The following is a 288,358-nucleotide window of genomic DNA, read 5'->3' on the forward strand; positions in this document are numbered from 1 at the left end:
TGTTTGGAATTGATTGCGGAAATGTTTTCTGAAACTCTTCAAAGAAGATTTTTTACCAGTAAGCTCATCTTCGTATGCTGCTTTTATGTATGTATGTTGGTAGACACAGATCTGTTGTGTCTGCAACTGTCATGTGTTTTATGGAAATAATCTTCATCTGCAGCATTTCAGTTTGATTTGGCATTTTCAGAATGGCCAAGACATGAGAGATCACACATGGAGAAAACCTGCATGTGTGTGTTAAAACCTCAGTCATCTGGCAACAGAAAATCCTGCCAATGCAAACTAGCTAGATACCTAAGTAGAACAAATCAACAGGAAATAGCCCATGAAAAAGTTTCAAAGAGAAAGCCATTGGGGTTTTTTAGCACAGTGAGTTATGCTTGTTTAGTCATGAAGGTAAGATGTGGGGAAGACAAGATCTAGTTAATGGTAACACAGCAAATGGTATGGAATTGATCCATGTTCCATGGATTAGCAACTTGCTTGTAACTCTGACTTTTTGAGACGTTTATTGCCTGCCTGGTATACTATATTTGTTAATTAACTCCATCTGTTGAAAGTCTGGTCTGGAAATTTAATAATATAATGAGTTGTTTTATTAAGAAGTTATGCCTGAAAATGCTACTGTTTTTCATGACAAAGAGAATTTAAGGCAAATATGTCTTGGAAATATCCTTATTTTGCTTATGATGTCATTAAATGTTAATCTCTTACAGCTCTAGTTCCCCATGTTTAAAGTTTATATGAAATTGTATGTCATGCTTTTCACTAGGCAAAATATTACATTTAACATAATAATCTTAAATGCACTAGTCTTGCTCCCTAGAGCATGATATAGAGAAATCCACTAAAAACATGGAAGAGGTTGAATTTTGCAGCTATAAAACTACAAGTGAAAGAAAAAACTGAGTAAATAACTTCACAACTTCTCATTGTTGATTTCTTGGTGAATTCTGTTGAATGTAGGTAATAGAGATATTGGTGTCCTGTTTATTAGGTCTTGCTTAGTATGCATCTTCTTTGCCTGGCAGACTCATGGGCATACTGTTACCTTTTTAAAAAATATGGGGAAGGAAAGCAAGTAATATTTATGCTAATAGGATCCATACATTATAGCTTGGTTTAGGATATCTGTTGCTATTATATGTATGAATATGTACTACCATTTGACACAGATCCTGAGGCAAAATGACACCTTGATATAAAATCTTTATTGAATACCAAACAAATTTCTGGCTTGCTTTTAAACTCTGGCTTCTTCATCCGTGTAGTTAGAATCATAGAATCATAGAATAGTTAGGGTTGGAAAGGACCTTAAGATCACCTAGTTCCAACCCCCCTGCCATGGGCAGGGACACCTCACACTAAACCATATCACCCAAGGCCTCTTCCAACCTGGTCTTGAACACTGCAAGGGATGGAGCACTCACAGCCTCCCTGGGCAGCCCATTCCAGTGCCTCACCACCCTAACAGGAAAGAATTTCCTCCTTATATCCAATCTAAACTTCCCCTGTTTAAGTTTTAACCTCTTACCCCTTGTCCTGTCACTACAGTCCCTAATGAAGAGTCCTTCTCCAGCATCCTTGTAGGCCCCCTTCAGATACTAGAAGGCTACTATGAGGTCTCCACGCAGCCTTCTCTTCTCCAGGCTGAACAGCCCCAACTTCCTCAGCCTGTCTTCATACAGGAGGTGCTCCAGTCCCCTGATCATCCTCGTGGCCCTTCTCTGGACTTGTTCCAAGAGTTCCATGGGCTACTTATGTTGAGGACATCAGCACTGTACACAGTGCTCCAGGTGAGGTTTCACAAGAGCAGAGTAGAGGGGCAGGATCACCTCCTTCGACCTGCTGGTCACGCTCCTTTTGATGCAGCCCAGGATACAGTTGGCTTTCTGGGCTGCGAGCGCACACTGAACCCGGCTCATGTTCATTTTCTCGTCGACCAACATCCTCAAGTCCTTCTCCACAGGGCTGCTCTGAATCTCTTCTCTGCCCAACCTGTAGCTGTGCCTGGGATTGCCCTGACCCAAGGGTAGGACCTTGCACTTGGCATGGTTAAACTTGGGTCATCCATTTTCCCCTTCTTGAAAATGGGGGTTATATTTCCCTTTTTCCAGTTGTCGGGAACTTCACCTGACTGCCAGGTGAAGTACTAAGAATAGTACAGCAAAAGCATGGTAAATGAATGGTAAAGGCGTATCCTGATCCATAGTGAAGTGTGACTTATTGTCTAAAGTGTAGTGGTTTCAGTTGTTAAGAACGAGGTGAGTAGGCCTGTCCTATGCTTGAGAAATTCAAATACTGGTTGAAATTTAAATACTGGTTGAAACATTTTCTGTGGTACATTCCTTTGCAGAGAATCTTGTTTTGCCTTTGCCTCTCCCACTTCCTTTCAGAATTGTACCAGCAGCCTACAGGCTTTTTCAGGATCTCAAAGGGATAATATGATGCCCAGATCAGAATGGTGACAACAGGAGACAGTCTGCTCAGTGTCACTTTTTTTTGTAAGTTATGTCTTTGTTTACACTGTGAAATAAGAAGGAGAGGGAAACCAAACTGTGCACAATTGGCTCTAGTAAACACCAAGTGACAGGAAATGCCTTGTTTACTGCCTGGGGAAGGCTGGTAACCTGCTGAATTTCCACCAAGGCTACTTCGTAAAGGAGCAGGGCTCAGATCTCCATTGGAGCTGGTTATGCAATTGATGGGGAAGGGTTTTGGCTTCTGGAGAAGCAGGCTTGCATAATATGGTTTATAATCCAGCACTCCCTTCCCAGCCTGAAAGGACCTTTTTCAATAAGGCATTTTCTGTAACCAAAACTGCTTCCAGATTTCTACCCAATTACAGAAATAATAGTATCCTAACTCTTCAAGGAAAAAAAAAAAAAATCTTGTTCAAGAGATTCTTTACCTGATCTTTCTGTATGTTGGCCACCTTTCTTTCACTTTTTTTTTTTTTTATAATAATGCCACAAAGGCAACTTTGTCTTTCATTAGCAGAATTCTTCTTGATATAACACTGAAGAAATTGAATTATGCCAACTAAACATTTCTCAGAGGCTTTAACATAGCTGGTTTCTGATAACTTCATTTTTCTCATATAACCTCTATATGAGCAAACCTGCAACTAGAGTTTAGTCTGTACTTGGGAGAAGAAGGCCTCAATAGTATCATGTATCTTTATGCCACAAAGATATTGTCTGTAGAGGTGGCTGCAGTGGTTACTGAAGGACAATGGGAATTGGGATGTCTTGTTCTTTATTGCAGCCTAAGGGAATGCATTCTTCTTGCTTTAACAAGAAACTTCCATCTATTATTCTTCAACTCCCTTCATAACATATGCTGCCCATCTCAGATGCGTGATTTCTCTCTGCATGTTTCTGTCCTTAAAGAAATGTGTTTCCCTCTTAGCTTGCTCAGAAATTCTAGAGCAGCCAATGGGTGGTATTCATGTGTTGCAGTCCAGGTCCTACACTGCTCTGTGGCCTGTCTGTGCATATTAGGGTCAATATGATGACTCATGCAGCATAAGGTTTACATTACTATTTCATCTTCCAATTGATATAGCTGTAGGAAAAGTGTGTAAATGAAATCTCCTTGTAAACTGAAGTTGACAATCTAATATTCTTTCCCTTCTGTCTCTGAACTGCCCCACTGCCCACCCTCATGCCCAACAACAATAATGTTCCTAGATTGTTACAAATTTGGGATTTCTCTGGGTACTCATCAGTTAGGAGCTGGTGACTTGGAAAGAGCTAAAGTTACATATGCATCTCCCATCACTGTCAGCTACAATGCAGATGACTGGGATTTCTGAAAATAACTTTTGTGGTCAAGAGATGACACTGCTTTCAGAAGGCAGCAATTAGAATGACTTGGTAGATCACATGAAATCTGCTATTGCGATGCCTGTAGCAGTCATTCCTTGCTTTCCTGTCACGAAAGCAGATAAGAAAGGTGAAACAAAGAAATGAATTTAAGTATTACACCTTTAAATTGTTGAAGAAATTACTAAGAATTCTAAACATGATTGCCAAAGTCCTCATTCACAAAGTGGATCAGTATGGACAACAGTACTGAAAGATTTATAACAGATCTTTCTGTTTATTATATAAATGAGTTGTCATATATTTACCCATTGTTAACTCACCCTTTTCAGGAACTGGTCTCTGTGCCAGCAATATTTACAAGGAAAGGCTTTTATCAGAAAGTCCTTGTTACCAGAAGATTTTTTCTCAAGTCTTAGTCTCTCCATTGCTTCTTTGTTGCCACGAACATTGTCATCATCATCTTTGCTGTTTTGCTGCAGAAACTATGGAACACTTTTGACTCCTTTCCCAACATCTGGATTGTGCCCAAATCTGGAGGTGGTAATCAGAAGGACTGCTGGTTTTATCTAGTGGACTGTCGGACACCCAAGCTGCTGATTATTGGATTAAAAACAGTATAATCATAATTTAATTTATGCCTCTTGGATTCACTAAGTGATGATGCTGTTTGGATTTAAATGACCAGGAACTGATCAATCAACTTCTCTTAACTCCCTCAGAGGTTGACAAAAAACTCTGGCAGAAATTATTCAGATCCATATTTTAAAAAGTCAGTAGTTTGGTTGTAGCAAACAGTACCCAGAAAGTCAACCATATACTAGACTGCACCAAAAGGAGCTTGACCAGCAGGTTGAAGGAGGTGATCCTGCCCCTCTACTCTGCTCTCATGAGACCCCACTTGGAGTATTGTGTGCAGTTCTGGTGTCCTCAACATAAAAAGGACATGGAACTGCTGGAACAAGTCTAGAGAAGGGCCACAAGGATGACAAGGAGGCTGTATGAAGACAGGCTGATAAAGTTGAGGCTGTTCAGCCTGGAGAAGAGAAGGCGGCACAGACGCATCATAGCAGCCTTCCAATATCTGAAGGGAGCCTACAAGGATGCTGGAGAGGGACTCTGCATCAGGGGCTGTAGCAATAGGACAAGGAGTGATGGGTTTAAACTTAAACAGGGGAAGTTCAGGTTAGATATAGGAAAGAAGTTCTTTCCTGTTAGGATGGTGAGGCACTGGAATGGGCTGCCCAAGGAAGCTGTGAATGCTCCATCCCTGGCAGTGTTCAAGGCCAGGCTGGACAGAGGCTTGGGTGGCATGGTTTAGTGTGAGGTGTCCCTGCCCGTGGCAGTGGGGTTGGAACTAGATGATCTTAAGGTCTTTTCAAAACCTAACCATTCTGTGATTCTATCTGAATTGTGGGATCAGCAAATTGCAGTAAATTGTCAAATGAAAAACAACAAGGTGGTTGGTGACATCCAGCATGGCTTCAAAAAGGGGAAATCCTGCCTGACCAATTTGGTTGGCCTTCTATGTTAGGGCTATGGAACTGATGGACAGGGGTAGAGCAGTTGATGTCGTCTACCTGGACTGCAGAGCGTTCAACACTTCCCTCAACGACATCCTTGTCTCTAAATTGGAGAGACATCAATTTGATGGATGGACCACTCGGTGGATAAAGAACTGGCTGGGTGGCCGCACACAAAGAGTTGTGGTCAATGGCTCAATGTCCAGCTGGAGACCAGTAACGAGCGGTGTGCCTCAGGGATCGGCGTTGGGACCAGTCTTGTTCAACATCTTCGTCGCTGCCATGGACAGTGGGATTGAGTGCACCCTCAGCAAGTTTGCCGATGACACCAAGCTGTGTGGTTTGGTTGATACGCTGGAGGGAAGGAATGCCATCCAGAGGGACCTTGACATGCTTGTGAGGTGGGCTGATGCCAACCTTATAAAGTTTAACCATGCCAAGTGCAAGGTCCTACACCTGGGTCGGAGCAATCCCAAGCACAGCTACAGGTTGGGTAGAGAAGAGATTCAGAGCAGCCCTGCAGAGAAGGACTTGGGGGTGTTGGTTGATGCAAAACTGAACCTGAGCTGGCTTCAGTGTGTGCTTGCATCTCAGAAAGCCAACCATATCCTGGGCTGCATCAAAAGGAGCGTGACCAGCAGGTCCAAGGATGTCCTTTCCAACCCTAACTCTTCTATGATTCTATGATTATTTTGGATTTTATTATTGAAGTGCAAAGACATTCTTAATAATGCTGAATGTAAATCCATGGTTTTTAAAGGTTAATAACCACAGTTAAATCCTTCATGAGAAACTGCGCATCTTTGATTTGTGGCTACTGAAAAGGCAAAATATGTATCATTGCACACAATCTGGCTATTCTCCGCTAACGGCCCTAGTGTTTCATCTATGAAAAGCTGGAACCCAATGAAACATTCTGTTTATGCAATCTATGTTATTTAATGAGGTACTAACTCCAGGGTTATTTGATCTTTGACAGTCTGGGGACAGGGATTGGAGGTAAAGTTGCATCCTCACAGGCAAAATCCACATTAATTTTAGTTTTTAACTGAAAAGTGGAGGGTCACGTCTTGTATGGCAGTGCATTCATGAAAGTGTGTATGATTGCTAGTCCAGCTCTTAAAGTAAAAACAATTGTAAGTAAAGTTATGTGAATGCAATTTTTAAATTTTCATGATCTGAAAGAGTGTGCAATGACTAATAATGAAACCAAAACCTAAATCTGAAATTTTGAATTGTCAAATAAGTTTCTGTGTACTCACTGGACAAGAGAATTCTCAGTTTTACCCCTTTAAAGCCCCTCAGCTCTGTCTGACTAGCCCTTTAAGTATAAAATTAATGAAAATTCCCCCCATCTCTCCTTGAAACTGTTTCACTGATGTTGGAAGCAAGTCCAGACAGAATGTGTACAGCTCTAGGGTTATTTCAAAGTTGTGACTTAAACTAGAAGCACATTATTGATATAAGAATATTTATATGCTGTACTAACATGCAGGGTTTTTATAGATGCTGTAATATTGATGACTGCAAAGTCTGGATTTTTTTTCCTGAGATAGACCAAGTAAATATATCTAGAAGAGTAATGCTAATCTGGAGCTGCACCTGCACAATGAGGTTGCATTGATGTGTTCCTGAACGTTCAGCTGCCCAGCTACCAATGTGCCAAGTCTGTGCTATAGATCTGTGTTAGTGTAGTCCCTTGAGCATACACACCTACTCTTTTGATACCTAAAATATATTACTAACATATAAATCAGTCAAAAGTATAAGGTGTGCTTATTAAAAAATCATTATATTCTCACTTTACATTCATCATTGTATGTAGTGGATGCTTTGAATGAAGGTTATTTGAAACAAACAGAATTTGTTTTATCAGATTATCTAGTTATGTAGCAATCTGGGATAATTCATTGCAAGCAGAAAAGCCACATAATGGTATATATAATGGGGAAAGTTTTCTGTTTATTGGAAAAAAATCAAATTAGCAGCTTCAAACATAGCCCTGAGTCAGACAGCTAGCTCTGTTATTATGTTACTTAGAAGCTAATGTATTATGAACAAGTGCCAAATATTTCTGTGTAATGCAGAAGAGATTAAATGGAAGCTTCTGTTTTTGAGATCCGCTTTGTAACATACATGTGATCAACAGAAAGTCCTAGATAACAAGCAGTACACAGATAGTCCTGCTAATTATGAATAATTATGTAAATGGTTCTAATCTGAGCATTGTACTTATTTGAGGGATTAAGAAAACATACATATCAACAGAAAAGTTTTGAAAATGAACTTATAAAAAGTCAAATATAATTCATTTTTAAATCATGTGGAAGCATAGCTCAGCCGTGCAGTTTTGTTTAGAGTCACATTCCTAGCACGAGGAAAGGAGAACTCCCTGACAGGGCTAGACTGCATGAGTGTATAGGGTTTGAACCTGTTCAAGTAACTTACACAGTACTTGGATGTCAGAAATGACAAAAATTGTGGGTTTCTGAATAGGTTTCTGTGCTATCCTTGGCTAGTTCAGTGTGGGTTTATGCTTTCTTATTATTTCTTTACTGGAAAGGTAAGTGTGTAGGGTTGCAGAGTTGGACACAGTTAAGAGCAGTTTTTCCACTTAATACATTGCAGTGGCAGCTCCAAAACAGTTGCTCATGCAAATATTCTTGTTTCAGAGACAAATGCCAAAATTAATTTCAAAGATCTCTGTTCTAGAAAAGTTCAGATCTAGTTAGCTTTATCCATACTGTCGTCATTGTAGGTATTTAAACTGATTTGCTTTATTTTGAGATAGGATTTGATATGCACTTATTACTGTTTATAAATATTTAGGACCTAACAGAAGTATCCAGGATGAATTTCACAAGAATGAGCTTTTTTAAAATATTCTTCTTCAGAGCAAGTGGATGGCCTAGCTTTGAGTGAGAGGAAGCTGCAGCAGGAGTTGACTCACACAAAACTGACCTACTGTCTTTCTAATTCTGTGTTTGTGGAGCCAGGGTGTATAAGACATCAGGGAATTTACACCTCTAGCATGAACTTAGAGGTTCTGAATGTATTTGTGTTTTCTGAATCATTATTACTTGTTTAGTCTTAGGTGTGCAAAAATGTTGCTGAATTTACAAATGATAGTTTAAACTTTTGTGAGTTGCAATAGTTACTATCTTGTCTGTTTTAAAATGCCTATTGAGGGCTCCAAAGAACTTACTTAACACAGTGTTATTTTAGTTCCATCTGGCACTGTCTTTAGAAGAGGATCCCACTCCACAACAGTCTCCAATGAAAATCAGAATGGATTGTTGTGGTCAGTGGAGGAAGCAATAATTAAGGCCCTGGGAGAAGTATGCTTCACAGCTACCTGGCAGAGCAGCAAGTTGGCACGTTGCTGACTCCAAGAGACCCCTAAAGGCAATTACTGCTACCTCATTAAAGGGATTAAAAACACCTTCTGTAATACTTGGAGTCTTTTCTATGTTGGCTCTGCAGACTTTCTGAAAGTGGTTGAACAAAAAACCAAGTTTGGTTTGCTTTTGTAAGAATACCATTTTAAAAAACCCTTGCTTCTAAATCAGAAGCTAGCTGTCTTTTCAATAGGTATTTGTTGCTAATTCTTAAGTAAAACTTAGAGACACCTTGTTCCTGTTGACTTTCAAACTTTTGCATGCTATTTAAGAAGATGCTTCTTAGTCTAAGCAAGTTCAGTTAGGGAGACTTTGAAAGAATTTTCCCAAGATGTATTTAATTTCCTGGGGATTTTTTTTTTTCCCTTATGCTATCAAATAAGTTGTTCTTCATAAAAGAATATTTTTGTACCTAAAACCAGTTCTTTATGGATTAAGTCTTAAAACTTTCACTTGGGCAAGTTAAGTTTGTATTTTAAGTAGCTTCAGTTTAGCTTTTTAAATTTTGAAATTCAAAACACAACATATTAAATGATGAGGTGGTAATGATATTTTTAAATATGATATTTTTAAACATTTTGGTTTTGAAATATGAAAGTTCTGGAGTTTTTCCTTCTAACACATATTCTCAATATTAGATACTCAGTATGCATTTAATTGTTTTCTTTAAGCAGTATTCATCTGAGTAATCACTGTCTCATTTGAATGATACATAAGAATTGCATCATTCTGTCTCTATGAAATTTTGTAGAAGCTGATATTAATTTTTATTTAGCTCCAAAATTCTTACCAGCTGATTGCACAAGGTTGATTTTTATTACCAGTCTGTTCATGACTAGGCAGTACTCATGTGAACACTATGTAGTGAAATTCTGGTGTATGGAGTATGCCAGAATTCATCCATAGCATCCAACTGGGAGCTAAATAGTATGTGATAGGAACTGAACATGCCTTAGAGGAGCTTATGAGTTAACATGAAATTAATGCAATGAGAAATGGTAACAGGCAGAAGAGGAGGATCAGAGGAAAGTCACAGAAATTAAAAAATTAATGCTAAGTAACCTTTTTATACCCATTTCAACTGCTTTCTTTAGCCAAATGGGCTGTTATTTATTGGGCAAATTTAGGAGGATTTTTGCTTCCTCTTTGAATGTAGTAATTCTAGAGTGCATTTCTTGAGCTATCCTCCTACTGAATGAGTCCTTGTATCTGGTTATGAGGCTTCATTTATAAAGGACCACTAATAAAGATGAATATTCTGAAAATTAGACTTTTTCTGTAGCCACCTCTTATTCATTTGTTTGGGGTTCTGGCAGGTTTTCCATTTCTGATGTCTTCCAGGGAGGCCCTCCACTCATCCCAGCACATCTGTGAGAGGGTGTGCTGATCTTTGTTTAGACACTGATAATATCTGACATTTTACTGGCTCACTGAAATTCTCCAGGGAATTTCCAAATGGTAATGTACTCCTTTAGCTGCCTAGTTGTCTCAACACAATGACTAAATTTTATTGCTCCTGTCACTGAGGCAGCTACTGTGGTGTCAAGCCAAGAAGGACCATCTGGGACAACTTTGCAGATAAGTTCCAGTGTTTTGCTTTGAGACTTGTATCGACCTTAAAGCAGCATTCTTTGTTGAGGCTGTAAAGCACTGCGTAGAGGTATTTGCATCTGAACTTGTTGTTTCCTCTTCTGTTTAACATACTGTATTACTTTAAGTTCAAACTGCTTGTGACATTGATTCGTCCCTTGTGACAAATATACTATTACAAACTGGAAGTTTGCCTCTTGTGTGATTCTTATTTACCAGCATGATTTCCTTCTCAAGAGGGCTGTACGTGCTAAACATAATCTCTAGATGTGTCTCCTGTCATCAGTCCTGTGCTTGAATTGTTCATTATTCTGTCTCTAACCCTTGTCTTATGTAACTGATGTGGCTGTTCAGATTGGTTCTAAATAAAGTTCAGAACATCTTATATTGTGGCAGTTGCAATTAGTGAAATACATATTTCTCCAGTAGTAATGTTTGGCAAAATAATTCTGCTGCTAAATTGATTAAATTTACATATCATATTGTCTTCCAAGATTTTTTCATTAATTTGGTGACAAGACATAGTAGTTACTAGATTAAACCACAGCTACACTGAAGATGGACTTTCAGTCTCTGAAATGCTAAGACAACAGCTGTGATCCCTTGCGACAATGTAGAGTAGATCATAAAGTCCTGGGTGAAGTTTTTTTGTTTAAGTGGTTCTAGTTAGACACATGCTTCCAGGGTAGATTAAAGCCAGGCACTGAACTTCTTTGGGAATTTCTGTAAAATTTTCGTCACAGAAAGTCTTCTTACTGTTGAAATTACCTAAAAAATCTGGATACCAGCTTTAGTGCTAGAAAACCCAGGCAGCACCCAATAATTATTTTGATTTAAAATAAATAAAAAAAAATTAAGTAAAGGTGTCTCAAACATTCAATTTCACAAGAAAGAGACACAACAAAGATTTTATTAAATATGCTTTGGACTTTACTAATTTATATATAGAAAGTATTCAACCACCATAATGGCAGGTGAAAACATAGGCAGATTTACTGGTGGGTCCTAAGCAAGTCACGGCTGTTCAGTCGTTTCAGGATCTGTCCCAGCAAAGATTGCAAACCATTGTGGAAACCAGAACTTTGATGTTAGAGCTGAATCAATCTGATATCCTTAATTTTCATCTAAGGCTAAGGGTCTTTCTGATTGGTGATAACAGCATTTTGCATTTAATTTGTGTGCAAGTGTACGCACAAACCTGCCATCTCCTTTTTGCTAACTTCTTTGCTTCCCTTTCCTGTTTTCTGTGTAGTAACAAAAATACTGCTGGGTGGTCTAACCTCCAGATATTTTTCCTATGTGACAGTACCAAGAAGTATTAAGCAAAACAATAACCCAAAACGAACTCCAGCTAGAAGGAATATAGACGTTTACAGCTTCAAGCATGTTTCAAATACAATACTAACTTGAGTGGTGCTATGACTTTTCCCAGCCATTTCACAGAAGTAAAGTTCTGTCGCAGGAGTTGTTTGGTCTGACGGAAAGTTTCCTGAAATATGGAAAAAATAGGCTACAGGGGGAAGTAAAATTTATTTTTCTAGTCTGTGCTAGCAAACTAAGCTGGGCTAAGGCACGGGTTCACATGCCAGCCCTTAGTCATCCATGCTGTTGAACAATTAGCATGCTCGCAGGGGCAGTTCAGGCCTGCCAGAGAGTGCTTACCCAGACAGCACGGGGGTAGCACAGGCCAGGGGGAGGTAGTGCAAAAAATGAAAATTCAGCCCTCCCAGATGTAGGCTGGCTGAGTACCACTTGTCCTGAGTCAGAGACTAGGTTCTGGCTGATCTTATTTACTTGCACCTGTAGAGCCATGGAGCTCAAGAGGGGAAGAAAGAATGGAGATCTTTAGTGGGATCAAGAGTCTCTGACATGGTTGGGAATTTTGTTTACTGTCTGTTCCTTATAGATTAATTTAAAGTGACTTGACTACTTGTGCTCATTTTCTTTAAAGACTGCAAATGCCTGCCTATACCGAAAAGTCTAAATTATGATCTCTTGTTACTTGACTCCTTCATTATTAAAGGTGCCATGAATTAATGGTCAGGATAAGATATGTTGGCCTAAAAAGATTATGCTCTTTTTCCTACCAAAGCACCTGAATAAATATAGACAGATCCAGAATCAACATAAGTTATAAATGCTATATGATGTGACTCAGCAAAAGCAGAGATGTCTTCATCAGTAAACATTTTGATTTCAACTACTTTTTGTCTTTCATATAGATATAAGTGCCATTATTACCAAAGTCAGAAATTGGCTGCTTTTCCCTTCTTATTACTTATCATATTTTCAGATCAGTTCTGAGTAGCTGTAAAAATTATTCATATGTGAAAGTGCAGGTATGTTTATGCTACATTCCTGTTACTTTTATTCCATAGCACTTGCACACCGTAAGTATAGTTAGTATGCTACTTCTTTGCAATTCTTAGCCCATTATTTAAGTTCCGAAGTGAAACATTTCAAAGATGCTATAAATAATTTTCTGAAACTGAATATGAATGAAGATCGATTAAACACCGAGGCTTGGCATGGCCACCTCATTCTCTAAGCTCCCTTCTTCTGATTGCATTGTAATGTGAAACTATTAAGAAAATATTATAGGAAAGATCCTGTTTCTTTTTTTAAAAGGTATGTTATCTGAAACAAGATTTGATAATTAGGAAGTGCAGAATAGATTCAATTTAAAAGAAGTGGTGTTATATGTCTCTGACTACAGTTTTGCAACAGATCTAAGAGAACTAGCTAACCCCATGGAAATACATTGGGATCCTGAGCTCATGACCACCTTAATCTAACAGGCTAGGATCCTCAAGGCAGAAGAGAGGCCTGGAAGGAGTGAACTGTAATCCAGTTTTTATAGGTTTGTGTACTACAGTTATCTCTGTAATGTCTGAGTACTTTCCTGGAAGCTACTGCTTTTCTTTCTGTCAACTAGTAAGTAAGAAGAGTCTATCTTAAATGTAGGCCTAAATCTTGTTTTCCAAATGGTATAAAGATGGAATATTTTCAGCCCAGTGTACATAGAAGAGGGAAGAATACACTCTGTGACATCAGTGAATGCTGGACTTTCAATTGACATGCTTGGTATCTCATTTCGGTAACTGATACGAAATTCAAGTAAAGAAGAGAAGGTAGTAGCCATATGCACATCTACGGGCATGAGGCTTGGCAGCTTGTTATACCAGTACAGTTCTGAAAGAAATCCTCAGTAGCAAACTTAAAAGCAAGGCCAGAAAGTGCACTTCTTGTATTGTTGTCTTAGTGTGCTTAACTGTTGTTGTAAAGCAGATTGAGGAATCTAGATTCCTCGCGTACTTTTAGGTTGCAAAATTCATTTGATACCTTCTCCTGCTTTTGACACCAGATAGGGTCCAAAAACGGCTTCACCATCTGTGTTTGTGTTGGCCTGGTCTTTGCATATCTAGTGGGCAAGTCCCACAAGTATTTCTCTGTGACTTAAGAGTCTCAGCTGATGCATTTTTGCATGTCCCATTTTCTATTCACATGTCAAATGCACTGAAAGCTTTTAACATGCCCCAGGTATTTCCATCTCTTGTTTCAGGGAAGTATAAAATAGGATTGTTAAACTCTCCAGTGTATCTGTTGCTCTTGAGCATTCTTTGAACTTAATATTACTCAGAGTATTTATATATAAATATGTTCTAGAAATGTCTATGTCTTACATAGAATTTCAGCTTTTCTATCAATATATTGCATTTTAACAGGCACAACGTAAACTTTTCCTGGTGTCGTGGATTAAGCCCAGCCATAACTCAGAATCACGCAGTCTCTCTCACTCCCCCCCTTCCTCTCCCCACACTCCACCCCCACCCCCCCACCCCACCCACCCCCCCCCCCCCCCCGGTAAGGAGAATCAAAAGAATGTAACTCCCACGGGTTGAGATAAGAACAGTCCAGTAACTAAGGTATAACACAAAACCACTACTGCTGCCACCAATAATAATAATGATAAGGGGAATAACAAGGGAAGAGAATACAACCAATCACCACCCACTGACCAATGCCCAGCTTGACTGAGAATGGATCTAGACCTTCCAAGTAACTGACTCCAGTTTATACAGTGGGCATGACGTGCTGTGGTATGGAATACCTCTTTGGTTAGTTTGGGTCAGGTGTCCTGTCTCTGCCTCCTCCCCGGCAGAGCATGAGATTCACAAAGTCCTTGGTCAGACTAAACATTACCAAGCAGCAACTAAACCCATCGGTGTTATCAGAGCTGTTCCCAGGCTGAAAGTCAAAAAGTTACAGCACTGTACAAGCTACTAAGAAGGAGAAAAATGATTGCTACTGCTGAACCCAGGACACCTGGTCACAAAAATACTTTCTTTTGAAGTCTCTGGGACATGTTTAAAACCTAAGAAAATGTAGAATGCGTTTTTAATGATCAAAATACTCCTTAGTCCTAAAATGGACCATAAGTTTATTTCTTGCATATTGCAAGTTTCAAATCATAGAATCATAGAATAGTTGGGGTTGGAAAGGACCTTAAGGTCACCTAGTTCCAATCCCCCTGCCTCACACTAGACCATTTCGCCCAAGGCTCTGTCCAACCTGGCCTTGAACTCACAGCCAGGGATGGAGCATTCACAACTTCCTTGGGCAACCCATTCCAGTGCCTCACCAACTTCACAGTAAAGAACGTCTTCCTTATATCCAGTCTAAACTTTCCCTGTTTAAATTTTAACCCATTATCCCTTGTCTTTCCACTACAGTCCCCCAAAAAGTAAACTAGGCCAAATTACTCAACAAGGAAGTTGAAATGTAAATAAGAAACTTGCACTACCTTCCTGTATGCTTGAATATATTGAAAGTGGATATTTGTTTCTTGACATACTATTGAGTTCCCTCAGGTCAGCTTCACATTGATTTCTATGAAATCTAGAATTTAGATTTGCATGTGTATGCGCTGTAGACGCAAATAAGCAATATGTTTCTTTAGACAGTGTCAAGTAATTTTCCCAAGGCATGTAAAGAAGAAATGTCTTTCAAGGAAATTCCTGTTAAATAATAGCCTTTCTATGAATTTAATCTTCAAGAACTGGAACACTGTTGAATAGTACTATATTGTTATGGGCAAAAGATGTTGGGCTATTGAAGCAGTTTTAAAATGTAAATACAACTTTAATGTCTAGATCTCTCTGTCAAAGATATATGATTTGTGTTACAAAAATAAAAATAGATGTATCTTAGGTTTATAGGAAAAAAAGAAAAAAGAAAACCAAAATTGGAACCATATGTTTAGAACTAACTTATTACTACTTTCACAAATGGTTTGTTGTACAGCTTTTTCAGAATTATCCCAGATAAGTATTTTGTTGATGACAAGCTGGAATTAAATTAAGATAAGACACCCTTCATCATTAAAAAAATAAAGTAAAATAAACAAAAGTATCTTTCTGGCTAAAGGCTAATTGTCACCTTAAAGAATTTTTGGTTTAGGTTATTAAAGCATTCAATAATAATTGGCTGCCCTTGGGACACATTTGTTAATATTTTATTCCATGTAAACATCTGGATTCAATTTAGTTAAAGAACATTGTGAGTGAAAACTGGCCTCTCTCCAATGCACTGCAATAGGTGTCTGGAGGTTTGAATACTTTGCTTGCACCATTTTTCTGAGATAAAATTTACTACCAATCCAGCTAATTGAGACTTAGTAAAAGCCCTTTAATACCAAGTATCTTAAGAAAAAAAACAGAAAATAAAATTCAGGTTCATGTGCAGAATGCTGCTGCACTGTAATAACCATAGGATTTGTAATAAAGGTGTGCAAAAACATTCAGGAATCACTTTGCAAAGATATAGCAGTAAAAAAATATCTGATCCTGGGTAGTGGAGATTTCCACTCTGAATTGATTTTTATTGTTTGCCACTTGATGTCATAACAGAAATATGATAAACTGCTCTGCAATACTTTTGCAAGCTTCTAGTTTATTTCCTCCAAGAGTAAATTAATTTGTACCCTTATGACTGACTCAGAGAAGTACCAAGCTTCTCCCTTCGAGGTACTGAATACTACATGAAACAGCAACACTGTCATGGATCCATGAAGAAAATATCCCTTGATGATCATAATATTTATGTTTTTGTCTTTGAGCATTAGTAACCATGAAGAACATCAATACTGTTGATTAGTTAGTGAACAAATTTAATTCCTTAAATGTAGCTGTAACTTCAAAATGATGGGCCTTCTTGATTGAATTTAAGTTGCATGGTCAAGTCATGTTCATTTTGCCATTTATAAACAACATGGGAAGCTGTTGCCATATGTACTAAAAGCCTTTTGGGGAGTAAGAAGATAGGGAGAGGTCTAGTGGAACATAAGCACTACAGGCTGTATTAAGCGTCTCTGGCTTTGAGTATAAACCACCGCAGTCAATTTTCTATCCTGATGTCTTACAACTCTGTAGTCATTTGTGTCAAGAAAATCAACTAATTGTATTTCAATTCGTAAAATTATGATATGCCAATAACTTACAGATAATAAAGATTAATTTTGTAAAGTTTTTGACTGTGGAAAGTGTTAGCTAAGGTTTAATTAAGCACTGTTATGTTCTCATAAGCTATGCAGTTAGTATTATGCAGCTGTGTAGACTTAGACATGGCAGACTGGGCACAAATCTTGCATGCTCTATCCTACTTCCTCTATTTTGGGAGATTTCATTTTTGGGGCATGAATCAGTTGCCAAAACAGAAATGTCAACTGATCTAAGGTATTTCACTTCTACTCTGACTACCCATTCATAAGGGAACAGATAGCCTTTATGTTCTCTGTTATATCTAAATAGATTTTTCCAATAATTTGAAGCAGTATATAAATAATAATCATTCTAAATATTAAATGCTATAAGTGTGATCCTGACATCCTACACCTTAACCATGCTAGAATGCCAGAGGGATTCTTCAGAGCCAGCTGGTGAATCAGGCCAATTTCTGACACAGTTGCTAAGATGTGCTCTCTCTCTTTCACCAAAGAAGTTCCAGTGTTAGGAGGAAATGTAGCATATTTACTAACCGGCAGGAGAGAGAAAATATAAAAAACTTCAGAAATTGAACACTGAATACTAATGCAAAGGCTCCATATTATGTTTTTCATAGTATCTTAAAAAATTTTATGGTATAGCAATAAAGGTGTGCAGAACATAGATACTGGATACATTTTGTATGCATAAATTATGTGAATATCGCTTGTCATGGATCTTATCAGGGATTTTCTTTGAGACTTTGTTTACAAAAATAATCAGTGTCAATTTTTTTAAACACAGAAATACATTCACTTTTTGAGTGTCCTTTTGCAATTTTCCTTGGCTTGATAGAAAGCACAGCCATCAAAGGCCAATGAAAAGGTTGTTCTTGGCCTCCTTCCCAGATTGTAGTAGGTGAAGGTCCATGTGACATTGGTATCCACATCCCTGTAGGAGGATGTGGGTGTACACATGGACTGTGTAAACCATAATAAATCACTTGTTTCAAATATAGTTGATCTTTTTTCTTGGTGTCTGAATGATTGAAATTGTGCTGTATTTATTTTATCTCCTAAATGTTGTATTGAAAAGGAACAGATTCTTCCCTGCACATTTATTCCTTTGACTCTTTTGAATTAATTTCTGTATTTTTATTTCTAAGCCTTTTTCAGCTTATTCCGAGGTATAATGGACTAAGGTTCCAAAGTGGTGTGGTGAACTTGGCAAGACCAAAGAACCATTTCAACAGAACAGCGTCAAGAAGACAGATATCTGTGCACCCCACAGATATTTAGTTGAAAAATAAGAACAGGAAGGTTCAAACAGCGCATTCCTTCTCTATTAATAGCTCTCCTAAAAAAAAAAAAAAAAAGAAAAACAACAACAACAAAAAAACAACACTTTCCCTGCTCTCATTTTTGTTGTTTTTCTAGTTGGGTTGTTATGGAGTTTCAGGTTTTACAATGTCCTTCAGAAAGCTACTAATAATATTGGCACTGGTAATATTTCAGAGATAAAAGTAATTTCAAGTTTTATGCATAGATTGCATTTTTTTCCTCCTCATATTAAATTGCAGTGTGGGGCTTTTTTTCCTCCAAGTTATCTTAAAGCATTTCAGATGAAAGCCCTTTTCCCAATAAATTTCACATGATGGTATTATATAAGAGCTCCACCAATTGTATTGATCAGCAACCATAACAAAAGTCTGAAATACTGGCTATGCCACTAACATCTTATTTCCCAGAAGTTAAGGGTAGGAAATAACAATGTAAAGAATCACAAAATTTGAGCTGCAGAAAACAACGGCAACTGCTATAAGTGAGTTTTGAATGTGATAGGATGACTGGCAATACCACGGTAAATGAAAAAAATTACTCTTTTAGGGAGAAAGAAAAGCAGGAGAGCTGGTTGATGTTCTTGAACCACTACACATAACAGTGGAAGTGACAACATTTCTGATTATTTTCTCAAACATAAATGAAAGCAGAATAAATGGACAGAGATTCTTTATGAGTCAGATCACTTCCAGCTGTAGTCTTCCCTGTGTTTTGCAAAAGTACTTAAATTCATCTGTTCAGGGGCTTGCCCCAGTTATGCAAGTACTAGTTATGGAAAGACAACACTTTTGTTTACACTGGTATGACTTTCAACAAAGGTCAGATGATTCCATGAGAGCTGTAGGTTTTATGTGTACAGTTTACAGGAGGTCTCTAACTCATCACCGCTAACAAGAAGCCTCAGCTATTTGCAGGGGGCTGAAAATCTTACCCACTGGTGGTTAAACTCTTTGAAGAATCATACAAAACAAACATAAAGAATTGTGTTGCCTACAGACAGACTGAGGACCTAGCTGGATTAGCTCTCACTTCCTTCTCACTATATAAGCCACTGTCATTTTCAGGTTTTATGGAACTTCCTGATTCCAGCACTCTCCCCTGACAGTGAATAAAACAGTATTTAGCACATGATGTCTGAATACCTCAGTGTCTAATTTTAAATATGTTTTTCACTGCCATCTTTGTGTCTCTGTTTTCGCAGTAGCTTTTAAATGAGGTCAGAGATACTGTGCCTATAATGCAGGCTAATGTATCTGAGTAATCTAGTCAACAATTTCATAGGGGATTTAAGGTGTTCAATGCCCATTTTGTCTCCAGGTATCATTTGGTTTAAAATAAACCCAAACCTGTTTGAAAGCTATGTTATTAGCTGAGTGCACATTTCAGCAGGCTCCTGATTTATTTATTGCACGTGACCTGGCTGTTTGAGCTATGGAGCTCTGAGTGCTTCAGGAAACCAACTGGAGAAAACGTAAGGCATTCTGCTAGTATTAGACAGATGCAGGTGCAGTATTACACAGGGAGCTATGCAGTGTTTTCTTGGAAGGAAGCAGTGCTTGCCCCAGCACACGAGCCCACTTGAGGCCAGTGCCTTGCCTCTGCTCCCTCCATTTGCACATGCCCCACTGGAACCATGCTTTGCATGAGATATGCTATGAGCAAACGAAAGTTTGTTTTGTTTGTCTTTTATCAATATTAACCAAGAGAAGGCTGATGTTTACACCACCTAGTTTTTTTGTTGTTTGTTGTTTTTTTTTAAGCACAGAATCTTTTATTATCCTCTCATGGCATTTTTGAGGTGATGTAATCCCTGTGCTGTTGGTTTTCTATATATGACCAGCACTTTAAAAAAATCATTCTTTCTAAAAATGGGACAAGGTGTCACTTTAAGATCTTTGCAAGATCTGTATTTTGGGGGTTTAAATTTAGAAACCTGTTCTGTCATTAAAAAAAATAAAAAATAAAAATGTTGCTTTTCATCAGATTTCCCTCTGGCTCCGAGGAGTCAATCTCAATGTAGCAGACACTGCATTGCTATTTCCTTTTTAAATCTAGGACAGCAAAGCTATGACACTATTCAAAGTCCCAACGTCCTTGTTAATATTTCTTTGTGCTGTGAGTGAAGGTAAAGCTTACGCAGGAAGTGTCCTAGTTTCCAGTTCCTAATTCCAGCAGAAAAAGTTCAGAAAACAGAAGTTTGGCAAGCCTTTTATATTTATATATATTAAGTCATGTACCTTGTAGTGTGTAAAAGCTTTGTGAAAGATGGAGGGGATAAAATGCAAAAGTATGACGGTTTATTATCCACTTGTAAAACATTCTACTGCTAGTTTGGAAAGAATTTCAAAGCTTTCACAGTCATTTAACTCAGATGTATCTGTTTGGTACATGAGTGGCAGTAACCTTTTAATGGCTCTCCAGTACCAGAAAGACATTGAACATACTACAGTTAATTCAGCAAAAAGCCTCTAAGAAAACCGAGGGTTTGAAGTACATGATACTCAAGGACAGGCTGAGAGAACTGAGTTGTTTGAACCTCAAGAAGAGAAGATGAGGGGGAAACCTTACTGCTCTCTGCATTTATTTAATGAAAATGTAGAGAAAAGATAGAGGGTGATTCTTCCCAGGGAGTGTGCAGCTACAGATGAGAGACCATGAATGCAAACTGGAACACAGGAAATTACAATTATATGATCTTTAAGGTCCTTATAACCCACACTATTCTACGATTCCATGAAGAAAATTGCTTTCACTGTGAGGATGATCAAACACTGCAACAGATGACTAGAGAAGTCATGGGATCTTTGTCCTTGAAGCTCTGTTCCACCAGATCTACTTGTACTTGTTTTAAGCAGGGGACTGAACCGAAGTTCTGTGTTTCTATGACTGAGGAAAGCCACTACATTTGATGCCGGTTTTGCCACAAGAATAGGAAAGTATATTTTTCATATAAAAAGCTTAATTATTTTTGTAGTTTCTCTACAAATGTCTGACTCCAGATGTACCCACTATGGGTAGTATTTCCTTGTCCTCTTCCTTCTCTGTACTCATGCAGCATTAGTAGAAATTGAACAAATAATACATGAACAAACAGGCTAATACCATAATGCTTGTGCAGAGGATTTGAGCTGGCCAGTACAGCATGCAAAACCCCTATCTGTGTGTGGCATAAAGTGCATGGTGAAGAACACTGGGGTCTTAATGGCAATGTTTTGAATTCAGCAGAGGAAAGCACCACTGAGATTTTAACCACTGATGATAGGAATGTGTACCTCACCCGGAAATTCTTCTCTCAGCTGTTTCATATTACCCAATTAAAGTTTCTCACAAATACAAATATGCACATACACACTTTTTTCCTGACTTTAATCTCAACAATGTTTTTAGCTGCTGCTGCTGTAACAGTGACCTAATTAAAAAAAAATTAAAGTGAATACAAAGGAAATAAAATCTGACATTCTGATCCCTGTGCTCCTGGTTTTATTCATGTCTGGTCAAAACCAGATACCAGATACTACTGATGTGAGAAGTAAAACTGGGATAATGTTAGTCCTTTCCCACTGACTGCAGTTTCTACTATGTTTACAACTCAAGTTAGAGGCAAAAAGTTTTGCAAGAATCTATATGCTTATAGGTATTGCTGTATGAAATTAAAGATTAATAGTTCTTACTTTCTTCCCATAAATCACGCCTTTTAACTCTTTTCCAATATAATAATTTTCTCTGCCTTTTCTACCACTTAGCAGTACGGAAGGTTTTGGACAGTATCTGCAAACCTTCTGGAAAACCAGCAGATCTTACAGAAATGTTTCTACTGAAAACTGGAAGTATAAAATGTTCAATAAGACTCTAAGTATCACCTACAAAAAGGTATATATAATTGCCATGTATCTAAAATTGCCACCCATTCCCCAAACAACAGGTAATGTTGTAATGAATATCAGTGGTACATTTGAAGAGGGAAATTTTCAGCTCAGAAATTCTTTTTATTTATTTATTTTATTAGATTGGGATAACATTTTCAAAACTGTTTTACTAATACAAGTACTAAATCTGGAAGCAGAAACCAAGTAATTGGCAGCTGTTAAAAATATTTGAAGAAAACTGAGTGGCTTTTGGAAGTTTGTCTGTGCCTAGTGGAGACATTTTTATTACAGGTCAAGTGCTGTTTTCCTGCATGTTCACTGACCTTGGTAGGACTGCAAGGGTGTTACTGAATACTTCAGGAGATTATTTTATTGCATATTGATGTGATCTCTAATTGCTGTATATATGAAAGGTTAGAATCCAACGTCTGTACTGTGATTATACTCTGTCCTTATCTATGTAACTTAGTAAGTTAATATGGGGGTAGAAACAGGAGAAGGGATACCTACTACACTTGTTTCAGAGTATACCATGTATTTAGAAGACAGCAATGCTATTAAAAATGAAAGTACAAGAAAAAGAGCAGAATGCCTGCCTTTGAAGCAATAGTATATGGAATGCTGAGTTTTTGGTTTTCAAAACTAATGTCTGCTAGAATACTAGCAGTGGGGGAAAAAAGAAATGCAGCTTATTGGGTAGTTTCTGGAGAGTTGTCTTTCCCCAGTACACTTTCAAAATAGAGATGAAAATATTGCTGAGTCCCACAAACCAAATACATCTCTATGCAATCCTACTAAATCACAGAATTGCATCATGATATAGTCATCCCTGCAATTTGGACTACATAACATTGAGTTCAAGGTGCTCATATATCGGGGAATAGATATGTGACCCTTGAAAGATACTGGCATGTCAGCGAGTTTGCTTCAGGCTCACAAGTTGACGTGGAACAATATTTGGAAGGCCTTCCTTTGGAAAACTCCCTCCTGCGCATGGGAGTTCAAGAGGAAATATTAATAAATACATGTATTAGAGAGGCATATTCTGCTGTTCTGCAAAATGAGAAATAAAGGGAGATCTATCAGTTGCTAAGAAAGCATGTTTGGAGTGACTTCACTTTTGATGTTTTTATTTCTGCACATACTAGGATATTAATTCTAGATACCTTGTCAAAGTTATACACATGCGCATTAGAAATCATATGCTACTACAGAGGCTAATAATAGTATATAACTATGCAATGTTACATTCCCCTTAGTATATATTTTTATGCATTGTTACATTGCACATTAGACATCATATAAATAACCCTTCTTTTAACCAAACTTTACTCATGTTCCTTGGATCATATGCTGAGGAGAAATAATAAATAATAATTGTGGCTAAAATAATAATTGTAAAGTTCTGAAGGCAAAATGTACAGAGCAGAATCTATTCAGACAAGAGGGTAAGTGGGATTGACAGAGCTTTTGCTGTGATTTGGGATAGAATTTATGTTAAAGCATGATGCAGCTTGAGTTAATGGCCATGCTCACTAAAGAGTGATCTCAATGCCCAGATTACCTCTGTTACTACATAATAACGTTACTACACAATGTAGCTGGTGAACAAAGTTGCAGATGGAGAATGAAGCTGCTAAGCCACTGGCCATCATATTTGAGAAATCATGGCAGTCAGGTGAAGTTCCCGACAACTGGATAAAGGGAAATATAACCCCCATTTTCAAGAAGGGGAAAATGGGTGACCCAGGGAATAACACACCAGTTTCACCTCTGTGCCTGGCAAAATCTTGGAGCAGATTCTCCTGGAAGGCATGCTAACGCACATGAAAATCAACAAGGTGCTTGGTGACAGCCAGCGTGGCTTCACTAAGGGGAAATCCTGCCTGACCAATTTGGTGGCCTTCTATGATGGGGCTACAGAACTGATGGACAGGGGTAGAGCAGTTGATGTCATCTACCTGGACTTGTGTAAAGCGTTCGACACTGTCCTACATGACATCCTTGTCTCTAAATTGGAAAGACATCAATTTGATGGATGGACCACTCAGTGGATAAAGAACTGGCTGGATGGCCGCACACAAAGAGTTGTGGTCAATGGCTCAATGTCCGGCTGGAGACCAGTAACAAGTGGTGTCCCTCAGGGATCAGTGTTGGGACCGGTCTTGTTCAACATCTTCATCGCTGACATGGACAGTGGGATTGAGTGCGCCCTCAGCAAGTTTGCCGATGACACCAAGCTGTGTGGTTTGGTTGATGGAGGGAAGGAATGCCATCCAGAGGGACCTTGACGTGCTTGTGAGGTGGGCTGATGCCAACCTCATGAAGTTTAACCATGACAAGTGCAAGGTCCTACACCTGGGTAGGAGCAATCCCAGGCACAGCTACAGGCTGAGCAGAGAAGAGATTCAGAGCAGCCCTGCGGAGAAGGACTTGGGGGTGTTGGTCGATGAGAAACTGAACATGAGCCAGCTTCAGTGTGCGCTCACAGCCCAGAAAGCCAACTGTATCCTGGGCTGCATCAAAAGGAGCGTGACCAGCAGGTCGAAGGAGATGATCCTGCCCCTCCACTCTGCTCTTGTGAGACCTCACTTGGAGTATTGTGGGCAGTTCTGGTGTCCTCAACATAAAAAGGGCACGAAAGTCTTGGAACAAGCCTAGAGGAGGGCCACAGGGACTGGAGCACCTCCTGTAAAGTTGGGGCTGTTCAGGCCAGAGAAGGGTAGGCTGCGTGGAGACCTCATAGCAGCCTTCCAGTATCTGAAGGGGGCCTATAGGGATGCTGGGGAGGGACTCTTCATTAGAGACTGTAGTGACAGGACAAGGGGTAAGAGGTTAAAACTTAAACAGGGGAAGTTTAGATTGGATATAAAGAGGAAATTCTTTTCTGTTAGGGTTATGAGGCACTGGAATGGGTTGCCCAAGGAGGCTGTGAATGCTCCATCCCTGGCGGTGTTCAAGGCCAGGTTGGAAGAATCCTTGGGTGAGATGGTTTAGTTTGAGGTGTCCCTGCCCATGGGAGGGTGGTTGGAACTAGGTGATCTTAAGGTCCTTTCCAACCCTAGCTGTTCTATGATTCTATGTTCCTCTTGAAAGGAAAGAGGAAGAAGAAAGTACATATGGTTCCACCATCTATTAATGAGCTAATTTCTTAGAATTGACCAACCAATGGCAGGGACTTCTGCTCTGTGTGACCTTTCTCTGATACATAACACTGTAATTGCAACTTCCTGTGCAAACTTCTATCCCTGTGCATCAACGTATCATTGCTGTATGTGTGAATGGGCTTTGACCTACCCATGCTTTGCATACTGACTTTTTTCACAAGCTGACTAGAAAGAAATAAAAATTGGCTGGTGTATTCAGTTCTTCTGGTGCCTTCCATGGGTCAAGACAAGTTTAACTGCTGTTGCATGCTAAGCTCAGGTTCTGTGAAGGGGCTGTAATGCCAGCAAGGAAAGAAACAATGGTTGAAAACATTCAGCAACAATTAAAGCACAGCTCATTTATGCATTTCAAGATAAATTAAAGGTATTTTGACATCATCTGGAGGTCCTCTTAGGAGCTCCTAGAATCTCTGCAAAATAAATCTAAGTAAACTTTAGGCTTTAAGCTTTCTCTGCAGTGGGCTGTAGAAGTGTAGCATGTTAAAGATAGCAGGCGTTTTCATAGTTCTCCCTTATTTTTATCCTGTGCGTATCACATTATACAGCTGTCTGTAGCTAGTGATACAAACAGAATATATTGAATATATTAAGTATTTTATGTGAACATATTCTATCTCATTGCTAACGTTTAACATATTGTTTTCATACTTGCTAGAAAGCACTTAATACTAACTTAATATGCAGATTTCTAAATATTATTGCTGTTCTTAAATCCTGATTCATACTACAATGGTGTAATAATCTAGATTAGATACTAACTGCTTGGCTTTCCAGCCAAAATAGTTTTATGAGATTCTATACTCTCTCAGCTGCTGTTGAAGTTGTCAGCTTTCACACCACTGCGCAGTTTATACCAAAGGATTGAAGGTAGTCATGTCTGAGGTTTGGGGGCCTTTTGTATATTTGTATTTGTGACAGTAAGTGTTCAGATGCCACAAGTGCTCAAATTCCAGACAGCTGGATTTGATTGGTTTCACTGCTCACAGAGTGAATGTCTGTTAGTAGTTATGTTTTCTTCTCATATCAAGAAAATACCTACTCTAAACACAGTTTAACAAGTGTGGAAGTATAGCAAATATAACTTTCAAAATTACTATATAACAGTCCTTTCTAATGGACCAAGCCTTGCCAGGACTAAATCTTCACAAATGACATAACCTTTGCTAATGAGGCTTCAAAAATATCTAGCCAAATAATAGTGAATAATCTGAGGTAGCTAACAGTTCGTTATGGTGTGAAGAAGCTTGACGGAGTGCAAATGGGAAGCAAAAAAGAGAGGCAACATTTCCAGAAAATGTGAAGTGATGACATTGTTTTCTATTGTGGATTTGACTCAGAAGACTGGAACTTGACTTCTGGCCTTCACGTTCAACACTTGTTGGCAGCATATTGCTTGTGTAAATAAATCTGTTTAGTTCTTTTGTTCTGGTTACTTTCCCAGATCATGTCAAAGTACATGAAACACATGCTAAAAGGAAAATACCTTTAATCTTAATGATAACAGTAAAAACTGCTTTAAATATTCTTCAGTCTGACATATATAAAATGAAGGAATATGCATTTGATATGACTATATTTAAGCAAACAGTACTTTCTGTGGGAATTAATGGGAAATGTTATCTGTATCAAAACACAGATGAATATTTCTGTTTTATATAATGTTACAAGATTAGATGTCTTGCATGGTGTACTTGAATCCATCCTGCCTTATGTTTTGAACTCTTGGCACCCTATTCCCCCTTGCAAAAAAAAATCCTGGAAAAATACAGAAGAATATAAGTTGTATTTTGGGAGAAAATTAGAATTATGAGATGTGATTCCAAGTATCTAATGACAGAGGGGCAGATTAAGTTCACTTGTAGGCATTTTCTTGCACTACAAATTGTTACACAAACATTGGTATTCTCTTAAATTTTCCCTATAGAGGCAACATATTAATTACAGGATGTGAGCATGTTCACTTGTAACTTGACTGATGACAGAGAGAGGGAGAAGAAATGGTGATTCTAACATCAATTTAAAGTGTTAAAATAAGATAATAACAAGTAATATAATGCTTACAAGGTCTTGATGGATACTGCCTCCACATTCCCTTCAAGCTTAAGCGGGTTCCTTTTGTTCCTTACATTCAAACTCTTGTCTTACACTTGAAGATATACGTTATGGCCATCGTGTGTGGGAGGAATTTATTAACATGACAAACGTGTTCTCTGAAACATCACAGAGTTGTTACCCAAGAAATTACCAATTTGTATTGTGAGCTGTTCCATTCATGGGGGCTGCAAGCACAGTGTAGCTAGAAAACTCTGGATCTGTTAAACTGAAGACCACTATTCAACAGAGTTGGGAAGTGATTACATTTATCATTATCTCAGCTTCCCATGTAAGCTACAGGAAAACATTCCTTTCATCCCTCATGATTAATTTACAGATGTGCAATATATTTTACCTCTCAAAAAAAAAAGCAGAGTTTGAAGTAACAAAATTATTTCAGATTTTACTGTGGATGAAATTAGACTGTGGTCACCGCAAAGGAGACCCCATTCAGGTTATATGAAGTCCAGAACCTCATTTGATCATTTGTAAGTTCTTCAACTGTATTTTTAAGAAAAGTATTATCCTCCCATTTAAATTCTGCTCTAGGCATGGGATGCAGACACAACCACTGTTCTCTATTTCTCAAGTGATGAACCTAATGCAAAGTTGCACCACTCTGAACAGAAGTCTTCAGACTATAGACAAAGCCTATATGGTCTTTCCTGTACAAGGTCTTGCTCTAGCTTAGAAAGTCCCTTCTTACTCTGTAAACTCTTATGCTCTATTCTCCAAACTGGAATTTGCCTGCAAAATCCCTAAATAAAGGTTAGTAGGGTAAAAAAAAAATAAAAATCTCTACATTCAGGTTAATGAATATTGATGATGATTTTAATTTCCTTCTGCGCATATCCAAATATGCAGATTTTGGATACAAGGAAGAAGTTCTTTACTGTGAGGGTGGTGAGGCACTGGAATGGGTCGCCCAGGGAAGTTGTGAATGCTCCATCCCTGGCAGTGTTCAAGGCCAGGTTGGACGAAGCCTTGCGTGAGATGGTTTAGTGTCAGGTGTCCCTGCCCATGGCAGGGGGGTTGGAACTTGATGATCTTAAGGTCCTTTCCAAAACTAACCATTCTGTGATTCTACATACATGTTGATGGTCCCTTCTGTTTCTTCACAAGTTCTCCTCATTTCCCCTTTATCTAGTCAGGCTTTTCAGAAATATGTAGAGGAAAAGAGAAGTAAAATTATGAGAGCTTTAAGACATATTATTCCACTTCTTATCTTTTACAAAATTCCTGTAGAGAATTAAGGGTATGTGCACAGTTCATAAATTAAATTAAAGGTAGCCATCTCTTTTGAGTTGAGAGAGTCAAATACTTGAGCAATTAGTCTGCCTGTTAAGTTCAAATTGCTAAAGCCATGGAGATTCTAACACAGGCTTTGTTAGAAATTCTCCTGGAAATGGAAAATGTTTAAAGCAGTTCTCTTACTCATGTTTTCAGTAAAGGAATATAATAAAAAAGAACTTTTCCTGAGGACTATCAAAAAGTAACAGGGGAGTTCTCTGAAGATCTGATGGCTGACAAATTGCATCTGTGCTGATGGAGATCAAACAGGGTTAATGCCCCAAACTACTGATGTAAATTATAAAATAGCTTAACACTTTCAGCCCTTCTCTACCAGCAATTGAAACCTGGGGGAATTATGCCTCAGACTATGTTGGCAGATATGTACAGAAGAATTATGACAGCAGTTTCCATTCTATCCATGTAACTGCAAATAGGATGTACCCATACAGCTTTTTCTTTACCACTGCACCATCACCACTGAGACAGAATACTAATTTTAAATGCAATGGATGAATTAGCCTGGGAGATCCATTTGGCTACAGCTCAGCTATTCATTCTTGCCCCCAGATCTTACTGCATATCTGTTGCAGAAAGATATTTTACTGTCTAATGGTTCCCATAGCACGAATGGGGTACAAATGGTTTCAGCCATTCGCACAATTCTAATACTGTGGGAATTTCAAGGCCTTTATAAACCAGAATCAGTCCTGTGTATGCTCATAACGTAACTGTTATTCAGAAGCATAAACATATGGAGATCAGCTTCTTTGGAAGATGAAACTCAAGGTAGGCTTTCAGCTGACAGGAAAGGCCAAATGCAGTTTCTTCATGAGGTCAGAGATATAACAAAAGAAATAACCTAACCTTTTTCCAAACCAGAGAGAGGTCTCTAAGGTGGATCTCTCCTAATGAAGGTCTTACACCAAGCATGAAAATTACTCCTTACAGCCAGCAGAGGAATACAGTGAAAGGCAGCAGATGTTCTTCTGTGCCTTGGGTTATAAAATAACAAAAGAGAAATTGTAGTACCCTGTCCTGGGTTCAGCTGTAGCAGTTATTTTTCTCCTTCTTAGTAACTGGTGCAAGGCTATGTTTTCGACTTTAGTCTGGGAACAACGCTGATAATACACCAATGTTTTCAATTGCTGCTAAGTAATGTTTGATCAAGGACTTTTCAGTCTCAAGCTCTGCCAGGGATGAGAGGCACAAGAAGCCGGGAGGGAGCAGAGATAGGACACCTGGCCCAAACTAGCTAAAGGGGTATTCCAAAGCACAGCATGTCATGCCCAATATATAAACTGGGGGGGAGTTACTGGGAAGGCCTGCGTCAGGCTGGGTATCAGTCTACGGGCGGTGATCAAATGTATTGTGCAACATTTGTGGTTTTTGTTTTCTTTTTCCTTTCCCCTTTTAGCTTTATATTCTTTCCCCTTGCTATTTCCCTTATCGTTATTATTATTGATGGTAGCAGTAGTGATTTTGTATTATACTTTAGTTACTGGACTGTTCTTATCTCAACCTGTGGGATTTACAGAAACCTTGGGAAACAGAAGCCTTGTCTTCTTAAAAAACAGTGGAGAAAATCAGTAAGGCTTCTCTGTAAGTAATGTTATATGGCTGATGTGGGCATCTCATTAAAAATGGAGTGTGTGTAAGTGAATCTGTGTGTAAGCCAGTGGTGATGCCAGGGGATTCTTCTGTTTAAACAGGTAGCTGGTGAATACAAAATGCTTTCCAAAACCACACTGTGATGATTGATTCTTAGTACCATAATTCACTACTTCTCAACAAATACAGTACATCAGTGGGGGGGTAGAGGAGGATAGGGAAGGAGAGAAAGAGAAAAAAGCTGTGTTTCTAAGATCCTGTATCTGTGCTTCGTAGCAAATGAATGTATCCTGATACTTCTCTCTGTTGATGTCTGTGTTGCTAAAACATTTTTTCTTCTAGACAGTAACTTTGAGAATATGATCCCTTTCTGGGGTCATATGCTTCTGGTTTCTATACAGCATCAAGCAAACCAACAACCCCCTTCCTAGATCCATTCACAGCCTCTCTGTTAATGTCTGTCACCTCTGAACGGTACTGAATGGTTAAAACGTTCCTCCAATAACCTAAACACAGTAGGATCCACGACTTTTTAGTTAATTACTCAACAAAAATACGCACATTTTTCTATGCCACTTCTCATGCTTTGGGAGAAGGTTTTGCACAACAGCAAAACTCTGCTATTTTCATTCAAATTCTAGTAAACATTTTGTCCCCTTTTTTATGGCCATGCCTACAAAACAGAGGATAAATATCAGGATGTCAACATACTGTACCTACTTCCTATATTGCTAGCTTTTATTGTCTTGTCACTCTCTTTTGTTCATGTTCTCCCATCTTATACAAAAGTCTCTGGAGTAGGAAGTGCCTTTTTAACTTTATGTTTATTGAACAACTGGCATTCTGAAGCCCTGGCATATGAAAAGGATTTACAGGTATGGGTGCATTTAATAAAAGAAACATTACCTGTGTAACTTAGCCTGGTGTGAAATTGGACTTATTACTATTAAGGCTATGTAAAGGGACCTATGATCAATCAAAGATTTCTGAAAATCCAATTGACATGTATTTGTATTTTTACCTAACATACTTTAGTATCATGTAATCTGAAGAGGTGGCCAGCTGCAGTTTGAATAGAAAAAAGAATTAAATTCAGTCTTCCATCACAGAAACTGAAACAACTGCTCAGTGTTGGCTGTGCATGGATACGTTAGCCAGTGGGCTTGCACGGAGGTATCGTGTGACATCACAATGATAAGCTGTCTGTTAGCATTCTAATATTCTGGTTGTTCAGGAGAATTGCTGGATTCTGCTGCACCAGAAGTGCTGGATTTTTCCCAGTCCTCTTGTAGGTAGTGCAAATATAGCGTATCAAATACACCAGGTGTCTTTGTGTGCACACATGAAGACAAACTGGGGAAGTGCAGTGACTAGTCTATCTTCTACCAGGACTCAGAGAATCTCCTCTTAGGAAGAGACACACAGGATTTCAGGTACTAGCTTGCTTTTCTTGTTCATTGTCTGAATTCAGGGTATCCTAGAATATGGAAGACTGGTACTGTTTGTATCAAATATGTACAAAAGAAGACATATTAGGTTATTCCCAGATTATGCTTTGTTTAGGTGAATCTTGGTAGACTACTAACACAGTATAATGCATACATTATTCATAGTTTATGTTGTAGCTAATATAATCATTTTGGTGTCAAAAATAACATCTGTTGGCTCTTCAAAACAGTAAATGATATTTTTCAATTAGCCTTGTAACTTGTCCAAATGGGTAATATCATGTAGTTATAGCACCTGGGCTAAGCTAATGCATTCAGCAACTGATCTGAAAGGCAGAGAAGGCTGCATTTCTTAGTCTACTTGCTGAAATTAGTTAGTTTTATAGTGCTTTAACATTCTTAAATCAGATCACAATATTTACATCTCAGTATAATTACAACTGCAGTCAAAACTTGAAGTAAAAGCATGATAAACTGGAAATATCTTGGCAAAGTGTCTTGCTTAGACCAAGAGTTTTAGGGGCAAGATTCACTTTTTGCTTGCTTTTTAACTCCATCAGCACAAGAGACCGCAATTTATAATCTTTTTGCTCAATTTGTATTGATAATCTATAGAGGTGTATCTCCTTTCTTGGATATGGTGTTTTCACCATCCTTTTTGGGGGAGAGTATTTTAAATATGGTTACAGGTTTGACACATGCAAGCTTAGGCTGCTGAGACCACATATTTAGCCATACTGACCTAAATAGGTATTCCCCCACCACCCAATTCTTATTTGTGCTGGTTGTCAGTTTGTGCTGTAAAAAATACTGTTGGAAAAAGTTTTGCATAGTAGAAGGATTTTGCTGTGGTTTCATTAAGGGTTATAACAAAGTTACAAACTAGAAAACTACAAAGACAAATTTTAAAATAGTTTGAGGATTTATGATGAGCATGTACACACTTCAGAAGGCTTCTGGCACTAATAAGCCCCAGTGTCTATCCTCTAACTAGATCAAATTCATTTCCACTAGAACTCAGCAGATGCAGAAGCCATGGGTTGTTTTTCATTCCCAAGGGGTACTTTCTCCTTGATAGAAACTCCAGATACCCTTTTGCTTTTCACCATCTAATTATTAGACAGCAATCAGGAAGGTGACAATAAAATTGGGAGCTTATAGTAAACACCAGTCAAAAAGGAGGAAAAAGTTAAAATACCCACGGCTTAAAGCAGTTTCTTAATGCATGTCCTTCCTAAGGAGAAAAATGAAATATGCAACCCTGGAAAACAACACACAGTTTGAAAAGTTGAAGCTGAATAGTGGAATAGAACTTTTCAAGAGAGAGCAGTGATTGTAAAAGGGAACTAAATCGTCAAAATGAAAATGGAAATGAGAAGGGGATGGCAGATTTAGTAGTTGGAATCAAGACATTCTTTCCTGTTTTCCAGGAATACACTGAAATTTATCACTGCCTCAAAAAAAACCTTCACAACAACACCAAAGCCTAAACTTTGGATGCAGCACTAGAGGAATTCTACAGTCAATGACTGGGAGAAAATTGATAGGGTAAATTAGTTGGAGTTTTTTGAATGAACTCTAATTCCTTGCTATAAGCAGTTTTCCAGCTGCTTTGATGTGCAGCTGCAAAGATTCTGCTTTGGTTACTTACTAGGATAGGTCACATTCCAGGGCTTCCCATTGTAACGCACTTCTAAGGAACATTTATTGGAAGCTCATGGATGAAATTTATTGATTGTGAAAATTGGCTGCAGTGTGATGACTAAAGGAACAGACATGTTTGTTTGAAAGTACTGGAGTCAATTTATTTGAAATTGGTCCCTGAATTGTGTAGTTTAGGATACATACAAAGATGACTGATTCTACTGCTGTGGCAGTAGCTTTCCCTACCACACTTTCAAACTTTCTAAATGTGTAGGATGCAAGAATAGTTCTGCAGCAAGAAAATCCCATGTTCTAGAGCTTATGTTCTTCTGAACAAACTAGGATTGTTTTGTTGTTTGTTTTTTTTTTCCATTAGCACTCTCTTCATAACTTTTTAAGGAAAACTGTATTACAATAATACATTAAGAAACAGCAAGACTGAGGTTGTGGCAAGCCCCTGCTTGATATGATGAACCTTCAATTGCATACTGTTTACAATAAGAACATGGTGTCTTTAGGATCCCTAATACCATATATAAGGCATTCAGGCAGACAGGGTTATAGTATTTTATCATATCTTGAAGTGCCTTTCTGGGGTGTGCCTGTTGGAATCCAACCCTGTCCACAGGATCCCTGTGGTGAGAGATGCACTATGCAATGCTTCTCCTTACCCCCTCTGGGCCAGCCAGAGCAGGATTTGCTCCACAATTATGAAAAAGGATGCATATTTCACTGTGCAGATGTTCAAATGATGTGCTTGCTTTCTTCCATTTAGAGAGAAATAAACTTTTTTGCATTATCACAGTGAACACAGGCATAGCTTGCACAGGATTTTTGTTTAACATCTTATTTAATGTTGTTACCATGTCACCCAAAAATACTTTGTAAGATGATATCTTTATGCAGCTGACAAGCTATAAATTTTCTCTCAGGCAGCTCTGCAAACGTGTGATCTTCCCAAGAGCTTTTCATTTTAAGCAAATGTGCAAAATAATCAAAACAAGCATGGATTTATTTGTAACTACCTAAGAGATTTTACATTTAACTTTGGACTTACTTTGGTGTATACACTTAATCTTTAATGAATCAAGACTAATAGTTTTTAAAAAGAGGGTGCTTCACCTTAGCCAGGGAGCTGTCCCCTCCACGCCACTGAGAGAACTGAAACAAAAAAGCCCAACCTCCAAGCCCAAACCACCAAACAATAACAGGAATTAAACCCCAAATATCTTTAGCAGGGAAAATCACAGTGATATTATTGATAGTCAGTGTCACAACGCTAACTGGGATGGCAAACTTGTCCTGGTCATATTACATTCTCTGAATTATCCTGTTGCAAACCAGGCTGTGTTGGTTTTGGTTTTTTTTTTCTCTTGAGACAAGGTATAACACATACAATGACCTCATTGAATAAAAGGAAGCCTGTGACTCGAAAGCTTTCCTGTGCCGCACTAGCAATCTAGGGGGAGGGCTGGAAACAAGAGGTGCTACAATGGTAAATGATATTACGGTAGGAAGTAAAAAAGATGTGTGCACTATGAAATAGGCATTCATACCAAAGAACATTATAACACTCCAAGTTTTCTGGGTACTCAGGTGTGGAAACCAGAATGTTGTCTTTTGCAATTTTCCCTCTTCACTTGTAAATCAGAAGTGTCAGTGATAATGCATGTAATCAGATTTCTTTGTGGCAGACAGCTTCTTCAGTGAGGCGCCCCTCTGTTATAATCCTCATTACACTCCTAGTGTTTGCTCAGACTAACTCCCAGTACCATTAACAGGATGTTGCATGACAAAGGATACCTGATAACAAATTTCCTTACTTTGTACTGTTCCCAGAACACCTAACATAAGGTGTTATATCTAACCAGTATGTGATTTGCTGATGTATTTCTCATCACAAGAATTTGTTGACAGTGATAATGATTTTTAAATGCATTTTAAACATAAATAGGAATATAAATGAAGCAGACCCTTACTGTACCTGCTGTATTGACACCTTGGTGACCACCAGGACTCTACTTAAAAATTACTGGCAAGAAGAAAAATGAAAACTCCCCAATCACCCTTTATTTAAAGCTGAATGCAAACCTTGCTCCTTTGTCCAAGCTTCCCCACAGTAGTGCTCCCATTCTTACTGATTCATGCAGAAAACGAAAATCAGGAGACTGTCCCAGTTTGTTGTATGGATAGAGCAAGGAGAGAGAAAAAGGGTGGAAGCATGACCATTTTCTTTGGAGATGTTCTCAAAATGCTCTTTTTTTTTGGCAAATGTTTGCCACTGTGCTCAGTCACAGGCCTGAGTAGTACAGTCGGTAAGTAAAGGCTGAGCAGGAGAACAATGAAACATTCATATGTACTGAGAGATCTACAGCAGTGAGAACTGGCAGATGTGGCAGGATCTAAGCAAGGTGTTAATCATGTACCTCAGGAGATTGGTTGCAAGTATAGAAATGGGGATTAGTGTGAGTTTTCTCATCAGAAAACTTGAAGAACAGCCATGAGCCTCTGTCGGAGGTATTTCACAAAGGCAAAAAAGGGATCTTTAATCAAGGAAGGTGATACCACCCTCCTTTTTCCTCTAATATGTTCAAGGCAACTATTTAATAAATAATTAGGCTTATGCCAAAGACATACTTACATTCTACAGGGGCCTCCTCCTTGATTTTAAGAAGACTCAAAATGTTGGTTGTTTGCCTGAACCATGAGTAGCAATACAATGGAGCAAACTGTAAGAATTTAGATAGGAACTACCTATAAAGTGCATGGTATAGGACTATGTTTGCATACCTCTGGGAAAACTAACTTATTTGTGCCAGCTACAGGTGTTTGCATTCACTATTTGCTGTTTGTTTCTGTACAAAAATAAAGATGTGTTAAGGCTGGTTCAGAACTTTATATATACTGTTTGGGGTTTAGCTCACACCTGATTATTTGTGTATACAGATTATCTGTCAGAATAATACAGATCTAGTCATAGTGTCTGACTTAAAAAAACTGGATGACTTATTACTTGACATTGTTTCTAATTATCTGTCATTGTCCAGGAATGTTGTTCTTCAGGGCTCGGTGTTAAGATAAATTTCTTCCACTCAGACATAACCTGCCAAAAGAAACCCCTCAAAACCACCTTCTTATTTTGTTCAACCTTACAGACATGCAGATTTCAAACCTGGAAAAGTTATTATATCTGTTTCACAGTATTTTTAAATGACTTTTTTCATATCACAATTACTGAGTTGCCAAGTAGTTGTGAATTTATTTCTGTAGAGTATCATGTGCTACATGTCCACAGAATCTTTCCAGTGTTATACCATTATAATGTCATATAATTACACATCTAATTTTTTTACTTAGGAGTTAAATGAAGACCGTATATTTACATAGTGAGAAATGGATGATTCAGGAGATTTTAATTGGTTTTAAAGGTTTTTAAATTTAGTTAGAATATAGACTAGGTCAGGACTGACTGGAATTGTATTTTGTCTAATGGCTTGTTATGGATTCTTGCAAAATAACAAGCTTCTCCTTGGATTCATACTGATCCTCAGGAGGACAGAGCTTTTGCCAGCTCTTTCTGCTGCTAATAGTATGCTACTTGAAAATCAGAGCTTGGTCTAAAACAGAATTTAGATTAATTATTTCACCTGCATTGGTAGACAGTCACTTTCTTCCCTCCTAAAACTGCAAGGTAATAATTGCCTAGAAATACGCTGACTGTAAGTATTTCTGTGGAGCTCCATGACCTATCAGATAGCGTACAACTGGTTGACAGGTTACTTGAATGTATTTTCTAAATAATTGCTACATAGAGAAAAATATATGCAACCTAATCCTGTGATTCCTGTATGCTGGGATACCTACAAAATATCAAGATGCTGGCTGCTGTCAGAAAGAATGAAGCTAGAGAAGTACATTTAATTCAACAGCTTATATAAGAATTTCAGCATACCCAAAAATGCTTTCTTGTAGAGCTCTTAATACCTCAGAATTTTGTTACCAGATAAAATGTGTGGTCCAATGAAACATGAAACAGCTATTGATGCCTACCTGAAAAAGTAAGATTGTTTTTTAATGAGCTCCTTTAAGTAGTTGTTCTGGACTTTCACTTTCTTGCTGTCAGAAAGCCCTGAAATAAACTGTTTGGAAAGAGAGATGTTTAGCAGCGTAGGAAGTGAAGAATATAGATTAAAAAAGCCAAACTCACCCTACTGCAGGACCAGTAAAGATCAGTAACTGATACTGCATCTTCATATTATTAAGAGCCCTGAATGTCCCAGACAAACTTTTGAAAGTCTGTCATCTTCCTTCCTGTGCTACTGTGAATTGTGGGCAGCAAAAAACTCATTAGTACTGCATTCAAAGTGCTAGGACGCATGGGGAAGACACGGACTGAATAGAAAACAATAGGGTTAAAAATATTTTTATTTCTATTTTGATAAACAGGATGTATCATTTTGCATGTGAAGAATAGCCTTTTTCTTGTAAACTCATGCTTTATTTAGCACCCTGAGGAATGATCATCTTCAGTGTCCCTTTGTAGTTTGCGTAATCACTAATTTGTAATTAGTGTACTATGTTACCTTCAGGTTCTTTTTTTACTCAAGTCTCAAAATAAGTGTGTTTCCTTGGACACTTCTGTATTGAATTTTCTTAAGGGCTTAATGTTCTCATTTTCACAGAATCATGGAATAATAGAATAGGATTGGAAAGGACCTTAAGATCATCAAGTTCCAAGCCCCATGCCATGGACAGAGACACCTCACACTAAACCATGTCACCCAAGCCGCTGTCCAGCCTGGCCTTGAACACTGCCAGGGATGGAGCATTCACAACCTCCCTGGGCAACCCATTCCAGTACCTCACCACCCTAACAGGAAAGAATCTTCCTTATATCTAACCCAAACTTCCCCTGTTTAAGTCTGAACCTGTTACCCCTTGTCCTGTCACTACAGTCCCTAATGAAGAGTTCCTCCCCAGCATCCTTGTAGGTCCCCTTCAGATACTGGAAGGCTGCTATGAGGTCTCCACGCAGCCTTCTCTTCTCCAGGCTGAACAGCCCCAACTTTCTCAGCCTGTCTTCATTCGGGAGGTGCTCCAGTCCCCTGATCATCCTCGTGGCCCTCTGTTGGACTTGCTCCAACAGTTGCATGTCCTTTTTATGTTGAGGACACCAGAACTGCACACAATGCTCCAAGTGAGGTCTCACAAGAGCAGAGTAGAGGGGCAGGATCACCTCCTTTGACCTGCTGGTCACGCTCCTTTTGATGCAGCCCAGGATACGGTTGGCTTTCTAGGCTGCAAGAGCACACTGCCGGCTCATGTTCAGTTTCTCATTTTGACACCAAAAAAGCAGTTAGGATACTCAAAACTGGGTGAAAATTATTTATTTTTTTTTCTTCTAGAGACTTTAAAATGCTGTAAATCAAATTCATTTAAGTGCGTGTATTTTTGTTAGCTTCACTGTTGTTACAGACAAGCTTAGAAACTAGTTTATGTTTGGGAGCTTTGCTGAGGACATACAGAATCATAGAATCATAGAATAGTTAGGGTTGGAAAGGACCTTAAGATCACCTAGTTCCAACCCCCCTGCCATGGGCAGGGACACCTCACACTAAACCATATCACCCAAGGCCTCATCCAACCTGGTCTTGAACACTGCCAGGGATGGAGCACTCACAGCCTCCCTGTGCAACCCATTCCAGTGCCTCACCACCCTAACAGGAAAGAATTTCCTCCTTATATCCAATCTAAACTTCCCCTGTTTAACCTGTTACCCCTTGTCCTATCACTACAGTCTCTAATGAAGAGTCCCTCCCCAGCATCCCTATAGGCCCCCTTCAGATACTAGAAGGCTGCTCTGAGGTCTCCATGCAGCCTTCTCTTCTCCAGGCTGAACAGCCCCAACTTTCTCAGCCTGTCTTTATACGGGAGGTGCTTCAGTCCCCTGATCATCCTTGTGACCCTCCTCTGGACTTGCTCCAACAGTTCCATGTCCTTTTTTATGTTGAGGACACCAGAACTGCACACAATACTCCAAGTGAGGTCTCATGAGAGCAGAGTAGAGGGGCAGGATCACCTCCTTTGACCTGCTGGTCATGCTCCTTTTGATGCAGTCCAGGATACGGTTGGCTTTCTGGGCTGCGAGCGCACACTGAAGCAGGCTCATGTTCAGTTTCTCATCAACCAGCACCCCAAGTCCTTCTCCGCAGGGCTGCTCTGAATCTCTTCTCTGCCCAACCTGAAGCTGTGCCTGGGATTGCTCTGACCCAGGTGTAGGACCTTGCACTTGGCATGGTTAAACTTCATAAGGTTGGCATCAGCCCACCTCACAAGCATGTCAAGGTCCCTCTGGATGGCATTCCTTCCCTCCAGCGTATCAACCGAACCACACAGCTTGGTGTCATCGGCAAACTTGCTGAGAGCTCACTCAATCCCACTGTCCATGTCAGCGATGAAGATGTTGAACAAGACCGGTCCCAACACCGATCCCTGAGGGACACCACTCGTTACTGGTCTCCAGCTGGACATTGAGCCATTGACAACAACTCTTCGTGTGCGGCCATCCAGCCAGTTCTTTATCCACTGAGTGGTCCATCCATCAAATTGATGTCTCTCCTATTTAGAGACAAGGATGCCATGTGGGACAGTGTCGAACGCTTTGCACAAGTCCAGGTCTATGACATCAACTGCTCTACCCCTGTCCATCAGTTCTGTAGCCCCATCATAGAAGGCCACCAAATTGGTCAGGCAGGATTTCCCCTTAGTGAAGCCACGCTGGCTGTCACCAACCACCTTGTTGATTTTCATGTGCCTTAGCATGCCTTCCAGGAGAATCTGCTCCAAGATTTTGCCAGGCACAGAGGTGAGACTGACTGGTGTGTTATTTCCTGGGTCATCCATTTTCCCCTTCTTGAAAATGGGGGCTATATTTCCCTTTTTCCAGTTGTCGGGAACTTCACCTGACTGCCATGATTTCTCAAATATGATGGCCAGTGGCTTAGCAACTTCGTTCGCCAGCTCCTTCAGGACCCATGGATGGATTTCATCAGGACCCATGGACTTGTGCACGTTCAGCTTTTTAAGATGGTCTTGAACCAGATCCTCTCCTACAGTGGGCCCAAGGTCTTCATTCTCACAGTCCCTGCATCTGCCTTCCAAAACTTGGGTGGTGCAGTCAGAGCCTTTGGCAGTGAAGTTCGAGGCAAAGAAGTCATTCAGAACCTCAGCCTTCTCCAAATCCTGCGTATCCAGTTCTCCTCTCTAAAAATAGAATACATGTCTAAGACTTAGAGAAGAAAGATTTTATTGCATCTTAATATGAAACTGAAGACTTACATTGACTAGTATGGAAATACAGTAATCTAATTAAACTATAGGACCCCATACATACATAACTTTAATCACAGTGGTATTATACACTTCTGTAGTGACAGTAGGTACTTTTCCTAGTAAACAAAGCATACAAAAGTAACACTGATAAATTAATAATTAGTAAAACTTAATTTTAAAAGGACCAACTTCAATTTAAAATTATCATATTGACAGATACTGCTAATTTAATGGTATGCCTATAGAGTCAGCCTTTATTACTCATCTTTTAGGAGGGCCTCATTTGGAGTTCTGTGCCCAGTTCCCAGAACAATAGTCAAAAAAGAATAAAAGGAGCAGTTGCAAAGTATGCAGAGAGAAAAGACAGGAATGATCAGAGGCCTTGCAGTGGTGACTTATAGATGGAAAGGAACTGATGTAATTTACTGAAGATTAAATTCTTCAAAATCAGGAAAGGGAAAAAAATGCTTCTGTGTTCACTGGAGTGTTTCAAGAATGGATCAAAGTTATAGTGGGAGATTTAGATTATATATCATGGGGAGCAACAATGTAATGATAAGGACAGACAAACACTACTTTCAGAGGATGGTTTTAGAATTTCTACTGCAGGAGGATTTTTATGAATGTTTAGACCAACATCTGTCAGGAGTAAGGAAAGCATAATCAATTCTACCTTGGCACAGGAAGGTGGATTAGGTGATCTTTTAATGTGTCTTTGAGACCTTCTAACCCTCATTTCCTACAGTAATAAAACTTGTGCAACCTTGCTGTGAGGTCTGTCCCAGGCAACCCCCTCTACTAACTTTTCAACCCATGGGCTAATTTCACCCGTTTGAAGGAGGAATAAGTCTCGAAGATGCTGAAGTTCATGTTCTCAAAAAGTCTGATGATGGGTAGTGGAGGACTCTTTGGTCTGCCAGCTGGAGAGTGCACACTGAAGATGTGAACGGGGTGATGGAGCACTGCGTGTGTGCCCACAGCTGGGAAGCAGCTGTGCTGGGCATTCTCTCTGGGGCAGCAGCTACAAGCCAGGGAGCTACAAAGGATTAAGGCACGTGGGCAAGCAGGAGGCATTGCAGAGGTGAGGCTGGCAAGAACACAGGGAGGTACTTGTGGTGGGAGGTACTTGTGGTGAGAAGAGAGACCAAAAAAATCCATTAGAAAAAAGGCTCAATGACTTTCACTGCTCAAGGACTCAAGGAACTAGTTCCTATTTAGTGAAAGGCAAACGCTTAATCATACTGACCATCTCGGAATGGGCTGATCTGAGTAGGGCTGTGAGACTCTGTCAGTTTGTCCTTTTTTTAGCAAGAAGTTAGTGTGTGTTTGCAGGATCAAGGCCTTAACCACAGAGATACTTTGCAGAGACTGCTGGAACTGATAAGCATTCTGGTTCTCGTATCTAAAAATAATGATAGTTTTTTTTTCCTTGCTGTCTGTAGGAACCTGCCTTTTTTGAACTACTGAACAGACTTCCGTTTGTTTAAAAATACATCAAATGATTGGTCCTACTCTGTACTAAAATCACAGGTAGAAAACCCCCCTCTTAATATTTATAACTATCCAGGACAAAAATAATACTTAATTACAATGTATTTCCTTAAGTATTCTGGAAGTCAACTGACTTACGAGTTGGCACCCCTTGCCAACAAGGAGCATGTGCTGCTCCTTATGAATACTTAAAGGAAAAGGTTCAAAAGCCACTGCATAGCTATAAGGAGTGCAGCTAAAAAATTATGTGCAATGAAGTTGTTCCCATAGCTGTCATTCTTCAACAACAAATAACTCACGTTATCTACACTTGGGAGGATTCCTAAATAATGTGTTTGATACCTATTGTACGGCATCACTACATGGATGTATTATTGAGAAGCTGCCTTAAAACTAATCCTCCAAAATCTCTGAATAAGAGCAGACTTGGCAGGTTCAACACAAGAATGTTACACAAAAAGAAATGCTTTCTGGTCATCAGAAGGAATGAGGACGATATTGAGAACCATCTGGATAACCAGTTAAACTAGCCAAGAAAATGCTTCAGTCATTCAAAATTGAAGTAGGATAGCAAATACATATTTTTAAATAATTTACAGAAAATAAACTGGCTCTCCTCTGGCAAACCTGAATAATTTCAGTAAATGCTCAGTGTCCCAATCCAAGAAAGCATATGTAAACACAGCAGTAGCTATACTAATTTCACTCAGTTTATGTGTTGAAAGTTACATGCCCTAAATAAGGGCATTGCTGGATGGGGACCTAACCTGAATTATGCAAGGCCTTTAAAGAGACTGGAAGAGGGGTTTGTTGGACGCAGTCCCTTAGAACCACCACCATGCTCCTGTGCTGGATGTTACCGGCCTCTGTAAGACCTCGTTTGGAGGCTTTTAGAGTTTTTTTTAAACAGAATTAACAGCCCTCGTGCCAGGGATCGCCCTGTCGCGCCTCTAAGGCTTTGCCGCCACCAATGCTGCTGTGCCAACCAGCTCCTGCTCTGGGCGCACGAGTGCTCACGCCGCCGGGGCCCACCGGGTGCGGGGAGGCGAGGGCCACGCGTACGGCTCCTCTGGACTCGCTTGCTTGCTCTCTGGGCAGCGGGGGGAGCCGGGTAACCCCGGCGGGGCTGGGTAGCGGCGCAGGTAAGGAGCGGCCTCTCCCCAGGCCCGACAAGTGGGTGGGAGCACAGCGCGGCCCGAAGGCCCCCGGCAGCCGGGCGCCAGACGTGCCGCTGCCGAGCAGCCTTTGTTCGCCGGCCCGCGCCGCCCCAGGAGCCGGGTAGCCCGACCTGCGTGCCGCTGCTGGGTGCGCGTGCGCGCTGCCGCCCGCCCGCCTCGGGAGCGCGTCCGGCAGGCAGGAAGAGCTCGCTCCGCCGCAGCTGGCGCGCTCTCGTGGTGGTTTGTCCTCGGCCGGTAGGAAAGCGGCACGCAGCGCGCGGTCGGTTCAGGCGGTTGGGGCCGGGCACTGAGCGTCTCGGCGAGAGCGGCGCAGCCAGTCGCCCCGTAGCCCGCACGATCGGGGGAGCCAGGCCGCCTCAGCGGGGTCCCGCCCAGCCCAGCGCCCACAGGTGAGCGTGCTGCGGGGAGGAGGCCGAGGGACCTCGCAGGGGCGAGAGCGACCGGCCTGACGGGGCCCTCTTCCCACCCGGTCCCCAGCGTGGGGCGACCCCTGCTCGGTCGCAGAAGGCCCCAGCGCGGCCTCAAGGCCGGCTCGGCGGCCGCAGCGTAGAGTCGGGACAAGGCCCTGCCGCGGCCTAAGCGCAGCCCGGGCGTCCGGTTCCCTGCTGACGGACGGGCCCCTTGCCGCCGCCCGCGACGGGGTTTGAGGCAGCGTGAGCCGGGGAAGCGACGTCCGGCGGGACCTTCTTCTTTGCCCGAGCCTGCGGGTCCCGAAGGGAGGAGGGACAGGGCCCCGCGGCGGCTGCGAGCCCTTCTGCTGTACTGTTGTGCGCCAGGCTGAGGCGGCGGCCCGGTCCGGCTGTTGCGGAGGGTCTGGGCCGCGGGGCTGCCTCTTTGTGGTCTCGGGCTCGGCCTCGCCTCGCTGTGCGCTTTGTGCTCGCGGAGCGGGCCCTGGCGCGGCCAAGGAAGGGCGGCGAGGGCGGCCCTACTACTGAGGGCCTCGGCGGCGCCCCTCTGCCTGCACCCCGGCGGGCCCCGCCGCCGCAGGAAACAGGTTGCCGGGGTAAATGGGCCGCTCGGTGCTCCTCTGTGGTATTTCTTGGGAAGACTGCTGTCTCCTTCTTTAATCCGGTGGGAGCAAAGATGGGCGGGGGGGGGATTCTTCCTTATACCGCGGCTTCCCCTGTAAAATTAAAAGGCTGGAGTTCTCTTACCTTCTCCACGGATTTAAAAGGACAGGATACAGTAGCGTTTGTAGTGAAAGGCGAAGCGTCGTAAGTATTTCTTCAGGAGAAAAACTAAGTTTTTTTCCCGATAGTGAACTTTTGGCACTTTTATTGTAAGCTCACGTTTCATATGTAGCACCAAACATGCAATATTTCTCCAATATTATCTCTTCAGCTTCTATTTCAAGCAGTCTGGAAGAATACTTCCTTTCCTCTATAATAAACGGTTTATTCATATGCTAAATAAATAGATAAAGTGGCTTAATTTGTTTAGTGTGGCAGATGAGTGGATGTTAGGAAGCTCATAGCTAATTGGACTAGGTCACGAAGGACATGGGATATTCCACACATGGAACATAGTTTCACTTTTCTGTTTAACTCTGAGGCTAGCACAGCCCATTCTAGAGAGGGAGGAAAAATGGAAGGGACTCCTCTCGAGCCTGAGATATTCAAGCTGATCTTCAAGAAGATTTGGGGTATTGGAATACAGGTGGACTAATAGAGGCTTTTAGGATAAAACATGGATCTCTGAGCCAGTAGTCTGTTGTAGAAAATAACTTTGGGGGGCATACCTAAAGAATAAATTGATTAGTTCTGCTTTTATAATATATTCTACACCATAACACTGGTGTAAAAAATGAGTGTTAGAAATAATTGTGTGAGCTTAAATAGAAACTAATGTTCTCATATAGTTTTAGCACTTTTCACAGCACTGAAAAAATACATAGGAAAGCACAAGGAAAAAAATTATCCACTAGTGTTGGGAATCTGGTGTGACCCAAGAATTCTGAAAATGATAGAATAATGAGCATTTTAGTCCTGACAGTGCATGTCATGACAAAGTATCTGGTCCTTTAACCTGCTGTTTCTGTTGGTATGCTTTTAATGCTGTAGTTTAATTAGACTGTAGTAGAGGAGACTGTAGTAGAGGAGTTAGCTCAGAAATTCAGTGGCTCCAGCTAAGTAGGTGTGAACTAGGGAAAGTAATATTTTAAATAACACAAGTAATTTCCATGCTTAGGTTTGAGCATAGTTGCTGCTGTCTGCTTAGTGTGAGTTGTGAAAGAGGTACTGCTTAGACATCAGATACCTGCCTCTGATGTTGAAGAGTGGGAGTATGAGTATGCTTGCATAAGAAGCAACCCTTTTTGGTCTGAAAGCTTCAATAAAGTAGGACAGTTTTATGAGCTCTGATCTTACATGAAGCATTCTGGAAGACTATACATACAACTCCTATGAGAAATGTGATGTTAAGTTAGAATCACTTTGTTTTTCTTGTTTTTTTTCACGCTTGTAATAGCGTTTGTGGTCTGGTAACCATCAGTTTTAAAAGTTGGACTGAGTTTTGCCAAATAGACTATTTGTGTGTGTTTTGCTTTAATGGTTGTCTTATTTTCAGGAGCTAATCTGATCTAAATGAGTTAAGGCAAATCAGTGGTATATGAAATTCTGGACACGTGAGGAGCTCAGTTCGGCAGTTGTGATGCGTAAACTCAGTCTGCAGAAAGCCGAAGTGAAAATTGTCTTTCCAGCTGCTGACTGTGGTTAGCCAAGTCCTGGTTGGTACTGTTAATACCACCTGCTGCAAACAGCAGCAGCAGTAAGAGTAAAAATGCTGGCAGGCTCTAGTTCATCTCAGCCATCACTTGGGACCTACAGCTTAGGATCTCTTCTCTGATGTTAGCATTATGAACATTGTAGATGCAGAAGATAATTTTACTTGATTTTTTTTGTTTGTTTTTTGAAGGAAAATCAGTATTAAGAAAAGTGGCAACTAGTTGTGATTACTTCTTCACTATGAGGGTAGTGAGTCCCTGGCACAGGTTGCCCAGAGAAGCTGTGGCTGCCCCATCCCTGTCAGCATTCAAGGCTAGGTTGGACAGGGCTAGGAGCAACCTGGTCTAGTGGAGGTGTCACTGCCTGTAGCAGGGGGTTGGAACTGGATGATGTTTTAGGTATCTTCCAACCCAAACCAGTCTGTGATTAAAAAAGAATAGTAAGATGTACCCTTTTTGATTCTAACAAAAATACACGACGGGTAGAGACGTATTGTTATTTTAATATATATGCTTTGTTTCATTAATAAGAGAATTTGGTGTAAGCAATTTACTCTTTTTCAAAGTGTAAGGTAGTTTTATGTCATGCTATAGTGTGTTTAGCTGTTAACTATGCTAAGTAAAGAAACAAAACAAACCCTAGATTAATGCCTCATTAATATCCCTAAATTTTATGCTATGCTTCATACACATACATACTTTTTAGTTCTAATCCAGACTACATACTGTGCTTCTATATAATGACCAGGACAAGAAGAATAGTGATTCTTTGTGTTATCACAGGAATAATGAGAGATTTGGTTACTAATTCCACAGAACTTTAATCAGCTAAAGTGCTAGATAATTACAGTTAACCAAATGGTGCACTTCTGATTTTGATTTGTTTCTCTTTTTAGAAGCTGAATAGGGAAGCTGAGGTTGGCTTTGTTTTCAGTGGGGAAGTAAAACATTATTTCAGTGGTAAAGACTGTATTTGTTCTTCTGCATCTGGAAATACCTTTTTAAAAATCACTGTGGATATATTCCTACAGGGAAATTGATGTGAAAAGAGCAGTAAATTTAGCTACAGGCAGTTGTTGACCATTTTCCTTTGGAACAGGTTTGTATCTTTTCTTGTAACAATTGATGACCTTGCTTGAAACATGAAGAAAAACAAGGAGAGTGTAGAGGTAACTTCTGCTGCTTAAGGAATTAGTCATCAGGTCCCTTAAAGTGAAACAGCACTTACTTGAACATTATTTTGGATGACATGAAGTCTTTAAGTTAGTATTTTTAAGTTCTTGCATAGAGTGCTAAATGGAGTGAAAATTCATTTAGTCCTTGACGAAAGACCACAGTGACTTTTCAGTATTTTTTTTTTTTGAATGCTGTCAAAGAAGAGCATTTAGAATGCCACACTTTTTTAAAGAGTTATTTTCAAGTATGTGTTCAGATGAAATATGTCAGAGGAAAACTACATGTGAAGTAAAATTGTGTGTTAAATTTTGCTAACATACAGATTGTCAAAAGATTGAAGAGGTTTTAACTGGAGTAGGAGTATTTTAAAACAATTTGGTATTAAATTGGTGGAGAGAAATCTTGAAAATCGTTTCCTTTGGGTAAAAATTGCTAGAGCTGGTGTTTAACTTAGAAATATAGTTAAGAGGCTTATCTTTGTTGTTTTTGTTTAGTCTGTATTACAGGTCTTTCATGAGGGAAGATTCTATGTCCTCTATATTTTGCAAGAGGATGACAGCTGAAATACAAGGTTTCCAAGTTCTGTTTTGTAAGTCTTGGTACACATTGCTTTATGCTGAAATATGATGCGGGTATTAGTTTAAAGTGGGTTTGAGAAGTTAGTTTTTCCTATGTTGTATGATTTTTCTAAAGGAAGTGGTTAGCTGCTGTTAACACACTGGTATTAGGAAAGAAGAAATAACAGAAGATGAAGCACTGCACAAGCTATAGTTCAGCAGTAGCTAAAGACAGTTTCAGTTCAGACTGTTAGTGGTAACTTGCAATGTTGCTGTCACCAATGTGAATGTGAAATGGGCCAGTTTTAGTTCCAAGTTTAGTTGAAAACTAATTACCTGTGAGGAATGGGTAACTACTACCTGGTTCACTTCCCAGAGCAGCTTGCTCTGGGTATGGCTTAACATGGCTCATGTGTTAACCTGTGAGCCAGTGCTCTGCAAGAGCTGTCATCCTCTCTCATTGTAGGTGCGCTTGGATTTAGTCTAAGTGTAGTTTTACAGCTAAGAAAGACTGGTCTGGCTCTCTGTTGCCAGCTTGTTTTCAGTGTCTTCCTGGTGTCCGATGTAAGCACTCCTGTAGATGTGGAAGACTGATCTAGCTGAATACGTTACCTTAAAGAGAAAGAAAACTAATAGGTAAAAGGCACTGCAACCATTCAGTTTGGTAGCAGCTTGCTTTTGTTTGTTGTAGAAATGGTAGAATTGCACCCAGACATACTGTGTTTGTGTGCCTGGAGGGAGTCGTGGAGCCTCTATCTGGTGGATTGTTCTTTGTGCTGTATATATTTTCTTTGATTGTTTGTAGTGGTATCTGAAAGTTCTGAAGAAATACTAGAACTGAGCCGTTCTTAAGTGCTGTTAAGGTGTTCCAGAACCATTAAACATGTAGTGTTGCTACTTTTCTTTGAAAGATAATCATAGAATGGTTTAGGTTGGAAAGGACCTTAAGATCATCTAGTTCCAACCCCCTGCCATGGGCAGGGCTGCCTCACACTAGACCATGTCACCCAAGACTCTGTCCAGCCTGGCCTTGAGCACTGCCAGGGATGGAGCATTTACCACTTATTTGGGCAACTTGTTCCAGTGCCTCACCACCCTAACAGTAAAGAACTTCATTATATCTAGCCTGATCCTCCCCTGTTTAAGTTTAAACCCATTTCCACTTGTCCTATTGCTACAGTTCTCGATGAAGAGTTCCTCTCCAGCACCCTTGTAGGCCCCCTTCAGATACTGGAAGGCTGCTCCAGGGTCTCCATGCGGCTTCTCTCCAGGCTGAACAGTCCCAACTTTCTCAGCCTGTCTTCATACAGAAGGTGCTCCAGTCCCCTGATCATCCTCATGGCCCTCTTCTGGACTTACTCCAACAGCTCCATGTCCTTCTTATGTTGAGGACACCAAAACTGCACACAGTACTCCAAGTGAGGTCTCACGAGAGCAGAGTAAAGGGGCAGGATCATCTCCTTCAACCTGCTGGTCATGCTTCTTTTGATGCAGCCCAGGATACGGTTGGTTTCTGGGCTGAGAGCGCACACTGAAGCTGTCTCATGTTCAGTTTCTCATCAACCAGCACCCCCAAGTCCTTTTCCACTGGGCTGTTCTTAATTACTGCACCACCCAACACAACTTCATGCAGCACCTTAGAACAAATATCTTAATCCAGTTCTCAAGTCTGTGAAAATGGGCTCTTTTTGTGGTTTTGTGTTTTGAAACCTTACAACCTTCTGGCATTTTTTGACCAGGTGTAGAGCTCAGAATTTGCTAGTCTTGTGATCAGATGTTTTAATATTCTTAAATTACCTCATATTGGTTTGGAAATCATGTTTGAAACATGCTTTGATATGTGTTTGTGTGTCAATACATATATAATCCCACTTTAAGGTGTACAAGATAAGCTTCTTATTTTTAATTGAAGTTAGTTTTTAAATTTGTGTAAAGTTGTTCACTTTTGCCTATATAGGAGCCTCAAGTCTTGTTCTGTTCCTTCTCGTTATGGGCCTGTGCAGTTTTTTTCCTGTAAAAGCTATGAAAATGCTCTGCTTATCTCTTGATTTCTGTTTGTTTTGAAATACATATGCATACATGTGTATAATATATATTAAGAAATCATTAGAGGCACAAAATTACTTTGGTTCACAGAAATTCCCCCCCCCCCCCTTTTTTTGTGCATGAAGGTGTCAAGTTGAATTAATTTGTGTAGGGTTCATCACTACATGGCCCATATCTGTGTGATTATGCAAGTACATTCAGGATGTAATTTGAAGACTGGTTGCACAGGTGTGACTGGGGAATAAATTGGCTGGCAGATGTTGGTGGTGTACTATAAAATTTTAGTCTGGCTTTGTGCTAAGTCAAGTATAATCATTAGAAAGGAAATTTTACAAATAAAATGTATGCATTCCATAACAGAAATTGAGATAGACATTCTTTTAAAAGAGCACCTGTAAAGCAGTAATTTTAAGGCACTTTTATGGGTATTAAAACCAGCTGCATTGCATAACAGCTTTATGTTAAAATCTAGTGTTCCATTTAAGGAAAAGTTGTTCCTTGTACAATCACAATTCTTCCATGGATGTACAGGTGCTCATCTACTAGAGGAGTTAGGAGTTTTTAGGAAAAAAGGTTATTTAATAAAGGGAGTTCCTTAATAGAATATGAGGAAGTAGTCTTAGGGTTGCCTGTGAAACTTAATTTCTTAATTTTTGAATGCTTGATCTTCCAACTCAATATATTTTTGTAAAACTTCTGTAACAGAAGGCAGCTCAAAAGTACTTAAATTTACAGTTGTCCTCTGGATAGTGAGTCATTGTTAACAGTTGATGTTTGATATTCACCACTGCAGCATAGGCTCAAGTTTTGATTTAACTGGATAACAGAAGAGAGGACAATATTTTGCAAAGAAGGACATAGTCATGGGTGTTGAATTTAGAAACTACTGATAAAAAGAGCATCAAGCAGCAGAAAGATACATCTATTCCTGTCACTTCAAAACCGTTTGTAATATCTTGTGTTTGTTTTCTGATGCAGAGTCAGGCCTGACTTCAGAGCAGTTGCAGTTGAATTTTCATTTTGCATGCCATGAACCATTTCCCAGGCAATACAAATATGTGAAATAGTGAGTGCATTCTACTTAGCATTTGAGATATACCTAGTCAGAATTCAGTGGCCATTAAAGAACATAAGAACACTGAGAGCTGCTCTTCTGCTGATTTTGAATCACTTGCTTCAAGAGTTGGGTAGTTGGATTTTCACAAAGAAAGCTGAGGCACTTTTTTTTTTTTTTTTTGGTAATACAAGGATCCCTCTAAAGAAAGATTACTTCATTTGCTTTCTGTAAAATACCAATGTGGTATTGATGTCACAGAAGCAGGCCTTCAGATTGGCCTAATGCAGTAGAATTAGTGAGAAGGGAGCTGCCCTGTCTCCCTAATTTGTCTCTTTGATGTATAAAATACTAGAATGAATAGAGGGCAGTTACCCATATGCGAGGAGTTGGAAAGTAAATAGTGATTGAAGTTTGACTATTTCTAACTGTAAAAACTGAGATGTTAAATAATTTAATATGGTGTCCTTTAGTGTATAATGATATTTATTTATTACTAACCTTGAGTAGATTTAGGTAGGGTCTACAGAGTTAATTTAGTATCCTTATCAAGTTAATATGTTCTCTTCTGCATTAATGTCTGAAAAACATGTGAGATATGTTTGAAAAACCTGTAAAAGGCAGGGAAGTACTTGCTTGTGGTGACTCAGAAACTTGTGACAGAGCAGGAGCTAAACCCATGTCGCCCATGCTACACAATAATGCTCTATTACCACTAATCCTTTCATATATATATATTATTATTGTTTTTAGGTTTCAGAGAATGCTCAGTCTTTTCATGTGACATGGTAGTCTGTGGAATGATCAGTTCAACCCATTTCTGTGTCTCAGGCTGATAATGCTTGCTGGAAGAGTGCTGTTATTTCTGAGATAAAGCCACATTCTAAAACTTTGTCATGAAAAGTAGTAGAGCTGTTGCTCTGTGCAGGAGTACAGCCGTAGTAGAGTTGTCAGTAGCCAAGTTTAGGAATCTGAGTAACATTGTAGTAATGATTTTTAAAAAGATTTTTAATGGTGGCAGTTGAATCCTTGTGCAACAGTACTATAGAAACAGTTGATTCAGGACTGAGGAGTGGGGAAAACAAGTCATTTCAGGAAACTGGATTGGGTTTAATGGAAGCATATGTAATTCAAAGAATGGATGTTAGAAACACAAGACATGCAGCAAATGGGAGTTCAAAGAAATGAAGTGCTGGGAAGTCTGGAACCATCAGAAATGTGAAAGCACCACTCTGCTTTTGCATTTATGTTACTAAGGTCTTACATTTGTTACAGTGTAAATAATATCAGTGCTCTTTATTTCCTACCCGAATTGGGTATCCACAGTAGGAAAATCTTTCTTCTAAAATGTAGAAGTTACCATTTAAAAATACGTACTTGATTCTTTACATTTAAAATGTTGTGTGTTTTATTTTTATGTTGTGCATCAGAATGGCTAGAGGTTCTGTGTAGGTTAGTACAAGAAGGTCTGAAAATTTGTAATTTCTGGTAAGTTAGGTTAGGCTTCCAGTGTCACTCTGTGTGCTGCTGAAGGTACGTGTGTGCAGATTTCATGTTTGTCATACCTTAGGGCACCCAGATCTGTACTCTGGAATCAGTTATCTCCATTCTTTATGCCCACCCCTACATGTTTGCCCTCTACAGGTCATATTACCATTCTTCACAGGGTTCCACTGTCAACAGGACTGCTTACAGGAATACAGAACAGATGAAGCATGGCAAGAATAAATTATTATTTATGATGGAAATATGTATGGACCTAAGTAGTGCACTCTTGTGGGAAGATTTTAATAAACATAGTCAATATACATAAACTTGTCCTGGCTGCTCCTACAGAGCAGCTTTGTGTGTCATGATCAGTCTCTTATAGACCAGGTCCTCCTTGATCAGGTCTGGTTATTCTGATGGTCTACTCACTAACTGTTTAGGTATGCAGGAAGAATATTGATCGTAAAATAGGTCTTGAATTTGAATGGGAGTAGTTATCACAGAAAGACTTTGCATGTGAAGACACATCGAAGTACAGGTTCTTCTTACAGTGTTCAGCCTTAGTGAATTAAGGTAGGCACTTCCACGCCATACGCCACACCCTTCTCCCTTGTCTGCCACAGACACGGGAATGGTGATGCAATATTGCATGGAAGTTACAGTATGCAGTGGAGAATATAGGTTTTGCAAAATCAGACTGAGGAAAGAACCACAGCCCCCAAACTGTCACACTCGGTAGGATTTGCTGTTAATATTTACATAGTTTTGGTTGGTTTTTTTTTGTTTTGGGTTTTTTTTCTTGAGCTAATAGAAGTTGTATACAGAGCCCATTTGTGATACAGAATAGAATCAAGTGCTTCTTGCTTCACATACTTCTGGATGGTAGTATATGTTACAGCATGAAAAATAACTTGTTGGGTTGTTTTTTTTAGTGCTGTTACTAATTCACTTTGTAGCCGATCCTCCTGTATGCCTGCCTGCCTTTTTATTGCAACATTCTATGTCTGGAACTTTTTAAGAGGTAACTGACTACCTGTGTTTATAGAAATTACTGGGCTGAGCTATTGTTGGAAGATGATCCTGACGCAGCTTACTTCAGTGTGTTCTGTGCACTGTGAAAGGAAATCAGATATTACTAAAAAATAAAACCCATTGTCTCTGGTATTTACTGTTTGCATAGAGTTGTCTGCATTTGCATATGAAATTTTTCTTACTTTGTTAGATTCGGTGGTTTGTGCTATCTTTATTTTGAAACCTTAACTTCTACTTTATCTCAGTTAGCTTTTCTGTGATCAAACTACAGCAGGCTGCCAAAAGGCATGTTCAGTTTGGTATCTGAGAAGGCTAGTGTAGGACAGCTGCTGGTTTGAGTTCATACCATAGTTTTTCATGGTATAGGTTCTGTTTGTAGGCATGCTGGTGGTTCAGGTGTCCTGTGTAAAAGGAAGGCGCTGACCATCGACTGACTCCTGGCACTGAGGATACAGAGCTAGTGAATGGAAAGAAGACAAGGCTTTTGTCACAGAGTCCAGTTTCAGTACACTGCAAGAGTGTGCACTTACACAGCTTTGAGTGCTATTTCTGTAGTACCATCATCATGCCTCTATAGTAGATGGGATTCAGCAGTGTCAGTGAGATAAATTATTTGCTTGTTTTTAAAAGGGAAAAAAATGGTGATGTCCAATTTGGAAGTGGTCCATGATCTTTCTAATGCAAGTGTTTGGTTTTGAGTTGTGTTTAAATAATGATTCTTTTTCTCTATATTTTTGTTTATATAATGAAGAAGGTTGTTTCACTGGCTAGTTTGTGGCTTAACTTTCACAGACTGGTTTGGGTTGGAAGGGACCTTAAAGCTCATCCAATTCCAACCCCTGCCATGGGCAGGGGCACCTTCCACAAGACCAGTTTGCTCCAAGCCCCATCCACCCTGGCCTTGAGCAATGCCAGGGACGGGGCAGCCACAGCTTCTCTGAGCAACCTGTGCCAGGGCCTCACCACCCTCGCAGGGAAGAATTTTTTTCTAATACCTAATAAATTACCACATATCAGTAATTTTTGCTATTATTGTTTATGCCAGTTTATTTCATATATTGTTGCATTTTCTTTCCCTAGTGGTGGTATTTGATAAATTGTTTTTAGTATAGCTAGAATTTTAAGGAATTTCCTTTATAGTTCCCCTACGTTTTGTTTTCTGTCCAGCTTCCTCTCCTTCCATCTCTGAGAAGATGGGGGAGATGCACATCCTATTTTGCTTTATTATTTGTTTATGGTCTGTGTTCTTATAATTGCAAGACATATGAAAGCTGAGATGTTCTTTGATAGTACAGTACGGAGTGAGTAGTCCAAACTCAGTTTTTTGCTATTAATCAGACATTTCTAGTGTTCATTCTAGAATGAAATTTGGGGGGTTATCAGTTAGTTGTTCTTTCTCTGAACTCTGGTCTTCAGTTAGCCTTTCTCTACCAGACTGGAGTGCCATAGCAGTATAGTCTCCAATATTCCATGCCAGCTTGGATCTTGATTCTTTAGAGTATGGAAAATTCTGGTTGGCTACAGTATGGGTTACTGGCTTTTTTTACATTGATGAAATTACTTGTTGCATTTAAAACTTGCATGACTACCGCATTCAAAAGTTACATGATGACAACATTAAGCTGTAGTCATGGTAGTAGTGACTTGCTCATATGGATTTTATGTAGTGTTGTATGTCTTTTATAGGGCACTGTTCCTTCTTAATTTTACATTTTAAAGTTGTGGGAAAGAAAAACTTCAGTAGCTAGGAAAACCATCTTGGGTTGGTATTTTATATTCTGGCATTGATAGGCAGGAGAAATAGTGGTGAAGCAGAAGTCAAAGGACACTAGCCAAGACTCAAGCTTTTGTATTGGATTAGAAACAGGTCACTATTAATTTGATGGACGTAATATTATTGTTTGTGTTTACATAGTGCTGTCTGGATCTGCATCTGCCATGCAGTATGTGTTGAATTTGGAGAAGACCTGGATTGCCCACTAGCAGTGACTCAACTGGTTATCATACTATGTACATGAGAATATATTTGATAGCATCAGAACACTGAGCCTTAGGGTCTGGTGGTTCACTGCAGAGGTAGCCACAAAGAGGATGACTGATTCCATGGTTATAGAAATCCATTGGGATTTCCTTTCCTGATGGTTGGGAAGAGGGGTTTGTAGGGAGTATCTTCAGATCCAAGAAAAAAACTACTTGCACTTCCAGGCAGGCTAGGTCACTACAAGGTGATGGAAAGTGTTGCAATTTTGTATACAAAGGAAATGAGGTGGACAGGTGATGTTTTGGAAAAGGAAATCATCTTGTGACTTGCCTCAATTTTGTAATATTTTGAGGGGCTTGCTTTATTATCTGTTACATTGGATTGCTCTGGCTTTTGGCTGTTATGCAGGAAATTAGAAGCCCTGAGATGCCTGAAGTAATAAATAGCATATAGTTAAAGGGCACTAAAGAAAACAGTGTCCGTAAGAGTTGAAAAAATTCATAATTCATGAATCAAAACCAGAGTGTATAGAGACTAAATCGTGTTTTGTAGTTGATTAATAATTTATGTCAGGAACTGTCTTCTGGAAGTTTTGAAGTAGGCCAGTAGGTAGAGAGGCAGTGGATAAGTTGGGATGTACTTTTCTGTGCCTGGTGTTAATCACACTTGCAGGAGCAAGCATGCATTTGATATTAAGCATGCCAAGCCTTTGTACTCTGAAATCATCCAAGAGCAGTGGGAGATAAATTGATAAACCTTGGGCCCTCAAGTGTCTTGAAATTTAAATAGAAATTAAAAATATTAATTAAAAAATACAAGCTATTCACTGGGAGAGTTGTGCATAATGCACTTAATGTTACATGTGTTTGATTGCTGAGGTGTGGGTTTGGTGGTGGTGAGGCTAATATATAGTATTTTCACTACAGCCTGCTAAAACCCTTTTCCCTTCTGTTTTGCTGATTATGAGTGCAAGAGGGGACATGTAAAGGTAGATTCCTTGGAGGATGACTTTCAGAAATAGTAAGTACAAGTTGTTGAAAAGCTGATTTTTCCGTAGACCTGTAGATGTTAGCTCAGCCACTTACGACTTTTCATAACTGAGCAGCCATGCTACAAAATTATGGTATCCTAAGAATTTTTTATATGAAATTAATGCTACTTTAAAATTTGTGAGAAAGCTCCCTACTTAAAAGATGCTGGAGCCCCTTTCTAATCAGAACCAAGTGTGCTTTATAATCACCTTCATTCTCAAGATAATACTCACTTGTGACTTCTGTATCGCTAACACTTGCAGCTTCTTGGGCATCATATTGCGTACTTAGAGTATACTTGTACATGTGCACACATTCTTGTTCCTAAATATACACACACTTCTTTTTTTCTGTTGCATTCACAAAACCTGCTGCTGCTGCCAAGGAAATATTGGTCACTCTTTAGTATTTTCAATTTATTGTTTATAGTATTTTACAGGCGTTACCAATCTTTATCTTCTTGTAAGATCTTATTTACACCTGTTTAATGAGTATTTTCAACAGGTTAACTTTCAGGTTTTGGCACTCCTTGGCTTACATCACATCTTAGAAAAAGTAACCTATCTGTTTTCTTTACAACTTCAAACACTGTCATGAAATGTTCTCATTTGCAGTGCTCAGTAAAAGGGGATTGGTTTTTAAAAAGTCTTATTTTCAAATATGAATGTAAAGTTGAAAAAGTTTACAGATTTTGTCTAACTTTGTTGATGGCTGTAATGCATTAAGAATGCATTTTGAGTGGAAGTCTCTGAATTCAATTAGTTCTGAAACATGATTGAAAAAAAAATTTATTGCATCTGTGAAAAGGCAGATCCTGTCCTTACACCACTCTTCAGCATTACAGAATCAGAGGGTTTTTTCTGTCTTCCAGCCGTTTAGATGACTCTACAAGAGTCTCATGTTGTTTTTTTTTTTTTCCAAAAACAATATTCAGATACTCCCTCAAAAGCAAATTAGAATGTTAAATCTAAGTCTTAATCTGTTTGCTGAGGGTGAAGATTTTGGATAAGTGGGTAGTATTGACTTGAATTTGTCAAAGGTACCTTGTATTTTGGTGCAGGGCAAGAGAGGTAATTTCTAGAGTGGTGTCTGGAGCCAGCACCTTTAAAAGATGAGCAGCTGAAAGGGTATCGATCCTTTCCTGTGTACTGTTAATTCTGTGGCATGCGAGGTGTATCGTTGTTTTGAGCTTCCTTGAAACTGCTTTCCTATGCCTGCACCTCAGCTGAGCTTTTTTAAACAGTGGATTGATTGCATCTTCCTCTTTTCACTGTAACTTTTTTATCTGTCTGGAGTTTCAAAGGCTTTCTCTCTTCAGGCATTGTACATTACATCAGTCTAGCAGAGCATTCACTAACCTGTGGAGGGGCTAGTGATTTGTGTTTTGGGGCAGCTGCTTTACTGCAGAAGGGAGAGCCCAGGGTGTGTTTCACACACTTCAGAAGGCACTCTTGATTTCTCGAAAGCCATTTCAGTGCTGGTTTTCTTCAGCTTTTCTGAGTTGTTTGGAAACTTTCTTGACTCTTAGCAGGTAGGGATGTTGTATATTGCATGTCTGGGGGGAGGCTGAAGCATGTCTTGTACTGTCGTGATAGTTTTCGTTACTAGTGATGGGGTGTTATTTGTATGTAGTGGAGTGCCAGTACAAGGGTCCATGGTCTTCCTTGAACAGGACTTGAATTTCAAGTAGTAGGGATGCATTTTCAAAGATAATTTTCTTGATTCTGATACTGTAGCCTTTTTATGTGACCAAAACAATTCACTGCAGTATGTTCCTCTGTTGCCACCACTGGAACTTGTACCTCCATGATCCTGCTATCCTTACGTCTGTATTCCGTAATGCTGAAGGTTTGATGAGCCCAGAGTGTGCATCATGCATCGTGTTGACTTGGTTTCCAGCTCCTTTATCCTTAAACTGTTCTATTTTGTCAACAGTCCACATGGAAATTCAACTGTCACATTTTTCCAAGTCTGTTGGTCTTTTCCTAGGGTTTAGTATGCTGCTGCTTCGTAGAAATGGTGAAAATTCATGTTGAACGGGTACTTCAGTGGAAAATGCTAATTAGAGCATTGAAATAGCGGCAACGGGAAGAGAAATCCATGTTTTGAATGCAGTCTATAGCTTTTTAGAAGCGGTTATTTGGGGAGGATCATCAGATCCATCTCTGTATGTGAAGAGAAGTGGTTGCGGCACGTGAGAATCACATACCGGTGTTGCGGGGGGCTCTGTGTACAGGTGCTAGGAGGCGGCGGTGTGCGCGGCGGTCCTGGGCCGACTCGGGCCCTTCGAGGTGTCCGTGCTGGGGCGAGCCGCTGCCCGCGGTCCAGTGGGTGCCAACGGCCGCCGGGGGCCGCCCGCGCTGCGCCCGAGCCGGGCCGCCGCGCCCTACCCTCTGCGGGCGGAGGCGGGGCGGGGCCGCCCGGGGCAGCCAATGGCCGGTGTGGGCCGCGCTGCCTCTGCCGCTGGCCCGCAGCCGGGCGCGGGGCAGCGCCGGCAGGAGGAGCCAGCTCAGCCCAGCCCAGCCCAGCCCAACCGCTGCCCGGCGCGGCCGGCCCGCGGGGAGACCGAGGTTGGGGAAACCATTTTGGGGCGCTGGGCCGGAGCGTGGGTGCAGCCGTAATGGGGGGTTGACGGCAGCGCTTGGAGCGGAGAGGGGTCCCGCCGGGTATCTGTGCACCCCGGACAGCCCAGCGGAGACGCGATGAGCTCCTCCGCTCCGCATGACGGGGAGATCGGCCTCCAGCGCGCCGCATTCGTGGAAGGAAGTGCTGTGTGCCTGCTTGCCGGGAAGTAACGCCAGCAAGAGGAAAGGTAGCGACTTGTGACTCGCGGTGTGCGCAGGGCTGTAAGCTGTTGTGTAGGAGCTCTAAAAGCGTGTCCCTCGGGAGTGTGCAGCTCACCCCTCCGCAGAACCGTATTGAGAAGTTCCCTCAACAGCTGTGTGCGTTCTGGTGTCAAGGATGGAGTTTTTCTTGCTTTAGAACTAGGAAATCTTAAAATGCACTTTTCACTCTTGATTTTGTTTTGGTTTTTTGTTGTTAGGGTTTTGTTTTTTAATTTGTACAATCTCTTGAATAATTTATGATGTAAGAAATAATACTTTGACAATGAAGCTTAGCTTTAGTTTGTCACTGTTGTTTAGAGACTCATTCCCAGTGTATGCAAACAGAGATAGTAACACATATTGCGTATTAGGGGTTTTTACCTGTAGTAAAGCTTTTTTAACTAAAAATGTATTTTATTTCCAGTTCTGTAGTTATTTTTATGTGGTTTGTAATTGTATGGTTTTGATAGTTTAGTAGGTTAAATATATTGTACTGTTAACACTTGTGTTTGTGATTAACTTGTAGTTTTCAAGAGAGCTATAAGAAATTAACTTCTCACTTTTCCATCATGATGTATTATTCATCTTTGAGTTAACAAGTCATGAAAATGTGGGCTTTGGGCAGGTTTAGGCTTGGTGAATTACAGTTTATAGTTTTATCCAGTTTATTCCTTGTGTGCTAATCTCAAAGGCCTGCTTCACAGATTCCTGCTCGGTTTAATTCCCTGCTCGTTTGGACAGTCCTCAGTTGTGGAAGGTGTGTGTGAAGGTTGGTCACACAGAAATGGTGATAAAACAGGGCTGTACGGTTTTCTGTAGTATGTGGTTCTTTTCTCTAGTACATTGAGGTTTAGGAGGTTTAAGTGGGAAGTACCTCTGTGCATAAGGTCTCCTGCAGAGTTTGAATGTTGCTTAATTTAACTGTTGAATGGGCCCCCAGAGGTGTAATTAAAGAAAGCAGAGCTCACCCAGCTTGTCAGACTGCCCAGGGAACTGGTCTAACGCAGTGGGTTCGTTCACCAGTTATCTGTGGGTTAGTGGGGATCCCTGCATCAGGACCTGTAAGTACAGGGAAGATGAAACACAAATGTTTCTGAAATGTGTGTGTTTACAATATTCGAAGGGAAACATGCTTAGAATCTGACATATGAATATGCATGTGATTCGTCATTGAGCAGCCTGGTCTAGTGAACTAGTGGAACTGCGTGAGTTTTAAGGTGGCTTCCAACCCAAATCAGTCTGTGATTCTAAGCTCTTTCCAAGTGAATACCGTGATCAGAATTTGTTCTCTCATGTTCAGTTCCTTTCTGTGTATAATTTGTTCTAGATTTTAGAACTGCATCATGTCATGAGTCTCCCACCTGTAGGTGCTGAGGAAAAAAAACAGCAGTGCTCAGTTCACACAGAGGCCTTTACCATTTGAATCCCCTAGCAACAAGCTCATGTGGCATTGCCTCCCCAGAACATCTATTTGATTTGTCACAGATCAAATAAACTTTTGAACTTTTCATCTAAGCTGGAATGCCTTACAGTAGGGAAATGAATCCAGAAGATACAAACATTCCTGTCATATCTCTACAGTTATCAGTTAAGGTCCAGCATTGTTTGAGTTTGGTTAAATTTTTTCCCCAGAGATGGGAACTGTGTATCTCTAGTCCAAGAAGCCTGAGATGAAGGAAGAGATTTTTGAGGGGTGAGATGATGCTGTTGTTGGGCATGTGACTAAGTACTGAATCTCAGTGTTTTTCTAGCTCTTGACTTGGGAGAGAGGTGCTTCTGTAGAAGAGCTTGAAATTGCTTGTCTGTTTACTTTTTGAATGTCAAGGGATAAGTTTATTGTATGTTCAAGTCTCTTAGTTCCTTTGCTGCATGCACTGAACTGTGCATATCTTGCAAAAGCATGCACAGTATGCTGCTTTGAGGTATCTAGTCCAAGTATGAGTAAGTTTGCGGGTGAAACGATGCTAAATATGGGAAGGTTGCCTATTGCCTAATATTCCCATGTCATATAGCAAGGTGATTAAGGATGAGGTTTAATTTGAAAGCTTTATTACGTATGTGACATACAGAGCTGGTGTATTTGCACGGAAGCAGTTAAGGTGGTTGAGAATTTTACTGTGTAATGGAAGCCAGTTTTGGATAACATTTAACTTCCTTCACTTAGGATGGCAAGGTTTGTCTTTTCAAACTGGACTGTTTATTTTTTTCTGGTAGTACTAGTAATTTCTTATGCACGGGAAGGAGGAGAGTTGGGGGGATGAATCCATCAGTACTTTAACTGGCCTGTTATTTTTATTAATGCTTGAGCAAGGTGCTTTGGCAGGCAGGGCTCAACTTTTGTATGGGGATGTTTGAAAGGACAGAACTTTAGTGTTAACTCCGCTGACTCTGAAACTTAATCAACATCAGTGCCTCTTCAAATACTGGGAATGTTTGAGTTCTAAGATGTTAAAATTAATTCTCAAATTCAAATTTCTTTTTATTTGTGAAATTCAATAAAATTCTTGGGTTTTCTTTTCTTGTATCTTCACAAATGGTTTAGTTCAGGAAGCTGAAGCAGTGGATGTGCTTTACAAGCCTTAGTAACAGAGTAATGAAAATGGAAGATTCAGTGCCCTGTCCTGGGAACAAAGCATTGTAGTGATCTCTGAGCTATGGTTTTCCTTGCTACTGGTTTTCAATTTAAGACAAAAAAAAAATACAGTAAACATGGTCGCTGAGAAGGTCGTACCTTGAAGATCATGTCTGGTTTCTCATCTCGCTAAATACGAGGGAACTTAAAATTCAGCCTTAGAATTGCTTTATAGTGCTCCCAGTTGTTACACCCAGTGGCCTGGGTGGAGTATTTTGTAAATGCAATATTAACACCACCCCCTCCCCCTTCGATAACAAAACACCAGCAACAAACCTTGAGGATTTCAGTTTTGTTTTCAGTGTATCTTTACTCATCCCCCTTGGAGTTTCCAGTAAGTAAATCCTACTTCAGAATAATTCTGAGAACTTCTTCACTTGTTACATCTGCATCTCGTACAAGTGTTTGTGTTGCATGGAGCACAACTGATATTCTCCATGTAACATACCCACAGTTTGTTTTACATGGAGGCTTTCCGCTGTCATTTGTATCTGGTTTCTTTTGAGATTTCTTTGTAAATCAAGCAAATCTATGCAGAGGAAAATCAAATGGGTCTGGGTACTCATGCTTTTTTCTCTGTTCTGTTGCAGAAATGAGCCGTCAGACTGCTACAGCACTACCCACGGGTACTTCAAAGTGTACACCGTCACAGAGGGTGCCTGCGCTGACAGGCACTACAGCTTCTAATAATGACTTGGCTAGTCTCTTTGAGTGCCCTGTGTGTTTTGACTATGTGCTTCCACCAATTCTTCAATGTCAGAGTGGCCATCTTGTTTGCAGCAACTGTCGCCCCAAACTTACGTGCTGTCCAACTTGCCGAGGCCCGCTGGGCTCCATTCGTAACCTGGCGATGGAGAAAGTTGCCAATTCTGTACTATTCCCATGTAAATATGCCTCTTCCGGATGTGAGATAACTTTGCCACACACAGAAAAAGCAGACCATGAGGAGCTGTGCGAGTTTAGGCCTTATTCTTGTCCGTGTCCCGGTGCTTCCTGTAAATGGCAAGGTTCTCTGGATGCTGTAATGCCACACCTGATGCATCAACATAAGTCCATTACAACACTTCAGGGAGAAGATATCGTCTTCCTTGCTACAGACATTAATCTTCCTGGTGCTGTTGACTGGGTTATGATGCAGTCTTGTTTTGGCTTTCATTTCATGTTAGTATTGGAGAAACAGGAGAAGTATGATGGTCATCAGCAGTTCTTTGCGATTGTACAGCTGATAGGAACCCGCAAGCAAGCAGAAAACTTTGCTTATCGGCTGGAGTTAAATGGTCATAGACGGCGATTGACTTGGGAAGCAACTCCTCGATCTATCCATGAGGGGATTTCAACAGCCATTATGAATAGTGACTGTCTAGTCTTTGACACCAGCATTGCACAGCTCTTTGCAGAAAACGGCAATTTAGGCATCAATGTAACTATATCCATGTGTTAAAATGGCAATCCAACCTCTTGAGGCCAGTGTTTAAATCGTTGCATTTAATTTAGCTGAAACTAGGGTAACCACCTTTGACTGTCGGATGAATTACTTGGTAGATGGAGGCTAGACATATATGAAGGTAAATAAAAGGAAAGGCTGTTAAATTACAAGAAGCAGTTGCATGTAGTAACACTAATATATTTAAAATAAGTCAACAGTAAACCACTGAAAATATATATACACCCAAAATGGGCATCTTTTGTATTAAGAATTGATTCTACAGAAAATGTTGTAAAATAATTCTAAAACCTTGTTTGTAGATTGATTGTACTGTTGAAAAGGATACTGTTTTGTGGTTTTGTTTGTGTTTTTTTTTTTTCCTCCACCCCTTTGACTGACAAGCCATGTTGAGTGGTCTGGTCTCTGGCCACTGCTTCCCTCCCTTCCCACCCCCCCTTTGTAAGTCACTACATAGTATTGCTGCTGTTTGTGTATATTTTTTGTGTATTTGCTAATTTTTATTAACTTCTAGTTTTTCATTAAATAAATATGACTTTCTTTTCTGTAATTCAGGTTTTTCTCTTTTTTGTATCTTTTTAAAAAATAATTACCGGTGTCATCTTTTGATATACACAATTGCTATGGTAAAACTTCTGTTTCTGTATGTTTGGTAAATTTTGTCTCTTTCCAGTAGTCAACTCTTTGGTGATGCTGTTCTTAATTGAGCTATTCTGTGAATGTACAGAACTTGAAAGAAGTAATTCTGTTGAAAGACATATCGGTAAAGAAAGCTCCTCTAAAAACAGGTCAAGATGTTGTTGTACTTTGAGTTATCTTCTACCAACAAGGAACAATTACTAAGAGTTTTGTGAATTATTATTTTGTTTAAATTCAGGCTTCAAATTTAGAGATGTTTAGAAACATGATTGCATCCTTGTGTTTGTTGTTTGCAGTACAAAGAAGGTGTTATCTTAAGCAGTATTTCAATTGCAAACCCAGACCATTTGCTTAAAAAATAAGGCAGTCAGAATGAGATGCTTTCAGTCTTTTTATGTTTGTCATTAAGAGAATACCTGGCAAATTCAAAAACAAAACAACCCAACTTTTGCTTTTTGCATTAGCTCAAAGTTTGACATTGATACTCTTGCTTAATTTTTTGTCTTCACGGCTTTTGGTTGTTGCTAAAGGAACTGTCTTGAGCTGATTTCTGTATATTAGTGACATGACGGACGTTACAATGCAAACAGTCTCCTACAGGTGTGACTCCCCAGACAGAAAGCCTTTTGAAGGTTACTGGGCTTACCACAGTCCATCTGTATGTGAAAGACGAAGCCATAAATGTATATGGTATTTGTGTTCCAGGTCATAGACACACAGAATAGACTAAGCTGAAAAGCTGTTTGAAAGAGATTTTTGTCAAACCTGGTGGTGGTGGACACGTGGTTGGGGAGGTAGGCTGGCTATTAACTACTTTTGTAACCCATTAAAATACAGTTTTATTTACTGTGCACTGTCTTAACTTTCTTGTCAGAGGTTGATCTATTAAGACAACTCTTGCTCTTACTATTTTGATGCATGATGAGGTAAGTATGGGTAAGGAACTTAAAATCCATCTGGTTGGATTAATAAAGTGCTACAGAAATAGCTGGCTGTCTGTAGTAAAAGTTTCACTTAAAATCTGATATCTAGGCTGTTGGAACAGCACACAGATTTGATTTAAAAGATGTAGTGATGCCTTGTGACAGTAGATAAAACATTTCAGAAATCCAGCAATGTGGCATCTTTTTCTGTGTGAATATACAGTAATTATTTGCAGTCTTCCAAATTCAGTAATTACTCTCACCTAATTAAGCCTGCCTGCATTTACCTCTGGTTTGTCTCCTGGTCTTTTGACAGAAACTTGGCTAAACGCTTTTTGATATTTTGAGGGATACACTGACTTGTGTGTGATCAGCTGCTTGGGACTCACGTTTGCTTGCTAGGTCAGCTTGTTTCCAGCTCTCTGGTCTTGTTAAAAAATCTGTATGGAATATGGGGTGTTCATCATCAGATGGAATGATTAGAGATTATTATCCTTTAGGCCCAGATCCTCAAAAGTACTAGAAGCTTCTTTCAGTGGCTCTCCTTTAAAGAGTTTGAGGATATGGTGAGTCAACTACACTCTGATATGGAAACAGAAAACATACTAGAAGTCTGTACACTGTACACAGTTCACTGCCTTATTTAAAATAAATGGTGTATTAAAGTCTGGCATGGTTGTGACAGTAGCTATTTATTCTAGAAAGCATTGTTTTACTTTGCTGTATTGGGAGTGAGTATTCATATTTAATAGGTGGGATGAAATGCAGTAGATCTTTCGTTTGCTAGCGCTGTTTCCATTGCTTTTCATTGCCCTTGGGGGGGGGGGGGGGGGGGGAAGCTTTAAAAGGAAAATTATTGTCAAATGTGGATGTTAATGTTTGGGTTCTGTTTGACATTTTTTGCTGGTTGGTCGCAGTAGTGCTTTAAAATTGCAGCAGCTGAAGCAGTGCATTGGTGATGTACCTTTGTAGTGTTTCACCAATTGTCTAGTTTCTTTGTGTATTCTGTGTTCAAGTATCTTGTAAGGTGGTTTGAGACTCAGTGGTTGTTGCCTCTTACCCTTGCAAGGTGCCTAGTGAATGACTGAAACAGAATTCTTAAAATAGTGAAACATTATGATTTTATTAGATTGCCTTCGGTGACATTTGTAAAATCTTTTGTGATCAGGTACAGAAATACATAATTTATTGCTATGGTGCTGTTATGTTCCAGGTAAATCAGCTTTCTGTCTACAGAAATGAAAGCAAAACAAATCACTACTTTTGATCTATAGGCTACATCTGTACTACCTTTTGTCAGTGACAGAGTTTGCATTTCATGAGCACAGTCCAGTTTGTTTCAGAATAAATGAGCAGGATGAGACTGTAATCTATGGGGCTTCCCTTGTGGTTGACCCTAGCATAAAACAATGAAATACTCAAGGATCTTACATTTAAAAAGTTTAAATTCCTATCCACACTCACATTCAAGGGAAGCCAAGACAAAGCTGTCAGCTGAGATGGGACACTGACAGGCTTTTTCTTAAATATGCTTGATTTTTCTTACATCACTTGCAGTGTGCAGTACCTAATGCAATGTGATGATCCAGTGTTCTCGTGGCATTGTTTAAACGATTCACTCTTTATAGGCTAACTCCAGACACAGGCACCCCAGGCTCAAAGTGATTTCTGTCAGGTAAGAAAGGCACAACACGTTGTCCCTCCAAAACATGACCAGTTTTTTTTCACAGTCTTCAAGTGTGCTCCATCTCCTGGTGCTGACAGTACAACTGCATGTACCTAGACCTGAGTGCGTCTTCTCCCTCCTATCATGAGAATTAGAACATTTCAGTTCTTTGGAGTAGGTTCCTGGATTTAGGTTGGAAAAATGATGTCTGCATAGACCTTGCCACAAACCAGAGGTAAGGGTTGAAAGGACTTAGTAACTTAACTTGGACCATATTGCTTCTGTTCAGATCCCTTAAGCATATTTTTTAGATTTCAAACCCCTTATTTTTCCCCTGCTGCTGCTGCTCCTTAGTGTTTTGAATGGTATTTCCTAAATAAGTAAACTGTTGGGCTAAATCAGTTTACTTTTTGGCATATTGGACTCTTGCTGAGCTGAATTTGCTGCAATTTGTGTTCTCTAACTACAGCTCACAGAATTATGTATTGTAGAATCACAGAATCACAGAATAGTTAGGGTTGGAAAGGACCTTAGGATCATCTAGTTACAAGCCCTCCTGCCATCTCACCCAAGGTTCTGTTCAGCCTGGCCCTGAACACCACCAGGGATGGAGCATTCAGAACCCCCCTGGGCAACCCATTCCAGTGCCTCACCACCCTAACAGGAAAGAATTTCCTCCTTATATCCACTCTAAACTTCCCCTGTTTAAGTTTGCACTCATCCCCCCTTGTCCTATCACTACAGTCCCTAATGAAGAGTCCCCCCCCAGCATCCCTGTAGGCCCCCTTCAGATACTGGAAGGCTGCTATGAGGTCTCCACGCAGCCTTCTCTTCTCCAGGCTGAACAGCCCCAACTTTCTCAGCCTATTCCCTGTTTATATACAGCTATGTAAGATGAGCTGAGGATTCCTTCTTGGCAGCCTCAGCTTTCTCATGCTTTAATCTTATCATGATTCTTTGTTGATGTTAGTAAAATGTGGTTTTAGATTAACTGCTGTAGTAGTATTTTTATTCGCATTTACACCCACATTTAAACAATCAAGTTTAGCTCATAGTTCTACTTGATACATTGATAACTCTTGATCTCTGAAACTCAATACAGATGTAATCTTGGCCTGGCTGCTTAAAGTTTACTATTCAGAAGCTCAACTCTGGGCTTAACTGCAAAGCCTCCATCAAAAGCTGCATTAAGAACTTCATCCAGGCAGCTTGCCATAACAAAAGTCAAATCTTGCCGTATGTTCACTGCAATTTCTTCAAGATCCTTTTCATTTCTCTGAGGAATGATGATTCTCTTCAGTCCAGCTCGGTGTGCTGCCAGGACTTTGTCTTTAATTCCCCCCACCTAATGAGAAGAAATACATACATGAAAACATCCATGACACCCATCTAATGAGGTAATCATTGTAACAAATCACATGAGGAGTTAAACTTTAATGAAAGGTTCTCCCTCCCCCAGTCATTTAGGAAAACAAAAATGCAGCTGTAGTTTTAGCTCATTATATGCTTAATGAGGGGAATATGTTAATATGTTGCTGTATCCTTTCTATAACAGTTGAAAGAAAATTAAAATTTAATCTGGGAATGCAGGTACAAAAGCATCAATAGTGGAAGAGTCACCACTTTTCAGGATTTCTTAAGAAACAGGGCCCGGACTCATTTTTTTCACAGGATATGCTGAAACCCTGTACCTACATTAAAACTGTTCTTATGATAAGGGCAGTACCAGGTTTAGGGGGAAAGTAGCCTTAAGGGTGCAATGCCACAGGATTCTAGACAACATATAGAAGGAAGGTAAATCTGGTCTAGTATTTAGATATAACCAATTTTTGCACCAACTGTAACGAGTAGGCAAAATTTGGTCGCTGCTATAGTAAAGGCGATTTATCTGTTAAACTGAGTAAGCTGCACCAGGGCAGCCTCAATGCAATGCTTATTTTTCACTACAGCCTTGACCAACAGGCAATCGTATCAGTCTGACTGCCACCATAATGCTGTTTCAGAGACCCTTCTAGTCTCACACCTTTCCATGTTACCTCTGGTTTACTGCATGAAACAAAATAAATACTATTTCACACTTCCTTTGTCCATCATTTGGTATGAGAGGTAACTCAAATTCCATATCTGCCTAATCACTTATAGCAGGCTCCATTTGATACTGAGAACTAAAACTCCATTGGTTTGAAAACTTGCCTTTGACCTCATGCTTTGAAAAAGCTTCACAGGAACCATTCAACTGAACTATGTACAAGTAACAATTTAAGACAACTTCAAAACTGCGCATTTGGAGATGGCTTCAAGAGTAACCTACATTCAGTAACTGCAAGAGCTTTAAGAAACAACTTTTCACATTAAACTGGATTTAGTTCTGTATTAACAGTTTAGAAATTGCAATTCTGGGACCATCTTGAATTTTAAGATGTCCAGGTTTCCTTTCTCGCTAAACATTTTGCAGTGCTTTCCCCAAAAGCAGCATCAAGGGGAGCTTGAGCGTTCAATGTAAGGCCATAAGGAATGGTGTGGCACTGCAGCGGGCTGGCTTCCCCTCAGCCTGACAGCGCACCAAAAGAGACTGGATTGCTGCAAATGGCTATAACCAGATTTTATACCCAGAATAGGGAGAATTAATAAAACTTGGCTCTTTTCTGAAATGATGCTTACAGGAAGAACAAGGCCTCTTAGTGTAATTTCTCCTGTCATGGCTACATCTGAACACACCAGCCGCCCGCTGAAGAGTGAGGCAAGACAGGTTACTATGGTAACGCCAGCAGATGGTCCATCTTTTGTGACAGCTCCAGCTGGGAAGTGCAGATGGATGTCAGTGTTGTCAAGGAGATCAAAACTTCCAGAAGCTTAAGGAAAAAAAGAATGGTTTGAATGTGAAAAATCTTAAACCATTTTGTTCCCGGTCTTTATTCTAAAAGCCCACCAGAGAATTAGAAGCCTCAGCACTATTTTTTTAACAAACAGTAGACTGAAAAAACACCACTGTATCGCAGAGGCCCTAGAAAAACAAACAAAAAGACAACTCAATGTGCTTTCTGCATCCAGATTCCCAGAGAAAACCGTAACAAGTCAACCAATATGCTTTGTATTTGCATGTTGGGAAATTCTGAGTAGGGAGTAATGTAGAAACCAAGCAATTCCAACACAGAATTTTTAGGGAGTTTTATGTCCCCAACTCTAAATGTCAATTTTCAGAGACCATCCTAAAGAACTAGCGCTTCACAGAAACCCAGGATTAACCAATATTAGAAAGTAAATCTCTTATTTACATCTTTTTACCTTGCTGAACCTGTAGGACATAACAGTGTAAACTAGAGAGATAAATGTATATGCAGTTAATACCAACAGCATTTCATGCATCAATTCCATTTAGTTTTTTAACCTGTCTAAACTTCCGTAAGTGACAGATACTGGCCAATTACTGACTAGTCAGCAGATGATCCAACCAGACCCATTTACAGAACTTTTGGGAGGTTCAAGAGTTAAAAGTGTCTTGGCTGAAGTCCTACTGCACTGCAGCTCAACAGCTGCCACACACACCCAACTAATTTTCAAGGTATGAAAGCTTAAGACTATGAAAACTGATATTTAGTATAAACTGTATCTTAAATTTTAGAGAAAAACTACAGACTTGTCTATCTAGCCAACAGATGCACACCATCTCCATAATGCACTGTCATTTCTTCCCAACCTACCGTTGGTTAGTTGGTATCTCTTGGCATTGCTGCGCAGCCAGCTGATGGCAAGATGTGCTGACTCCTTCATCACATCTCCGAGCTGGCCAGTCAAAGTGAGCTGACCTTCTCCATCCATGCGACTGGCTTCTACAAACATGATCTCTCCTCCTAAGGGAGTCCAAGCCAAGCCGATGGCTACTCCTGGCTGATTTAAGCGTTCAGACACCTGAAGGAAAACAAAAGAGAAACAGTTTAGGGAACAGTTGTAACAAAACTATCACAAAAACAATTTTATAGTTGCCTTCAAAACAACTGTACCCACTAAAGCACAAAAGGTAAATCCAAACATTCAGATTTTTTTCTAATGTAGCAGTGTTTCTGCTAATGTGTAAACATCCATTACAGAATCAGAGCTGTATATGGCTGCTTAGCTTAAGGCAATGGCAAACATCTGGGTATATCAAGTTTTTGAAACCTTCCCCACCCCCAAAAGTTCAATGAGAATCTTTCTTTTCAAATGACTTCAAGTATTCTGCCAGTGTTTATATGATCTAGTCCATCTGCTAGAGGTCTGTTTGCTCTGACTGTATCACCTAATGAAAAACCCAGTTTTGCTCCCAAACGTTATCTATATGCCTCTTTCAAGGTGGATACATTGCTAAAACTACCATCAGATAACACTGATTTTGCTCATTGAAAAGACAATTCTGAAAAATGCAAACATGACTCTGCTAGAAATGAAAGAAGATGGGAAATCTGACTGAGTCCCATTAGTAATTACAAGTAGTTGAGCAAACTCTACCCACACCAGGCTGATCTACTCATCTACAAGTCTGCCCAGGCCCAGTTACTGACAAGAGTAATGGAGGGCTCTGAGTGCCACATTAAGGGGAAGGAAAGACAGGCAAGATGTTTTCCAGACAAGTTCCAGGTTTTATTTTTTTTCCTCTGTCAGAGATTCTTTAAGAATATACAGAAAGTCCCTTTGTTTTCTTGAGTTTCAAGATGCAGAAGCCCTGCTGAAAAGATCATACAGCTATTCAGCATGTTCTGAGCTAGTAAATTAGATATTTATTCCAAGGCAAAAAAGAAACTTGATGAATTTTTACTGTGTGAGGCAGTGACTGGAGCAAAAGACAAATACTCCTTTGTAAAATAAAAGTATAGGCCCATTTTAAAATAATTTGGTCTCCTACTGAAATGCAGAATTAAAAGTTAATTTGAGTCATTCCTGAAAAAAGGGATGAATTCCTCAGTAAACTGTTTAGAGAATTTCAATGTTTAATTTCTTGGATAGAAAACAAATCAAAGGAGCATCACAACAGAACCAAAATAAAAGAATTCCAGTTCTGAACTCTGCATATTTTTTTTTTGTCCCTTCTAAGCACATTTAACAACATCACATTTTATACTACTTGCAAATCCAGAGCAATAGACTTTTTTTCTCTCTAGCATCAACTCATTCTGCACTGTGCATCTCACTGTGATCTTAGTGCTTTGATTTTGTTTCCTGCCCAGAGTTAGCAGAGAAGTCAGTTTTTAACCATCAGCCCAGCTGCAAGAGCAGACACATCTGTACAGAGGTCTGGACAGCCCTGGACCTTAGATTCAGAGGCAGAATGACTCGTACGGCCCTGCTGTGAGCTGGCTGTGTAAGAAACACCTCCAGTTCTGAGCTCCAAAGACAGAAGTTACTAAGTATTTTAGTTCCCTACTAAAATTCCCTCTAGAAGCCCACTAGAAATGCTGCTGCAAGTCCCCAAGTAGTACATGGGACTGAAGTTTCATAAATCAAACAGTGTGGATTTGCTCTTACTAGCATAAGTTAGATGACTGTTTCTTTTCCTAGCATTTAAGAAAATGGCATATAATAGAGTATTTAACTTCTATGGTATCAAAATACCTCATCAAGGATTTTAATCTTTTGTTGACATGATTTTCTGCATTCATTCCTACTAGTTACAGTGACTTAGATTACCTTAGTAATTGCTTAGTAACTCAGGTTAACAAAATTCATCTCGGTTATACTGAGGTCCAACAACTGTGAATCCTTCTCCTTGACACTTGAGACAATGATGTATTTTGGCAGCCTGCCATGGTTTCAAACATTTCAGGTGTAATGAACAACAGCAACTATCCGTACACTCTCTCATCCCAAAGCAGCCATCAATGAGGTTTGTTGGTTTTGAGGTTTTTTGGGTTTTAGCACTGGTTCTAACTGTGTATCAATTCCAAACAGTTACAGACTAATTCCACTGTTTGACAGCTCAGGGGCAGAAAACAGCAAACATGACTGAAGATCAAAAAACAAATGGTCCTAAAGACTCTTCAGTTATCTCACCTCAGTACAAACTCCTTCTTTTATCCTCAGACTATGTAGACACCTCCTCCTATTTTCACAAGTAATTTGAGATCTGGTAAGAGAAACTAGGTGTGTAGTAAGTGCTAATCTCCTTTCAACCATAATTCTTGGCACTAAGTGGCAGGCTCAAAGGCCAGCAACTTCTCTTGCTGCACTGGTAGAGACTGTATTGCCTGTTCTGTAGCCTCTTCATCTCAATGGTAACTGATGTGTGTTGACAGGAATATGTCTAGAAAATGCCCTGCCAGTTTGGATAACTGTCCTCAGAAAAGAACCTTGAAAATGCCTAAACATACACAGACACACAAACCTGGCACCTCTGAATGAATAATTTCTTCTCACAGCAAGTCAGAGGAATTTAAATTAGAAAAAAATCCTTACTTACACTTTTTAAAGAGCTTCAGTTAAAAATATCATTAGAATGACTGGTCATGTCTGTTAGATGATGGAAAAAGAGCTACGTATCGGCCTGTTCTTGAAACTTTGTGTAGATGAGACCTACAGTTTGGCTGTAATCTGGGAGGGAGGAAGGAGGGAATGAAGGTTCCAGAGATGTTAGAAACCCCACACTTGTAACTTACTGTCACGATTCTTCTTTCATGTGATTTATTCCTACATTTGTTCTGTAAAGTGACACATAAGACTATTTATTTGTAATAAATGAATTAATCCTACAAGTATGAGCTGAGTATTCTGTCCTGCTTTTCTGCTGCGAGACCTCTACAGAAGATAGATACACAAGCAGTGCACTGAAAAGACTAATCACTTACTTTAAGGTATTCTCTGAAGGACAACAAATCAATTAAGTCATGTCATGTTTTCAGTTCTATTTGCTTACGCTCATCCAAGTACTGACATGCAGCTGCCTCCATTGTATCTTTATTCCAACTAATTACAAATGGCAAAATGCAGGTCAAAGGTGAAGCTTTAAAGGCCAGAGAGAGACACACCACAGAATACAAGCCAGAAAAAACACCTCTGGCCAGGCTGGAATGCCTGTCATTGACACAGGAGCTTGAAAGAATCTTGGGGGCACTTGACAAAATTCAAAGGCATAAGGGGTTAGCTGGGAAAATTCATTAAAGCAGGAATTATGTGGCTGGCTGAGCAATTCACATTGAAAAATCATAAAGTGTACGGAAAAATATTTGCTTATTAATAAATACAACAAATAGCATATGAAAATAAACCCTGAGCTGCTCAGAGAATTGATGCTGTGTGGATTCATCTCTAGTTCTATTTCTGCACTACTCAATTTGCCTGCTAAATACAGAAACATCTAAAAAATCTTTGATAAACAGGCCAATAGCGTCAAACTTATTTCAGCTTATACAGGCCAGCGGATCCATGAAATGCTCATATGCATATTCATGGCAACTGTGCGTGCAAAAGACCCCGAGACACAGCATTCTTGTATTTGTATCCTTGGAATTAAGAACCATAATGTAAGAATTTTACTTGCATTACCTACTCCTGTAGGAAAAGAACAAACCAGCAGAAATTATTTTCCAACACAGTCATGCTAAGAATCAACTCCAGAAAAGTTCTAATCTAAGCAGAACCTCTAAGGAAAGTCACATATTAGCATATTTCTTGGCCTCCAATCTAATTTTTAATAAGTGTGATAAGTTTATATTTATTTGAATTAATTCTACTCTTGACTGGGAACTGGGTGTACAACTGACCAGAATTTCTGTACAAATTTACAAAATTCAACTTATTTTTAGCACCTTTATGAAACTAATAAACACCATTTGTAGAAATCAGAGTACTGCCTTGAATATTAAGTTCAATTTACTATGATGGCTTAATGTGCACCTGCAATTCAAGCACTAAAAAGCCAAATGATCCTGCAGCGCTTTAGCTCCAAAGACCAGATTTCTGAAGTATGTAACATACTTCAAAATGAAAATTCAGATAGAATGTTTTATCTCTGAAAAAAAAACCCACATGCTGTTTTTCAGTAATTGTTTCTAAAAGTCAGGTAGTGGATAGGCTAGTAAAAACTACCATAGGATTATCACAAATGATCCGATGGCCACAGTCATCCCAAATCAAGCTGAAATATAGCCACACTTTCTTCTTAATTAAAATGGCCTTGAACTGTCTTGTGTGATTTTATTACTGGGTGTAGTTTTATATATATAAAACTATATACTGGATAAATATATATATATAAGTACATATAGAAAGAGTTACAGTTATAATCATTACTGGGTATATGTATTACTAATGTCTTCTTCCAAAGTGTCTCCTCATTTGTGTCTCCATTAAGAAGCGCTACTGTGATAAAATCTTCATATCAGAAAACCTCAGTTCAGGTCTAAAAACTGACTTGTTCCATAACAATCATTCTCCTGTTTTCCGGGCATATCTTGTTCCCTTTTTGTCCTCCAAGTCCCACTAGAGTCTGTTTCCCTCATCTAGGAGGTAATTATCACAGGAAAGTTCCTAAAAGTTTGAATTTTTCTCTTTTGGAAGTTTTCCCTTCATTTCTATTTTCTCTATAACTTACTGGTTTACTGATCTTTTCTCTTGCATAAAGACAGAAAAATTTAGCTTTCCATCAGCAACTGGTTTCCTGTCCTAGTGTTCTATATACTACTTGCCCTTTATTAGTTCACCTGCAGGGAATAACTGCAATGTAAATGGTGAAAAAGAGAATCCCGAGACAACAAACTACTTTATTGGTGTCATTTTCATAGACTGTGGCAACATACATACGGGTGAAAGAAAAAGTTCTGGAACATGCCCAGTGAGGAACAAAGCTAGTACTAGGAAGCTGGAGGTGCCTGGCTGATCATAAAACATTTTTAATAGCAAAGCATCACATTAATCTAAAGAATGTCTGAGAAATTCTGGTGAAAACAGACGTGGTTTTAATACCCAAAACTGCTGACTGGCTTTAAGGAGGTATGTGGGACAGTCCTTAACACAGCTGCTTCAGAGACAGGATTCCTGGGTTCTACTTTTGGTTTGTTTCAGAAGACCACCAAACACCCTCCAGACAAAAGCAAAGTTGTAATAAGCACCACCACATTCTTCAGCCCTGCTGCAGGCGTCTTTGCTAACAGAAAGTCATGCCATTGTGTTATTTACATATCCTGAATTAAACCAAAATGAAAACTACTTTAGGTGAAAAACACACTTGCTAGAACACACAGAGATACAGAGCTGTTACTAATACATTTTTTTAAAAGTTGGTATTGTATAAACTTAGTCAATAGCAATAAAATAGACAACTAGTCAAACCAGACAGAAACAGCAGCCCAGCAGAAACAAATGAGGATGTTACCTCCATTTCATACATGGGTGGCCCCAGGATGTCTTTTAAAGCATGGAAATCAATTAAAATTGGCATTTCAGGTGGCAGAGCCAGGTCAGCCGTGTCACTGATGGATTCTGATTTTGCATCTTCTGTGACATGCTCTTTGCAATCTAAGAGAAGAAAATCTGATTTAGGATTTGTAGCAGTATTTCTTGATGCAGGTATTAAAAAATAATGACAGAGAAAAATAAAATATTCAAAGAAATGCTCACAAAATTCATAAAGTGTGCTTAAACCATCTTTACAAAAATCTTATCAAACTAAAGATAATATGGCATCAAACTCAATTATTAAACATGTTCTAACTGTTCAGCAAAGATGTTAAATCTAGAGCACTGACAGATGTGACTCACTTATAAACAAGATCAAATCGTAAAATGCACTAAGTTCATTTTCAACTTTGCACTTTTCATCAGATTTGTACATAAAAACCGTATGTGTAGGAGATGATCATGTTTAATGTAATGTGTAATACAGAATATGGACCTCAATGTGGAAATGCTGATAGTTCAGTAACTACCATTATTTTTACACGTTTACAACAGTGTGTCTGTGGTCTCCTTATGCAAGGACTCCAGTGCTTAACTTCTGATACTAGTAATTAAGATCTGACAAGTAGGAGCGCTTTGGCCAGATTTACCTACACTGCTTTGCCACATGGCCTCATTGCTTACAGCTAGTCTGCATTACATCTCCTTTCACAGTGGCAAACACTACAGCTCTGGCCTGCCTGCTGCAAACTCCAGTCCTTGCACACATACCCTCAACACCAGCTGATGGGGGGGGGGGGTGCAGAAGCTGATACTTGTAGACCAGGCAGAAACCAGCTCCACTGGAAGTCTAACTCACCCGGCCCCAGTGTGCTGCCTCCTTCTGGGCTGTCAGAGCCACTACCCCAGCACAGAACAGCCCACGCTTATTGCAGCCTGTGCTGCAGATACTCTGACACACTTCTTTAATTCGATTTTTGTCTGTTATGACTATTATGGCTTTACTCAATCATAGAAATATAGAATGGTTTGGGTTGGAAGTGACCTTTAAAAATCACCTAGTCCAGCCAAAGGGACATCTTTCACTAGACCAGGCCTTTGCTTAATTCATGAAATCAACATTCCTTGTTTGCTCAGCAGCCAGTTCAGAATACAGAATATACAGTCCTTGTCCAGTGGCAAAACCTCAAATAATATTCATATAACAACTTCATCTATGGCTTTTGTCTTGAAATATTATATTTACACAGGGTTCTGCTCTTTCCTTTGTCAGATGAGATACTGATAAGGTGTCCAGACCAATAACCACCTGCAGCAAAAAATACCTCAAAGATCAAATTATTACGTATTTTCAGAAATCCCTACCGGTGTGAATCATATATCATGAAGTGAGATATATATATATAAGTATGTGTGTATATATATACACATAAGTATATTTTGCATCAATATGCTCAAGCATCATCAAGAAGGGACCACATAATTAAAGCAGTATTTATGGATTCAAAAGTGTGCTCCTTCATTCCTCCATTTATAGTATGATTGTATCTCCTACCTATACAATTGTTTCCTTGCAGAATTTCCTTAAAATTTCTGTTTTCTCCACAAATGTGTTTTCTATACAACTGATATAAATATCATATAAATATAAATATCAAAGCCTCAGGATTGTTTTAAACCAGACTACACAGCTGGTTGTTTGCATGAATAAGCTCAAGAACTTAAACATCATTTGTAGCAGGACTACACTGCACATTTACTTATGTGACTGTATATAGAAGAAGAATGTAAACAGGGAGTCATTTCCCCACAGAATCTGATCCAGATGCAAAAGGCTCATTACCATTTTCGAAAGCCCAAAGCAATATTTATGTGAAATACTTAACAGAGAAATGAAAAATACTGGAACAATCCAGATGTTCCTGAGGTTCTGTGGCAGTTTTATGGCAGTGCCTCCTTGCCCTGAGGCTGCCATTAAGAAAAGCATTGTACACATACATACAGTGAAAATACTTCTTCCCAACCCCAAGAAAACAGCCCTAAGATAAATTTATAGAATCATAGAATCATAGAATAGTTAGGGTTGGAAAGGACCTTAAGATCATATAGTTCCAACCCCCCTCACCCTTAGTGTGAGGGACACCTCACACTAAATCGTATCACCAAAGGCCTCATCCAACCTGGCCTTGAACACTGCCAGGGATGGAGCATTCACAACCTCCCTGGGCAGCCCATTCCAGTGCCTCACCACCCCAACAGGAAAGAATTTCCTGCTTATATCCAACCTAAACTTCCCCTGTTTAAGTTTTAACCCATTACCCCTTGTCCTGTCACTACAGTCTCTAATGAAGAGTTCCTCCCCATCATCCCTGGAAGGCTGCTATGAGGTCTCCATGCAGCCTTCTCTTCTCCAGGCTGAACAGCCCCAACTTCCTCAGCCTGTCTTCATTCAGGAGGTGCTCCAGTCCCCTGATCATCCTTGTGGCCCTTCTCTGGACTTGTTCCAACAGTTCCATGTCCTTTTTATGTTGAGGACACCAGAACTGCACACAATCCTCCAGGTGAGGTCTCACAAGAGCGGAGTAGAGGGGCAGGATCACCTCCTTCAACCTGCTGGTCACGCTCCTTTTGATGCAGCCCAGGATACAGTTGGCTTTCTGGGCTGCGAGTGCACACTGAAGCCAGCTCATGTTCAGTTTCTCATCGACCAACACCCCCAAGTCCTTCTCTGCAGGGCTGCTCTGAATCTCTTCTCTGCCCAACCTGTAGCTGTGCCTGGGATTGCTCCGACCCAGGTGTAGGACCTTGCACTTGGCATGGTTAAACTTCATAAGGTTGGCATCAGCCCACCTCACAAACGTGTCGAGGTCCCTCTGGATGGCATTCCTTCCCTCCAGCATATCAGCCGATCCACACAGCTTGGTGTCATCGGCAAACTTGCTGAGGGCGCACTCAATCCCACTGTCCATGTCAACAACAAAGATGTTAAACAAGACCGGTCCCAACACGAGTCCCTGAGGGACACCACTCGTTACTGGTCTCCAGACAGACATTGAGCCGTTGACCACAACTCCTTGCTTGCGGCCATCCAGCCAGTTCTTTATCCACTGAGTGGTCCATCCATCAAATTGATGTCTCTCCAATTTAGAGACAAGGATGTCATGTGGGACAGTGTCGAACGCTTTGCACAAGTCCAGGTAGATGACATCAACTGCTCTACCCCTGTCCATCAGTTCTGTAGCCCCATCATAGAAGGCCACCAAATTGGTCAGGCAGGATTTCCCCTTAGTGAAGCCATGGTGGCTGTCACCAAGCACCTTGTTGATTTTCATGTGCCTTAGCATGCCTTCCAGGAGAATCTGTTCCAAGATTTTGCCAGGCACAGAGGTGAAACTGGTGTGTTATTTCCTGGGTCATCCATTTTCCCCTTCTTAAAAATGAGGGCTGTATTTCCCTTTCTCCAGTCGTTGGGAACTTCACCTGACTGCCATGATTTCTCAAATATGATGGCCAGTGGCTTCACAACTTCATTTGCCAGCTCCTTCAGGACCCGCGGATGGATCTCATCAGGACCCATGGACTTGTGCAAGCTCAGGTTTTTAAGATGGCCTCAAACCAGATCCTCTCCTACAGCGGGCACAAGGTCTTCATTCTCACAGTGCCTGCGTCTGCCTTCCAAGACCTGGGTGGTTCGGTCAGAGCCTTTGCCAGTGAAGACAGAGGCAAAGAAGTCATTCAGAACCTCAGCCTTCTCCAAATCCTGTGTAGCCAGTTCTACTGAGAGCTTCCTGAGGGGGCCTACATTCTCCCTAGTCTATTTTTTATTTGCTGTGTACCTGTAGAATCCCTTCCTGTTATCCTTAACATCCCTAGCCAAGCTTAATTCTAACTGGGCCTTGGCTTTCCTAACCTGGTCCCTAGCTTCCCAGACAACATCCCTGTACTCTTCCCATGCCACCTGTCCTTGCTTCCACTTATTATAAGCCTCTTTTTTCAACTGAATTTTCCTCAGCAGCTCCTTATCCACCCAAGGAGGTCTCCTGGCCCTCCTGCTGCACTTCCTTCTAGCTGGGACGCAACACTCCTGAGCTTGCAGCAGGTGATCCTTGAATATCAACCAACAGTCTTGGGCCCCTCTGCCCTCTAGGGCTGTATCCCATGGAACCTTCCGAAGCAGGCTCCTGAAGAGGCCAAAGTCTGCTCTTTTGAAGTCCAGGGCAGTGAGCTTGCTGCGCGCTCTTCTCACTGTCCTGAGGATCTCAAATTCGACCATCTCATGATCGCTGCATCCAAGGCTGCCCTGGAGCGTCACATTTCCAACCAGCCCTTCCCTGTTGGTGAGCACGAGGTCAAGCATGGCACCTCTCCTTGTCGGCTCCTCTGTTACTTGCAGGAGGAAGTTGTCTTCCACACAATCGAGGAACCTCCTGGATTGCTTGTGCTGGGCCGTACCGTCGTTCCAACAGATGTCAGGGTGGTTGAAGTCACACATGAGAACAAGGGCCTGCGAGCGTGAGGCTTTTCCTATCTGTCTATGGAGTGCTTCATGCACAGGTTCTCCTTGATCAGGCAGTCTGCAACAGATCCTCACAGTAATGTCTCCCATAGCTATATTCCCTTTAACCCTGACCCACAAACTCTCTGTTGTCTGCTCACCTGTACCCAGACAGAGTTCCATACTCTCCAGCCTATCCCTAACATAAAGGGCAACTCCCCCTCCCCGCCTACCAGGCCTGTCTTTCCTAAAGAGCCTGAAAGCTTCCATTCCAACACTCCAGTCATAGGAGCCATCCTACCATGTTTCTGTGATGCCTATTATATCATACCCCCGTAGATGTGCACACATCTCTAATTCTCTTGTTTGTTCCCCATGCTACGGCTGTTTGTATAGAGGCATCTGAGCTGAGCTCCAACTGAAGCCGGCTCATTGGCTGGAGTGGCTGGGACATCTCTACAGTGCTCCAAGCATTTATTATAGGTTCTGGCAACTGACTGGGGGTGTTGGGATGGAATGATGCCCCCCTCCCCCAACACATCTAGTTTAAAGAGATAGTTTACATTATGCAGGAATGTATACTGAACTTCAAGACTTCTGCGCCATACTCATTTTACTTTCAACTAAGAAACTCTCTTCCTTTGCATATTGATCCATGCACGATAACTGAATCTAGTAATTTAAACAATTAGAGAAAAACGCAAATCATTGATTTAATCTATTTAATATAACATTAAGGGGTGTTCTGTGCTGCAAAAGTAATTCTAAGAGTAGATGAAGAATGAATGTCTTCTTCACAAGCTACAACTATCCTTTTATTAATCATGATATATAAAGGCCTTTTTACAGTTAATTTTGCTGCAGTGCAATTCTCACTAATGCCTTCACACAGTATCAAGGAAAACATTCTACATCACTATTACCATAATAACACCAACTCAGCTTTTATTCAGGACTCAAATCTAACAGTAATTATCCAACAGCCACTAATCTTTCCATTGTACAGCTCATGGCTCCATGAACAAATCCCATTCCTTTACTATAAACTCTACTTTAGTTAGTAGGCCCTCCTGTTGTTCCAACATGTCTCTTTTTTTGTTGAATTACTATTTCTGTACATAATAAAATCAAATACATAAATGCTAGCAAGTCTAGGAAACATAACCCCACACGCTATTCTTGCGACTCAGATTGCAATTTCAACACTATAGATCTTCAAAACCAGAGCAATCTGACAGGACAATTCATATCTTACAACAAAATGAACTTTAAAACCAAGTGCTTTTGTTCTATACCAAGATTTCACCATCTAACAAACACTGTTTTCCATTTCTGCTTGCTCTTATTTCCCTAATTCTACGTATACAGCTGAAGGAGACAGACTTCTCATAAACAAATCAGCAGGTAATTTTGAGGCTGCCTGCCCTATTAAAAGAATCAGAAACTCTTTGCATTTACATAATCTAATTAATACACCCCATTTTATAATCTGCAACAATAGGAAACTCCAGACTTTTTCTGAAAATATGAAAGTAAATTCTGACATTATCTAATTTTCTATAAAAGCAGACAGTGATGTTCCAAAATACCATTACAGAATACGAACTTTTTGAAGGAAAAAACATTTTCATTCACAACCTTTACAGAATTGCTGACTACAAAGAGTCTATAAAGATGCAAGTAATTAAGATTTCCATTAATGACGACAAATGTATGTTCCCTACCTATCCCAGAAGAATAAACGGAGACCATAGCAGAAGTTACATGACACACTCATCTAAAATAAGACAGTTAAATTCAAGTTTCCAGAAACAGACCTTTTGGTTAAGAACACAGCTCAATCATCTTACATTTTGCATTAAGGTAGAGAAATAAGCTAAAGAGTCAAAGAAGTGCCCTTAACAGAGCTCTACGCTGCACTGGAGGAACCACCTGCTGATTGACTATTGCTTTGCTGCTTCAACAAAAGCAGCATGGTACTGAACTGTTTAAACATTTAAAAACTGAGGGGGAACAGAATAAACAAAAACTCCCAAACCACCATCACCCCCCAAACAACAAACCAGCAAACACCCCTCCTGCCAAAAATAAACAAACCCCCCCCCCCAAAAAAAAAAAAAAACAGAAACAACAACAAAAAAGGCAATGTTTGTAAAATTTTTAAAACAGAATCTGCAGCTGCTCAGCAAAGGTCACAGCAATGCTCCTCAGGAATCTGCCTTTGCAAGTTCCCAAAACAAATCAGTCTTGGATGTAAATACTGCATTTGTTGGAAAGTGGACTGCTAAGAAAACATACTAGCTTTGAGCTACTATATATAATTCAAGATTTAATCTAAAAAGGAATTCCATGGCACAAATATTTAAGAATTTAAGACTGCTACTTTCTTCTAGAGATATAATGGAAATGAGTGAATGGGAGAGCCTAAAACTTCCTCAACATGTAGCAATTTCTCAGCTCCTCATGAATCATTTAAACTAATCACTAGTAATATATAAGTCTTAAAGCCAAAGATTTCTAGCCATACTTGCTGGCCAAGATAGCAGAATATAATAGAAACCTAAAATTTTTTTTCTAAATTGCTATGAAGAGGTGTAAGAAAGAACATAAGCATGAAAGAAGTAAGTTTCAAGTTTATGGGCAATTAGAGGGAAAATAGCATGTTTTTTTTCTTAGCTGATACGGTAGCAGATGTTCCAGCACATGATAAACAGATCCAGAATTCTTTTAGCCCCTCCAAACAAACAAACTCCACAAAAACTACATTTAGATAGGACAGGATGGGATTGCCCTTACTGACAACAGTCCACATTCAAAGCCAGGGCTAACATGAAACTACATCTTAAAAGCAACTTTCCCTTGCCGAACTAAATCTCACGCACTACATACTTGGGAAGGGTACTTCCAAAAGACATTCTTGTGGAAAGAAACACCTTCCTGGGACCCTAATCCTACTAACACTTACTTGTATACTTCAATTTAATGCTATATGCATTTTTCCCCACAGGATCAGAAGATTTCTGTTTTCACAAAATAATTATAGTCCATCAATTCTCATATAGAATAACAACATGTACTTGAAGCACTTGATTTTGAGATTTTGGGGTTTTTAGATAAATTAACATGGTAAAAAAATAGTCTTTATATAACCCCAACTTTACATAACATTTATGTCTCTTTGGCCTAACCCAGAAACATCATTCCAAGTAATTTTTAGAAAGAGCCACATATTACAGTCTGAAGAGCAGGTAAGCATACTAATTCCAGCACAGCTGAACTCAAACTTGAGCATCTACAGTCATACCACTGCGGGATTTATGCTGCTCAGGTTTCATACACTCACTTCCCAGTGCTGTTGGAGATCCTGTGCTGCTGGAACTGCTGTTTTGGCTAGAATATTGAACAGGTCACATTTTGCAGGAGCAGTGATGATAGCCCAGCTCTGTTAAGGCTCTGTAAAACCAAGCAAACACCACCCCCACCTCCCCCAAGTCATGCATAACATTTTGCAAATTAAATGCATCATGCTCGAGTTGAGTAAGGGAACATAAAGACTTCATGTTTCACTTCAAATTGACCACACTGACCACTTCAGTCAAACTTACATTTAAACTCACAACCAAGTGTTTCATTCACAAAGAGCAGAACAAACTGTATTGTATTAACAGGTTACTGAAGTATTTTTAAAGCCTTGGTTTCAACATAGATCGAATCTTCATTTAATCACTTGTAGTTATTAAATATTACCCACCCTAAACCGCCTTTCAAGTCTGAATTAGGCAAATCATTTTTCACTCTGAGTTTCAACTGCTGCATCATGACATGGTGCCCTAGTGCACAGTTGCTGCATTGTATTCTCAAGGTAGTTGCACTAAAATAGGAAGCAGAGTTTCACATCTTTTTGTGACTCCTAGAATTTCTTCTAGTGTCAAAACCAAGATGAGTGTCTTATAAATCTCAGTGTTTCAGTAAAATATCGGATAGTGTTACTGTACACAAGAATGACTCCCTGGAGAGGTCTGAAAAATGACTCCATTTGCTTTTGCTGAAGTTCACTGTACAAATTCAACAACTGATGCAAACTAACACTCCTCCACTTGCCAACTTCATCATACAGCTCAGGAGTCAAAGGAGCCAGAAAGGCAATATAAAGCTGCCAGTGTATTTCAGTCATGCAGTTCTGGAAGGTGCTAAATGCAGTTTGACAGTGTATCTCCTAACATCAGTTCTGCTGTGGCAGGTATCTTCCATTTTTAGAGCCTATAAATCAAACAACGTCAAAAGCCCAAGATTTATTAAACCTCAAAAACACATACTCCACTTTTGAGTTCATAACCTGATCTAAACAATATAATTATGTTCTATATAATGATAGTTCTACCACCTAACGTCTTTCAACTTCTATTACAAACCGACAAGACAGAAGGCACTCAGCTGAACAAAATAGGCACCATGTTACTACCCTGATATGCTACGAATCATACATAAATTATGCTTTAGCAAGTAGGAATCTACAAGGCAAGCCTGTAGTTTGCTCTCACATATTCACCACTCACGATATATGAATGAACTAACTGTACAGTATCGATCCCACATCAGTAACTGACAAATGTGTAAAGTAGAAACGGATTATAGGTCTTTTTATACAGAAAAAAAAATAATCAAGAAACAATTCTAAGAATTGAAACTACTAAGAGACAACAACTTGATTACCAATTCTTCCAAAGTCGTTCATTATATGAAATAAAAATTCATCATCACTATGTACAACTGCACAAATGTCCACTAATCCAGGGGAAATAAAAACCCAAAGAAATAAATTTAGGTTACAGATCCCATTATTTGTATCAGCTCACAAGCACTTGGGGCTATTTCTGAGCTTTGTTTTAAATACTTCATTGTTTACAACAGACTGAATGAAAACTAAACAAAAATATTTTTAACAGTGTCCTACTCTCATACACTCCCAACAACTGACATATTCAGCTAAAAATACAGCAGGGTATAAAGCATACTACTAGCACAAAAGAAAACACATTTTGTAGACTGTACCATTCTATACATGTCTTCTTAATGCCAAACTTTATCTACAGAGCCACCTGTCCCTTGGACTCCTTTTTATTAATGCAGCTTTTTCTAATGGAAAGTTTCAATTCCAAAATACAAAAGCAACTCTTCACAGTTCATTTCTTCTGGGTTTACTCCAGATTGTGTGTCATCCAAAAAAACTAGCATGTGCCCTCTTTTGAAGCATTTAGCTTTCTGTTTTCACTTTGCTTTGGTAAGTTCCAAGTCCAGTACTAATTTTAACAGAGTATAATTTTAACAGTGTAAACACCTAAGTTGCAAGTACAGTGCTAATTTTAACATTGTAAATACCTCCCTCACTGGATTGAGAAGTCTAATACAGTTCTTTTTTGTTCTTTGCTTTAATAATAAAATGTTTCTTCTTATAGTATCAGGAGCTGTGCTCTGAAACTCTTCCTTTATTTTACCAGAAGGGTTGAACAGCAGAATGACACTTTTTATAAATTTAGCAACCATGTTAGACCTTTTAAGCCCAGTTTAGACATAGATACCCTTCACTGTAAAGAAATACTTTAAAAACATGACTTGATGAAATTACTATCAAAAAAGTGACAGTAGCAAAGACACCTGATACTGCTCGATGCTAGCAACCCTGGCCACCACAGCCCAAAGGCTCAGCTCAGCATTCTGCTTCAAGAGCAAATTCAGGTATCACAGAAGAATTGACAAACTCTGTTCGACTTAACCCAGCACAGAGAAGAGAAGGTTGACAAGATGTACATGACATATATAGAAAGCATTAAAGATGTCTTAAAAGCTCTTCCTTTTAATGTCAATGGGACTTTTTAAACTGCAGAGTCATCACACATGCACAGCCATAGTAGGAATTGACTTTCCTTAAGCCAAACATTTACAGAAAGCTGAGCTGAATCCACTTAAGCAGAAATTGCTTTGTAGACCAAATTCCATCTTCCAATATTACACTTTCCACAGGTGTTATCATGGTCTTAGAAAACTTAACAAGATAAAACAAGATTTAATTTTCAGAAGGGAAATACCGACTGAGGAGAAAAAAGGCATGGTAAAGCTGAATCTGTCAATAAACAGATTTCCAGAGACAAATTACAAAAGCTTTTACTATGGGTAAAACTCTTCCTATACTCTAATTAATACCCCTGTTTGTACAAGCAATAGTAGTAGTAATAATTGTAGTAATACTTCCTCCCCCAGGATTTACTCTCAGAAAGGGAGGCACCATTCAGATCTACGACCTGCCTTATTTCAAAGGAACAGATGAGTCTCCTTATTTTTGTCTCCTGTATCAGTCCAGAACTATTCTAGCAATACATATGTGTCCTGGGTTCAGCAGTAGCAGTCATTTTTCTCCTTCTTAATAGCTGGTACAGTGCTGTGTTTTTGACAGCCTGGGAACAATGCTGATAACATCGATGTTTTTATTTGTGGCGTCAAATTCATTAGGCACTGTAGTGACAGGACAAGGGGTAACGGGTTAAAACTTAAAACAGGGGAAGTTTAGATTGGATATAAGCAAGAAATTCTTTCCTGTTAGGGTGGTGAGGCACTGGAATAGGTTGCCCAGGGAGGTTGCGAATGCTCCATCCCTGGCAGTGGTCAAGACCAGGTTGGACGAAGCCTTGGGTGACATGGTTTAGTGTGATGTGTCCCTGCCCATGGCAGGGGGGTTGGAACTTGATGATCTTAAGGTCCTTTCCAACACTAACCATTCTATGATTCTATGATTCTGAGTAATGTTTACTCTGACCAAGGACTTTCTGAGCTCTGCCAGGGAGGAAAGGAAGCTGTGAGGAAGCAGACCCAAACTAACCAAAGGGTTATTCCATACCACAGCACGTCATGCCCACTATATAAACTGGGGGCAGTTACCTGGAAGGGCTAGATCGCTGCTCAGGTCGGGGTTGGTATCAGTTGGTGGGCAGTGAGCAGCTGTATCCTCTTCCCTGGTTATTTCCCTTATCATTATTATTATTGGTTGTAGCAGCAGTGATTTGTGTTATACCTTAGTTACTGGACTGCTCTTATCTCAACCCATGGGAGTTACATTCTTTCAATTCTCCTCCCCATCCCTCTGGGAGTGGGCGGAGGAAGAAGGTGGGGAGTGAGCAAGCGGATGCGTGGTTCTGAGTTACCGGCTGGGCTTAAACCACAACAACATGTTAAAGGTTTTTTCCACACCGGCTACGTTGCAGAATCTTTCACAACATCAGACCAACAGGGGTCTGTTCAGTATTTTGTTTGTGAGTATTGTGGAGCAAAAGTAAACAGCCATTCTGCAGTTTCTGCTTTCCAGTGTCCTCTGGGACACTGCTGTTCTCTGACAGACTGGCAGTATTTCTTGTTAGGAAGTATCAACCGGAGTCACTGCAGTCTTTGAAAAACAAACAAACCAAATATCTGACACCCTGCTCGCTAGATTTTATCGAGACTAAGAACTAGGCACATTTTAAAAGCTCAATTTCAGGTTTGGATTCTGTCCTTTCACATTTATCATCACCTTGAACTGAGGGCTCCTGACAATACCTGGTGCTGCAGTGAGCACCCTGAAGCCTTCAACATAAAACTGCTGTGCACAGCAAGATGCTCCATCAGCAACTGGCTGGAATAAAAGCACAACAGTCTCTGCTCTGTATGTTACGTTTCCCCAAACACAGTAGGTATGTTGTTTTTTATAAAAGAGAACACTAATTTGAGGATGAAAGAGCAGTCACCAGCTGCACTTTGCACATGAACTGGATTATGGGCCTGATTCCTTCTTTCCTCCCTTCTATTTCAAGAACAGAAAGAGGTCTACCTTTACTGGCAAAGAAATCACCTGCGTATCTTTACTGTCTAAGAATTCTATGTTTAGTTTTCATTCAGTCTGTTGGATGACTGGGAATGATAAATCACTACTGTCTTTATACGTGAGAAATCAGCACACACACACACTGAAGTAACCTACACCTTTCTAATTCCAAAGCTCTTCAAGCAGACATTTAGAGTACAACAAAACAACCTGACTGATTTCTGAGCTGGTAGACCATGCATACCACAGTTAAAGAACTGCTTTAAATACAATAACTAAAGCCATGCTTAGTCTTCTATTAAAGAAAAAAAAAAAAAGATATTGAAATATTTGCATAAAAAAGCCTAGGAAGTCAAAACCATACACAAATCATGACTGCATACCTAAGATACGAAACAGACCATTGTACTTCCCAATTACCAACCTGGCAGGTTGAAATTAACCCCAAGCCTTAATTTAGGACTACTTGAACCCTGTTTAGTAAGAATGTCCCTCTAGTTGCATTTTGAAAACAGAGCCCTTAAGCATAAAAAAGCAGAAAAGGTTGATAAATCAGCATCTTAGTGCCTATGTTAGAAGTATCCTTTTTAATGAAATATTCAAAGACACCTACCTTCTTCACCCACTTCAGCACGATCTGGCTTTGTTTCTTTGTGCTGTCCTTCTGCTACTTTCACTGCCACTGCTCTGCAAATAGCTCCCAGCTTCCGATCCAGAGAGCGGACTCCTGCCTCTCTAGTGTACCTAGCATAGAGACAAATGTTTTACTGGTGGATGTGCTTTGTAAGAGAGAAATCTTTTAAATATAAACATGATTTCTTTTTAAAAAATATATTCAAATAAAATGAGATGTGAAAGGCTACTCAGGAAAACCAGGATACTCAGGATAAACAGGAAAAAAATATCATGTGCTTTTATCAAAATAATTGTGATTTGCTGATAAAATTGTTAAAAAATTTTAAAGAAAGACAAAGAATAGGAAGAAGACAGGTCGGCTCCTGCCAAGTGAAATGCTAAACAATGCTCCAATACCACTGAGTCCTTCTCAGATTTTTTTCAATTCTTTTACTCTATGAATTAGAAAGAAACCCGACAATAACACTCACTGCCAAAATGCTGTTCCTGGTCATAAAATGCTTAATTAATTGGAAATAAGGTAGTTATTATCTAAATAGTTTGTATGAATAGTCTGTATGAATAGTTTCTATACAGTTCCAATTTTTAGACAATTGTGGCCCATCAAGTCACAAGAAACAAAATAGTAACTTCAATACTTTCTATGAAAATGACATAGATCAAACTTCATTGTTTAAAATAAAGACTGCCGGCTGTCAACACAGCTTCACACACTGAACACTACAGAATACTAGCTTCAAGCATTGCTGTTTATTCCTAGTGCCTTGCAAATTGTGTCAACACAAGTGATTGTGAGCCATGCCCTGAGAGCCAGAACAAGGAATTCTCTGGAGAGGGAAGGATAATTCAGTTTAGGCAGCAGGGCCAGACATTGCTCAGGAACAAACAGCAATTCTATAAATTACCAACTGCTGAACTTCTGAAGTTATTAAGGACAACAGATCTTATGAAATGTTTTGTGTTACCCTTTATAAATGATTGTAATGGATGCGAGTTCATTCCCTCTCATGAATGAGAAACGTAACAAACGGCTTTGTTTGACACAATGTATTTGGCAGCCTATATATGTTTGTGTTCATTGTGACTGTTTGTCACAAAGAGGCAGAAAAACATAGGTGTGCAACTGTCTTATGACCTTCATACTTGGCCGCACTGGGGCGCCTGGCCAGCGCTCTCAGAGTGGACAACAGTAAGATCTTAAGAAAATGCACGGCCCCACAAGTAAATGATTAGAATCTGGCATAAAGCTGGCTGTTTTGATAAGGGTATAAAAATAGGACTCTCTTGTCATCACAGAAGAAGCTTCACCTATGGGTGAACGCATCGCACTGGAATTTTCCCAGTTACCTGAGACTCCTGGCATTGGCTGCAATGAGGCTTCCCAGCTGGAAGTGTGGGCCTGGATTATGATTCAGTGGTAACTGATGATGTATTTCTTCTTAATCTCTATTCTCTCTATACAGTAATGATCTAATGCATTGCTAACTTTCTTTGGTACTTTACTTACATACCTGTATCTCTGATTTGTTTTACTGTACTTATTCACTATATATAAAGAGATATATTTACCTAATTCACATTAGTGTGCTTGCTTTTTGGGTGCTTATTGGCTTTAGAATGCTTGTTTAATAGACTCCACATATTATACAGCTAGTGTGCGGTCACTTTGCAGCATACCCTGTCTGTCAGCAGAACAATGATTTACTAGTTACTAGAAAGAAAAACATACTTAAACTTAAAGCAATGAATAATAGATTTACCTGGTAATTATGTCCAAAGTGGTTACTTGTGGAATCTGTATTTGCTGTGGAGTCAGGCCATGTTGTTCAAGCTGTTTAGGAATCAAATGTCTATGTGCGATTTCAATTTTTTCTTCTTGTGTGTATCCTTCAAAAGAAAAAGCAGATGTTTACTAATCTTTTTTGCTTATACACTACTATAATCAAATTTCTTACCATTTATAATTTTACCTGTTTCAATTTAACGAAAAGACCTCAGCTATAGTTTGAAAGGCTGTTGGTATATTTCACGGTTATTCGTAACTTCATGTGAACATAAGAACAGAATTTTAGTGTTACAACAATCCCTTTCTTCACTGGAATCTTAAAAAGATGCATTAGCCAATAGCCAGTTAGAGTACTAACACATTAACTAGTAAAAATATTGTTAAAGAATGTATCAAAGTATCTCCATACACCTACAACTGAACTTCCTTCTCACGACAGAGGCCTAACAGAGGCATCCTGACTAGTCTCTTCTAATGATTCTGGCCAGCCTAGATTCCTGGCAGGCTTACTTTAAGGAACTGCTTTCATTTCAGAAAAAAAATCCCAACATTATTTAAGGACTTGCAACAGCCACTTTGATGAAAACACTGTATTGGTACCTGGAACTTGAATAACTTCCATTCTGTCCAGCAGAGCAGGTGGTATAGTAGCTGTGGTGTTGGCTGTAGCTATAAAAAGGACTTGGGACAGATCAAAGGCTACATTTAAGTAGTGGTCGGTGAAACTGTGATTTTGTTCTGGATCCAAGACCTTAACAAGAGTGAACACAAAACTGATTTAGTTGCTGAATTAGAAGTAAATAAAATATGCACATTTTATTATATTTCTTTCAGATATGTCAAATCTGACTTCACATTCATAAATATGTTATGAGCATTACTAAAATCTGACTCTCGATATCCTGCCTCACTCTGATTACTCTGTAACAATATTCCACACCAAATGAAAAAAAAACCCCTGTCATTTTCCCATTCATTCTTTTTACCCTTTTCTAAAGATGGCTACAACGTAGCTCCAGTCACCTCCTGTAATCAACTCCATGGCCTTTCACAGCTGGTAGAGAGTGGCCTTTCAAGGACACTCAGCATCCTTGGAAAAGCAGTCCATGTAGTCCCATGGACTCGTATCAGTAGAACTCTCTCAAGAACTCCCTGACTCCAATCCTCGTCTGCTGCTGTAGCTCTTCTTACTCTAAGCACACCAGCTTGAAATCTAACTGTGAAAACCAAGGGGAAGAATATCCTTATCTGCTGCCACTAAATCACTCCTTCAGCTTTGTCCAGCCTTTTACTAGTAATGCAGTACTAGGAACTTTTCTTATTGCCCATGACACTGCATGAAAGCCTTGACTCCAGGTGAGCCCTGGCTTTTTACTAACACTATCTCTGTATTTTTGTTTTTTCCCCAAATGAAAATGGAGACAGTATTAGAAAATGGAGACAATATTAAACAAGCACTGGAGTATAACAGAGAATAATAGAATATACCAACCAGTCTGACAACCTCAAAAATTTACTCCACAAGTAGAACTATGGCTTAAATAATAGTATTGTCTTCCCCTTGCTTTTAGTACCACTTTTGTATGCTAAGGCAACACTGGCATGTATTTAAGCTCTTACTTGAATAAGCTGATCTTCTGCATTAGGTGATAACTATATACATCAATCACAGGTGCTCTCCTGTAGGTTCTTTAACAGTGCTGAAAATTGGAAGTTCATATAGCAATCTACATTTGGTTTCTGTATTACCACCTATGAACCACCTTCATTCCACCCCTCTTAAAGTACTGTCACACTTTGCCTTCCCAAATGACGAATTATCAATGCTACACTGACATGAATAGTTCTCATGTTACAAATAATGGGACCTATGCATCTCCTGAGAAATAACACACTGCTGTCAAAATAATTTATCTGCCTATACCCAAATGAATGCACCCCTTGTCTTAAGCAACTTGAATTACAGCCAACAACAGAGCTGATAATTCTAAAAAATGGAATCTGAGCACATCTTAGCTGCCTATCAGAGAAACTATCCTGAATTTTCATTACTCTCAAAATCTGCTCAGTCTTTGAAAAGTTAAAAATCTTTAGAAATGTTTTCTACTCACAAAAAACTAGTAAAAGGATTTTTTTTTATAGAACGCCAGAAACACAGTAGAACTTCTTTTAAAACAGAACAATTTCTGATTTTATTAGAAAGTACTGCATAGATTTAAGACTAATGCTTGAAAGTGTATTTCAACTGTAATAAAATACAAGTTATATGTTCCTTTCATAGTGAAATCTTAAAACACATTGAAGCATATGCCTAAATTCTAAAACTAAGGTTGGAACTCAGTGAATGCTATTGTTCATTAGCTATAAGCTATTCAAAAGCTTCTTATGCTCTTCAGCAAGCAGATGGTATCATTTACTCCCTTTACTCATGAAGGTAAAGGCCTTGAAGTATTCTGACCAGTCAAGTACACTGATGCATAATTCAGAGTTATAGATGTCTCTTACCTCAACTAGTCCTACAGTCTAGCCCTAAAATGCATAAGGACACAACAGGCAGTGTATCTAATCACAGCATCTACAAACCGTCCTTAAAGAAAGTAGATCTATGGCAAGTGTTAGTCCCACAGCCAAAGTCTACTCTCATAATTTTTTCAAAATTGATTTAAACAGCAAATCCTCATTAAACTTACCCTCCCCTTCTTTTATTTTGCACTGATAATACAGTATTTCCACAAAATTCCAGTCTATTAGCTTTGTATTATACAATGTATTCTGGCAGACCAAGCTGGGGTTTTTTATCACATTTATCTACACACATTTACCCCTTTCTCCTTCCAGTCTGCAATCAAAAATCCTTATGGATTCTATTAAGTGCTGAGCTGGTGATTATAACAGCATTTACAAAGATACAAAATACTGATGCTGTAATCATGTGAAAACAATACTATCAAATAAAGGGAAAGGAAACACTAATCAAAACCAACACATATTATACCTAAAAATGTCAATTATCTCAGATTTTCTACAAGGGTGAGAGTCTGTCTGGACTAATAACTCTTTGCCACAGCAACCATTTCTTAGAATAAGACATAAACCAGTATCATGCCTAAGCATTTAAGAGATTTTCCAAAGCAAATAGATCTGCTCTTGAGTTAGGTATCTGTGCTAAAGTTCAAGATCAAAAGTTTTCAAAGAAATTAAAGTAATACAAAAATATTAGAAAAAGAACATTGAACGAATGAAATATCTTGGTTAATTTATGGCCAACAGCTCACGTGCATACAAAGGCTTCTCTGTACCAGCTTTTTATTACCACGAAATCCAGAACAAGTTCCATGAACATTTAATTGCCTGGCTATGCTCCTGGTCTTATTTCCCTGCATACAAACACTCACTATCAAGCGCTTGGATCCATTTCTGGCTTCTTCTGTTTTAAACAGAGGTCATCTAAATTTAGGCTAAAATATTCCCTTGTTGATGAACAGTAACTGGAAATAGGAAGACATTCTGCTTTGCTTAAGCAACAACTCTGCAGAAACACTAGAACTAAACACATATCCAAATTATAAAACATCAAGCTTTGCTTCCAAGCTTACAGGATATAGCAATATTCTTGAATATATCCCACTGTAGACAGTCAGTGAGAATTTAACACACCAAATATTAAGCAAAAAAGGATGCTCCTTTTATGCATAATGATGGCACTTATCAAACAAGAAGCTGCATTCTGAAAAACAAACATGTCAGTTAGGTGACCGCTTACTATTGTTTGTTCTCCACCTTTGCTCGTTCCAGATGGACTTTCCAACCACAATGTAAACCACAAAAAGCAGATGAAAATTAAGCTGTTATGTCCAGGCATGAGTTCTCCATTAGAAGAGGTAAAGCACCTGCTTCAGGATGTTTAGGCAGCAGTACAAATATACAGATCTTACATGGGAGCAGCCCAGACACGGTTAATAGAGCAATTACTTCTCCAGATTAATCTAATGGTCAATTAGCAATGACCTACATACAGACTGCAGCCCAAGCAGACAGTTGGAAGCTAACCTGACAAATGTCAGCTGGAAAAATTCATGGCAAGAGCTGAGCTGAATAATCACTGAAAGTGTGGTTTTGGAATGTGGGAAATGGAAACATCCCAAAGCAGCAACAAAGTATCAAAAATTCAAACACAGATAATTTAAAAATAAATTAATTTCATTTACCCTTATACACTTGACATGATAGAAGAACAGAAATACCAATTCTCTACTGCAAAACAGGGAATGAAAAATGCATTAAAAGAAACAGCAAAGGTTGAATAAAATTAGCAACATTAATGTACCGATCTGGATTCACAATTGGAAAATTTAAAAAAAAAATATTCTCTTCCAAGAAATGCCAAATCACTGCTTCATTATGGATTTTGATTGCCTACAAACAACAGGCAGCCAACAAAATTCAATTTTCAGCTATTTTTTATCCATGCACTGACTAAATTTAGGCCAGCTTAGTTCAGTATCTAAAGGGAAATGACAGAAGAAATACCAGCAAACTGAGAAACACAGCTCATTACCATTGACAGCAAAGAGTAAATAATATCCCACAAGTGAAAAGTACAAAGAAAATGTATTTGAGTATTTGTTACACTGACCTGTTTGTTTTCCTTGTACTTAGAGGCTCTTCATGTACCCTTGAAATGTGTTCTACATACTTATAAATATCCAAGTAAAGAACCATAACTGTTATATTTTAAAAGCTAGAAAAATAAAGCCATGCTATTTTCTAGCACACTTAAATTATTACTAGTTCATGTTAACATGCAAAGATCAAAACAGAGCTCTCAAACCATAGCCTGTTCATAAACTGACTTTCAAAGAACTAGTTGGCCTTGTCAAAACAGTAATTTTACACTATCTAGTAGGAAGAAAATAATGACATTTGTAGAACGTGAATTGTCATTTCATTTGCAGAAAGTCATCCAGATGAGCTCATGACACCTTAATGTAAGTAGCATTTTTCATATTCAAATCACTATATTAAGTACTGTCAGTCAAAAAGAGTCATTAGGATGACTCTGTAGGCAAATATTACCGGAACCACTTTTATCCCCCCCTACAATCACCCAGCTATATAAGTTATCACAAGTCTAATAACAACTGAGATGCTTCAAGGATTAAGCCCTAAATTATTTCAGTGAAAGTGAACCAGGCTCACTCAAAACAACTGGATAAATGTCTTCTACTAAACCAACTCCTTTTGACTGAAACATGTCATTTGAACAATTGCATAAGCAGTTGAACTGAAACACTGATAGGAAGGTAGGCCCTATAGCCAGAGAAGACATAAAAGAGAGATATTCAGTGTAAAAATGCAGCAATATGAGGAAATTCTAAATGTGGACAATATCAAAACCATTAAGTGCACTTGTGCTACACGTGCTCTGGACAGCCTCAAGGATTTCAGGCTAAGCCAGTCTTGCTATGTCATGACCTTCCTCATTCCTTCCTTTCCTCATCATCAGTGCTAGCACAGGAAGACGTACACAGTCTTCTGCACTAAGATGCTGGAGATGGGTAACGCTCTCTTTCTTTTCCCCATACCTGAGGAGATGCTCTTTCCTCCCTCTAGCAAACTGTTAGAATAAAACCACTCAACATGCGAGTCAGTGGAAGAAGAAATCATATTGGGATATCTTCATGTATCTTACTCCAGGGAAAAAGAGAAAGCAGAAAGAAGGTTCTGGCAACTCATTACTGCTCTCAGCTACAGACTCCTCGGACACATGAAGTCTGCAAGGCATAGATCTCAATTCATCTTCTTTGTAATCACTTAAGTTTTAGCCTCCTGAAATGCCAAGAAGTAACCTACTCAAATAACCTCACAACAGTTGAGGGACTTACAAAATATAGCAACAGTACCTCATTCATCAAAGTCTTTATTTGTATCTCGGAGATTTCACTTGACTTTAAGCAAGTCAACTTTAACACCTCTAAACTCTTTGTGATAAAATGACACCACCACATACTTCAAAACTAGACTCATCCGCATTCTCTGCCAAAGTCTCAGAATTTCAGAAAAAAACACACTGTATAGCTGAATCTCATGGAAAGCAAACACCACATCGTAATCAGTCAAGGATGGGGATCCATGACTTAAATGGAAAACTTCAGAAAGTTAATTACAACACTAATTTAAAAAATACTGCTAAAAAAAACACACATCTAGTCCAGACTACATGCTAGATAAAATGCTTGGCTCCACTATAAGTTTGTACCATCAAAAACTTCAGAAATACATTACAATTGTTCCAAGAAAGAGAGGGAAAGCTTGAAAAAGTCCAGCTACCATGTGGCTGCTCTACAGCTCTTTCCTACGGCTAACAGCACTTGGTCATTAAAAATCAATGTCTTGAAGTCCCACAAATAAATAATGTTTGATTTGAACAGTCTTTAAATATACAAAACACTCAGCATAAAACACTTCTTTGTGTTTAAGCACAGATCCCTGAGACTAAAGATATTCAGCATACTATCTAACAAAATTTTCATTGTGCGCAAGTAATTGACAGAAATCCAACATTAAAATACAGTAACTGGTATTTGACTAAAGAAGCTGACACTCTCATGCTATCTTTTGTCCAGTGAATCCTTCTTTCTGAGCCCAGTATTTCAGTTCTTTTTAATTACAAATGAAACCGTGCTTATGATTTAACATCTCTCACCTCAAGCAAGGCTGCTGCAGGATCCCCCTGCAAGCTCTTTGCCAGTTTATCAACCTCATCTAATAGGAATACTGGATTGTTAACCCCAACAGTCTTCAGTCCATTGATTATTCTGCCAGGCATACTTCCAACATAGGTGCGCCTGCAAGAAATAAATGTATATGGGGAAAGAGGGAGCGGCCATGTGCAACTGGGGTAGAAACAACCAAAACAAAACTCAAACAAAAATATAAGAATAAGCAGCACTGTTAACAATTCTTGCTGTTTTGCAAAACTTTTTGGAACAAGTTGATAAAAACACAGAATATGCATCTGAACTAATATAAGCAACTACATCAGTAGATGAAAATTCCAGTGCCACGGTGCACTAGCCAATCTGGAATGATAAAGATACACATTAAAGAATATCCAAACTTTATGGCTTGTAGGCATTTAACATGATTCAGTATATGCACCCTTTTACGGTATGAACATGGAGAAGCAGATTTGGGAACGTCAGTAACATTTTACTAATGATATGAGCAGGTTTTTGTCACAAGAATCAAGTTCACATAGCACATTACAATTTACTTCAAAATTCCAAATATGCTGAACTGTCAATGTCCCCTGTATAAAATGCATGCTTTATTTACTACTCACAGAAAATAACTGAATTTACTATGTCATTTCAACATGAAATAAAAATCTAGAACAATGCAACAGAACAAAAATGAGTCGAAATTCAGTAATAGTGGTAAAACCTATTTTTCACAACGCACAGAGCAACTACATTTTACACGTATACGTATCACTTGTTTGCTGCATTTATCAAAGTTTTTTAAAAGTATGAAACACTGGTCACTGAAGAAGAAAGAGACACATGAAGTGCTGAATTACAGTACCTATCTCATGACCCTCACAAAGCAGATACACAGAACAGACCTGCTTTGATGTGGTGTAGTACAGTCCAAAATAAACAGGATGACATTTAGAAAGATAAAACCAAAAATACCATGGGAGTAATTTCAAAAGATACTAGAGAAAACTTTAAATATTAAAAAAACCCAAACTTAAACCACACAGCAATAGTTAGTTCCATGCCATATTCAATCATTGAGAAAACAAACTGCAGTTACTGTCTTCAATTCTACATCTGAGCAAAAATAAGTGCTTATATAAATAGACAGAAATGCAGCAGAATTTTAGTTTGCCTATTACCACTTTCATGAGACAGCTGCTAAAGACTGGAGCAGCCAGCATGCAATAGTTCATATCTCTGCTTTTGTGTGGAGTCTTACTCCTCAGCAAGTGAGTGGATTCATCTCCACTGAGGGCTGCACTGTGTAACATTCATTACAGATTAAGAATCTGCATGGGGGTGCTATTATATGAGCACGCCACTTCATTCTCCATCTGTACACAGGCAACCTTGCCAGAAGAATGAAAGGATTCTATAAAATCCAATCAGAAAATTACAAGACTGAAGGAGAAGTGAAGTTCACAGAAGTAAATCATTTACCAGTGCAACCAAAGTAATGATTGTAGCAATCTGGGGATTTCTTTTTCATTTTTCTTGGTTTTTTTTATTTGTAGTTTTAGATTTTGTTTGGTGGTGGGGATTTTGTTGTTTTGGAGATTTTTTTCAAACAAAAGCTGATTACCACACTAGTAAATAGTTTTATATGCTTCAGAGACAATGCAGCCTGTTTCTAATACTTAACAGATAACATAATTAGGTAAACTTTAAACGTTTCTTGCTTAGCACATTATTCTCAAGTGCATGCTTAAAGACATTATACTTTTCTAATGTGTGTTTGTGATTTTCTATATACAAGTTTTATCTGATCCTTTTAAATTATATAAAGTCCTGAGATACCCATGTTGCATCTAGTTTTAAGAAACAGCTTTGGTTTATAAACTAAATGAGGGTAAACTGGGTTTCTCCAGTCACAGGAAAGCACTGTGAATAACTACTGTTTCTCTCCCTGCACCATCCAATTGCAACACAACTCAAAGAATAAAAGTGTTTGGTACCAAAATGTTTTCTGAACAATAGATGTTTGTTTATATTCATGCACACAGATCTACCACTTTTAAAAACTTTATAGGAGATTTTCCAAATAGAAGCACTTTAAAAAAAAAAAAACCACACAACAAAAAAACGCCCAACAAAACACACACACACACAAAAAAAAAAAAAACAAGCAAAAAAACCAAACAGGAAAAGCTTCTTCTTTCTTGTGATATAGACTGAAATATATTTTTTTGCCCTCAAACAACCCTGAAAATAGACTTAAAGTCACAGTCATTGCAGATTCAAGTCCATTTACACTTGTGGAAGATTCTCCCAGATACAGCATCTTTCAGTAAGACTTAACTGCTGCACACAATCAAGTTTCTTGACATTTTAAAATAAGCCATAATACTAGGTAGGTTGAAACACAGTGTATCAAGATTTGTGGTGAATTAAAACTGGGAAAAAGCAAATACACTCAAGACAACTCATGACAAGTCAAGTGAGATCAATACCTTGGAGTACTACAGTTTTAAGAGTATAATAATTAAGTGGCTTCTAAAGCAAGTAATAAGAAAAAACATTCTAATAGTGACAGAAAATCAATACTTTTTTTTCATGTACCCTGACCAGAGTAAGCCTTGGGTCATGAGCTACAACTTGAATAGAAACCACAGTCCAGCCAAAATGAGTCCAATGTTATGAAGAGGATTAACTTGTTCCCTATACAACCCAAGAGTTTTTTCAAGAAACTCAAAAGGTCAAAATTAAAGGAACTATTGTTGGAAATATAAGTAGTTCTGCAAAATACTCAGTCTCCACAGAATTAGGTTTTTAACAGATGAGAAAAGCACACGGTAGGTTGAAACATTCTGCTCTTCCTTTCACTATCTGACAATTGACTACTCTCACTCTTCTCTCATACTGTCTTCTCATTTGCCTTTTCAATCACCTCTAGACAAAGTAAAGCTAAACAACAAAGTCCAATATAAGCATTTAATTAATATAAAATATTTCAAATAAAAGCATGATTAAATTTATTTATATAATTTGATCAGGTATCATGAAATAGAAACTTGGACTATAAATTTTTGGGTAACAAATACCTAGGTATCAATTTGCTTTTCCCATGTGTAACAGCCTAAATCTGTGATACATCTATTAGAGATGGACCAACACCTATTATATGATACTATTTATCAAACACTCAAGATCTCCAAGGCAAGAAAACAATTCTAATGCAAATGTCATATGTATGATGTCAAAGAAAAATAATACGGTATTTTACCTTCAAACCAGAAACATAGGTAGCCTGGTTTTATTTTTAAATAGCTATTAGGGAACACATCTTAACACAAAAGTCCTTGGTAAGACAGACCCTGCAGATATTTATATATAAACCCATTAGAACATATTAAAATGACAAGCAGATACGGCCATTTATCTGTCTGGACATAAACCTTTGCCTTGTAACCTGTGAAACTGAATACTGTTGTTTGTGAACAGCAGCCACCGAATGTGATGCTATTTTTTATTTTTCATTGTTCTAGCTAGGGTTGAAAGGAGGAAAAACAATATTCTGCATTAGCACAAGGTGGCTTTGCTCATTTTTTGATGCACTGTTTCTCTCCATGCATTAAACCTAAAGCTGCTTCCCATACAAGAGAGTATATATGAAGTTTCCTGGTTATCTCACTTGTGTAGTAACTGTTGAAGAAACCTCTTAAGAGCTCATGCCACAGGTGGTCTGTAATTTAGTGATTTTTAATTTATTTTAAAATCACTAAAAAGGTACATTTAAAAAAACACTAGAGTTGTACAGCATGTCATTAGGAGCTATGTATCCTAGAAAACGCAAGAAAAACATCTGGGAGGTCTGACCTTGTTGACTTTATAAACTGGGAATGTGTCTGAATAGGAACTTTAAAGCAGTACTAGTATTATTGATAAAAATGTGACTCACTCCCTTCACAGTTTTATAAAGACAAACCATTTTAACTTGTTTTTAACTACAGTAGTTTTCAAACTTCAGACAAAGAAACAGACAACAACGTTAATGCCACCAAACAAACTATTTCTGAACTTAGTTCACAAGGTCACAGCTTATTTTCTTGCAAGGACAGAGGATGCATCTCATATATTTTGCTTGCTGAATCTGTCATTCTGCATCCTTCACATAAAACTGCAATAAATGGCCCAAGTGAACGCTATTTCAGGCTATATTTGCTTGCAAGTGAAACTGAATCAGAGTTTCTTTTTTAATGTTATAGTGCGTTTAGTACATTAGTTGGTACACACAGTTGATACAGACTTAAGCCTTCAAGCTTAATAAAGAACTTTCAGGAGAAAAATAATGGCTTCTAACACATAATATCAGAAGATCAGCCTGTTTACTGGACAGTAAAACTCAGAGAACAGCAAAACTCAGAGAACAGCACCCTCTGTCCCTTCCAGTTCCAGAGCATCTCTGTAATTACTCTCTGTGACTGCCACCAGATGCACAATGTGGATTCACTTGACTGTGAATAACTTGGAATGACTTATTCACACAAACGGACATTACAGAGACAGTTCTCGAGAAAAGCCAGAGTTTTAATTTGATTAAATCTTATCTTGATAAGCAGAAACAGAGGAGAAAAGAAAAAATGAACAGAATTTAAAAAATCAGTATGCAACAGTCGGTTTTAACTACAAAAAATTTGCAAAAGCACTCCTTACAAAGGACTCCTCGTACTGCTGCGAAGTTTGTTGTTAAACTATACACTTGCTTGTTGAAGAGTAACCACATGATATGGTTGATAATACTAGATGGTATCTTTTGCTTGTGAAAAATACACTGTGTTACCAAATATGAAATTTAAAATGGCTAGTTTCTAACAGGCATTAATTATTTAATAATTCCCTCAAAAACACTACAGTGACAGTCAAAAACACCTGAATGTAAAAGTTTTAAAAGCCTCATTATCAGACACCTCTTTATTCTCTGTTAGGCCTAAGCACAAGATAGAAAGCCAAACAAAAGAAAACTCATCAAAATAACAACAAAAATGAACACAATAAGGAATTTGTGGCAATTGAGGAAGAGTTCATGACAGCTTTACTCTTATTCTTAATGTTAATTTCCCAGACGTGGTTTCCTTGTTACAAAGGCTTCACCCCTGCTCTGCCCCAGAAAAGTGACTCATAACTATACTGCTTAGTATTGAATACCCTCTAGTGGCTTCAGTTTCAATAGCAACGTGTTGCTGAATTACATTTTAAAATTGCTCTTAGGATCCATATCATAAGTAATCTAAAACATCAGAATTCTGAAACAGTGACTAGCACTGTTAATGAACTACAGGAATAATATGTAGTGCAGGAGGAGAACAGTTTTGCTTCTTTTTCCATTACTGCGTAAGTAAACAGGGGAAAGGCCAGTTATCACAAAGGTTTACAAAACAACACACATACATGCACAGAGTGCTGCTATGTAGTAAAAACCAATGCATCAAACCATATTTACCTACAAACCCACAGTGGCTGCATGGTATATTGGCATAAGTAAGAAAAACCTAAACTAAGAAAAAATCCACAAATAATTCTTTCAGGCTACAAACTCTACGTAAGTGTCAAACATGCTGGAAAACTCCAGCAAATTTGCCACAGAAGAATACATGCAGAAATAAAGGCATATTGCTTGTTTTATTGAGAGTGCTAAAGTTAAAGTTCATGAAAAAAAAGAATTTTCAAGCTGTCATCAAGCACAAAATCACTGTTTTGTCGCTTTTTCACCTCTCATTTTCTGGTCTAAGAAGTATCTTATGCTCCAGATTCATAGAAATACCTCATATTCCAGATTCCTAGAGATTTGTATGTATGTTCAGCATAATATTTCCCACTGAGTTTCCTGCATTCCTTCCAGTTGGGATTGTGAGTTTCCACCACTGTAATGTATTCACACATGCAACTAGCTTACAGTCAGAAGTCTTAATTCTGATATCACAAAATGAACTTTTAGTGGGGCATTTATTTTAGGTTATCATTAAAATTTCATAGGGAAGTGATACAAATATCAAGGTCCTTTTTATGCTTTGAAAAGAAAGAGAAATTACAAAATAACCTATAACTCAAGACAGAATGATGGTGTATTCTGATGATTCAAAGTAGCCGCATAGCCATTGACCAAAATTAACTGCTACATGGCATCAAAGAGATAACAGCTTTAATTCATAATAATTTACATAATGTTGTAAGAACTTTTATTTAATAATATGACTTAAAAAAAAAAAAAACACCCAAAACCGACATGCTTTTACAGATCTTTAGAACACTGACAAATCCATTATGCCAAATATCCTATGCTGCATGCAAAAAGCATAAAATATGTTTAACAGAACCAAAAAGCGCTGCACTGATATTTGGCACCTACTTATCTACCTTACCTATCGTGTTTCCAGTTGCAAGGAATGGGAAATAGATTAATACATATAAATGGTTTAATAGGCTAAGAAGTATATACATAAAGAGATGAAAGATCATAAAAAAGTCCTACAGAAAGTCACCCAAAAAAACCTCCTTTGACATGATCCAGCTTAGGTGTCCTTGCATAAACTTCCATTTGAAATGGGAAAAGTACTACACTAACAAGTCTGAGATACTAAGTAACTCAATTGCCATCCTCTAGCAACCTGCAAGTATCCCTCTCAGTTTCTGTTTTATCAACAAACATGGTTTTAAAGTAATGCATTGCTATACATAGGCTATTTTGTATAACTAGATCTTTACATCCTTCTTAAAAAGCAGAAAAATCAGATACAACATTTAAGAGTTTGCATTAGACTTCCTACTGAATTTTACTTCAAAGAGCTAACATGACTGAACATGAAATTCCGTTCTCCCCTATGACAATAAAAGGCAGCAGCGTATGAAAGAATAAAGGCCTTATCTCAACACTAAACACCCATTCAAACTACTAAAATTCTCTAACCAAATAACACCACTGAATACCAAGAAAAAATAATTAATAATTGCCATTGTTTGAAATAAGCAAAACAGCTCTGTATTAGATAAACAAATAATACCTACATTCTGCACCAAACAAAAGCAAAAAATTCAATTAGGAAAGTAAGAAGTAGTTACCTGTGGCCTCGAATATCAGACTGATCACAGACTCCTCCTAAAGCAATTCTGTGGAATTCTCGACCCAATGTCTTCGCAATTGATCTTCCAACACTGGTTTTACCAACTCCTGGGGGTCCCACAAAACAAAGAATGGGTCCCTTGAGGTTGTTTTTAAGCTGTCGGACAGCTAAGTACTCTAAAACTCTCTTCTTCAGCTTCTCCATAGCATAATGATCATTATCCAAAACGATTCGAGCTGCACGAATTTCCAGGCGATCTATCAGTAATTGACAACAGAAAAGATACGAGCACATTTACCTTTAAAAACGGAAACAATTCCTTCTCAAACATGTTCATCAAAACAATCCCACTGACACACACACACACACACACACACTTTTTAGACATTTTCCTAAAACAAAGGTATTATAATTCTCACTTAATTAAACATAAAATAGACAGATTACAGTAATGAAATTTATTAAAAACACCAGTTTACAGCATCACAGACCAAAATCTGGTTCAAATGAATTTAGGGAATGTGGTTCAAATGAACTACTCTGTAACAGCAATTCAGTGATAAGTAAATTTTTCAGCATTTACCTTCTAACAGAAGTAAGTTAGATCCTGTAAGGTTTTCTCAAAAGACAAATTCATCCCTATGTCTTCATCATCTACTTATGATAAGAGCCTATAACTATCTCACAAATGCAGCAAGATCTCATAGGCCTAAAGGGCACACTCTACTTGCTATGCAACACAAAGTGATTTAGCACTGTATAAAACACCCACATGATACCACAGTTGGAAAAATTAGGATTTTGCAATTGCTGTAATTTGTGATAAATGGTAAGACCCCACTGGTGGACATTAACTAATGCTTTACAAAAGGCAGGAATTTCTGGCAGCTGTCTTCTCCTTTGCTCTACAACATAAAGATAGCAGGCAGGAAGCAGTGAAGTCTATCAACTCCGCACACACCCACCCTTAAAATCGTATTCATCCTACATGCAGACTCCTCATACTGTAAGTGTGCCTATTTCACATACAGACAATCATGTCTCATCATCAACAGTGCAAATTTTTGTGATGAACCACTAGACAAAAAATTCACTAATGATCATAATTTTCTATTGTATTTCTATCTTTATATCCACATATATTCTTATTCACTGTAGCTATGGATTCCAAAGCATCAGCCACATGAATGCGAATATAAACTTCAAAACTTTGCTTAAAAGTGAAACTTCACACTACATGTGACATGGCATAATTTTACAAGATTAAAGAGCAAATGTAACCAAAACATCATTCTTCTAGGACATCAGTATCAAAAACTATTTTACTCGGTTTGGTATTCTTTGAATAACACAATAGAGATCTGCAAAGATCTGCAGGCAGATCTTTTTACAATTTAATGATTAAAGAAAATATTATAAGAAGATTTGTAAACAGTCAAGGCTCTAGTTCAAAATGGCCAAATTTCATCACCACGCTTACTAAGAGGGCAAAAGACAGACATTTCTGATGGTGTGTTACGTTAAATTTCTTTTTAAAATCACATTCAAAAGCTTCATTCTTCAGTAGCTGCTAGAAAGTATTAAAATCATTTTCTCCAGCAGAACACCTTCTGGAAAGTCATTTTGCCCATTTAATCTACGTGTGTTGTTCAGCAGGAAGTCATGTTTGGTTTTCAACTCCACTTGCTCTCCATTTTTGTACACCATTCCCATATTAACAGTATCACTCTACGCTCAACATTTGAAAATAAAGAGTACAAAGCTGACATGACATTCAGTTTTTCTATTGTACCTGATGTTGCAATTATTAACTACAATTGTGCTTTTTCATCCTTTTGTTCCTCACGAAACTTGAGTAACTTAAGACACAGCAGAACCTTATTAATGACGTTTTTATGGTCAGACAATGAGACAAACATTTGCAAGACAGAACTAAGTACACAGTGTTTACATGATGGTTACCTGTCCTAAAATGTCTGTGTAAGAAGACACAATCAACAATAAAAGGGTTACCTTTTGTACTCTTATTCCATGGCAATTCTACCATCAGTTCCAAGTAATTTCTCGTCAAAGCATATTCTGGCATTGACTGAGGCATCTTCTTCAATCTGGAAATATATGCACAGAATTCATAAGGCTAATCAGGAATTAACTGCAAAGTAAGACTCTTCTGTACCACAAGATGGACATTTAGCAAACACTTTAAAAAACAGCATATCATCTTACTTTCTGACAAAGCAATACTAAAAGAGCAAGTCACTACTCCACCAATCATGAGCTTGTCTTTGCATAATAATAGGTTATTTATATGATACAAAGAGAAATTAAAAAAAGAGTCCATTTCCTATGCATACACTGCATCCTCAATGCATAAATCACTATCTACGCATCCTCACTGGAAGAGGTTGTAATCCATCATGGATAGCACAGTTATCCAATCATGAAAGAAAAACAGAAGGAAAAAGACTCAATAACTGGGTCAGTTTTAATTAAATAATTATTAAAAACTGGTATTATTCAGCTGGGGTTTTTTAGCTCTTCACAACATAGGGGCTTAGAGCTCACAGTTTAATGCAATATTAATGTATAAACCATATCTAGAAGACTTCATATTTCTTTGTCATCACTTCTGATGCTCAAAAAAGATGATGAAATGTATAAGCAAAAAACAGCACTCTACTAAATTTTTAAAAAATAATTTCCAAAACACAGCAACACAAACACACAATCACATAAGGGAAGGTTAATGCAAGAGAAGAAACCATCATATGAAAGTCTCCTACCTCTTTATTTCCTTAAGACAAACTTTAAGAGCTTGCTCTGACATACTGGATGATCTAATCTTTTTTTCCAGCATGACAACATCATCATGATCTTCTTCCTCCTCCTCATCTTCTGTAGTGCTGGGAATGTGATTGGTTCTTCTATTAGGACGGATAGCTACAACCTATGAAATGGAAAACAGAGCCAGATTATAATATTGTTTTTTAAATCAAGTAGATACTTTGGCTTTGAATGGAAACCATGACAAAAATATACAAGGTGCTGGGAGAATCTCCATAGAAAAATTCAGAAGACTTTAATCCAATAAATAACTTCACAAAGTATTACTGGTACTACTTTAAAAAGTTATAGTTGTTATATTGCTGTATATTGCTGTATACTTAGGAAATACGTACTTCCTAGGTGCATCTACCTGCACAGAAAACAAGAACAAAACTGAAAAAGTTATTCATGAGTTCTTGGGCATCGCATCCCAACATACTAAGCATAATAAGCCTTATTTTTTACAAAACAGGTGTCGTGGTTTAAGCCCAACTGGTAATTCAGTATCATGTAGCAGTTCACTCACTCCCCCCACCTTTCCTCCCCTGGCTCCCAGAGGGATGGGGAGGAGAATCAAAAGAATGTAACTCCCACGGGTTGAGATAAGAGAGGTCCAGTAACGAAGGTATAACACAAAACACTGCTGCTACAACCAATAATAATAATGATAAGGGAAATAACCAGGCAAGAGAATACAACCGCCCACCAACCACTGACCGATACCCAGCCCGACTCGAGCAGTGATCTAACCGTTCTGGTAACTGCCCCCAGTTTATATACTGGGCATGACATGCTGTGGTATGGAATACCTCTTTGGTCAGTTTGAGTCAGGTGTCCTGTCTCTGCTTCCTCCCAGCTTCCCCTCCTCCCTGGCAGAGCATGAGATTGAGAAAGTCCTTGGTCAGACTAAACATTACTGAGCAGTAACTAAAACTATCGGTGTTATCAGCGCTGTCCCCAGGCTGAAAGTCAAAAACACAGCACTGCACCAGCTACTAAGGAGAAAAATGACTGTTACTGCTGAACCAAGGACAACGGGTAAATCTCTTTTACCTTTTTTCATTTCTCAAGTACTTGCTGCTTACTAAACTGTGTAAGTATAGGTAGATGCAGCAAAAGTCTAAGGTGCCCTAGTTTAGCAAGCTACATTTTACAACACACATATTTTATTTGTATTTCAAAAGCTATCATTCACCTGCAATGCTATTAGCAAAATGTACAACTTTCACTCCACTGGCCAAAACTCAATGTGTGCTTGCCACTGGGCATCGAATCTTTGAAGGAACCCGAGCCTTTATTCAATGTCATAAAGTGCTCAGATTTAAAAAAAAAAAAAAAAAAACAAAACAAAAAAAAAAAAACTACCACCCAAAAAAAAACAGCATAAAACCAACCAACCAAAAACTAACACCACCCCCACCCCCACCCCCCCCCCCCATGAAAATAAAACCGAAATGATAAAATGATAACAAAACAAACCCCAAATAAAACCTTGGCTGTTTTAAAATTACATTTTATCTTTTAGGTGCTTAAAATACCAAAGTTGCCAGTGGGGTGTTCTCTGCAGCTCCAGACTGACCATGAAACATTACTGCTATAAATTAAAACTTTGCACAGATTAAAATTAGTGAATAAGCATTAGTATGCTTAAGAGTGTATCTTCATACTTATTTATGATGTTTAATTATCCATATTTAAAGTTCATACCCTTTTATCATCATCCTGTTTGGGCTTTCTTGTTTTCTGAAGCAGCTTCAAGCCTTCAATCTGCCTAACAAGCAATGGTATAGTCATCTTGAACCGTTCTTCCAGCCTAACAGCATCTAAAATCTAAAAGCAAGGAGTTACAAGTTGCCAGTGAGTTCATTCTGATGGATCATCAGCTTCAGGGAGGGGAACATAAAGGACACTGTTGCTGTCTTCTGTTATACAGTTATACAATAGATGGTTTAGGAAAAAAAGCAGCAGGAAAAGCAATGAGAATACAGTCCACAAACCCCAGCCTCAGAGATCTGGATGCCAAAACTACAAAGCACTCCAAAACAGAAAAAAAGTCTTTTATCCTCTCTGGTTTTAAACCATCTTAATATTTCAGTTGCATTTTCTGTGGCAGACATCTATCAGCATTTTGGTTTTCAATTACTGAATCAAAAGAGTTAGACCTCTCAGAAAGTTACAGCATGATCACCTTGATTAACCCAGGAAAAAAAAATCACCTTATGCCTTAAGGGGTTTCTTGTCTGTCTGTTTAGAGGTTTTTTATTTTGTTTGTCTTTTTAAAATTTTATATGCTATTCCATTTTCATGACTAATGAAGTTGCTATGTGGAAATGGGTAGAATTTGGCTCTTCCTTTTTCCACAGATTCCACTGGCTGCTCTTTTCTTTAGCACTTCTAATAAACCAAAAGGACATGGTAAATTTATTACGTACGTTCCTCCAGCAGGACATTCAGCCCAGCACACACCTTCACTTCAAATTAATTTCTGCATTAACTTCTACTGTGCTTTGAAAGAAGCTAGCTTACGCTGTCAATTCAAGGTTGAACATGTAGCACTGACAGTGACAAAAGGAACAACAAAACTTCCAAACACAGCAAACAAATACAGAAATCAGACTAGGAAGTCTTAAGCCATAAGCATCATTTTTGCATAAAGTCACCTGGACACAACAGTGCAAAACCTTTTTACAAATATTCATGCTCATGTGTAACACAAATAACTTCTGACACAACATTATCGCTGTACAGTCTCAAGTGTAAGCAACTTCACAGTTATCTAAAAAAATTAATTAACTGAAAAATAAAACCCAAACCAGCAAACATCTAACTCCACTTAAAAAAGGTTTAAGGTCATAATACCTGAAGCTTCTCTTGGTTGGAGGTACGGATGATAGAAGTCAGTATATCTGGCAAAGCTTCTCTTGGCAGATTGTCCAAAAGACGTCTCAGCTTTGCAACTGCAGGAACGGACATATCCAGCATCTCAACCAACTGTAAGGAACACACAATAAACAATATTCATTGTTGTTATGTTTCTTTTTCTCTGACTTAAAAAAGGTTGCATCTTTCAGCATGAAAGATGTCAAGGTTCTTTTACAAAAAGCTACTGAAATAAATTTTTAAAAGTTCACAGCAGGCACTAACAGCACAAGGCAACCATGATTTTTGTTTTTCAACTTGTGCAAGTTGTTAAAAATATCATCATTTGAGGCACTTTTTTTCAGTGCCTACATCTCTTATTTTCCACACACATGCTGAATAAAACCTTCCCAGTTACCTTAACACTACAATGACTCTTTTTCTATACATCCTTTAAACTCAAACTCATACCTGGGGACATCTGTTTACAGTCAAGGTTCTAGAGGGGTTTTTCTCCTTTAATAATTAAAAAAAAAATCAAACCAAACCACAAAATTTCAACCCATTGTATATGTTTATACATATACATATGCAATTCAAGAACAAAAAATCAAAAGTATTCCTTTTCTTAGTGTATTTACAGTAGTACTATATATAAAATACAAACTTTGCACAGTGCTAACATACACAGTTAGACTCATACTGCAACAAGCTGTATAGACACCCTGCAACTCAACACAGAAACCTTAACATGTAACAAAAATATTTATTTTGCAGAAGAAATACTGAAATTCTAACAGTCACTGAAAAACATAAGAACTACAGAAAGAGGAGGAAAGATAAGAAACAAAGAAAAAAATGCATACATTGATATATGATACACAGGATTAAAACAGTTCACCTGCACTGCATACTTGTAGAATTGTTCTGACAGCTCTCCAAGCTCCTCCTCAGATTTATGCTGATTAGTAAACTGCTCAAGTCGATCTAACTGCTCTACTTCCGCCACAGGATATGGCTTCTCTTTCAGCAACTGCAGGATCTGGAATCGGCAGAGGCCTGTAACCAGCAATGTGTAATGTGGCTTGGGCCAGTTGCTGCCAACCACCTGAACTGCCAAGGCAGCAGTGCCAATCCTAAAAACAGACCAAATATCTGTGTTACTTGTCACCTTCCACAGAACATTTTGTGTGCCCATTATTAAGCAGCAATCTTACTAGAGGTTTCAAGAACCTTCTGGGTCATATTTATTTATCATGAAAAGCAACCAAATAACATAGATTACCTGAAAACTAATGAGGTAACTGAAAAACTAACTAAGAAAATATAATACAGTCACCCAACTTAGAAACATATTTTTTTCATAAATAATTTAATGAAGCTTGCTGTGGACAAGAACACTGACATTTCTGCTTAAACTAACATGCTGGGAAATTGAGTGTAATTTACAGTCCTTCAGTGAAATTGTCAGCCTCATTCTTACCAGTTTCAGATAACATGTGCCTGTTTAAGCAGATTTAAACCAGAAGTTACTTTCTTACAAAAACCTTACTAAGTCCACTGATACGATAATTTTGTGAGTAAGGGTTGCAGCATATTAATTTTACTCATGCTTTACCCGACATTAACAGGATAAAATTCGGTTTCATTTTATTTGAACTAGGTCACTCTCCATGCTACTTGTTAGGTGAGAAACGCTGGCGTTAACAACTGCGACAGGCTTAACGCTCCTGGCCTGCGCTCTTTGATCCTATCTTCCTAGTCCACCTTGGTCTCCTCACTCAGACCCTTCTTCCCCAGATGCCAGCCTGACAGCCCCTGCCGCCATGGCCCCCTCCAACACGCGCTCCTCCGGGGCACCGAGGAACGGCCCCCTCACAGCGGCGACGCGGAGCGGACTCGCCCCCGCGGGCAGGCCCATGCCCGCAGCGCGACGCCCCGCGAAGGTGACATCAGGGCAAGATCGTCCCGGGGCCGCGCCGGCCCGGCCAAGGAGACTTATGGAGAGGGTCAGCCGGGACCAGCGAGCAGCGAGGGCGAGCCGGGCCGGGCAGGGCAGCACCTGTGAAGGGAGGGCAGGTCGTCGCAGTCGGAAGTGGGGTCACTGGTGTTGGGGATGACGCCGATGATGGTGCTCCTCAGCGAGGTGCCCTTGAGGAGCCGGCTGCGCACCAGCTGCATGTTGCGCGGCGAGTCCACGCTGGTCCGCATGGTCGAGCCAGGCAGCAGCACGCCCTCATGGGTGAGCAGCAGCGGTAGGCGGCTGGGGATCTGAATGGCGCTGCCCGCCGCCATTGCGACCCGCTCTGCTGCCGACCGCACACTGGAGAGACAGGGCAACCTCGGCTCCGCCCCGCTACGGGCGCCGGGACGGAACAGTCCGCTCCGCTCCCGCCCCGCCGGGGCGGTCTCACACGACGGGTCCTCCCCGGTGAAGTCACTTCTCGCTCAGTGTTTGCCTTTTTTCTTTTAAAAGAGAAGGCTCACTGTCGGGCAGGGCCTGGAGAGTGCTGGGCCCCGCGCCCCGAACGGCCGCACGGCTGCGGAGTCTGACACAGGAGAGGCAGAGTGTGACAGATTCAACATCGGTTAAATGTGACAGTTTCCAAGTTGAAAACCATTTTGTGCTTGTTCTTACAAAAGCCTGCTCTTCTGGGTCCATACTCATGGATAAAGGATTCAGGGCCCTGTTTCATTAAGTAGAAGTCAGTGCAGGGACTCTTCAGAGTGCTCCGGGCAGCCCAGTACAGGAGGATTTGTAAGACAACAAGATGCAGGAGACCCCCCCTGCAGTCCCGTGTCCAGCTCTGGGGCCCCCAGCACAAGAGGGCATGGACCTGCTCAACTAAGCCCAGAAGAGGCCTTGAAGATGATCAGAGGGCTGGAGCACCTCTGCTCTGGAAACAAGCTGAAAGAGCTGGGCTTCTTCAGCCTGGAGAAGAGAAGGCTCCTCCAGAGAGACCTTAGAGCAGCTCCAGTGCCTAAAGGGGCTGACAAGAACACTGGAGAGGAGATTTTCACAAGGGCCTATAGTGACAGGACAAGGGGGAATCACTTTAACCTGATGGGGGGGGGAGACTGAGATTAGACATTAGGTGGTGAGGTACTGGCACAGGTTGCACAAAGAAGCCCCATCCCTGGCAGTGTTCAAGGCCAGGTTGGACGGGGCTTGGAGCAACCTGGTCTAGTGAAAGGTGCCCCTGTCCATGGCAGGGGTTGGAACTGGATGAGCTTTAAGGTCCCTTCCAATCCAAACCAGTCTGTGGTTTTACAACATCTCTTCTGCAGGGCAGGGGCCCAAAGCCTGAGCCTTCCCCAGGGGCTGGGTTACAGTGAAGATCAAAGCACCCACTGGTGCTCCTGTTGCCCAGGCCAGGCCAGATGCCAGCAGAGGAGGGACAGAGGCCCTGGGGCCTCACCATTGCTAGGGAGTCCTACTGCAGCACAGCTATTTTCAGCAGGCCTGGAGGGATTAGCCAAGGTCACAGCTCACTGTGATCAGTAACATTCCTTTGCCTAGTCATGCTAAAGCCTGCCCAGGGGAAAGGGCTGGACCACTTAGGCCCTATGGAGAGTTCAGATGAAAAAGCATCTTTTAGAAACTTTCTTTTCAGCCCCTCTGGTGAAAAGAAGTGCAATATCAAAATTGCATAATATAATGAGACACATTAGCCAGTCCCTTGTTAATCAGTGACTTGCACAATATGTTTTGAACAAAGGTAATCCTGTACAGAGGGGAAATCTCAGTAGCAACAAAAATGACAATTTGAAATGCACAAGTGTAGCTACAGTAAAATAATAGCTCAATAGTTCAGTTTATTAACACCTTAATCTGTTGGCCTACTGGAGAACACAAGGTATCAAGATGTATGGAAATACTAACAATGTATTTAAATGCAAAAATTTTAAGAAGATACTACAAATATCTTCTAAAGACATCAGAAAAATAAACATCTTCTAAGGCAGCCACCAAATGCACCTTAGAAAGAAGCTGGAATTTGATATACTATTCAGCATGATGTTTAAGAAACATTAACGCAAAAGGACACATAACAGGAATGGAAAGCGTTCTTCAACTTTCTGATGTTAAATATAATTACTCAGTAAACATACATTTAACACTCACAAATGTTTAAGTGTCTCTAACTATATTAGTTTGTGATATGAACACAAACCAAACCTAAACTTTTAACATTTGCTCAATACGTTTATTGATTTCTTGTTTTCAATCTGAGTTTTTTTCCTATTCCTATCAATGCAATGCCTTCCAAACCTTCAACACTGCTAGATGTTGTAGAAGAGCTTCAGAATTTATTAGGACATGAAGGTTGGGAAGATTTGGCAGATAATACATGCTAACTAGTTTTCCTTTAAGAGAACTGGTAGCTTCTTTCTTCTTCTTAATCTACGTTGTGTTTCTGGAAATTTACATTGTCAAGTACTAAAAGCTCTCAATTGAAACAGATCATACACCTGCTGTATATCTACCTATTTTTTATTTGAAGTACATTCTTATTATTTTGCACCCACTGTTATTATTGGAAATAATATTATCATTACTTTAAAGAGGAAATAATTTAATACAAAAACAGAAAATACAGTTATAGCAAATATTATTTTTACAGATGCACAGGAATTTTAAACCATTTTGCATTTTGTTTGGTTTAACTAAGACTGCGCCATCTCTGATGTGCTACAGGTTTTAGAGCTGCTAGATCCCTAACTAGCTCTCATTTATCCCAACGTGATGGATTTATTTTTTACCTACTAGATATCAATTATTAGTACTAGTTACTAATGCTAGGGAAGGGCCATGGAGTGGAGATCTGGGCAACTCTGGGCACCATGCTGGAGGCATACGGCGGTGACAGAGAGCTCCCAGGGAAGGGGTGCCTGGGATAGAATAGGAGCTGAACTGGGGTTGCTCGCAGGTGTGCCACAGTGCACCTCTCCAGTGCACCACCTTCCCCTTTTCAGGGCCATCCCTCACCCCAGCACAGCTCCGCCTGTCCCAGCATGCTGTTGCTCCACTGTTTCACATTGCCCAGGACATTCCCAGTTGCAGGGACACCCAGCTCGCCTTCTCTGTGGCTGAGGTCACAGTTCTGATCTCAGGGCAATGCCTTCATTGTCCCAGATAAGGCCCAGCGCAGCCACCTCAAGCTTCACCTCCCCTGCTCAACTATACCATATTGGATGTAGAAGGACCATTGCCATCAACACCACTAGCTGCACCAGGGGCTTTCTGTCCCCAGCCTCCCAACACGCAGCAGTGGTCCCATGGTCAGGAATAGGAACATGGCAGTGTTCATCCCATGGTCAGGAACAAGAGCCATCACCACCAGCCCCTTCAGAGACAGTGGACCCTGGCTCCTGAGAGCAGCTTGCCAAAGAAAAAGGCAGAAGCCCTGGGGTGCACAAAAAGGAAAAAGGATTAGTTTTAAGGGAAAAAGAACAAAATGAGAGCTATGGGGTATAATGAAAATAAAAACACTAGAGGATGATTAGGGCAAACTGATGGCTTTGTGAGGCACAACCAGAAGAAGAAAGCCCAGTGGCATGCAGCATCCTTATCTCCCAGTGCCACCAACATATGCCCCACCCCTCTGCCCCCAACACACTAGAGGCATATCAGGGTGCTGTAGGCAAAGTTGGGAGCAGCCCGGGGACCTCATTTGGAGCTGGCAAGGCCTGGCTGTCCCTAGGATAATGGAAAATGCCACCAACAGCCCTGAGAGTCCATAAATCCCCAGCAGCGCTGTGAACAGCGCTGCTATAAACCATAAACTCTAGCTGAAAAACTGCAGATATCAGAACCCAAATGGTTGTTTGGGCTTTACAACTTATGGATAAGATTAGATTTTAAAAAAACCCTGCTCTGAGTGGTAAATGTGTAAACTGAAAATCCTGACTGATAAATACTGAATCCCACAAAATTAAGAAGAAAACCACAATACCTGAATGAGAAAACCCCAGCAAGAAATTCTAAACAAAAAAAAAACTGCACAAGGAAACCTCCACACCCAGTTTTACACAGGAAAAATGAAAGCACGTGCAAGCAGGAAGACAGTAAAGAGAAGCCAAGGTTTTACTGCCCACAGCTTAAAACATTTCCCCTTCATTTCTGAGTGCAGCAGAACCATAAGACACATCACAGACACTTTACAGTTGCTGTTTATAAGCTTGGTTTCAGCCACAATTCAAGTGTGACAATATGCAAGAAGCAATACATAGAACTTTTCCAAGCTGTCCTTCCACCGAGCCTGCCTGCCGCACTGTGAGCAGGAACTCCTGTGCAGTAACAACCGTTATGCGTTACCCCGGCTATGCAGCAGGTGGTGCAGAGAGTCCAGAGTGAGGGTAAAATACTGCGGATGGGGAAATATTTATGATGTAAACTAGACATGTTTTTAGCCCATTAACCACATTTCTCGTCCAGCACATTTCTCGTCCAAGCTATACCTAATCACCCGGCTGTCTTCAGCCTTTAGCAGATGGTACTCCTCAGGGAAACTGCAGCACAGACAGACACTGCAATGTTACAAATGGCACGAAGAACACCTAACATAGAAGGGGGGACAAGCAGTCCTCCCACCTATCCATTTTCTCATTCGACAGAGGCAAGAGAAGGAAAGCTAAGGCCTCTCAGACTCCCAAGACACCATCCACCACCATGCCCAAAAGCACTGCCTACTCAGCATGCTGCCACCAGGAACATCCTGCTCACTGACCTGAGAGCAAGGAAGCCAGCCTGCACTCCATCCCTTGACTCCCACATCCCACATACGCTTCTCCACTTAGCATTGCCCCAGCTCTTCTCCCACAGACCAGGCATACAACACCCACGGCACCCAAATTTTTGGTCTCCAGACCATTCAGAAAGCAGCCTCTAAAACACCAAGAACGAGAGAGACTAAACTAATGGGAAACAGACTGTAGCAGGATAACAAGAAAAGCCAGGTTTTGCATCACTTTCATAGACTGCCTAATGCACACAAGTAGCTCAAATTGAACAGACCCTGCTAGAAAGCCCTCTGGTTCAACCATGTGCCTGAAAGGCTGAGTCAAGTGCAAGCCACTGCTGTAGAGGTGCAAGAGGAGCAGAAAGAGGCTGATGCAAGGAAGACACCTCTTTACATAAACACATATCCAACAGGAAACTGGGCTATGTGCTGGCATCGCATTCATGAGTCAAGTTGTACCTCGTGACAGCCCCATCTGGACACAGGCAAGCAAAAGGCACTGACAGCCTATGCAGAGGACAGCCTGCACACTGATGTATGAGACAGATGGTAACAGCAACTCCCAGGCTAACCTACTATGGGCACCTGGCCCTAACACCCAAATACTAGGAGACCGATCTCTCTCTTCCTGACACCTCCACCACAAGCCTCTTCACTACCAATCATACTGCCCACAAAGCATGTTGGCTCAGTGGTGCTTTCCCAGAGCACATCCACAGCCCTGTGACCCAGCAACAAAAATCTCTGGAAAGGTGTTACAGATATCTGAACAAAGCAGATCATTCTTCCATTCACTGCTGATCAACATCACAGAGCACCCACCAGGCCCTGATGAAGGCCTGACAAAACACAAAGGAATGCCAAACCTTCAGATGATAGAAGACAGAAATACAGAAAGGGCATAGGGAGGAGAAGAAAAGAGGGATATGAAGACAGAGGAATTAAAAGAGACTTAAGGTGTCTTTGAGGAGTGCTTGGGGTCAGGAGGAGCTTTCAGGAAGGGTTTGGCAGAGTTTGAGGGCTGCTGGCAGCTTTAAGACAGCATCTGGTGGGTCTGGGACAGGCTTTAGGGATATCTGCAATCTCTAAGGCCATTGCAGATCCACTGCAAGTAGCAGCAAAAACAACAGTATAGTGTGAGGTCTGCCCTAGTCATCATCAGTATCCAGCGATGCTGATGGCTGCAGTCTCTGTTGTGGCATAGCTTCATCAGCCAGAGCTTTCTGGAGGAGATACAGTAAAGTCCATCATGCCCATAGGATCTGTAACACTGACAGCCAGGCACAGCAGCAGAGGTACTGGCACCCATATGCACACAGCACACCAACAAGGGCAGCCCCCCACCAACTCTAGCCCCCTATTCCCTGCTTCACTCCCCCCTGCAAGGCTTTTTAAGACACCCTCTCAAACTCTCCCTTCAAAACCCCCTAATCACTCAACCCTACCCTAGTGTGAACACTGAGCCTTAAAAGCCATGGTACTTGCAAAATTACCTGCTCCTCTTCTTCATGAGCACTGAGGCTGGAGTAAAGCAGCAGGCACTCCGGATGCCCTCAAAGCCTGGGGCAAGTTTCTCATGCCTGTGGTAGCTAGGGGCCCTGGCTGTGACAGTAGCAACTCCAGAATCACAGAAGGGCTGAGGTGGCAGGTGATCTCTGGATGTCATCTGATCCAATCCTCCCTGCTCAAGCAGGGCCACCTACAGCCAGCTGCCCAAGACCATATCCAGTTGGCTTTGGAATATCGACATGGTGGCACACTCTACAACTTCCCTGGCCAACCAACCCATGCCAGTGCTCCATCATCCAAACCATGAAAAGTGTTTCCTGATCCTTCAGTTTATGCCCATCACCTTGTCCCGTCACTAGGCACCACTGGAAAATGTCTGGCTGCATTTTCTTCACACCCTCCTTTGAAGTGTTTATAGACATTGATAAGATATTCTCCCTACCCTCCCAACCTGCACCTTCTTCTCTCCAGGCTGAACAGTGCCAGCACTCTCAGGCTTTTATGCAAGAGATACTTTATCCCTTCATCACTTTAGTGGCCCTTCACTGGACTCTCTCCAGTATGTTTGTGCCTGTCTTGCACTGGGGAGCCCAAAAGACCTCCTGCACTACTGACAAGAGCCCAGATACCCTTCCCAGCACAAAACTCCAGATTCCCTGAAACAGGGAAAAAGCCCCAGATGACCTGAGTAAGCAAATGGCCCCCTGAAGAATGCACCACAGATGCCAGCATACTTTCATAGTCCTTGGAAAGGCCACCAAGACAAAAAAATATGGCTCCACAGACCCCATGATAGCTCTGGGAGCACTTTCGAGAATTGCCAGAAGCAATGGGTATAGCCCTAAAGAACACTCCTGAAGAGATACAGCATTGATGGGGCCACCTCCCAGTATCTAAAGCACTAGGAACATCCACCTCCTACAGATCCCAGTAGTGGCACTGAAGTGCTTACCCTAAATGAGCTATAGTACAGTATTCATCAAGTAGCCCTAACAGGATTATCTTGTACTGATAAAACAGGTACTGTCCATCCTGTGATGTTTCTGACACCTGATTGTTCCAAGATGTGTAAATAAAAGGTAGGCAAACCTGGCTTCACTATTTTCATGCTAATTTGCAAATGATAGGTTTAAAACCTCTAGCTGGAAACATTGGTGGTGGGTTTTTTTTTTTTCATAGAAAGAGACCAAGAAATGGCATAGGGTGAGAAAGAATACAGAGCTAAAAACACTGGATAGAGTTCAGACTAAGTAATAAAGGGGAGTCAGTTTGTAGTGGAAACAAATCCTGCAGGGAAAAGCTGCAGGTATTCACTGGTGTGACACTCACTGGTAATTCTGTGCATCATCTGCAGGCTTCTACTTTTCTCAGGAAAAAAATACTCCAATTTTGATAAAGACTGCATGTGTCACACTAACCAACTTAGGCTATTGGTCCCTCTCCAGCACTTTTTCTTTTCTCCTGGTATTTATGAAGCTTTTATAAAAGCTTTAGAGATAATCTTTAACATTCTACAAATAAATATGAGGTGGTCCCTGAGAAGTGAGCAAAAGCCACAGGATATCATCTAAAAATTATCAGAATTTTTTACTCTCCAAGGCAAATGGGTGACTGGGAAACCCTGAACTTGTAACAGCTCTTACAACAGCCCGGGTCTACACTCTGTCACATGTTTCTGTTGGTGCACATATCCAAAGAACCAGCACACATGACAGAGCTACTGACAGTTTTGCTATCAAATAACATCTTTGCTTATAATTCTCTTCATAAATAGCATCCTTTGCCTCACATAACCACAACAGTTCACTTATCTTTTTGTTGTTTTTTTTTCCACACCTCCTTCTACTCCTTTTAAAATACAGTTAAAACACAGCTGTGTTTAAGGCGGGACCCACTGTACTGCCTTAGACCTGAGACACTATCTTGCTCCTCTGCATCAGCAGCATGTTTTCAAGAGGAGCAGTGTCTTCTCAAAGTCAGGGCAGCACTGCTTTTATTTAAATGAGGTAGTTCCTCAGGTCCATTACCAGAACAGTTACACATGCCCATTCACCAGTTACAAGTCCCAGAACCATACACAGACATGGTTTTTAACTAACAAAAAGTTCTGGTCACCTTATCATTCCTGCTGCAGTCACTGACACCTTCACACTGAAGGCCACATTGCCGCACACACTACAATTTCCTTCATTAATCTCCGTTTGTTTCGCTTTGACCTTAAATGATGTGAGTACAAGCTTCAACAATCCACAAGCTCTCCTTTCAGGCTCCAACAGCTCTATCTTCTTCAGCCTATGCACCATGTGAAGTGGAAGCAGCATCAGCAGGACAGAAGATCCCCTGTCACCAGTAGCAACTATATCAGGGCAGTCTCCTGCACCGCCACAGCCTCTTTGGCAACACCTAAACAAGCTCTTTCAATATGGAAAGCACCTGAGTACTTTGAAAGATTAACCCTTACTAGCTGTGTCTCCTAGCCCAGCTGTACTGCCTTCTTGCACCCAAGGTGAGCTTGTTAGCATGCAGGGGCTCACTGAGTAAAACACATTAGTTGACCTATATAACAAATGCTCACCTTCATTAATCCTCCTAGATAAACAAAAACTGGATTTACAGAGCTTACAACATTCACCAGACCATGATTCTGGTGATCCAAGTCAAATTATTTGTTGTCAATGGACAATTCCATGGAATTTCACAGTGGTTTGACCTATCTTTTTCTCAGGCTCACCTTCCTTAATTCTGTCATTCCTATGGTAACTAACTCCAACCCAGACTCACCTTTCTTACAGCCTGTGATGAAAATGTATTCTTTTGGTAAGGCAGAAATCTCCCTCAGTGTCCTGGTTTAATTAAATTAGTGAGCAAATGTGAGAGAGGATCAAGCATCCACTGCTGCTGAGAAGAGCCGTTACACCTGGCAAATACAAGTCTCCTGGGCTGCAGAACAAACTGTACCTGCCGCTTTACCTGCAGATGGGTTTTGACATCTAGCTCTGCACACTGCCTGTTGGACTGGAATTATAGAGAACTACGGAGAAGCCAGCAACACTTAATACTGAATTAAGAGCTCTCTGCTGTTTTCTATTAGTGTATTAGTCAGATAAGGTACAGTACCTTAAAACCATTAAGAGGAGAGAAAAAAAAATAGAGTATACAGTTGTCTAACATAACATAACTGACAGCTTTGAACCAGGATGCTGAGGGAAAAGGCACAACCTAAACTTTACTGCCTGTCCTGCCCCACTCCCCAGCCTATTTTTAGGCTGTTACCTTTTTTCATTCCATTAGGAATTGTTCCCATAGCACGTAACTGTTGCCAAACAACACTGTTTTATTTTCAGAAGCTTTCAGGTGCTGATCAGTCTTCTAATAGCCACCATGTTCTGTAGGCAACTGAACAGCATGTTAAAGATGTGGTACAGGCCTGATAACAGAATTTTCATCCTAGTGTATTAGTTAAGAAATTCAGCCTTATTTCTTTCAGCTTTCAGAATGAGCTCCTGGCCTCATGACAACCATGCATACTTTTGACTGAGATACTAGTCTTATCATATAAAAAAAAAAATAGAACATTAATTATAATATTCATATAATAGTTTCTGGGAAGTACAATGTTACCAGAAATGCCAAAGGACTTTGGCTTGACCTCATGAATTTTAAGTCAATAACCAAAATTGAATATAAGTGCTGAAGTGTCATATGCTTGTTAAAGGCAGAAGTTAAGACTTGAAAGCCAAGCCTTCAACCCTGACTGGTCCATGAGTCAGGGTTTCTCAGCTGAGCCACATGGCTCTGGAGCCCCAGGCTTGCAACAAAACATTTAGGGATACACTTGTGGTGTATCTGAGTACAACTCCCAAGGCAGACCTCCGAATACCAGCTGCTTGGCCATCCTCTAGTGTACACACAATATCAGCCTTAAAATGGACTCCACTTACTAGCACTATTATTCTGGGAGGAAAGGAAAAATAGGATTATGCACTTCTCATAAATGTTAAAATAATCCCATAAATTTGAATGAAATGATTTTGTGTGTGTGTGAAATTGCCTGCAACACTCTGCCATGCATATTCTTCCTCTAAAGGATTATTTCAAAATTATGGACTCAGAAATGTTCAGCTGGATAGTTCTTGGGTGGTTGAGGTGCTCACTGAAGAATTTAAATGATGTAATAGCTATTGAACACCCCATTATATGGCTGCCTAATTAATGTGAATGATAGTTATGTCTCACTCACAGAGGATTATTGTACACGGAGGAAAATCTACTCAGTGCCACAGTAGCCATTTTGATAGTTTTTATAGGAATGGTTGCATTATGGCTTCATTGAGTAGAAGGTAAGTAGCCATCCTAAATAATGAAGATTGAAGGTTTAATAGTCCCAGTAAAGAATCCTGCAGGTTTTTTATTTCAAAAATTAGAGTTTGATTGCAAGCATATGATAATGAGATGGAAAAGAGAGTTGGCACGTGGAATCCTTCTGCAGCCCAAGCTCCTTGGGAACTTCCATTTCTTCTGTAATATATATTTCTTTCTTAAATATGGAAGAATAAGGATAGGAAAAAGAAAGAATAAATAAGCTTTTCTTTATTTTCCATGACAGTGTGTCCAAGCCTAAGCCTCTCCCTGTGGCAACATTTCAGTGGATAAGGATATACTGCATTGTGTCTGTTACATTTAGGAGGCTGACACTACTGGAACAACCTCATACAGTTGATCATGTACACACAAATACTCTCAAATAATGTGAAGAGCCCATCTTAGACCCACTGATGATATGCAGACATAAGGCAGCCTTACAAATTTGTCACAGAGTTGTAGCTTATTGCAGCAACTCTCTTTTGTGAGGCAACAATCAAATGACTCAGCACTTCTGTTACAAGACCCTGTTTGCAAAGTTATATATCAGAGATTATAACTGCTATAAAAATTCAGATGGGATTTAAAACTTGGCATGAACACCCTCACTTGGGATCTAGTATGTTTTAAGCTAATCTTTGTAGGAAAAGCCAGAAGTTTACTTGTTCCACTTGTTATTTTAGGTCTCTGTTGCTACATAATTCTCAGTCTGGATTCTTATGTGCTCCCCATCACAGTACCCAAGTAATCTCTTCCCACAGCTGCATTTTCAGAATGGCAGTTCAGAGCTAGGACAATTGATTTGACATTTGTTTCTCCAAACAGCAGACTTCCAAGGCGGGTTTTAAAAGAACTTCTGTTCCAAAGCAGACTCTTTTTTTTTTTTTTTTTTTTTAGCGACAAAGCACCACATGTGTTTTAGCAAGTAAAAAGTGGCAACAGCATTAACCTGAATTATGGTAACAATGACTGCAAAAAAGGCTGGCTGGAAGCACATTTGATTTGCAAACAGAATCTCCAGATGTCTGCAAAAGATCCGATTTATCAAGCACAATCCAGGCAGGATTTGTTGTGGGTTTGTACTTCCTTAAAGAGGTCTGTAGAGTTTATTTAATGTTAGAGTTGGTGAAAGGTGCTACCTTGTGACTTCTTTCAGAAAGGTGAGTATATCCCTTTAGAATAATCCACAGGATACAGAGAAAGCCACAGACCCTAAAAATTAAAGCTTAAAATCACCAATGAAATGGAACAGGATGAAACTGAATGTTAAATGGGGGGGGGGGGGGCGGAGCTCATAGGAACGCGGGACAGCCTCAAGAGGAAACTTCAGGTAGCACCAAGGGGAAGCCCAGTGCACACCCAGCTGCAGGAACAATTTAGAAAGGATAAATGCAAGCCATAGAGGATATAATCTTATCAGCACAGCCTGTGGCCATTTAAAATGCTTCCCTCTGAGGGGGGCTTGAAAGTACCCCACTGAGGAATAAAGGCTAGTTCTATCTCTAGTTTCCACAGCCTTGCTGCTATTAGGGATGATTTCTGTTTTATGACTCCCTGCCATACAGGAGCTGGGCTGACATGAGCCCACTCTTTCCAAGCAGGTCTCCATACAACCCTCACCATGGATAACTGCTGCATGCAAATAACTCACCACTCATGTTAGTGGAAGAGTGGCACAAGTACAGGCAAAAGCAGTGGGACCATTAAATTTATGTTCCCACACCCTCAATCTCACAGGTCTGCCATGCAGGAGTTTGGACTAAGAACTAATAATTCATACAAACAGTCCCTTATAACCTAAGCTCAATATCTAGGGTGACAAAAAAAAAACAAAACCCAAACATACTTACATATGTCCACTGAAGTAAGCCTCTATACAAATGCCATAGCATGGGGAACAAACAAGAGGAATTAGAGATGTGGGCACATCTACGGGGGTATAATAGGTATCACAGAAACATGGTGGGATGGCTCCTATGACTGGAGTGTTGGAATGGAAGGTTTCAGGCTCTTTAGGAAGGACAGGCCTGGCAGGCGGGGAGGGGGAGTTGCCCTTTATGTTAGGGATAGGCTGGAGAGTATGGAACTCTGTCTGGGGACAGGTGAGCAGATAACAGAGAGTTTGTGGGTCAGGGTTAAAGGGAATATAGCTATGGGAGACATTACTGTGGGGATCTGTTACAGACCGCCTGATCAAGGACAACCTGCAGATGAAGCACTCCATAGACAGATAGGAAAAGCCTCACGCTCACAGGCCCTTGTTCTCATGTGTGACTTCAACCACCCTGACATCTGTTGGAACGACAGTACGGCCCAGCACAAGCAATCCAGGAGGTTCCTCGATTGTGTAGAAGACAACTTCCTTCTGCAAGTAATAGAGGAGCCGACAAGGAGAGGTGCCATGCTTGACCTCGTGCTCACCAACAGGGAAGGGCTCGTTGGAAATGTGATGCTCCAGGGCAGCCTTGGATGCAGCGATCATGAAATGCTGGAATTTGAGATCCTCAGGACAGTGAGAAGAGCGTGCAGCAAGCTCACTGGCCTGGACTTCAAAAGAGCAGACTTTGGCCTCTTCAGGAACCTGCTTCGGAAGGTTCCATGGGATACAGCCCTAGAGGGCAGAGGGGCCCAAGACTGTTGGTTGGTATTCAAGGATCACCTGCTGCAAGATGAGGAGTGTTGCATCCCAACCAGAAGGAAGTGCAGCAGGAGGGCCAGGAGACCTCCTTGGGTGGATAAGGAGCTCCTGAGGAAAATTCAGTTGAAAAAAGAGGCTTATAATAAGTGGAAGCAAGGACAGGTGGCATGGGAAGAGTACAGGGATGTTGTGGGAGAAGCTAGGGACCAGGTTAGGACAGTTAAGGCTCAGTTAGAATTAAACTTAGCTAGAGGTATTAAAGTTAACAGGAAGGGATTCTACAGGTACATAGCAAATAAAAACCAGACTAGGGAGAACGTAGGCCCCCTCAGGAAGCTCTCGGGAGAACTGGCTACACAGGATTTGGAGAAGGCTGAGGTTCTGAATGACTTCTTTGCCTCAATCTTCACTGCCAAAGGCTCTGACTGCACCACCCAAGTCTTAGAAGGCAGACGCAGGGACTGTGACAATGAAGACCTTGTGCCCGCTGTAGGAGAGGATCTGGTTTGAGGCCATCTTAAAAATCTGAACGTGCACAAGTCCATGGGTCCTGATGAAATCCATCCATGGGTCCTGAAGGAGCTGGCAAATGAAGTTGTGAAGCCACTGGCCATCATATTTGAGAAATCATGGCAGTCAGGTGAAGTTCCCGACGACTGGAGAAAGGGAAATATAGCCCCCATTTTCAAGAAGGGGAAAATGGATGACCCAGGGAATTACAGACCAGTCAGTCTCACCTCTGTGCCTGGCAAAATCTTGGAACAGATTCTCCTGGAAATCATGCTAAGGCACATGAAAAACAGCAAGGTGCTTGGTGACAGGCAGCATGGCTTCACTAAGGGGAAATCCTGCCTGACCAATTTGGTGGCCTTCTATGATGGGGCTACAGAACTGATGGACAGGGGTAGAGCAGTTGATGTCATCTACCTGGACTTGTGCAAACCATTCGACACTGTCCCACATGACATCCTTGTCTCTAAATTGGAGAGACATCAATTTGATGGATGGACCACTCTGTGGATAAAGAACTGGCTGGATGGCCGCACACAAAGAGTTGTGGTCAATGGCTCAATGTCCAGCTGGAGACCAGTAACGAGCGGTGTTCCTCAGGGATCGGTGTTGGGACCGGTCTTGTTCAACATCTTTGTTGGTGACATGGACAGTGGGATTGAGTGCACCCTCAGCAAGTTTGCCGATGACACCAAGCTGTGTGGTTCGGTTGATACGCTGGAGGGAAGGAATGCCATCCAGAGGGACCTTGACATGCTTGTGAGGTGGGCTGATGCCAACCTCATGAGGTTTAACCATGACAAGTGCAAGGTCCTACACCTGGGTCAGAGCAATCCCAGGCACAGATACAGGTTGGTCAGAGAAGAGATTCAGAGCAGCCCTGCGGAGAAGGACTTGGGGGTGTTGGTCAATGAGAAAATGAACAAGAGCCAGCTTCAGTGTGTGCTCACAGCCCAGAAAGCCAACTGTATCCTGGGCTGCATCAAAAGGAGCGTGACCAGCAGGTCAAATGAGGTGATCCTGCCCCTCTACTCTGCTCTTGTGAGACCTCACTTGGAGTATTGTGGGCAGTTCTGGTGTCCTCAACATAAAAAGGACATGAAACTGTTGGAACAAGTCCAGAGAAGGGCCACGAGGATGATCAGGGGACTGGAGCACCTCCTGTATGAAGACAGGCTGAGGAAGTTGGGGCTGTTCAGCCTGGAGAAGAGAAGGCTGCGTGGAGACCTCATAGCAGCCTTCCAGTATCTGAAGGGGACCTATAGGGATGCTGGAGAGGGACTCTTCACTAGGGACTGTAGTGACAGGACAAGGGGTAATGGGTTAAAACTTAAACGGGGAAGTTTAGGTTGGATATAAGAAGGAAATTCTTTCCAGTTAGGGTGGTGAGGCACTGGAATAGGTTGCCCAGGAAGGTTGTGAATGCTCCATCCCTGGCAGTGTTCAGGCCCAGGTTGGATGAGGCCTTGGGTGATACGATTTAGCGTGTGACCCTGCCCACGGCAGGGGGTTTGGAACTAGATGATCTTAAGGTCCTTTCCAACCCTAACGATTCTATGATTCTATCATTCTAAGTTAAATAAGTTACACACATGATCCATGTTTTAAATTTTGCATTTATAGTGCAATACCTCCTATTTGCAATGACTTGCAACCAACACTTCAGGACAGCACAGCGTCAAGATGATTACCTTTGTTTCTGGTTTGTTGTGCTGTTTAAGAGTTTTTTCTTAAGCAACAAAGTTGGGGCAATTATTTAGGATTACTTAGAAAACCCATGGCTTACCCAGAGAACAATAACATCTTCTAGTTTTGAACAATGACTTACTTCTATTTAAAACAAAATGAGTTACTAATGTGAACAGATTGAGTAATCAAGCTCACTTAAGCACGTGCAGTATGCACCGTAACAACATTCACTGTTTGTTGAAGTAATTAACCAGCTTTATTTTCTTTTAACTTCTGGCAGTCTTCCTCATAGAACTGTTCATTCCTGCTTCTACCCAGCTAGCATTTCCATGATGTATCATGAATTTTAGCTACTTTGCCAAATACATTGTTGGGGAGGGGAAAAACAAAGAAAAACATCCTACAGCTATAAGCAGGAGGCAATATTAGCACCTACACAGGCACCAAGCTTTGCTGGTACAGTCCACACTCTGATCAAACACTGGTTTTGTAAAAGAAGACAAGGCACTTTTTGGGCTACACACTTAAGAAAATGTTTCAAATTACAGTTTTCTTCCCATGCAGCAGAACGGTTGCAGCCTCAGGAAAACTACATTAATAACTTGTGGCTTGGATCTGTGGCAATTATTATTATTATTATAATTTATTATTGTTGTTGTCGCTACTGTTTTTGTTTTTGTTGCAGCTAACGTAAGAATGCTATAGAAATCGCCTCACCTCCTTCTATTCCCAGGTCAATGCATTTTGCTCTGGTACCAGAAGATGGAGCCACATGCTCACAGTTTTAAAGTGATTCCCCCCCCCCACCCCGTTGTCAGTGAAAAGCTACCCATGGAGTAAACGGTGCCTAGAAACTGCTCCTTTACCTTACATGAACTTGCCTTTTTACTGTGTCTATCCGTACTACTAATCTGGTGCATGTCTTATCCTATGTCAGCTGCCTGTCTCAGATGTTTCCATAACAACTGCGTTTTCCTTACTGTAAATGTATTTTCTAAATTGCCTACTGTGTTGAAATAAAAAAAGCCAGAACCAAACTAAGCCAGGCACTTCCAATTATTAAAATATCACAATTTTCATTTCCTTCATGACTTTTAAAGTAAGTCATACATGTCCCAGAGCCATCAACTTCAGACTCTTTACTCTCATCTTGTTAAAGGCTAGATAAATGCAGATATATGATGTCTGCTGTGCCCTGATGACAAAAAATAAGTGCTCAGATGAGGGAATAGGCCAGATTTGTACTCTGTAAACCCTTCAGTGTTGCTGCAGGCACTCAGCAAACTGCAGGTTTGATGCAACTGAGGCATGCCTTCGCCTACTCCAGCAGTCCACAGCTGCCCAGTGTGTCTGGATGCCACAAGGTAGGGCACGATTGTTTCTTCTGGCTCTGTTCAAGGCTAATAAACCCCCTGTTCTGCTTCAAAACCCACTTGCAAAAAACCTCTAAACACAAAGAGCCCCAGACAAAATCAAACCAAACACTACCAGAGCTGCTCCCCCCCAGGCCCTACTCTGGGGCAGCTCCGATGCGCTGCCCTGCAAATGCATCCGGGCTGTATCAGTGCCAGTGGCAGCTGCTTTACAGGCAGGGCCGGCAAGGAGCATTGCTGACCCTACCGCAGCTGCACGCTGAGGGCCAGTCAAGTCTGACAGCGAGCCTGCTAAACCCTGCCCCCTAGCCAGCAGTGCGTGCTTCTCCTACCGCATACAGCCATCTGCGTGATGCATTAAGATGAAAAGAGCCCTTGTAAAATATCATACATCTAAGGGGGAAGAGAAACTATCCGTTAAAGGTACTAAAGCCTATTAGGTCTTTCCTTTGCTGGCTACTTGCTCTGTCAGCTGTACAAGCAGTCCGTCCCAGAGTGTCAGATCAAAGCAAAATAATGGCATTCCTAATAAAAGCAGCAGAGATCTTTCAGGTAAAAATGTTTATTGTTCAAGAACCCTGACAGGTCCTTTCATGTCCTTTCCTGACCTGCCAATGTACAGAACTGGTTTAAATACACAGACTTAATTATTCTTTTTGCTATGCTTTCAGCCTGACCTCAGGCAGGTGACTAGATTTCCTCTCATTCATTTCCTTAGTACAATGTTGTAACCACTTTGTACAATGTTGTAACCTCTTTGTACCAAACCACAACACTAAATGTCTCTCTAAAGGGACATTTAAAATGAAGCCAGCAAAACAGTCTAGCAGAGTGGTTCACCAAACATACCATTTATTTTTTACAAAATCTAAATACGGAACAAAGCATGCTGCTTCTATGACCCTGAATGCTGCAATGTGCTACCAACAGCAGCTATTCATACATGGCCTCAGCTCCCACCAGTCCTTGGGCAACCACCATTTGATAGGGAAAACCAGAAGGCTGTGTGTAACAGAGTGTAGGCCACAGCAGGTGAGATTGACACAAGTGTCATCTTCTAAGCAGAGCCTGTAGGCACCACTGGAAGGCTTTGGCATGTGAAACAACTAGAGTAATAGTTACTACTAATTCTCAGCTTATATATAAAAACATGTACTTGCAGGCTTATCTCCATCAATTACTTAAAGGCACCCTGAGTGACAAATCTGAAGAAAATGTCATGCCAACCATTTCCCCTTCCCCTCTCCATTTATTGCTGTGGCCAAAAGCCCAGTTACACCTTTGGCTACCAGCAATTTGAAGCATTCTCTCTAGCACTTCCTGTATGATTTTTGAACAACCACTTAAAACCTTGGATTTGCTTTCTTTGCTTGTAACATATCAACAGTGTTCAAAGTCCTCAGGGGAGCACTACATCTGGGGCTATGAAAGCACTCTGTAAAGGTCTAAGGGAGCTGTGGGTTGGGATGCTGACACATGCCTCAATATTAAAAAGGACTTTCATGCTCTCCCCATCCACAGTCTGGGTTCTCTGCAGGCCAGCCACAGCCACAGTCAAACTGCAGGAGGTGGAGACCTCTGAGCCATGCAACCAGCGCAGGCAGAAGTCATCTATACACCAACCATGCTTAATTCAACCAGACTACAAAATCCACAAAGGACACCTGTGCACCACTTGTAAGCTACATGTATCCCAAATACATCACCTGCACTGCTCATGCTCTCTCTGCTCAGAGGAATTAAATTCCCAGGAAGAAATACAGGATACCTATTGTAGATCTGCACTGAAAGGACAGCATGCTGAGGAAACCTCCAGGAGGAAGCAGAAAAGGCCACACTGTTGATTGACTATTACATCTGCAAGATGGATGAAAATTTGAACTCCTTTGTAAGGAGACCAAACATATCACTTAATAAAAACAAGGCATCCTACGATGAACCTCTCTTTCCCATATTTATTCCTCTCTAAACACAGCAGTGCACAGATTATAGGAAATGGTTTTACATTTAACTTCAACCCCAAGTGGTAAAGAAACGGATTGTATCTCACAATGTAAATTTGCATGTACCATCATTTAATGGATGTTTTATACATGCTATGTACTACTGTGTTTTTATGGAAAGGCAAAAAAATTACTTGGGAATTTGTTTTTAATTAAGCAATAAGGCTCAATGGGGTACTGCTATCATGCAATAAAACCACTCCTAGGGTGTTGTGAGGCATTTGGTCCAGATGAGTGCTCCAAATCACCCCCAGATTGTGATTAGATGATTACTCCCTGGAGTTAATATTAGATGGTTCTCTCTAGAGTTGTCTTATTGCTATTATAAAAAGTCTTCAATACGGGGAAACTAAGTAGCTTTTGTGCTTGAAGAAGTTTGCAGTTTCAACAGTTGAGTGGCTGTCTGAGCTGTGTGGGTCCCATAGATCACTTATTTAGCATGCGTGAAAGATCATCTGAGCACATTTCTTTGACCCAAACAGTTTTACAATTAAGCAGCTTTCTTTTTTCTAGGAGACGGAAGGATATAAAGAGCAAACAGCTCCAAAATAAAGCAATCCCAAGACAAGGCACTAAGGAATTTGGTACTGAGATATGTATTACTGGCTTTATCTTTTTGTAGGGAATAATGAATCCTAATCATTATTATGCTAATTGTATTAATGAAGGCTAATGCATGCAGTAATGGTAAGAGATTCTCCCAAGTTGGGTGCATGAGGAGGTACACAGCCTGAGGCATTCGTGAGGGCTCCCAAGCTAATGAATTCAAACAGCCCAAATGATACAGAGCCAAACTGCAGTGCTTTCCCCTGTCTCCCCCCAACTGCTCTTCAGGGTTGAGGTTGGAGAAGAAATAGTTCATTCTGAGGAAATACAAAAAAGGAAAAATACAAAACAACCAGAAGACAAAACCCAAGGCTTCCTGCCTATTTCAGTACACCTGCAAGAGAAACATGATGAAAACTCTTGCAGGTCCCTTCCACTCCCCCCAAAAAAACAGGATGGTAGAGCATGCATGTGGACAATTTTTGCTCAGCTTTAGCTGAAGTACAGAGGAAAATCATAGAACAGTTAGGGTTGGAAAGGGCCTTAAGATCATCTAGTTGCAACCTCCCTGCCATGGGCAGGGACACCTCACACTAAACCATGTCACCCAAGGCTCTGTCCAACCCGGCCTTGAACACCACCAGAGATGGAGCATTCACAGCTTCCTTCCTCAACTCCTCCTTCAGATGTCCCTCAGCAGTCCCACACACACCTCCTATTACATAAAATCTCTCCAGTTTCTCAAGCAGACAACAATTTTCACACTTCACAACTGAAGGTGTGATCCTTCACACATCCTGCGCCCTAGCCTATATCACATCTCACACCCTGCACAACCCAGGCAGCAATACACTCTCTCTCTAAAAGCCAATCAACCTTTTCCACCTGGTAAGAAATACCCATGGCTCCTCCTTCAGCTCAGCACCCCTCCATTTAAAGATCCAGCATGGCAATGGATGAGGATCCCAGCCAAGCTGAGATCTGCTCTCTTGTTTCCAGATCAGCAGAACACCTTGAAAAAAACACACCACCTTTCTATTTCTCTTGTACTTGAAGAACACAAAAGGAAACAAGGATTTTCTTCCCCCCCCCTTCCCCTTTCCCAGAGCTCTCTGCACTATGCACTTGATGCATAAAATTTCCCCAGGCAATCACAGCAGATGCCTTCCTGCACAAAAGGCATTGATGTGGGGTGAGGCACAGGACCCTTACAAAGAGATGATTTTTGCTTTCAAAGCAACACACACACACTCAGCTTGGGTTCCAAAAGAAAAGAGACCAAAGCATGTTCTTCACATAAATAGAAGCTATATCCATGGGCAAAGCGGGGCTTATGAATGAAACCCTTTCATGTGTCTTTGACTAATCAGTCAATCATAGGTGAACACATTTACATCTTTTCAAATTAACTAATGATTATCACACTCTTGTTCCTGGTGCTTTTCCCCCACTTTAATATTTGAAATGCCTAATCTACCTTAGTTTAGTGTTTGAAATAGCTAATTGCTCACCATGATTTATTTTGTGCAATAAAAACACATTCTGAATATGAGATCACTGTTTAAACGGAATAGCAATAATAGGAAAAGAGTTCAGATGAAGAACATGCACAGAATTATGTTACTCTGGAAGGAAGGCTAAGCCCACAAGATGCAGTACTCTCTTCACATCATGCTGCAAAATGCTTTCAGAAGCTTTTCTTAGGCACACCTCTCTTTTCCACATTATTTTCATGTGTTTTTCCTTTAATATTATAATCCTCTCTGCACATAATGCCTGCACCTTCTCACAGTTCTGGCATTTCATCTTCTTACTCCACATCTTTCTCACTTTTCCCTTTCATATTTTGACTAGAACCTGCTCCCATTACTGGGAAACACTGCTCAGAAATAATGGATTGGCAGCATGCCAATCCTACTGTTTGTCAGTACCTATTCACTTCTCCTGCTCCTCTGAAAAAAACAAACTTCTGAGCTTTCTCTGCAGAATGTCCCTGTACTGGGCAGTTCTTGGGTGCTACCTGGAGACTCACAGAGACAGACCCACTTGATCAATCCACTCAGAAAATGAAGACGAAACTCAAACTGTTAAGGGTGAAAGAAGGCGTGAGTTAATGACACAAACTGAAAAAACTGAGACTAAGTAACTTGGCACATGGTGTGGTGCTCCAGAAGACAGGGGAAAGGCTGCCAGTGTAGGAAGTGGGGGATGTAGGGGGATATTCTTCACAAGGCAGTAGCATCTTCCCAGGCCCAGGACCAGAGGTCCAGCATGCCCTCCTGACATCCACCACACTGCTGCACACTCTCTGCTTGACCCCACAGCATTAATCTGTGTAGCTGGTTTGCTCATAGTTTTAAGTTTCAAGTTTTAGCACTGCTCACAGTATACTGTCACACAGAACGGAACGCACTGATGACATCATATGTAAAGAACATTTCAGTGATGAAATACCCTGAGTATTTTATAGTTAAGAAGGGGGATATAAATGGAACTACATATTACATGCTGATCCAAAACATAAATTAGAACTCATACCAAGCTTTGGATCAGATCTTCTAACCAGTTCTGTGATTACAGTTACAGACCACTACAAATAGAACAAGCTATGAAAACCAAAATAGGCTTAGCAGGGAAACCCCTAACATTCCTCTTTCACCACTGCTATTTTTTGAATTTAAAAACTTAAGGAGGAACAAGCAAAATACCTTATACCTTCACAGCACTGAGATCCACAGACAGCTGCTTAACACAAACACCAGTATACAGCCCATAGATAACACTGATTTCAAACCCTTCTCATAGTGCAGATAACCACATCTTTTTTACTGGGGACAATATCTCCCCTTCTTTCTTTTTTCATAGAAGCCAGCCTACAGCAAATATTTATTATGTAGGTATACACAGCATTTAAATTTAGCCTCTGTTGTTTACCTGCTTTGTTATTATTGGCTGTTCAAGACTTCAGTTCCAATTGTACCTGAAGTCCATGCACAGCACTGCACATATGTGACCTGCAGATCAGGGCTGGTCTGGGCAGGGAACACAAGGCACAGCAGAGCAAAGGCTCTTATGAAACAAACCTGCAACTTTAGAGTCTGCAAGTACGAGTGGTTTTGTGCTCCTTGCACATGACCGCTTTAGTAACGAACACTGAGGATTCCGATCTGGGACATGACCCTGTGGTGGGGCACACGGGGACATGAATCAGGAGCTCTGGAGAATGTTCCTCAGCCTTCCAAGTGATTCACTCTGCACAAGAGCCTGTTGCTGCTGAAAACAATAGCAAATAACCCACTATTTCTATTTCAGTGATCAAGCTGCTTGTGACTGTATGTAACTCTCCAAGTTTCAGTTTTATTCTCTGTGAGAAGGGCAGAAACCCTCACACTGTTATTAGAATTCCTGCTGCACTTTGGGATCCTCAGAATAAAGTGCTGCACGCATGCAAAGCACAACAATGCTGTTGTAAGTACAAAAGCACATCGATTGCATACTCCTTCCTTACACAAAAGGCAGAAAAAAAGTGGGTCTCAAGTTTGCGTCCACGAATAGTTTCATCATTCTGACAACCACTTTGTAGCCAGGCTCCCAGGAATAGCTCAAGAAATGGGTAACTGCCTGTACATGGGCTGAGAAAAACTCTGAGGACCCAACTACCCTCTGAAAGGGGTTTGTCTGGCAGCCATTCTAAGGCATGGGAATCAGTGGCATTTTGGAAACTGACAGTCTGAAGTTGCAGTCTGAACTGAAAGAGCCAAGCAGGGCTCCGATTTCTGCACATCAGATTTGGAAGCACCTCATTCCTAAAGCATGCAAATGATGCTGGTAGGGCTTCAGAGACACAATTCAATCATGGCAATTCTTGTATTTCTAAAACAGGCTGATGAGCTGAAACCCCCAGGAGCCAGATCTGACAGACACTCATACCTCCTTGCACACTGTGCTCTCACAGTGCACAGGACAGAGGTTATTCCTGCTTACAAGTAACCCACATAATGAACACATGTTGACTTATTCGCTCATTAAGTAAGAAGAGCATTCCAAGCTCAGTTCAATAAAATCTCTGTAGCTAAAAGCTGTCTTGTCCACTGATGAAATGCCCCATGTAGTCAATTAGTTAAAACAGTTGTCTATCCTAAGATCACAGTAGGCACCTGACATCACAAACTGAATCTCAATATTGAGTTTTATTCAAAATAATTTTATCAAATGCCTGTTTGGTTTGCTTGCTTTTTTTTTTTTTAACATGCAGTGAGCTCAGAATTTAACAGATGTTTTTGTTACTAGTATAAACTAATCTTTTCCTGCAGGCTATTGCAGTAATTTTGCCACTAGAAGATCATAAAAAGCCATTTTCTCCCCTGCAGAGCTTACCTTTGGCTGACTCAGCTGAGCAGCTGCAGTTTCTTTTACTTGCTTTGAAATTATTGCATCCCAATTGGGCAAGATGTTTCTGCTACTGAGAAACAAGTGGGTTTGGAGAAAATGCCAGAGGCAACAGATCAGATAAAGTCTCTTTACCTTGCTCTAGTTGGATTAAAAGCTGGTAATTTGGGCTGCAGCTTTTTCAAGTAAACCCACAAATGTTTCACTTTTACAGTCAGGAAAAAAGAGCTCCTGACTGTGCCTACTGAATAGCTTTTAAGAGTACTGGTTAAACTCTAAGACTGTATCTCAATAAGGCATTCAAACAAGGATGTAATGGCTTCCAAAACAGGCAAATAAAATAGCAACAGAAAGTCAGGTCTCCAGTGTGACTGCTTACCACTGACTACATGCACAGCATATACCTCGAGACTTCCCTCACCTCATGCAACCACTGCCTGAACACACCTCTGCTTCTGACTGAAGATGGAGAAAGTAGAAACAACCTTCAAATCCCAGCCTGTTTGGCTAGCCCAACACTATGTTTGGCCGACATATACTGATTAGTGACCAGGTGAGCGTACTGATGAACAACAAGAAGAATAAATCAACTCCACCTCAGTGGTAAAGACTATGATTAGCATCACATGAGAGCAAATGCAGGACAATTTTAGCACATAGACAAAAAACAATTTAAAACTAATAACCCTTGGCTAGTTATATCTGAGTTATTCTGGCAGCTAAGACAAACTGTTATATTTAGTTCAGTGCTTTGTATATTTACAGTTAGCTTTATGTATGTTGAGGATTCATTCCTAAACTGGGCAGATGTCCCCAGAGCCAGAAGACCGCTTACAGGGCAGCCAGGATGGAGACGGCTGGTGTCCAAGCTCAACACAAAACAGCTCCCAGTTGTGACAGCTGGTCTGCAAAGGCTGCGCCCTCATGTCCCACACTAAAGCACTACCAATAACCTGGAACTCCCAGCTCCACCAGCAGCCTGCCCTCTGTGGTTTACTGAGCTCTTCTGACAGCCGTCTCTGTAACCCCTCACCATAAGCTGCCAGGGAGCTACACGCTGCAGTTAGCTCAGTCCATGTCCTCGTCTACCTGCTCATCTGACACGAACATAAAGTATTAAGAAATAAGGTCTTGTAGAAGCTCTAATGACTGCCCAAGCACTTCAGCCCTGAAGCGCACTACGAGCTTCCCAGCCCACATTATTATTACCAAAGAAAACAAAAACCTGGGGAAAAAAAAACCCACACATTTTTAACACCTTGACAGGTCCATCAGCTCCCATTAAAAATAGAAAACCCATTACAGACAGTGTGGAAGCACCTGAATTATACATCAGCATGGGCCATGGGAGCTGAGGGGTGTTTAACAGAGCCGGGCGCAGCCGCAGCGGGTGCTGAGGGACGCGGCCTCCGCTCACCTGCCCGGCTTCTCTCCTGACAGCGACGCACCGAAGGGGCGGTCGGCGGCCCGTAGCACACGCAGCCACCACAAGAGATGTCCCTGGAGCGGCCCCGGGTGGGCACCAGCCCAGGCTTCGGCTAACAGGAGGCGGCCGGAAAGGTCTGACGGTAACTGCGGGGACAGCAGTCACAGGCACCGGGCAACAGGCACCGGGCAACAGGCACCGGGCAACAGGCACCGGGCAACAGGCACCGGGCAACGGCTCCTGACACGAGAAGCGGCGGCCACGCGCACCAGCCCTGAGCCCACCCGCCCCCACGCCAGAGACCGCTCTTGGGCGCCCTCTAGCGGCACCCCAGCGGCACCCCAGCTGCCCCTCACCGCCCAGTCCCTATCCGCCATTTGCAGCCGCCGTGAGAGGGGGCGTGGCTCCCCGCGGCACGCCAAGCCCTACCGGCGCCCATTGGCTGTCGGGCTCAGAGGTAGGCGGGACCTTGTGGTGGAGCGGCGGGAGCGTGGCTCGGCCGTTGCGGAGCGGGCGGCGGTTGTTCGCCGGAGGTCTCCAAGGCACTTCCACGGAGGTATGGGGACCACGGCGGGGCTTGGGGCTCGGCGCGGCGGCAGGGAGGGTAGCTGGTGCAGAGGAGGAGAGCTGTGGAGGAACCTAGGCTTTACGGCGCCGGCTGGTGCGCCGGGAGGTGCCGGCCGCAGGGCAGCGAGCTGGCTCCGCTGCTCCGCCCGCTGTGGGGGAGGCCGTGTTCGCCGCCGGAGGGCCTGGCCCGCCTGCGTGTCCTTGTCCCGAGTGCGGTTCTTTGCTTGCGGGGCAGCCGATCTGCGGCACCCCGGTGTCTGGGCGTGGCCTGAGCGCCTGGTAGAGCGCGGATTTACAGGGTTTTTAGAAGGAGCTCTACCGAGTTTGACCACGTAGCAAAGCCGAAGGGATGATCCCGCTGCGGAGCTGTGAGAGGAATCCCCACTTTTGGCCACGCATCCCTTCTGAAAGGCTCGTGGGCTCTCAGGTGCTGGGAGAGACAGAATTCCTCTCTCCCCTCGGTGGCACTCACCAGCCAGCCTATGTATGTCATTTGTTAAGAGCCCGTGCCCAAGCCTGAGGATGTAACAGGTGGCCTTACTACATGCTGCTATGTGAGTCCCATCAGCTCCAGAGCTCCCAGTGGATGTCTGTTCTTGTGGTCACTCACCGCGTTGATGCTGAGGAGCGGCAGTGGGGAGGAGGAAGTGCAGGTGGAGCAGCGCAGTGCTGCACTGCCTGAGAACGGGTGAATGGACAGAGAACTGGGCAGAAGGAGAGGGTGAGGCTCTTCCCTGAGTTTGAGGTTTTCCTTCCTTTTGTACAAGGCTGATGGACACCTCTGAACCTGCGCAAGAGCCACAACAGAGCTCGGACTGCTGGTTTGGGTATCATCAGTCTGAGCTCCTCAAATGCCACTGCTCAGCTGTGCCCTCACTGTGGCCCTATGCGACACAAGTCCTGGGTGTGCTGAGCAACAGTGGCAATAAGCCCTGTTTGTCCATATCCTACTAGGACTGGTGGCATTTCTTAATCAAAGACCTAACGCGACAGTCAGTCACAAAACATACATGTACTGAACTGCCTCAGGGGCACAGCTGGAAGAGGGTTGCCAGAGCCTGCACCCAGCAGCCCTGCAATTACAGCCTGCCAGGAAGGAGGGAGAGGCAAGCTGAAATCCCTTCTGTCAGCAAAAGGACAGGAACTATGGTTTTGTTGCTCTAAATGCCTGCTGTGGCTATAAGGTGGCTTCATCCTGCTTACTCTGCTTGGTGAGGAAGATCTTACACCGACCTTAACTCCTGGGGAGACTTCTCAGCTGGGCAAAGCAGAAGAAGGGAGTAAGGAAGAGCTGCAGAGAGCTGAGGTGCAGGGCATTTTCTGCTGACAGACCTTGGCGGTCAGATCTCAGTGCACGCCATTACGCCCATACTATCCCTTGCATGTGGTATGCAGTAGGTATGCAGTGGATATCAAGACTGTCAGTTCTGTGTGACAGCAAGAACAGAAGAATCGGGTAGAACAGCTCACTACATTGCTATGCCCAAGCCTCAGATACAAACCGACTTGAAAACATACCCCAGGATCCCTGATCCAGGAGTTTCAGTTGAAATGCTTTGCCTGGCATGCATCAACATGGCTGCTTAGAATCACAAGTGAACAAGAGCTCATTGTTTTAAAACATGGCTTGCTTACTTCTGAAGTGGACTGCCAAATAATATTCTTTTTCCTATGAATATTAGTCATATTCACAGAGTTATATATTCACTGCATAATACTTGATCACATGCAGAACCAACAGATCTTGATGAGAAAAACAAACCCCAAACTTTGCCATGCCAAAAACTCCTGTGAAAAGTAGCACATTCGTAAAGTACATCTTCACACCCTCATGTTAGCTCTGTAATCTTCTGCTGCATGTGACACACGTGCATATGTATCCCTTGGTAAAAAGCACTGTGACCGTGCTGACCCGACAGGGCAAACTTGAACAAACAGGAAAGGAAAAGAGATTAAAATTTGTATTCTTATTTTTACTTCTTACCACTGCTGTTCCACTGCTAGCACTTCTCTTTGAAAATAAGCTCATGTTTCCTGGCTCTTTGCAGGCACAATCTTTATATCTGACAAAAAGTTTTCAGATATAGGAGGATACCTAGAAACAGAGTCATGTCAAGCACTGTACATGCTTGAAAGGTTGGACCATGCTTCTAAAATATATAAAGTAAAAGAAGCAGGCTGAGAGCTGGTGCTCCATAACCCAGAAATATGAGGAAGTGAGACTGGTGGGAACAGGATTAACTGCTTTTTATCCCACTTGGTGTTGCTGCTGCCAAAAATTCTTGACAGTATTTTGTTGCATTCACAGTCTTTCCACACCAAACTTCCCAAGCCGTAATTTCAGTTTTTCTTTTCCTTTATTATTTGGTCTTTCCTTTATTATTGGTCTTTCACTCAGCAGCTCTTCATCCATGGATTTGTTTATCAGAAACCTCCCAAAACCACATTCCAAGATAGATGTGACTCTGCGTATTCACGGTCAGAGAGTTTAGTGTTCAGTTGTAGAGCAGTTTGCCCTGCCTATTTGTTCTTCAGTCTTATTTGTTCATTTAAGAGGGAGAGAAAAAAAAAACCACCACATGGTGCATTGTTGTAATTCAGAACAGATTTGGATGTATGTCCTGCAGCAGAGCAGCTCCCTTCCATGCTCAGGTCCACTTGGGCTGACACATCAAGGAGAACAGAGCCTTTCTCCTCTCCTGACAGCAGTGATAAATCCCTTTCCACAACTTCTGCATGTCCATACTGAGATCGCAGGTTGGTTGAGGCATTTCTTCAGCTGCTGCTGCTTAGGGTATCAGATTCCCTCCATCTGAGCATTTCAGTTCATTGTAAATTGTCCTTCACACTGAAGCATACCCATATGAGTGGATATGCCTAATGCTGTCCAACTCCATCAAATCCATTCTGGTGCTTCAAGACCCTGAGGATGCACATCCTTCCAGAAGGAAGCTGGAGGCCTTGGGATCCTCCTGTTAGTTCAAGGGGGACCTCAAAGAAGCCAGCTTTTCAGGAGCACTGGCCACTCAATACTTCTCTAGTGTTTTTGATTTCTGCAGGGTAGGTCACTTCATTTAGGTCTCCCCAGGCTAAATCTGCATCTTAACTTTGTGCCTTTGTACCCTCTCCTGCTCTAGAGAAGGAAATTCTGGGAACTCAGAGGAATTAAGAGGTCTGTCTGCCAGCTAGCTCAGGTCAGCTGTAAATAGCATGCGGCACCCTTGAGCAACAGCTCTGTGGTTTCCCTTCTAGCATACCAAAGGGATGATTTGGGGTGAAGGGCAAGGGAAGAATGCAAATTATCATTGTTCTAAACATACAGGATCAGTCATGTTGTCCTCCTCTCCTTCCCTTTCCCCTCCAACGTCCATGGCTCCAGGGACTCTGGACAAGGAGAACAGGGAAAACCATGGGGAAACAGCTCTGCATCAGTGATTCAATGAACTGCTAACAGGAGCCAGGGGGATACACATCCCTGTGACCTCGGAGCTGCCTCGTGATGGCTGAGCTACCTCTCTGGAGGAGGAAATGACTCAGGTTCCCGTGGCCAGCTGGCCTCAGGGCAGCACCCTTCAGTACAGGAGGGACTAGGTGCAACAAAACCAGCAAGGAGCGCTTTCCTCACTGCAAACTACTGATAGCAAACAACTGCTTTCACTGCAGAGGTACACTTATCTAAAAAAAGCCCCAGCAGACTATTGACACCTGAGACTATGTGAGAAGGAGGATGCAGAGGTGTGGTATAGATGAACATGCTTCAGCAGAGATCAAGCTATTTTAAGAATAACATGTCTTTCAAGTGGAAGCACCAGCAGCCCCGATGTAACTGTGGTAAGGGAGGAAGGGCTTGGCTTGCGTGGATTTATTCCCAGAGTAGGTGCTTCTTCCATTTTTTGATTTTTTGTTTGTGGTTTTTTTTTTCCCCCCTTTTTGTCATGCAGGGAGGACCAGAGGGAACAAGTGATCCTGCACTGGTTTGTTGCTGCCTCAGCTGTGGCCCCAAACATCATTGTGGGGTTTGTGTGCTTTAACTAATCCTTGAGAAAGTGGGTGTGCAGTCAGAAATGGGAGGCTTGTTCCTAAGACCATAAATCTCCTCCCTGAGCCTGCATCCAGACGAGCATCAGTTAGCTCCCAGCACCAAGAGGGATAAAAGGAGGGGTCCTGGTACCCTTCAGCTTATGTAGTACAGTAAGTACTTATGCCTGCATAAGAGCAGGTTCAGACCAAACAACTTTCTTTATGGTTGCACAGTTATGCTAGTAAAAAGCATGGCTGTGATGAAGGAGCTGGCTCTGCCTTTCAAGGGCTTCCACCACTGTTGCAAAGTGGTGTCATAAAGTTTGAAAATTTAACTTGTAAAGGTAACAAACTAGTGAGGAGTGGTAAGGAGATTATCGTAACCTCAGGTTGCTTTAGAAGTGTCTCATCTGTGCATGCATTTGCCTTAGCCTCACCGTGGTGCAAATGTTTGCAAGCTCACCACTTCCCTCTTTACTTTCCTCAGAGTGAGCTGGAGATGGTGGACCATCTTGCAAACACTGAGATCAACAGCCAGCGCATTGCTGCTGTAGAAAACTGCTTTGGGGCTTCTGGACAGCCTTTAGCTGTGCCAGGAAGGGTCCTTCTAGGAGAAGGGATTTTAACCAAAGAATGCCGCAAGAAACCAAAACCTCGGATATTCTTCCTCTTCAACGACATCCTTGTCTATGGCAGCATAGTCATCAACAAAAGGAAGTACAATTCCCAGCACATCATTCCCCTTGAAGATGTCACTTTGGAGACGCTGCCAGACACTCTACAGATGAAGAACCGCTGGATGATTAAAACCTCCAAGAAGTCCTTTGTGGTTTCTGCAGCCTCCCTGACGGAGAGGAAGGAGTGGATCAGCCATCTGGAGGAGTGCATCAGGCACCTGCTGACAAAGACGGGCCGGCAGCCCTCCACGGAGCACGCGGCTCCCTGGATTCCGGACAAGGCGACGGATATCTGCATGCGCTGCACGCAGACCAAATTCTCCGCTCTCACGCGAAGGCACCACTGCCGCAAGTGTGGCTTTGTTGTCTGTGCAGACTGCTCCAGGCAGAGGTTCCTGATGCCCCGGCTGTCCCCCAAGCCCCTGAGGGTTTGCAACCTGTGCTACAGGCAGCTGCTGGGAGAAAAGAAGAAGGAGGCGGAGGGAGACTGCAGGCAGCAGGAGCCGATCTGCTCTGCCATCCCAGGCTATGAACCCTCCAGTGGTGATGACAGCGACAAGTCTGATGATGACAAAGCTGACCAGTGGCCAGCAGACACTGAGTTCTATACCTCAGAAGTATCCTGGTCATCTTTCCATAGCTGAAGTCCTAGGGAGTCAGTGGCATTTAGGCGTTGTGAAACCAGCTTTTGGCCTCCAGTGCACACCCTTCTTGATGTTTTCCCTGGAAGCTGTGCCTAGGATGGTGGATCTTAGCCCCTGCATGTGGTGTCTGTTTGAGCAGCAGAGATGGGATTACCCGTCTGAGAATGTGTCTCATATGACAGAGTGAAGAGAGCAACAGCTCAGTGAAGAGTACAGACTGGGTAGAGACCTGCAGATCAGGCTTGGCCAAGTGAGCTCAACCTTTGGTGCCTTAGTCTTCCTGTCTGTAAATACAGAGCAATACTGACTTCTCTTCTTAAATGCTTTGAGATAGGCTCTTGGGAGAGAAAGGAGCAAGAAATCATAGAGTTAAACACTTGCCTGCTAGCAGTGTGTTGCTCTGTCATGGCAAGGGGTGTTCCAACTACTGTTTCCCATGAGCATTGCATGCACATCAGAGATGCTCAGTGCAAGCCTGCCAGCCTGAGAGGATAGCTGCTTATCACGGTAAGGTCTTATAGGCTTCCACTTCTACAAGTGGGTCTCTCAACTTGGAAACACTAAGGGAATAGTGCTCCAAATGCAGGGAGCTCATGCAAGGCTCAGTGTGAGCCACCTTAGTAAAGCACTGGAGCATCCAGCAATCTCACATGGAAGGAGGCCATTTTGATGGTACCAGGCCAGGAGGGAGAAAGGAAAGGTGAGGGGGACAGCTAAAATTATGCAGAGGAGTGAGATGAGGAGGGGAGAGACTTACTGCAGTTGACTCAACTAAGTGCAGAGCCCTAGATCTCAAAAATGGGCTGTTAATCTACGATTACCAGCAACCTAATGAACTCAAGCCTATCAGGTAAAAGGGTAGCCCAGGGAAGACTTGTTAAGTCTTGAAAAATCCAGGAAAATGCCCTAAATTAAGATCCTGTGAAGTACTGCACTTCCACTTCCCTCCTGAGCAGGAGCCCAAGGCATTGCATGAGACTCACCTGTGGGCTCACCTAATGTCTATCAGTCTTACAAATCCAAAGTTAAGATCCTTTATGTAGTTCCAGGATTGGAGCCCAAGACTTTACAGTTCACTTGAATTCAACTTTAAAGTTCAAATGAAGTTAGAAATAAGCCATGTTTATTCAAGTATTTTATCATACTATAGCATGGGGGTAAAACAAATCAGAAAACAGCAATTGTTTTGCAGCAGATTTTCTACAAACTCATTATTACTTTGATTATATTTTTGAATTGTGTATTTTATACTCTGGAAAAGGAATATGGCTGGGAGTACATTGCCAGTGTTATAAACTGTTTCCTTACCATGACCTGTTGCAAACAGTGCGTTGCCTGCCAGATGGCCAGACTTAGGGTTTTTTAAACTTTGATTCAAAGTAATCACTTTTACTGTCTTTTGTAAACTGCCACTCTTTCAGTGAACTTATATTGGTTGACTGTGTGCGAATAAAGGTATGGCCAACAGGAAGAAACCAGAAAAAATATGACAATAAATGTGTTGTTATTTAATAAGAGCCTTAAAGAGGAGCAGCTGGGATTCAGGCCTGCCTGGCCACCCCTTAGCTGTGGGGTGAATCTAATAGGTTTCTATTTACTGCTCCTGAGGTAAGCGTGAGTGAAAAAAAGAAAGCCAAATCTGATGCTTCCTTTCTATTTATACCATGTTATTATCTAACCTACTTTTCCCAAGTCTTTTGCAATCCCCTGCAGTAGTCTGTATTAACTGAAATGATATTTTTCTGGTGGGGCCGCAGCTTGGAGTGGGTCAACAAACCTTGTGACCTAAGCAGATGTTTTTAGGTTTTAAAGCAGTAAGTACAGTGAGTTCTGTTTTTACCATCCCTCTCCAAGCTTAGTTCATAGCTCTGTGCAGCAGTGATTGTTTTTATAATGCCTCCCACCCTCCAGAAGGGTGTACATGCTATGCAAACAGAAATACAGTCCAGTTTTGAGCTACTTAGTTTTCTTACAGATCAGCTTTTCTTTATCTTATGTGTCCAAATATCTTACTATTATCAGCCCCAAAAGAGCTATAAACTGGTTTTATCTACTAATGAAGGCCAGGCATGCCTCTAGCAAATGCTTTCTTGTTAAGCAAGAGCTTTTCTTAATTACAGCAGGGAAGTAAACCCCCCAAAAACCAACCAACCAAACTCTACCAAAACCAATCAGTTCTGGGTTTTTACTGTGCATGCTGTAGTTGATGGCCTTATGGGAAACACACGCACACATACACCTTCCAGCAAGTGGCACATCCTCATTCCATGCAGGCAGCGATGAGGTATTGTACTGCAGCTGAGCAGGGAGACCCGGGGAGGCTGCCATGGATCAGAGAAGACATCTTACTTGGAAACCCCAAGTAATATAGTGCCATTTAAACTGTTAATGCATATGGTAAAAGGAGCCTGTCCAGGAAAGCATGGGGAAATTTAAACAAAGGCTCCCCCCACCAGCTTTCCTGTAGTTTATTAGCCAAGCTGGAGAGCTCAGCCCTGGAATCAGAGCCTGGGGCTCCTGGCTTCTGGCCTGCTGAACACATGGGTTTTGCATCACCGGCTCTGCTGTTAAAGCCCAGCCTGGAGTTTCCCAGCTTGATTCTATCTCCAGTGCATTAATGGGGCATTTCCTGATGGTTTGGTTTTTTTCTTTTTTTGAGCTAAATAAACACCTTACCAGGGATTCATTACAGTTTGCAAACCCATATGTCTAGGAAGAGCAATAGCTTGAATGCTCACTTTGGAAAAACATCTGCAGGCTGGGGGTTTTGTAGGGTCACATCCTCCTCCTGAAAGGCTCCCAAACATCGTGTGTGGGGATCGGCTGCCAGAAGGGGTTCCTTGCTCAGCCCCTGCTTGAAGGTGTCACAGCTCAAAGGGCACTGCACTGTGCAGCATCCCACCATGCATACCAGCCTTGGCCCTGAAAAATACTTCTGCTCCCTTGAGCCAAAATGGGAGCCCAAGCACTCCTAGAAAAATAGTTCCTTTTGAGCTGGGCACAGAGGAGCCACAGGACAGTCCCTGTAGCTGTCAGAACAAGAAAGGCATTAGTGCACTGAACATGGAAAGCAAAACTGGAATGTTAGCATCAGACCTGCTGCAGCTTCTGGGGACTCTCCAGCAAAGAAAGAGGGAAACAGAGCTAGGGGCCATGCAACGAGGCAGTCCTCTTCGGCTTGCCAAAATCAGTAGGAAGGTGAGGCAGACAATGGCACTGTTGTAGCAGCCAGTCACAAGAGCCAATGGAAAGGTAATGGGAGATTTGTTCTGTGAATGAACCATACAGAAAGGATCAAAGAGGTTCAACACCATCCCAAGGTGCAGCCAAGACACACCACCTCTTTCAGAGCACGGCGCTGACTCAGCACTTCACAAGCTTTTGGAGGCAGCCGGGTGAACTGAGCCAGTTTCTCAGTCAGTTCCCAGTTACTCAAACACTCAGATTTTACCCAACCAGAAGTTCTGGCTCTGCCAAAGCCCGTGGCCTCTCCTGACTCACTACTGCTGCAAGGCAGTTTCCCATTTTCCTCAGCCTGGAATTTTTGGTTAGCAGGAGGAACTGAGGAGCACAGATGTTGCCATCTACTGCTGAGCTTTAAAGCGCTGTGTCTCCAACAAAAAATACAGGCTTCTGTTTCTGACTCTGCTTCAGGCCATGGATCTTTAAGAAAGGTGTTTGCAGGAGTAAAATGTGACATAGCTGTCACTGTCAAGGTGGGCACAATTTAGGAAAACAGGTCTGAGGAACCCTTGCCCAAGATTCGAGTGCTGGAGATGCTCTGCAGACCTGCTGGGAAGGAGCGAGGTGCTCCAGGGAAGCATAAGGGCAATACACAGCCAGGCCTGCTTTATGCTGCATATCCCAGGTAGGAGAATCCCCCCTGGTACCGTGCACACAGATGGTAAGGAGCCTCTCCTGCACATGCAGTTCATAAAACCTCCAAACAGACACAGCAGCCGGTACTGCAGTCCCAAGACAGCAGATGGGGCAGGCAAGGAGGTGGTGTCAAGTGCTGGCAAACACTGGCATTTGACTTAATTTCCAATATGGCCTGGAATTGCAAATAAACCATAAGCATGTTTTCAGTAAACCTCTTGTGGAGCGGTTCATGGCTATAGCAAGTTACACAGCTGCTCAGCTACCTGTCATAAGAAGGGCGGAGAAAAAGACAGAGGGAAGCCAGATAAGAAGGTTTGCTTTAGCAGAGCACTCCTGAGCAGCACCCTCTCTTAGGTGGTTAAACCACCCTAGGGCAGAGCTGCAGGCAGCAATCCTGCTGCCAGGATACTGCTGCCCCAGGCTATAAGAGAATGCTTCACCCTGTGTGAGCTTTGTCTAGTCTCTCCTTTTTGTCTTAAATAGTGTCTGTTTTGGTGAGAAACTTAGCTAAAAATGACAAACCAGATTTGAGAAGGAAAATCATTAACATAAGAAGCTGTGGCTGCCCCATCCCTGGCAGTGCTCAAGGCCAGGTTGGATGGGGCTTGGAGCAACCTGGTCTAGTGGAAGGTGTCCCTGCCTGTGGCAGAGGGTTGGAACTGGATGAGCTTTGAGGTGCCTTCCAGCACAAATCAGTCTGTGATTCTATGATTCTGTGAACTCAGGACCAGACAGGTCTCTTTTCCTCTAACAGAGGAGTAATTAAAAAGTCACATGTTTTTATCAGAGGAGCTACACACAAGGTAAAACCAAACCCTTGGTGGTTTCATATACAAAGGATCTTCAAGAGACACCAAGTCCTCTCTGTGGATTTGCTTCCTCTCCTGTTGAAGCCCACAGGGGGAACCATGTCCCCTGACACACATCACATCCCCACATAGTCATCAACCTGTGATGACCACCTTACAGCGTACAGCCCTGCTGTGACAAGGCAGCCTGGGCAAGTATGTGTGCTGGGGTCCCCTTTGGCAGCCCTCCTGAGCTGCATGTACCCCATTATGTGAACACCAGCTCTCCACTGTGCCAGAGCTGCAGACCCAGCCCTGTGCCTGGGAGCACATGCAGGAGAGCAGCGCTTGTGGGAACAACCCGTCCAGTTGTCCTCAAATAGCTTCAATGGCTCTGATACTGTGGTGCGAGCCAGCTAACCAACCCACAAACCAGAGTCACCATCACCCAGGTCACAGACAACTAGTTTCTGTCAGTCTCTGGCTTGATGGGTGTTTGCAGCAAGTTTCAGGCAAACCAACCTCTAGCTCTTTTCAAAAAATGGTCTGGAGCACACTTGTGACCAGCCTGTAAGGTCTGAGTTGAGGCATCTCCCCTCGATGAGCCCAGGCAGCCCTGCAAAGCTTCACTGTGTGTGGCTTTTGTAGTCCAAAGGTCTTTCATACACTGCCTTAAGACTCTGCATGCCCTTCGCAGCCCAGCCCTGCTCCCCAGTGCACCCTGAGAGAGCACCCGGGCCCAGCCTCTGTGGCTGGGGACAGAGGAACATGGGAACTGCCCCAGCATCTTCTTATCAGGGAGCCTGGCACCCCTCACAGGGGCGTCTCCTCTGTGAGGAGAGGCTGTTTCTCACTGCCTTGGCAGGACCCAGCTGCTCTCCTGACACTCCTCACACAGCTGACTTTACTGAATCACCCCATGGAGCAGAGGGAGGAGGGATGCTGTGCATTAACCCTGCAAGAGCCTCTGCAGCAGAGCATTCTGCTGCGGTTCATGCAAGGGAGATGCCTTACCCCCCAAACCTCAACAGAGACAGGCTAGTGTCAGTCACAGTGTGGCTGGGGGACGGGGGACGAACTTGTCTCACAGGGTTTCAGGCTGCAGTCACATCTATTTATTCTACTAGGGCCACTTTCAAGGCAGATCCAACACCCACAGCCAGCAGGCTGAGCAAAGCCCTGTGTCTGTGCTTTGTCCCAACAAGCACTTGGGACACCACACTCTTCAGCCATCTGCTTGCAAGGAAATCGCCTTCACAATGAGATGCTCTACAGAATCAGTGATGAACTGCTATGGTGTTCATCTGGGGAGGACAAGAGGCGACTGTCACACTTGGCTATTTCAAGACTTCAGCAGTACCACTGCTGTCACTATAATACAGCAGCTAGAGCTATGTTACTTTCATCGAAACAGGGTCTGCAATGCAGCTGGTGTAGCCCTCGAGCAAGGGCAGTCCCTCTTAGCACGCCCCAGAGCCCAAAGCGCTGCAAACACCTTGGCAGTCACCAAGCAGGGACCACTCACAACGGCTGATGCTCTGTCTCCTCAGGGACATGCCATAGTGAAACTGCAGCACATGGCTGTGTCACAGAAGGGACTCTAAAGGATACATTTGTTGGTTTAGACCTTACAAGTTAGAGACAGACTGATGAAAACAGGGTTACTCCTTCACATAGGTTCCCTGTTTCAGCACCCTCACCACTCAGGAGAGCCATCTGGGCTATGATACACGGGGTGGAGCCCCCAGCATTGCAGCTCCTCCTCCCTTTGGGGGATGGGGAAAGGCCCTATGTTGGAAGCAGGCTGAGGAGCTGATGCTCGCCCTAGCACCAGCAGTGCAGTTCCCCAGATACAAGCTGTCATAGGCAGCTCCAGAACCAGACGTGTGGGGAGCACGGGGAGCTGATCACCTCCACTACAGTTCTGCCTCACACTCAGCACCAGCTGAACTTTCTCTTCCGTGCCTACTCTCCACCAGAATGGGTCTCTCATGTCCTGCAGACTGAGTTTTCCTGGAGCCAGCCACACCAGTAGGGTGCAATGCTGAGACATCCCTCCAGGCTGAGCCAACCTTGCACCACAGGCATCTCTGCAGTTGCAGGCTCGCTGCCTGCAGGATTGGGAAGAACAGCAGGAGAGGGGAAGAGAAGAAGGTCTCTTCTTTTATTATGTTTTTTTTTTAATTAGTTCTGTGAGAACACTTAAGACATTCAAAAAGAAAACAGGAGGAACTTTTCAATCAGACCACGTCATCTTTCTGTGTAAAACGACTTTCCCATTCTGCAGAACAAAGCAGTAGCATGACTAAATACAACTTCCACTGTATGTGGGTCTGAATAAAGGAGACTTCCTTCTTTAAAAATACTGCCTAGTGATTTGGATTCTGGTAGCATGGAGGCATTTTCTGATTGGCACAAGTAATAAAGACATTTGGTTTAATTTTTAAGTTGATATTGCAGTTCTGAGAACATGAAATAACTGATTGCAGCTGATGGACTGCAAGAGGTTTGGGTTTCTTACCTTTGCTTAATCAATTGTTTGTACATTGGAAAGCACCCAGAGAGGAAGGGTCCACTCCTGAGCAGGATGAAAGGCACAAAGGCAAACAGGCAGCTCTTCCTGTGTCACAGGAAAACCCTTCTGCACAACACAAAGCGTGCCGTGCTGTTCTCAGAATGCAATTGCTTTGGCAGCACATATGTCCTATTTTACTTGTGGTAGCACCTATGTTAGCACAACACTGCAGAAACTGTGTGCTGCACGTGTTTGGGGTAACATGAAAGCAGTCTTTCAAACCAGAGCCAGAGGTCACCTATTCCAAAATCACAACGGACGGCATGCAAGAGGCAGCCACAGGGCACCCACTTCCACTGCTTTAGTCTGTGTCAGCCCATGGTGAGAAACTTCTTAAGGCCAGGCTTGATTCTGGACCAGTGTGTTTGATAGTGTTTACTGCCATCAATCTAAGTAATCACTTTCTGAGCGCAGTTTTGGTTTGGTACTGAGAGCATCCTGTGTCAACGAGCTCCTCAATTCCTTGTTACACCTTGTGAACAAGCACTTTCCTGAACCTCTGCCTGTTTCATTGGTGCACCCTGCCTTCGGTACCATAGTACTGCTCCTGTATTAATCTTTGTGCCATTCACAGCCACTAGCAGAGCTCTTCCCATAAGTGCTTTTTCCAGGTTGAAGTTTTAAACCAGCCCATCTCTCTTTACACAGATGCCTTCCATACATTGTTATCCTTCTCTGTATTCTTCATAGCTATATAACGCCTTTTCAGTTCCAAAAGGACTAACCAGAGGGGATGGAGCAGGCTGTACAGGCTATTCAATACGTGGCTATTCAATTCAGTGACCTAACAATATTTACTGCTGCCTTCCTGGTTTTCTTCCCCACCCAGCCTAACCTTCTCATTGCCTTCTGAGCTGCTGCTGAGCACTGAACTTGTATTGCCAGAAATCTCTCCACAGTGACCTCTAGCTCTTCCTAGATGGGAAATAGGTCACACAGAGACCAGCACCGTGACCATCTGATCAGGGTTATCTTTCTTCCGGTGACATTTACCTATCTGACACCTACCCTCCTGCTGACCACTGGATCACATTGATGCTGGGAGCTGATGGCAGGCACTGCAGTGCTGCAGGCCAGGGCTTCACTGCCTGGAAAGGCTTTTGAAACCTTGCAATTAAAGTAGAGCACCCACTCTGTTCCTTGACACATCAGCACCACACCGTATGACCCTGTTCTCCTTTGCCACCAGTGCACATCAGTACGATACCGTAATCACAACACAGCACCAGCGGCACAAACTGGGGCTCTTCATCTAAGCACCGCAGTGCCTGGCTTTAACTCAGCTGTACTGGGACTGCATCCTCCAGGTAGGGTTAAGGGATGGTGAAGGCCACATGCATGATGGAAACTGAAAACTGTGAAGCACAAGAGCCACTTTGTTGCACACTCATATTTGAGGTTCCCAAAGATGTGCCAAGGCTAACTGAAAGACATTGGGCAGCTTTGAAGCTGGCTCAGTTGTTGGGGTGTGAGCAGCCAGCAGCTGGTTAATTGATTTCCTGATTGCTGTCTGAAGACATCACCCAATTGTGGCTTATTGCATAACGAGACAGTACAGTTAAATTATGCACAGTAGAAACACATACCTTTGTTGCAAGGCTGCATGAAGCCTTAATTAGTATCAGCAGAGCACTTGGAAGACATAAAGCACTACAAGAGTACTCCTTATTATCCTTGTTGCTCCTTATTATTAGTGGCACAACATGAAGGCTGATCTTCACCCTGTACTCACAGGGTTGTGCTGCCACTGTTGTCAGCAACTCCAGTCCTACAGGGCTGGGCTGGGGATATGAAAGCCCAAAAGTAGGATTAGACTCAGCACAGGCTCCTGCAGAGTTAAACTTCAGAGACGGAAGAAAGCCTCAACTATGCAGACGGCTGCCAGGCAAAGGGAGGCTGTTCACTGTGGTTATGGAACAAATATTTTTATACACAGATTCCTGGAGAGAATGGCTGGGAAAAAAACAAGCAAGGCCCTTTTTTTATGGAAACCAACCAAATCAGAACCAAACGCCTGCCTTGCCAGCACACTATTTAGCCTTTTATTACTGACTTTGCTCCTGCATAAGCAACTAATAAACTACAGTTTGTCAAAAGTCTGCTGCGTGAACTTCAGCTCACAGAGCAGGCTGCTGATACTCCAGCAAGTCTTGCACTATACCACAGTATTTGCTGAACTACTTTGTCTTGTCCCCCGCTTTCTTGAGGCACTTGCTCTTGCACTCCTTCTCCCTCAAGCCCAAATATTACATTCAGCTATTATGTCTTTTGTATCCTTCACTGCACTAAAAGGGAGAAAGTCCTTAATTTAGGTTTTTTGAAAATGTAGGGCTTAAAATTAACCTGGAAGGACAAGAAGGAAAAGTCAGATGGCCCCTCCATTTTGGGCTAAAAACCCTAAGAGAACTTTGAGTAAATGCATATAGCAGTCAGAAGTCAGAGCTGCCTTGGCCTCCTTTCTGCTTGCAGAAGACTTCCATTAGTACCAAGCAGAATTGCCTGCCAGGAAGAGGAAAGAAATCCACAGGAACTATCAACCGGCAGTTTGCTGGGTTAACCCAAAAACTCACATTCATACAAACATCAGAAGAAGGAGTTTATCTACAGCTCTGGACCCAGGACAGGCTTCAACCATTGGCTTACCCACTTCAGAAGGAGACATGGATCCCCCCCAGCTGGGAGCGAATACTGTTACCTAGAAAGGAATAGCCAAGGCTAAACACACACTGGCCCCAGCTCCAGGATCTCTTTCACTGGGAACCCTCCTCACTCCATAAGCGTTCATGGGCTGATTCTGCCTCAGCTGTGAGATTCTCATTATTTTGTTGTAACATCTCAACACAAGTTGTCACTCAGGATGCTGCAGTGGGGCAAAGGGAAAACAACACCTTTGAAGCTTTTGTTTTGTCAGATCAGTTTTGACCCCATATTACAAAGACTATTCATCACATCTTATTGACTGATACAGAAATAACAAACCCTTCCTGCTGTCTTCAGATTACATGTACTAGGGAATATCTGAGAGTACTCTACTCCTAAGCAACATGTCAGAGCACAGGAAAGATTTAATTTCACCCTAAATCACTCCTTCCCACTCAGCCTGAGTCTGAGCAGGAAATAAGGAATGCTAACTATTTGCATCCCTGTCAGACACTCCTATGTGAGGTCTAATTAGTTAAGGTCAAACACCAGTGTTGATCTTTCATTCTCCTGCAGCAAAGCAAACAACTACATTCACAATTTAGCAGTTTCTTCAACCCAGTGCTGCTAACCTCTACTAACATTTATGACATCAGTCCTCCTTCGACGCTCATGTCCTGACTGCAGGGTCAGATAGTGGTTAGCTGCTGTGTAACAGTGATAGCACGCTTCTGTAACACACCATTTTCTACTGACAGATTACAAAGTGTTTAACGAAAAGTGCGTCCAGGATGGAGATGGGACGTTACTGAAGTCACCTGGCAAACAAGCAGAAGGTGATACCTCTTCTGAGGCCCACCATGCTGACAGCTGAAGGGTTGTCTTTGCTGAAAGATTAGCAGGGACACCAGATGAAACCAGACTGGTTTAGGGAATGGCAAAGGTACAGATGTCTTTACCAAATGTTGAAAGCTGTAATGTTCACATTTCTCTAAATCCTTCCTGCTGAACACTCATCCAAAGAAATGAATGCCTTCATTTTTGCAGACTTCAGAATAATTTTATATAGTTATCTCTTTGACTCTTCTGAAATTCATAGATCACACTTAATGAGTCATATTAGCACACACTTACTGCAATTATGTGATGAATGTTTGATTTCTGGCTTACAGCCTGAAAAACACATAGATTTCTGTGATCACTAGAAAGGTAAAGATGAAACCTCATGTTTTAATTAGGGGCTAATAGCTTTAGTTCACTGCAATGCAAAGGCCTTTGGGTTTTTAAAAGCTTTCCAACCCAGCTGAAAGTCTGCTATTCAATTAGTCTGGAGTTATACATCAGCTGGTCAAGCAATGACAGCCTTTCTAAGAAGCTATTGCTTTCTCTAGAAGAGCTTTTACTCTAGGGAAAAACGTATTGCTTTTACATCCTCTGGCTGCACAGGTGCTGCGAAACTACTGGCGAACTCAGCAGGTCCTACCACTGCAGCCAGCCAGGGTTAAACCCTTGAGTCTACCTGTATTTTACTAGTGAGCACTACTGGAGCTGCTGCAAGGAAAACATGGGAAGAAATTAGTTTCCACATGTATCTGCATAGATTGTAACAGAAATATTAAGATTGGGGGAAATGATGTATGACTGGAATTATGTGTATGTGAAAGCACCAGAAAAAGTAAAAGAGGCCTACATAGCAAGGGATGTTGTTTCATCAATGGATGAATGTGCTGCTGTGCTCAAGTCCCAGAGGCCCCACACTGGGGAGACCACAGGACACAGCTCCTGGACAGAAGACCCTGTACCAATGGCGGGACAGTGGCGCAGGTTGTATCAATCATATATACCAATCCTCCTTCTGATAGCCATGGCAAGGGGGTTGGAACTAGGTGATCGTAAGGTCCTTTCCAACCCAGACCATCCTATGATTCTATGATATCCTAAGGGATATAAAAGATTTGTCCAAAAAGTCATTTCATCATTGACAACCAAGAATTGTTGGCTTGCCAATTCGACTGTGGTCCATCAGTCTTTGTAAACTGGCTGCTGATCAGCTCACAAAACCCACTTGTTCTTCAGTAATCATCACCTTTCCCATTCTCTCCCCTATCTGATGCAGGGGCAGCAAGCGAGTGACTACTGGGGCTGGGCTGACAGCTGGGGTTAAACTAGGGCAGCAGGAACGTGTACAAACTCCAGTCTAGTCTGTAGCTGGGCTGTTATTTGAGAAATGATCTACTTGCCACTAGATGGCACATCTCAATTGCTGATCTATGGTTGAATTCAGGGTTGCCTTTTTTTTTAATTAAGAGAAAAAAGATACTCCCTCTCTTTGCTAACATCACACTGTATAATCGTGCTTGCTTTCTATCTTCAAATCAGACAGCTTAAAAAAAAACAAAAAAAAAAACAAAAACACAGAGAAAAAAAAAAGGAATTTTAAACTAAAAATAAAACATCTGCCAGTGCAAACATAGCTTTATTCTGCCACATCTACAACCAAACTAGGTTAATAACCAGCATCACAGATGGTTTCTCTACATAAATATGTACATCCCCCCATAGTGGCTCTTTCAGCAGCCTCCTGAAGCTGCTGATGCCACAGTACTGGGTTTCCTTGGTGATCACTGTGCCTTGCACACTCAGCTGGAGAGGTCTCAGAAGATGGCACTGCTGCCTGTGGCCTTTTCCAACACCAAGCAGGAATGCAGCAGTGGACAGCTGCATCTCTACCAAAGAACATCAACAGACAGGTATTATTACATCCTCATGCAGCCTGTCTTCTCCTCACATGACCAGATCTGCTGAAGGGTTCTTTCAACTTGCCCAAACACCCACAGAAGGCTACATACCAAATACCACAGTGACCTCCATATGGTAGCTCTGTAGTCAGAGCCACAAAGGTGGAATTTGATCTTTCTGCAGCATTCAACAGTACGAACTGTCATAAATTACATACAGACCACAAAACCATTGTGTGGTGCCATGCTCATTCTCCCTCAGTAGTTATGTATCAGAAGCGGTTATTTCCCAATTTTTCTTATCCAGGCTCTCTTGAGCTGGATTCTGTTTTTCTTCTCTTACCAGCAGTGAAATGTGTTTCAGACCAAACCACAAACCTATTGCTACCACTTTGAAAATACATAACTGTCACCTTCCAGGAAGTTTCATGAGCATCAAACCTCTTAAATAATGATACAGAGAACAAACTTAATTCAATTCATTTCTTCCTGGTTCTACTCAGTCATCTGAAAACCTGAAAATCTGAAAAGTTAAAATACTGATTACTAAGAGCACGCTATCCTGTGGCATGGAGTATAAAGCTCCTTGGAAGCTCAGCAGCAGTGGGGTTTAACATAAGCTAGACTGATCCTTGCAGAACTCCAGACTACTTAGACCTTGTTTCTGTTGGTATCTGTATGACACATACCCCATTTATGCAATAGTGAAGGCTAAACATCGTAGTTCTAACTGATCTATCATTTCTAGCATTTGAAAGAATACCCTAAGAAATAGAGTAACATAGCAGAATACAGGACCAATTCACATTATCTAAGCTCCATTCATGTCTGTTAAACTGATACGAATGATAAAAATCAACTTACTACGTACATTTGGGCTCAAATTTATGAATACCTCTAAAACGGGAGTCATGATACTGATGTTTGAAACCACTCTAAAACTTCTGACAATCTGTTTAAATACTATATACTATTATAAATTAACTGAAACCAACATCTTTTCTATGGCCTGCTTTACATTAAGATGTCAACTTTTCATGTCTGGGTTTGAAGAGCAAATGAAGAATTATGATAGCAGGCGACATGCTACTCTATCACGCAGATCATCTGCTGCTATTATTTTGGAAGGATAAAACTTAATTTGTGAAATAACCAGAAGATTGCAAATGAAAGTAACTGCTTCATAAAAATAGTCGTTAAAACTATACAAAGTGTGTAAAGTTTTAAAGAGCCAGTGCAGTGTGTATAATCTGTCAGTAAAACTGAAAAACCACAGATTTCAGGCCTGTCATCATGAAACTATGACAGGGTAAGGAGTACCCACTTACCATTCATTTCCATCAGCTTTTCACATCACTAAAAACGTGTTTTCAAGTGACAAGAACAATAACCATTGCCCTGCACTCCAAGCAGAAAAGTACACTGAATTTATTCATGCCAAATGGTATCTGCAGGAGTCAATTAACCAAATGCATGCAATAGCCATTTCCAAGTTTAAAGCTTCACCATTTAAAACTCAGCTTCTAGAAACTCTGCCCCACACACAGAGACACGTCTTTATTTTAGGGGAAAATGAAATCATCAGAGCAGTTTCACTTGGCTTCACATACAAAAAGAAGGTACACCTACACATTTTTCTACTTACAAACTTGTCTTACAAGTGCCTTGAAACGAACAGTGAACAACAGTCTAGGACATTCAAGAACACTGCATTTGGAACTCACAGTGTTAACTGCAGGCAGCACCTCACCCCACCACCACTGCTGCCAACGAATGCCTGTCCAGTACCAGCCTGGCTTCATGCTCAAATTTCAGTACTCAGTTCAGAAAGAGTTCCTTTAAAGGAAAAAACAGGCCACTATGATGCTTAAGAATAATTTAATGAAAACAGAGGACCAGCAGTTCAGAGGCAGTCCAAGAAACCAGTGCTGAAATGGCAGCCCTAATCTTGGTATAGTATAAAAACTGCAGATTCGACTCCCCTCTTTTAAACTCAGAGTATTCTTGCCATGCCTTCCCATTCTAGGACACCAGGAATTACTAATTGTGAACAGTTTGTTTACCTGTTGCCTTAAATCTTGTTTAGGCATCGGATTCACTTCTTACAGAAAGGAATAAATAACTCGAGAATTACAGCTTAAAAGCAACAAAGACTAAAGTGAGTACTTTGGAGATTTTTGAGTTCACAGTAATGTACTTTCTTGTACTTGCACTTTCTTGTAACTCTTTTGCAGGACAAAATCAGGTAATAAAAACAAAACAAGGTAAAACTCTTCAAAGTGCCCTAGCTACTTTGGCAACACCGTTATGGCATTCTCAGAAGAGAGTTAAAGCACTTAAACATGATTATATCCCCTAAATAAAACACAGTCACTTGGAAATTTTGACTAGTGATACATTAACGTAAGAGAAGCCTAATTCCCTGCAGTGATTCTGAATGCAGTCAAGTGCAGAGTAATTCAACATTACATAGCAAGTCAGTGGCAGGATAACGCATTAATCTCATCCTTACACACACACACCCCTTCCCAACAACCCACAAACAAACAAAACAAAACCCCAAACATCAACCCCAAAACAATACTTAATTGGCCTATGTTCACAATAGTACAGATAACCAGTAATTGTTATGTTGAAGTATGCAACTGTCAAAGTAAAATTCATTACACTAAAAAGCCTGCTCTGGAAAGGTTTATTCTCCATACTGTATCTCTGCTCTTAGCTCTTTGGAGAGGTAATTTATCAGCACTGCTGTCAACTTCTGCTGGAGACTAGCATTTCCCATTACAAGAGCAGTCAGCTGAGCAACGTCAGTCCAGTCTAAGCTCCTGAGAATAACAACAGCTTCATCGTAGAGTTTCTGCTGCTCAGCAGGAGGCAATTCCAGTAAAATCTGAGGGACTGGCCTGAACTGTCCACTCGTCATCCAGGCACCAAGTAAGCCACCAAATGCACCTCCTAGGACAGGGGGAGAGAGGTGTTACTCCTTGCCAGTTAAAACCTGAACTTCTATCCACAGCCTTCACCAGCAATGTTCCCACCTGTATTAGAAATCAATGCGGAGTTGCGTATGTCTACTGAAACTCCATTCATACCTAATGCTCAAAGCACCAAGAAGGATTTTTAAAGCTCTTTACATCCACAGCAATCACAAAGCAACTGCTTGCACAATCAGAGCTAATAGCTTCAAGCTAGAGAAATCAGAAACAGAACAACACTCCTTAGGGCTCTAGTCTCTTTATGGTAAGCCGTACCACTAAACAAAACCATGCCCAAGGAAAATACTGGATATTTACTTTATCAGTGCCATTAGCTTATAGTCTCTTGCCAGAGATTCCCAGACTGATCCAAGCTTTCAGCTTCTCTACGGCCACACATTGCAGCCTTCTGCTCCCATGAAGTCCACCCCTCAGAGACCAAACCATCAGCATTGTGTGCTTAGACACATTCACACTTTCATCTGCCAAACCAACAGCCCACCCCAGCTGGCCAAGAAATGCTCTGCTCAGTAGACTGGTTCAGAGGGTTTCAAAGGTGCCACTGTCTCAACCTTAGACCTCTGGATGGCTTCCATTTTGCTTCCACAGGAGTCCAAGTCAGCAAGGTCACTACCACGCTAGAAAGAAACACACATGCCTTTCTGATGCACACCTTGTTTCTGAAAAGCTGACAAACAAAATGACATCTTGTTAAAGGCCATCTATATGAAATCTAAACACTGCATGCCCCTTTCCTTCAACCCATACCTACACACAAGCTTCCTCATTTCTTCACTCAGGAAGTTAACCACAATTCTTGTTCCTACAGCAAAACACACTTACCTACAGCGATTCCAGGTGGACCTCCCATCAGACCCCCAATAAAAGCTGTTGCACCTGCCAGCAGCGCTCCTCGACCAGAGTGCTTGACAGCAGCTTTCATCCCCTTCTCCTGGGAGAGGTGGCAGAACAGCTGCATCACATCATCAACATTGATGGGCATCTTGGCGAGGTAAGATCCTGGAAAAGATACTTTAAATTACCTCCAGATTGCTGCAGCAAGGACTAAACCTTGTTACTAAATTAACACTAAGAAAAAGCAGAGTTTGGAGTCTGTGAGGCTGAAAGTACAGAGGCACAGTAAAAAAAAATAAAACGTGAATTTATTTTCTCTTTCATTTTTGTGAAAACCAAGCCTACTTGCAAATAGCTAATGACTGACAGAAATGGAAGTAAAACCACATGGTATACAGGAAAATCTGATTTTATGAGAAATTAGGAGACCAAACAAGGGGAAGCACCAGCAATGAGAGGATTCAGTTCGTCCCATCAGCAAGACAGAAAATTATTGGTCTTTGTCCTGTGCCTCCTTAGGATGACCTCGGACCGACCCAACTACCTGAGTGCTGACAAGCATTTGCTGCTTCTCTATGGGGCAATTCCAGCCAGCATTTCATGCAAAGCTCCTCAGTATGAAGCCTCTGCAACACGGACGGGACAACAGAAGGTGGAGAGCTGACAACAAAACACAATACAACACAACAGCTCTTGATGACAGTAACATCATGTGCTTTCCCCCAGTCAAGCTGACTTCCACAGTTTCCTAAACCAATCTAATTGTAATACACATGAAAGGATGTTTTTCGAGCAGAGAAGGTCCCTGCAGTGTGCAGAAGCCGGCTGTCAACGGAAAGCAACCTGTGTTGCTCCACCCACCGCACTGAACACTGGCATGTTTCCTTTTGGTAACGTGGCATCCTCAGCAGTGCAAAGGGCATCAGCTGCCCTGGGGCTTCTCTGAATAAATGAAATAATCTTTCCTGACCACATTCAAAGTGCACTTGGCTTAACAGTGAAAGAAGCCCAGACTGTAATGAAAACAGGAATCACACTGCTATCTGCTGGCATACAAAGTGCAGTGAATGCACACATTCTTAGTAGTGTGTTATCCTCAAGCAAAGCAGAAACCCACTGGAACTCAACCAACTCTGAGTATTTTTTCCATAGTAAATGATTTTACCACTTTACTCCCTTCACAGCTCCCCCAAAGGGAATTTCCACTTGCAAACTTAAACATACCTGGGAGTCTTTCTGGCTTGATTGAAGGTTCTCAACACAGCAGAGATGTTCCCACTTAATTCCCAATGTGAGCATCACACTCAGAATTCTCAAAGACATTACAAGGAGGACTCACTTTCTTCCACTCTTGCAAGTATTTCTGTCACCTCTCATCATATTCACTATATCTTAAGCCCTACAGTGAATTTTAGAGAATACAATAGCTGATGCACAGCATGTACAAGTTGGTTTCTTGTTCAAACCATACATACAGAGCTCTACTGAGAGCTACTAAAACATAAACCATATACTACAACACATACACATAAAGTAATTCCAGAGGTTACTGCGTTCACCCCAAAGCCCCATATGAGTGGATCAACATTTAAAAGGAGCTGTAAGTTTTATATGTCAGAGGCTGAACCAGACGAAGACCAAAAATATTTCTCAACCGATTGTGTAACTGACAAGTAAACAGAACAGCAATTTGATTCTAGCAACAAAATATTTCCTACAGAATCCACCCAGATGTTAAGAAACACAAGGAATGTAAAATACTAGATCTGCAGTAAGGGAGGGATTGAAACATCAATGCCATCCACAAAATCAGGCTGGGCTTTCAGAAATGTTGAGTCATAGAATCATAAAAGCATAGAATCATAGAGTAGTCAGGGTTGGAAAGTACCTTAAGATCATCAAGTTCCAATCCCCCTGCCATGGGCAGGGACACCTCACACTAAACCATGTCACCCAAGGCTCTGTCCAACCTGGCCTTGAACTCTGCCAGGGATGGAGCATTCACAACCTCCCTGGGTGACCCATTCCAGTGCCTCACCACCCTCACAGTAATGAACTTCTTCCGTATACCCAATCTAAACTTCGCCTAAGTTTTAACCCGTTACCCCTTGTCCTATCACTACAGTCCCTAATGAAGAGTCCCTCCCCACCATCCCTATAGGCCCCCTTCAGATACTGGAAGGCTGCTATGAGGTCTCCACGCAGCCTTCTCTTCTCCGGGCTGAACAGCCCCAACTCTCTCAGCCTGTCTTCATACAGGAGGTGCTCCAGTCCCCTGATCATCCTTGTGGCCCTTCTCTGGACTTGTTCCAACAGTTCCATGTCCTTTTTATGTTGAGGACACCAGAACTGCACACAATACTCCAGGCGAGGTCTCACAAGAACAGAGTAGAGAGGCAGGATCACCTCCTTCGACCTGCTGGTCATGCTCCTTTCGACGCAGCCCAGGATACAGTTGGCTTTCTGGGCTGCGAGTGCACACTGAAGCTGGCTCTTGTTCATTTTCTCATTGACCAACACCCCCAAGTCCTTCTCTGCAGGGCTGTTCTGAATCTCTTCTCTGACCAACCTGTAGCTGTGCCTGGGATTGCTCTCACCCAGGTGTAGGACCTTGCACTTGGCATGGTTAAACTTCATGAGGTTGGCATCAGCCCACCTCACAAGGTTGTCAAGGTCCCTCTGGATGGCATTCCTTCCCTCCAGCGTATCAACCGAACCACACAGCTTGGTGTCATCGGCAAACTTGCTGAGGGCGCACTCAATCCCACTGTCCATGTCAGCAATGAAGACGTTGAACAAGACCGGTCCCAACATGAGTCCCTGAGGGACTCCACTCGTTACTGGTCTCCAGCTGGACATTGAGCCATTGACCACAACTCTTTGTGTGCGGCCATCCAGCCAGTTCTTTATCCACCGAGTGGTCCATCCATCAAATTGATGTCTCTCCAATTTAGAGACAAGGATGTTGTGTGGGACAGTGTCAAACACTTTGAACAAGTCCAGGTAGATGACATCAACTGCTCTACCCCTGTCCATTAGTTCTGTAGCCCCATCACAGAAGGCCACCAAATTTGTCAGGCAGGATTTCCCCTTAGTGAAGCCACGCTGGCTGTCACCAAGCACCTCGTTGTTTTTCATGTGCCTTAGCATGACTTCTAGGAGAATCTGCTCCAAGATTTTGCCAGGCACAGAGGTGAGACTAGTGTGTTATTTCCTGGGTCATCCATTTTCCCCTTCTTGAAAATGGGGGTTATATTTCCCTTTCTCCAGTCATCGTGAACTTCACCTGACTGCCATGATTTCTCAAATATGATGGCCAGCGGCTTAGCAACTTCATTTGCCAGCTCCTTCAGGACCCGTGGATGGATTTCATCAGGTCACATGGACTTTTGCAAGTTCATGTTTTTAAGATAGTCTCAAACCAGATCCTCTCCTACAGTGGGCGCAAGGTCTTCATCCTCACAGTCCCTGCATCTGCCTTCCAAGACTTGGGTGGTGTGGTCAGAGCCTTTGCCAGTGAAGACCGAGGCAATGAAGTCATTCAGAACCTCAGCCTTCTCCAAATCCTGTGTAGCCAGTTCTCCCGAGAGCTTCCTGAGGGGGCCTACGTCCTCCCTAGTCTGGTTTTTATTTGCTATGTACCTGTAGAATCCCTTCCTGTTATCCTTAACATCCCTAGCCAAAATGATCACATCATACCCACCTCACTGAAACCATTGTTAATGCCAACAACCAAAACAGGTCCCAGAGTAATCTATGGTGTGAACCTCAATTCAGATCCTTCCTGTTTAACATTCCCATCTCATTACCCTACTTCACCCTTCAAGGAAGGATGACTTTGAACAGGCAAAAGCCCTTTCATTCCCCTCGCTTCACTGCCCTACCAATAGAACAAGGAACACTCTCCCAAATGTCCACATAGAAGATACTCTAAGCAGCACACAGCCTGGCCTACGCTGAGCTGTCCTCCCTGCTCTTCACAACCTCCTCCTGAGTTAACAGAGCAGATCTTTCAGTAAACACCTCCACACTGTGCATGTACGTAGAACAAAAAGCACCTACAGGATGAATTCCAAACTCACCAAGAAATGAAGACAGAGGTCTAAGCTGTTGTGGGAATTTTCTCCTTCCATAGAGACTGAAGGAAATTTGGCACCTAGCCTGTCCCACATTGAATGTAACCTTCTTACTTAGACAGCTAGATTACTAAGTATCTGTGAAGGACTGGATGCAACTCCTTCAGCCCTTAAACTTGTTTAACCTACTCAATGTCTTTAGAACTTATAAATTAAAGGCAATTTTTTTTCTTGGCCCCTCTCTTAGTGTGTCAAAAGCTGTGGAAACATGTGGCAAGCCCGGCATGCTGAGGAAATGCTGAACTGGGATGTGGTTATTTTGGGTCCCGCCGCAGGTTAGGGAAGGACTTGACAGAAATCTGCTAGGTGGTTTTCCAAACCAGGATGCCAGTGCACTGTTGCTGTTGTTGATTTCTGAGGCTTGCTTCTGACAGATGACTTGAGGATTTGGGATGTGAAACAGGTTTTTTTTTTAATTATTCTTTTATTATTATATTTACAAGAATTGCTGGCTGGTAACTGCATACACAATCAAATCTTCATCCAGCTGATTGCAATAACCAGATTCGGTGCAAAGACTTCAGCAGAGTCAGAATATCTCAAAGGGAGTAGTGTGATTTACAGCAGCATGTAAATCCTTAAAGAATACACTCTGCACTGTTCACTTGCATTTTACTAACTTCAACCATAGAAAAAAAATAGAATCCAAGAATAGTTTGGGTTGGAAGGGACCTTAAGCTCATCCAGTTCCAACCCCTGCCAACAACAGGGATACCTTCCACTAGAGCAGGTTGCTCCAAGCCCTGTTCAACCTGGCCTTGAACACTACCAGGGATGGGGCAGCCACAGCTTCTCTGGGCAACCTGTGCCAGGGCCTCACCACCCTCACAGGGAAGAGCTTCTTCCTAAGAGCTCATCTCAATCTCCCCTCTGCCAGTTTAAAGCCATTCCTCCTCGTACTGTCACCAGAGGCCCTTGTCAGAAGACCCTCTCCAGCTTTCTTCTCAGCCCTTTAGGCACAGGAATCTGCTCTAAGGTCTCCCCAGAGGCTTCTATTCTCCAGGATGAACAAGCCCAGCTCTCTCAGCCTGTCTCCATAGCAGAGGTGCTCCAGCCCTTGGAGCATCTTTGTAGCCTCCTCTGGGCTCACTTCAGCAGAAAGACCAAATATAGATCGAACACCTAAATGCTGATGTAGCCCTAATAACCTGTGTTTATTTTTAATCATAGTATTGAAGTAATAATTCAGTTTGGGACAGAGTGATAAAAATTCCCTCCTTTGATGCTGGCAGATTCATTGCTTTTAATTTTGCTCCTTGGAAAGCTGCTTGCAGCTGGAATGTGGGGGGGGGGTACTTTTTAAAATGTACATTGTGGTTCTCTGCTCAGTTTAGGAATTGCATTTGCTTTTTACATCCAAAATATAAAACTCAAGAGCACCAGCAGACCTGGAGCATTCTGAGTTGTTACACATAGAGTTGTTTTATGTGATCATAGAAAGCATAGCGAGGTTCAGAAGTCCCCAGTGCAGCCACAGAAATTGTGTTATTCCTCCTCCTTCTCCTCCTTCTGCATTTACATTTTCTCAACAAGGACCTGAGGGGAGACGGTTTACCTTAAGTCAGAAGTGAAATCATAACAAAGGCTTAGCTAACAAAACCAAACCCCACCGTAATAACCCGTTCTTGGCAAACATCAGCATTTCTAGCATCAGGCAGTGACTTTCCAAGGACTGTACTGGTGTGCACCGGGATCAGTGTGGCATTTCAAGACACGTATGTGACACAGGTGCTTAACGCTGCTTCGGTGCAGAGCACGTCCAGTTACATGTGCTGCTGCGCCAGACCGGCACGCTTCACCGTGCCGATGACGGCTGCAGTGCACCCGAATGAAAAGATGCACAGGCTGTGCTTAGACGATGCTCCCGGCTCAGGGCCCGGGATGCCCTCACGGCACCAAGCGCAGGCGGTCCCTCTCCTGCTCCTTCCGCAGCAGCTCGGCCGCGACCGGCAGCCGCTCTCGCAGCACCGCGTACCTGCAAGCACCGTGACATCTCGCAACGCCTCCTCTCTCCCCCCCCCCAGCGGCCGTGTCCGCGCACGGGAGCGGCCGGGGGACCCCGGAGGCGCGCTGCAATCTCCCGAAACGAGCTCCTGGGCACCGGCTGCACCGCGCCTGGCCTTCGGCCTGCGCCCGCCTCGGGACCAAGGCCGGGGCCGGGTTGGCTGCCGGGGCCGCCGCGGGGGCAGGCGGGAGGGGCGACAGCAAACCCGCATTCAGTGCCGAGCGCTCTGCGGAGACCGGCTGCAGCGGAGGGAACCGGGCCCGCTGCTCGGGGCCTGCCACCGCCCAGCTGCGCGAGTCCCCGGCGCGGAGGTGAGGGCTCGCTGCCGCGGGCCCGACGCTCCCTCGCGGAGCACCCGCCAGCGCCGGAGGGGTCCCGGGCCGGGCCCGGCGGGACTTCGCTCCTCTTGCCGCACCGGCGGCACCGCAGCAGTTTCCGGCCGGGCGCGGCTGCCGGCTGAGGTAGGCGGTGGGGAGGCGGGAGGAGCGGGAGGGACGGCCGCGGTGGGGGTCGACGCCGGCTCAGCCCGAGGGGACCGGGAGCCGCGGCGCTGGGGCCTCGCGAGCCCCTGCGCTGCCCGGGGAGCTCCCCCTCATCCCGGCCCGCTGTCGCCGGGTTTGCGTTTGCGGTGGCCGGGAACGTTCCAGAAGAGGCCGCTGCGGCAGGCAGGCGCGGTGCGGAGCGGGGCCGATGGGCCGCGGCCCACAGCCCGGCGGGTGCCGGGGCTGCCCCGGGAAGGTGGCGGGAGAGCCGCGGGGCCCTGGGGCGGACCCGGCACCTGGGCCTAGCTCTGCTCTTTCCCTCCTCGTCCCCCGCCGCTCCAGTCTTTGGGACCGCACCGGGCTTTAGAGCGACCTCGGGGTACGGCGAGAAAGGCACGAGAAACCTTCTGAGCGGCTGCACTCGCCTTTGTCTTCTCATCCGTGGCTGCCACCTATCTGGCACTGTTCAAGGCCGGGTTGGACGGGGCTTCGAACAGCCTGCTCTAGTGGAAAGTCTCTCCCAACCCAAACCGTTCTGTGCTTCTATGGTTTCACTTTTCCGTGAGTTACAATGTGGCCTTGCCATCCTTTCAGCAGTAGTAAACATGAAATCGGTAATGTAGGCAAATAAATAGAAAAATAACTGAAATGCCAGCATTTAATATGCCGGCTCTTTGACAGTTTATGTTACATTTTGTGCTCAGCCCTAGCAAAATTACTGACGAGTGCAGATGCAGAGCATGGCTACAACTGGTTTATGTAAACCAAGTTCTCCTGGCTGCAGATGCCAGTCATGATTCAAATCAGACCACCTTCTTTGCAGATTTTAATATCCTGGGTTAGACTCTAAAGGTAGGATTTTGAGAAAGTGATCATTTAAGAGCACGAATGCTACTCAAGCAACAGAATCAAGACCAGTGATGCAGCCTTCCTTTATGAGTTGGAATATCTTGATTCCAGCTATTATTCAAATAGTTAATGAACTTAAGGCCTGTTTAATCATCACATCTTTGTGCATGCCGTTTTTTTTGTGAAGTTTTAGTATGTTTCAGCTGCCAAGGACTTTTTGTTTGTTTTTGCTGTACTGCTGATGTTCTAAAAAAACTGCACTACAGGTAGAGCTGTTGCTGTACAGCTGAGACAGATGACATTGTCATGGGTTTTATCCTGGGCATCAGTTCCTCCACAAGCATTTGCTGGTGTCTTGGATTTTGAAGATCTACACAGGTCGCACGTGTGCTTTCTAGTACTTGTGTGTGGACCTTCTCACCCACATTCTTGCTTACCACAGTGTGGTGTCTGCCAAGGTAAAGCTAGCTCTTGGTATGACAGCTTAGACCTCTGTCTTAATTTCTTGGTGAGTTTGGAATTCATCCTGTAGGTGCTTTTTGTTCTACGTACATGCACAGTGTGGAGATGTTTACTGAAAGATCTGCTCTGTTAACTCAGGAGGAGGTTGTGAAGAGCAGTGAGGACAGCTCAGTGTAGGCCAGGCTGTGTGCTGCTTAGAGTATCTTCTATGTGGACATTTGGGAGAGTGTTCCTTGTTCTATTGGTAGGGCAGTGAAGCGAGGGGAATGAAAGGGCTTTTGCCTGTTCAAAGTCATCCTTCCTTGAAGGGTGAAGTATGGTAATAAGATGGGAATGTTAAACAGGAAAGATGTGAACTGAGGTTCACACTATGGATTACTCTGGGACCCACTTTGTTTGCCAGTGCTGTCAGTATGGTGGATGGAGCAACGCAGGTTGCTTTCCTTGGGCAGCCAGCTTCTGCACACTGCAGGGACCTGATGCTTCACCTTCAGGTGTCTCTGCTCGAAAAACATCCTTTCATGTGTATTACAATTAGATTGGTTTAGGAAACTGTGGAAGTCAGCTTGACTGGGGGAAAGCACATGATGTTACTGTCATCAAGAGCTGTTGTGTTGTATTGTGTTTTGTTGTCAGCTCTCCACCTTCTGTTGTCCCGTCCGTGTTGCAGAGGCTTCATACTGAGGAGCTTTGCATGAAATGCTGGCTGGAATTGCCCCATAGAGAAGCAGCAAATGCTTGTCAGCACTCAGGTAGTTGGGTCGGTCCGAGGTCATCCTAAGGAGGCACAGGACAAAGACCAATAATTTTCTGTCTTGCTGATGGGACGAACTGAATCCTCTCATTGCTGGTGCTTCCCCTTGTTTGGTCTCCTAATTTCTCATAAAATCAGATTTTCCTGTATACCATGTGGTTTTACTTCCATTTCTGTCAGTCATTAGCTATTTGCAAGTAGGCTTGGTTTTCACAAAAATGAAAGAGAAAATAAATTCACGTTTTATTTTTTTTTACTGTGCCTCTGTACTTTCAGCCTCACAGACTCCAAACTCTGCTTTTTCTTAGTGTTAATTTAGTAACAAGGTTTAGTCCTTGCTGCAGCAATCTGGAGGTAATTTAAAGTATCTTTTCCAGGATCTTACCTCGCCAAGATGCCCATCAATGTTGATGATGTGATGCAGCTGTTCTGCCACCTCTCCCAGGAGAAGGGGATGAAAGCTGCTGTCAAGCACTCTGGTCGAGGAGCGCTGCTGGCAGGTGCAACAGCTTTTATTGGGGGTCTGATGGGAGGTCCACCTGGAATCGCTGTAGGTAAGTGTGTTTTGCTGTAGGAACAAGAATTGTGGTTAACTTCCTGAGTGAAGAAATGAGGAAGCTTGTGTGTAGGTATGGGTTGAAGGAAAGGGGCATGCAGTGTTTAGATTTCATATAGATGGCCTTTAACAAGATGTCATTTTGTTTGTCAGCTTTTCAGAAACAAGGTGTGCATCAGAAAGGCATGTGTGTTTCTTTCTAGCGTGGTAGTGACCTTGCTGACTTGGACTCCTGTGGAAGCAAAATGGAAGCCATCCAGAGGTCTAAGGTTGAGACAGTGGCACCTTTGAAACCCTCTGAACCAGTCTACTGAGCAGAGCATTTCTTGGCCAGCTGGGGTGGGCTGTTGGTTTGGCAGATGAAAGTGTGAATGTGTCTAAGCACACAATGCTGATGGTTTGGTCTCTGAGGGGTGGACTTCATGGGAGCAGAAGGCTGCAATGTGTGGCCGTAGAGAAGCTGAAAGCTTGGATCAGTCTGGGAATCTCTGGCAAGAGACTATAAGCTAATGGCACTGATAAAGTAAATATCCAGTATTTTCCTTGGGCATGGTTTTGTTTAGTGGTACGGCTTACCATAAAGAGACTAGAGCCCTAAGGAGTGTTGTTCTGTTTCTGATTTCTCTAGCTTGAAGCTATTAGCTCTGATTGTGCAAGCAGTTGCTTTGTGATTGCTGTGGATGTAAAGAGCTTTAAAAATCCTTCTTGGTGCTTTGAGCATTAGGTATGAATGGAGTTTCAGTAGACATACGCAACTCCGCATTGATTTCTAATACAGGTGGGAACATTGCTGGTGAAGGCTGTGGATAGAAGTTCAGGTTTTAACTGGCAAGGAGTAACACCTCTCTCCCCCTGTCCTAGGAGGTGCATTTGGTGGCTTACTTGGTGCCTGGATGACGAGTGGACAGTTCAGGCCAGTCCCTCAGATTTTACTGGAATTGCCTCCTGCTGAGCAGCAGAAACTCTACGATGAAGCTGTTGTTATTCTCAGGAGCTTAGACTGGACTGACGTTGCTCAGCTGACTGCTCTTGTAATGGGAAATGCTAGTCTCCAGCAGAAGTTGACAGCAGTGCTGATAAATTACCTCTCCAAAGAGCTAAGAGCAGAGATACAGTATGGAGAATAAACCTTTCCAGAGCAGGCTTTTTAGTGTAATGAATTTTACTTTGACAGTTGCATACTTCAACATAACAATTACTGGTTATCTGTACTATTGTGAACATAGGCCAATTAAGTATTGTTTTGGGGTTGATGTTTGGGGTTTTGTTTTGTTTGTTTGTGGGTTGTTGGGAAGGGGTGTGTGTGTGTAAGGATGAGATTAATGCGTTATCCTGCCACTGACTTGCTATGTAATGTTGAATTACTCTGCACTTGACTGCATTCAGAATCACTGCAGGGAATTAGGCTTCTCTTATGTTAATGTATCACTAGTCAAAATTTCCAAGTGACTGTGTTTTATTTAGGGGATATAATCATGTTTAAGTGCTTTAACTCTCTTCTGAGAATGCCATAACGGTGTTGCCAAAGTAGCTAGGGCACTTTGAAGAGTTTTACCTTGTTTTGTTTTTATTACCTGATTTTGTCCTGCAAAAGAGTTACAAGAAAGTGCAAGTACAAGAAAGTACATTACTGTGAACTCAAAAATCTCCAAAGTACTCACTTTAGTCTTTGTTGCTTTTAAGCTGTAATTCTCGAGTTATTTATTCCTTTCTGTAAGAAGTGAATCCGATGCCTAAACAAGATTTAAGGCAACAGGTAAACAAACTGTTCACAATTAGTAATTCCTGGTGTCCTAGAATGGGAAGGCATGGCAAGAATACTCTGAGTTTAAAAGAGGGGAGTCAAATCTGCAGTTTTTATACTATACCAAGATTAGGGCTGCCATTTCAGCACTGGTTTCTTGGACTGCCTCTGAACTGCTGGTCCTCTGTTTTCATTAAATTATTCCTAAGCATCATAGTGGCCTGTGTTTTTATTTAAAGGTATTTCCACCATAATAAAACACAGAATCGCATACTGGTTTCGGCTGCAAGGCACTTTAAAGCTCACCCAGCTCCAATCCCTGCCACCGTCACATTCCACTAGAGCAGGCTGTTCGAAGCCCCGTCCAACCCGGCCTTGAACAGTGCCAGATAGGTGGCAGCCACGGATGAGAAGACAAAGGCGAGTGCAGCCGCTCAGAAGGTTTCTCGTGCCTTTCTCGCCGTACCCCGAGGTCGCTCTAAAGCCCGGTGCGGTCCCAAAGACTGGAGCGGCGGGGGACGAGGAGGGAAAGAGCAGAGCTAGGCCCAGGTGCCGGGTCCGCCCCAGGGCCCCGCGGCTCTCCCGCCACCTTCCCGGGGCAGCCCCGGCACCCGCCGGGCTGTGGGCCGCGGCCCATCGGCCCCGCTCCGCACCGCGCCTGCCTGCCGCAGCGGCCTCTTCTGGAACGTTCCCGGCCACCGCAAACGCAAACCCGGCGACAGCGGGCCGGGATGAGGGGGAGCTCCCCGGGCAGCGCAGGGGCTCGCGAGGCCCCAGCGCCGCGGCTCCCGGTCCCCTCGGGCTGAGCCGGCGTCGACCCCCACCGCGGCCGTCCCTCCCGCTCCTCCCGCCTCCCCACCGCCTACCTCAGCCGGCAGCCGCGCCCGGCCGGAAACTGCTGCGGTGCCGCCGGTGCGGCAAGAGGAGCGAAGTCCCGCCGGGCCCGGCCCGGGACCCCTCCGGCGCTGGCGGGTGCTCCGCGAGGGAGCGTCGGGCCCGCGGCAGCGAGCCCTCACCTCCGCGCCGGGGACTCGCGCAGCTGGGCGGTGGCAGGCCCCGAGCAGCGGGCCCGGTTCCCTCCGCTGCAGCCGGTCTCCGCAGAGCGCTCGGCACTGAATGCGGGTTTGCTGTCGCCCCTCCCGCCTGCCCCCGCGGCGGCCCCGGCAGCCAACCCGGCCCCGGCCTTGGTCCCGAGGCGGGCGCAGGCCGAAGGCCAGGCGCGGTGCAGCCGGTGCCCAGGAGCTCGTTTCGGGAGATTGCAGCGCGCCTCCGGGGTCCCCCGGCCGCTCCCGTGCGCGGACACGGCCGCTGGGGGGGGGGAGAGAGGAGGCGTTGCGAGATGTCCCGGTGCTTGCAGGTACGCGGTGCTGCGAGAGCGGCTGCCGGTCGCGGCCGAGCTGCTGCGGAAGGAGCAGGAGAGGGACCGCCTGCGCTTGGTGCCGTGAGGGCATCCCGGGCCCTGAGCCGGGAGCATCGTCTAAGCACAGCCTGTGCATCTTTTCATTCGGGTGCACTGCAGCCGTCATCGGCACGGTGAAGCGTGCCGGTCTGGCGCAGCAGCCCATGTAACTGGACGTGCTCTGCACCGAAGCAGCGTTAAGCACCTGTGTCACATACGTGTCTTGAAATGCCACACTGATCCCGGTGCACACCAGTACAGTCCTTGGAAAGTCACTGCCTGATGCTAGAAATGCTGACGTTTGCCAAGAACGGGTTATTACGGTGGGGTTTGGTTTTGTTAGCTAAGCCTTTGTTATGATTTCACTTCTGACTTAAGGTAAACCGTCTCCCCTCAGGTCCTTGTTGAGAAAATGTAAATGCAGAAGGAGGAGAAGGAGGAGGAATAACACAATTTCTGTGGCTGCACTGGGGACTTCTGAACCTCGCTATGCTTTCTATGATCACATAAAACAACTCTATGTGTAACAACTCAGAATGCTCCAGGTCTGCTGGTGCTCTTGAGTTTTATATTTTGGATGTAAAAAGCAAATGCAATTCCTAAACTGAGCAGAGAACCACAATGTACATTTTAAAAAGTACCCCCCCCACATTCCAGCTGCAAGCAGCTTTCCAAGGAGCAAAATTAAAAGCAATGAATCTGCCAGCATCAAAGGAGGGAATTTTTATCACTCTGTCCCAAACTGAATTATTACTTCAATACTATGATTAAAAATAAACACAGGTTATTAGGGCTACATCAGCATTTAGGTGTTCGATCTATATTTGGTCTTTCTGCTGAAGTGAGCCCAGAGGAGGCTACAAAGATGCTCCAAGGGCTGGAGCACCTCTGCTATGGAGACAGGCTGAGAGAGCTGGGCTTGTTCATCCTGGAGAATAGAAGCCTCTGGGGAGACCTTAGAGCAGATTCCTGTGCCTAAAGGGCTGAGAAGAAAGCTGGAGAGGGTCTTCTGACAAGGGCCTCTGGTGACAGTACGAGGAGGAATGGCTTTAAACTGGCAGAGGGGAGATTGAGATGAGCTCTTAGGAAGAAGCTCTTCCCTGTGAGGGTGGTGAGGCCCTGGCACAGGTTGCCCAGAGAAGCTGTGGCTGCCCCATCCCTGGTAGTGTTCAAGGCCAGGTTGGACAGGGCTTGGAGCAACCTGCTCTAGTGGAAGGTATCCCTGTTGTTGGCAGGGGTTGGAACTGGATGAGCTTAAGGTCCCTTCCAACCCAAACTATTCTTGGATTCTATTTTTTTTCTATGGTTGAAGTTAGTAAAATGCAAGTGAACAGTGCAGAGTGTATTCTTTAAGGATTTACATGCTGCTGTAAATCACACTACTCCCTTTGAGATATTCTGACTCTGCTGAAGTCTTTGCACCGAATCTGGTTATTGCAATCAGCTGGATGAAGATTTGATTGTGTATGCAGTTACCAGCCAGCAATTCTTGTAAATATAATAATAAAAGAATAATTAAAAAAAAAACCTGTTTCACATCCCAAATCCTCAAGTCATCTGTCAGAAGCAAGCCTCAGAAATCAACAACAGCAACAGTGCACTGGCATCCTGGTTTGGAAAACCACCTAGCAGATTTCTGTCAAGTCCTTCCCTAACCTGCGGCGGGACCCAAAATAACCACATCCCAGTTCAGCATTTCCTCAGCATGCCGGGCTTGCCACATGTTTCCACAGCTTTTGACACACTAAGAGAGGGGCCAAGAAAGAACTATTTCTGCTGGGGCTGGGCTGTTGCTGCCACCACCATGATTCATTCTGCTTTTTCCAGAGTCTTGAGAAAATGCCCATCAGAAGTAGGCTTGGTCTGGAGGAACTGTCCAGAAGTACCTGATGCAATTCTCTGAAATTCCTATTACCTTCACAGGAAACCATGACAGATTTCTTTTTATCGTGAGGCACTTCATCTTGTTGAACACTAAAAAGTCGTTTCTCTAAATTTGCTTCTGTGCCAGATTCCCAGAGAAAACACGAGGATTACGCAACTATATGTGACAGGCTTTCAAAAGAAAGAAATATGTGTTCCCCAGAACAGTGGGAGTGGTCCACAGAGAGAAAAGGGATGGAAGATGTAACAAAACAGGCTTCTCATCATATCCAAGTTTATGAGGTTAAGAGATTTCTATCCCTTTCCTTAGAAGTCTTGGAAACCCTACACTGCCGTGAAGAAAACAGCTTTGCTTATCCCTGTCTAATGTCTAGGGCTTTAGACTACCTCCATCTCTCCCCTAATGCTACACTACCCTGGTATGTTCTCCCAGGGTCACAGCAGTAATTGCTTCTATTCTGTAAGTCTACCACTTCTGCTTCATATTTTATTTCTAATTTGAACCTTCCCTTCTTGACAACACTACAGTTTTGTGTCTTCTGAGTTAGTTGCTTGTTTTTTACTCTGGATTCCTGAGAAAACAGTGAGCTTCCCAAGATCAAACAAGGCACAAGATGTATCACAATAGAAAACTAATATAAAATATTGTAGCATTTATATTAAACTGAGCCACTTAGGGGAATTTTGCAGCTGCAGAATGGCTGTTTAAAAGGAATGAAGAAAGGCAACATTTCTAAAACCAGGGACATAACTCCAATTTTCACCTATTAACTCGTCACCTCTGTGCAGGTGTAAATAGTATAGTAAAAATGACCAAATCACTACAGGAAGGCACAATAGCAGGTTACAGAGATCCACCACAAGCAAAGTATATGCTTGATGGCAAATCTTTTCCCTATTTCCTACATTAGGTATTCATCAGGCTCTGACTTCTAATTGAATGCAAATAAAGAATATAACAGGGTTTTGCATATGAAGTGAAAATATAGAACATCTGTCTCTCACAGCCTTTCAGTGTGCCTTATGTGACATTAAGCAGAGAAGAGGTTTGCCTCATCAGCTTGTAGGAAACAGTGAATTTGCAGAACGGTGTGACTAAACTAAATCACTCCACTGTTGTAGAAGGTGCTTCTTTGATCTACTCACACACTCCTAGGTGATAAAATGCCGAGTTGGGTAAAATGAGTTTCAATGCCAAAAGATGGACGACGGGTGCGGAAGGTCACAAAACACTCTGAATTGCCTTATATCATCTCAGTGTTGAAAGATGATACAGAATATAGGCTGGCACTTTGGAATAAAGCAGACACTGCTAGCTAGCATTATTCAAGCAAGCTGTTAAAGCTGTAACCTCAACTGCAAACTGTGTACGTGTCTTCTGCTCTTTTAGACTTTCATTACAGTAGTTCTTTATGCTGTCTTTTTTCATTTTCTCAGCAGCCTAATTCAGTATTGTGCTTAATGTTACAGAGTAGCCATTTTGTGACCTGTTCAGAAAAAAGCCACAGCAAATCTGAAAAGTCAGTGTCCTGAAACTAGCCTACGTGTTTGTATGTCATAGTATGTATGAACACCAAAGTGGAAATAAAATCCTGGTTAAAAAATAGCTACACATCATACCTGCAAGGTTTACAGAGCAGCTAAAAACCAGAGACATCTCCTACAGTCACTTCCCCCACTCAGCGCTCTTTTGAAGAGCGCATCTAGGAAAAGTCGAAGGTCCTGGGCTGACTTAACTTCTGACCTTACATCAACTTCACAGGTGCTGAATGAGAGCCTAGCTATTACAAAGCTGTTAGACTAAGTTTCCTGTTCTTCTGGGAACACAGTTCTGTCTATCCCTCTTGGAGTGGAGTTCTGACACTGTGGCAGGCAAGAGGAGAGCTCCCACTCAGCCAGGTAGTAAGGTGGAAGGGAAGAGACCACCTCATACAGTTTGCATGGACTGATTTTCTTCTCTCATGTGATAGCTTGGAGGCAAGAAGATGGAGAGGTGAATTTGAATCACTCTACAATGACAGACCAGACTCAAAGCTTTCAGAAGTCACTGCAAATACTCAAATGTGTTACAGTAGGATTTTCAGACTTACACAGGTTAGCATGTTGTATTTTAATACTGCCTCCTGGGCCACCTCTCTGATTCACATGCATTCACAAGGGTGTCACCATTTGGGAATAAACATGGCCTATGTGGCTACAACAGTGTACTCTAAGGAACTATTGCTAAGCTAAATGTAGAGCAGGGCAGTGTTTAAACCATATTTATATTTGTCCTATAATGTGATCTAGACTTTGGAAACAAAAAGCCCAGAAACTGCAAACTACAAAGAAGCCCTTTGCTAGCTTTCTACAGACCTCAGTTTGGGAGCCATTGCCTTAAAAATGTCATAAATGACTGTTTTAGGAGTAATACATAATAATAATACAGTAATACTGGCATAAGTTATAAAGAACAGCTAATGCGAGAGGCCTTTACCTACAAGAGCAGGCATCTAGACAATCACAAGAGGCAAGTGCCACTGATTCAGCAGTTACCTGAATACTACAAAGGGAAAGACCTGGGCAGCCCCTTCTCTATAAGTTCCAGGGGCTCTTTCATTCTGCCCTAAGTAGACAGGCACTATGTTCTCAAAAGCCTGTTGAAGACTCACAGCAGGTTGTGCCAATCTATACCACAGAAGAATAGAAGGCTAAGATTTTGTTAGAATTAAACAACTGTCCTTAATTTCTGTCAAACGGTAAATGTGTTCCTTTGCTAGTATTTGAAATGTGTAAAATGTTGTTATGGTACACATCCACAGCCAGCATTATTACTCTTTTTTTTCAGCCTATATTCCCATCCTGCCTCATAGAAAAATCCAGGAGGAACGAAAGATAATACTGAGTCCAAACCTTGAGAACAGACCCCCATTACAAACTCTACTGAAGAGATTTTCTTCAGAAAGATCACAGGTCTCATGCTTTAGTCATGGCCTATTCCTTTGCCATCAGGTTGAGAGAAAGTGATCTGTGAGAGCAAAGTGATTTATTTCAAGTAAGCTGCTCACGGCAACTACAGAAACCTCCAGGATTACAGTGCACAAACAATGGGAGAAAAGCTGCTTCGAATAATACATCCAGACAATGGAGTTGCCATTATGGTAGCGATGCAAAATATGGACAGGGATTGAAATGAAACGGGTGATATCCGTATGCTTTGGAGGGCTCACTTGTGCCGAATTTGGCAGCATGAATGTTCATATTGCTTGTTGCTCCACCCCTTGAACAATGAGGCTAAACCCCATATGTGCAGGACTTGGTAGAGCACAAGCAGTTTTGCTAATCACACTGCATGCAAAAGCAAAAGGACAAAGGAAACTAGTAATGCTTAGACTAGCATTGGGGAAATAATTAAGCATGAATTAAATATTGTATGTGGATTTGAAATGAATGTTCTTGGAGACAATTGTTCTGTTTCAGTTGTGCTGCTTCCCTCCTAAGTTTCACAAAGTAATTTGCATGTCATTTAAATAAATACCATAAATTATTACAGATTTTTTTTTGTTTACATAAACCAAAATGCTCATTTCCATTACTGTTTGGATTGCCTGGTGAGAGAAACAGGGAGGTCTGAGAGGAAAATTCTCTCCCCAAAATATTACAATATTACAGACTGAGACAGAAAGCAGGTCCCCAAAAGGAAATCAAATGAATGAAACACAAAAATCCAGAAAAAGAAAGTGCAAGATAGCCTAAGAAGATATGAAGTTGCACACCCCTCTGCAGGATCATACAGGGCCTGCTGGCCGCTGCAAACTAAACACAGGTACTGTCACCTGAAAAGCCTAGTGCCCTAACCACCTGCAGAAAGAGGAATTTAGTATCTAGCATAAACTTTTGATGTTCTGGCTGTAAGACACTAAATACCATTTTGGCTTCTGACCTGTGAAGAGTAGTTGCAGGATTCCTCCACAAGGCTTGTATTGGCATCTGGTTGCTCTTTCCAGTACAAAAGGGAACCCAAAAAATATCCCCCTCTCTCCTCACACAACCCTGGGCTGCTTTTCCCTGTGGTCTGTTATTAAATGTGTCCAACATTACAGATTGCAAACCAGATGAACTCATTAAACGGATGTCCTGTAGTTGCAATTTCTATGTGTCCTGGGTTCAGCAGTAGCAGTCATGTTTCTCCTCCTTGGTAGCTGGTGCAGTGCAGTGTTTTGACTTTCAGCTCAGGAACAGAGCTGATAACAGGGATGTTTTGGTTTGGCCAAGGACTTTGTGAGCCTCATGCTCTGCCAGGGAGGAGGGGAAGCCGGGAGGAAGCAGAGACAGGACACCCGACCCAAGCTAGCCAAAGAGGTATTCCATACCACAGCACGTCATGCCCAGGATGTAACTGGGAGTTAGCCGGAAGGGCTGGGAGACTGCGGGGTTGGAGGAGGTATGGGTCAGAGCTTGGTCGGGCTGGGGGGGGGGGGGTGAGTTATCGGCCAGCTGGTGGTGAGATGTCATATTCTCTTCCCTTGTTATTTCCTTTATCATTATTATTATTGGTGGTAGCAGCAGTGATCTCTGAAATACCTTAGTTACTAAACTGTTCTTATCTCAACCCGTGGGAGTTGCATTCTTTTCAATTCTCCTCTCCGTCCCTCCAGGAGTAGGGGGAGGGAAAGAAGGGGGGGGATGAGTGAACGAGTTACTTGACTGGGTTTAAACCACGACACTATGGCTTTTTTTTTTTTGTTTTATAAACTGAGGGATTCAACCTGCTACCCATCTCAGATACGAAGGCATTTACTTCCCTGAACTTTGCTTAGTGGAGTCCTAAGTTTTTCTTCATCCCAAAGGAAGTAAAATTGTCTGGGTCTAACTTCATGATTTCCAGATATCACTAGGGTGTGCTGTAGATCATGAAATTGCAGTAAAGCACAGTTAGCAGGGAAAAATCTAGCTGCTATACTAAGTATTTTAAATTAATTACAAACCTAGTAGCAACCCAACACTGACTCAGATTCCTTTTAGAACAACATAGATACTCAAGAGTAATGGAACACTTTAACAATTTAAAACATTTTTGTTACACAGGCTTGGTAAACAGAGTGTGGTACACAACAGAAAACTAACTGTCATTACACAGATAATCGCACGCCTAGATGGCATATAGGTAACTAAAATTCAGGCATGTAGACTGCTGGGAATCGATAAAAACGGGACTAGAACCAATCCCGAACAAAGCAGGAAACAAGCAATAAGGAATTCTTTGTGGAAAACCTTCTTTGGAAAAAAAATAAAATAGTTAACAAGACTATGTAAATCCTTGCTGCTTACAAGGTTGAGGCCTGGGCATGTCAGTGAATGAATAATAATTATTTATACCACTTAATGCATATAAACAATGGTGCTGAAATTCCCAGTGAGGATAACTTGAGAACCAAACCAAATTCATCACAGGAGACTGCACCTGCCAAGTATCAGCTCTTAGCACTTAGTGACAGGGAAAGTGGCAGCTCCGAGCTCTGGGCTTCCAGCTGCTGAAGGAGGTGGGAACCCTTGCAACACCCTACATACACCCAACTGCTGCTCAGCACTTGGGAGGAAGCATCTTCCCACTCTTGCACCTATAACCTTCAGCCTGGGTTAAAACCTATAGGTCCATACCCTGTCCTCCAGTGCCCATCAGCCCCCAGTATAGTCATGGAGTGATGGTAGGATAGTGAACCCAATACACTAAGGATGCTGAATCAAAAGAGATTTAAACACAAGCTTAACTTTAAGCATACATTTACACTAGTAACCACAGACTCAAATGCAAATTTAAAAAGAAGCACCTATTTAAACACAAACAAAAGCTTAAATGGTTTACTGCCTGAGGCCCCAGCTGTCAAGGCATATCCTGTATGCCACAGTGGTAACAGCAAACAGAATTATCAAGTGATGCTTCAGCAGGCTGTAGGAACATTTTGGTAATCTTACACCATGAACCACATATTCATTATAACAACAATTTGTATTACTATTTGTATCATCTAGGGAACCCCAATCAGGGCTCTATTGTGTTTCAGACTGTACAGGCACAGAAAAATAGGATGGCTTTTATAATGAGTACATCTCAAGCCCCACTACCATAATTAACATTGATTAGAATCAATGCAAACAGCATGGGAAGACAAAGATTGAGCCAGTTTGGGAGCTGAGGTACTCTCTCACCCTTTAAGGTGGATCCTCTGGCTCCCAGTTGCAGAACAGTGGGGAGGCTGTTGTGGTGGGGAAGGCTGCAGTCTTCAGTGCTACCAGTTAGCAGCTTCTATGAACTTCCCATCCTGTTCTGGGGCACGGGATTCCAAAAGGCATCTGTGCCACTTACTAATCTAGTCCCTATCACAAACAACTACATCACACAACCCTGCCCTTAAAATTTTGAAGAACCATTAGAAATCAGTTAAGAGTGGTTTTCTTCCTACTCAGGGAATAAGTCTATGTAAATGTTACCTAGGTTGGCTAAACAGCTGGACTATACTGTATATCCTTCTGCTTCAAACTAAATTCAAACTAAACACAAAAGAAAAACTGCTATTTACTATCACAAGTCAGTATTAGCCTGAAATGGAATGGCTAGGATTGACCTAAACCAAGAATCAGAGTCAGACTTTCAGAGTATTTAAGTCTACTGAAGTCAAAACACCAGCACCAGACCTGCTCCCTCATGCCTGAACCGAGTATTTCCCCTCCTTCCCCAAACCCCTCCTCCCAGCATTTGTTACTCTCCTTCAATACCATTGTGAAGCTGTATGATCAATCAACATAAATTCTGGTCAAAAAGGACTGTTGGCAACCTCTGATCTACTTAGTGTATTAGAAAAACACTCCCAAAAAGCCAGATCCACTTTAATGAAACATCAAAAGAGTGACCATAATGGACATGGGACGTGGAACTTCATGTAATAAACGTCCTCCAATATACACCCTTGCTAGATCTGTGATTACCATATGCATCATCTCGTTCCAGGCCCATGGCATTTTCCCAGGTTTGCACTGGATACCAACACAGTTTTTTCCTTTCCAAGTGTAGAAAAGTGTGTTGACAGCTTTGTAATGCCAGTAAAAAGATAACATTTTGGAATGGATAGCGTGAAATCCTAGGGTTGAATATTTTGATTGTGTTAATGAAATTACCTTCATTAACCAAATGAGATTTGAGACCCAAAACTTCCCTATGAACCGTTCTCTCCCCAAAGTGTTTTTGCTGATTTTGATTGCATGACCTTACGAAATGCAGCGACCCTGAATTGCACTTTTATACTGAGTACCATGGGAAATATATCCACAGAAAATACATTCACACTAGACACTTTGTTCAGTTCTCCATGCCATCACTTGTGTAGTAACCTAACCTGCTATCTGGTCTATCTTCAGACTTGCTGCATGCCTCAAGAATTCTCACATGCATGAAACTGAACATGCATATAAATATTAACAGGATTATATTGTAGCCACAATTTCAGATGCATAGGGGATATGCTTGCATGTTCAGCTGTAGTTAGGTTCCAGTGTTTTGCTACTCTTTGCCGTTCTGGTAAAAGATTCTTCCTACAGTTTCACTCATAGGAAGATGAAAGATAATTCTATAAAGCCTAAAAATAAACTTGGATCTGCTAAAAAATTCATCATTTCACTCCCAGGCTTCCACCAGCTGGGCTTGTCTGCTTTAGCTTTGCCACCCCTGAGAGCTACAAGTATGACTTACAAAGATGAGCAAGTTTACATGAGAATGATGAAGAGATCCATTTTTTTAATCTTTACTTTGCCAAAATACTGTCAGGGGCATCTATTACTGGAAGACATTTATTTTTGGCAATTTCTCACTTTTAATACTATACTTATGTTATTTGCAGATATGGAGAGGTAATGTCCGAATACATATGCTTCTCTACATTTATTTCTTTCAGGTTTGCTCATTACTTTCATTAAACTATTTAATTCCCAAGGATCTACTGGGGATACAGTGAAGACCCCCTGAACACCAGTTAAGAATAAACCTGTAATGAGAATAAATTACACATGCCTATCAATTGCTACAAGTCCTGCAAGGAGGGAGACCTTTCTCCATAAACATCTGCTGCAGAATTAAATCTGAGACATTAATAAAAGCCTTCCCCACCCAAATCAAACAATGGAAGTGTAACAGTTATCTGAACAGTTAAAAGAATAAACCTTTTAAATAAATAAATTTGCACTTCACCAATTTATGTCACTGTGTTACTTAAGGCAAAACCTTTTAAAGGAATAGATTTACTGTGCATACAGATCTCCACTGGGTATGTGTAATTATGCAAAGGAAAGGCATTACTTTTAAACTGGATGAATGGCTGATACTTTTTGATTTACAGCTAGAAACAGAAAAATGGTAATGGCATGAAATAAGCATTTGCAAAACCGTTTTGGCAGATGGAAAATGTTTGATTTACCTAGGGCATCCATCAGGTTCTATATTTTAGATCAAAGTCGATAAATGGAAAAGCAAATGGATATTTGGGGATTAAAAAAAAAGAAATTACTGCTTTTCTGTCAGCCCTGCAAGTAAGTTAAATGTCGGGGGGGGGGGGGTGGGGTGGGGTGGGGGAAGCCTAAGGCTTTTTGGACAGAAAGAAGTCACGACTGATCACTGCTCTGGCAACTACAGCTTTTTATATTTACCTGGAAAAGTGAGGATTGCGTGGAAGTAGTTGTAAGTTTCTTATTCTGGGCCTGATTTTGAGACATGATTTGAAGGAAGCTGGCAAAGCCCAACACTTCCACCTGACACTGGATAAGGCACACCTTGGATCATATTTTCCTCTCAGCTCTCACTCTCTTTCCCTCTCCTCTTCTGTCTTGAATTCACATTGAAGAAAATACATTCCTCCTTCCTGGCAATTCTAACCCCATTGCCTTTTCAGATGCTTTTGAAACCTGTTTAATAGGAAAGCCCACTGAAGTAAGGCTTATTGGACTGTTATCTGTGACAAATGACACTGAAGAATCAAAAATCAGCTTCTTTCTAGGGCACTATTCTAGGGCATGATTTCTGAGCAGTCCACAATCTTGTTCTGAACTTCTCCTATGCTGAAATGCATCACCGGGAGCTGCATAGTGTATGCCTTGTGTCCAACCCTTAAAGCATCACTAGACCTGTGGTACATGTGTTGCACAGATGGTCTAAACATGCACAGTTAATCAGAAATGGTGGTTATGCTCGTGAAAATCCCACAAGAGCACATGCATAACAGCACCACCAGATTCACTGTGAGTGTGCAAGTGTTGTGCAGTGGGCATTTCCAGCAAGTGTCAGATTTGCTATATAGGCATCATAGGAATTATTTCAGTTCACGTGATGAGGAAAAAACTGGGATTACAAAACATCCAGAAATCCTGACAAACATACACAATCCTTGAACATGACCTCTCAACAAAATGGCTGGGGAAGGACACGAATAGAGAAATTCAGCATATGTCCTTCTGCCTGCTCCATCAGGAAACAACACAGAGAACGGTATTGCCTTCCCAGCTCTCTCGACATAATTATGAATATGAGCAGCAAATCCATCAGCTACTTCTGCATCTATTTATCCTATGGAAGGGTTACCCAGCTCTTAATAGGCCAAAGACCAATCAAAACTCATATATTTTGCCCAAATAGGTAAAAAAGCCAGCAGGATTTGTAATTGCACAATAACAGAGCTGGCTGCTCTCTAGAATACTCATTTCATACATTTATCATTACAAAATTAGCAGACATCTACTGCTGACTTACATGGCCTGTCTTTAAACTCGGTAGCTTTTCCTTGACCACTGAAATACTGGAATTGGTTACCCACAAAGATTGGGAAACTGCATCCTTGCACATATTCAGAACCTGTCTGGACAAGATCCTGAGAAAACTGTTCTATCTGACCATGTTTTGAGTTGGAGGGTTGGACTTGGTGAAGCTCCTTCCAACCTCCCCTATTCTCTAATTCTGTGGTGAAGATCTTTTCCTCCAGTTTTGTAGATGCACTTGTCTTCCAAGAAGTAATTCATTGATCATGACCCTACCATAAGCTGTAGTTACTGTTGTACACAGAGTTCAAAGATGCTGCATTTGTGGAATGGTCCAAATCCTCTCCAGTTATCAACAGAAAATGAACAAAAAATATCAAGTGTTACCAGCAAAAGAGATCAAGAAGGAGGATGCTAACCCTCTGCTACTTTCCAATACCTGTGACTGGTAAACAGCACTTACACATAAGGCTTTTCATACACAGTTCTACAGGTGAGGTGAAAGCCAATGCATCTTCAGACAAGGCTCAGCAAGCAGCACTGGACCTTTTGTGCCTATATGTCCTCCCCTCTCCCCAGGATTATCTTTAGTTATGCCTCTCTGAAACAGCAAAATTGCTACAGACTTGCATGTACATAAACTCTTAAAATCAAGACTCAAGTCTAAGAACACCAAATGCAGGCCTTTAACAGTCAGTATACACGTGCGAGCTGAAGATTTGTGCACATCCAGGGATATCTGAAAGTTAAACACTTTGTAGAAAAAATCATTGCAGGCTGCCATGCAAGGAATAAAATAAGTGTTAAAATATTGAGCTAGAAGTAAGGCCAGACTGTATTTCTCCTGTAATAAATCAGCACTATATGTATATATTAAATCCAATCCCTTGAAGTGTCCAGTTTCAGTGATAAAAACTTAGTGAGCAGGGCAGAAGTTACTGGGCAGAGATCAATATGCCTGCTTGTTGTCCTTGATTGGCAATAACGCGACATTTTCTCCTTGACTGTAAGAGGCGCTTTTGTGATTTGGGAGCATAAAGAAATTCTGTACTTGACAGATTTATATAGTAGGAATACACTAATGTCCTTTGACCCGCTTAAGAATAAATACGACCTACCAAATTGTCATTTTTATGGGTATTTACAACTGAGGCACTTTGTAAACCAAAGAACTAATATTTCCCAAAGGAAATCTTTACTCTCAAATCTTGATAAATTATTGAAAAATACAAGCCACTACCAGCCCTACAAATTTTCTCTGCTATTTCTCCTATTTTTAGTTACATAGAAGTTGTCGAAGCAGATTGGACCACTGATCTATTTCATCAGGTATGTTGCTGCAGTCAGGGCTAGTGCTTAAAAAAAATCCTGTATTTTTGGCCATTTGCTCAGGATAGTGTACAAAAAAAGTTCTTTCCTGAAACTTGAAGGTTTTCAGTAATAATTGAAATATTAGTCATATAACTCTTTAAACTCTCAAATTAGAAAAGCATTACAAAATGTAATTTCCACAGCCGAAATGTCAGCAGCTGCATTTGCTCTTGTGAATGTTTCAGTTGATACTTCAAAGATACAGTGCCAGGAGTGGAATAAGCCACCCAGTTCACCCAAACTTCAGAGCTTGCCACCTCATTTTGATACAGATACTTTGTATATTTCATAACTCCTTATTGACCAACTACATCCCTAGTTTCTTAATTCCCCAGGCCAGGTGACCCAGGAAGCCTACACTTGATTGCTATATCTCAGCTCCAGTTCATCCTACCTGCCCACACACTTGCCATATAAATTTTTCTATCACCTTTATGGTGTCTCTGCCCCCAAAGGCTTTCAGTAGAGACAAACCAACTATCCACAGAGGAGAGATGGAAGCTAATAAGACTATGACCTTTGCCCTTCAGAACCTTCCTCTGGAAGATGACAGCACACAGCTATACTTCTACAGCTTGGTCTTAAGGAAACAGAAGGCTTTGACATGAAACTGATTATTAATATTGTCATCCTTAACAGAAGACTTGGAAGCTATTTCCTTTTGTCCTTATTCTCCACCTGAAAGTTGACAAAAAAGTCAACAATACTCAGGACTGTATCAAAGACATGAGACTTGCAGTGTTTTTCCAGCAGAAGCTTATTGTTTCTCCTCTTGGTTATATCCCTGTACAACAGTACAGATCTTCTCAAAGACTTCAAACACATCAGATTTTGACTAAAGCATCATGACGTGGCAGTCATCTCTACTTTTGCTCAATTTCTAAGGGCAGCTGCTTTTCTATTTTTCTTTGCGCATCTGTGGACAACAAAATCTTTATCACAATAATGTCTTCATTAAATCAGTTTTTGCCTTCAGCTTATTCTTAGTCTTCTGCATACTATAATCTATGTATATGCACAAGAAAGGCTTGAGAGGCAGGCTGAAAAAGCAGGAAGCTGGAATAAACAATGAAACAGGAACTGCAAGAAACTTGAGCATCTTTCCTTGCCCTTACTGTGCTGCCTTCCTTTTCATCCCTGCTTACTGCCAAATTTGGGATTCCTCCTATATTTGCATGAAACATGATCTCCAAGTTGTCTGTTCTGTGACCTCATTCTGATAGCAGTATGACATGGCACAGCTAAAAGACTGACTGTAGCACAAAGCTGAACAGTTCTGATTTTAACTACTATCTCGAACACTTAATTTTTGTATCAGATTTGGCAAATTTAGATATTTACAATTTCTTGTACACTTGATGTTATTCCCTAAGTAATAAAAAGGTCCTAAATACCTACTAACCCATCAGCTCCTACCCTCTACACTGAATATTCCATCTCCCTTTGCACAGGCAGTAGGACAGAAGTACACGTTGCATTTTAATATAAAAAACATCCAGTAACCCAGTGATCCACGCAAACAAATGGCATCTCTGTCCCATTCATTTCAAGAACAGTGATGTGCCTTGGATAAAGAAATTATGAAACATTAACTTCTCTTGTCTGATAACTTACTATAGTTCTGAAACAAGGAAAATTTGATAGTAACAGGGAAGAGAGAAGTTAAACATACAGTGTAGTAGCTTCACCCCAAATCAATAAAATCCCGTTTTGACATCTTGAAAGACACCTACCTGTTAATAAGATCAACAGATTTTTAATCAAGTTAATTACCCTCACACATCTCTTCCTACCGTCAAGTGTTTAACAAGAAGCATCTTAGGCTCTCCTTACCTTTACTACTTCTAAAGCTTTAAACTGTAAGCAAAGGAACACACTATGTTGTGAAGTGCAACTTATGCCTCATGTGAAAGGTTTTCCTATTTGTGTTGCAGAAAGTCTTTTCTCCCCAAAGTTATCTGTGTATTTAAAGATTGGGGTGACAAACATCTATGACTCTCAACATTTGATCAGAAACCATTTGGCCTTAATTTAGCTCAGTTGTGCCAGGGAAGTTTAGATTGGATATTAAGAAAAATTTCTTCACCTAAAGGGCTGTGAAGCACTGGAACAGGCTGTCCAGGGAAGTGATGGAGTCACCATCCCTGGAGGTAATTAAAAGATGCAGCGCTCGGGGACATGGTTTAGTGGTGAACTTGGCAGTGCTGTGTAAACTGTTGGACTTGATGATCTTAAAGGTCTTTCCAACCTAAATGACCAATGATTCTGTGTCCTCTATTTGCTGCAGACCTACAGAGGCTGACAGGAAGGAGTGATGCTTCTCTGACTGTGAGCAAAGCACACGGGAGAAAGTGACTCCTCTATGAATGCTGGAATATTTCAGTGCCCCAAAGGCATCAGTCTGAGATAGTGCATGGGCAAGTAGCAACTTTGTCAGATGAAGAATAATCCAAGAAAAGTGTCTAATTGGTCTGTCCAGACCTGAGTGAGAATGTGACAAAGTCTTTTTGACAGAGGAAGTCAGGAATATAAATGCAGTCAGGAAACTATGCAAAATTTTCAACTTAATATTGACCAAGTATGGACTTTTCAACAGAAGAGTCCTAACCAGTCGCCATATGAGAATAACGTGATTGAAGTTATTAGTCCTATCATAGGTCTTTTAAAGACATCCTAAGGGAAATAGGCTTTTTATTGCTAAAGCAAGTGTTCAAGGTTTCAAATAATCTTTGTCACTAATATTCAAACAATGGTAAAGAATAGGGTAAAAGATGGAGCAAAGTTTGATTATGCCTCAACATGAACAATTTCTTGCAAGCCTCGGCACAAGCACTGGTTCTTATAAAGGCAAGGAGCTAATGGGTAGGTTTCCCTGACACCCCTATGGCAGGAATCCAGCTACGTCTCTCTTGGAAGGATTTTAAGTACTGACAGTATTTCTACAGTGCTGGCTGTAGAGTGGAGGGGAGGGTCAGTTCTATGACACAGCATGCCATTTTAGCCCTTAATAAAATATCTCAGCCCAATTTTCCATCCTTTCTGAAATATATAATTTAGGTTGCATAGATAAGGACTGCAATTGTGCAAGAAAACAAAGCCATGGAGGGTTCTGTTCCTATAATCCACTTTCAAGTTCATTGGCACAGCAAATTCTGACTAGATGAGTCTCTGAAAATTATCAATAAATCTTACAAGCTCACATATTTGCAGCACTGAAATAGGTAAAAAAACATTTGTCTTATTAGGTCCAGCTGAAAATACTTAAGTTTTATGAATGGAATTAATAAGGTTTATTAGGAAAAAATAAGGGTTTATTAGGATTTATATATTGATTTGGACCACAAAGTCAATTACTACCAGTGAGGTTTACTTATCTATAATTTCACTTGAGACCCCCATTTTACTAGGTATCTTTCCTGTGCTGATTCAGGTGATACTGAATCTTCATGAAGTGTCATTTTCTTACACAGATGGACATTTATATTTCCTCTGCTGGTTCATAAGTTCCCAGCAAGAACCACACATGAGGTTTGGATGGGCATGTGAAGGAATTGAGCTGTGGGCAATTACTGTTGTATTTTCACAAGCTATTTTTAATTCTTTTCGTTCAGCACAGAATGGACACAAGTATAGTAACTACGCAAGAGCAAAACCTGAGAGAAAGAAGAGATCCAATAAGAAAAGAGAGGCCACTATCTGACATTTGAAAAGGGCAAATTGAAAGCAATCAACACCCAACAAAATGCTCAATGTAGGATGAGGTGATAGCTTAGGATATACTTAGGATACTGTAATGAGGCTAACAAGTGCTGTGTGTTTTAATGTAAATTAACACAAGATAATCTCTTCACATATTTAAGTGATGCACTTCAAATTAATTAATACATATTTAATAGAAGTCTTCTTGAACAGCTGTTATTTACTTCTGGAGTTTCTACACATTAGCACTGCCTGCTTTGTTCTCCTCTGAAGTTGTTCATGCTCCAAAGTACTTTAACAACTTGGTGTGTATAAAAATTGAACAGTCTTCCCAAAAGAGACAGCCTTTCTGATAACTTAATATTTTTACATTAAGTATTCAAACAGTTTCTGAACAAAAGGTCAAATTTAACTTACAGCATCTGTGTGAAACAGGCAAGCAGATGCTTAATGCTGCCAGACAAATACTTTCAGCACAAAGAATGATAAAGAGTTGGCCATCAGTCACATTTCCAGGCTTTAGAATCTGCTTTCCTCTACTTCTGTTCACTAAATTCTGCACTTACCATTCACATGTAACAATACAGACCAAAAATACGTCCTCTTCCTTTTGTAAGTGTTACACAGAGGTATGTTAAATGAAATCCTGACAGTGGAAGTGCTGTCTACACTGTTCATTGTGTGTGATGAGCGTTACACCAACTCATGAGGGTTTTTGTCTTACAAAGACTACTACATCTAACATTACTCCATTTAGACTTGCATACAGCATTGAAGGAGTTCTCATCACCCCTTTTATGCAGATGAAAACCCATTTGAGTTCCATTCACTTCTGAGTTTTTTGGATGTGAATGAGTAAAAAACGATTCAAGAAAGATGCTGGCAACACATTGTATTTTCACACTCACAGTGATGAATGTGACTTTTGGCAACTGTAATCAGTTTCTTTAAAGATAATTATTGTCACAGAACAATCCTTAGCAGTGTACTGGTCGTAGTTTTCAGCTGACTATTTGAAGATGGCTACTGTTCTTTGGGTTCTTTTAAACTTCCATATAGCTAAAAGATCAAATTCAGGGGGAACCTCTCACAACACACATAGTAAGACTGTAATATTTTCCCTCTACATTTTACAGGAAAAAATGAAAATCTGTGTTTAGCTGTCAGCTTGGTAGAAAGGTTTCCATCATAATTACACTTTGTGTATTGGAGGGAACCTGGCAGGTTTTAACATCACTAATACTAGTCTGGAGAGGTACAAAGCTGTAGGAGCTTGCTGAAAAATAACAATAAACCTTTATTAAAATTTCCATTTTTTGTGAAAACATTTTGACTAAATTCCAACTCTACTTAAAATGTAATTAAATATTTACATTAACTACCTAATAAGTATTGTAAGTAAATCAATTCCCCAATTATCCTAAATTTTTATATGGGACACAATGACTACATTTTTGTAATAAATACACAATTCTAATGAAAAAAAAAAGATCTTGAACTTTAAAAGAGCCCTTCATTTGAAGAGATGAAAGAGCTGTACATTCATTCATTTATTATGTCTTAACAACCCCCATGTGATGTAGGTTCTATTATCATCATTTTACAGATGGGGAAACTGAAAGAGTAATTAACTTGTCCAATTTACCACTCTTACCTGTAAACTAAGGGCATTCTATTGTACTCACAAGCAAAACAAAACTCAGCTCACCTGTGATGAGTATTTACTACAAATTCTTAAAATCCATAGCATTTTACTTATAGGAGAGAATACATTATACAAGACTTCAGAGAGTTGGTTTTGTGTTAACGCTGGCTTTGAGTGCCACAGAAATGTGCTGCCTAGAAGCATATATCAGAGCAAGTTTATTGTAAGCGCCACCCTGTTTCCCAGCTAGTTATGGAGATGATGAGTGTTTTCATTTCAAGTTATTAGCCCTTCAACCACACATTTGTGCTTTAATTCTGTATGATGTATCATAATACATTTATACACACACACGAAAAAATACTGTTTACTGACAATTTCACTCTCTCAGTTTACGTATATGTTCCATAAATTTCTTTACTCGGCCAGGATCAACAGCATTTGCCCAATAACCTTCTTTCTTGAAATACGAACCAATTATTAGAGCATTTGCATCCAAGTAAGTCATCATGTTCTCCAGAGTCACTCCAGACCCAACCAGCACAGGAATCTTCACAGTATCTTTAACTTCTGAAAAGAAGAAAACCAAAATTAGGGTTAAGTCCGTCTTTGAAACTCTACCAAGGCTTTAATTTACACAGTTTTTCAACAATAAAGTTGAGGATCAAGAAAATAGTGATCACAGTATTTTGTACTACTTCTATAGAATGAAACAACTTCTCTAGAAAAAGAACTCCTTTAGTTCTCACTATTTTGTAAGATACAAAATTTGGGTCTTGATACCATACCTGTATCCCTCTTTATTCTCAAGGAACAAGATTTAACCACAATTAAGTAGAATTGGCTGGCAGAGAATGTACTGCATTTTACTATAGTCCCCTCACCAATTCATCTTTACTCCACATCCCTGGTAGGAAGAAATGCTAGATGAAGGAAGTTTTTGCACAGCACTTTTACTTACTGTGATTGTTACCATCATGCTTAGAGGCTCCGTTGTGCTTGAGGTACTACACCTACACAGATAGGAGCTATTGTTTACTACCGGGTTGCAATAGCACCCAGTATAGATTCCAAGCAAACCATATCTATTGCCTTGACAAAGTATGCACTGGAATGACTGTGTGGGCTACTATGCTCCATGTGGAGTCTCAACACTCTTCTCCATTTCCCTCACCTAAAGACATGTCATCACCTCCACAGTCTTCCCATTAAGTAATCAAAATACAGCTACAAGAACAGGATGCCATTCTTGTTTTGATTTGTCATATCAACTCAGATTCTTTCTTGCAAGTCTGGTGAGAACATTACAGTGGCAGAACTACTCAGCAGAGCTGTGCTTATTACAATTCTTCTGTCATCAGTTTAAATCACAACATGGTAATTGGACTGGTGTGTATTTCTGCCAGGTATCCTTGCTGAATTCATGCTATGTTGACAAATAGTAGAAGATCTTCAGTGAAAAAACAAGAGCAGCCTTATTCACAGGGAAAAGGAATGTGTCCTCTACTTCCTGACATATTTCAGGGACTCAAAAGTAGGAAAGCAAGCAGCAGTCATATAGACTACACTGATAGCTCCAGAAAGCAAAAGATAATAGTGATAAAGGCTACTTTTCTCTCCGGGAATGGCAATGAAACAAAAAAGCCCTTGTTGTTTTCTGTATACAACATGTGTTACTTTATCATCTGACCCTTCACCTGGCTCCAAAAGGAGAAATAAACAAAATATCAAACAGGGCTCAAAATATTACAGAACCCCTTCGTCCCTCACACACAGGGTGGATTCCAGGGCATGGTTCACTGTAAAAGGCATAGATTCCAACAGATCTGGCTGTGAGGAAATGGATCTACGGCTCAGCTACCACACTTCCCATTTTTTAGAACAAAACCAAAACGGGATGGCTGTTTTAAGCATGGAAAAGTTCCCCATAGATAGAAGTTATTTAGGAGTATTTTCTGCAGAACTTGGGTCAGTACTAGCCCTGGAAAAAGAAATAAAAATTAAAAAAAATATACCAGTCTAAGAATTACTAAGCATCCTTCTCATCCTCTCATTTCAATCTGACCATCCTCAGAGTTACTTCTAGGAGTGGATGCTTCATCCCTTAGAGAAATGTTGTGAGGCGTTATTTCTGACCTTTAAACACATATGAATTACTTTAATGGGTGATAAACTGATATATGATGGTCAGAGCTTGTGGTAACTGGAGAAAACACATATGCAACATATTAGAGTCTGCTTCAAAACACTTTGTTTAAATGAAGTTTCATCAGCAGCCTTACTTATTAATTATGCTTCAGGGAAGACTAATTATTTATCACCTTCCTACTTAACTGAAGAAAGGGGATCAATTAAAATGCTCTTGAATCTCTTTTTAGGTCACATGACCTACCATTTTCCATGTAGGAACAATAACTCCTCCTTACAAATATTTCAACACAAAAATAAAACCATTCTACGCAGTCGTTATTGAAAATTTTAAATAAATCAGATGGATCATGCCTATATAATTAGAACTTCAGTTATTTTTACACATGTTTTTTTATTCTTATAGTCATCTTGCTTACAGGAGCAAAATAATTACATTTTCATTATTTACAGTATGATTACTGAAATCCTGTTCTAGAAAAATCACAATACCTATATAGTATCTATGTGCTCTTAGAAGCACCACATTTGCTTTACATAGATGCCAATGCATAATTAAGGTTCTACAACTGACCAAAGGTGTGTGCAACAGTACTTGTATACTGTATTCCTAAGGGAACTGCATTCCAAGTCAATATTTGTTTTTAGGACAAGTGTATAAGGCACATTAGTGGTAGTCATTTGATAATTATTTCATATTGCCAGGAAAAATTAAGAGCCAAATAATTAAACAGAGCATGATCACCTGGGTGTAAGACAGTCGCGTAGCCCTAGCAGAGAGGAAAACCCAGCAAAACCTGAGACTGTTATGAAACCACAAAAACCCCAAAGCTTTCCAAAGGAGCAAGGTATCCAACTCCTGCTGTCACCCATACATGACACATGGAGTCCACACACACCTCCTGAGCTGCAGGTTTATTTAGAGTGATGATGTGAGGAATGGCAATGGGAGTGCTCAGTCTGGATTAAGACTGGGGTACCGAATTAAGTATGCTACAGATGGTACTTCTACGTCATTTCCAAGCACATCAAGGCCTAAAGTTGATTAGTACAAGGTGATTTGTCTATTGGCTGGGTTAATACAAATGCTAACTTGTAAAAGAAAATAAAGCAACAGCAGTTTGATATGCTGTTGTATGGCAATGTTCAGTCACTGTCAAGATGTCTCTAAACACAGAGATTTAAATCTTTCAGCTTTCTTGCCTTTCTTTTCCTGTGTGTGTATATGTGTATATATATATATATTATTTTTTTTTTTTACACAAAGAGAGAAGGAGACAATTTTTTGACGTTACAGTGAAAAGATCCTAAAGTTTACAGAACTTCCACGTTTCTCTATTTCAGTAAACTGTAACTAGAGGGCACTGTGCTCTTTCTTGTGGCAGTACATCTGCAGACATGTCTTTAATAAAATCAAATAAAGTAGTGCTTGGTTGCAAAGCACAATGAAAGAATTTAACTATTACGCACAAGTTACATGAAATAAAGGCCAAATGCTCCTAGCTTGAAAACAATGGTGAAGAGCAGCGTAAAAATAAGCACCACTGTGCCAATAACTTGCTTGACTACTCCTCTTTTAACAGCTTTTTCATATGCAGTAATCACTGTACCGTACACAACACTATGTTTATGGTAATGCTCCACTGAAACACATTTTTTTTTAATTCAAATGACTGTTATTAAATGTGGGGCTTACAAAAAGCACTGATCAGACTCACATCTCTTGTTTATTTCAAGAGTACCACAAAGGCAGCAGCCTCTATTTATACCTAAATGTATCATCAGAAGGTGAGAGGGTAAATCAGCCTTGATAACCCTTTTATGAACAATAACTAAGGAGGTGACAGTCACAGCCAGTTGTTGAATTCCTTGCTGTACCCTGTTTGCCACTGGTTACTCAGTTGAGGCCATTTGCTTTGTTTAAAGAGACAACTAAGCAGTTGTTATGCAAAGATTTAGTCACTTAAAATACAGACTAGATGCAAAGCAGGTATTTCTGCAGCTGGATCCAAAGAGAAAACCTGATAGATTACCACACTCCAACCAAAGAATGTTTCAGAAGGTAGAAACTGGAACAAACTTCTATAACTTCCTGAATGAAAATATGGTTTATTAATTAATTGTAACTAAAAATGCTCAGCTAATTCCTGCTCCTTAATAACCTGAAGTCTGATTTTTAGACCTTGTACTACATCAACCACTGGTGCCCTGGTATGCTCTGGGCCCTACCAGCCTCTGCGAGGGGCAATGCTGATGGTTGCTTACAAAAAGGCAGTGACACAAGCTACAAACAAAATCCTACTTAACACAGTTCGGTGGTTTGACAGGGAAACACTCATTTCCCCCACCCCATCACGTATCAGTCAATTCAACACAAAGACACAAAGGCAAAACCACTCTTACGTTACCGCACAACAAAGCTGAAAAGAACACATGACAAAAATCTCATACATCTCTTGGTTCTGCTTTCAAGAGATGCTTTGCAGTGTGATGAAAGGTGCCCAATTGTGTGTATCATCATAACACAGCACTTCCAGAGCTGCATAAGTTCGTGAAAAGCAGAATTTCACTCACATCAACACCAGCTTTGTAGACTGCAGATCTGATTCCTTTTAAGAATCTGCTGACATAGTTATGCCTAATTTGTCATTTCCTTATACCCCGGAATACTGATTTTTAAGTTCTTCTCTTAATTGTTTTAAGCCAACATCGTTCTCATGAGAGGGTCTGCTAACATCCAGAGTGCTTTGACCTAAGTTAAAATAAACCCATGATCTTCAGACTCTTGTTTTCATAGCACAAATCCAAACACAAAATTAATGTGTGTATTTCATTACAACTGCCAACTCTGATTCATTTTGTTCTTTGGATCCACAAAGAGAGCAGGACAGACTGACATGTTTATTCGCATAGAAGAAAAGCAGAAGCCAGGGTGCTATTTGTTTGGCGTCCTGTGATAAAAAAAACTTTGGGCCTGTGTCGTGGTTAGGTTTTGCTCTTTGATGCAGGAAATGAATGGTGGTTGCACATGCATTTGTGAAAGTGGAGTTTAACCTAGGATTTTGTCCTAAGAATTATACAATATTTTTTTTAAATTATTTAATCTGTATTGAGAGTGATGAGAGCATTAATTGCAGACAGGGATGAAGCTTATGATTAAGGAAATTTTGCAGTCCCTAAAATAGGCCTAGCTTTTGGGTCACCTGTTTCATGTATCATTTCTAGTTTTCTATGCCAAAAGACTCACCTAATTCAAGAGCTCAGTGTTCACACCAACCCATCATTTTAACATTGGTGACTGAAGCATAGCCATTTATAACCCATTATCTGGCAAAAAGTTTAATGTGTGAAATAAGAATCCATTTTGACAAGTTCAACATTCATTTTACATGCTGTTAAGCACATAAGATATAGACAAAAATCCTGAAAACACTGAATAATTTCATGTTATTTCAAAAGCTGTTTGAGGCCCAGTATCTATGGCAAGTAAAGTATGTTTTTCACGCTGATCAGTGAACAAAAGTTGAATACAATACACTCTGCACTAGAACTTCAAAACATGACAAGTTAAAGCATGTCAGCAAAAATAAACCCTAAAAAAAAAAAATAAATTACACGTTCTATTTTATGTAGAGAGACCCTCGAATTCAAGAGATTAAATTAAAATTAGTGATGAAAATTAAATGCCACCATGACAGAACTTTAATTCCAGCATGGGAGCAATCCAATTTCATAACAGCTCAAACTTATTCCAATAGAAAAATGTGAAGAAACTTGTAACACTTTGGAAAGGGTAACAACTTTGGTCGAATGACCCTCCCTTGGCAAAAAGTCCACACCATTTAAAAAATATTTTGATGTAATATCTGTGTATCTACCAGTGAACCTGTACTCTTTCTGAAATCTTCCAAGCAGTACTTCCCTTGGTATTACTGATCAGAATGTTGCCTTATCAAAATTCCCCTTTTCTTTCAGGACTTGAATTTCCGTTGTGAAAGATAAAAATGCCTTATTCTTCAATGGAAAGATTTATAGTTAGGTAGTTTTCTAATAGGGCTATAAAGTAGCTTTTTTTTATATGAAGACTTGTCAGAAATGAAAAGTTGTGGGATTTTTTGACATGGTTTTGTGGACATTTTTAATATTTTCTTTGTATTTAAACCTCAGCATCATTCAGTGTTACAAAGGCTTGAAATAATTCTCATTTTCATCACAACAAATTGTTGTTTAGAACCACAAGACAGACAATCTGAGTAGCACCTCAATTACATAAGTGCTCCTGTATCAAATCAAACCCAACAGTGAGAGGTTTTTTTCTTGCCTCTTCATTTTTTTATTATTTTTTTTTTATCCCTTAAGGAACAGCAGATAAATAGATTAATAAATACATTAATCCAGATTTGCTGCCCATTGTCTTACCTTTGTCTGACAGCTCTCACCTTTCAGCTCCTGGGGATCTGCAGGCAGTCCAGTCGCTGTGCCAGTCAGTATAACCCCATCAGCCAGGAAGAGCTCAGCCGCCGAAGCGGTCTGGGCCACGCTGACATCCGCTGTCAGAGCGCGAGCACTGTCAACAGCATGAACATACCCTGTGGTTACTGTTGGCACACACGTTTGTTATTCACCTTGTTGAACGTTCAGTCTAACATTTTCTTCATCTTTCCTGCTGTCAGAACAACCAAAGGCAAGCTTTGTGAGAGAGGGCAAGCATACTGTTTTAAACTAAGAAGTAACGTCACAACATGAACAAGAAGGAAAAAAACCAACCTTTTCCATCAGGGAATTATAATTGATCTGTCTATCATTCTGGGTCTCCTGTCTCTAAAGACTGATTGCTGAGTGTGAACTACCAAGTGTCAATTGAGACAGCTACTTACATGTCGAGCACCTGTATTTCAGAAGTGTTGAGCACACATGGCTCTGACTTCAAGTGGGAGTTATGGATGTGCAGTCATTCATAAATCAGATTATGTTGCTAGAACAGAATTAACAACCTCCATTTTACAAAGTCCAACTAACAGCAAGTATAGTTATTACCTATGATTTAATCACAGGAATCGTCTTACACAGTAGTTGCAAACATCAATTACCTGCAACCTAGCTTTTCAAAAGCAGTCTTTGTTATATGGGTGATGCATTTTGTATGAAACCTATGGCAAAAGCAGCGTTTAATTTAAACAGTTCTAAACTTTGTAAGAAGTCCAGCAATTGCTGGTTCAACAGCTGACTTTGTTGTTTCAGTATTTACATTTAAGTAGAAACTGATGGCTACGGCTGGCATGTTGCACTTATGAGCGGTGCTGGAGACAACCTCTTTCCTGGATCTGCCTGGATGGACAACACTCCTGGGGGGGGGGGGGGGGGGGGGTGGTTCATGCTCTGGCCATATTCAGAGGCAGCATATATGTGCAGTGTGATGGATGGGAAAGGAAGTACACTAACTCCCTTTCTGCAGCTGGAGAAGGGCAGGCTTAACTAATAAATACATACAATGAGATTGAAATGAGGCTTAAGAGTAATAGGCACCCTAAAACTAGCACATGGAGGGTAGCCGAAACACAGCAAGTAGACAAATAGTTTCTGCACATTTAAAGAAGAGGAGGCTAGCAGCTCTCAGTGGCAGGCACATTTTTCTGCATTAGAAAGCTCAACCAACATGTACTGTAACATTCCCTTTTCAGCTTATGAATCTGCCTGAAACAAAAACATCTTTTCCTTTACTCAAAAGCAAACCCTTTGAACAACAGAAGTACAATCCAAATACCAATTCATCAATTGTCAAGACAAAGTCACATGATGCTATCAGGGTTTTTTTTAGAAAAAAAATCTAATGCACTGTATTTTCATTCATATATACATATATCTTTATATATATAAATCATGAGAAAGAAACTATTCTGAAAGGACTGTAAAAGCTTAATTTGGCCACTCTGCATTGTTTCCATTCTACTTTGAAATTTATTACCTGTTTATTAGGTTTTTAAGATCTTCCAGACTTGGTTATTCCCATGATTACACACATACTACACACAAACATTTTAATTAGGTTATTTAGCATGTATAATACATAACACTTGAGCAGTTCTTCTGGGAGAAAAAAACAACACAAAGAGTGACATCTAAATAGCTGAAAGTACCAGGTGACAGTTATGATAAAGTATCAGCAGAAAAGAAACTGGATTCATCTGTCATAAATTCTTTCTGTTTGATAATCGTAGAATATAATCCATACATAGCGCTGATTTAAGTAGAAGAAACCAGTATTATTGGCAGGAAGGAGAAAAAAGAGAATGGCTCTTTTAAAATGCCATAATATTATGATTTGGGTGCTTTTATATGGCAACTGCTTGCATAACTAAAACAACCTTGTATGCCTAGCCTGCAGAAAGAAAATTTGTTTAAACATAACAGCCAAGTATACAAAATCTCACCTAATACCAGATGCAGAACTTTTTTCAGTCTGCATTTATAAATCTTGAAGGTTAAACAATGGCAAACTTCACAGATGCAGCAACATGGAGCTAACAGGTGCACATTCATTTTTAAATATAATAGCACATAATGACCTTAATAGCACTGCAAGACCTTGCTTGATCAATAAAGTTATCCCTATATCATTAACCTTCCTGACACTAAATAAGCATTAAAAAAAGCAAAAATTTAGAAAAATAAAGTCATTATTACATTCATATTTGCATAAAATATTGCTTGTTTTTACCTATGTTTCTTTTTAATATCAGCAAAAATCTGAATGTTCTCTGCTCCAACTTGTTTTCTGTATCGTAGCAGGTTACCTGCACAGGCATTTATAATCCCTTCATCAGCAACATGAGAAAACACAAACCCTTCAGCACGGATAAAATCAAGACCTGAAAAACCACAAAATTAGCAATATCTTAGCTAAAACTGAAGCCTGAAAAACAGAAATTCTAAACCCAAACAAAACCCAACCTGACTGCCCCCCTTATCTAATCCTAACACAAGTTGTTCCATAAGCTCTAGGACAAACCAACCTTGCTTTTTCACATATTTAAATTTTACAGTTTTTATTTTCGCCTATATTATCTCCAACTTCTTTCCATCTTACTGCCTTCAACTCTCACCTCCTGCACAGAGACACCAGTTTTCCCCCTACCCCCAGCATTTCCCTTCTCTTTCCCTGCCCTTATCAGTTTGTCCCTGAGAAGAGCCAGCTGCACACCCTGTCGTAGCATAATAGAATAGTTAGGGTTGGACAGGACCTGTTTCTTGCTCTGTGGGCATGTGCCAACAAAAAAGCAGGTAGGTCAAAACACAGCTCTTCAATCTCAATGATGCGTCTTCTCTCCAAAAGAGTCATTAACTTGGGTCTCTCTCCTCTTTCCTGATACTCTTTCACTGTATTATTTCCTTCCCAACATCTATTTCACTAAATACACCTGAAGCTGCCCATCAGGTCAAAAAGCACCAAGGATATGGGCAGAGAGGAATAGCATTTTCTTCTTTCTTTAGGAAAATAGGCAAGAAACACAGCCTATATTATTATATTATATACAACCTCCATCTGAATGTATCTTGTTTTATCTACACAGCACCACATCAATAAATTACTTCTAGAACTCTGTCAAAGGTACAAAAAGACAAGGTTTGGCAAGACTGAAACATTTTCCGCTCTACTCCAACCATCAACGCTACCATGTCTATGTTTTACACCATATTAAATTAATTTTTTGCACTAGGAAGGTTTTGTGGAATAGATACCGAAGATTACGAATAGCAATGACTTCACAGGCCATTCATCTACGCTCAGGGACACAGCCTTGAAATATCTCTGTGTTGAAATCCTGAAGCCTTGGGCCAGTGTAGCAAGCCCACAGCTGTGAGGCACCAAGATTGAATTCTGACTCCCTTATTGTATTCCCCTCTTTTCTCCAGTCTTTCATAACCTCGAAGTTTATTTCACCTGTCACTTAACACATGTGTAAAAGCTCTGCATTCATCTAGCTTTTTGCTGTTCTTCCAGTATGCTTTAGAGGTCTCTTCCAAGCCCTTCTGAAGCTCTGCTGCTGCTCCAGCTTTGGAGTCAGCTGCACGTTTAATTAGAGCTGACATCATCCCAAGGAAATGAATGCATGTGAAAGCAGCCATCAAGAATGCAATCCCACCCACCAGAGAACTGCTTCGGCAACAGAGGCCTCACTTTAGCACATTTCGAATACAAACATAAACGATCTTTAAAATGTATTTACCAAATGACAAGGTGCCTGTTTATTTTATAATTTCAGTTTAAATCCAAAAGCCCTGAAGTTGCAGAAACAGAAGCTTATGCCTTATAGAGAAGAGCCTGTATTACTTAGCAACACAGAGAAGAAACATCAAGCTAACAAGAAACATCACAGATGGATGCCAAATCAAATGCAAGCTGTCCTGTGCCTTGAGACTAGTGAGTGAAAGGCATGGATAACTCTCAGGATCCAAAGACAAGAGTGTACCACAAGTATAGTTACATGTGCTAGTAGATGCTGGGTAATAAACACACTGCAAACAGCTAGACTGAGATTTCTGCATCTAGGAAAGCAAGCTGTAGGTGCTATTTCTATAGATACTGCATTGTATAGCACAGTTCAGAGTTATACAAAATGACTTCTCTAATCATAAGACTGTTGATGACTCTAGAGATATGTTACATTTTCACAGCAATCAATGTCTAACTCAGAACAGGGGCTATTCACAGACTAATTTCATTTATTGAAGTCACTGCTTACACGTTGTTTGGTGATGTTTGGTTTGTTTTCCCTTAACTTAGTAATTTAAGACTTTCTGCTAAACATTAGGATTGTTTACATAGTTTAACAAGGCTGTACTCTTTATCTGGGTTTTTGGAGGCTATGAAAATACAAACTTTAACCAAATGTAATAGGTACAGGCACCAAATCATTACCCTGTGAAGCCATAATCAAATCCCATTAATGAAGTCATTCTTATGCTCATAAAATTGTGAGAATGATATTATTGCTTACTTTCACATTTGGCAAGTTGAAAAGTAATAGCCATTGAATAGTTAACAGACAGTCCTATTTCTGACTTATGTGGGAACAAAGCAATTTTGTCATCTCACTGGAAAATAAAAACAGGAAATTTCCAATGAAACCTAATAAAGAGAACTTCAAGACTGTATTAAGAGCATCTAAATCAAATAACTAGCTGCGGCAGGGCCTGCTCAAAGAACTAAAGTTTGTCTCTCTTTCACAAGTTAGTGTTAGTCCACTTAATTTAGTCATATTTAAACACCTTTACCTGAACAGCTGTGAAGGTCTAACTGTAGAGAAAAGCTTTATTTCTTCTTTTATATTTTCCTTCCTATGATAATTTATGATTAAAAGGGAAAAAAAAAAAAGACTGAAACACTTCTTTTGCTGGGTAAGAAAATACTGCAAGATGGAGCTGATGGAAGAAACATCCACCTTAAATGCTGCAAATGTGCATGTAACTGCATTTTGACAACCCAAGACAGTGAATTGGATGCAGCCACTGAGAAGCACTTTCTCAGGTATGTTTCTTCTCTTCAGCTGTAAAGTCAAAAGGAGCTGAGAGCAAGGATGTACTGTTTCACAAAGATGGGATCCAGCCCCTGCTCCTGTTGCTGTTGAAATTTGGACTTTACATGAAGGCAAGATGCTGCAGGTTAACTTTACTGGTGGTATCTTGTTTTATAGGTGCAGTAAATCTTGGCTCCCAGCTCTTCTTACCTTCCTAAAGCAAAAAGAATTGGAAAGACTAATTTTATGCTGAAAATGAAAACTCAGAGGAGTATCAACTTTGGCTGCTATTGATGCTAAAGGCACACAGTCTCCATGCTGTGAAGACCTTTTGCTACTCAGGACATAGTCTTGTAGCAGCTCCTTCCACACTCAGCATGGCACCATGGCACCCACAGATGCTCCCAGGAATGCACATGCCTGCTGAAGTTCTCAGTTTTGCTGCCTCCGTGCTACCACAGCATTACTAATCATAAAACAGTTAAGACTGGAAAGGACCTTAAGATCATCAAGTTCCAACCCCCCTGCCATGGGCAGGGACACCTCACCTAGACCATGTCACCAAAGGCTCTGTCCAGTCTGGCCTTAAACACTGCCAGGGATGGAGCATTTACCACTTCTTTTGGCAACCTGTACCAGTGCCTCACCACCCTCACAGCAAAGAACTTCTCCCTTACATCTAGCCTGGACTTCCCCTGTTTAAGTTTAAACCCGTTTCCCCTTGTTCTACTGCTACAGTCCCTGAGGAAGAGTCCCCCTCTGGCATCCTCGTAGGCCCTCTGAAGATACTGGAAGGCTGCTATGAGGTCTCCACGCAGCCTTCTCTTCTCCAGACTGAACGGCCCCAACTTTCTCAGCCTGTCTTCATGCAGGAGGTGCTCCAGCCTGCTTATCTGACATGGACAAATATTTTTGAGTTGTGACAATGCTGGAGAGAATTAACCAGCAGTGGTAGTTTAAAAAGAAAAAAAAACAGTATACAATTCTGTCCAATCGTATTCCACCTTAAACAGTATCATGAGCTGCAGCACATGAATTCCCATGCAGGATGTATCTGCTGGTGGGTGAGGGAAAGCAACAGTCTCAGACAACAAAACTGTATTTATAAAAGACATGGAGATATCTGGGTACCTGGGATATTTTCTGATATGAAGTCTCATTTAATCAGCTATCAACTGTGTCATTATCATTGATGAAGACTAATTCAGAACTGGTATTTCAGTAACATGATTCTTAAAGGAGAAAAGGGCAGTCAGGTGGAGATCCAGTTGGACTAGATGATTAAGTCCCTTTGTACTGAACTATTCTAGATTTGTAAGATCAGAGAAGATAAAACTTACAAACTTAGCCCTGATTCATGCCAAATGTAACACAGGCTCACTCAGGTGCAAGGAAGCTGCACCCTACAGCAGACCCTAAAATCCTTTCTCCCAAGACCCAGACTGAAGCTCTGAATCTCCAGTCAAGTAGGGAGGAGTAACTGGAATATGAGTATTCCTGTGCATCACTACAGAAATACAGCCCTGGGGACTGTTTTATGCCTGGAAGATCAGCAGATGGCCAGGCCAATATTCTGCAATGGCAATTTTTCTTAAAATCCTTCTTCTCACCATTAACTTTGACTTTATTAGGTTAATGATCGGCCAGTTACCTATTTCTTCTTAATCACTGCTACATGTTGGTAATGGAGAGCATGCAGAATGTGCAAAATAATAAAGGGAGTATCACCAGCATATACTCCCTGTACTAGAAAGGATTGGCATCTCTTTTGCAAAGGCCTACACAGATAGTTTAGAGCCAAGAAAACATTTCACTAATGCAAAAGAAAACACAGATATCAGCTTGAAGGCTTGTGGGCAATTCCTTTAGACACAACAGTCCCCTCTAATATGAAGCAAACAACAGGAGCCCAGGTAAATAACACAATGGTTAATTGCAAGAAAGAAGACACACTGATAAATAAGAAAGAAAAACCAAACACTGTGCCTAAATATGACCCAGACTCAGTGAATATATTGTGGCCATTCCTGAGCACTGAGAGATGATAAGTAATATCTGCTAAACAAAAATAAATAAGGGAGCATTTCTACAGACGCTCATGGAACCTGCTTATATACATCATTCTGTTTCAAGCAGATGTAGTTAATTAAATCAGAAACTACAGACAGGAAATTATACACCTCTAAAAACCACATGGAACACCTGTTAATAATGAACCAATTGAAAAGTAACTGTACAAACAAAGTCTGATTTGCTTCTCCACAAAGAGCATTTTAGGAAAGAAAGAAGATAATACAGGCTTTGGAGGATGTCATTAAAATAAAGTATTAAGTAGTGTTGTCTTTTTTCTGAGAATAAGAATTTGAGATTAAGGGGATTCCAGTAAAAAATACCAATACAAAACTGTACTATTCTGTGTTGTCTCCATGTTTTGTGGTCTATGGCTCCATAGTGACATTAGTGTATTTTAAATTAAAATGTCTACATTAGAAGAGGGAAAAGTTGAGTGGCAGAGGACTTTAATATTAAGGAAGGTGTGGCATGGATCTCCCCCCTTATCTGTATATATAATGACACTAATTTTTGGGTGGCCTAATTTTGACATATTTACCCTTATGAACAGACAGCTTTCAACATAACCTCTTGAAGTCAGAAGCAAAACAACAGACACAACAACACCTTGCAGCGAGGTCCAGGGCCGGAGGAACCATGGCCCACCAGATTGATGCCCTTGGGCAACTGCATCCTCAACACCCTGTGCTGGAGTTGGTGTGCTGAACCAAAAGCGTGCAGCACTGGAGTCTGCAACAGCCTTCTGGAGTGGAAAGGCTGTTGGCAACAATTGTTTTGGTTGGACAGTTGTTATTTGATTACATGAGAAATCACTTGCTGGTTAGAAGAGTGGAGACACAGCAGTCTTCTTTTCCTCAAGATCTCCCTCTACTTTCCTGTCATTGCCCCACACCTCTGAAGAACCCAGCAGAAACATGTTTTTGCTGGCACTCCCTCCTTTAGGTGCCTAGTTGAATAAATAAATGCCTCCTAAAGAACCAAAATAAATAAATAAAATCTCTCAGCCTTCTCAGATGCCTTATCTGCTGATGTATTACTGTTATTTTCACATTTATCCAGTACTTTGTCAATATGCTAGGAAAATTCAGTAATTTCATCTATTACTATTTGGCTATCCTCAACAGGTTTATTAGCATAACCACATGTTGCTGATGTTGAGGTTCTTCTAGTAACGCTGTATACTGCTGACTTCTTTCCCCCTTTACAAAATAATATCATTACCTTCACATAGGTTTTTCTAGCTAAACCACCTTCAAGTATTTTTTCTAGTAAAAGCACGCAGAGCTTACTTTACTTCAGGGCAGAGCTACAGGTTGGGCAGAGAAGAGATTCAGAGCAGCCCTGCGGAAAAGGACTTGGGGGTGTTGGTCAATGAGAAACTGAACATGAGCCAGCTTCAGTGTGTGCTCACAGCCCAGAAAGCCAACTGTATCCTGGGCTGCATTAAAAGGAGCGTGACCAGCAGGTCGAAGGAGGTGATCCTGCCCCTCTATTCTGCTCTTGTGAGACCTCACTTGGAGTATTGTGTGCAGTTCTGGTGTCCTCAACATAAAAAGGACATGGAACTGTCGGAACAAGTCCAGAGGAGGGCCACGAGGATGATCAGGGGACTGGAGCACCTCCTGTATGAAGACAGGCTGAGGAAGTTGGGGCTGTTGAGCCTGGAGAAGAGAAGGCTGCGTGGAGACCTCGTAGCAACCTTTCAGTATCTGAAGGAAGCCTACAAGGATGCTGGGGAGGGACTCTTCATTAGGGACTGTAGTGGTAGGACAAGGGGTAATGGGTTAAAACTTAAACAGGGGAAGTTTAAATTGGACATAAGGAGGAAGTTCTTTACTGTGAGGGTGGTGAGGCACTGGAATGGGTTGCCCAGGAAAGCTGTGAATGCTCCATCCCTGGTGGTGTTCAAGGCCGGGTTGGACAGAGCTTTGGGTGATATGGTTTGCTCATGGCAGAGGGGTTGGAACTACGTGATCTTAAGGTCCTTTCTAACCCTAACTGTTCTATGATTCTATGATTAATAGCCACCTATTATAACTGTGTTGATATTAAAGTCACTACTAAGCTGCTATAGAACAACTAGTCAAAGATTTGCTACCTACAAAGCAGCACTCAGTTTACTACTATTTTGCTTAAAGTGATTTTCTTTTCTTTTTTGCTTTCCTGCTCAGTGAATTCGAGACAATTATTTTTAGAGAAGTGTAATGCATTCAACACAGGCCTTTCCTAGTGGTGTTCTGCAGTTACAGAGCAAATAGCGCAGAACAGCAGCAGAGCTGAGCAAACCCCAAGCTTTCCAGGCATTCTCTCCTTCATTAATAATTGCTGAGAAGTAAGAAAAATACATTGTTCCCACACTATTTACCTTATTTAGTGATCAGTTTTGCTCCTAAAAGGAAACAAAGCTCACTAATGGTTAGACTATTGCTTTTAAAAATGTGTAAATATTTTTGCAAATGCCTCTGTACCTCAAATATTCTACATGCATACAATTCCTAAAAATTAAAACTGGAATTGTTAGCATTTTTGCTTTAGGTTTTTATGTAGGTTTTACTGCAGCAATAAATACTTGGTTTTGTCCATTTCTCAACTGGCAGGATACCTTGAAAGTAGCAACTTACATAGTACAAAGCCTTCCATATTAAAACAGACTCCATATCTTTAAATCATGGAATGTTACAAATAACTAAAACTGCTTCAGCAAGCAGCAGGAGCACAAAGATCAGCAAGTCTAGGATTCATGCAATAAACATAGATTAATTTATATTTAATTTCCCCAAACGTAATTTAATTTTAACTAGTTTGGCTAGCTATACACTCAATTTTTTGTTATTACATAAAAGCTTAATTCCATCCATTCATTTCAAAAAAGGCAATGAAAACTTAGTTTTAATGGATAACAGTAGTAGCAATATATAATCAGATGCTGATACAGGATACTTATCCACAGTGGGTTAAATTGATCCTTAAATATAACTTCACTGAAGTAAACAGAGTTACAGCAAAGGTGGCTTTTAGACATGAGTGGGTTTAAACTAATCATTATATTTAGACAGGTTTCACCTAGTAAGCTGTTGCAGTGGCCTTGGGATTTTTAGCTGCCTCCAACTGAAGCAGTGCCCAAGTACCATCGATTATAATCAAGCAGGCATTTTTCTCAAAACCTAATTTCTGCTTTTTCAGGGTACAGTGCACTTTTCATGTCTCATTTTTCATGGTATCTATGTTAGTACAATACACAATTTGCACAGAGTAAATGCCATAGCAAACAACAGTAATAACTGATGAGTCATTTCTATTACCTGCAGCAAGAGCAACTGCTATCGCCTGTTGATTTGCAACACACAGGATCTGGGCACCCAGCGCTAGATGGGGCCAGGCTCGTCTCACTGCAGCACTAATGACTGTCATCGCTGCAGTTACTTCAGGCCTAGGACACACCGTGTAAGGAAGATCATGCATGTTTTCTATTATCAAGCCATCCTGGAGAGATTATTATAAAGAAATATCATTAAACTGGAAAAAAGGAACTTAAAAAACATGGCTAGTTTACCATTATGCTATTCTGTATTAAAAGACACAGGCACTTAAAGGTTTTCCTTCAAAGGAAGGATTATCTACAGTAAATTGTGTTGATGCATATTACCGTTCTTAAAAGTGCTTTCATCAACAGCATGGTATTTGCAGGGAAATCATGAAGAGAAACAAATGTGATTTTAATTATACATTCATCAATTTTGTTTCTTTTGATCCATCCTAAAATGTGAACTATAGGCAAATGAGTTAAACCTTATACCTCATTAAAAATAATGTAAAGTCAAACTTCAATTATCCGAGTGGAATATAGGATATTGAGTATGTTTGGATAACGGAGGATGTAGAGATAATCAAGACAATTTCAAATTAAATTAATGTCAGAAAAGGTGTTATTTTTGATAAATAAAGGATTTTTTTGTTTGACTATTACTGTATCTATTTGTAGTGTTCCTAATACTATGGTTTTAACTATAGACATTTTTCTCATTCCAGATTCAGAATTACTTGAAGATGTTGCTACTTATTATCTCCTACACCGTTCACTCCACACAAACATACTCTTAGCATACAATGGAGTGATTAAAAAATGTTCTGCAGATATAATTTATGTGATTTATTGAATACCTTGTACTTTTCCTATCATTGTATAGTATATACCAGAAAGTTTTCAACAACTGTAAGTCATATATAATTTTGTCAAGGACTAATAACAAAAGTATAGCTGTAAAATATATTTCAAGTCTGATGTTCTGCATTTGCAGAGAGGATGTTTAAAGAAGCTAAACATTTCTCACCAGCTTCAACCTAAATATAAAAAAAGTCTAATAGATTAATTGTACATATAGAAAATAAATTTCATGCTCTCTGGAGTTCTATCACATATCTTAATCCTTTAAAATGAGAGCTTTACATTTCAAAGACATTGTAACTGAGCCAGAATAGAAAGAACAATGTTTCAGAAAAAAAAACAAAACAAACCAACTAGAGATTAGAGAAAGAAGTCTGGTTAACAATAACATAGAGAATCAGGAAGAGGGAGTGGGGGAAGATTTCTATTTTAAAAAAACTTTTATATGTAATGCTTCTTTAATCTTTGTTGCAGTGTAGAAGCTCTTTTGGCAGTAAAAGATAAGAGAGTATATAAAATGCAGTCAGCATTTAATGGCTGAATTACTGAGTGAGCTACAGACATGATAAATAAACACCTAACATGCAGGATGAGAACAACAGAGTGGAAGTCATTGGTGGGAGAACATGGTCAGACTGAGCACACGACCCACATGCATTCATTGCAAGCATTCAGCCACCTTTAACAAATGGCTTACAGCTGAGTATTTAAACACTCAAATGCATGCTACCTTAAAAACAAAAGGACACAAACGACAATGAAAAAAGCAATCTAATATGAGCACCCAACATTAGACCTATGCACTATTTGCTACTGTTCATCAACATATTGAATTACAGAATTCCAGTCCCAGAAAACCTCAACTAGGCAAAGGAAAACCAGATTTGACAACTAATCAAAACATCTGTCCTGATTTTGTTTCTATGTCCAATTCAATGTATAGTCTAACATCCACACTTCTCTACCTGTGATGGAAGGTAGCCAATACAACAAAGGTGACAACCAGTCCTCAGAAAACTCACAGTATTTTCAGAAATGGAAAAAAAAAAAAAAGGAAAAAAAAAATCACAACCTTTTAGTCTGTTCCTCTGGAATGGGGTCACAACTGTTCCAACAAACCTGAACTGACCAAATGTTGTTGAAACTCAGGTGCAGTTACCAAATCCTTTGTGGGACAAAGAGAAACCCCTTGGCCCTTTGTCCTCTGTATACAAATTTATTAGGTCAGTCTAAGCAAGAATGCAAAGTTGGTCAGTAGCACTATTTGGCAAAAAGATTAATCTAAACCTGTACTATTTTAGCAAAGCAAAAAAAAAAATGCAATGATCCCTCAAACCCAGGTATTTTTCTTGAGACCACAGAATCTAGAAGCCCTTGGTGCTTGGCTTAAGTATGCTTTGCTAGGCAGACTTCACCAAAACATGGGTATCTATGAAACTCCAAGCTTATCAAAAGGGCAAGGAGATAGGGTCTGCAAACCAGCTGCTTTCAGGCAGTCAAGAATCAACCTCAATAGGACACACATGAAGAAAGACACCTGGGAATGGGACGTCAGATGCTCAGCTCCTGAAGAGCCATGCTAGTAGCAGGAAAAGCAGAATAAGCTCACTGAATTCCACAGAAATTCCACAGTGAAACTGAGCTTTCCATGGCTTCCTACTACTTCAACAGCTCAGGATTTGCATAAAGCAAATTATTCCATTAGATTAATGAATTGATTCATTTTAAAATTAATTAAAAACCTAAGCCATGCTACTGTGCATGTGAATTCTTGTTCTAAATGCAGGCATATGGGAGGATTCCAACATTCCTCTCTTCTGCCTTGAACTTGCTATATTCACTTTTCAGCAGTTGTCGCTTCCTATGGCCTCAAGGCCCACAGTTACAGTGAATATTTTTGGTATGACTTTAATAAAGTCTTCTTCTTTTGGTACCATCCAATAGACTCTGTTCTTTTGCATATTATATTTTATTTAATTAAAAAAAGAACAACATACGTTCCGCAATAGTGAGAGCTGAATTACAGATGCATTAACTCAGAACTTTCTTTCATATTTTATATAAAAAATAACACCACAGATTTCTGTGTTTACTGAATTGATATGTGTATAAAACAGACTTCATTACTATCAGGCAGCTAATTAAAATGGTGGAAAGAAAACCCTTATGCTGAATTCAAGTTCTTGGCACTTAATCTTACAGTTTAGAAGTTCATAGGAACAGCTACTGTATAACACACTTCAAAGAAGAATTTACTCGGATAATAAAAGATAAACTCTAGCAAATACCTTTTGTGTTCCTTTTCTACTGAATATTATGACTATTTAAGTGTTGCTTACATATAATGGCCTCATTATAAACAATTCTCAAACGATATATTTTCTTTTTACTTTGAATGACTTCTGAAGTGCTATGTATGTGTGCAAAGTGCCTCTTGTATCAGAGCTACCTACTAGAAAATAGGTCATTTAAACAGCTCTCTGATTTTATAGAAAAATAATTTCCATAGCTTTATTCCACTTATAGAAATAACCTCTTAAAGCACTTCAGCCTCATACACACATATCATAGTAGAAAAAACTCAAATGTAGTCACAACACTATAAACCACAAATATAACAATCTTACAAGCTTTAACTCAGTATCTACCTAATGTAACTTTTATCTAGGACAAATTTAATCTTAGTGTTTCCTTTAACAGAAAGGTCTTACCTATAAACACATGCCTACTAATACAAAACTTTACAAACTTAAAACAATTCCTCTTTCCTCCAGGGAGAAAAGGGAACTATACCTTGCTCTATACCCACCATTATACAGGCTCAGATGTACACTGAGATAACCACAGCCTTTCCCACCACCATAGTCATGGGCTCCTTATGAAGGAAATCAGGTGCCTTTGCAAAGTATTTATGACCTGTGTCGCAGCACAGCTTTGTAGCTATTACTTTTAAAATTCTACCTCTAGAACAAGAGGTTACTGCTTTAATAGACATAATTAAATATATTACTAAGCAATTCTCCTGCATATGATCCAATGGCTGAAGCACCTCTCCTCTGAAGACAGAGCTCCTATGAGCAAGTTGGGCTTGTTCAGTCTAAAGAGAAGGCTCTGGAGACACCTTATAACAGTTTTCCAGTACCTAGAGGGGCCCACAAGAAAGCTAGAGAGGGACTTTTTACAAGGGCAGGTAGTGGCAGGACAAGAGGGAATGGTTTTAAATTGACAGAAGGGAGATTTAGATTAGACATTAGGAAGAAATTCTTCCCTGTGAAGGTGGTGAGACACTGGTGCAGGTTGCCCAGAGAAACTATGGCTTCCCCATCCCTGGCAGTGTTCAAGACCAGGTTGGACAGGGCTTGGAGCAGCCTGGTCTCGTGGAAGGTGTCCCTGCCTGAGGCAGAGGGCTGGAACTGGGTGAGTTCCAATGTAAACCAGTCTGTGATTCCATGATATACCATAGGAAGTGTTTGTCTGTTTTATTCTACTGTAATACAGCTAAGATTTGAAATGTTAATCTCTGTAATCAAGTTATAACTACCTACATGGTTCTATGAAGAAACAGTACTTTATTCTGTTATTAAACAGAATATTATGTTATTATTATCTCAACTGTTATTAAAGTCTAATTTGAATCCCAACTATCATTGTAGTTAAGAGTAACAGGGTTGAAATTTTTTTTTTTTTAATCAATGTAAAACATGTAGTAGCAAATCCCATTCCAGTTACAAAGACAAATGAAGCATCAGGAGGATGAGCACTGGTAAAAAAAAGTGAACCAAAATTTTGCGTGGTAAGAAGCACCATAATATTTGCAATTCAATATAACTTTAAGTTTTGGGGATTTTTTTTAAATAGAAATAGTTTTACTTGTGTATCTCTAACTGTTTTTAATGTCAGCTACTCAAGTAGCTACAGCTAGATTACAGCAACTAGTAGTAAAGTGATCTATTTCAATGAAATTAGAGGGAACTTGTGCTCTATTTTCTGGCTACAGAGAAGCATCAGAGACTGAACAGAATGAATAAAAGTTTACTTGAATACACATTTTGCATTTGTCTTAAGCAAAAGCAGATACAAATTGGAGGGATCATAGCTTGCTGCTTATAAAATCTTGCCTAGGGAATTTCATTGTTTAGCAACACACGAGTACAAAGCATATACATTTTGAGCACAGATGGCTTCCTAACTGAGCACTCACTTGTTTTCATTACTGTGCTGTAATATCACAAATCTTTCATATTTATTATGTTAAGCTGCTAATGTGCCAGACAAGTCACCTTTTTCTGAAAATACTAGGATTTATCCAAGTGCAATGCATATTGAGTGAGCAAGACCATATACTTTATTTGTAAATGTTAGCACAAATTCAAGCAACTTGAGAAAATATGTAAACATCTAGTTGTGGCAAGATGGTTACTTATCTTCTAAAAGATTTGGAAATGCTGTCATTAGAAACATCTGTGGAAAAAACCTGTAAATTTCTAGCTCTTCTTTCGCAAGAAAAAACAGACAGCTTAGCAGATCACTTGAGATACTGAGGGGCAAACCCAAATATATTTCCATTACATATGCTGGATAGTTACCTTGGAAGAGTGGTGATCTCTGTTCAGAAGACAGGAATTCCTGAAAGTATCTATCACAAAAACTTACTTTTCTTTTAAAGTACCATGAAAAAATACACAAATAAATTGCAGAATATGTTAGGCAGCTATACTGATATTTATGGATGCTCTCCTGATTATTTCTGACCTTTATGGCACTAATAAGGATTTGTTTGTCATACTGCTGCTACGACTGTTAGAACAAAGATTGGTGTGGAACGTACACTGATGTTCTTGTGATTTCTACAGCAAATCAACTAAACATAACTTCAAGCCTTGTATTTGTCCAAATGTGCAGAGAAATGACTGCATTTACCTTATCTGTCCTACCCAAGAGTTATGCTTAAAAATACATTCAAGTTCAGAGGCTGTAATACGGGAGGAAAAAATGTAAACCAGTTAGACCTGGAATAGCAAAATTTATTTCAACTCTTGAAAAGGCAATAAAGTATAAACCCCAAATTAAAATTCTGTGTTAGAATGGATTTTAAAGCTTGTCTTAAGATTGTTCCAGCTTTGTGTATGTCAGCAGTGAAAGTAACTGCTTCTGTACCTTCCCTCACCTTTAGGTATACTTGGTGTTTTCTATCTGCTGATAAAAGTTTTGATGTGCAATTAGTATGTAAAGAAATGGGTAAACAAGCACTGAAACTTGAGGCAATGGCTTTACAAATTACAGATCACTTGTATAACCACTTCCTCTAACACAGGAAGACAAAGACTAGTACTTGCCACTCTTCTGATGTAAATTAAATCATGTTATACCTCATATCATCATGATACTGTAACTGTAAAGTCAAAATATAAAGCCACGGTACAGAATACAGAGCTATTGCACACCTGCTCTGTCAACAGGCACAAAAAGGAAGAAAACTTACTCATCCTGTACAATTTGCAGTACGAGATTATTCTAACTGGGCGGCCATCTTGTACTTGCCCATCTGATTCACAAGCCCAACTATGTAAACATCATTTTTTCACACTGATGTTTATCCTTTAAACAATTCCCAGGATTCTTTCTAATTTGCTAGCTCTCTCTGCCCATAATCTACTTCATGTGACTTGTCTTGCATTGTGACCTTGGTCTTCTATAATTTAGACTAAGTTCTTACATTCAATTTTGTTCAGTCCCTAAAGTCTCATGGTAACTTACGCCATTAAAAATGTTTCAACCAGCTTCTTGTGCAGACAGCAACAGCCCAGAGCAGTGGCTACTTGTTCATTTAAGATATTTTTCAAACATTGGACATTAGGACGTCACCTTACCATGCCAGAAAATGTACATAATACTGTACACCCAAAGACTGGTGCAATGAAATGTTTAAAACATGTCTGACCTTCCAAAAGTACATGTTAAAATCTATTGACCAATGAAGATTACTATTCCACTTTAGGTACAGTGGCAATTCAGTCAGTAGTACTTGCCCTGACTTGCCTCTCACTGAGACTGGCCTTTTGGGCCTTCTCTTCTAGATGTGCAAAGCTGGCATACTTCCAGTCAAGGGGCTTGAATAGAAGGGTTAAAGGGCAGAAAAGCTTCTAAGCTTACCTCTTAGTTTTTTTCCCCTGAATAATCTGTGGTGTTTTGGTACAAACCCAAGCGTGGGGCAACCCTGCAGCCTGCAAGTGACTGAGATATGCAATGCCTTGGCTGTGTGAGAGTGTGCCTCCATGACTACATGAAACCAGAGTACTGCACAGAGCTAAAACTACAGTGGCTTGTCAGACTGGATAATGAAGGATTCTACAGCCAGATGCCTAGAAGATCAGCAACTGTCCATGTTGCAGTCAATGTTACTTTTTTTCTTTCTCCCTTAAATTGACTTGATTCTTAGAATCTGATGGTAATCCAACTGAAGCAATTCAAATTACACAGTTTGAGTCTAAGCTTTTTCAATCGTTTTGGGTGCATGTGATGCTTATTTTAGGTTTTGTAATCAATGCCTACTTACGATATTGAAATGAAAGATGTGGATTTAAGCATCTTCCTAAACTGTGTTAAGACTCTTTGAATTATAGACTCAATTTAAAAAATATTGCCTATGCAGAAGCAGCTTTGTGTAAATGCTGCTATAGGAAGTAGGAACCCAAAACTTACAACTCCAGCATTCTTGTAAACTTCTGCCTCTTGACAAGCTTGATCAATGATCTGGGTCAATGGAAGAGAACTTCTTGGTGTCCCGGCAAGAGTAATGCTGCTTACTCAAGGATTGCACAAACCAAAACCACATACAGTAACAGCTTTCAGGTTAACTATAGAGATTGGCACACTGAAATAGGGAGAAATAGAATAAACTTGCTACAAGGTTGATTATGACATGCCTTAGTGGCATCTCTTTCATTAGGTGAACTTCTCAGATCTGCTGTAACTGTTTGGCTCCTAAATGTAATTGACAAACTTGATAAATACCTGCTGTAATCTCTTATTGTACCTGATCTGCTCTTGGCTTGTTATTCCTGTACTTATTATACATTAGTGATGTTCCATGCAATACAGCCTATGGCAAGACAGATATCTAGGTCTGCAGAACACCTGTGCTACACACAAGTCAATTTAAAATTACATAAAGATATCTTAAACTCTAATCTGTAAGTTGATTATACCTGAACTTTGGTGTAAGTGCTTCATAGCAGAAATGAACACACATGGATTTTGCGGAGTTCAGCGAGTTTCACTTAAGAATAGCTCCAAAGCCTTTTCTGATGTTTGGGCTCCTAAAGCTCAGAGTCTGAAATGTGGACTGTGAAGAGCTCTCTGGCAGCTTGGTTACATGGTCTGTTTTCATGGAAGGCTGGCCATGCTGCCTAGAGCCTGCTTCTGGGAAAATGTGGAGCTTGGTGAGCTCTGGGCACCAGCCTGTCAAGGGGATCTGCGAGAGCTCTACCTGACATGTGGTAGAGTTGTCCCCTGTCCCAACGCCCCTTTGTGTGATTTTATAACCGTTGCCTCCTCAAACACGGCGCACCGAAACCACCCCGTGTTCCCTGTGCTCCTCACCCAGTAGTACCTCCTGCCTCTGCTACTGCTGGAAAGGGGGAATGTGCAAACCTATGGTACTTTATGAGGGGCCCGGGGCGGCGACCTGATGCTCCCGGGGGAGCGGGCCCTCTTCCGGGCCACAGCCGGGCTGACAGGTGCCGCTGCCGAGGGCGCCGCCGCTCACCTGGCAGCGCTCCCACGTGCACCACCCCGACGACCGCTGTCTTCAGCCGCCCAAAGAGCCTGGGTAGCAGCATCCCTGCGGGGAGGAAAGGAGAGAGGGGATCAGGGCCGGCAGGGGAGGGGTGGGGGGGGGACGACAGGTCCCGGAGGCTGCCCGCCTCTCGCCGCCGACAGGCCGGGCCCGTTCCCGCTCGCGGACGGGACTGCCCGGCCTGCTGCCACAGCTCCGTCCCTTCCGCTCCCTGCGCCTCGGGTCACCTCACCCCGCCACCGGCATCCACCTGCAGCAGCCCTAAGCGCTCCTGCCGCTTCCGCGTCGGTGCCGCCGACCCGCCCCCGGCCCCGCCCCGCCCCGCCCCGCCAGTCCTGTCGCGGGGTCCCGCGGCGCCCTGCGCAGCTCCCCGGGTCTCGCCGTCGAGCCCGCCGCGCCCCCCGCAGACCCCGCCCCGGCGGCGCTTCAGAGCAGAGCGCGGGGCCACGTGTGCGGGCGGGCGGGGAGGCGGCCCCGCGCCGCTCGTTTAAATGTCCCGCTCGGCGCGGGTTGCGCTGTGCGTAGGGACGGGAGCGGCCGCGCCGTGAGGCAGGAGGCGCCCAGCGGAGCCCGCCCGCGCCGCGCTCCCGCCCTGCCCCCGCGCCCCGCCGGCGCTGCCCTGGGCACCCACCTACCCAGATACCCTCCGCTCTGCTCCGGAGCGGAGGCGAGCTACCGAGTGCGGGTGCCGCTGGGCAGCGGGTGGTGGGTGCCCCTGTCGCCTCCTGGGGTGACCGGCTGCGGGGTTGGGGGAGCCGGCGGGCCCGGCCCGGGGCTGCGGCCGCCCTTTTCCGCGCCGTGCGCCCGCGTCTCCGCTGCTCTTTGTGGGGGCTGAGGCTTGGGCCTGCTCGGCTGATCCCCGCGCAGCGTTCCGCTCGCCCCGACCCGGTCCAGGCAGGCACCATGCGCCGGGAGAGGTAAGTCTGCTTGCTGGCCCTGCCGTGCGCGGGGCCCTCTAGGCCGAGGTCTCCGCAAGCACCCCTGAGGAGGCTCCTCGCTGCCGCAGCTCCTTTAGCTTCTCCTCTCTTGGCAGTGACTGCTCGGAGGAGAAGGCGCCCGCCAATGGGGACGGGTCCGCTGAGAGCGCCATGCGAGCCCGCAAGAGGAAAGCTGATGTGGCTACGGTGAGTGTGGGCCCGCCTGGCCCAGCCGCCCACCCTGATGCCCGCAGGCCGGCGCCTGCTCTGCCGCTGGGCTTGGCCTCCGAGCCCTCGCCTCCTTTTGTTGGGTGTCTGGAGGCCATGTGGTGGTCGGGTGTGGGGTGGCTGGGGGGTCTGCTGCGGGGCTGTGGTCCTGAGGGACCAGACACACGGATGCTTGTCCTGTGGTTTGTGCTTCAGAAACTACATGTTACTTTTGATAGTTCTTGCAGGATCCTGATGAAGAAGTTGCAAACATGGAGCTGACTAGAAAAAAGCAGTGTGAAAGCCAGGTAACTCATTTGTCTTTAGATCGGACAGCTGTAATCTTGTTTAACCTTATTATTACTTTGCAGTACCCTATTCTTGAAAACGTGGTAAAAACAGGTATATATAGGTACCCATGCTGTACAGTACTGGGCGAGGGGGACTATCAACGCTGGCTGATGAAACATGCAAAACACTTCAGTCTGTACCAGTTGCTCTTGAGTCTTTACAAGAGATGGGGCCCCTGTTGGTCTAAAGCATTGTTAATACTTCACTATAACCAATTATCCTGGGATTGCAAGGGTGCACCTTACAAAAGCCTTCATTTGCCTTTAGTTCTATGTGGAGGGATTCTGCACTGACCTCTTTAGAGAGCTGCAGGAGTACAGTAAGTGCTTACATGCTGTACTTTGCAGGCCAAAACACAAGACCCTTAAGCATGCAAGCAAAATCATCTTTTGAGGTGGTTCTTTTCACAGTCATGTCTTTACTTGTATCATACGGGAGAGAAGGATCCTCAGGACACTTTCTACTCTCTGCTCCATTCACATTGACAAGGGTCATTATTAGACTGACAAAAAGTAAGGGCTTCCTGATCAGAACTTTATAAAGTTTTTAGTAGATGCTAATGGGGAAATAAAATAGGTTTCCTTTCCCTGTGCAATAAAGGGATAATTTCTATCAAGTCACTTAACTGTGGAAATCAGGCCTGCAGTGGAGGTTGGTGGTGACAGTTGCCAGCTTTCTCCATAAGTCATCCAGAAAGATCTGAGTTAGTAAAAACTAACTCTAGTAGTATCCTCTTTCCCCCCCTCCTCTCCTCCCCCTGATGCCCTTTCCATATTCTTCAAAACTGAGGTGCTGTTGGTACCTATATTGGATGCTGTTTTGGTATACAATATTGAAAGCATGATGCTTTTGTATATCAAGGTGCCCACTCTAAATAAAGCAGAACAGCCTGTTTTCTGAAACAGGTTTAACTCTGGCTCTTCCTTCCCTTCTTCTCCTCTCTGCCCCCCTCCCCCATTTTTTTTTTTTCCTGTGTGTACACACACACACACTTACTTAGTCAGTGGCGCTAAAACTTCAGCCTGTTCATGCACATGCAGGGTGATACTTGAGCTGTAAAAGTCATGATCAGGGAGCACAGACCATGCTCATTTGGTACACAAGGCTATGCATAATGTGGCACATGTAACCAGAAGTGGCAGCTGGAAGTTCTAAGACTAAAGTGCTACCATAACAGATGGGCATCATTGTTTGGAATGGCCTCTGCTTGTTGCAACTGCGTATACTAGTTATCAGTCAACATATTAAGCAGGGCTCAAATGGTGAGCATTTAATGAGGGGATCTCTCCTTCCCTTCTGTCTTTCTCTTGTGTGGTATATTAAACTAATTTCTCACTTCTGACAAGGAAGAGCTGCCTGTCCTTCACCACTGCTTTCTCCTTCACCAAAAGATTCATTCCGCTTGATCTAAGCTAAGTTTGATCTACCGCTTCTTATGCATGTTTATTGCATAATAATAAGGTATTGTTAAAAACCTCACAGGAGCCCAATTCCACCTTCTTTCATAAAGACAGTGAAAGAAACTTGAAGTGTTTTCTATACACTGGCCTTCAACTTTGAAAGTAGATAAAGGCTTTCATTTCTGTGTTCCCGGCTTGGTAGGGATTCAGAATTAGTTTGGGAATGATAGGTAAATTAAAATGTAGATAATTTAGGCATCCATAAAATAGGCATCCAAAATATTTATTTGTGAATTTTTAAAGTTAATTTCATAATACTGGTGTGATTTGCCCCTTTGATTTTGTAAACAATAAATAAAATGTGTACCTGTGTATCAATCCCTACACACAGGGTTTGTTTTGTTATTTTTATTGTGACAAAGTAGCCAGATTGTTACAGATCTGGTTTAAAAAAAAAAAAAAGCTAACATTTGGCTGCGCAGCAGCTCTTGAGTCTGTGGTGTGACACAAGCTATTCTGATATAAATTGCCATGGGCCACTAATGAGAATATGTTTATGGTTCCAGCAGCAGTATAGCAGGCTTGTATGAAGTCAGTGAGACAGCTATTTTGTTGAGGCACAAACAATTCTAAAATGCAAGTAGCTATAAATCCACTGCAGCCTGTACCACATGACTTCTACATTAAATAAATTGTTTACTGACACTAGTTTATACACAAGGCAAAATATCATAGTCGCATCCCACTTTATGTCATCTTCATAGTCAATTCATTAGTTTGTTTCTGTTGAACATAAGGCCGGAGTTCTTAATTAGGATACTGTTACCCTTTATGTGATGAAAGGGTGGCTATATCATCAGGTTTGTGACAGCAGAATATTGCGTAAATTCTATGTTTGATTTTAGAGGACTGGCACCGTAATTCTGCTAGCAATTCTCCTACTAATTCTGGATGCTTTCTGTGGATGGATACACTTCCAAGGGTCCGTGTAAAACAAAATTAATCTAACTAGATTAGAGTCATCCATGCAATTGTGACACAAATTATAAGGCCACCTCCATCTAGAGTGGAGAATTGACTATAGAGGTTTGTTTTTTTTTTTTTTTTATATGCAACGAACTAATCTTTTCAGGTGAAAAGAAGATGAAGTAAACCCTCTGGAAATAGGTTTGATTTCTCATGAGACACTTTTCCAGAAGCTGGTCTTACTGTTGCCAGGATGTTCCACCTAACAGGTTTGGAAATATCCTCCAAAAAGTTTCTTTAACCAGCCTAAGTTACCTTTGAAAAATCCAATTTAAACAAACAAAACAACCTCCCTCAAAAGCGGTTTACAAATCTTCAGGCAAACAGATGTGAAAAGAATGTAAACTATATCCAGATTGAGGTCTTGACTTGGCCGTAATCTGGGGTAGGACAACATTCAGACTCTTTAGAAAATCAGAAGTAGTAGAAGCACCAATGCTATTTAGAAAGACTTGGAACAACTTCATGTGAGTTGCTCTTCTCTCTCCTACTTATTAATTCTGGAATCTTTCTGATGGCAAAGAAAAACCCCTATACTTCAAACTAATGTATCCTATGAAAGAAAAATGGCTAGAATTATAGGTCTTATTATTTTTGACAGACAAACTAAGGCTGCAGTCTAGTAACTGGTATCTATGTCACTCTGTTACAAGGTGCTGTTTTTTAGGGTGCAGCAAACAGACCTGTCCCCTTCCTGTTCCTTTCCCTTCAATTTCCATGCTGGAAATCCTTGCTGTTTCAATGGAGTTGAAGGCACCCTTTTCCTCTGCTTTCCTGCTGCCCTCTTTGCCCTCACTCAGGAAGCTTGTACTGGGGGGGTCCAGCTCACGTTGAGATGCAGGGAGTGTCTCAGCAGCTTGTATTCTTAAGTGTGGCTGCTTCACTGAAGCCTTTGCCTGGCCTGTAACCTATAACCCCAGTGTTTACTGTCTCCTCCATTTTTTGTCTGGCCTATATGCTTGAAGGATGTCCAAAAGATCTGTTTAAATGGACATTTGATATATCAGTGAGTGATAACATGCTGCAGAAAACTGAGGAATAGGAATATCTGAGCTTTTAAGAAAGCACCCCTGAACTTCTGGCTTTTCTTTGTTTGGAGCTGTATGGGCTTGGCTGCTCTGGTAACTTTCCAGTCTATTTCTCAGGATGGAGAACTTTAACTCTGGACAACCATTCCTATTTCTGTGTCTGGAATACTGTAGGTATCACCAACCTTTCTTGCTGGGCTCCATATAGATTTGTAGAGGCAGGTTTCCCCACTGATTTTTGGCTTGCATCCTACTTCAGCCCCTTGCCTAAGAAGTAAGCCCAGGACTGTAGGATTTCCTCCACAAGGCAGCACAGATTCTCTGTAACATCTGTTGCTTTTTGGCAGCTCTCTGCTGTCAGGTTGGCACTGTGCAAGACCAAAGGAAGCTCTTTGTGGTTTCCTCACGCCCTCCCCACCTTAAACTGTTTCTTTTTGCAGTGGTGCCTCCTGCTTCTTTACAGTTACAATGTGATGTAATGCAGTTTCTTGATATTGTTTCTTAATTTTGGTCTAACATCTTGCTAAATCTGCTTTTAAAGACTCAAGAGTCTGATTTACAGCTATGGTGCTCCCTCACCATTGCTAATTCAGACTCCTGTCTCCTTTCCCAGTAGCTGCCCTCTTTTGAGGCCCCTGCATGTTTCCTTCTTGTCCCTTGCTAAGCCAAATGCTTTTTTCAGTTACTTGCATCTCTTTCCCAGTTGTTGTGGTGAGCAACATTATCTAATCAAAAACTTCATTTTCACTTCTTAAAATACCTAAGAGGCTCCTAACCCTTTATTTGTATTTTCATACTGAAGATTTGGGGTGGGGGGAGATGGGGTGGTGTGGGTGGGTGAAATCTTTTAAATTGATCCTGCTGCTGTGTAGCATATGAGACACCTACTTTGGTTTAACTCGGGACAAAGCAGCTTCCTTCCTCTTCAGAAGATGTGTAATAGGCACATATATGTGTATATATATATATATACATATATACATATATATATGATCTACTGCTTTTCTATTGGTTTGATGATTAGCTGTTAAGACAGCACTTCTCCAAAGGCTGTTGGTAGCTGGGCTTGCCATGCAGTTTGGAGAATAAAATGTGACTGAATTCTAGTTTTGAGAGAGGACAAAAATTAACTTATAACAATGCTGATGTGACACTTATTTAAACTTTCAGTTTGTAGGGAATCTGTAACTTTTAAGGTAAAGATATTATTCCCTCTTTTTGCCTTACCCCACCCAAATTAAATTGTGGCATGGCTGGGTATGTACCTATGCTAGATTTGCATGTAGAACTCCAAGAAGAAAATCTATCCATGTCTGTTTCAGTAACTCAAAAGTACAAAGTCTTAGTTGTGAGTGAACTGTGAAATGTGTTTTTTGTTTCATCAAGTCAGTGGTTTCTGTTTCTAAAGCTGGTGCTAGCAGGTAGCCATTTTGCTGGAAAGTGATGTCATTTGTAGCAGGGACGGCAAAAATTAGGTGTGGAAGCTTCCTTGCAAGAGGCAAAACTTCGTGTAAAGCGTTTTACTTGTTAGCACCTGATGATTGTTCTGATTATTTTTCCTAAAGCCCATCAGAAATCTTGTTAGGGAGTTCTGTCCTTTTAGTGGTGCAGAACAGATCAGCTTGCAGCAACATGGCTGGCTTCGCTGTTAGGCAGAAAAGCCAAAATTTTAATTTGCTTAGGTATGATGACATGGGGCTGGTTTTGTTTTCTACTGACAAATAGAATAGTAATATTTTTCCTGGGTAGCTGCATGAAGTGTACACCAAAGTCTTTGTTAAACAGATTTAGGCAGGAGAAAGGTGAACATCAATTTTACTTCTGGTCCAAATAAAAGTAAAAGGATACTGTGGGTGAAGTGTCGGATGTCTGATGTTGGCAGACCTGGCCATGTATATTAATGTACATGAAAAGGTCAAATTAATGCTTTAATGAGAACTGATTAATATGTACTTGCTTTATTCTGAAAACATTTGTGTCATATGTGCTTTGTTTTTCCATCACTGCTGGATGAATGAGTAAGAAATTATTTAAATGATTATTCTGTTATGTTCATTGTCAGGGTTGCTTTACATGGAACCATGGCTTCCAGTGTTTCATCTACATATTCCTTGCCAGAAATCCTGACCTTTTATTTGGGTTTTAAGGTTCCATCTGCTTATTCTTTATCTGTAGGCAAGCTTATTTCTGGTAAAAACAAAGTGCTACATTACTATAGGAGACTCTGACTTGGATATTGTTCCTTGAAACAGTTGTGGTCCCTCAAGAGGAGGACAGGGTAAGTGTTCTTCAGCAAACTCAGTACTGGTGAGGCCACACCTGGAGTATTGTGTCCAGTTCTGGGCTCCTCAGTACAGGAGAGACTTGAACACACTGGAAAGAGTTCAGCAAAGGTCCACTAAGCTGATTAAGGGACCAGAGTGTGTTTGTTATAAGGAAAGGTTGAGGGAGCTAGAACTGCTTAGCCATGAGAAAAGAAGGCTTGGGGAGATTTTTGTCAATTGCATATAAATACCAGAAGGGAGGATGTAAGGAAGATGGAGCTAGGATCTTTTCCTTGGTGCCCAATGATGGGACAAGAGCTATCTGGATGTAGTCCTAGGCCACTGGCTCCAGGTGGCCCTGCTTGAGCAGGGATGTTGGACAATATGTCACACAGGTCCCTTCCTATCTCAACAACTCTGATTCTGTGTGGTTTAAAGAGGTAATCATAGTTCTTGTCATAGGTTTTTTGGCTAATGTCTTCTATTTACAGCTGAAATGATTATTTTAAAAGGCACACTTTAAAATCTTGTGTTTCATTTAACAGCCATCCTGGAATACTGATCCCAAAAATGCCCATATGCTGATTCCTACTCCAGATAAAGATGATGATCCAGTTGGTGTTGATTACTCTCAGTTTCCACACCTAAGTCTTGTTCGAACTAGAGTTTCACCATTACCAGTTCTTGGGTAAGTGCTGTTTTGCTGCTGCTAGTTTGCCTTCCTTTTTTATGATTTGAGACTAAACATTGATCTATCTTAGCTGGGCAAACAGAGATGATGTATGGAAAAACATGATGCAAAAAGAGGAGACGTATGTGAGGGATAAATTTTATATGCAAAGGCACCCTCTCCTGCAACCTAAAATGAGAGCAATCCTTCTAGACTGGCTAATGGAGGTAAGCTTTTCTGTGCTTGTATTTCAAGTGTGCTTTTGTTGAAGTGTACTAACAACTGTCATGAGTGCACTTAATGATATTTGCATAACCCATTTAATATTAGACACTCATCTTTATCTTGAAGTTTGTCAATGAATGGCGCCAAACTTTTAAAAATATATATAGTGGATTGTGTTCATGGTGTACAAACTGACAGTATTTGCTGTTGCTCATTGATAGATTGATAGTGATTAGCAATAAACTTGTCCCCAAAGTGATGTGAGCTTTTTAAGGTCACACAGTAGATAAAAGCTGCAGGAGTGATTACGATAGTCGTTGCAAGAAGGAAGATGTGTGGTGGTTTGGAGATCAGAAGCATCTTGCAACCTCTCTGTTATTTGTCACATAGAATATAATACAACTCTACTGTCTGTGAGTCTTCTTTGCTGTTCAGATGAATTGGCAGCATAGTCTCTGTTCTTAATTCTGAAGGATTTGTGAGAATTTTCTCTTTGGAGGTGTTGGAATGATGCAGTTTTGCAAAAATGAGGAACTGATGTTCTGACATTGCTAGGACATGTGCTTGCATTTCCTAAAAGGATATTCACTCTGATCTTTTTTTTTTTTTTTTTTTGGGGGGGGGGGGGAGAGTTACTGAAGTGGCAGTCATCTTGTGTCAAAGGAAACTTTAACTCATGCTCCTAGTTAACATATTCCTTCACAATAGCAGTGAAGCAGAAAGCCAATATGAATTTTACATTTAGCTTTTGATTTTGTTCTTTAATACATCTGTAGCATCTGGTTTTGACTCTGCAACACTGTTCTTGACCTTTGTAATCTCTGATGTCTCTCCAGGTTTGTGAAGTCTACAAGCTTCATAGAGAAACTTTTTATTTAGCACAAGATTTCTTTGATCGGTTTATGGCAACACAACATGATGTTGTAAAAACACTATTGCAGCTTATTGGTATCTCTTCTTTATTCATAGCAGCAAAGCTTGAGGTAAGTATCTCCAGCTTTACTTAAACATAAAAATGTGAATGGGCAGACAGCACACTTAGTGTACGCTAGATGGGTTTTGGCAGGCTTTATGGAGTTTGTTATGACATTTCAGTTGGAAGAAAAAGCTACATTTTTTCAGTTTCTCCTGTTTTTTTAAGAAGTGTCTACAACCAGCTATCATCACAGTATACCTGTAATTCTAAAAGGATAATCTTTTCAGTGTTAATTCTGAATTTTTTAATTACGGTTGCTAAGTGAGTTTTTGGCTGGCTGCTGTATACAGAGATGACTTGTTGCAATTCTGTTGTCAGTATAGTACCTATTGGATAAGAGTCTGAGCTATTCTTTATTTAGAATCAAAGAATCATTAGGGTTGGAAAGGACCTTAAGATCATCTAGTTCCAACCCCCCTGCCATGGGCAGGGACACTTTACGCTAAATCATATCACCCAAGGCCTCGTCCAACCTGGTCTTGAACACTGCCAGGGATGGAGCACTCACAACGTCCCTGGGCAACCTATTCCAGTGCCTCACCACCCTAACAGGAAAGAATTTCCTCACTATATCCAATCTAAACTTCCCCTGTTTAAGTTTGAACCTGTTACCCCTTGTCCTATCACTACAGTCCCTAACGAAGAGTCCCTCCCCAGCATCCTTGTAGGCCCCCTTCAGATACTGGAAGGCTGCTATGAGGTCTCCACCCAGCCTTCTCTTCTCCAGGCTGAAACAGCCCCAACTTCCTCAGCCTGTCTTCATACAGGAGGTGCTCCAGTCCCCTGATCATCCTCGTGGCCCTTCTCTGGACTTGTTCCAACAGTTCCATGTCCTTTGTATGTTGAGGACACCAGAACTGCACACAATGCTCCAGGTGAGGTTTCACAAGAGCAGAGTAGAGAGGGGCAGGATCACCTCCTTCGAGCTGGTGGTCACGCTCCTTTTGATGCAGCCCAGGATACGGTTGGCTTTCTGGGCTGCAAGCTCACACTGAAGCTGGCTCATGTTCATTTTCTCATCAACCAGCACCCCAAGTCCTCTGCAGGGCTGCTCTGAATCCCTTCTCTGCCCAACCTGTAGCTGTGCCTCGGATTGCTCTCACCCAGGTGTAGGACCTTGCACTTTTCATGGTTAAACCTCATGAGGTTGGCATCAGCCCACCTCACAAGCATGTCAAGGTCCCTCTGGATGGCATTCCTTCCCTCCAGCGTATCAACCGAACCACACAGCTTGGTGCCATCGGCAAACTTGCTGAGGGTGCACTCAATCCCACTGTCCATGTCAGCGATGAAGATGTTGAACAAGACCGGTCCCAACACCGATCCCTGAGGGACACCACTCGTTACTGGTCTCCAGCTGGACATTGAGCCATTGACCACAACTCTTTGCATGTGCCCATCCAGCCAGTTCTTTATCCACCACAGAGTGGTCCATCCATCAAATTGATGTCTCTCCAATTTAGAGACAAGGATGTCGTGTGGGACAGTGTTGAAAGCTTTGCACAAGTCCAGGTAGATGACACTAACTGCTCTACCCCTGTCCATCAGTTCTGTAGCCCCATCACAGAAGGCCACCAAATTGGTCAGGCAGGATTTCCCCTTAGTGAAGCCATGCTGGCTGTCACCAAGCACCTTGTTGTTTTTCATGTGCCTTAGCATGCCTTCCAGGAGAATCTGCTCCAAGATTTTGCCAGGCACAGAGGTGAGACTGACTGGTCTGTAATTCCCCAGGTCATCCATTTTCCCCCTCTTGAAAATGGGGGCTATATTTCCCTTTTTCCAGTCATCGTGAACTTCACCTGACTGCCATGATTTCTCAAATATGATGGCCAGCGGCTTAGCAACTCCATTCGCCAGCTCCTTCAGGACCCATGGATGGATTTCATCAGGACCCATGGACTTGTGCATGTTCAGCTTTTTAAGATGGTCTCGTACCAGATCCTCTCCTACAGCGGGCACAAGGTCTTCATTCTCACAGTGCCTGCATCTGCCTTCCAAGACTTGGGTGGTGTGGTCAGAGCCTTTGCCAGTGAAGTCTGAGGCAAAGAAGTCATTCAGAACCTCAGCCTTCTCCAAATCCTGTGTAGCCAGTTCTCCCGAGAGCTTCCTGAGGGGGCCTACGTCCTCCCTAGTCTGGTTTTTATTTGCTATGTACCTGTAGAATCTCTTCCTGTTATCCTTAATACCCCTAGCCAAGTTTAATTCTAACTGGGCCTTGGCTTTCCTAACCTGGTCCCTAGCTTCCCAGTCAACATCCCTGTACTCTTCCCATGCCACCTGTCCTTGCTTCCACTTATTATAAGCCTCTTTTTTCAACTGAATTTTCCTCAGCAGCTCCTTATCCGTCCAAGGAGGTCTCCTGTCCTTCCTGCTGCACTTCCTTCTGGTTGGGGTGCAACACTCCTGAGCTTGTAGCAGGTGGTCCTTGAATATCAACCAAGATTCTTGGGCCCCTCTGCCCTCTAGGGCTGTATCCCATGGAACCTTCCGAAGCAGGTTCCTGAAGAGGCCAAAGTCTGCTCTTTTGAAGTCCAGGGCAGTGAGCTTGCTGCACGCTCTTCTCACTGTCCTGAGGACCTCAAATTCGACCATCTCGTGATCACTGCATCCAAGGCTGCCCTGGAGCATCACATTTCCAATGAAACTGGAAATTTACTGGAACAAATTCAACTGTTAAAATACATAGTGCTTTTTAAGTTCTTGCTGTTTGTCTTTTAAGAGAGCTGTTATTCTTCTGTTATTCTCCAGCAAGGGTTAAGTGGCCTTAGGATATATAAAAAAATCTTGATGTCAATTATGATGCCATCTCAGTGATGCTGTAGTCAAACATAAAGCATGTTGTACTGGTGCCTCAAAAGTGAAAGGTGAAGTCTATGAGCAGGAAGGTTGAAGAATAAATCTGGACATTAAAGGCAGAGGAGAACACCATGAGTTAGGATGGAGAGCTTGGTTCTTTTTTAATTTTTCCTCTGTTTTCAAATGCTGAGGTGGTGGTCCATTATTTTTCTTTTTCTCCTTCCCCCCCCTCCCTTTTTTTTTTTTTTAAGCACATAGAGATTAATTACTATGTATTACACAAATGAAATATTTGGTTTCTTATCTTTCAGGAAATTTATCCACCAAAGTTGCACCAGTTTGCCTATGTCACAGATGGGGCTTGTACAGAAGATGAAATCCTCAGTATGGAATTGCTCATTATGAAGGTATTACGTCAAAGTGGAATTAGTTCTACTTGAGTTTTTAAAAATGTATAGCATAATCAGACTAAAAGCAGAGAGCCTCAGTTTGTCTTATGTGCTGCTAAGATGCACAGTTTCTCTTACTAATTAGAAAATATTCTCTAGGTAACAAGTAATTTAAAGCATCCACCAATATGAGCGTGTTAACAAAACTAATTGTTCCCCACCCTATCAGCAGGAAGAGGTATAGGAGAGGACTAGATTTGTGTGTTTCAAAGATGCCTTGACAACTGGAATTACAGCTTCTGATCTGGAGTAAATATATTTGTGTGGTTTAAGTTAGGACCTCTTTATTAATACTTAAGTCTTCTAAATGCTTACTCTTTCAGGCTCTCAACTGGAACTTAAGTCCACTAACAGTTGTATCATGGCTGAACATTTACCTGCAAATTGCATATTTAAACAAGCTTTATGAGGTATTACTGCCACAATATCCACAGCAAATATTTGTACAAATAGCAGAGGTAAGGCTGATTTTTTTTTTGTTGTGTTTTTTTTTTTTCCTTCAGATGCTATTTCACCTGGAAATAAAGTGCTCTTGTCATAGACTTATTAAACATCTGTTGTCTTGTAGCTCTTGGATCTCTGTCTGCTGGATATTGGCTGCTTGGAATATACATATGGAGTACTTGCAGCTTCTGCTTTGTATCACTTCTCCTCATCTGAGCTGATGCAGAAAGTTACAGGTATTGGAATTTATAAGCTAAGTCTAGTGTGTTTACAAACATTAAGTCTTCATTCAGGCAGATAACCATATGCCTTTGTCTTCCAGGTTATGAATGGTGTGAGGTAGAGGAATGTGTAAAATGGATGGTTCCGTTTGCAATGGCGATAAGGGAAGTTGGAAGCTCCAGACTCAAACACTTTAGAGGTGTAGCTCCTGAAGACATGCACAATATACAGACACACATAAATGGCTTGGATTTGCTGGTATGTACGTGCATAATGAAGACAAAAATCTATCTGTGAAATCTTCAAGTATTGTTTCTTCTCTGGTTAGAACATACAGTAAACTTAAATGAAGCATTACTAGATAGATACTGACTGTATTCAGGTAATAAAAGGCACAAGGTTGTACTCCAGTTACAAAATTCTTAGGACAGTCTTGTCTTGGGACTGACTTGTTCTGTGTTTTCATAAAAAGGTGATTGTGACTTAAGTGTCTCATCTCAAACAGCAGATAATTACCCTAGAGATCAGAAGTTTATTTCTACCCTTCGGAATACTTCAAATACTGTGCTATACCTTTCTCTCTAGAAAATGCAGGTCATGTAAACTTTTCTGATGAAAAAGAACACTGATCACTTGAGAGTGATCTTGTAAGACTGTTTCATGACAGTGATGGCTGACAAGAAGTTGAGCAAGAGTAGTTTTTAGCATGAGAAACTTGCAGAGGATCAAAATCTTGTCCAGCAAATTGTAGTTAATATTATCTCTTTTTTTTTTATTTATTTTTATTTAGAAGTTAAAGTTCTTCCTGTTCAGTTGGTTCTGAATTTTGCTTTCTTTAAGATACAGGTACCATAATGCTGATCATAAGGTTTGAAAAGTTAATGCTGATCTCTTGAAGTTTGTATTCACTAACTAATGCGTACCAGATGATTTATTTGTTGCTGCTAGCGGGGTTAGATACAGAGATGAATTACATTGCTCTGTTGCATAGATATACCAAAGTAAAAATCTTCTCTTATTTCCTTTTCTTATGCTTTCAGGACAAAGCTCAAGCAAATAAAGCCATGTTGTCTGAGCAGAATAGAACTTCACCTTTCCCCACTGGTGTCCTTACACCACCACAAAGTAGTAAGAAGCAGTCTTCTGGACCAAAGCCAATATGACTTTAGAAACAGTCAACAGTGTTGCTGAAGTGCCTATTCTGCTGGTTCTAACTCCTGCTCCATTATGAACATGCTGTCAGTGAAGTTTATAAGCCTTTTTAGAATCTGAAAAAGAAACTGTACTTTTTTTCATGACAGAAGAAATTTTCTATTTTAAATATTTTTATTGAACGTCAAAATCTTCTAAAGAAGTGGATCAAGTATACCAGCCGCTTAAAAGAACACCGAAGAGTCCTCCAAATGCTGCTACAGAGGGTGATGCTTGATGTGACCAACTGTTCAGGAAAAGGGTTTGAAGTTTAGATTGGTTACTGTGCCTGTTAGTCCGTTGGATAATCTGCAGTCAGACTGTCCCCTGTTGACAAACAGGCAAAAAGTGCTGTGGAAGACAATGTTTCAAAGCCTCTTTCAAATGGTTGGCTTGCAACTTGATGCCTTTTAAAAACTCTTTATTGTAAATGCTGCTATGTCTCTATCCATTTAGAATAAAAATGCTGTCTAAGACAGCTAGTTTTATGTATATTCCTATTTTTCTTTTAATTATGGTCAGCTAAGGTTTTTCAGATTGTGACCACTAGTAGGGTGGGAGTTGGGGATCAATAATGTAGTAACTGTCTCTTTATTTATTTACCACTACTGCTTATCAATTACAACTTCCTTTTTGGATACTAAGATAAAATGGTCATGTTAGGCTACTTGGATTTCCCTTAGCCAGATGCAGGTGGCTAGGGAGGGGATAAAAGACATGACAAGTATATGGGGAATGCTTCCATAGCACACTTCCTAATCAGTGTACTGGGAAATTCTTGAATCGGATTGTCTCTATTGTTATGCCTAATAGCAAGAAGTGATCAGTTGCAAAAGCTTACCTTTCCTTAAAACATAATCATTTAAACATTGGGATTTTGGCATTGTCGTTGACAATTATAGCCTTCTGTGCAAAGCTGAGTTGTGGAATGGTGTGTGCCTTTTGACAGGAGGAGTTGTCCTTCTTGACTTTTGCAAAATCTGAGAAATTACAGTAAGATGTTTTCTGAAAGTCACAGTTCTGGAGAGAAGAACAGAGAAATAGAAAATTGGTTTTCTCAGGATGTTCACTTTGAAGGACCGTTCAACAACACTGAAAACTTCTGTGAGAATACCAGGATTCATCGTGTTGTCCTGAAGATAACTTAAATGCTTCAACACGTTCAGGAAGCTCCTGTTGTTTCATTTTTATAAACATAGTTCCCAGCAAGGCTGCTTTTTATTATTGTTAAGTTATTCTCCCTTTTCCTCTTCCCTGTCCCACTATTCTGTCAAATGTTAAAGCTTTAAGGTAATAAAAATGCCTATGGTAACTAATAGTAGGCAAATCATTTGTCTTTTTTTTTTTCCTTTCCTTGCAGTAACTGGTTGTATGTCCTGTGCTAACAAAATAAGTGTAAGTGTTAGCTGGACAAGTTTGGTGCTGCCAGTTCAAGGATGTTTTAGTTTCTTGGAGAGCTACATGTCCTAAACAAAGGAATGTTATATTTGCCTGTTATCGAAAAAGTTTGTAACAATGAAGGAATTTGTCAAGAGACATTTTAGCACTTAGTTCCAAATTTAAGCACACAAAAGTAGGGGCCAGGGAGGTGGTGATACACAATATCCCTCCTGAAATGTAGTTTCTAGGCTTAATTCCTATATCACCAGGTAATTTTGCTGATTTTTATAACTTCCCCCTGAAAGGCCAACCTGCTTCATTTCAATGGGAAGCTGTCGTCTGGCCCCCCACTTTTCCACCTTCCTAGGGGTGTGATACTTCCCAGCAGCAGTGACTTGTATGAAAAACTATTTTCTTACTTTCTGGACTTTATCTTGTGCTTTAAGAATCTTTGTTTCTGGTTGTCTTGCAGCATGTGTGGATGCTTACATTTGTCTGAGTGTGCTGTCATTCTAGGGTAGCTTGAAAAAATTATGTACTGGTTGCCACAGGCTGAAAACTATTTCGGGGAGGAAGGGGGTAGCTAATTTTGAGAGAGAGTTGCCCCTTTGTGTGGGGTCAGAACAAAACCAACCACAACCAAGCAAAACAAGTACAAAAGGTAGTTCCCTCCATGTATTTCTTGCCTGAGGATCCCATTCTCTTAAATTCTTTCTGGTCACAGACCAATCTGGAGGTAGACTCATGGCAGGTGGGAAGAAGCAAGTGGGCAGTTCTGCCTGGCTGAAGAAGAGACAAAGGTTTAGTGGCTTTTCAGGTAGGCTGAAGTTTGTGCCACTCGGATTAGCTACTACTGAAAGATATGTTCCTGCAAGCACCTGGGCGCATTGCATGAGGCTGTGTCTCCTGCACAGGAGTAGGGGGAACTCTGTGGAATGGGAGAAACCCAGGAAAGGAATTTAGCTGTGTGCTGCTCAGCTGGAAACTGCTTCTCCCTCTAATAGCTACAGACCAGCATAAAGCATGCTGCAAAATAAATTGAATTCTGCAGTAACCCAGGTGGCATATGATTATCTTCCTTCCCCTGAAAGGTTTGTCACCGCTATGTATCAAAACCTCACCTTGGTCTGAAAGCTGGGGGCATTGGAGAAACTGCATGAGAGAAATGAATCCCATTTTAATTTTGGCCAAAATCTTGCAGAATGAAGAATGCACTGAGGAAATGTTAGCTGATACCGCATGGTTTTATTAGTATTCTGGGCTTCAGTCAGGAGATTAATAATGGCCACAGTCAGCGTCTCTTCATATTAAAGTGTCTTCACATGAGTAGTTTGGGTGAGTGCAAACGGACTGCAAGGCACAAGCAGGCTGTCTTGTCTGGCCCCAACTGACAATGAGTCAACACTTTAATATAAAGAAGAGACAGTTGGTAACAGTCATTAACATAACAAAGTGCCCTGTGGATCACTCCGAATTCATCTGACTGTTTTTTAAAGCAAATGTTTTCCTTTGAGAAGTGGCCACAGAACAGTATCAGTGTTTCACTGCCTGGCCTACCCTGTTCTGCTGGGGGTAGGTGTTCCTATGGGATGGCTGGTCCTGAAGCCTCCTGGTTGAGAATGGTGTTTCCTTGAGGTGACAATGTGCTAGCTTTTTTTTTGTATTTTATCCTGATCTTGTATCAAAACTGGGCTTGGGTTGATGGGCTTAAGCTGAAACAGGGGAAGTTCAGGTCAGATGTAAGGAAGAAGTCCTTCACTGAGATGTGGTGAGGCCCTGGCACAGGGTGCCCAGAGAAGCTGTGGCTGCCCCATCCCTGGCGGTGTTCAAGACCAGGCTGGATGGGGCGTGAAGCAACCTGCTCTAGTGGAAGGTGTCCCTGCCCATGGCAGGGGATGGAACTGGATGAGTTTTAAGGTACCCTCCAACACAAACCAGTCTGTGATTCTATGACTCATAGGGTTATTTCTGGTCCACCCCATCCCTGCTGGCTTCCTCCACTGGACAACTGTGAGGAAATCTGACTTCTGCTAGAACAGGTAAGAAGAAAAAGGAGTCAGACAGGCTGCTGGTTCTCTGTGTGAGGGAGAGGCACAGGCTCTGCTACTGTGCTCAGTGCTTGGCTGGACCCCTAGAAGGAGGGGGCTCTGTGATGTACATCTGACATGGAAGGGGGATGAGTAGCGGCTGAGAGTAGCTCCAAGGAAAGAAGAAATGCTATGAGGAGTAGAAGTACGGAATCACAGACTGGTCTGGGTTGTAAAGGACCTTAAAGCTCATCTAGTTCTAACCCCCTGCCATGGGGAGGCACACCTTCCACTAGAGCAGGTTGCTCCAAGGCCCATACTACTGCCAGTGATGCAGCAGCCACATCTGTATGGAAATGGCAGGTCTGTTAGTTGGGTGCCCAGGGAGAAATTTGCTTGACTTCTTTACCATTGTACCATTGTGCTGGAGCAATGTGAGAAATGTACTAGTTGAATGTACTGAGAAGCCATTGTGTGTCTGCGAAGAACAACCTGGTTTTGTCACTGCTGTAACTTGCCTGTGTTCTTGAACTATAGAAAGACTGCATGTTTCTCCCATGGTTTCCAATCTGGCAGCTGCAATGAGTTTGGATCCTCCTGCTGCCAAGTGGACCTTGCTCCCCAGCAGCCTGCCTGAACAGGAAACCTGCTTCCTGAGACTGATGTAACGGGAATGTTCAGTGATAGGGAAGGTAAACTGTATGAGTCTGGGTCACGTTGTTGACTGGCAGCTGGGTGGCACCAAGGGTGGAGATACCAGAGCAACCTCTGGGGTGTAGTTTTTGGAGGCATCACTTCACTGCTTATAATAATTGCATACCTGACTTCAGTGTTTACAGAGGGGTTATCACTTCGAGGGCAGCTACAGGCACGTGGGGCACTGGGTTTGGGATGGCTGAGTGTGTTCTGGGACCTGTTGCTCATGAGCATGAGAGACCCCTGATTGTCCCCCAGCTGTTGGGGTCAGGGGAGCAGGAGGGACCTCTTCTACCCCTTCCCGCTGCAGCTGCACACCCCAGCACACAGTCATCTTCCAGGGTGCAGAGGGGGAGCATGAATGCATCCCTTTGTGCAGGGCTGTTCTGGGGCTGGGTGCTCCTTCAGGGATGTGGAGAGCGGGCTGGGAGGCTCCCGGATGGGACCTGGCTGGGAGAGGAGCCGTGGAGGTGGCGGGAGCCGCTCAGTGGCCCCACGCTCATTGACTTAATTGGGGCTGCGCTGCAGGGCTGAAGGAACGCGAGATGGACGGGATTCTCACGGCGACGGCCGGGACCCCGCCAAATCATTAACGTCAATTAAGTACCGAATGTGTAGATTACTGACATGTTATTGTTAGGGCCCTAAAGGAAATATAATTAATAAAGCTCCCCCACCCACACCGAGAGGCAGCTCTTTGTGTTCCCTGTGCTTTCCCCTGCCGGCAACGTCTATCTCCTCCCGCAGCCCCACGCTCCTTTTCAGCAGCCTTGGACAGCATTAACATTTGAATTAACATAAAATCACTTTCTGAAATCTGTTAACATTTATAATGCTGCTGTACTTTGCCTGATCATCGCGGTTTTTCTGTCAGATTGAGCTTGGTGAGGGTTGTTTTTTTTTTCAAGTGATACCAAACATAGACCTATTATGCTGCAAAAAATTGCATATTTGTTTAATGATTTCCCATTGGTATCTTAGTTGCTATGAACCAAAGCATTAAATAGAAGCTAGGATGTTAATGCTCTGTTGTTCTACATAATAAATTTGAATATCCCCTGATGAATGTTTTTAGCAGGGATTTTCTGAATAAAATGCATACGTGCCAGGGTATTAGCAATTACTTAAAATCGGTTTCTGACATTTGATGTTGATGTCTAAAATATTTCCTTTAATTTTTGGTTGTCTCTGCAAACAGAAATGATGGCATTCGTCCTAGGGAGGGCTGGGTGGACAAATAAAACACTTTTATGCGAAATGAAAAGCAATGAAGAAAATGTGCTAAATGTCAACAGTAAAGCATACCTTCTCTTCACATATTATGAGGAGAATATACCCCAAAATAGACATACACACACACAAAAAACCTTTAAGTGACTTAATATGTTTGAATATTAATGGTTTGAACGTTAATCCATTGCAATTGTTCACATTTTTGAAAATTGGTTATTTAAATACATTATTACCTCAATAAATTCTCTATGGCCACTATGGTAGCCATAGTATGAAAAGTATTCATCATAAATCTGAATTTACAAAGTATGTCCAAAATTGCCCAGTTTTGTTGAGGGAAACAAAAGATGAAGTACATGTTATTTAACTCGATATATTTTGTCCTTGCAGTAGTTGCTTGTCTGAAAAAGAAGCAGTTCGAGGACAGGAGGCTCTGGCAGTAGCTGAAGAGCTGTGGCACTTGGGGATTACATGGTAGTAATAGTGATTTTAACTAAAGGAGGGAAGACAGCTCCATTGCTGAGTTTTTCCATTCCCAAGACATCTACCCCTCACCACCACCTTCAGCTCATGCCCCCTCAAGGCACCTCCCATCCAAGCCTGAAGATCCTTGTGTAGGTATCTGGGGGTGTTTCCTGCTTTTACATTTCTTTGCCTATGTTGTCACTCAGCTAATAGCGCTCAACAAAAGCAGACCTCAGTGAGGCCAAATTCAAGAAGTCTGATCAAACACTGACCCCTGTAAATCAATGAGAACTTTTGCTGTTATCCTCTTCTCTTCCACTCGAACTCTAACAGCCAGTGTAACCTATGCATACTGTCTTAGGTAAATGACAGAGAGGGTGATCGGGCATTGGAACATGCTGCCCAGGGCAGTGGTGGAATCACCATCCCTGGAAGTGTTCAAAAACCATGTAGATGAGGCCCTCAGTGACATGGGTAGTGGTGGCCTTGGCAGTGCTGGAGTAATGGTTGGACTGGATGATCTTAAAGGTGTTTTCCAACCTAGTTGATTCTATGATTCTGTGTATCCAGGCTGCTCAGCCCACATATGCAAGGATGAGGAAAGAAACCAAATGACTCTTGAGTCCTTCCATTTCCAAGAGCAGGGAAATGGCAGCAGGATGCAAAGAAGAGAGCCCGGGTAGCAGACACCCCCTTTCCTAGGGTGCAGAGTCCTGACCTGCTTACACAGGGACCAGTCCTGGGGTGCCCTTGCCCAACCCAGAGTCAGGCATCTCTGTGGATTTAGGAATATAGCAGTGGGATTAAATTCACTGGTAAACCCACTAAAAGCTGAGCATCCTAACTATGAAATAGAGCCTTTCCTTTCATATCTGCAGCTGAGTTTGACATGTGTAGCTGCAGCTGGCCCTACCTCTACAGTTTTATTTGATAAATCTGATTGATGAGAGTTTTTTAATTCCTCTCAATCTTTTTAAATTTAAAAAAAAAAAAAAAAGCCACGTTGAAAAGAGCTGTAATTGCAGTGAGCACTATAGAAACTTACAGCCAGCAGGCATGCTTCAAAGGAAACAAACAGGGCCAGCCTGAACCCTTTAGTTGCTGGCTAGTGACAGCTTCACATATGCCTGTGTTTTCATTTTGATCTCTACCAAAGTAGCTTAATTGGAAGATTCTAGAGGTTTTGGTACCCATGGCCCCTTCAATTTGGTGCGTGGGGCTGCTGACAGAGCAAGCGCCAGGGGTGGTGTGTGGTGTCTTCCCCAGTGCAGGCAGGTGCAGCCCTGCCTCCCCTCCTGCTGCAGAGCTTCAGTTGGGGCTTAGCCAGTAGTGGGGAAAGGTTTCCTCCTCCTCAAGAAGCAAGAGACCCTGTTGGTGTGTTTGAACCCCGATGCTTCAGAGCAGTCCAGCTGTGCTGGGAGCCCACCTCTCCAGTCATGCACTCTGCATGAGTAACTTCTCTATGCCCTTGTGTCCATGCACACAGTGATGCAGCCACATGGGCACGCACAGCCAGCTGCCTGCACACCCTCCTGCGTCACCCCCAGCCTGTCCCTCCGTCCAGCCTCAAAGAATGAGTCACAGAGAGCACCAGCCTTCCTCTGCCTCCCACCACCTTCCCTGGCATGCTCCTCTATGTGGCTGGGGAATTAAGCAACTCACTTTCATGTGTCAGTGCCCCTTGCAGCTTTCAAAACTGGCAATTAATGTTATGGATTCTGATCAGCAAAGGTACTAAATTCCAGTTGGGACAGAAAAGGCAGGTACTAAGCTTACAGAGACAATCTTTTTACCGCAGCTGCAGATTAAAGACACTGATTTATCATCTTTGTACCTTTACAAACACCAGTCTTCAGGATGTGGGTCTAGATCAGCACCTGAGTGTTTAAAGTCAGGTTTTGAGCTGCAGCGCTCCAATGGTTGCCTTTAATTGCTACCTCCTCAGAAACAGGTTGATTTTTTGGTTGCTTTTATTAATTCTACAGGATGATTAATTATTGTGTAAGAATAATTTTGTGTTTATTGGTTTGGGACATGAGAATTTATTGCTTTATTTCCTGATCCTGCAAACACAGGCAATAGCAAAGCGTTATTGTGGATCCTCAGATGGCTTTTCTCAGCCTGCTCACTGAATTTGGACCTTAGCTTGGGGTGTCTCCATAAGGTGTTATCAGTCCATATATCCATGCTCTGAAGAAGGCATTGAGCATGTTTCTGTGCTGATTTCATCTGAGCGAAGGTTGCATCCAAACAGTCATTGATTGTTAGAATAACTTGTCCTGGAACATATAAAAAACATGATTCATCCTTCATGAATCATGATCTGAGTTGATTCAAGAGGCATGAATGTCAGCATTCCTCTGCAGCAGGAGTGATCTGTGTCTGCTTGATGCATAACAGTAGTTTAAAAAGCTAATAGTATATTAGAACTAGAAACAAGGAGAATATGAAAGAATATTATAATTGTGCATTACAGAAATTTCTATAATTAAAAATGGAATTCTCTGGCATTGGAGCAGAAATAGCAATTTTCTACCCAGTGAAGCTCCAAATTATTTTAGAGGGAATTAGATGTATTCTCCTGGACTGTGATCACTCCAAAAGATTTTTTTTTCTTTGATGCTAAGCTATCTGAATATCAGAAAGAGCGAACTGTGTTGTCCTCTCACCTGCTGCCAGCTTGAGAGTGGAAATATCAGAGACAAAAGTGCCATGGCTTTTGGATTTGTTTCACAGTTACGTTACCTCTTCATGTGATGGTAACATGGGAAACACCTTCTCTAACCACAGTGTATTCTCATGCACACGTTTATTCACCATGTTTGAGCCAGGATGGCTATTGGCTTTATATGCAGTTGCATCCTGAGAAACTACTGCTATGGGTTGGTAGTTGAAAGGTGCAGGAGGTTCCTAGCAAAGGACAGTCAGCTCTGTGCAGAGACCTGTGGAGTGGTTGAGCATTCCTAAGATGAGACACTGGGTGGCTTGGTGATTCCCAGATGCGCCGATTCACAGTCCCTCGAATGCAGCTGCAAAACTGAAGAACCCTCTTCCTATTTCTTCTTTTCCCTTATTTGTTCAAAATCAGCTTGTGCTGTAATGAACCGCTGCAGCATAACTCCCAGCAGGTTTCTGGCTTTCGTGATCTTCCCGCACGCCAGAAGGCTGCCTAGATGAGCTCTGGAGATAACGCCGCTGAAATATTCGGGATGTGTGTATGCGCCAGGACCGGCACTAGGTTGCCCTCTAGTTTATTTCCACTGCAGTTCATTCAAGGCTGCTGACATCTAGCCTGATTTGGCTGGTTTGTCCGAGCAGCGCTTCCCTGTGCTTTCCAGGCTGAGCACCTTGTGTGGTCTTGTCTAAAGCATCAGCTAGGGTAAACTATGCTTGTGTGATTCATTCTACTGAATGGGGAGGAAATTCAAGTGACCACTTGCTCTTGTGATAAAACACCCCAAGAGTCTGACTCTAGCTCAGTCCCACCAGTACAGCGTGCTCATGTTGGTCTCCTGGGCATCCTTCAGAAAGGAGGTGGATGGAGCAGCTCCAGCTGAGCTTGGCTATGGAGTGTCCAGTGTGAATCATACAGAAGAGACTGGCGTTAGCCTCCATTAGCTCCGATATAAATATTACTGCCTTGCCCTCACTTTTGACAGCTAGCGCTCCTCTGCTCAGAGGCACAGGGCCAAGCACTGACAAGCTGTTCCAGTACAAGGGCTGCCTGACCCAGCTTCTGACCAAGTGCTGCACAGTAGAGGGTTGAATTTGCGCTTAATGTACTGGGAAGACACCCAAGGGGACCTCTGAAATTCCCAGTTCTGCTACAAACTTCTCCTGTGATCTGGGATAAACCACTTAATCTCTCTTTCTGCAACAGCAACCCTTTTGGGCAGAGAAGCAGGAGCAGCAATAACTGCCTCCCTTCATCTTATCTGCTTTAGGGCTATATTTTTAATAATGTGTGGCACCAGATATCTTCCATTTAAAAAGCTGCTTTCTCCAGACAGGTTTGGTTTTACTTGGCACTTGAGAATTAGGCCCACACGTGACAAGGGGTATCAGGGACCTAAGCTGGAGTATCAGGGCTTCACTGTGATAAACCACATTGCTGCAAGAACCCATCAGTGCTTCCGGTCTCTCCGACTCTCCCCTTGCTGGCTGTGCCCTGCTCTTCCCCAGGAAACTCTCCATCTGTCCGTTGAAGTCTGTGTTAAAGCAAGAGAAGGTCAAATGCTGGCCTACTCGGCAGCATGGGGAAGTCAGGCAAGGGAACAGATTTTACTCGCAGAGCTGAGATAACTGTGTAAAGCAAACAGACAGCTCAATATTTTTGCTAACTTACAAAGTCTGGCATCTTGGGAGAACATGTCTGGACTCAGCAAGGCCATTTTCACCAGCAAAGCATTGTCACTGATCTGCGTGTTTGGCATTGCTGCTGAAGAGCCTCTTTTTTGTTTTGAATGAGATGTGTATTTCTGTATCCTGAGAGCCGCCTGGTTTTGTTTTTATGCTGTCCGTGTGGTTTGAATGGGGTGGGATCTCCGTGTGCAGGCACTTCACTCTCCCACCTGCACGTGAACAAAAGCTCTGGTCACTGCTGCGGGATCATCAAGCAGAGAGAGAGCTGTGATTGTATGGAGGCCACTGCCATCAAATCACCTGCCAGTCCGGGGAAAATAGGGCCTAAATAAGATGATGAGTGAATGATGTGGTCAGAATTAAAAGGATAAACAGCATCTTTCTCTTAATGAGCTCTGTTTAGCATGTGAGAAACCCGCACATGCTTTATCTGTATTCTGACCAGCAAGGAGTCCTACCCAGACTTCATACAACAATTCATCACAGCTGATTTGTGCAAGGCACATTTGAGATGTAAGATGTGTGACTCAACCTCTTTTATTCCCTCATTAATTTTCTATTCTGCCTGAAACGGGTTCTTGCAGCACTCATCACCAGTGTATGAGTGCTGGTGGAAACGGGGTGTCAGGATTTCTGCCCTGATTTTTGTCACTTGTCCCCCTGATTTGTATGAAGGGGAAGATATATAACCACCCAGGTGAGCCAGGCTGGGGGTGTCCTGTGCACCAGCACCTACTGCTCTTGCGCACATGCAAATCCCATAATAAGAGCATGACACTGACATTTCTAAGAAATCTGGTGACTGAACAATTGGAGTTTGAAGGTTTAAGTTCATGTTAACCCATTCAAAGGTCTCACCTGAAAGTGCTTGAAGATCTGGTTTATTTGGTCTGCTTGCCTGCACATCTGCTGGACTGTGTACACAGTTCAGCAGAGCTTTTCTGCTCTAGTTCTTCTCTCCCCTTCAGTGCTTCCATAGGTATTTCTTGCTGTGTCTTTGTATTGCCTGCTTTATACAGCTTGCTGCTGTGATATGTAGTAACAAGTCAGACTCCCAAGGGCCTCAGAAGATGAATGACTTTATCTGTGAGATTCCAGCAATAATCCATTTGTGTCTGAGATGTGCTCTTCAGTATTAGCACATAGCAGAATGATGGCATTATCTGACAGCTGCAGAGGAGGCTGTGGGCAGCAACTGTGTTCTTAGCTGCACTTTGGGCTCTCCCAGCAACTCCTGACAAGTCACATTCTCTGCAGGTCAGTGTATCCAAAGGCAGACATTGCTCAGTTTGCTCAGTGTGTGGGGTGCTCTGTGACCTCTTCAGCTGCAGAAGCACCCCTGCCTTTTGGGGAACTGCAACCAGTAAGCACTTACACACCAAGCAGCGAACCCAAGCATGTTTCCAGGGGATGCAGCAGTGGTGGTGGTAGTGGTGTGAGTAAGATGGGCTTGGTGCCACCAAGCATGCTGTGTGTCGGTGTTAGAGAAGTCCCCCATCCTCACACACTCTCCTGCAACTACTCACCTCTGATGGAATTGGGCTCTTCCAGCCGTTGATGGAACGTCGTTCCAGGTGATGGCTGTAGCAGCTTGCTCCAGCATGCGGTGGTATTCTCAAGTTATTGTCCACTGGCTTCTGATTTTATGTCAGATTACCTTAGTCCCAGCAAAAAAGGCAGTCTGTGCCAACCAAGGAGTATAGAGCACACAGTATGTACAGTTCAAAAGCTGCATCTACCAGTAGTGATCTATTAACATGGAGGTCAGTTGGTGGCTTGGAAATGAGTCAGATAAAAGAAGGGCAGAAGGCAGATTTGAATGGAAAGGAAATTCTTGATTCATATTTGGTGTTTAAAGCCATAACTCTGTAACAGTGAGGGCACAGGGTACTGTTAAGTAGTCCTGCTGTCACAGTGACTCAACCAGCATGTAAATCATGGTAGAGAGGGGGCTGTAGCTTTTTCCTAATGCAGAAGCATCATATTGCAGCACAGAAGGGATTGAAAGAGGCAAGAAGTCCTCCTTGCCCTCCATCCCCACCCTGAAAATCCCTGGCCAGCTTGATCTCTCTGGCATGGCACAGCACCACAGTGCTGGTGGCTGCTCTCAGTGTCACCAGAAGCTTAAAGTTCTGGTCCTTGGCTTGCACCCAACAGACATGGGCCAGTGAAAGGTGGTACAGGACAGAGACATGCGGCCTCTGCAGTCTCCTGAGCATCATTTGGGCAGAGGTATCACTCAAGATAATGTTAATGTTTTGAGGGAAGAATAAAAGATGACTTGTAACTAATTAATTAACTTGCACAGATGACCCAAACGTGTCACATTAAACAGTGACCATCCTTTGCCAGCGTGTATGTGCACACTGAGATAAATAAAGAGGTGTTAGAAAACATTGCTAAGAGTTACATGTGCACACCCTGGGTAATGTGGGCCTGAATGCGAGCATGTACTGCAGTCTGGTTTCCACTGTGAGCTGTTATGGTTCAGGCAGAGAGGACAGGGAATATCACTGTGCTGGGCAGCATCACAGTGCACTGCCTAAATGCTCCTTACCCTGACAGCTGCCCTAAGTGTGCTCAAAATGGTTTTATCTTCACCTGAGTCTTCCTCTGTGAAAGCAGCCAGCAAGTGGCTGAACAGACAGGTTAACATGGGTAAGAAAAAGAGGGTGTTTTGGTGTAACACCCCATTTGAAGGAGAGTTGATGCAACGACATGCCTGGAGGGACAGCGTGTGGTTCTCCTTGAGTCTGGTGATGGCTGCAGGGAGAACAGCACCCATGGCTGCCCCAGGCCTAGAGCCGCCTCTGCAGGCTAGGTAAGAGGGAGCTTCCTCAGAAGATACATCAAAGCGGTCTCCAGCATGAGAACTGATGTCTGAGGTGGCTTCTCTGGAATAAAACAGACAAACTGTGGAGCTTGCCACAAATTTCAGATGGCACCTTTCCTATGAAGGCTCATGGGAGGCTTCCAGCAGCTTCCAGTGCCTAAAGGGGCTGAGAAGAAATCTGGAGAGGGGCTTTTGACTAGAGCATGTCGTGATAGGACAAGGGGGAATGGCTTTAAACTGATAGAGGGTGGATTTAGATTAGATTTTAGGAAGAAATTATTTCCTGTGAGGGTAGTGAGACCCTGGCACAGGTTGCCCAGAGAAGCTGTGGCTGCCCCATCCCTGGCAGTGTTCAACGCCAGGCTGGATGGGGCTTGGGTCAACCTGGTCTAGTGGAAGGTGTCCTAGTTCATGCCATGGGGTTGAAACTGGATGAGCTTTAAGGTCCCTTCCAACCCAAACCATTCTATAATACAGTCCTTGTTTTTCTCAAGTTTATGTATCCCAGAATTTCACTGTAGCTGTGGGGCAGGTTGGTGGATGGGTGAAAATAAACCTGTCACTTTTTAGTGTGTGTAGTTTATTTCTCCTTATTTCTCCCATGCAGACATTCACACGCACACCAAGGCTTAACAGAACACTTCACCTCCTTCCATATTAGGTATGTGAAAGAATACACATGCACTGTGCTCCTGAAATACCGTATGTGCTGACCTAAAACATCCTGTTGCATTGATGTTTTAAAGAATGACAGCATCACACAGAGAGTTTCTTTTCTAGTATCTGGAGGCTAATTAATCCCCTTAAAATAGAGAGATAGTAGTGAAATAGGTGCTCTTGGTACCAAGCAACTGCACTGCTTGCTGAAGATGATGAAACACAAGTACAAAAGAGAATAGGTAGGGGTAGGTTAAACCTGGTGTTCCTGACTCTGACAGTTTACTTTGATGAATGCACTCATTCACTCAGCTTCACCATTTGGATCCTGCATAATCAGAGATAACAGGCGGATGGTTTGCATGAATAACCAAGTTTGTCATGTTTAATTTTCTTTTAAAAAAAGAAACAGCAGTTGCTTTACCCTCATCCTTCAGGCCCAATACATATTTATAAATTGTCAGGAAATGAAAAGCCTTTTAACAGCACGCAACAAGCATGCAAAGCTACCAGGAGGAGTAACTAGGAGCACAGAAAGCAGAGCAGCCCGTCTGCAGCCTGGGTGGGCTTGCCTCGCTTTAACTAGGAGGGTGCTGCAGGCAGGGGGTGCTGAGCAGGTTGTCTGATTTATTAGGATATGTGGCACCGGTACTGGTTTTGTGTTCTGCAGGCAGTGTCTTCTGACAACCTGACATCGTGCAGCAAGAAGCGTTAAAACTGAAAAATAAACCTGCGTTTGGCAGTTAGCTGGTAGTTCAGTGACTGGCTGTGCTGCTTAATATTTGATAGGTGCTTGCTTTATAGCACCTACCCCATCAATGACAGCCTCTTAAAACATACAGAAGGTGCAGCTGGAGTCTGCATGGATCAAAATGCTGGAGGCGTATCTTCTGCAGAGCACTCCATGTGAAGGTGAAAGGCCTGACTAGCTCCTCAGATGGCTTTGATCCAGGACCAGCCCTTCCCAACCTGTGCCAGGAGTAGGTGTGTGCATCCTGTCTGCTATCAAACACTGCTAATGTTACAATTAAAAAAGAACCAGTCTCTTTATTGAGCAAATGATTTCTGCAGAGAATACTGTGATATATGAAAATGTCTTTGTGGAAAGCTCCCAAGGGAGAAATTCAGAAGAAGAAAGATTGGATCACTAAAACGGAGAGAGAAGCCAGGAGTCGTTAATGTGAGGCTGAAGGAAGAAGACCAAATCTAGTTAGAGGGTCTTCTAACCAGCATGGCTTTATTCATAATCATCCTATCAAGATGATCTTTGCAATAGGCAACCTCTGACTTCAATACCAATATATATGTCACCAGACAAAAATCCCTCAAGAGCTAACTCAATGATATTTCAAGTAAAAACTACTAGGCAGAAGCGCAATCTGATTATCAGCATGTGTGCAGCCTGGGAGGCATGGAAGATCTATGAACACCAAAGCCTGAGAGAGGGGTGGGGCACACTTAGCCCATGCAGCTGTCCTGCTGGCTGGCCACTGCTGCCCCTCCAGAAGCCCCACTGACAGCATGTGGCATTTCACACTAGACACCCAAAGAAAAAGGACCTTGAGCTGATTAGGGATCCCCTTGCTGGGTTCTAATTTGACTTCAGCATCACTTAAAACAGTCTCAGGTTTGCTGTAAATTGTAGTCAGCTGCTCACCCCCTGTAAAGCCGTTGCTGGCTGCCACGGTTGGTGCCAGGATCACCTGCCCTTCCCCAGGGAGCCTGGGTACTTTGGGCACTGCCTGTGTGGGCTACGAGACCACTGCTGAGCAATGTGGTGCTGAACTGATCTGTGAGCATGTATGTGGGTGTGGAATTTGGGTTTAGTGGGAAAAACGATAAATCTGACCAAAAATATCGCCAAGATCAAAAAAAGTACAAAGTGTTTGCCACTAGTAGTTGTCTAGGGAGTACAGAATAATGAATTAGCAAATTCAAAACCACAAGGACCTGTAAAATGTTGTTTCCCTGCTAAAAATATCTCTCAGAAAAATCTTTAGAGCACCAGACTTCTTTTTTTTTTTTTCTCTTCATCCAAGTGCTGATGCATGTGCATAGTTTCAACATGTGAGCTGTTCTGCGTATGCTGTAGGATAAGCATGGGTTTAAAGCGCTGGCATGTGGTAATGTTTGGCTGGGTCAGCCTGTGGCAAATGCTTGTGGGAATCTGGTAGCGGGTGGATGTGCAAAGCCTGATTCTCATTTAGGCCGAGGCTGCTGTACACGGCTCCCTGGGTGAGTGGGACTCTTGCAGCAAGCATAAGTGTGTGCAAACACTAAATTGTGTAATTAATTTCAAATCCCCTAAAGTTAACTCAAAATAGCCCCGTGCAGACATCACGGGGCTGGCAGACCGCAGGCATCTGTGGGCGATGCCCCTGTCCTTCCCTGTGGAGGTGTGGGCAGGCATCCCATGGCAGTAGTGGGGCTCTCCCCAGTCACTGCTTTTCCTCTCCTTGCCCTCTTCATCCCCAGAGGAGCCACATCCCACCCCTCTGCTCCAAGCATCTCATCTGCTGTCTGGACTGGAGAGCTTAGTCTCAAGCAGAGACATTAACATTTCTGTTAATAGGGATCTCTCTGTTGCTACATAGTCTGAATTGGCCTCTATTACTTATTAATGAAGATCCAAAAGTGCATGTACTTAAGACCTTGCTTAGCTAAGGGGAGTCTTCTAGGGGCAATCTGAGTCCTATTTAATGACTAATGGCTATTGAGACATAATGTCCACTAAGCAGATATCACATCCTATTTAGTATTTAATGTTTAAATATTTAATTAATTAAACACTGCCAAATATTTAATTAATCGTCATAAGAGCCATCCTGACACTTCCACTATGCATAATGCAAAGGGAATCAGGGCTTTCCTTCCTAGCCCCGCAAGTCAAGCAGACCGTGCCTTACCCAGAGATAACTGGGGTCTGTGTAGCCAAAATACCTGCAGTCAGACACAACAGAGAAGACGAGTTTTTTAAAACCCTTTTTATGTTGTGTGTGTTTTTCTGCAAAATGATCTGAGCTAAACGTTTGATTAGTAAATCAGACTCTGAAGTGACACATAGGCAGAGCAGTGGTACCGGTACACCACACAGCAACAAGAACGCTATGCTTGTATATTGACTTTTAATTATTTAAAAGTAAATGACTGCTAGTTAGCATGGCATACCTGCCAACAGTTTACACTAGTTTTGCTTAAATATTTACTCTGCTATTCAATAAAGAATGAGTCTACTGAAGCAAAAAATGAGAACCTTCCCTATCACGAGGTCCCTCTTCTACCTGTGGCATGCCAGCTTCACATCGATTTATTCACAAAGAGATGGTAGATCTTGATGGTTTTCCTGGGCTAAGCCAAAATATGGCTTTAAATTATCCAGTTAGACTTCCAACCACAAACTGGGTCATAATTATCAGCTTCTGACATTCAGATTCATATTTACTTATGGAAACTTGGCACTTAGAAACACAAAGATCTTTAAATCCCAGTTTCAAAATCCAGACACCCAGCAGGTACCGAAACATTTAGGGCTGCATTGCTTATTTGAATATTTTATGACCAAGCTCCATCCTCTGATGCATGCTGAAGCTGCTGGGTCATGTTTCATTGCTCCCAGTCTGTGCAGGGATGTCTTATTTTAATGTTCCCACATGGGATCTCTTGCTAACAAGGAATGTGGCTACCAGTTGGAGAAACCATTAAAGTAACATCGTTTTTATGCTTGGATTCAAGCCATTTATTAATTAAATGAGGATACATATGTGGGGCTTACTTTAGAGGATCTTGCGTGATCTTGTTGGCTGCTCCAGCCAAATGACTTTTCACTGTGAAGAGCTGATGTTCCAGTTGCTCGAATTGGTTTTACTTATATAAAAATTAAAAAAAGAAGGACTCAGAGGGTAAAAAGCCTCTATTGTCAGAACCTTTATCTTTCAGGTTCAGTGATGCTTCTCTTTGTCCCTTTGCATTTTCTGAAAAATCAGTTGTCTCAACTGCCAGGAGTTTGCCTACATCTATGGGCTGCTGGGATGTTTTGAATTTTCATGTGCTCCTGCCCACCCAAGCAATAATCTCAATTATTATTAATTCCTTTCACTTCTTTGCTCCTTACAGTCTTTTCAACAAAGGTGTATTGCCACCCAAAGTGGGAGTAAAATGTCATCGTGCCCATGCTTTGCCCAAAAATAAATGCTAAAACTGAGCAGGATGGGGGACTCATCCACCTCATTTAATGTAACAGACACTTGATGGTCTTGTTTGATGTCATGTCTTTTAATTAGCATGCACTTTATTCTCAGATGTATACATAAAGCCCCCCATAACTCATTTAGGGCGGACAGCAATCTATGTATTGGAGATGAAAAGACGACATGAACTGGCAGCTGTGAGCAGAGCGGTGAAGGAGGGGGACAGTGGGATGCTTGAGTCCTGAGGCTTGGTCCTCCCCACCAGCGCTGCAAGGGTAGAAGGCACCGGCTATGGTGAGAGCCGGGCTCTATTGACAGGAGCTGCTCTGGCAGAGCCCGGGGCTGGAGCGCTCTGCCGGCGCTGCCCTCACAGCATTACCAGGGGACGCGGTCCCAGCCGCCGCCCAGGCCTTTCTGCGCTCATTTATTATTCAGCACGTCTTGGCTGCTTAATTGAGGAGGCGCACAGCAGTCTCTGCTAGCGCCCGAGCTCTCTGCGGGGGAAATCATCGCGGGCAGCAATTCAGTTTATATAGAAAACCACCTTCAGCCATCTGCCATCACCCCGCAGGTCCCCAGGTATGGTCACCATCTGCTGTATTCTGATGGTTCCCTGCCTGGCTTTGCGTTGGTGATTGTGCCTTGTAGGTAAACCAGCCCTACTTGTGCCATCCCACCGCAGGGGCCTCCTGCTCGCCTGGGACGTGGCACCACGCAGCCCCCACACACCCGCGTGCGGCTCTTGGAGCATCCCCGTGGCCTCCTCTGGAATTGCTCATCTTTCCTGAGGGATCGGTTCCAAGGAAGGTATTTAACCTACAATCTTCTCCTGTGGCTACGTTTAAAACAACGTGAAATTCCGTTATCGAACCAGCAGCAGGCCAGCGAGCTCTGCTCAACGTAGCAGAAAAACCGGAGCGCTACCCGGTGGATGGCTGAGGTGGGCTGGCAGCGGGGCAGCACTCCTCCGGTGCGTAAGGGAACGCGGCAACACTCCCCTGCCGCCCCTGTTCCACCACGAGAGGTCTCCGGGGCACGGCTGTCCCGCTGCAGGCCGCGCACCCCCAGCAGCCCCTCAGCCCTCCCGCGCAGCGCGGGGCCCTCCTGTCCCGTCACAGCCCCCGCCCGCCGCCGGCCAGCGCTGCATTACAAAGGGTCTGCTGCCACCTCGTGGGCTGGGCCGCGCCGAGCCCTGGGCGAGCCCCTCCGAGCCCTCACCGAGCCCCTCCGAGCCCTCACCGAGCCCCGCCGAACCCGCACCGAACTCCGCCGAGCCGCCACCGAACGCTGCCGAACGTCGCCGAGTCCCACCGAACCCCCGCCGAGCTCTGCCGCGGGGCCACCTCCCCAGCCTCTTCCCGCCGCCCCCGCGCCGCGTCCTCCCGCCATCGGCATCTCCTCGCCGCATCCGCAGCCCCATGCCTGTACCCCACCACCCCACTGTACCCTTGCGGGGAGTTCCTCGGTGAGCAGCCTCACTCCGGGGAGCTTCACTTGCCGCTGGCTTCGCCATGCTCCTCCGCACGGGCACCATGGTCTCCGACGGGATTTTCTTCTCCATACAAATAGGGTTTGGGTTTCAGTCCCCTCGGAGTGGGAACGACTCAGAGGGGCACAACCAGTGTGTCCTGTGAAACAGCTGGTGCAGCTGTGGATTGGGATTCTCTGCATGGCAGAGTCCGAACTGAACTAGCTCACTGTTTGCCATGAAAATACAAAGCTTAAAAAGACTTCACTCGTTTGGGGTTCATATTCTCCCCTCCCGATATTGGAAATGATGCTGGAAACACAGCGGTTTGGGCCATGTAGGTTATGGGCAGTGATTTTGTCCTTACATAAGGACTTGAAACAATGTGTAGGTGGAAAACGCCATTTTTTCTCTCCACAGTTTCAAAATGTATAGATTGCATTTCATGGTCTCCCATAAGATTTTACCAGGCATGTTGTTTTCACTGCACATCCTGACTTAATGCAATGTGGCCTACAAAAATTAGTCATAACACAGTACATTAGCTAGGAAGAGACAAACATTTCCATAAACTACATGTTCCACCAGTGTGCTGGTGCAATCTATGGGCAGATGGTTTTGTCCAAATTCAGAGGAATCATGTGTTTTCCATGTGGCTCCATGTTCACAAATAATGTATTTCCACACAACTCTGACCCAGACATGGGCCAAACTTTGTCTTGAAGTGAAGGTGTATTAGTCACAAACGTGCCTCTCTTTGTCCCTGCCCCATTTCTGGGTGAGCACACTATGAACCATTGGAGAGAAATGTCCTTAATCCTAAAAATAGGCTCTGGTGTAATAGAATATCTGCTGAGATTCAGTCTGATTTGTTGGTTAACAGCTCCTTGACTGATGGGTGACCAGGAAGGACATGTGCTGGGTGGCCCCATGAGCTCCATGGACAAGGTGAACATTTGGTGGGACCTTGGCCAATGTCCTGACCCTGTGAAGCCTGGCTGGGCACAACCCAGTTTTTGCACAGGACACTGCATTCCATGCACTGTGCTCATCTCCTGGCAGGTATCTCCTGGCGCTGACCCACTGTCCCGCTTTGTCCCCCCATTTTACACAGGCAAAACCCCCTGAAGCGGTGAGCTGCTCTGGTCCTCTCTTGGCACTGTGCACCCCGTATCCTAAGGGACCTGGGCTGGTGCCCCAGCAGGGCTAGCGGGATGTCCGGGCCATGCTGCAGGGCACATGGGGTGAGCAGCACTGTGCCCCTGTGCCCCCCCCCCCCCCCCCCCCCCGTGCTGTGTTCTGCAGGTTAGCCCTGCTCCTCACCGCAGAAATGATTGTCAGTTGATCTTTCACTACTTCAGCGATGCTGATCAGCTTTTGAACTGCTGTAAATGAGGCCAATCAGCATTACTTTCATGTCATTACTTCAAGAGCTTACTCGTAAATTTCCTCTTATCCTGCTTCCCCTTTGGTCTGGAATTAGCCACAGCACTTGCTATGAGCTGCTGTACCCAGTTCTCCTCCACTGGAGCCGTTTGATCACTCTTAGGTTTAGTAATCAACTGGCAAACACACCTTATCATGTTTGACTTAAACCAATACACCTTCTTGCCCATTCTCTGTGTTGCCTGCGCGGTGCTGCTGGGGAAGCAGGGGATGTGCTGCAGCACTTCACTGACCTCAGTATAACACGGGAGAGAATGAATTGGCAACGAGTCCATAAAATAATTAACAACATCTTTCATTTAGCTGTGTGAATTTTATTACTTGGATGTTAAAAAATGAGGAGGATGGATTTCATTGCAAATGAAAGGGTGGATCCCCCCGTTACTACCAAGCAGCCTACAGCTCAGTGTGCAGCGGGGATGGGTTTGACAGCAACACTCTTCTGGGTGAAAACATAGCATGTTCCCGAAAAAGTACAACTGGAACATCAAGTACTTCCTTTTCCGCATGGTTTCATTGGTGTTGGGGTACACTGAAACGAGGTGAGGAATGGCTTCATCCATGCTCCTGCCCGAAGTGCCCTTGACTTGGATGGTTGGTCCAGGGAGCTGCACCAGCTCTTCCAAATAGCAGTTAATTAAAACCAGGGCGGGTGCAAACCAGTTGTAACAAATGCAAGGCCCTTCAAATGTGCTCCCCTGTCAGGAGAAAAGGGTAATTTTCAGAGGTAATTTGCCTTGACTTTCCTGATATGTAACGTAACCCAACCTGCTTTCAACAGAAACTGAGCAGAAACCAACTTTCTTCTTAATGATTAATTTTCATAAAATGCAACTTAAAAAGTTATTTGCTTTTTTGATGTTAGAATCTCTGTTAAAGGACTGATGAATAACGTGAGCATTGAAACTGCTGAGACATATAAGAGGCAGCTTATTCGTGCCGGTGCCTGTGCAGTTGGTGCTGGTGCTCCCTGGCTGCTGTGGACACCGCTGATGTTGGAGCCCTTGGGAGGCATCAGATTCCTCCAGCTCTATCCACTGCCCGTTTTGGGATAGGCCATTTCCTAGTTGAGTGTCAATGGCTCCAGCCACCATAAATTACAGATTTTTCTGGGGATGCTTAAATTCATAGCACCTGGAGGAAACCCAAGCTGCCCATAAAAAAATCCTGTGCTCTTATGAGCCCTTTTGGGGGCCGAGCCCTTGCCCTATGCCTCTTTATTTTGCAATCCCTGCCTTGGAGGAGACCCAAGGCAAACAGTTATTGCTTGGTGCTTGCTGTTCTAATAGCTGGAGGGGTAAGGTGTGATCTCATCTTCCCTCTGTGTGGCACTGCAGGGTTCCTCTGGGCCAGGAGAGCAGCAACAGGGAGCCTGGTGCTTGCTGCATGTGAGGGCTGGCTCTGGTGGCATGTTACCATGGGTGGGATGTTTCCCACCCTCCTGCTGTTGTAGGGTGACAGTCTTTTACCCCCAAAACCTTCTTTTTCAGAGTGATGTGATGTGTGGTGCTGGAGTGCAGGCTGAGGGCTCTGTCCAGTCGAGGCTTGCTCCAGCTGTGCTGCTAACCATGCGCTTGAGGGAAGCAGTGTTCTGGTGGCTCCTCTTTTTATCATGTGTAAAATGGGGATAATAATAACAACCTATGTCACAGGGGTGTTGCAAGACTTAATTAATTAGTATTTGCAAAAAGCTTTCAGATAATTGGATTAGAGTTGCTATATTAACACAAACTGTTATTGTTATTATTTATTTATTATGTACTTGTGGAGTTGGTCTGTGCAGGATATTTTTGCTGACTCTAGCTTGCAGATGTAAATAGAGGAAATTGCACTAGAGTTGAAGAGAGCAGAAGAAGTAAATTCCTATTTTGGCTCTTGCTTGTGACCTCCCTGAGGCTAACAGACCTCCAGAGCCTGAGGAACACCTACAGGGAAGTTATGAGTGGTGCCTCCTTGCTGAAGCTGGGAGAATATCTACGTTTCTGGAAAATGCGCAGAAAATGGGTGGGGAAAGGTCCCACAGTTCCGGAGCGTGGTGTATAACATGGCTCACGTGCCCTTCAGGCACAGGAAAATGTGGAAAGAGATTGGATCCCAAGAATTGTGTGCCTTTTCCTGGGTGAGACTTGCAGCCCAGCAGCAGTAAGGCATGGGAAGCGTGGCACAGCTGTGTGTGTAGCTTATTGAGGTTGGGCACACTGGGTTCACTTTTCAGTTGGGAATGTATTTGTAAGGCTCACCTACTGTGGAAAGGCATAATGGGAACAGTTGGGTGGAGCAGCCCGGTGGGGATCTGGTGCTTTGGCAATGGCTCCTGCCATGCTGGGTCATGGCATGACATGCTCTTGTTCCCACAAAATGAAGTTGTTAATGAATATGTAAAATAAGCTTCCCAAAGCTGTGAACGCTTTTCTGTCAGACTCAAGCTTCTCTAGGTAATTCGCCCCTGAGGTGAATACTTGGGTCAGAGTTAAATGCAGCTGCTTTGGGATTCTGTGGATATGAGAACAGACTAATTTGGGTGCATAAGTCATTTTTAGTGCACTAATTTCCTGTTTTACATGCAGAAATGGTCCATAAATGGCACAAAAGTCTTGAGGAAACTAAGCTTAAAGCATCTTGTTCAGATAGAGTGAATGCTGGAGTCTTCCTTAGGAGCATATTATATGAAAACTCTTGGTGCTTCAGTTCTTACAGGAGACCAGCAAATCTTCATCAGTTTATAGCTCTGCATGGGTTATTAGTTGTCTCAGGTTTGCATAGCTCTGTTTTTCTTCATTAATATTAGGCTTTTATCCTTTCAATCGTTTTGAAGAGCTCTGAGTCCACAGCTGAAGATCTGAAGTCTTTCTTCATTAATAAGAACAACAACAAATGCAGTGTGCAAATGAGATGTTTAGGGAAACGGAGCAGAAGCTGCTGTGTCTGGAGCCAGGTGCTCTTCTGCAGTGTCCCTGCGTGCTGCTGCTGCAGCATCTCACCCTCAGCACTGAGGCTGGGCACTGCAGAAAGGCAAGGTGATATCCTGCAGTGTACCCCTGGGCCCCCAAAATTCCAGGCTCTGGGTGGAAATGCACCCATTCAGGTTCAAATCTACTGAATTGTCTTGAACTTGAGATCTCAGTCTCAATTTCCACACCAATACCTAAGGGTTCCCATTAACTGTGGGAATTTCTTGCCTTGAAGAAAGAACAGGAGGGTGAGACTGTCCTGTGGGAAAGGCACTGAAATCTGGAAAACTTGGGAACATGCTGAAGGGCAGCCAAGCCTGTAAGGAAAACTTCAGGGTAAAGTTTGCTCCAAGTTGCTGATGAGCCGTCAGCGCAGGTGAGCCCTTGGCAAAGCCCGTGTTAGGATTCCACATGCTGAGAGAAGCAGTCTCTTTGGGGGAGAGGTGCTGGCTCACCCTTTGCAGCCTCTTCCTCTCCTCTCCTGTGTTTTTGGCCATGCATCGCTCTGGCATGCCCTAGCCCATCGCTGAAGCTTTTTGTACCGGGCGATGTTGATCATGACATGAAGCAGTTAGTGCATAGACAGGATCCTGAAAGTAGCACCAGCAAGATGCAGGTGTAGAGTTCAGGGGCTGGCTGTGGGCAGAGTGGCAATGGGTCTGCAGCAGGCTTGGCATGCCCAATTTATGGTCATTTACATGGGAAATTGCTCTGATCTAATTTACATACGCAGTCATAGTGATCGTGGGCCAATTAAACTTGTAGTTCACAAAATCCGTATGTGAAACCTTTACAGTTCTTACAAACACACTAATCTGGTGTATATGTCACTTCATCAAATTCATGAAACCATAAATTGTTCCTGTCTGGCACCAACAGCTGCATGTGGGAGTCGCTGGGCCTGGGCTGATGGAGCCCTCGGCCCCATGCAGCGACTGGAGAAGATATTTTTAATGAGTTCTTCCCTATTCAAGAATTGAATCAGAGCTGTTAGGATGTCAGTGTAAGATTCATTGCATTATCTATGGGAGATTTATCTTTACTCTTCCATTTAAAAAAAAATGTTGTCCTGGAGGAGTTGTTAAGATGTCAATAAATGTTGTCTATATTTGTTAGCGCAAATGCAGTTATAAAATGTCAGAGATTTGTCTCAAGTTTTTTTTTCTACCTTATCACTGAGGAACAGAAGTGACTTCAAAATGGTGTGATGGGCTTGCGGCAGGGTGGGGAGCAAGTGTCTGGCCACCATGGCCCTGGAAATCCTGTTCCACTGCTGAGGACTTGAGCAATGGGGTGATTTGTGTCTCCAGCCCCAGGATGGGGATGGTGAGTGAGTGGGGAGGTGTCTTCCCATGGCAACTCTCAAGTCTTTGACAGGCTGAGACAGCTGGGTTTGCTCAGGCTGGAGAAGAGAAGACTCCAGGGGGACCTTAGAGCAGCTTCCAGTGCCTAAAGGGACTGACAAGGAACCTGGAGAGGGGTTTTTTACAAGAACATGTAGTGACAGGACAAGGGGGAAACCGACAGAGGGGAGATTCAGATTAGGTATCAGAAAGAAGTTCTTCCCTATGAGGGTGCTGAGGCCCTGGCACAGGTTGCCCAAAGAAGCTGTGGTTGTCCCATCCCTGGCAGTGTTCAAGGCCAGGTTGGACAGGGCTTGGAGCAACCTGCTCTAGTGGAGGTGTCCCTGCCTGTGGCAGGGGTTGGAACTGGATGAGCTTTAAGATCCCCTCTAACCCAAACGGTTCTGTGATAAGTGGAGCTGGGTGCTGCATTGGTAGAATCCCATTGGCTGCTCTCCAGAGTTGCCTTTTCCCCAGCTAGAAGCTTGGTAAGCACCCAGAGAGCACTGACCCCTGTGAAAGCAGATCTGAAAAACACAGTCTGTCTGCTTAGCTTTAACTGTCCTCTTCCATGGTCCATACTTTATTCAGTCTTCCCAGAGGACACCTACCCTGTCTCCACATACCCCTTCACGCAGTTCAACTCAGGCGTGTCCCATTAATTTAGTGGTGCATCTCCAAATAGCTGGTGTTGTAGCAAGGCTTTATCATAGCCAGATGCTGTTGATGACTTGAGGTTTGGCTTTTCTTCAGTGAGAAGAGCTGTAGCTATTGAAGCTCTGGGGCTGGCTATTGCGGAGCCAGATGGTTTCGTTCCAAATGTTTAAAATCTATAAATCTTTAATCTATAAATTCTGTTGTCACTATGAAAATGATAGGTTAAATTTTGCAATCCTTACAGATAGTTACCCTCTGAGTAGATATCATCAAAGATTAAAAAGTCATTATTTCTTGGCTTTTTATATATTTTTCCTTCTTTGTCATTTTTGTGTAAGTTCCTACAGAAGGAAAAAAAAAAATTATCCTAAGCTCTGAGTTGAAGAACATCAGAGATCAGCTTCTCTGAACTGGATTTGAAATAATTTTTTCCCAACACATTGCTTCTCTTTGGTCAATCTGCTGTTAAAGGCCTTGGTGTATTTGTGAGACTTTTGTTATTTATATTCCAGCCAGCTTCAGGTTTTATTCTCTCAATGACATTTTAAACATTTAGCAGAAAAGCGGTTACTCACTTCATTTTTACCCTTGTATTTCTGGTTTTAGGCCTGTAAGGAGCAATATTTTCCTTCCCCCTTAAATCTTGGTAGGGGCTCTAGCCTTGTAGCTTGCTGTGTAGTGGGCTGACTGCTGAGGTTTAAGAGCCCCGTGCTATGTCTGCCTATCACCTACATCACTTCTGCAGAGCAAAAAGTCTTAAAAACCTTGGAGAAGTCATGTTTCTGCTCAGACTCACTGTGGTGGAGGCTGCCCACTGGGGACGGCGCTATGGTCTGCCTGCCCTGCCCAAGCACCGAGCTGCAGTGTGCCTATGTTGGGATGTGTGATGTGGATATAGGCAGCTTGTGGCTTTCCCTGTCAACCCCACGCTGCCCTGCCTGCTTGGTTTTACCTAGTCCATGCCAGTAAGTGCATGGTGCCTAGCACTAGCAGGACAACCCTTCTGCAGGGGATGCTCCTGCTATGTAGCAGGTTATACCATAGCTGAGGGAATATACCTGTGGCTGAAGAACACAACTGAGAGCCAGGAAACCTCATGCTTTTTAAAGTTTTCCTGCTGCCTTACAATAAATTCTATATCTGGTCAGTTATGGATCTGGGAGATGAGAAACATGCCTTCTTGAAAAGAAATGTTTGCTTTGAGGTTTCTGGGGGAGCCTGGAGTAGGTGGACTTGCAGATCTGACCTAGAGGCTTAGTAAAGGCAAAAAAGATTAGCATGCATTCGTCTAAATCCCCCAATGTCAAACCACATTTCTGTGCATACCTGAACTATCCTCTGCTCCGTGTGCACTGCAGGTAGTACAAGGCTGATCAGAACCTTGGGTACCTAATGCTGGGCTCCAAAACGTGGGAGTGAAACAATACAGGCTACTTGCAAAGTCTGAGACTGAGAACCTACCAACCCCTCAGGCAACCGTTTGCAAGAGCTCTCCAAGCTCTCCAAGCATTTTGCTCCAGCGTAACTTTAAAAATGTTAGGAACAAAAGCTTTCAATATATTTGCCTGAGTTTATGCAAATTTATTAAAATTAATGCAAATTGCAATCTATTGATTTTTTTAAATGATATTGGCAGGCGTGAGTGAGGCAGAAAGACACTGCACTGATTTTTTTTTGTCTTGCATCTTTTCAAGCACTTTACTCCTGTGCACAGTGAAAAGAAGTGTCTGAAACTCAGTTTTATGCTCACTTCATAGAGGCTGAACACACAGTGGAGATAAACTGAGCCCAAATCCATTAACTATCTTGAAAATGAAGAGGATTACTGTCACCAGATCCATGTATTGGTGAACAGAAAACACATGTAGGGGGAGCAATTTGTTCTCAACGTGTGAGAACCAGAACAGTAGTAACTTGTGTATGCTGGCAGAGGCAAGCTTGGGAAAAAAATCCTGTGATTTCCAGGCAGGGATGCATGGAAAGCCAGCCTTAGGGCATCAGTCGTGGTGGGTGGAGGCGGGGAGACCTGTGTTGGGAACACTAGGAGAGTGTTGTAAGGCTGGGAGTGGTGGTGAGGCAGCCTGATGTAGAGGAGAGGCAAGGAGTAAGGGAAATGAGTTTCTTACTGGGAAACCTGCGCCCAGGCTGCCCAAACCCAGGGCTGGGCATCTGAACCAGGGTAAAAGCAGCAGGGAAGCCCTGGGATGCAGAGGAGCTCACCCCAAAGCTCTGCTGCTCCTCAGCTTGTGCAGAGATATGGCCCCAGTTCCCCCAGCTGTGGCTTGTACCAGATGACTTAGTAGTTTATTTTTTAATTCCTTTTGGTTTATAATAACTGATCTGAACCTTGGGTTCTGCATCTCCTCCCCATATTGTTTTTGAAGTCTTTGTTCTAGAGTAACAGTGTCTATCAATACCACATTGTTTTTATTTACACGGGTTTGTTAAAGGATACACAAAAAAGTGACTTGATGTATTTAGGATTGGCAGGTTGGGGGGTGCTGGTGGGGAAACGATTGCTGCTATAACTTAGCTGGACACTGAAAGGCATCAGTCCTGCCTGTGCTTTGCTGGGGAGTCAGCACACAGCATAAAGCTTTTGATAATTTAACTTCAATTTCTTTCTGTTTGTTTGAAAAATGGTCCTGTGTTTTCTTTCTAAGGTGGAAGGAGTTTTTCTTGCAATTGGTGTGGAGGGCTGGAAAGTTTGGGGCGGCACAGAGCGACCCAGCCGCTTGTGAGAGTCCTTCCAAAAGGGGTAATGAGAAGCTGGGCAAGTCTAGGTCACTGGCAGGGGCTGTGCAGCAAAACCCAAGCAGACAGAGCGTCTTTGGAGCTGCTGCTGTGCCTGAGGCTGAGTTTGGGTGAACCTACCCATTGTTATGTGGTGTCTCACCTTGACACCAGTTCCAGTCCAGTTTTTGCCAGGCATGGCTGATGGCCAATGCCAGCTGATAGGGCTTGGTGACCTATGCAAGCATTGCAATTTCAGTACATTCTTCAATGGATAAATATCCACATTAAAACTTGAATTTGTTGTGATTTTAAAAATGTTCTTACTTTTGGAAGTCCTCAAAGCAGGGCTTCAAGAGGAATGACCTCTTTCATCTGGGTAATTGCCTTTCAACATAGGGATACTACTGGAAAGGAAGCCTTGTCCTATCTCCAGCCTACCCAGTCTCCTGTCCAGGAGTTTTCATTATCACCAAACTTCTGTGGCGAGCTGAACTCAAACATTGAAGGTGGCAAAAAGGCAGGTGAGGCATATTTGATATCCTCAGTGTTATAGATAACTGGACTGGACATGCTGAAAATAACATGAACGATTCATGACCTCTATCAGAAATGTTAATGGAACATTTCTTTTAGAAGGGAATTACATGATCATGTTTGTAAGGCTTTTCATAGAGAAGTATTTCATTTTAATTGCCTACAGCAAAAATCCTAGGTTAGAAAATGCCTCCTCATGTCTGGTTCTATGCAGAGACCAATGAAGTAGAGCAAATTTGTTGCTAACCTGCAGCTTATATGGTATTTCATTTATTGGAGAGTATAGTTAAATCCTAAACCTGCTGTTATATACCCATTTATGGAGAAAACACCCAATGCTCTTCTACTGGTTTAATATACTATTTGCTTAATGGGCCATTGACATAATCATTTGATATAGATCCCAGTCATACCATGTTACCAAGCCATGATATATTAATACAGCCTCATATTAATGGTGGAGGGCAAGCATTTTATATTATTATCCATGACCAATTAGTTTCTGTCTTAGGGACACAGTTATCTAGGTGTTAGTCTTTCTGGGCCTGATTTCCAGAAGTCTGAGTACTACTTACTTCCACTGAAGTGAACTGTTACTTGATGGATCCATTACTCAGGATTACTCATAGCCCTCTATCTAATATAATCTGTGAGCATGTCACTGTAATTGTGTATTTCCTCTTGCACTTGAAGGTTTTTGTTTAATTACTGTTAACTGTTTTCTTTCATTTTTATCTAATGGATAATCAAATAAGGCCTTCTTTCACATTTTAGCTTTCTACTTAATTAGAACATGGCCTATAAAGTCAGAAGGAGCTGCTTATGTCAGGAAAGCATGCAACAATACAGGCTTGCAGAAGAGTGGCTGGGAAGCTGCCTGAAAGAAGGTTGTAGCAACATGGGGGTTGGTCTCTTCCCCCAAATAACAAGCAACAGAACAAGAAATAGCCTCACATTGCACCAGGGAGGTTTAGGCCAGATATTAGGGAAAATTTCTTCCCCCAAAGGGTTGTCAAGCACTGGAACAGGCTGCCCAGGGATGTGTTAAGAGTCACCATCCCTGGAGGTATTTAAAAGATGTGTAGATGTGGCACCTGGGGACATGGTTTAGTGGTTGACCTGGCAGTGCTGGGTTAATGGCTGGATTCAATCTTAAAGGTCCTTTCCAACCTAAATGACTCTATGATTAATATAGACACATTTAGTTGCTCACAAACAGGGTTATTGTGCTATACTTACAACATCTAGTGTAGGACCATATCGCAGCAAATATAATCTTTTCTGTCTTTCACCCCCCTCATGCTTGGATTATTAATAAAAATATGAAAATATGAGGGACCAGCATGCAGATTCTGCTCTTTGTGGGGTGCCTGCAGAATTAAGTGATCATTATAAATAGGAGGCGAAATTGGCATTTTATCTGTCTCATACGCTGTAATTAAGTAGCTGATTTCTTCCTGATGTGGCAGCAACAGTGGCTATAGAGAAAATGAGAAAGGGTAATAGTTTTCTTGATCAGTTCTGGGAGGCTGCTTTATGCAGAAAAATAAAGATAAAAAGTACAGAAAGTATAGGTGACAAGGGAACAGAAGAGTCAATTATAAGGACTAAAATAAGAGGTTTGATTTTCAGACAGATTGAAAAGGATTGAAGATTGAAATGTTTGGGTGGACAAAAAAAAAGGGTGGAATGGTCTCAGTACCCCAAGCTCTGGAGGTAGAGCGTAGGAGCCACTGGGAGGACAGTGCCAGAGGGGAGGATGAAGGAACTTGGATGCATGAGGAACTCAGCCAGCATTTTTGGAGTAGGTATTTTTTAACATTCTGGACTGATTTTAATATTAAAATCCAAATATAAAGGGACAGACTTCTTGAAGAAAAGCAGAGAAATTTCCTTGGTTATTGCTGAACAGCTACCAGAGTAATCACCATCCTGCCTGTCTCCTCTGCTCTGATGGTGATGCTTACTGGAGCACACAGGCTGCGCTTTGTAGTGGTCCCATGCTCAGCCTGAGCCATGAAAGGCACCCCGTGACTGTTTTCTACCATGTGAGAACTGTTCTATGGTCCCTACTAAAGTCTTCTTGGTTTTCCTAGGGGAAATAATAGGGACTTTTAAGAGCATTTTTAAACGAGGCTCTGCTGAGTGTCTTAAATTGTGTACTTGGCTAATGTCATGCATAGATGTACGTGTTCCACACTTGCTAATTCAGCGCTATTCATACTGTGCACTGGATAATGTAAAATCCTATAGAAAGTGTAATGTGGGAGAATATAATTAAAACTATATGATGTGGCTGCATCAAGTAAATGAGGTCTCGAAGAAAACCTCAACTTTGCCAGTTTTTAACTTTTCATGTTTGATTTTTGATCACTATCATTTATTTAATGTTGATATTTGTAAATAGCTTTCTAAGCTTTTTAGAGGGAGGAAATCCCCCCCTCCCTTACTTCCCAAGTTGTTCTGCATAGATATTGTCAGAGGAAAATGTATCAAGCAGGATCTTACAGCCTGAGAGAGGTGAGGCTGCTGCACACACGTGTGCACAGCTGGCAACACAGAGCAGACATGTATAGAGAGCTTTCACAAATGTGGGTACCACCAACAGCTTCATCCTGCTTCCCCTTCTGGCTCAGCAGGATGGATGTCTGCTAGTGAGGGTATATATACATATATAAAATACACACATATACACACACAGAAGGTGCAACCCTACAGCAGCTGTGCTCAGACACCCAATCTGCCTAATCATGTTCCTTTCTCTGGAGCTGTTGGTTTGGGGTTTTGTCTACCACCCTGCACCTGGCTCCTCTGGGCTTGTGATAGGCTGATGGCTGCAAGCAGATGGCATTGCAAAGAGGGAGAACAGAGGAGATGCTGAGGACTGCAGGTAATGCCTGCTCTCAGAGGTTCTTACTAACCATTCCAGGGATTAAAAGGATCAGCTCTGCTCTCATAAACTCTTCAGTGGGTCCTATGTGGCTTCTTCACTTGCAGAGTCCTCCTGGACCTGTTGTGGGACAGTCCAAGGTCTTCTCCAGCAAGCCCCTGCAGAGGCTGGGGAAGGAGTAAGGATGTGCATGGATTATCCCACTCTTAATGTAGACAACTGGCAGCCATATGTGTAAGCAAGCAAAGTTTTACTACTTCTCTAAAAGACATGGTTTTAAAAGCTTTATTTTCTTGCCAGTTGGCTAAGAAGCGAGCAAGGAACAATAGATTCAAGCTGAAATAATTTGCATTTATGATGAAGACAAGGAATATCTACCTTGCATTTTCCTAAAAAAGAAAAATTAAACCCCATTTTTAATTAACTGATAAACTATTAATCAAATTTTTGCAATGTTAGGTGACACATTATTCATTTAGATAGAATGACTGTGAACTTAAACTAATCAAATCTGATTTGCCCACATATGCTTGATTGAAATACATTTTAACTAGCATATACAAAGAGAAAATCTTGGATTTCTTACCTAATCTTCAGAGTATACTGCTGAGTTAATAAGGGCAGTTTTTTTTAAATGAGACCACCATTTCTTAATCTGCATATCAAAATCAAGAGCAACTTAATTGCAAAACACATATTCCTGAAATCTAATCATTATACTGCTTTAGGGTATTTTATTGAAGCATGTTAAATTATGGACAGAATATTAATGATGAAGCTAATCAAACCCAATTAGTCACTTCTAACAATAGTCACATAAATATACAAGTCAGGTACTAAAGTACTGTAGATATGGTTTTAAGTGTTTTAATATAAATTTTATGTGCTATATATGAATTATATACTTACTATTTTTAATCTAAATATCTAGCACAGGTAATTTCAAAGACAGTGTGATACACCAGCTGACAACGGGACTTTCCCTTAGCTATAGAACTGGCACTCATAATGTTTGAATACACAAATGATGCTCCGATGTGAGGTTGATGGGCACATGGTTAGTAGAACAGAGGGTGGGTTTGCCTAGGCTACTAGATATGGGACCATGGACCTGTATCTGTGGCTTTCTTTCCTGCTTTCATTGTCATTACTAGTTGTCTATGTAAGCAGTCTGGTCTCACACTGCACTGACAAGATTTGCATTTGCTGCTACAATAATCATAGTATATAATAATTACAGATGTATTGTGTCTGTCTTAAAAATCAGTGTCTTCCTTTATGCTCAGATACAGCATCTTGTAGAGATTTAAGAATAATGCTTATCTTTATGCCGATTCCATTTGAGTGTACTTTGATATTGATATTTTGAATGGCTTTCAGTTTGTTTCAGCCTCCTACTTGGTAATTATGAGAGAGCAGTTGTCATCTTACTGAGGTCTATCTACTCTATCAGAAAAGCCCACACATTGCAGGGGTCACAGACGACCTTCTACTGAGGTGTCTTTTGAAAGAGGATGTGTTTTGAAAATCCTTTTGAATTGCAACTCTTTCAGTTTCCATAATTATTCAAGTCACATAAAAGAATGACTTAGCATATTTATAACCCCTTTTTGCACTTTCAGATTTAAGGACATGTATTTTATAATTTTAAAAAGGGGTATGCATAAATAATAGGTATGGGTTTAGAGCCAGACAGAGAATCCCTGTCAGGGTTTGCAATGCTGCTGGTGCCAGTGGTTGTGTGGTGTCAGGCAGCCAAGCAGCGTTTCCCTTCTACAGGCCATGATTACGGGTGGCTCAGCCACATCACTTCTGCATGGCCCTGCATGGGGCTGAGCCATGTGTGGGCGCACTGACTGTGAGCACAGTGGAACCAGGAACCCTCCTCTGCTAGATTTTGGGGAAATGGGTCTTGGCTGATGAGTACAGAGAGCTGCTGTCACAGGTGCACCGTGGGAAAGGGGGAGAATGGCTTTTGTATGGAGCTGTTTGGTATAGCTCCAGGGCTGAAGCCCAGAATGGGCACCAACAAGAGCAGGAGCTGAATTTGGATAACCATCACAAGGCTCTGTGGTAGGGAGCAGGTTTCTGCGTGAGGACCGTGGCTCTCAGAGGTTGCTGCATGTGCCACCGAGGGTGCAACTTGCTCCTCCACAGTGGTTCCCTTGCTAATAACAAGATCATATGCAGGTGCTTGTGCTAGTTACCAATCAAACCACAATGGCTTTTGTGTTCAGAAAATAGCTCCATCTCAGAGATCCAGGCAGTCCCTCCAGAAGACTCTGAGCAGGGGAGAAGCCCCTGTCCACCAATGCCCATATTGGCACCAATCAACAGCAAGCCCCTGCAAACAGTCTGTAATGACACTGGGATCTGCAAAGGCTTTTCTCAAATCAGGGTTAGATTAGTTGAAATCCACTTCTATGAAAAGAAAACACTTCAGTGAAACAAAAGCTGCTGTTAGGAATAGCACTAGAGCTTTAGATTTAGACAAGGTTTAAATTTCCACCTACTATGCAATTCCAGATTGTTTGTCGTAAATAGTGTTCATGTCCACAAAAACCGGCTGAGAGTCCGAAGGCTATCTGAACTGACACATGCTTACAGGCTTTTTAATGTGAGTATATAATGTGAGCTTTTCCCTGAAGGAATCAAAAGCTTTTGGCAAGTTTGAAAAGGGAGATGACTCATCCTGTATTGTAAGTAGTCAAATTAAGACCTCCTCTGCTCCTTCATAAACTCTCCTGGAAACCTGCCTATGCTCTAAAGGCCGCAGGCTGTTTTATTCTATCTTTCATTATAAAAAGAAGATTGAGAAGTGACTCAATTATAATGTGTAAGTATTCTCTTCATGGGAAGAAAATGCAGGGTATTAGGAAGCTTTCTCACCTAGCAGGGAAACATTCAGAAGGACTGATGTCTGAAAACTAAAGCTGCTATTGGAAATAAAGCAGCCATTTCAAAGTACCAGCCGGAAACCCCTGTTGGGATTCATGATGGGTTCTACCTGTCTTGGTGTATTCAGGCCATTGCCAGATGTGTCTCAATGATATTCCTTAGTTATTTAGAAGCTGTTAATCAAAGTATAAGAATTAAACTTAATAAAAGTCTATTTTGGTTGTCTGGTAGCTTTTGCTGCGTGAATTGGGATAGCTGATCTAATAGTCCTTTCTTGCCTTGACATCTCCAGACCTATGTATTGTACTTCCTTGCCCATTGCAGTTGGGCTTCAACAAATACTTGGTGCAAGAAGTTACTGGTTCCTTGATTTTTCTAGCATTTCAGTTTCATAACAAAGCACTGTCCCAACAAAATAACACATGCAGCTAAAGAATTTGGTATTTCATTTGCAAATAATATCTGGTTGCTCTTATTGCTACATTAAGAGTTAATATTCTCCAAAGTCTGAGTATTGCAAATGCGCTGCAGACGTGTGTACTGAGAGGTGGCTGCCTCCAGCCTTGTCATTGAAAAAGGGACTGTCCTGTCTGCCTGTGCAGTCCCTTGGACAAGAGCAGGTCAGTCTCATGCAGAGCTGAGTGTCTGTAGGTACTGAAGATCTGCTTTGGTGGGAGGGAGCAAATGAGATCATAGTGTACACTAATTTGGGGGAAGATCCACTTCAAGCATAGATTTGCTATAGCATTTTATAAGAATAAAATGGGACACTGCTGACTAGTTAAAGCTTATTAGCTGGGTGGTTATTACATCATGTGTGTACTGAAAATAAAATCATCTTCTGCTGTAGCTAAACTACTTCAGCATGGCTTGAGTACAGCTCTGCTCCCGCTGTGTGACTCTCTGGACCCAGCAAGCAGCATATAGCGGTATTTGAACTCATCAGTATTTCAAAAGAACATTAAAATTTAACAAGTACATTTAACTAAAAAAAAAAAATCTATATCTAAATAGCACCGAGGTAGTGATAAAAAGGAGGTAATTCAGGCCAAGATATCGCATTAACTTCCCTGTGAATGGACCTTTCAGACAGCACGGAGCCAGGTTGAAGTCACTACACTAATGCCAGTTTTCTTTACTCAGAGCACATGGAGCCTTGGTTAGAGGGGTGTCAGAGCCTCCTCTTTGAACTTAACATGCTGTTCTTTTTTTTTTGTTTTGATAAGTTTAAAAATAATTAAAAAAAAAACCAACCCAAACCCAAAATCCCACTAAAGGTTTGTTTTTTTTTTCTTTGCTAGCACTACAAAGGATTTTACTATCATCTTTCTGGAAAGCTTTTATACCTCCCCAATAGGTCCATTGAAACTGGGCAAGAGCATGACCAAACCACATACTACTCAAACTTTACCAGTGACTTTACTAAGATTAGTTGGTCTCTGTAATAAATGAATTTTACATATTTTAGGTGGGGTACAAGTTCTGGAATATTAGAAAAATATTAATTCCATGTAGCTTTGCATGATTCCTTGAAAGCGTTGTCATGGTTTAACCCCAGCCAGCAACTAAGAACAAGAACGACAAAGTCTGTCCTTTGCTACCTTCTTGCCCCACCCCCTGCTGAATACCTCTGAACTGCTAAAGGAACAAAGCCCAGGCACCTTGAATTCTTTGAGTCATGGCTGAAATTAAAGTGCTTACACAATATTTAGACTACTCTGCAAATACTGAGTCACCACAGTGAGTTGTCAGTTCTCTTATAAAAATCACTGAAAATCATTGTGTGATTTATTTCCCTGGCAGTTTACCTAAAAATAAAAATTGGACCCAGATTTCCTCAAAGCCTCCACTTCTCAGCTGATTCAAAACTGAAAGTTAATAGTGAAAGCTGCTGCCTGAGAGTTTTAAATCCCTTTTCTTATGCGAGCCAGAGGTATGCAGCATTAATGGTTCCTGGGGTGTGCAGGAGCTCTGAACACAGCCATCTGCATAGACCATTCCTACCTAGGAGTTCTATACTGCTGTGTTTCCACATGCTTTTCGTCTCAGAAAAGCGCTGCAGAATTGCAGCTGAGGCATCGTGGAGCAGCATCTCTTCTGTAGGAGTCTCCTACTTGGCTTCTGAGTGATAGCAGGGTTAATTAATAGGCTTGGCTATAAAGAAGGGCTGGAGAAGGGTTTGTTGCTTCTTGGCATGCTGCTCTTTATAGCTGTACGATGAATAATACATTCTCCATCCAAGAGCAAGGAATCTACAGATGCTTACACCCAAGTTTCCAAGCTATACATGTCAGGACAGACCTGATGGGACTATAAAGACTTGTGCACACTCTCTTTTGGGGACATATGGGTTAAAGCAGAAACTCAGAATAAAACCCTGACTCTATTGAAATGAGTGGCAAAAGTCCCATTCACTCTGGCTTGTCAAAATGATCTGTAGAGCCCCTGAAGATTTGTGTTCTGTTAATAATTATTACTTCTACATAAAAGTAAACTTCTATATTTAAAACTTATAACTTGGCAACCACAAAGTGCATATGTCTATAATGAATAACCGTGTGAGCCTATCACTCCAGCTCTCCTCCATTCTCACTCCTTCCTCTGTTTTACCTGCTATTCATCTGTCTAATTTTGTAAGGTCTTCTGGGCAAAGACCATTTTTTTTTTGCTGGTAGAGCAAAGCACCTCGGTGGCTCTGTGTTAAAGAAGGCAAATATTTTAAATCTTGGGAAACAAATGTTCATGCATTTGACAATTTCAGAACATGGATGCAATGATCAGGCATGCGTGTCTAGAGATGTGCTTTCTACATACACATATTGTTTTCTTTTAAAGACATCTGCATCTACTGACTTCAGTCCAGAATTTGGCCTAGAAATTTACCATTATTATGCTTCAATTCAGCAAAGCGTGACTGTAGGGAGACTTAAAATTAAGAATACATGTAAGTATTTTGTTGGATGTAGGCCTTTAAGGTTTTGTGCATTTGAGCTCTTGTAATTTTAAAACAAAACATATTATTGAAAGCCTTCAGTTCCTTGTTCTGTCACTTTCTCACTTATTTTTATTATATATAAATACATGTCTCCTTAATTTTAACACTTTTGGGAAACAAAAAATACATCAAAATCAAACATAAAAATAGGATCTGCTCCTCACTGAACTACACCAGTACCCTCTGTTCGCCACCATCACTTTTATATGGAAACAGCAGCTCCCCTATCATAGCCCTCATGTCAAAAACGTGTTTTTTAGCCAAGAGCAAATGTGTCTGCTCCAGAGCTGGTGGTTCTTCATGCCATGCCTACTTTGCTTTCTGAGAATGGTAAATGCTGCTGCACCTGCCCTCCATTGAGCTACCAACACTGATTAAAACCCTTGTTGAGCAGGTGCTTAGAAGTGCTGGCTGTCTAGTTGTGCCGCCATGGGCAACGATGTTTTTGCTGTTGGTTGGGCTTGTCTTTGGGCTAGCTATAATCTTCCATGAAGATTTTAAACCATGGAGATGCCTGCTCAAGTATGTTGCTAGCTGTTGCTGTAGCAGTGGTTCACAATACCAGGTTCGCATAGTACTGCGAAACAGGAACAAGGTAAGATGGCCAGGCAGTACTTTCCTCCCAGTGTAATACAATAAATCCATGTAAACAGATGAAGATTAAGGTTCATCTTGTAAACTGATATCCACCAGCTACTGAGAAAAATGACTGCTAGTGCTGAATCTAGGACAGTGACCAGTTTAGGTTGATTAAAATAGTTTGAATATCTTCAAAACTTAGTCAACTAGATCAGTTACATTTGATATGTCAAAGGATATGGAAAAACCTATTTCTTCCACATAGGAGCCTAATCAATCCTAAATTCTTGTTTTGTATAAAATTGGATCTATTTGTACATGTGTCCTGAAATCACAGATGGCATCTTTTAAAGCATTCTCCTCTCTGGGTTCTCCTCACTCAAGTTTGCTCTAATAATTGTAGTTTACAACATTCCACACAATATGCACTTAAAAAATCTTTTTTCATTTTTTCCTTCCTCTAAGTAATGATGACAAACATCTAGTGGAAATCTTCAGGGGTCAGAAAATACAAAGCTAACTGACTTTGCTTTGTTTCCTTTGCTAAAGATGCTGTGTGAATTCAGCAGCAGTAAAAAGAGCAGGATTAACACCACTGAGCCTGGAGACCTCCATTTTAAGTGCCACCTGCAGTGGTGGTTTATGAGATGAGGTTTGCTCTCCTAGAAGTTATAATGAGACCACCCAGCCCTGATTACATATGCCATGGATTAGGATTCAGATGGTAACAATTTCTCACTATTAGCGAGGCCAGATTTGATCTGGTGATGCAAAAAAGAGTTCAAATTGTACTATGAGTCTGCTCAGCCTAGAGCCTCCAGAGAAACTCTCTTAAAGAAGTCATCTGAATTCTTCTCCCTTGAGGAGAGTCCATGATAATGTAAATGTTTCCACTGAAGCCATGAGGACCATCTCAGTAATGGGGACTACATGCTTAAGAAAGGGCATGCAGGAGTGAATTGCAATATCATTCAGTTTTGTAGAAGCAGAGTGGTTTCTGGCTTCCTTCAGTTTATCGTAGTCCTATCCCAGTTGTTTTCTTAAATAATGTAATGCTCAACATAATTTGGAATTGTACGGAGAAGAATTAAACAATACTGGTACGATATCAGGAAACCAGAGATGATTTTAGCAATAAAATGCAGTCCTTTAGGATGGAATAAATGTCAAGAAAGAAAACAAAACGTGAAATGAAAGGTAAGTTGGATGATAGGGAAACAGGTTTAAGCTTGTCAGGGAAATGCCCTGTTTTCATATGAGTACATTTGTTAAAGTGTATAAATAAGTAGATGTAAATATATGTAAATGGTTCCCTGAAGTGAATAAGAAGTTACAATTCAAAGGATAGACAAAGTTATTAATTGAAAATAATGATAACCCCAGCCTTTGTAGTTACAAGCTTTACTTCAGCCCCAGAAACAGAGATAAAAAGTTTGGGAAGCAATTTCAGGCTGCCACTCTGGCTTGCTGCAGCATCAGGAAAGGAATTCACATATTCAGGAGAAATGTCACTTTATCACCTCTAAACATGACAATGTGAAATATCCAATTAGCAGGCACACCTCCTTTTGGGCCTTCAAACTGGAAACCAAAAGAACTGCTTTCTGAGAGTTTAACAGTGTCAAATGGGCTCTCTCTGGCAACAGCAAAAAAAATACTTGCATATAATGTCCTCTTTATCAATAATTAGCAGAAAACCACACCAAATTACAGAGTACTTAACAAGGCCGCTTCTGGCTGAGAATTCTTCATGGGTCTGACCTAGGTGGCTTATGCCTGGACCTGATACATGACCTGTATTAAACACAGTGTCCTGGGCCAAAGTCCAACAGCCCAAGAACCAACAGTCCAAATTAGCTTGTGAAAGTGAAATGCAAACATTCATACAAATTTTATGTGCTACCAGCTTTGGCTTTTTTGTGCAGACTGTGTGTGCATGTTGCTGGTTCCTACAGTGAAGAGACTGTGTGTCCAAACACTAGAAAAGTAGCTGCACATTTGCAGTGGGGAAGACCTCTAAACCTTCTCCCTTAGTCTGTATAAGGACTTCTCTTTCCCTTATAAATCTCTGCTATGTAAGACTCTCATCATCACCTTAGCAAATGAGTACAGGAGTAAATGGTTTGGGAGAAAGACATCCTTAAGGTCACAGTCTTCTCTTTAGCAGATGTGTGAATTTGTTACTGTCTGTTTAACAAGCTAAAAAGAACAAATTTCATAGTACCCTCCATAAAAACCTCAGCACTTGATTCTCCTACCACTAATGCAGGTATAAATCACCACAGAAGTCAACAGACTTATACCAGCTTTAATTCTGGGACATATGAAAGGAGATTGAGGCCCTTAAGGTATTCAGCTACTGAGGATATCTTTACTGATACCCTGCCATGATCAGAAAGCTCTCCTCCTTTACAGAGAAAAGATGAGGGGAAAAAGCAAAGTGACACTAATCTTTTCTGAGCCCGGCTTTCCTCTTGGGTGTGACTACATGTAGCAAAAGCTGGGGTTTCCAGGTGATACTAATCAAAGATGGCAGAAGCAACTACAAAGCATTACAAATAAAGCATCCAAGTTTTATGTATTAAGCAAACCAGGACAGTGGTCATGGTATAAAAGCTAGGATACAGTCAGCTGTGTTGCTGCCAGGGGTCTGGAGCTTTCTTGCATGATAGTAGCATAAAAATAACTTATTAGCAAACACATAGTAAAACTAAAGCATCATTCACACTAATAGTTGGCTATATCTTGTTTTCCAAAAAACTCATGTATTTTACACAGATGCTTTTAAGATCAGGAAATAGAATTTCTACAGATGGTGCCACCAGAAAGCTCCCTGAAGTCTCTTACGTGGGAAGGAGAAACATGCTAATACTGTCAGTATCACCTGCCAACTTTTCAGGCCAACAGCCATTTAAAAACCTCTCTTCTTATGGACAGTGAAAGGTATCTGCTAGTTTGACTTCATTGTCATACTCCAAACACAAAAAATACTGGCTGTTTCAGACTGATCGGACTGAAGCAGATGCAGGCTTTCACCATGGTTCTGTAAGCACTGCACAGATTCACGCCTCTTCATTCCACTCAGCCCAGAGGAACTGGGTCTCCTTCCAGATTTACTGATGGACAGAGCGTCATGGCATAGTTTTTTTGCAAGAGGATGTTCCAAAAGGACATATCTGCAATCTTAAGACTATTCATTAGAAAAGTTAATAGTGGTCTTGTTCAGAATAAAACTTTTCGATAGGAAAAAATTCAATTACTGCTGGTGGAGCAGAGACAGTTTTTCTTAAATATTTGCTGGAGCACTTATCCTCCTGGCAGGTCACAGCAACAGAGAAAGGCTTTTAATCTCCAGCAACTCTAAATTCTTTTTAAAAGTTCAAAATGAGCATGCATGGTGTTAGAGTCAGAATTATGTAAAATTCTAAGATGGACTGGTTCTTGTGGCATTTTGATTATTATTATTATTAGATTATTATTATCAGTTACAGTTAACATGAGGATACTGTTTTGGGGTTTTTGTTCTAAATGCAGCAATATCTTTCTTAAACTGTCCATTATGATTAGTGCTATGTCTTGATTCAAGTCGTGTAGTCACCCACTGCAGAAGGCAGGCTGTCTACAACCACAGTGATCATAGAATCATAGAAACATAGAACAGCTGGGGTTGGAAAGGACCTTAATATCATCTAGTTCCAACCCCCCTGCCATGGGGAGGGGCACCTCACACTAAAAAACTCCCAAAAGTCTGAAGATGCAGATGCCCAGCTCTTAAAAACCATATTAAATGTCTTCTGCAAAGCATACAAAAAGGATAAATATTCTGATCACAGTCATAAGGTTATTTTTGGAAGTTGGTTCTCCCTTGCTCCAGAAACACACTTACATGGTTGAAAAAAATTCAAGGCACATCATGATATATTGAAACATTAAACTGTCCTCCATTTCCTTCTAGTTTTGAAAAAAAACTAGAATTTACAGTACTCTGGTGTATGAAAAAGTCTTCAGAAGCTTACATTGCGTATTTCTGAGTCCACTCTTTTGCATGTCTGTTGCATTTTTCCTTGTCTGACTTGTAGATCTGTGCAATATCTGGTACTAAAGGATCATCTGGATTAGGATCACAAAGTAAGGAGCATATGAACAATAGAACTTTAGATACAGTCAGAGTTGGTGACCACTGTGATCTCAGGATATCGAGACAAATATTCCCATTACTGTTTATGTTTGGGTGTGGTATATTTTTGTTGTAAAAGCAATCTTTGGTGTTTTGAAAGGACAGCCTGTTAGAAAATGTACTGTAAGAAAAAATACTCCCCTTGATATGCACTGTAATTATAGTCTCATAATTGTTGCTTGCCAGTGAAACAAGTCATCACCAACAGGTCTGGCAGAACAGTGGGATGGTGGGTCTCACTGAAGATCACTTAGTTCTTTCTATATCCTCTTCAGCACCATGGGAGCATGGGGCACAGCAGTAGCACTAGGGAGTGTGGTCAGGTAACGGCACCTGCACATGTGGCAGGGGTGAGTGTATAGAGTATAGTGATGTACTACCATATTGTAACAGTTGAGGTAAAAGAAACTCAACCCAACACTGAAAACAGTTAATTCAGAGTCAGATTCAAGAAAAGTTGCAAGTTCCAGCATGAAGAAGTTCCAGCAAGCCCATTTCATGCCAGAAGACTGTTTTTGAAATTTTCCTGAAGCAGATCAGGGAGTCTGCTGTCCACTAGGGAAGTTCATTCACTGCTCACATTATGAGACTGTCTCCATGTGCTGGTAACAGAGCTGGTCTTCACAGGTCATACCTTGTTTTCCGAAGACGCACTCCTCTTGCAGGAGGCCTGTCTCAGGGTACCTTATTTTCCGACTTGATAACGATGAGCTCCTGTCAGTTTTCCTCAGTACTCGTTCTCCAGGCAGTCCAAACGCAACTCTTGTTCTTGGTGTAGCTCTGCACGTATGTGCACACATGTCAGCTCCAAGGATGACCTGGTTCTTAATCCTCTTCTCCTCATCCATGATTTTATGTTGCAATCCATATTTTCAGACTAAAGTTTCTGGTCTTGCAAAACAGGTGTCATGTTTTTACCTCTGTTTTTCTCAGCAGAATGACCACCTGAGGTATTTTCCCACATTGGTCTCCTCTTTTTGTCATCTTCTTGTTTTCCTCTTCCCTTGTGCCTGCCCTCTTTGCGGAATGGTGAACGACATTTAAGGAGTATGGGAGAAGGCACAGACTTCTTTGCCAAAGAAGAATGTCTTTGAGCCAGGGCCCTGGTGTGAGATTCTCTGCTGCAAACTTAACTTGACTTCTCCAAAACTTTGCTTCTAATCCTCTGCTCTCACAGGAAGGGCTGACCTGTTTATACTAAAGCCAAAAATACGCACTGATTTCTCATTCTCAAAAGCTAGTTAGCTTGGGTTCTGGTAGGAGACCTGCCAGCAGACACATCTTCAGCTACAGCACAGGCATATCTGCTGACTGGTAAGCCATCCGCTTGGAGGGGAGCATGTAAGCTTTGCTTATTTGCCTTTCCTTCACTTAATTAGAGTTCTCCCAGCGTTTTCCTAAGGTTTTATGAAAATCATCTGGTAGGCCATCTAAATGATTTAATGTAGTAAAATAGTAAACAAAAATCTAGACTCAGAAGGCCAAATTCCAATTTGATTTATTTTATATTTCATAGAATTTCATTGGTGACAATGGTTTTGTACAGGTTATAAGTGCAGAAGAATGTAACCCAGAGACAGGCTTTGTGTTCCTTTTTGGCAAGTGCTGTGTCCCATCTGTTTGTTACTATTAGAATATTCTTTTATTGGCAGATGAAAAACAAACTGTATAAAAGGATACAGTAAACTATCCCATACTACCCTCAGTACAACCAAACACACAGTCATTACTCTCATAATGATGCAGCCTCTTACTTTGGCCAACTGTCAGAAGTCTTCAACGCAATACATTTAGTGACTAAATGGTGTACTAGTGGCATGGGAAATGGCAAAGTCTTTAAAACAGGCAAGTAACAATCTCATGCCTTTACATTTGACTTAGAAATCAGCATCTCATGATAGAAAATTCCTACTTTGTGGCTCCTATTGTTAGGTAAGTGCTTTCCTGTTGTGTCAGGACAAAAATAAATAAATAAATAAATCTTTAAGACCCATTCCAACCAAACCATTCTACAATTCTATGTTTCTATGTATCTGCATGTTGTGCATCTGTTTTGTCTTCCAATCAAGTTGAGGTGAAATTGAATCAAACTAGAGCATTTTAAAATGACCTGTATTTGTAGTATCTCCTCTGCGAGCCCTGTAAACTGAAGAAAAGTTTAGGAGAGGTTCTAAGCAGGCTGAAAGAGAGCTATTTACTATGAGCATTTAGAAGATTATGGATGTAGTTATTTCATAAACCAAACTACCCAGCTGCAATTGCAAATTTTTATTTGCAATATTGGAAAATGTATTAAAGTCTGGCTAAAAGCTAACTTCCAGCTTGAGTAACCATGCTTTGAAAATTGTTTCTAAATTCCTCATCTGTAGAGCTTTAAGAGGCTCTTTAAGGGGGATGGGAACCTGGATTTGAAGTACACAGCACATACTGTCTCCTGTATATAACACAGTTGTTTCATGGTGTATGCAGGGTTAGTTCTGCTCATGGAAAGGAAATGTTCTGCAGAAGTACACCCCATCCCCGATGTAAATCCAGGGAAGATGCACCTTTTTACTTCCACCTAGTGATATGCCTGCCAGTCCTTGTCATGGAGGCAGTGTAAGGCCCTCTACTCCACTGTCAAATACGTATGCTGGGTGTTCACAGCTCCCTGCTCACTCAAGGGAAAGGTGCAGCAATAGACACAACTGAATCCCCCAAGGTGGTGTTCCGTGTGTAGAAGGTAAAATACACGTGTTGCAATTGAAGCAGCCAGTCAGCCCTATGTCAAGTATCTTCAGTGATGCTGTGCTCCAGCATGCTGTTGAAGTATGGCTCCACTCAGTTACCAGAACATTACTTTGGCTGTGCCTCATGCCATTGACAATACTAGCTAATGAATTTACTGCACATAAATTATGCTGTGGTAGTCCTAGAGGGGCTGCATGCCACTTGCTTCCCACACAGTAACATTTCATGTAGTCAAGCCTTAGTGTTGCCTTAAATGATTTCAGTGCATCTAAGTACATTTTGCAATCCTTCCAGTCATTGCAGCCTACACTTTATTCACTGTCAGGTGTCCTGACAGCAAAGGTTCTGCAGAGCAGGTATTTGAGCAACCTGGTCTAGTGGAAGGTGTCCCTGCCTGTGCCAGGGGGGTTGGAACTGGTTAAGCTTTAAGGCCCTATCCAACACAAACCAGCCTGTGATTCTTGAGATCAGTTATTGCTACATCACCTCCCTGTTATAAAAGACCTGTAGTTCTGTCTACTTCAATTACATATTAAAAAAAACTCTTTCCTGTGACGCTGGTGAGGCCCTGGCTCAGGGTGCCCAGGGAAGCTGTGGCTGCCCCATCCCTGGGAGTGTTCAAGGCCAGATTGGAAGGGGCTTGGAGCTACCTGCTCTAGTGGAAGGTGTCCCTGCCTGTGGTAGGGGAGTTGGAACTGGATGACCTTTAAGGTCCCTTCCAACTCAAACTATTTTGTGATTCTATGACTGTCCATCATATATGTCTCCATCATATCTGAAAAAGCATGGCAGTCAGGTGAAGTTCCCGAAGACTGGAAAAAGGGAAATATAACCCCCATTTTCAAGAAGGGGAAAATAGATGACCCAGGGAACAGTCAGTCTCACCTCTGTGCCTGGCAAAATCTTGGAGCAGATTCTCCTGGAGGGCATGCTAAGGCACATGAAAAACAACAAGGTGCTTGGTGACAGCCAGCATGGCTTCACTAAGGGGAAATCCTGCCTTACCAAGTTGGTGGCCTTCTATGATGGGGCTACAGAACTGATGGACAGGGGTAGAGCAGTTGATGTCATCTATCTGGACATGTGTAAAGCCTTCGACACTGCCCCACACGATATCCTTGTCTCTAAATTGGAGAGACATCAATTTGATGGATGGACCACTCAGTGGATAGAGAACTGGCTGGAGGGCAGCACGCAAAGAGTTGTGGTCAATGGCTCAACGATATCCAGCTGGAGACCAGTAACGAGTGGTGTCCCTCAGGGATCGGTGTTGGGACCGGTCTTGTTCAACATCTTCGTCGCTGACATGGACAGGGGGATCGAGTGCGCCCTCAGCAAGTTTGCCGATGACACCAAGCTGTGTGGTTCGGTTGATACGCTGGAGGGGAGGAATGCCATCCAGAGGGACCTCGACACGCTTGTGAGGTGGGCTGATGCCAACCTCATGAAGTTTAACCATGCCAAGTGCAAGGTCCTACACCTGGGTGAGAGCAATCCCAGGCACAGCTACAGGTTGAGCAGAGAAGGGATTCAGAGCAGCCCTGCGGAAAAGGACTCGAGGGTGTTGGTAGATGAGAAAATGAACATGAGCCGGCTTCAGTGTGCGCTCGCAGCCCAGAAAGCCAACTGTATCCTGGGCTGCATCAAAAGGAGCGTGAGCAGCAGGTCGAAGGAGGTGATCCTGCCCCTCTACTCTGCTCTCGTGAGACCTCACTTGGAGTATTGTGTGCAGTTCTGGTGTCCTCAACATAAAAAGAATATGGAACTATTGGAACAAGTCCAGAGAAGGGTCACAAGGATGATCAGGGGACTGGAGCACCTCCTGTATGAAGACAGGCTGAGAAAGTTGGGGCTGTTCAGACTGGAGAAGAGGCTGGGTGGAGACCTCATAGCAGCCTTCCCGTATCTGAAGGGGGCCTATAGGGATGGTGGGGAGGGACTCTTCATTAGGGACTGTAGTGACGGGACAGGAGGTAATGGGTTCAAACTTAAACAGGGGAAGTTTAGATTGGGTATACGGAAAAAGTTCATTACTGTGACGGTGGTGAGGCACTGGAATGGGTTGCCCAGGGGAGCTGTGAATGCTCCATCTCTGGCGGTGTTCAAGGCCAGGTTGGACAGAGCCTTGGGTGACATGGTTTAGTATGAGGAGTGCCTGCCCATGGCAGGGGGGTTGGAACTTGATGATCTTAAGGTCCTTTCCAACCGTAACTATTCTAAGATTCTATGACTGTAGGCCGATCAAACCTCCTTACGGAGGGAGGCTGGATGCGATGTTCTGCGCTCGAGGCGTGGGCCTGTGCTCTGAACAAGTTCATGACGGAGGATACCCGTGCCCGGAGGTGGCACTCGGCATACTGTGGCCGCCACTCGCTCGGCGCTGCGGCGGAGGGAGACGTCGGGGCCGCCGGGCAGGGGGTGGGGAGCGCCCGCCTCTCGCGGCTCGCAGCCGGGTGCCTCCCGCGGGTGCAGCGGGCCGCCGGACGGGCTGGCGGGCGTGCTGGCTGGCTACCCAGAGTGCAGCAGGCAGGAGGCAGCACACGGCGGCCAGCACCGAGCTGCCGGCGCTCTCCCGGCCCGCCGGCGCAGCGGGATCCGGGCCCAGGCTGCGGCGCGGCCCAGAATGCGAGTGTGAGATGCTTCCCCCGGCAGCGGCGACCCGGGCCCAGGCGGCGGTGGACCCCGCGTGGATGCGGCTCTGTAGCCGGCGCTTCGCCCTCCACAAACATTTCTATAGGACTCATTCGCCCTGCTGAGGAGATTGGCCCGGCCCGGCCGCCTGCTGCCTCTAGCCTTCTCCTCCGCGCTGCGAAGCGGCTCCCTCGGAGACTGCGGGCCCGGCCCGGCTTGTGGGGCATGGAAGCCCCCGGCGGCGCGTCTCCGCTTAGCCCCGCGCTGGTGGGCCGCCTCCGCCAGAAGCATGAACAGGTAAAGGCCAAGGCCGCCGGGCCGGACCGCAGCGGGAGGAGGGGTAGAGGCTGCGGCCCGAGACGGGCAGGGGGGGCGGGGGGAGCTAAAGCGGCTCTCCGGGTTTGGGGGGGGGGGGGGGGGGGAAGGGAGGGGGGGCGGTGGCGGCCCCTGGGCGGCAATCGCCGGGGCCTGTGTACGGCGGACCGGCACGTGACGGCGCTGACGTCAGGGCTGGCTGCTGAGGCGGGTCGTGGCCGGGCGAGAGGACCCGGGAAAGCAGCTCCGGTAACGCAAGGAGCTGGGCTGGTGACCCCCTGCCAGCCCGCCCAGAGACCGCCTTCTTGGGGAGAAGGGGCGCTGGGAGGCCCCTGACGCAGCCCGTTAGCTGTTGGCAGCTGTGGCGGTGACGAAGTGCCGTTTAAAGCGATGCACGCCAGAGGGGTGACTTGGGGCTGGCGGCAGCGGGGCCTGCGCTGTGCCCGCTGCCTCGGTGCTCGCCCTGAAACGCCGTGGGGAGCGTTGCAGTCGGCACTCTGCCACACGTGTGTTTTCACCCTCCTTCCCCCTATCCATGTTTTCTCCAGCCACAGGGCTGGTCACCTACTGTTGTAAAATGCGGGCTTGCCAGTAAGGCCCTGTGCAGGGCCCGGCCAGTGCCGTTGAACTGGGTCATCTCCTGCCTGACTTGAGGTAAACAAAAAAATCATGCCTTGTTTTAAAAAACATTGATTATATTTGAAACAGGTTGGAAAGAGACAAGCAGAAATGACACCTGGGAGTTTGGAGGCTGGTTCCACGTATGGCTGTAGTTCGAAACTTGGGATACATTTCCTGCAGGTTACGCTTGTGATCTGAGGCGAGTGGGCCCTGCTAATATAACAAGTGGGATCTTGGGCTTGTAGGTTCCAGCCTTGCAGCGAGGACTGTGTGGGTGCAGGAGGAGCTCACGGGGACATTCAGTGCGTCAGTGGCACAAGTATATCTGCACAGGCACCATGCTTTTCCATTTTTCTGCTCATTTTTCTCACATGGTTAAAATTTCTTAGAGCTGCTTCTAAGATGCACGTTAGGGCTCGTTGGTTATAACCAAGGACTTCAGTGTGTATTGCTTTGTCACATGCAGGTTTAGTTAGGGTAAGGAAACTGGGTAACACATACATGATGTAAAATGTGCCTTGCCAGGAATAGAGTGTGTAGGACTGTGTTTACTTTTGAACAGCTCACTGTCATTATGAAGTGATGTACATAACCAGCTGTCCCCTTAATATGGATGAACAGTAAGAGGATCTGGTGGAATACTCAATGTTGCCTGTTCTGCAGAGATAGTAAACTGTTATTCCAGTAATTGGTGATAGTAACTCATCTGCTTGGGCTCCTGCAGTTAACTTTCAGGGTGGTAGAATTTGGTGACGAATATTTTCTCTGGTACATTAGTGTCAGTCAGGCCTAATGTGTCGATTGTAACCACACAGGATTATTCCCAGTTCATGGTAAGGCCCCTTGGTAAACAAGTTTAAGACTCTCTTCTTAAACAGATCTGCTCCAGTAGAAAAGAGGCCCAGGAGACCATTAGTTAAGCCTCTGTTAGGCTGATATACCAGAATTATATTTTATCATTGGGAAACTTTACATAATATCTGCAAATTTGCTAAAAAAAAATGGAACGCTTCAGCTTCAATATGAAATTATACTAAAGAACTGTGTATCTTTGTTACAAGGGAGTGTCATGATAAAGATATAGTAGACTTTCCCTGTATGCAATGAATATATATAATTGGATTACAGCAGTATTTTCAGTTAGGAAAATATTGCATTTTAAGATGGAGGAGGTCTTTTAATTTCAGCTGCCTCTTTTCAAAGACTTATTTTTCTCACAGAATGGCTGAAGTTGAATGCTTATGTTTTGGTCTTAGCACAAAGATGAGGGAGAATCAGTTATGCTGTACTTTGGTAGACCAGTAATGGTAGTATGAGCATCATAACATAGGTTATTTAGGCAGAACTGTATCTCTATATAACAGCATTTAAACAGGCATATGTATTTTCATTAATTACTGTTACGCTGTCCCAGTGATGCTTGATTAAGAATAAGAATTTATTCCATTAATCTGAAGGCAGCCTTGACTGTAACAGTGAAATACAGCATTACCTATCTGCAGAATTAATATTTGAATCATGGTTGATTATTTTAACATCCAGGCCACTGTACAACCCTGGTTCTGCTATGAGTTTGAGCTTTTGAGTGCTAAAGAGCTGCTCTGGAAAGCACGTGAGCTGAAGCTTCCTTCCTGTTTGAGAGTATTAAAAGAGCAGGATGTTCATGAGTTTCTATCTTTAATCTGATTGAGACTGCAACTTCCAGGTTTAGGACCCCTGGTGAAAAGTAATTTTAATTCTTGTTTAGGACTGCTTGCTGGTTGGACGGATTTCATGTTGTTAATCTGTAGCAATGGCAAGACCAAACTGTTAGAAGCCATTTTCAGTGCTCCCACAAAAGGCACTTTGTATAAAAACATGACTTAGAATGTGTATCTTGGGGATAAATTATAGAAGAATATCTAGTAATTTTCATGATAAAGATCATCACTGGAAGCACAGTGCCTGTGTGAAGTTTTCAATATTCCTGTAAGAAGAATATAATGTATGCATCATGGATTACTTGCAAAAGCAATATATGCTAGCTGGAAATACTGTTTTAAATCTATTGCAAGTTAGTACAGGAATTATAAAATGAATATTTAAATAGGTGCCTTCTCATGCTGTAGAGTGTGCGTTTAAACATAATATTTGATATACATCTATGTCTGCAATCAGATGGGTTGGGATTACTAACTGATGGGAAGTTGACAAGTCAGATCTGTATGATTTGGTATGACTTGTGCAGACAGTGAATTTACAGTGGGTTGATAAATTCTATAGTTTCTGAGAAATGCAAGGAAGGTACGTGTAATGGGAGACGTTACAGAACCAACTAGACCCAAGAGACGTTTGTAGAGTGCAAACATGGGCATGGAGAATGTAAAGGATTCCAGCATTTGTTGGCAATATGATTTTTTTTTTTAAATTATTATTTTTTAATTGCACTGACAAACACATTTGTTTATTTTCTTTTTAGGAAAGACTTTCCTTAAGCTTGTGTCACTCATCATGACAACAAAGCACAATTAGATTTAGTGCTGCTATTGCAGTAACTCATTAACCACTGTATGTTATGTTATATTTTTCTGAATTTTAATGGTTGATCTGGACGATCATTAATTTCAAAATTGTTTTCAAGATTTTGGGTACTTGCAGTTTTTTAATGGTCAAACAACTTACAGGTGGGTTATGGAGAAACAAGTCACAGAACCCTAATCTTACGTTCTTTTAAATTATTGTGTGCTTACATGAATTACTTCTGGAGGTAGTTGCTTCTGTTCAAGGCTTTTTCAAGTAGCATGTGTGCTGTGAAATCAGCAGCTTGGCAGTTTTAAAACTGTTCCTTCAGTCTGAAAAAGATCAGTGAGACTGAGTAGGGTCTTGTAGACTTCATGCTGCTGCAGGAGTCCCTGGAAATCTGTAAGTGCTTGCCTGCAGACTTGGCAGGTGAGGTTCAATGAGCTTTCTAGTGCTGCGTCTCCCAGGGTGTTGCACTTTTTCCAGCCTCCACCCAAGCTAACAGGCTCTAGAGAAAGCCTGGGTATGAGACAGCAGTGCAGTCAGACTTCAGTTTTCACAGTAGCTGCTTGAGAAAAGTTAACAGAGTGTCTGAAGCTTGGTTTGACATGTCTTTTTTGAAAATGCCTGTCTGAAGCTTCATTTCCCATATTCCTTTTTCAAAGGTACCTGAACAGTTACATCTTCAGAAACTTGCGGTGACATCCACTCCAGCCCATCCAGTGCTTTTTTTGTAATAGTAGGTTCCAGTAATATTTTCTCACACACTGCTTTCAAGTAAATAGGCTAATTCAGTCATTATTTAGAAGCTTTCAATGTAATACTGTTTTGACAGTGTTAATTGATCATCACGTCTACTTTTTATAGTCAGTTTTTGTCTATGTTCTTATTACCATGAATTAAATACCCACTGGTTTATATAGTGTCAAGAATTGTGAAATTAATTATCAGATCTTAAATATATTTTTTTTTAATGGTAATTAAAGTCACAAATTCACAAAAGAGTTTATAAAGAGTTTTGCCTTTATTCTGGAGCGGGCAAGTGTATGTGTTCTGCCTCACTGGTAACTAAACTGCTAGCTTGGAGCTTGCTATCTTGAGGCCCTCAGAGCAGCAATTGAACTGGGACTTTGTTTTCACCAGGCTGCACTGTGCAGTTGCTGGTTTTATGGTTTCTCTTGTCTGTTTGCATAGGCTGCCACTTCACTGTCACAAAAAGAGTGAACCCCTCAACCACTTTTGTACCAACGCTTGTGATCAGCTTGCTGAGGGTAAGAGGCATCCAGTAATGCACACAAAATGGTAATTTCAGATGTGAGCATAAATGTGGCGGGGAGATACAGGGCTAGCAGTGAGTGAAACTGGGCTGGCCCTTTGAGCCGTGGCCGCACTTGTACCAAGTTAGAGCAGTTGTGAGCAGCCTCAGTCCCTTGTTCAGAAATTCCATTAATGACCACTTGAGTTGTCCAGGAAGGAGATTACTTCAGTTTGGTGAACAACTTCTTATTTTTTTTTCTGCCCACTTGTCTTCACCTTTTAGCAATTTTAGGGTGGCACATTTGTGACGGTGCTCAGTGACCTGCATCGGGATCCAGCTTAAACCCAAACTTTGTTGTGAACTTTTTTTTTTTCCTTTTTTTCCTACTGGATTGTTGTTCAGCCAGCATGGTTCTCTAATCTGGTTGATTGTGCAACGTCACAAATGTCTGCCAGCAGATTTGTCGGGGTTGGAAAGGTAAGACAGTGGAGCTGAGTAGCTGAAGACAGGAAGGGGTGAGTTTACTCAGGATTTCAGCTGAATGTTGAACCACAGCCTGAAGGCACCTGTCTGTGAGGCAGATGCCATGGTTCATGGCAATTTTAAGCTAGTTAATTTGGGTATTGCTAGCAGTGTAGTCACTGCACCATAGACTACATCAACGCTTGCAAAACCTGCTGGAGGTGTTTGTTGAGTTAGATCATGGGAGTTCAAGGTTTGTATTTGTCTACTGCTGTCTTGGTACCTGAGCTAGCTTGGGTATGGTACAGCCACAGGAATGCATTTACCTGAAGTAAATTAAAATACTAAGGTTCCTTAGCTCTGTCTCAAGAGGCAGTTACATGACATGGGTACTGACTTGCTACCAGTGAAAGGTGAGAGTTTGTGGCTCTCTTGGACTAGTTCAGTTCAGAGCTAATTAATCTTACCCTCTTAGCAGAAAACATCCTGCTGCCTTTGGGAGCTTTGCTTGGTTTGTGAATTGAAATGACTCCCAAAGGGGACTGACAAACAGCAAAATAGCCCAGAAGTGTTGGGAGCTCATGGTTGAATGTGAGCAGGGAGGGTGCTGGTTCCTGTGAGGTGACCCTGCCTGTCTGGCTGTCCCACTGTTACTGCAGGGTAACTCCCGAGTTATGTCTACGTGACCTGTAACTGTGGTCACACCATAAAATAGTCTTCAGAGGGCAGGATTCCCAGTGGCAAAGAAGAGATAAGGCATTTACTGTCTGCTTTTTATAAGTTTTAGGTTTTTCAAGTAGAATTTTTGAGCTCCCCAAAATATTTTTTGTCAGAACTTAGTTTTTATTTATTGATAAATAATAGTTACGTACTACTTTTACTGCAAAGCTGAGAGATCCACTTTTGTGTACACAATTAATATAAAAATAGTAGATCTTCACTTGTTTTCTTGTAGAGGAAGATAAAAAATGTGATTATATTTTTAAATTAGATTTGTCCCTTAGAAAGAAATGTTTGCTATGATTCAAATTTCTTTCAGTCTCTCTTTTTCTTCAGTATTCTTCCCAAACACATTTCTTCAGAAAAGTTTCCACCCAAAGGGGGATTTATGTTAATAATTTGTTGAAATGTAGTGTTTTTGAGTAATATGATCTAATAAATGAACGCTCAGAAATGCTTTCTTCCTTTTCCATTAGATCATACAGTGTGCCAACAGACTGAAGAACTTTTAATAGTTTTATTTCATTTTTTGATTGAAAATGAAGCTCTAGGAAAAACAATTGTGCAAATGTTAATTCTTTCTCCATCAGCAGTTGCTGTGTGTTTCCTAGAGGAAAAAATGGAAATTCATTTAAAATGTTTATCTTGCATATGGCTTGTTACATCCTTGTTACCAAGAGATGATTAAATGTTTGACCATCCATTAGTGTTCTTCTGTAACGTAAAGTCATTGCGAGCTGGTTATTTTGCTGGTAAACTTTCAGGGTTTGGGAGCGCGACAGAGAAATCTCATGCATGAGTTGTATGGCAGAGCAGGTTTTGATACTTGCTAACATTTACAGATGGAGCCAGCTCTGCAGTAAAAACTTGGATGTAGAAGGTTAAGCAGTTAAAACTGTGTGCAGAGTTGGAGTCATCTGAATTGGGGGTCAGTAGTGGAAATTATCTTGGATTTAGCCTTGTAAATGTGGATCTGCATCTCAGAAAAGCCGCATCCGCTTCCACTGTAGTTTTTGGAAGGTTCTGAACAACAGAACCAAGGTCAAGACTCGAATTATTTGAACAGCCCAAACGGCAGGAACAGTCTCCTGAAGGCAGATCATTGGTTTTAGACTTTATTAGGCCCTCACTTCAATTACCACCTCATTACTTGCTCTGCTTCCACAAAAAGTATTCCATACTGTCATTTTCCCTAAGTAACTGGGAATGTGATTGAAAGGGATGTTTAAAGTGAGACTAATTCAAGATTAAATAGTCACAAATTATATTATTGCTACATGTAAACAAATTACTTGCATATCTGATTTTATTCAGATTACTTTTCAAGTGGTAAATAATGCTTTATCACTTATATAGTGCTCTTACATCTTTAGAGTGCTTTTCTCACATTAATTAATCATCATTAAACACTCTGAGGTGGGTAGGTTAATACTATTATCCCCATTTTGCAGATGAAGAAATGTAGACTGAGAGGTTGTGATTTGCTCAAGGCCATCTAGAAGAAATAGAATCAGAGCTGGGGTTAGATCAGTGTCCCTGGCTTCTAATTTCAGAAGACCAGACAGATTGTAAACCACAGTTTTGAAGCAAAATACTCAACTATGCATGTAGAAACAGAGCACACCTATCTACTTGGTCTCTCAGATACCTGAGTTGCAGTTTAAACAGGAACTTTGCTTATGTGCCATAGTGCATATTTCCACATTAATAGCCACAAGTGTGGAAAAAACCTCTCATTCATTCAGGAACTCTTCCTAATCTGATGGGGTGTTTTTATTTCCATCATTTTTGTTAAAATTAATTTTCATATAAAATATCAGTGTCTAGTTCTTTAGGCTTGAACATAATGGGTTGGCTCAAATGCAGCAGATTTAGTGTTGGAACCCGAAAGTGTCTGCAGATGATACCAGTACCAGCTCTGTTGCTTACAGTGTTTCACAAACTGAAACATAAGTAAAATATGCTTACCTTATTGCTGTTCAAAGCAGGTGAGAGAGAAGAATTAGCTTCCATGTGCTAAACCAGTCCATTCTGTAGGCAGTGCCTAGCTGACAAGTAGAGACATTCAGATTCATGCATTCCATCTTGGAGAACTACCTAAATTAAACCAGATAGTCTTGGGTTAGAAAGGAAAGCAGAACTATTTCTGTGCCACCTTGGTACTCAGAAGCATCACAGACAATTCTGTTCACCTGTTAATAATAGAAACGTGCAGAAGCAGCAGGTTATAAAAACGAAGGGGAAGAAAGACATGTTTTTGTGTGTGAGAGTGTGGACCTTCTGGGAAGAGGAGGGAGTAATGTGGAATAGATTAGAGGCCTGTAGGCGTGTACAGGTAAGAATAAGGTTTGTGCTACAGCATCCTTCTTGCCTGTCATCATTTCCAAGGAAATACTGCAAGTGATGGTAATGCCTGGCTGCTGAGTTAGTCGGTGTGGCTTCTGATCCTAGCTCAGTTCCAATGCCAGTGGCTGAGTTTCTCATCCTGCAAAATCAGTGCAGCACTTTTCCAAAGTGCACTATGCTTTAATTCATGGAAGAGTTTTTGAACTCTTCAGATGGAAGATCTTGGAGAAGATGGGCTTTAAATAGGTAGATTGGAAAAAGACAAAGTATTGCACACAAAAAGAATTTCCTGCCTTCAGATGGCTAGTGAACTCTTTGGCTTAATGGTATGAGTTGTTTGAGTGTGCTTTGTAAGTCACTAGCCTGCAAACTGCGCTGGGTTCAGACTGACATAGTGGAACTGGGAAACACCTGTGAGGTGATTGTAGGATTAATCCTTCTGGTCTGCTGCGACTCTGATTGTGCAACCTGGAAACAAGGGATTCCCTGAAAGCAGGAATGGATGCTTCCTTCAAATAGCTCAGCCTAGTAGTAACAAAAGCAGAACCAATGCGTATTCTCCTGCTTTGCCAGTTTCTTTTTTAATCCGGAAAGAATTATGCTTTGGGTTATTATATATAGGTGCACAGAGGTGTGCTCTGCCAGGGTTATTGCACGGTATGCCTCTGTCCAGGCTCTCAAGAAGCACTAAATTTTAAGAAGTTACTGTTGGAAGAAAAGGAGGAAACAAGGTATTTGCCCACTGGCTTTAAGAGTATGGAATATGTTTTCCAACAGTGGATTCTGTTTTAATAACCAGACCCATGATTAGGTAATGCTAAGTTTGGTGCAAGAGTAGTTCTGATTTTCGTATGCAGATAAGCCATTGATAGGCACATGCATTCATAAGCTTCTACATTTTTATGTCTAAAAGGGGAGAATTCAGTGTTTATTGGTACTGCTTCACTGTTACGTCTTGGAAGTAATGCGTAGTGGGTGGCTCTAGGTGTCCAGACAAACAAAACTCATATATACAAGCAAATAGGTCCTTTATTTTATTTACCCTGAAAGGAATTTTCATTCTTTAATTGTAGCTCTAGATATAAATCATATGTGGAAGATAGACTAATGATTTTCCTGTGTTTGATTAAAGGCAAAGGATCAAAGATTTGTTTGTATATTTATCTGTTTGTTTCTTTGCTGTGATAAGACCAGTTGTTATCCAAACAGTGGGACTGACCTAATAAGGGGCATACGCATAATTGATTTCCATCTGTTCTTCAGTATTTATTTTTTCAATAGAGCTCAGTTCTAGAAGTGCAGCCTGAAACATTTTTAAGGTGATACATTTTAGCACTTCTGTAAAAAGTCTTCTTTTATGCTGGCCACTGAGAGGAAGAGGTTTGTTGTTGGTTCCACCCTTTAGTATCCCTTCAAGAGAGATTGTATCAAAGAAGAAGAATTAAATTAAAATTGATTTGTCTTATTGATTTCTTTTTTTTTTTTTTTTTTTTTTGGAGGATAAAGGGCTGTGGAAACAGCGTATGCCCCTGTGCTGTTTTACTGATGGGCTATTTTTTAAAAACATAAAAAGCATATATGCCCAATTTACATATTTACTAATTAAAAAAGCTTCTTGGAAACATTACGTAGACTATCTTCTCTAATCTTTAACATTGTAGCTAATGGATATAGCCTGGAAATTTTCATACAAGGTCCTCTAAATAATGTAAATGATTATGAATATGTAACTAGTTAATATGCAGCAATGAAAGGATTATCATGTAGAGGTTAATGAACATGCTGCTCTTCTGGTTTGCAGGGTTTTACTTTCTGTGCTTTTAGCTCACTTTGTGCATGGGAAGTCATGTATTGGGAATGGGAAGCTTCCTGTCTTTTCCATCTTCATCTGTAGTGGGCATTTAAACCGGAACTTTCTTAAAGGATTTCATAAACATTTT

General features: G+C 41.9%; 8 protein-coding genes, 4 long non-coding RNA genes and 1 pseudogene across 35 annotated transcripts in view; 6 read left to right on the forward strand and 7 right to left on the reverse strand.

Moving 5' to 3' along the window:
* Nucleotides 1-16,537: 16,537 nt before the first annotated feature.
* LOC134156647 (uncharacterized) lies at nucleotides 16,538-31,316 on the reverse strand. Its single transcript, XR_009962007.1, has 3 exons — nucleotides 31,098-31,316; nucleotides 25,346-25,469; nucleotides 16,538-17,774 (listed from the first exon to the last, which is right to left on the reverse strand). It is a non-coding gene; the product is annotated as an uncharacterized LOC134156647 (long non-coding RNA).
* A 12,201-nt stretch (nucleotides 31,317-43,517) lies between these two features.
* Nucleotides 43,518-64,773, forward strand: SIAH1 (siah E3 ubiquitin protein ligase 1). Of its 2 annotated transcripts, none has more exons than XM_062604943.1 (2): nucleotides 43,518-43,673; nucleotides 62,419-64,773. In XM_062604943.1, exon 2 carries the CDS (start codon nucleotides 62,421-62,423, stop codon nucleotides 63,267-63,269), a length of 849 nt encoding a protein of 282 aa, XP_062460927.1. In that variant the 5' UTR covers nucleotides 43,518-43,673; nucleotides 62,419-62,420; the 3' UTR covers nucleotides 63,270-64,773. The 2 variants fall into 2 exon arrangements, with proteins under 2 accessions (XP_062460927.1, XP_062460926.1); XM_062604942.1 differs by lacking the exon at nucleotides 43,518-43,673 and adding an exon at nucleotides 58,916-59,183.
* Nucleotides 64,774-67,503: 2,730 nt separating this feature from the next.
* LONP2 (lon peptidase 2, peroxisomal) lies at nucleotides 67,504-112,511 on the reverse strand. The gene is made up of 15 exons (XM_062604938.1): nucleotides 112,202-112,511; nucleotides 111,041-111,275; nucleotides 110,140-110,271; nucleotides 108,988-109,110; nucleotides 107,238-107,401; nucleotides 106,468-106,562; nucleotides 104,453-104,711; nucleotides 97,339-97,480; nucleotides 91,233-91,383; nucleotides 90,607-90,733; nucleotides 88,824-88,954; nucleotides 75,841-75,983; nucleotides 70,202-70,409; nucleotides 69,162-69,352; nucleotides 67,504-67,845 (listed from the first exon to the last, which is right to left on the reverse strand). Exons 1-15 carry the CDS (start codon nucleotides 112,432-112,434, stop codon nucleotides 67,624-67,626), a joined length of 2,556 nt encoding a protein of 851 aa, XP_062460922.1. The 5' UTR covers nucleotides 112,435-112,511; the 3' UTR covers nucleotides 67,504-67,623.
* Nucleotides 112,512-122,746: 10,235 nt separating this feature from the next.
* Nucleotides 122,747-137,495, reverse strand: LOC134156640 (uncharacterized). 9 transcript variants are annotated; one of them, XR_009962000.1, is made up of 6 exons: nucleotides 137,233-137,336; nucleotides 135,890-135,971; nucleotides 134,493-134,782; nucleotides 133,452-133,596; nucleotides 128,457-128,593; nucleotides 122,747-122,928 (listed from the first exon to the last, which is right to left on the reverse strand). It is a non-coding gene; the product is annotated as an uncharacterized LOC134156640 (long non-coding RNA). The 9 variants fall into 9 exon arrangements; XR_009962002.1 differs by having other exon boundaries at nucleotides 134,493-134,692; nucleotides 135,890-135,974; XR_009961996.1 differs by having other exon boundaries at nucleotides 135,890-135,974.
* Nucleotides 137,496-138,085: 590 nt separating this feature from the next.
* On the forward strand, nucleotides 138,086-144,374 carry PLEKHF1 (pleckstrin homology and FYVE domain containing 1). 7 transcript variants are annotated; one of them, XM_062604843.1, is made up of 4 exons: nucleotides 138,086-139,281; nucleotides 140,954-141,088; nucleotides 141,836-141,910; nucleotides 142,402-144,374. In XM_062604843.1, exon 4 carries the CDS (start codon nucleotides 142,414-142,416, stop codon nucleotides 143,233-143,235), a length of 822 nt encoding a protein of 273 aa, XP_062460827.1. In that variant the 5' UTR covers nucleotides 138,086-139,281; nucleotides 140,954-141,088; nucleotides 141,836-141,910; nucleotides 142,402-142,413; the 3' UTR covers nucleotides 143,236-144,374. The 7 variants fall into 7 exon arrangements, with proteins under 7 accessions (XP_062460827.1, XP_062460826.1, XP_062460825.1 ...); XM_062604842.1 differs by lacking the exon at nucleotides 138,086-139,281 and having other exon boundaries at nucleotides 140,464-141,088; nucleotides 141,836-141,940; XM_062604841.1 differs by lacking the exon at nucleotides 138,086-139,281 and having other exon boundaries at nucleotides 140,464-141,088.
* A 13,862-nt stretch (nucleotides 144,375-158,236) lies between these two features.
* CUNH19orf12 (chromosome unknown C19orf12 homolog) lies at nucleotides 158,237-171,971 on the reverse strand. Of its 3 annotated transcripts, none has more exons than XM_062604946.1 (3): nucleotides 171,546-171,971; nucleotides 159,680-159,788; nucleotides 158,237-158,816 (listed from the first exon to the last, which is right to left on the reverse strand). In XM_062604946.1, exons 2-3 carry the CDS (start codon nucleotides 159,777-159,779, stop codon nucleotides 158,551-158,553), a joined length of 366 nt encoding a protein of 121 aa, XP_062460930.1. In that variant the 5' UTR covers nucleotides 159,780-159,788; nucleotides 171,546-171,971; the 3' UTR covers nucleotides 158,237-158,550. The 3 variants fall into 3 exon arrangements, with proteins under 3 accessions (XP_062460930.1, XP_062460928.1, XP_062460929.1); XM_062604944.1 differs by having other exon boundaries at nucleotides 159,680-159,856; nucleotides 171,546-171,681; XM_062604945.1 differs by lacking the exons at nucleotides 159,680-159,788; nucleotides 171,546-171,971 and adding an exon at nucleotides 159,339-159,629.
* Nucleotides 165,864-170,083, forward strand: LOC134156678 (protein C19orf12-like). 3 transcript variants are annotated; one of them, XM_062604950.1, is made up of 3 exons: nucleotides 165,864-166,293; nucleotides 168,825-168,933; nucleotides 169,797-170,083. In XM_062604950.1, the coding sequence occupies exons 2-3, from the start codon at nucleotides 168,834-168,836 to the stop codon at nucleotides 170,060-170,062; spliced, it is 366 nt and encodes a 121-aa protein (XP_062460934.1). In that variant the 5' UTR covers nucleotides 165,864-166,293; nucleotides 168,825-168,833; the 3' UTR covers nucleotides 170,063-170,083. The 3 variants fall into 3 exon arrangements, with proteins under 3 accessions (XP_062460934.1, XP_062460931.1, XP_062460933.1); XM_062604947.1 differs by having other exon boundaries at nucleotides 166,158-166,293; nucleotides 168,757-168,933; XM_062604949.1 differs by lacking the exons at nucleotides 165,864-166,293; nucleotides 168,825-168,933 and adding an exon at nucleotides 168,976-169,274.
* A 42-nt stretch (nucleotides 171,972-172,013) lies between the features above and the next one.
* LOC134156679 (uncharacterized) lies at nucleotides 172,014-172,877 on the forward strand. The gene is made up of 2 exons (XR_009962019.1): nucleotides 172,014-172,187; nucleotides 172,476-172,877. It is a non-coding gene; the product is annotated as an uncharacterized LOC134156679 (long non-coding RNA).
* A 14,398-nt stretch (nucleotides 172,878-187,275) lies between these two features.
* LOC134156633 (uncharacterized protein F13E9.13, mitochondrial-like) lies at nucleotides 187,276-216,229 on the reverse strand. The gene is made up of 6 exons (XM_062604881.1): nucleotides 216,127-216,229; nucleotides 215,061-215,164; nucleotides 207,496-207,676; nucleotides 199,321-199,471; nucleotides 197,042-197,169; nucleotides 187,276-191,024 (listed from the first exon to the last, which is right to left on the reverse strand). Exons 1-6 carry the CDS (start codon nucleotides 216,197-216,199, stop codon nucleotides 190,834-190,836), a joined length of 828 nt encoding a protein of 275 aa, XP_062460865.1. The 5' UTR covers nucleotides 216,200-216,229; the 3' UTR covers nucleotides 187,276-190,833.
* A 381-nt stretch (nucleotides 216,230-216,610) lies between these two features.
* CCNE1 (cyclin E1) lies at nucleotides 216,611-231,640 on the forward strand. Of its 4 annotated transcripts, none has more exons than XM_062604952.1 (11): nucleotides 216,611-217,073; nucleotides 217,190-217,280; nucleotides 217,520-217,588; nucleotides 223,895-224,037; nucleotides 224,111-224,246; nucleotides 225,081-225,227; nucleotides 228,328-228,423; nucleotides 228,789-228,923; nucleotides 229,034-229,145; nucleotides 229,232-229,389; nucleotides 230,172-231,640. In XM_062604952.1, the coding sequence occupies exons 1-11, from the start codon at nucleotides 217,060-217,062 to the stop codon at nucleotides 230,292-230,294; spliced, it is 1,224 nt and encodes a 407-aa protein (XP_062460936.1). In that variant the 5' UTR covers nucleotides 216,611-217,059; the 3' UTR covers nucleotides 230,295-231,640. The 4 variants fall into 4 exon arrangements, with proteins under 4 accessions (XP_062460936.1, XP_062460937.1, XP_062460938.1 ...); XM_062604953.1 differs by having other exon boundaries at nucleotides 217,529-217,588; XM_062604954.1 differs by lacking the exon at nucleotides 217,520-217,588.
* A 16,544-nt stretch (nucleotides 231,641-248,184) lies between these two features.
* Nucleotides 248,185-249,857, reverse strand: LOC134156648 (uncharacterized). The gene is made up of 2 exons (XR_009962008.1): nucleotides 249,609-249,857; nucleotides 248,185-248,656 (listed from the first exon to the last, which is right to left on the reverse strand). It is a non-coding gene; the product is annotated as an uncharacterized LOC134156648 (long non-coding RNA).
* A 22,737-nt stretch (nucleotides 249,858-272,594) lies between these two features.
* LOC134156680 (ubiquitin-conjugating enzyme E2 D1-like) lies at nucleotides 272,595-273,117 on the reverse strand (annotated as a pseudogene).
* A 5,243-nt stretch (nucleotides 273,118-278,360) lies between these two features.
* The window catches only part of URI1 (URI1 prefoldin like chaperone), a 43,724-nt gene continuing 33,726 nt past the window's right edge, over nucleotides 278,361-288,358 (forward strand). Inside the window, exon 1 of one of the 2 annotated variants that reach the window (XM_062604939.1) lies at nucleotides 278,361-278,494. In XM_062604939.1, coding sequence (XP_062460923.1) covers nucleotides 278,423-278,494 — 72 coding nt within the window. In that variant the 5' untranslated portion in view covers nucleotides 278,361-278,422. The remainder of the gene's footprint in view (nucleotides 278,495-288,358) is intronic. The other variant, XM_062604941.1, reaches the window with a different exon arrangement.

The sequence above is a fragment of the Pezoporus occidentalis genome, unplaced genomic scaffold, assembly GCF_034315485.1.
Source record: "Pezoporus occidentalis ecotype Australia unplaced genomic scaffold, CSIRO_AGI_Poc_V1 ctg89, whole genome shotgun sequence".
Taxonomy (NCBI): domain Eukaryota; kingdom Metazoa; phylum Chordata; class Aves; order Psittaciformes; family Psittacidae; genus Pezoporus; species Pezoporus occidentalis.

What these genes read in the sequence shown, in the direction of transcription:
- LOC134156633 (XM_062604881.1), bottom strand. Translation starts at nt 216,199, where the DNA reads ATGCTGCTACCCAGGCTCTTTGGGCGGCTGAAGACAGCGGTCGTCGGG. An exon ending in AGCAGTTGCTCTTGCTGCAG is followed by an intron (nt 199,472 to 207,495) that starts GTAATAGAAATG and finishes GTGGTTTTTCAG; the next exon opens with GTCTTGATTTTATCCGTGCT. An exon ending in AGATCCCCAGGAGCTGAAAG is followed by an intron (nt 191,025 to 197,041) that starts GTGAGAGCTGTC and finishes TCTTCTTTTCAG; the next exon opens with AAGTTAAAGATACTGTGAAG.
- LOC134156678 (XM_062604947.1), top strand. Translation starts at nt 168,774, where the DNA reads ATGCCCATCAATGTTGATGATGTGATGCAGCTGTTCTGCCACCTCTCC. An exon ending in TCCACCTGGAATCGCTGTAG is followed by an intron (nt 168,934 to 169,796) that starts GTAAGTGTGTTT and finishes CCCCTGTCCTAG; the next exon opens with GAGGTGCATTTGGTGGCTTA.
- PLEKHF1 (XM_062604843.1), top strand. Translation starts at nt 142,414, where the DNA reads ATGGTGGACCATCTTGCAAACACTGAGATCAACAGCCAGCGCATTGCT.
- CUNH19orf12 (XM_062604944.1), bottom strand. Translation starts at nt 159,839, where the DNA reads ATGCCCATCAATGTTGATGATGTGATGCAGCTGTTCTGCCACCTCTCC. An exon ending in TCCACCTGGAATCGCTGTAG is followed by an intron (nt 158,817 to 159,679) that starts GTAAGTGTGTTT and finishes CCCCTGTCCTAG; the next exon opens with GAGGTGCATTTGGTGGCTTA.
- SIAH1 (XM_062604942.1), top strand. Translation starts at nt 59,093, where the DNA reads ATGACGGGGAGATCGGCCTCCAGCGCGCCGCATTCGTGGAAGGAAGTG. An exon ending in TAACGCCAGCAAGAGGAAAG is followed by an intron (nt 59,184 to 62,418) that starts GTAGCGACTTGT and finishes GTTCTGTTGCAG; the next exon opens with AAATGAGCCGTCAGACTGCT.
- CCNE1 (XM_062604952.1), top strand. An exon ending in TTCTAGACTGGCTAATGGAG is followed by an intron (nt 224,247 to 225,080) that starts GTAAGCTTTTCT and finishes ATGTCTCTCCAG; the next exon opens with GTTTGTGAAGTCTACAAGCT. An exon ending in TGGAATTGCTCATTATGAAG is followed by an intron (nt 228,424 to 228,788) that starts GTATTACGTCAA and finishes TTACTCTTTCAG; the next exon opens with GCTCTCAACTGGAACTTAAG.
- LONP2 (XM_062604938.1), bottom strand. Translation starts at nt 112,434, where the DNA reads ATGGCGGCGGGCAGCGCCATTCAGATCCCCAGCCGCCTACCGCTGCTG. An exon ending in GACCTGCCCTCCCTTCACAG is followed by an intron (nt 111,276 to 112,201) that starts GTGCTGCCCTGC and finishes GTCTGTTTTTAG; the next exon opens with GATTGGCACTGCTGCCTTGG. An exon ending in AACAGGATGATGATAAAAGG is followed by an intron (nt 107,402 to 108,987) that starts GTATGAACTTTA and finishes TCCATTTCATAG; the next exon opens with GTTGTAGCTATCCGTCCTAA.